Source organism: Mesoplodon densirostris, chromosome 4 (assembly GCF_025265405.1).
Source record: "Mesoplodon densirostris isolate mMesDen1 chromosome 4, mMesDen1 primary haplotype, whole genome shotgun sequence".
In the NCBI taxonomy this organism is placed as follows: domain Eukaryota; kingdom Metazoa; phylum Chordata; class Mammalia; order Artiodactyla; family Ziphiidae; genus Mesoplodon; species Mesoplodon densirostris.
In genome coordinates, this window is record NC_082664.1 from 5584655 (window position 1) to 5869439 (window position 284785).

The 284785-nt window shown below is 50.8% G+C and overlaps 6 protein-coding genes and 1 non-coding gene across 17 annotated transcripts; 4 read left to right on the plus strand and 3 right to left on the minus strand.

The window, feature by feature from the left end:
* Nucleotides 1–7149: 7149 nt before the first annotated feature.
* Nucleotides 7150–14023, plus strand: BEGAIN (brain enriched guanylate kinase associated). Of its 3 annotated transcripts, XM_060097884.1 has the most exons (5): nt 7150–7206; nt 8412–8478; nt 8918–9025; nt 11394–11477; nt 12432–14023. In XM_060097884.1, exons 2-5 carry the CDS (start codon nt 8428–8430, stop codon nt 13788–13790), a joined length of 1602 nt encoding a protein of 533 aa, XP_059953867.1. In that variant the 5' UTR covers nt 7150–7206; nt 8412–8427; the 3' UTR covers nt 13791–14023. The 3 variants fall into 3 exon arrangements, with proteins under 3 accessions (XP_059953867.1, XP_059953868.1, XP_059953869.1); XM_060097885.1 differs by lacking the exon at nt 11394–11477 and having other exon boundaries at nt 12414–14023; XM_060097886.1 differs by lacking the exon at nt 11394–11477.
* Nucleotides 14024–19917: 5894 nt separating this feature from the next.
* WDR25 (WD repeat domain 25) lies at nt 19918–166819 on the minus strand. 6 transcript variants are annotated; one of them, XM_060095636.1, is made up of 7 exons: nt 166502–166819; nt 162007–162850; nt 82728–82875; nt 69552–69682; nt 23469–23639; nt 20938–21078; nt 19918–20366 (listed from the first exon to the last, which is right to left on the minus strand). In XM_060095636.1, exons 1-7 carry the CDS (start codon nt 166639–166641, stop codon nt 20145–20147), a joined length of 1797 nt encoding a protein of 598 aa, XP_059951619.1. In that variant the 5' UTR covers nt 166642–166819; the 3' UTR covers nt 19918–20144. The 6 variants fall into 6 exon arrangements, with proteins under 6 accessions (XP_059951619.1, XP_059951618.1, XP_059951620.1 ...); XM_060095635.1 differs by having other exon boundaries at nt 166043–166819; XM_060095637.1 differs by having other exon boundaries at nt 162007–162854; nt 166502–166587.
* Nucleotides 166178–199182, plus strand: WARS1 (tryptophanyl-tRNA synthetase 1). Of its 2 annotated transcripts, none has more exons than XM_060095642.1 (11): nt 166178–166276; nt 172464–172642; nt 178497–178710; nt 179694–179802; nt 186640–186759; nt 187468–187650; nt 192599–192699; nt 194636–194748; nt 194961–195134; nt 197155–197295; nt 198465–199182. In XM_060095642.1, exons 2-11 carry the CDS (start codon nt 172529–172531, stop codon nt 198624–198626), a joined length of 1431 nt encoding a protein of 476 aa, XP_059951625.1. In that variant the 5' UTR covers nt 166178–166276; nt 172464–172528; the 3' UTR covers nt 198627–199182. The 2 variants fall into 2 exon arrangements, with proteins under 2 accessions (XP_059951625.1, XP_059951624.1); XM_060095641.1 differs by lacking the exon at nt 166178–166276 and adding an exon at nt 167039–167297.
* Nucleotides 199183–203318: 4136 nt separating this feature from the next.
* On the minus strand, nt 203319–208300 carry SLC25A47 (solute carrier family 25 member 47). The gene is made up of 6 exons (XM_060095643.1): nt 208273–208300; nt 206117–206160; nt 205736–205807; nt 204842–205024; nt 203887–204211; nt 203319–203599 (listed from the first exon to the last, which is right to left on the minus strand). Exons 1-6 carry the CDS (start codon nt 208298–208300, stop codon nt 203319–203321), a joined length of 933 nt encoding a protein of 310 aa, XP_059951626.1.
* A 12204-nt stretch (nt 208301–220504) lies between these two features.
* On the plus strand, nt 220505–234203 carry SLC25A29 (solute carrier family 25 member 29). 3 transcript variants are annotated; one of them, XM_060095644.1, is made up of 4 exons: nt 220505–220832; nt 226296–226339; nt 231727–231810; nt 232118–234203. In XM_060095644.1, the coding sequence occupies exons 1-4, from the start codon at nt 220799–220801 to the stop codon at nt 232865–232867; spliced, it is 912 nt and encodes a 303-aa protein (XP_059951627.1). In that variant the 5' UTR covers nt 220505–220798; the 3' UTR covers nt 232868–234203. The 3 variants fall into 3 exon arrangements, with proteins under 3 accessions (XP_059951627.1, XP_059951628.1, XP_059951629.1); XM_060095646.1 differs by lacking the exons at nt 220505–220832; nt 226296–226339 and adding exons at nt 229998–230039; nt 230484–230790; XM_060095645.1 differs by lacking the exons at nt 220505–220832; nt 226296–226339 and adding an exon at nt 229958–230790.
* A 6610-nt stretch (nt 234204–240813) lies between these two features.
* Nucleotides 240814–271707, minus strand: YY1 (YY1 transcription factor). Its single transcript, XM_060095647.1, has 5 exons — nt 270896–271707; nt 256858–257020; nt 248726–248786; nt 246834–246992; nt 240814–246027 (listed from the first exon to the last, which is right to left on the minus strand). The coding sequence occupies exons 1-5, from the start codon at nt 271566–271568 to the stop codon at nt 245845–245847; spliced, it is 1239 nt and encodes a 412-aa protein (XP_059951630.1). The 5' UTR covers nt 271569–271707; the 3' UTR covers nt 240814–245844.
* A 7739-nt stretch (nt 271708–279446) lies between these two features.
* LOC132489697 (small nucleolar RNA U13) lies at nt 279447–279550 on the plus strand. Its single transcript, XR_009532085.1, has one exon. It is a non-coding gene; the product is annotated as a small nucleolar RNA U13 (small nucleolar RNA).
* The last annotated feature ends 5235 nt before the right edge of the window (nt 279551–284785 follow it).

Below are 284785 nucleotides of genomic sequence, written 5' to 3' on the forward strand. Positions count from 1 at the left end.
GGGGGAGAGGCCGGTGGGGGAGGGGCCGGTGCTCTGCTGACCAGCACCTCAGGGGAGCAAGGAGGACGTGGGGGGGCTTACCCCCCATTTATCCAACCCCAGAGTAGGCCCCGGGGATATAAAAATGCACCGGGCCTTGCAGCCCCGGAGACAAGATCGGCTCCCCTCCTGCAGATGTTTCTGCAGCCGTTCACGCAGCACATGTTGCTGGTCTCTGGCTCCACGTGGACACAGCACGGGGCCCTGGGACGGGTAGGTGAAGGAGGGAGGTGATCCCAGGGGAGGGCAGGCAGACAGGCAGGTCCCCAGCTCGTTGTCCCCGCAGCAATGAGAGAGGGGACACTGTCCCTCTCAGGCGGCAGGGGCCTGAGAGGGGAGGTACCTGGCCGAGAGGACGGCGAGGACAAAGGCCCTGAGGTGGAGAGGAAGGGGCTCAGGGTAACTCAGGCACAGCCTGGAGCCAGCGTGCGGGAAGGGGGCCAGCGCGGGGCGAGGTGGGGGCCGTGGGGTGTCTGAGGGGACGGGGGCTTGGGGGAGGAATCTTGGGGAATTTTGCCCAGAGGCGGGAGTGGTCTGGCTGGGTTTCGTGACCTGCCGTCTGGCAGAGGGCAGAGACCGGACTGGGGACCGGTGTGGGACAGGAGACCGGGCCCCGGGCACTCGGAGATGAGCGGGACAGGGGCTCAGCCCCAGTGACGCTCCCTGGCGGGCAGGCTGGGGCGGGATGGGTGTCAGGGTCCCACCAGCAAGCCCCGGGTGGGGAGGAGTTAACCTGAGAGGGAAGGAGTGAGTGCCATCCTGGCAGAGGGGACACAGGGACAAAGTCACCCAGATGAGAAGCTGCCTGCAGCATGTGCAGAATGACAAGCAATTTGGTGGCACTGGAGCATGACTGGGGGCCGGAGCCTGAGCACGGAGAGTGGGTGCGGAGACGGGCAGTGCCATGGGGGTACGCAGGGACTGGCTCCTGGTACCTGGGAGCTGGAGGGCGGACACGCCTTCAGCCCCACCCTTCCCCATCACCACAGCCCACCAGGGAGCACCTCTGCCCCCGGGACCCTTGTTCACACCGCGGAGCAGGGAAGGCTGGCCCCCGGACCCCACAGCTCACATGTCCTTCCTCCCTGTGCCCAGCACAGCATCACAGGCATCGGGGGATTTCAGCCGCATCCCAGACCTGCTGTGTGATCTTGCTTAACCTCTCTGGGCCCCAGTTTTCTCATCTCTAGGAAGAGGCGCTCCCCATGCCACAGGCTGGAAATGAGAATTTGCATCAGAACGAGAGTGGTTGTCAGGGATAAATGCCTTGTGTGTGACCAGCGGCGGCGGAGTCTGGGTCAAGTCACAGCCATGCCCCCCATTCTCTGTGCTTCCAGGCAAGCCCCGCCCCTTCCCTGGGCCTCAGTTTCCCAGGGTCCCAGCCTCCCTTCTACTCTTCTGAGAACTCACCTGCCAGGAGTCCCCAGCAGAAGGGCCTTCTGGGGTGAGGACTGGCTGGCAAGGGCTGGGACGGGGACTCCCCCAAGGATTGCTGGCCTCAGCCGAGCCACCAAGGGGGGACTGGGTCTCTGGCTGTTCCCACGGGAACGGGCCAGTCCTGTCCCTCCTCTCCGTTTACTCAGCAGCATTGGGGTCATTGGCCAAGAGTGAACCCTGGGCCTGGAATTCCAAAGTCCCGTTCAAATGGAGATCAAGCCGTTGCCTCTCCCCCCACCCCTCCCCCAGCCCGGCCTGCAGAAGATCAGCCCAGGAGACCAGGGCTGAGGGCAGCCCATTTCACAGATGAGCAGATGGGGGCTTAGGAAGTGGTGATCGATGTGCAGCTCACGGCCCAGGGCTGAGAGCTTCCCTACCCGCCCCCCTCCCCAGACTATCAAATCAAATCAACACTTTCAACCTTTTCTGGGGGGAGGGGCAAAATTTGATCCTTAGTAAATTTTTTTTTCTGCTTTTTTTTTTTTTTTTTTTTGCTGCACCCCACAGCATGTGGGATCCTAGGTCCCTGACTGGGGATCAAACCCGCGCCCCCTGCAGTGGAATCCCGGAGTCTTAACCACTGGACCGCCAGGGAGGATTTTTCATCCTCACTGTAGGAAATATGACAAATCCAGAAAAGTATAAAAGAAAATTTTTTAATTGCCCAGAATCCCACCACCCACCCAAAACAGCATTAACATTCCTTCCCTTCGGTTATCTTGTGTGGCCGTCTGTACGCAGTTATTTTGTAGATGGGATTGTGCTGCCCTTTCTCTTAACACATACCCTTGCCCGTGTCTCTAAGCCTTGTCTGGACGCCTGATATCCGGGGCAGCGTCCTCCCGTCAGATTTCTGCTCTGGCTCCGGGGCCAGCCAGGCCACGGGGAGCCCTCCCTGGAGAGACCACAGGAAGGGGGCGACCAAGCCGACTCGCGCCTAAAGCTCTGAAGTACATCCCGTTGCCCCCAAGCAGGGTGGCACCATGGGGCTGGGGTGGGTCATCCACCCCTCTCTGTCCCACCCCCTGCCCAGCCCAGACAGGCCACAGGCAGGGTGAGTGAGAAGGGGTCCCAGGAGGGGTGAAGTGGGTCCTGTCCTGGACCCCTGACATCCACTAGGTCCCACAACCTCCAGAACACCCCACTGGTGTCTGTCAGCAGAGGTCGGGGGTCACACGCCCTCCATCTTCCTTGCCTCTCAGGCTCTCTGACCAATGGGTCCTGCAAGGAAGGAGCAGTAGCCGGACAGAAACCTGGAGCTGGGGGAGCCTGCCCCCCATGACTCCCCTCTGAGGCTGAGATGGGGATGCAGGCCTGGGGTGGGACTCGGTGCCAGCAATGCACTCAGGCAGCCAGCGCTGGCAGGTGCCTCCCCCACGGCTCCTCCGCTCCTACCCTGCCACCCTGCTGATGACAGGGAGCTCTCCTGCCGGTGGGGGCCGATCCCCCACCTCTCTGTGACTGCGTGCCCTCGGCGGGCCCCGCGTGGCCCCCGGTCCCCGTTCTGAGCATATCCCCCACCTCTCTGTGACCGCGTGCCCACGGCGGGCCCTGCGTGGCCCCCGGGCCCCGTTCTGAGCAGCTGTGTCCTCTTCACCCACAGGCTGCGCAGCCCCTGGGTGCCCTCGTGCCTCGGGCAACCCCGCGTCCTGCAGGGCCGACTGGCCAGGTCCTCGCCCTCGCTCTGGGACAGGTAACACACCTGTTGTCTCCCCCGCTCCTCGGTGTCTCTGCATCTGTCCCCAGACGTCCGTCCCGCATCTGCATCAACTCCCCCAAGAAGGCCCAGAGACGGGGAGGGTGTCGGCTGCCAGCACACCCCCGCCATTGCTTCCCGGCCATCCGGTCTTGGAGGCGAGGCCCCGGTGTCCCCACAGACCAGCCTCGGGCTTGATCCTCGGGCTCAGGCCTCCGCTGAGCGGCCAGAGGGGCTCCTGGGGGGAGGCAGGCGGGGTCCCACTCTGTGCTGAGGGAGCTTATCTTTCTCCCCCGCGAGGTGGGGAAGACTTCCAGGGGCTTCCCGCGGGCAAGGAGGGAACCACAAAGCACGCACCCCCCAGCACACACCCTGCCGGGTTAGGCCAGATACTGATCAATTCACCAGGACCCAGGTCAAAGCGAGGTGACACCCCCCCCCCCCGGGAAGCAGTCTGAGCAGGGCTTCCCGAGCCCCCCGGCCGGGAGGGTGGCCCTGATCTGGAGGGTGGGGCATGAGGGATTTCCAGGCCCTCCCTGTGCATCTGTTGAGGGGCCCCCTGAGCCAACTCCACACCAGGGGGGAGGCAGAGGCACTGAGCATTCCCCCCGTGGTGCCTGCCCCCGGCATCATCTCTTGGCGGTTCTGGTGACCCGGGGAGTGCAGGGACCACAGTGACAGCCCTGCTCCCTGAGGGTGGGTGCTCCAGTGTGTGGGTGCACACATCCCCGTTTTACAGATGTGGAGACTGAGGCTGAGGTCAGGCAGGGCTCGGGCAAATGCCCTGGGAGGGAAAGGCAGGAAAGGATGGTGGTACCACACAGGTGACCGAAGACCTCAGGGTGCCCAGCCCAGGGTCCTCCCTGGACCAGGCAGGGGAGGGGACATGTCCAAAGCTCTGGAGTAGTTGATGGCCAGGACTTGGTGACGGGCTGCGAAGGGTGGCCACAGGCAAGAGGGGTCACCGCGGCCTCTCGGTCTGACTGGGGACGGATGGTAGCTGTGACCTTCCCGGGGGTGGGGAGCACAGGGGGCAGAGTCCGCACTGGGTGTACTGGGTGTGAGGTGACTGTAGGCCTTCTGGGAGGAGAGGCCGGTGGGCAGCTGGACATGGAGGGCAGCAGAGCCCTAGAGAGAGGTCGGGGCTGCAGATGGAGGCCCGGGAGGGGTTCGTGTGTGGCTGGGCACAGAGGACCTTAGGCCTGAGATGTGCGGGGAGGTGGGGAGGGGTAAACCAGGGCCCTGAGGATCAGCCTGGGCGACGGAGCTGGAGTGGCAGAGGTGGGGAAGGCGTGGTGGGGCACCAGGGTTGGCGCTGCTGTGACCGAGGGACCAGGGGGGCGTGTCCAGGGCCGGGGCCCAGGTGCCCCCAGCAAGCGGGCAGGGGGACGAGGAGGCGGCACGGGCTGGGGGCTGTGCCAGCCCAGGGCTGGACCGGCTGCGGCTGAGGGGTGGGTGGGTGGGTGGATGTGGGGGGCTCAGGAGGTGAGAGCAGTACTTGAAGGGTGGTAAGAGCCGCCCAGTATGTCTGGAAGGCCATCCAGAGGCCAAGGGTAAACTGAGGCTTGGGTGGGCCGGCTCGATGAAGCTGGCTGCCTCGCGAGGGGCGGTCCCGGCTCTGCTCGGAGCCCACCCCACAGCCCTGTCATATTTTCCTCCTACACGTGCCTTGTTGGTGAACCTGCTCCCTTGTTCATTGTCTCCCCTCGAGACTATAAGCTCCGTGGGGCGGGGACCACATTTGTCTCATTCGTGCTGTGAGGCGCAGGGAACAGGGCGGGACGGGGCAGGAAAGGAAGGAAGGAGGGTGACGGGTGGATGCATCGTAGGGGGATACGGCTGGGTCACGTCAGGGGTGGACAGTCTTGACGGCAGGGTCCGAGCTGTGGCTGCAGGCAGGTGACCAAGGTGGGGGGGGGCGGGGGCTCAAGTGGCCCCACGGGTGCTCTCCCCTCTTCCCGAGGGTGCGGACCCCGCCTGTACCCTGTGACCGAGGGCTGTGGGTGACCTGCAGCCCCTGCAGGATGACTGACTTCAGGGGCCGCCGCCCCACTCCCACGCCTGATCCTGTGTGTGCAGGGGGCCCTGGGTGGCATGAGAGAGCCCCCAGGAAGATCGTCAGCCCCCTGGGGAGAAAGGCCTGGGCCAGGGGCAGTCTGGGACCTGTAGTTGCAGGGGGCTTGGGGTGAGTCGGTCAGGTGGGCTGCCTGGAGGAAGCAGCAGGGCCTGCTTGGCAGCCATGGGCGGGCACTCTGCCACTGGTCTCCCTCCTTGCTTGTCACTCTGCATCTTCCTTGGGGACCAACTCTTGGGAGGACCCGCCCCGCCCTTCCCTGAGGTTCTCAAAATGTAGGCAACTCTTTATTTATTTTTAAGAATGTAGACCTTGGCAGGAATCCAGGAAGGCTTAATCGGGGTTCGCTGGGTGTGCACCTATGGTCACACGTGTGGTTTACAGACAGGGCCCGAGACTGAAGCTCACTCTACCCTGGGCTCTGGAGGAAGCCTCCTGCTCGCCCACAGCAAACCCACCAGAAGTTACCATCGAAAAGGTCTTAGCTCCAAATGGTCCCCTGAGGAGGGTTGGGCTTCCTCCAGCAAACAGTTGGCCCAGTTGGGCCCCTACTCCGACCTGGACAACTCTCTGAAGCCAGGGCTTTGTGTCCCCAGGGCAAGATGGGGACAGTCGCAGGTGGATCGGGGGGTGCATGGCGGGGACCAGCAGCCAGGTCTGTGTGATGGCAGGGCCCGTGCCCACCCTGTGACACCATGGAGTTCACCTTCAGGCTGCACCATTCTGGGCTTCGTTGTGACTGTAGTGTAGGGGGTGACGGGGGCAAAGTGCAGGGGGTGACTGACAGAGCAAAGCGCACAGCCAGGGCGCTGAACGGCAGCTCAGACCTTAGCCTCACTCGTGGCTAACAGCCAGCAGAACTCCCCTGGTGCCCCTCACCCACCGGGCCGCTGTCCGTTCCCTGCAGAAATCAGCCCTCCCGGCTATTAAAGGTGAGTCCTTCCCCCTTGGCCCCTTCTGCGTGCTCAGCCAATCAAGGGAAAGGTGCCTCAGGTCAGCACATGGTTAGGTGCTCTCTGGGAGCTGGGTGGCTGCCGACAGGAGGGTGTGGCCCCTGCCCTGGTGGAGTTCGCAGCCAGTCCCCTGGGTGTGGCCACCACACCTGTCCCTCCTGCCTTGTGCCCAGCGGTAGCTGATGTGAATTGATGGCATATGGCTCAGAGGGTGAATCATCCCGTTTCTGTTTCCTGAGCATGGGAACTCAGCGGCCCGGGGTCCCAGAGGAGCCTCAGCCTGTGGGGAAAATAGAGCCTCAAGAGCCAAGCCTGGCTCTGGAAGGCTTCCTGGAGGAAGGGAGACATGAGCAGGCCAGTGGTTTTCTGAGTGTCTGATGCTCTGTGCAGCTAGCTGGCCACTGTGGCGGATGCTGCCTGGGCGTGGGGCACCCAGGCTCATCCTCTCCCTGGCCGACCACACAGTCGATTTGGGGAAGACAGTCCTGGTCTAGGGTGTGGTACTAGTGCCTCTGGGCCTCAGCGTCCCCAGCCAGCGCTGTGGAGGAGCAAACGTGGGGGACCCTGTCAGCGGTGCCATCTGGAGGTCGGATCCCAGACCGAGAGACTGGGTGCCGATGGGCGCTCTTTAAAGCAGGGTCCCTTAAGCCGCCCCAAGCACTTGCCCCCCCAGTGCCAGACTGGCTCAGGGTCAGAGACCCTGACCCCCGGCGCGGGGGCGGGGCGGTGTGCGTGCGTGCGGGGCGTGTGCGCGTGCGTTGGTGCGGCCGGGCGCACCCGGTGCGCACCCACCGGCGCCTCGAGCTCAGCGCCGCGGCCCGGCCCGCCGCCGCGTGTCGTTGCAGCGCGCTGCAGGAGCAGAAGGGCGAGCTGCGCAAGCGGCTGTCCTACACCACGCACAAGCTCGAGAAGCTCGAGACCGAGTTCGACTCCACCCGCCACTACCTGGAAATCGAGCTGCGCCGAGCGCAGGAGGAGCTGGAGAAGGTCACGGAGAAGCTGCGCAGGTAAGGGGGCGGGGCCAGGGGCGGGGCCTGGGAAGGGCGGGGCCTGGGCGGCGCGGGGCGCGGGGCGCGGGGCCGGCGACCTGCCGCTAGCAGAGCTGTGCCTCCCACCCGAGCTGGTGACCCCGTTCGTACACGGGGAGTCCAGGGCTCGGCGAGGGCAGGCGGCCCTGACAAGAGTCGCGCTTTGTGCCAAGAGCTGCCAAACCAGGATCTGAACTGGCGCTGGCTACTGCCGGGTACAGGCTCTCCCCAGGCACCTCTGCGTCCCCTGCTTATTCCTTCTCTTGTACTTATGTGGTGGGGCAGCAGCATGATACAGAAGCAGCCCTCTCCAGACCCAGACCCCAGCCACTGTCGCCTGGGGTTTTGACCGGAAAACGATGTCCAGCCTTGGAGGTGAACCAGCATTTAGAGACGGTTCCCTTGAGCAGCACAGCAGCCAGTGACGGCAGGCTAGGTGTGCGGGACCCTGAGCACTGACTCCTTTAAAAACAAAACTCCTGTAAACATCGTGCTGCACGTGTAAGATGGATATTCTTCTAAAAAATATTACACGCTTTCCAGGCTTCTTTTAGGAAGAATGTAAAGAAACCGCAAACTTTGCTGTTGGCTTGGTTTGTTTTAAATGTTTATAGAGCATTGGATTTGCAGTGAGGCTGTTGGTCCCTGACTACTTAAGCACCTCCAGCCTCAGTTTCCCCACTCGCAAGACAGGGGCAATAACACTACACATAGGTTGCCCCTTCCACCGTCACACCTCATGGCGGCAGTGGCTTCCCACCCAACACTTGCCTCCATCTCAGCCTCTTCCAGGGGGAACCGTATCCTATTCACTGTGTGTCCCCAGCACTCACCCCAGGGCACATCACACAGTCTTAAGGTTAGACCCCTGCTAACCTGCTATTGAACTGTAAACCCTTTCGCCAGCCTTGTAAGGACTGTATGTAAACTGTGAGTTAACCGGCTCTGAGTGAGGACCTGGCAGAGTCCCTTGTGAATAACAGGCTTTCCCTTCTCATCTGCAGGGGTCCTCGGCCCTGGCCCAGGAAATGTTGCAACGAGTTAGCTTCAATCAGATGCTTTCTAGCACAGGAGCAGTTAGAGCAGGGTGGGGCCTGTGTTCAGCCCTCAGGGGGCTGTATGGCTACAGGGGCTGTGGGAGGGTCAGGCCTGGCACAGCAGTGACCTCAAGGCCTCCGTTCCAGGATTCAGAGCAACTACATGGCGCTGCAAAGGATCAACCAGGAGCTGGAGGACAAGCTATACCGCATGGTGAGTGCACGCCACACCCCCCCTCACCCCAGCACTCCCAGCCCTGGGCCCCCAGCTCTGGAACCATGGTAAGGACCTTGGGCCTGGCGGTCATGCCCTTGCCCATGAGGAGCTGGGCCAAAGGCCTCGTTTCCACCCTGCCCACTCCCTGCTTCCCGGGGTTGGGCCAGTCCCACCTGTCTCTGCCCAGCACTCACCTGTCACTGTCCCCACGGTGCAGAGGAGAGACTGAGGCTCAGAGAGGCAGTGACTTGCCCAAGGCCGTCTGGCTCCTCCCTGGCAGAGCGGGACTGGAACATGGGCTGCTCTGTGCTCTGACCCTTGCGTGCCTTGGCCTCCAAACTCCTCCACATTATCGGCTGCGAGAGGGGACCCAGGAGGCCCCAGGCCTTGGCTGACTGCTGAGCACCTCCCTCTTCTGCCCGTCCCCCACCTCCAGGGCCAGCACTATGAGGAAGAGAAACGAGCGCTTAGCCACGAGATTGTCGCCCTCAACAGCCACCTGCTGGAGGCCAAGGTGACCATCGACAAGCTATCGGAGGACAACGTGAGTGCCTGGCCATTCTGACCCTGAGGGGCTGGCACAGGGCCGGGTGGACAGACGGGATGGTCCGGACCTCACGGAGTACCTGGGCAGTTGGGGAAGCACGGGGGCTGCCTCACAAACTGCATCCCACGAGACCCTCCACTGGAAGGAGATGGGACTTGAAATAGGGAGCATGGGGCCACGGTGTCCCAGTCAAGGCAGGGCTTCCTGACCCCAGGGTTGGGGCGTGGCCACTCAGGACTCCTGCCTTCGGCCACTCGCAGTGGACCTCAGAGTCCTGTGGCTATCTGTGGGTCCTGATTTCCAGGGTCCCGCGAGAAGGGCCCCGCTGCCCTCCACAGACCCGTCAGCTGAGCACACACTCACTGATGCGCATCTGCTTCTCGCCGGGCCAGACCCTATGAGGCTCTGAGAATATGTGTGAACAACACAGGCAAGCAAGTGCCCTGCCCACGTGGAGTTTACATCTGAGCAGGGGAGTGGGGTGGGCGGACAGCAAACAGGATAGATAGGTCAACTGTGTAGTGACTTAGAAGTGCTAAATGCTGCAGAGAAAAATAAAGCAGGGGATGGTGCTGGGAGTTGCCAGTTGCAGGGTTAGGGAATCTCAGTCGGGTGCTTCTGGAAGAGGCTGCTAGAGCTGAGACCTGAAAGCAATGAGGGAGCCATGGGACAGCGGGGAAGGGCGCTTCTTCCAGGCAGAAAGAGCCACAGCGGCAAAGGTGGGTCTGAGTAACTTGAAAACCAGCAAAGAGACCAGAAGGGGCTCTTGTGGGGAGGAGAGGCCGAGGGTCTGAGGTCATAAGGGTAACAGGAGGCCGCGTTGTATAGGCTCCTATAGGAATCTGGAGGGTTTTTCTTGAGTGAAGTAGGGAGCCACGGAAGGTTCTTGAACAGAGGCGTAGCCTGACTGAACCTACTCTTACTGGGCTCCGGTGGCTGCTCTGCTGAGGACAGACCTTAGAGGACAAAGCCATGAGTGGGAAGGTCAAGGAGACAGCAATCTGGGAGAAAGACAATGGTGGCTTGGCCAGGATGGCGGCCAGGGAGGTGGGAAGCGGGGGGGCTTGGATTCTGGTTATATTTTGAAGCTGGAACCAAAGTGATGGACCGATTTGGGATGTGGGTTATGAGAAGAAAAAATGGGTCCAGCCCGACTGCAGGGGGCAGAGTCTGCAGGAAGGGAGCCACCTGCCGTCTCCTGGGCTGGGACCTTCTGGGGGAGACGTGGGAGGGGGCGGCAGGTGCAGGGCTAGAGCCGGGCCCTGGACAGCCAGGTGGAGATGCCACAGGTGGGAGATGGCGGAAGAGGGCACAGAGATGAGGGGCGGCGCTCAGAAGACTGTTAACAACTTGGTGGCAGGTCTGGGCTGGCCAGACAGTGCCTGCAGCCCTCTGATGCCAGCGGCAGCCAGTCTGGGGCCTCACAGGAGCCCAGTTCTCAGCTCTCAACCAACTATACCCTTTCAGGGATGCCTCGAAGGAGCGGGGGACCTGGGTTCCCTCCCCTGTGCAGGCCAAGTCGGGGCACCAGCCTCGGTACAGAAGGTGGAGGGTTGGGGGATGGCAGGGGCGCCCACGCCTTCAGCAGCTCACCTGAGCTGCAGGACGCCTGGGCCTGGTTGACTTGAGACTATGGGAGCAGGTGGACCTCAGGGCCCATCAGTGGACCCCAGACCCCCTGCCCCCGCCAGAGCCCTGGCTGCAGAGGGTCCCTGGGCGGCACTGGGAACCAAGGTCCAGCGGCAGGAACATGCAACAGAGATTTTCCAAAGATGAAACCAAATCCCCTCGATTCCTACTGTTTGCATCTGTTTTCAGCTCAGGAGGCTGAGCTGGTCCCCGCCCGGACCTGGGGTCACACAGGCCCTCTGCCCCCCACTTGCCCTGACCCCTGCCCGGCCCTGCAGCCACGCCCGTGTCCAGGCCTCACTCTGAGACGTGGGAGCAGCAGGCCCGTTCCTCGTCCCTCGCCGGTGCCGGCACTGTCCACTGCGTTTCCTTGCGAGGGACTCAGAGGCCGCGAGCAGGGAGACCGGGCCTGATGTCCATGCCTGGGGCCTCCGGGACTTTAGGGCACGTTGCGGGCCCTTCTTCTCCCACTGCCCCCCGCCCTGGGGGAGCTTCCCACCCGGGTCAGTGATGGGACTGCCTGGGAGGGCGCCCTCCATGCACCAGCGGCTTCAGGCCAGAGCAGAGGCCCCCGTTCTGCAGGCAAGAGCGTGAGGCCCAGAGAGGGTCCGTGTCCTGCCCACTGCACAGCCGGCTCTGCCCGCCGGTTTCCGCATTGGCCACTGGGCACCGGTCAGGGTGGCAGCGACTTTGGCGAGGGGTGAGCCTGTGCAAAACAGCTTCTCTTGTCTTTTAGGAGCTCTATAGGAAGGACTGCAATCTAGCGGCCCAGCTGCTGCAGTGCAGCCAGACGTACGGCAGGGGCCATAAGGTGTCCGAGGTAACGTGAGCCCCGCCCCCACCAGGCCCACCGCTGCCCCTGCCACCACTCGGGGCCCCTTCCTCGCAGGTCCCACCCTTGAGGGCGAAGGGGCTGGCTGCGCCCGAGGCCCCCTGGCCCTACTCCATCCTGCTGTGCCCTGGCCTCTCTCTAAGTGGTGGACGGACCGCCGCATACACACCTCCCCGCCAGCCCGGACAGCCAGCGCACCACCCCCCATTTCCTCCAGGCACTGCCCCCAGTCCCCACCCGCTGTGTGAGCCTCCGCGAAACCCTGTGGTTTGGTTTGGGTACAATTCCTGACAGGGCTCATTTTCAGAGATAAGAAACTGGCTTCACACGGGAGTCACTGGGCCAAGGCCACAGGGCCCAGACTCGGACCCAGGGCTCCCACCCCAGCCAGGCTGCCCCTCCCCTCACCCAGGCCTTTCCACCTTCCATCTCCCCAGCCTGGGCCACACCTAAGACGCTCACAAAATAGATCAAACAGTAGCGGGACGCCCCCCAAAGGGCACCAGGAGCTCCTGCGGAAACCGCTGGGCGCCTGGCCCTGAATCTTTGTTGCATCTGTTTCTGAGTCTGTCTGGTTTGGGAGCACCCAGGCCACGTGAGTGGGCCGGGGGTGCCCTCCCAGAGACCCTGAGGCTGGGAGAGCAAGTCAGCCCCTCAGGGGAAGTCCCGAGAAAGGCCTGAGTCAGAGCCGGGTTCCAGCCTCCAGGCTCTGCGGTGCCCCACGAGAGTGGGCCGGGGTGGGTGGCGGTGACCAGGGGTTCGCAGGGACATCCCGGGAGCTTGTGAAATAGAGCATCCCGGGCGTCGGCTCCAGCTGGTGGGATTAGAGAGGCCCTGGGCGGGTCCCCGGTCGGTCAGCCTCGGCTGCCAGTCCGGGGCTGACCATGATCCCCGTCCCCTCCTCCTCGCGGCGTCCCATTCTAGCTGCCCTCAGAGTTCCAGGAGCACGTGAGCCTGCACATGGAGAAGCAAGGCTGCAGCCTGCCCTCCCCGCTCTGCCGCCCGGCCTACGCTGACAGTGTCCCCCCCTGCGTCCTCGCCAAGGTGCTGGAGAAGCCAGACCCCGGCAGCCTGTCCTCCCATCTGTCGGATGCCTCAGCCCGTGACCTGGCCTTCCGCGACAGGCTGGAAAAGCCGGGCCCCCGGCCCCCGTACAAGGGGGACATCTACTGCAGCGACACGGCCCTCTACTGCCCCGAGGAGCGGCGCCGTGACCGGCGGCCCAGTGCGGACGGGCCCGTGACCGACGTGGGCTTCCTGCGGGCCCAGAATTCCACTGACAGCGCGGCCGAGGAGGAGGAGGAGCCCGAGGCGGCGGCCTACCCCGCGGGCTACCGGCACGAGGCCTTCGGGGGCTACGCGGCCTCGCTGCCCACGTCCAGCTCCTACTCGAGCTTCAGCGCCACGTCGGAGGAGAAGGAGCACGCCCAGGCCAGCACGCTCACCGCCTCGCAGCAGGCTATCTACCTGAACAGCCGCGACGAGCTCTTCGGCCGCACGCCGCCTGCGGCCTACGGGAGCAGCCCACGCTACGCCTCGGCCGCGGCTGCAGTGGCCGCCCCGCTCGAGGCCGAGGCGGCCCCGGGGTTCCCGAGGACTGTGTCGCCGTACCCCGCCGAGCCCTACCGCTTCCCGGTCTCCCCCGGCCCCCAGCCCGCCCTGATGCCCCCCAACCTGTGGAACCTGCGGGCCAAGCCGGGGTCTGCCCGGCTGGCCGCAGAGGACGTACGCGGCCAGTGGCGGCCGCTGAGCGTGGAGGACATCGGCGCCTACCCCTTCCCGGCCGCCGCCGCCGCCGCTGCCGCCGCCGCCGCCGCCGCCCCCGGCCGCGCCTCGCCCGGCGGCTTCAACGACCGCTACTTTGGGGCCGGAGGCGGCCCGGGCGAGAAGGCCGAGGGGCGCGCCAGCCCCCTCTATGCCAGCTACAAGGCTGACAGCTTCTCGGAGGGCGATGACCTCTCCCAGGGCCACCTGGCCGAGCCCCGCTACCTCCGGGCGGCCGGTGACCTGAGCCTCAGCCCAAGCCGCTCGGCTGAGCCCCTGCCCAGCTACGCAGCCAGCGAGGGGGAGCGGGAGAGGCTCGGGGTGCAGCTCTGTGGGGCGGGCGGCAGCCCCGAGCCCCAGCACAGCCCCCGGAGCTCCAGGGATTCCCTGGAGCCCAGCTCCATGGAGGCCTCCCCGGAGATGCACCCCAGCGCCCGCCTCAGCCCCCAGCCCGCCTTCCCTCGGACTGGCGGCTCGGGGCTCAGCCGCAAGGACAGTCTCACAAAAGCCCAGCTCTACGGAACCCTGCTCAACTGAGCACCCACGTGCAGGCCTCGGCCGTGGCCACCCCACACACCGGGTCCCGACGGGTGCTGCCTCGCCTCCCCGATACCCATCCTCCCGGCCCCGCAAACGAGGACCCCGTCGAGCCTGGGGTGGGGGTGGGGGCGGGGGCCCAGGTGGGGGCCCACCCACGTGTCTCGTCCGCCCCCGCACCGCCAGGGTGGACCGTTTCTCACACAGCAACCTCCTTCCCCACCGGAGATGAGCATCCCCCCTTTTATAACGTGCAACTATTTTTATAGAGCAAGAGGGTCTTTCTTAACGCACTCAGCCTCCAGCTCCCTGGATGGCGGCCTAGGCGTTTTGGACGCAACGCTCCTTGATTTTCGGGTGAGGGCGAGTGGGGCCTGCCCCTCAGAGGGAAGGACGGTGTCCTGCGGAGACCCCCCCCCCCGCCGCCGCCAGCCAGCGACAAGGGAACCCTGACGCTCTGTCCACAAAGAGGGGGACTGGAACGGGTGGAGGGATGTGTAACGTTTTCAGCTGTTCTCGCCGTGTGGCCGACGACCACCCCCCAGCTCCCCCGTGGTCCGTAGTCCCGAGTGGGGCCGGTGCTCGTCCCCCCAGTGTCCCGCTCCCCGGCACCACCTCGCTCTACCTCAGATGTAATGAGGCCCTCCGACCCCGGTTTCTGTCGCTTGCTTTCCTGTTGTCTGTGATGCATGCCCCGTCTCAGTACTGTATTTTGCATTCCTTAATAAAAGACGTCGGTGGAAAGAAGTTGGGTTTGGGTAGTCTCTTCTCCCCCCTGCCTTTTGATCTCGGGACGTGTGGCCCTGGGTGTCTCCCCCCGTCCTCCCCTCTCTGAGGCCAGGGCAGCCTGATAATAACACTCCTCCCCCGCCCTGGCACCGTGCCATCCAGTGTTTGAATTTCTCCATTGTCTAACCTGCTAAATGTTATTATTGCCATTTCATACAATGTTCCTTATAGACTTTGCTTCTGCCTCAAGATTCCTTAGGAGTTCCTTTAGTTCGGCTCTGCTGGTGACAAACTCTCCTGGGTTTGTTTGTTTTTTGTTTTTTTTTTTTTGCTCTGAAGATGTCTTTGCCCCATTTCTGAAGGATATTCTCACTGGGGAGAATGTCAGCGGGGGTCTCTTTCCCTCAGTGCACAGAGATGTCCCCTGGCTTCCTGCTGGGGTGGGACTCGCCATCATTCCCCCCTTCCCAGGAGCTGTTCCTTTGGCGCTAATCTGTCTTTTTCTCTCCAGCTGCAGAAGATCTTCCCTTTGACTGGTTTTCTGCAATTTCCCTGAGCTGTGTCTCGCTGTGGATTTCTCCTTGTTGGGAATTCGCAGGGAGTCTTGTATCTGTGGATTGGTGTATTTCATTGGTGCATCTGTGGATTGGTGTATTTCAGTAGTTGAGGAAAATCCTCAGCTACTTCTTAAACTATTTCTCCACCCTTCCCTCCTCCTGGGACTGCCATCAGAACCTCTGTGGCCTCTACCTCTGTGTCCCTGCCTCCTTAAGACCCACACCTTGGTGTCACCGTGCTCAACCTGCATTCTTCCAGGTCACTAATTCTCTTCTGCTGCGTCCACTCAGCTGCCAAACACAGCCACCAAGTTTTTAGTTTTAGTTATTAATGTTTTCCATTTCTAGACGTTCTGTCTGGTTATTCTACAAACCCACTGTGCCGCTTTCTAATAGTTTCCTATTCCCTGGAGATATTTCCAAGCTTGCCTTTTGTTTCCTTAAACAGAGGGGCACAGCTGGCTGTCTGGGTCTGACACGTCCATCAGGTGGGGTCTGTGTAGACCTGTTTATCTTGGTTCCTGCCCCTGTCGCCTGGTTTCTTTGTGTGCCTGGTTATCTTTGAGCATGCTCATTGATGCCCTTGAGAAAGTACTTGTGAACGTTCTGCAAGGCCTAGGATGGAGGCCCCCTCCTCCAGGGGGCTTTATGTCTGCTTCTTCCAGGGGCTGGGCACTTCCCATTGGGAGGGGACCACCTCGGCCCAGGTGCACGCCTGAAGTTCTCCGGCCCACCCAGCTTCGTGTAGCTCCAGGGTGCCTGCACCTGACCTGCCACTGCAGGCCCGGCTGCCCACCCCCAGGAGCAGATGCACCCCCAGGAAGCAGCCTCCTGGCAGGGGAGGGGCTGTGGAGAGGCTCAGGAGTCAGCTCCCCTGTCTGGGGCCCAGTTTCCCTGTGGGCAGGTGAGGAAGCAACCCTTACCGAACTGGGGGGCAAATGGGAGGGTGGAGGGGAAAACACATGGCCCCTGGCACCCAGCAGGCTCTCACTCAGAGACGCTCCCAGAGGGGCCCTGAGCCGTGTCAGCACCACGTGGGTTGTGAGACTGGACAGCAGGGCTCGGAACCCCAAGGACTTTGCAGTCCGGGCCCAGAAGGCCAGGCCCCTATACGGTCACTTCAGAGTCTGAGTGCTGTTCCCCGCAGATGGCCAACAGGCCTCACAGAGCTGTCCTGCCATGGCCTCTGAAGCCAGCTGCAGCCGGGATGGGCTTCCCGCCTTCACCAAGCACCCCCTTTGCTCCACTCCAGTCCTGCCTCACTCCCCACAGGACCCTGGCTGTGCACCCACCGTCCACCGGCCCTTCTGTCCATGTTTCTTCTCAACCCACAGCAGGCAGTGCAGGGCTGTGTGACCTTGGGCAAGTCCTGGGCCCTCTGGGCCAGTTTCCCCTTCTGGAGCCTGAGGACACTGACTCGTGAGATTCCCAGGGGCCCTCGAGACTGGTGGCTGTCCCACTGCATGGAGAGCCCCAGGCTGGGCCAGAGAGGGGTCCCGAGGGAGGGGGGCCCACCTCACGGGGGCTGCGAGCATCAGCCTCACTCAGCAAAGTCACGGCCACGCTCAGCAGCAGACACAGCCACGCTGGCATCTCCGTATGAAACCGTTCTTCTCCCACGACGGCTTCAGATCTGTATTTCAGATTTATGGGTGAGGCGAAGGTAGGCACTCAGCCCCAGGAAGGTGGGTGGAGGGGACAGCCCACACTCCTTTTTCACTCCTGCTCCGTACTTTCTAAATTTAGCTCTCTTGTTTTAAAATTGCAAATGGTGAACTCCTAGACACCCTGCAGAGGATCAGGAGTCTTGAATGCTCTTTGGAAGACAGCACTTGGAAAAAGAAACAGATAAGGGTACGGAGAGCACCTGCCATTCTTCCCAGTAAAATAACCTAGGAAGGGGGTAGGGCTTGCAGGGCACGTAGTTAAGAAATCAAATCCACAGGGGAGGGGTGCTAAGAAACAGCCGCAGTGGTGTCTGGGGATACCTGGATATCCCTGTCCCAGGAGGGTCAGAGCTTCGGCTGGTTCAAGGTGACCAGTGTGGTAAAGAAACGGCCTCCAAGGACAGAGATTTGGCTGGTGTTTGCCCCAAGAGAAGTCGAAAGGGTACCAGCCCACAAAGGCCCCATGCAAGCAGATGATGGGTCTGGGACCCATCGTGTCCTGGCCCCAAATCCCACAGGGCTGCAGGTAGCCAGGGTGTGGACTCAGCACAGGGGAGGGGCCGGGCAGCTCAGTGGACAGGGAGGTCGTCCCCTGGCCACACCCCAGCACCCACGCCGAAGCCAGTTGAGTACAGTCCATAACTGATGCTCATTAAACAAATGAGTGGTCGTATTAACATATCACAGTGGGGAGAGCAGTCAGCAAACCACGAGATGAAATTCTCACTCAGAAGACACTCCGCATCAGGGAAGGCAGATAAACGCCCGCTTCGGGCTGGGCTAGGAAGCAGGATATCTGGGCCCCAGGATCTGGGGCTGGATGCAAGGTGGGGGCAAGAGAGGCGGGCGAGAGGCACCTGGGAAGGCCAGGCCCCCCTACGCCCCAGACGAGCACAGCCTCCCCTCCCGGTCTGTGTCTGGGTTCATTCACACGTGGTCAATCCATCCGACAAATGCCTGCCAAGGGGCTGTTCAGGCTGGACCTGGGGGGGGACACACCCTCATGACAATACTGTGGGGGTCCCGTCACTCTCCCCTCCAGCTGCATAGTGGCAGCTATGCCTGGCCAGGGACCCCTGGTCTGGGGCGGGCATGTGACACAAGCCAGCCAGTCAGAGGCCTTCCCTGAGACTTGTCAGCTGGGCGTAGCTCACTGGGGGCTTCTGCCGTGAGAGTGGGCCAGAACGGACCGGAGAGGGCCTCGCCAGACCGGGTCTGAGGAGGAACCCAACTGCGCCCTCTGGCCTGAACTGGCTCAACTCCTGCGCCAGGGGCTGGGCTGACACCGAAGCTAATATTATCGCTAATACCGATACCCCCGCTGCCGGCTCCCGAGCGCCGGCTGCATACACGGCCTGCCGAGAGCCATCGCACCCAACCTCGCGAACCCCCACAAGCTGCGTCCTGTGAGTTCTCATTTCCAGCAGGGGATACTGAGGCACAGGGCAGCTCAGCACTGGCTGTGACCGCACAAGAGCGAAAGGGGGTGACGGGGCTGAAGTCCACGGCCGTCTGATCCCAAAGCCCACATCCTGTGGGCAGGTCTTACCTGCAGTTATTCACAGAATGCCTCCCGCACGCAGGGGCCAGGGATGCAGCCGGGAGCAGGGCCCTGCGAGCCCGGGAAGTGGGCACTGCGCTGAGCATGCACCCTGGAAGGCAGCATCAGGAGGGGACAGGGCTCAGGGCGCCTGTCACACTCGGAGCCCTGAAGGAGCAGGGTGAGGGGTGCGGGGGGAAGAGGGGCCCAGCCCAGGGGGCAGTGGGAGGCAGCGGTAACCTGGGAAGGCTTCACAGAGGAAGTGACCCCAGGGCGGTCTTCACAGGTCACAGAGCTCCCCACTCAGAGCAGGCGAAGCCACCTGGGGGCGTGAGGGGTGAGGCAGGAGCGTCCACTGCCTGCCCGGGCTCTGAGTGGATGCACGCCCAGCCTCCCCTCTGCTCAGGCTGGGCAGCCCCCCGTGCGGGCCTCCACTTCTGCCAGGGCTGAGCGTGGGGTGCGGTTATCTTTCCCTCCACACCAGAGAAGTCATTCTTGAGCCTTCTTGAGCCTTGAGCCATTCTGGAGCCATTCTTCACCTCCCTGGTGTGAGGGACACCCGGGATCCTGTGCTCCCCACCCACCCACGCGCTTGGCTCTGGCCTCTCCAGCCCAGCTCGGGGACACAGCATCCGCTCGACACCCACTGCAGGCCAGGCTTCGTGCTGACTGCAGGGGACGAGGACGAAGGACAGAAAAGGGGTCGGCCCCCAGGATGAGTCCCGCCTCAGGGGCTTTGCACTGCCCTTCCCTCTGCTTGTGGACCCCAAGATCCCCAAGGGCCCGGGGGTGAGTCAGACACACTGAAATCAATGTTTACCACCAGCCCCAGCAAGCCCCAGAGCCCCTCCCAATCTGCCCAGTCCCCCTCCCCAGACTGGAGCTCCCAGGGTGCTGACACCCACCACACACTTGACCTCTTGGACCCTCACAGCAAGCCTGCAGGCTGGGGATTCTGACACCACTTTACAGAGGGGGGAACTGAGGCTCCGAGAGGAAATATGACTTGGTCTCAGCTACACTGACAGCAGAGCCGGGCCTGGAGCCCAGGTTCTGGAGAGGCCAGGCTGGGCACCACCTGCTCCTGTGGCCTCCTCCTCAGGTCCCCTGTGTTTTCTCACTGACCCCCTGCCGGGGACACCCTCCTCACAGGCTCATGGTCTGCCCCCTCCAGGGAGACTTCCAAGGCTTCAGGGATGCCCCTGTCCTCAGACGTGCACCTTTGGTCCCCACCCTCACCCATCGGTGGATCTTTGGGCTCCTGGGGCTTAGGGCTCCTTGAGGCTCCTCAAGGGCCCTTTGCTTCTCCACATTGCTCCCTCCCCCGGGGCAGATGCACTCCCGTGGGCAGCACGCACACCTGACAGGCAGTGGGCAAGGAGAAGTGCAGATGGCCCAGGGCTCGGGCAAACCCGGGGGCCCCGCTGGCCACGCTTTGGGGGAGGGAGAGGGCGGCCCGCGCCTGAGCAGGCCCTGGGAGACCGGGGGCAGGCAGACCTGGACCCAGAGCCCCCGGGGGCTGCCCCCCATCCAGCTCCCACCCCAGTTTTTGTCTCCAAGCTCCAGCAGGCCTGCGAGTGGGGAGCTGATACATATTTGTCGCTGAAATAACAAGAAATAGCAAAACACTCACGTTTATTGATCATCACCAGCACCGTGCCAGGTGCTTTTGCCAATGTAGTCCTCAGAACCCCGAGACGCACGGATTTTTGTCCCCATTTTACAGATGAGGACACTGAGGCTCAGAGGGTGGAGAAGGCAGCGTCCACCCGAGCCTGACCCCGAAGCCAACCTCAGATCCTCCTCATCACACACACCCACCCACCCCGGCCGGTGTCTGGAAGGTTCCGCGCTGGGAGGCTCAGTGCCAGATCTTAACGTCGCCCTCCCAGGAGCAGGTGGCGAGGACGGAGGGCAGCACGGGGTGGAAGGTGGTGCCCACACAGGCCTGCGTGTGCCCGTGCAGCGTGCGGGCACGGCTGGCGGTGCGGAAGCTGTACACCAGGACCCGGCCGTCGGCGCTGCCCGTCAGCAGCAGGTCACCGTCTGGAGAGCACTCGCAGCCCACCGAGTAGCCTTCCACCTGCAGAGGGTGACCCGGGGTGAGCAGGCCACGCGGCACAGGGCGCACGGCCTCACCTGCCCCTCCCACAGGGGAGCGGGCTGGGGCCCAGAGCCGGCCAGGAGCAGGGCTGGGCCTCACACCCATCGGCCGAGCTCCTGCCCTGAGGCCGGGGCCCCGGCATCGGCCTGTGTCACAAGGCTGGTTTAGTGTAATCCAGACAGCCCGGCTCTAGCACAGCTGATGGCGTCTGGCCTCAGCGCCAGGCGCTGGGTCCCCACTGGCTCTGTCCCATGAGGCAGCCCTCAGCAGGGAAAGGGGGAGATGGAGAAACAGCCCCACACCCATCCCGTCCTGCGCCCCTCCCCAAGCCCCGTGACCTGTCCACGTGAGCCGACAGATCAATGAAACTGTCCCTGCCCAGATGTGGCCCGGGGCCTAGAGTGGACACCAGGCCACGTGGCATGGGGTCACCTGGGAAACAGAAAACACAAATTGCCTGGACAGAGGGTCCATGCCCTCAGGGGCCGCAAGCCCCTTGCTGGCGTTGTCAGTGGGACAACTTTTCACCTGGGGGACGGGGACGAGGTACCTTGTGCCCTTCATAGCGCCGCCTTCTGCTCATCCGGTAGGGCCACACGGCAGAGAAGAGGGCCAGGTAGTTGCCGTTGGTCTGCGCCAGGAACACAGGCTCCCTCGGGTGCAAGGTGAGGCTGGGGCAGGTGTACCTCTCCTGAGAAACAGCAGGGCCACAGAGAGGGTGGAGGAGGTTCCCACCTGGGCTTCTGCCTCTGACCCCCCAAACTCTGCCTGTGGGGCCTCGGGCCCTCTGCCCAGACCTTGGCTTAGGAGTCTGTGTGAATTTCCTGCTGCTGCTGTAACAAAATGCCTCCAATTTCGTGGCTTAAAGCAACACACATTTATTATCTTACAGTTCTGGAGATCAGAAGTCCGAAACGGTCTCTCTGGGCTAACTAAACTCAAGATGCCAGCAGGGCTTTTTTCCTTCTGGAGTCTTTAGGAGGGAATCTGTTCCCTTGTCTTTTCCAGCTTCTAGGGGCCCCTGCACTCCTTGGCTCATGGCCTTTGGAGTAGACTGAAAAATGCCCCACCAGATACTTCCATGTCCTAATTCCTGGGACCTGTGAATGTCACCTTATATGCCCCCCCCCAAAAAAAGGCAGTGGGAGCTTGCAGATATAATTAACTTAAGGATCTTGAGAGGGGGAGATTATCGTGTATTACTGCCCTAAATGCAATCACACGCACACTTATAAAGGGGAAGCAGAGGAGACGAGACACACAGAGCAGGCGACGTGCAGACGGAGCAGAGAGACACCTGAAGATGCTGCCATGGAGACTGGAGTGATGCGGCCACAAGCCGAGTATCACCAGAAGCTGGAAGAAGCAAGGGACAGATGCTCCCCCGAGCCTCCAAGGGGAGCGGGTCCTGACAACATCTAGATTTCAGTTTTACAAACTTCTGGCCTCCGTCACTGAAAGAATACGTTTCTGTTGATTTAAGCCACCAGGTTTATGGTAATTTGTAATTTGTTACACAGCGATAGAAAATGAATCCACACGCCCATCTCCCCACCTCCACAGTGAGCCGTCAAGGGTCCCCGGCCCAGCCCAGGGTCCCACGCAGCCAGAACACATCGTAAGTGAGAAGGTGACTGGCCAAGCGGGGAGGTAAACGCCTGCACAAGGGATTCCAAACAGGAGGGGAAATCTCACTGTTTAACAGGCTCGGTCACACAGAAACACCCCTAAAAGCTCCCTTCTCCATTGTACACCTGTTCCGTGTTCTAAGTGATGTCCTGAAGCCACAGCCTCTAAATGAGCCCAAATTCAGAGGGTGACGTCAGGAGCAGTTGGGACCATGGCTGCTGACTAATGTGCTGTCAGAGGCACACGGTAACCTGATAATGAGCTCCTGGTGTGATGTTACCAGGCGGGGTGCCTGCTTGCCTGCACAGAAGGTGACGAGGTGTGACCCTAGGAGGGCCGGTGGCTCAGGCACACAGCACTTTCTCTACCTCACTTGCTTCCCTGGCCTCTGCAGGGCCGTCAGAGGCAGGATGCCCCGATGGCTAGACATGCCCCTCCGGGCCCTCCCAGGGCTTATCTTCCCCAGTGGGTTGCACTAGAACCCTGAAGTGAAGGTCTAGAGGCAGGTTGGCTCAGGGTCACTTAGAATCCTCTAAGAACAAGGGAAAAAGCAGGGAGAGGAGGATGGTGTATAAATACACCTGACATATATTTTTAAATTCAGGATGGCAGCACCGAAGAGATCAGCCATAGCTCATTTGAAATCTTAAAAGACGATGGTGGGTGGTGATAGTGATGTCGGTGATGGCAGTGATGATGGTGATGGTGGTGAGGGTGACGGTGATGACTGAGGACGATGGTAGTGATGATGATGATGGTGGTGAGGGTGTTGGAGATGGTAATAGAGGTGCTGGTGATGAGAGGTGGTGCATTTTATGGAGAACTCCCTGTGCCTGGCACTGTGCTAGATTCTTTATAAGTATTTATGTCTTTTAATTCTCAAAACCACTCTATGAGGCAAGAAACATTCTCACCCTCAGTTTACGAAGAGAAAAATGAGAATCAAAGAGGGTAAATAATGGGCCCAGGCCCTCTGCTTGTAAGTGGTGAATGCAGGATTTTAATGCAGGTGGTCTACCTTTGGGGTCCCTGCTTGAACCCTTGAGTCACAGCCCCTGCCAAAACCACTGAGCCGGGGCAAGGTGGAACCCTGCAGGCTGGCTGGGGTGGCGGAGGGAGGGTAGGGGTGTCTCGGGGGTGCATCCGCATTCCTGTGGATCTGCACCGGGCCGCCCCTCCACACGCTTACCGCGGGGCCAGGCTGTGCTGGGCGGAGGACGAGTGTGAGGACCGTTAGGCAGTCACTCCGATCTGGGAGCCAGTGGAAGGTTCTCTGGGCGGCCTGGACCTGCACTTTGCCTTCCCCGACCCTACAGATTTCAAGCAGCCCATCTGTCTCCTAAGGTCCTGTCTGCTGAACCATCTCCGCAGAAGTGACCTGGGGCCCCAGACAGCCTGGGACTACACGGAGGCACCCTGAAACTGAAAGCAATGCCAAACAGGGTTTCTCACGTGGAAAATCTGGTTGGAGATTTTGGCGGAGCTCCGGAAATCCCAGGCAATAATGGTGCGGTCGGCAGAGTCCCGGCTCGAAGCATCGGTGCTGCTCAGAAACTCGGAGCCTTCCCGGAGGAAGAGGATGTCCAGGGTCTGCTGGATGGTGGCCTTGTAGCTTCTCACCACCTGCAAGAGCGGGCACCTGTCATGCCGGTGGGCCCCAGGGGTACAGGGCGGGTGCCCACAGACAGGGACAAGGAGGGCCACCGAGTACCCTGAGGGCTGGAGAGTTTGGAGAGGCTGGTGCTGGAAAACACGCCCCCAGGCTGAGGAGCCCAAGCGTGGAGGTGGGGCTGCTGCGGGGTGACCTCAGGACCTGCCCCGTGATACCTCCACAGCGGACAGTCCTCCGCATCCCACGGCCTCCCCACACCCACTGGCGCGTGGGCCCAGGGAGGCATGAAGATCTCCCCAGTCAGACTGGCCCCCTGGAGAGCAGCGGGGGCCCAATGAAGGAGAGCTTAAGGAAGGGCCCACGCCTAGCCAAGGGCACCTAAAGACACCAGTGATGCCCATCAATACCAGGGCCATACTCTGTGCGAGGGTCTTGCTTCTGAAGAGGTCACGTAATTCACAGCTTTCAAAGCCTCAGCCTAACGTCCCTGGAGTGGTAAGCGCCTCGCGGGAGCCAGTGTTCTCGAGCCCACGGAGCCGGAACCGCAGCACGTAAGTTAGCTTTAAAGACACTCTTACTTTCTTACATCATCACCAACATTCCACAGCCTCCTGTCTCTAAACTAACACAATCAAGCGTCAAGCTGTTGTTCCGCTTCCTTCAGGGCGTTTTCTCACATGAACCTTCCAGCCTACAGCAACTGGGCTGGGCAGGGTCAGGGTGGAGGTCCCAGCACCCGGACTAACACGTACCTCCATGCAGTAAACTCCTGGGCGACACTTTAAATTGCAATAGTGAGCAACCGGGCCGCGGGCACAGTGCCTCAGGCCCGCCTGCCAGGCCTGGCGGCCTGTTTACCAGCTCCCAGAGCGCCACCATGTGGCCACAGCATAAACACAGCTCTCCGGCACCTCGGCAGCCGGCCGTGAAACGAGCGGTCTTCACACTTACTTAAAAACTGGAGTTTAGAAACTTCCCTGGTGGCGCAGTGGTTAAGAATCCTCCTGCCAAGGCAGGGGACATGGGTTCGAGCCCTGATCCCTGAAGATCCCACATGCCGCAGAGCAACTAAGCCCATGCGCCACAGCTACTGAAACCTGTGGTGCCTAGAGCCCGTGCTCTGCAGCAAGAGAAGCCACCACAGTGAGAAGCCCATGCATCTCAAGGAAGAGTAGCCCCTGCTCATCGCAACTAGAGAAAGCCCACGCACAGCAACGAAGACCCAAAGCAGCCAAAAATAAATAAATTAATTAATATAATTTAAAATAGTAAATAAATAAAATAAAAACTGGAGTTTACAAACTTTCAAATGTTTCAGACCTAGATTTTCTATCATCCTCTTTCAAATATATATAAGTCAAATTCACATTAAATGCAGCACTCCATAAATCCAATTTAGACAGAGGGGTATTTTGAGACCCATTCTCCAGATGAGGAACACTGAGGCTCAGAGAGATGCAGGGATTTGCTCCAGGGCGCAGGGCCAGGGTGTGGTGCTTCTCTGGGGCCCACATCCCCGTCTCCTGCTGGCCAAGTCCTGCCTCAGTAAACTCTGGGACAAATTCCTGGGGGAGGGTGGGAAACAAACGATTACCTTCTCTGAGCCTCTTCAGAAGCAGCCCTCAGCTAGGGCGATTTCAGGGTGGGCCCCCTGGAGCCTGAGGGGTAGTCCAGGGGAAGGAAAGTGAGGGCAGCCCTGCAGGCCTATGAACACTGGCCAGCCTGCGTAGCTGCTACCCAGGCAGCGTGGAACTGGCCACCTCCCTCCCTCCCTTCCTCTCCCACTCTGTGCGCCAGGATCCCACATGCCCGCTTTGCCCTCCCACGTAGCCATGAGTGTCCTGGAGTGTGGACTGGAAGGAAAGCTCCAGAACCCCGGCCAGGAGGGGCACAGGAGCTGTGCTGCTGGCAGATGCTCTGGCCTGCCCAGTCTGGAGCTGGGGCCGCGGTCTAGGGCCTGGGAGGGGACGTGGACCCCCAGAGTCCCCAACATGTGCTCTGATAAGTGCACAACATCCCGACTCAAAGGACAGCGCCGTCCCAGGGCAGGGTCTGGAATCTGCTCTGGTGGGAAGAGAAGGGAGGGGAGGGAGCAAGGCCCGGCATCGTGGCTCCAGATCCATCCCCTCCTCCCGTCCCCAGCGCCACGGTCACCTCTGACTTACACCACTCTCTCGACCAGCAGCCCCAGGCCTCCATCTGCCAAGGCCACGGGGGGCCTGAAGGCCTTCCTGCCGCCTTTCCCGACGCCCTCCCCATCACCACAGTCCAGGCGAGGAGCAGGGAATCAAGGATGGCAGGGGCAGCAAGTGCCGGGAGAGGAATAAGTCCGGCCCAACTCACGTCCCTAGATGTGGCCTGTGCACTGAGGCGCGTCTCCTCCCGGGTGGCGGGGACACAGCCCCAAGAGCCCATAGGGAATGGCTGCCGATGGGCAGGACCGTGACATCCATGGGCACCTGAGCCCTCTCCAGCGGCGGCACCTGGATCCCCACACGCACTCGGGAAACACACTGACCCAGGAAAGCCTGGAGGAAGAGGAGGGCCCGCTGAGTTCCAGCCACAGGCCGGGGGTTTCACAGAAATCATCTCCTGATGGCAGCAGGAGGAAGCTGCTCCCAGAGGGCGGTGCAAAGGCCCAGAGAAGCGATGTGCCAGGGGTCCTCGGCCTGTCCCCGGCAGAACTACCCACGTGCCTACCAACACCCCACCTGCCTTTTCCAGGAGAACAAAAACCCTTGTTCTGTACACTTCCTGAGAATGGATGGAAATGGCCCAATTCATTAGGGCGTCGTAAAATCGAATGGCCGGGAAACAAGCCGTGTTACGGGCGATCCCTGCCAATAGCGCGGCTGTAAGTGGAAGGCTGACCTTTGAAGTGATTGCCGCTGAACATGATTTACTGGCCTTCACAACTGCTGCTGCCGCGGGAAAGAGCACCGGAGCCATTTGTGTGTCTAGCTGGTGGGTTTTATGGCAACCTTAATTACACCGACAGCTGGTACGTCCCATCCCAGGGGCGTGGGACAGCGCTACACGGGCCTAACTAGCTGGATCCAGAGGGAACCTCACTCAGACTCTCTGGCAACCAGGGCCTCTGTCGGCAGACAGTTGTAGACACTTGGCCAAAAGTCTACGGCTTTGGGAAAAATGGAAGACGTGATCAAGACACATTCAGGTGTGATGAAAATCACCTGATATCCTTAAAATCTTGTCTGCTTGGCCCACCAAACAGACCTGGGTAACTCTGGGCTGCTCTGGATTCATCCGAAGGCTCACCTTTCCCTTCCCCGGGCCGTGCCACTTCCCAGGTGCGCGGGGTTAGGGGGCAGGCTCCAGTTCTGGCCCGCTGCTGACTCACTGTGTGCCTGGGGCGTCCCCGCCCTCTCCGCGGCTGGTTTTGAGCCATCACCACCAGGGGCCTGGACTGGACAACAAGCCAGCCTCTCACGTCTATGCGCTGCTGGACCCCAGAAAGAGGGAGGGCTGGGGGCCAAGCTCCCCCTCCCCTCCACCCCGGCCAGTCCTCTGCACCCAAGCCTGAAGGGAAAGTGAGGGAGACACTGCTCTGGGCCCCCCAGGATGGGCCAAGGCCACCTGCCTGCCCTACAGGACTGTGAGTTCCTGGGGACAGACGCCTGTCACATTTCTGGGGCATCCTGGGCCAGGACTGGGTCTGCACACTGCAGGCATTAGTAAGTTGTGCTGAATTAAGGGCTGGATAAGTGAATGAGCAGATAAACAAATGGACGGACGAACGAAAGGACAACTTGAAAGGCCTCTGGCTGCCAGTAACAGGCGGGCCCTTGGGGCTGAGGCAATGCACGTGGACCTGCTGCCACCGGCTCCAGCAGGCGCCCTGGGAGATGACGTTCATTCACAGGGCCCTCCATGGCCCTCGGCGTGGAGACAAGGACACCTCCTCCGCCAAGGACCTCCAAGACCGTGGAGGGAGGAGGGGAGGGGAGGGGAGGGCTCAGTGCATGCACGCCACCACCAGACGTCGGAGGCGGGAGGGCCAAGCTCTCAGGCAGACACCCGGGTATCTGAGCCTGATGGCCTATCACTGGCTGCGCGCTGCTGGGCAGGCAGCTCACCTCGCAGCGCTTCAGTCTCCACACCTATAAGGTGGGGCTAATAGCAGGACCTACAGCTTGGGCGTGAAGGACGGTGACAGGCCTGGCCAAGCGGCCAACACACAGCAGATGCTCATAAACCTCTTCCCAGGCCGGCCAGAGCTAGTTCGTGGGATGGGGCTGGGAGTCCTTGGGCAAGTCCCTTCTCCCCAAATTTCAATTCCTTCCCCTTGAATATATTGGTCTCTTCAAATTCTAAGATGCAAGGGGTCTCTGCACAATGGCAAACTGGAGAGGTGAGTAAAGAGCCCCTTTCTACGGTTTACAATCACACAAGTAGGGCTTCCCTGGTGGCGCAGTGGTTGAGAGTCCGCCTGCCGACGCAGGGGACACGGGTTCCTGCCCCGGTCCGGGAAGATCCCACATGCCGCGGAGCGGCTGGGCCTGTGAGCCATGGCCGCTGAGCCTGTGCGTCCGGAGCCTGTGCGTCCGGAGCCTGTGCTCCCCGGCGGGAGGGGCCACAGCAGTGAGAGGCCTGCGTACCGCAAAAAAAAAAAAAAAAAAAAAATCACACAAGTAAAAGTAGCCAATCACATGGGATAGTGTACACCAAAACTTCTCTGTGGATAATTTTTTAAAAAAAAACAGAAATTTATATTAAAAAATAAGAAACTATACAAATATGAAAAGAGAGTATGACTGAATTTTTCTACAAAATCTGAGAGTAGGGGAAACTTCCCTGGCTATCACTCCAAGGCCAGAGCAATAAGAGAAAAGATGCATAAATCTGGCTACATGAAAATAATAGCAGTAGCAATAATAATAATAAACATTATTGCACGGCATAAAAAACAGGTAAATAATTAAGAAAAATAAAAAAGACAAATGGGAGAGATATTTGCAACTTATACTAGAGGCAAAGGTCACTGTCCTTAATATACAGACAGGGTCTAAAAATCGATGAAAAAGACCAAGAGCTCTACAGAAAAATGGGCAAGAGAAGTGAATAGAGAGTTCATATGAGGGGGAATGTAACTGGCCCTTCAATCTTGCTCATAAGAAACGAAATTTTAAATTATGTGGAGATATCATTTCTTACTTGTCAGATTAGAAAAGCCACAAGTTTGACAACACACTCCGTTAGGTGGCTGTTGGGCGTTACTTACTTTGCACACTGCTGACAGAAACGCAAAATGGTACAGTCCCTATGGAGAGAATTTGGGTGACACCAAGCAAACCAGCATGTGCCTTGTTACTCGGCAATATACATAACCCAGCAACCCAACTTGTAGGAACTGATCCCAAAGTTACAGCAGCAAACACCAGAAAACATAAGCACGAGGCTGCTGAAAGCAGCACTACTTGTAAAATTAAAAAAGCAGAAATAACCCAAATGTACAAGAAGGGACCAGTTAAACAGACATCAGTCCAGACACACTCTGGAATACCATGTGTGCTGCTGTAAAACAGAGGGAGGCCCATCTCCCCGCCTGCTGTGGGCTGGCTTCCAGGAGGTACTGCTCAGTGCAAAGGCAAGTGGAGAGGAAAAGGGCGTACAGTAAATACGAGAGGTTTGTGTTTGCTTCCATAAGAACAGTAGAAAGATAAACCAGAAACTAAATAAATAAATCAGGCAGACTGCCTCTAGAGGGGAGAGGGCAGAATCGGGGAGACAGGCTAGAGGCAGGAAGTAGAGGATGTCTATAGAGGGGCAGACAGTAAATACGTTAGGGTTTGGAAGCTACATTCAGTCACTGTTGCATTCTCTTCTGTGTGCGTGTGTGTGTGTGTGTGTGACAGCCATTTAAAAATGTAAAAATCATTCTTAACTCAAGGACCATACAAAAACAGGCTGTAGGCCAGATTGGGCCCATGGGCTGTAGTTTTCCAATCCCTTCTCCAGAACCATGTACATATTTTATAAAATTATACAACAAAATTAACTTAAAAAGCAGGCTCTAAAATGTGAAAGCAAAATTAAGCAAATGAAACTAAACATGTATTGAGTTGGTAGCTTAATCACACAAATGGGATTTATTTTAAGAGATATTAAAGCATAGTAGTTTAAGGCAGATCCTCAGTTGAATATACATTATGAACAGAAAACCAGTAATCTGATGGTAAACCCTAATTGGATATACCTTGTGGACAAAAAGAACTGTGAGAAATCTTCAGTTGTTTTCAGTCATTACATTGCTAGTGTCCACATACACCCAAAAAATTGTGGTCAGGAAGACAGAAATAAAATTTTTCAGTTTAAAAGAGATCAAAAACATATAAAAACAAAGAAGCGAAAGAAAAATTCTGTAATGCTAAATTTGAATTGGACAAGTCAGCATTAACAATGATATATATTTTTCTTAACAAGAAAAACATTTCTTAGCTCTGTGCACAGAAGAAGTCTAGAAACAATGACCAACCACAACACTCAGATTCTGGTCTCTAAACCCAACTAAACACACAAGTGACACAGATAACAGAGCAAGGCATTACAATGGTCATTACAACTACACATAACATATGTTTAAGGAAGGTAGAAGGAAGACTGAACAATGGTCATTACAACTATACATAACATATGTTTAAGAAGGTAGAAGGAAGACTGAACAATGGTCATTACAACTATACATAACATGTTTAAGGAAGGTAGAAGGAAGACTGAACAATGGTCATTACAACTATACATAACATATGTTTAAGAAGGTAGAAGGAAGACTGGACAATGGTCATTACAACTATACATAACATATGTTTAAGAAGGTAGAAGGAAGACTGGACAATGGTCATTACAACTATACATAACATATGTTTAAGAAGGTAGAAGGAAGACTGAACAATGGTCATTACAACTATACATAACATATGTTTAAGAAGGAAGAAGGAAGACTGGACAATGGTCATTACAACTGTACACAACATATGTTTAAGAAGGTAGAAGGAAGACTGAACAATGGTCATTACAACTATACATAACATATGTTTAAGAAGGTAGAAGGCAGACTGGACAATGGTCATTACAACTATACATAACATATGTTTAAGGAAGGTAGAAGGAAGACTGGACAATGGTCATTACAACTATACATAACATATGTTTAAGAAGGTAGAAGGAAGACTGGACAATGGTCATTACAACTATACATAACATATGTTTAAGAAGGTAGAAGGAAGACTGAACAATGGTCATTACAACTATACATAACATATGTTTAAGAAGGTAGAAGGCAGACTGGACAATGGTCATTACAACTATACATAACATATGTTTAAGGAAGGTAGAAGGAAGACTGGACAATGGTCATTACAACTATACATAACATATGTTTAAGAAGGTAGAAGGAAGACTGGACAATGGTCATTACAACTATACATAACATATGTTTAAGGAAGGTAGAAGGAAGACTGGACAATGGTCATTACAACTATACATAACATATGTTTAAGAAGGTAGAAGGAAGACTGGACAATGGTCATTACAACTATACATAACATATGTTTAAGGAAGGTAGAAGGAAGACTGGACAATGGTCATTACAACTATACATAACATATGTTTAAGAAGGTAGAAGGAAGACTGGACAATGGTCATTACAACTATACATAACATATGTTTAAGGAAGGTAGAAGGAAGACTGGACAATGGTCATTACAACTATACATAACATATGTTTAAGAAGGTAGAAGGAAGACTGAACAATGGTCATTACAACTATACATAACATATGTTTAAGGAAGGTAGAAGGAAGACTGAACAATGGTCATTACAACTATACATAACATATGTTTAAGAAGGTAGAAGGAAGACTGAACAATGGTCATTACAACTATACATAACATATGTTTAAGAAGGTAGAAGGAAGACTGAACAATGGTCATTACAACTATACATAACATATGTTTAAGAAGGTAGAAGGAAGACTGAACAATGGTCATTACAACTATACATAACATATGTTTAAGAAGGTAGAAGGAAGACTGAACAATGGTCATTACAACTATACATAACATATGTTTAAGAAGGTAGAAGGAAGACTGAACAATGGTCATTACAACTATACATAACATATGTTTAAGAAGGTAGAAGGAAGACTGAACAATGGTCATTACAACTATACATAACATATGTTTAAGAAGGTAGAAGGAAGACTGAACAATGGTCATTACAACTATACATAACATATGTTTAAGGAAGGTAGAAGGAAGACTGAACAATGGTCATTACAACTATACATAACATATGTTTAAGGAAGGTAGAAGGAAGACTGGACAATGGTCATTACAACTATACATAACATATGTTTAAGAAGGTAGAAGGAAGACTGAACAATGGTCATTACAACTATACATAACATATGTTTAAGAAGGTAGAAGGAAGACTGAACAATGGTCATTACAACTATACATAACATATGTTTAAGGAAGGTAGAAGGAAGACTGAACAATGGTCATTACAACTATACATAACATATGTTTAAGGAAGGTAGAAGGAAGACTGAACAATGGTCATTACAACTATACATAACATATGTTTAAGGAAGGTAGAAGTAAGACTGAACAATGGTCATTACAACTATACATAACATATGTTTAAGGAAGGTAGAAGTAAGACTGAACAATGGTCATTACAACTATACATAACATATGTTTAAGGAAGGTAGAAGGAAGACTGAACAATGGTCATTACAACTATACATAACATATGTTTAAGAAGGTAGAAGGAAGACTGACCAAGGGTAGTAGAGACCTGGAGGATGTATGAGCCCCTCATAGAATTTCTAGAGATGAAATGCACAATGTTTGAGGAAAAGGTATATTAGATGGGATTAACATCAGATGAGACACTGCAAAAGAGAACATTACTGAACTAGAGGACATAGCAATTGGAAATTTCAAAACATACTGGAGAGAAAAAAGACTGAATTTTTAAAATGAACAAAATCTAGTTTTAAACCAAAATGCAGCAAACCCATTATGGTCTCTCACTCTCTTTCATAAATTACAACTAAAAACTCTGGACGAAATTCAAGAAACAACTACCTGAAGATTCTGAAAAGTAAATAACAGCTGATAGGTTGAAGAGGGAAGTCAAAATTTGAAGAAAGACCCATGTGACAGGTAAGGTTCTAGTTTTTTGTTTTAATTTTTACTTTGGGGGTTTGGGGGAGTTTTTTTGTCTTTTAATTCCTGATGTTGACCCACAGACAGACTGAAGCAAGGAATTACATAGTAGACATGGACAGCAAAAATTCTGAAATAAATCCATCATCCTGGCCAGAGGAACAAGAAAATGGGTCCTTGCAAGCCAGAGAGTATCGGGTGAAATTTTTTAAATATCTCTTTGCTCTCCTAGCCCTGCCCTGATGCCAATCCCAACAGCTCTGGCAGTGCAGCACAAATACCTAAGAACCAGAAGGGAAAAAAACCTAAATAGAAGAACTGGGAAAAGGGAGGGAAATTCATGTTATTTTTTCCTCTATTTTCTCTGGCCAATTTGCTTTGAAAGGAATCCCGGTTATGGACACTGTGTGACAAGGGAGAAGGCTAACATTCTGAAAGAACTCCATTGCTCTGGGCAGAAGAACCAGGAGAGGAGGCCCAGGGAGCCAGGCAGCGTGGGAGAAATTCCAAAGAGGAGATAGCTGAGAAGGGAATCCTCTACTTCTGCATATAAACTGACACGCATCCCAGGACAATCCCTAAGTTACACGTGCATGGAACATGGCCAAAGGGGCACAGCTAAAGCTTTGAGAAGTGGAGTACCATATAACTGCTGCCCCAGTCTGAAACTAACCCTTTAGTGGCTCCGCATAACAAAGGTTTTGAATACAGAACTGAAAATGGAGCCCCTGACCACAGGAGAGAAGGAACTTGCAATATGAATCTAACAGGCTTGGTTGCCTGTTAAGACAAACAAATCATTACTCTCTACAGGATTTTAATAGGACCCAGGATCTTACAACATAATGTTCAAAATATGCAGGATATATTCTGAAATTACTTGACACACAAAACCCAGGAAAATGTAAACAGTACCCTTGAGAAAAGAGAAACCATAGATGCCAACCCTGAAGTGACCCAGATGTTTGACCCATATTATCAGACACATTTAAACAGCTATTAAATAATAATCCTCAATGAGATAAACACCCTTGAAATAAATGGAGAGATGATTTCAACAGAGAAACAGAAATTATATATATACTTTTAAGTAGAAATTTTAGAACTGAAAAAAATTTTTTTAATCATGGGATAAGCACAATAACAAAATGGAAGTGACAAAAGAAAGACTTAGTGTACTTGAAAAAGGATCAATAGAAATAATTCAATCTAAAGAAAAAATAAGCAAAGACTTAGGAACCTGTGAGATAATATCAGAAGCTTAAATATTTTTGTCAATGGAGTTCCTGAAGGAGAGGGAAAAGAGAGCAGTGCAGAAAAGAAATACTAACTGAACATGTCCAAATTTGGTGAAAGGCATAAATTTAGAGTCAAGAGATTCAGCAAGCCACAAAGAGGGTAAAAATCAAAGAAATCCAAGCCCTGACACACCACAATCCAACTGCTGAAAACCTCAAAGAAAAAAATCTTGAAAGCACCTGGGGAAAAAATGAACCATTATATGAACAATTTAAATGCTGTGGATTTCTCATCAGAAACTATGGAGGTTAAAAGGCAGTGGGACATACTGAAAATGGTGAAAGAAAGGAGTGTCAACCCAGAATTTTATAGACAGTAAAAATATCCTTCAGGAATGAAGGTGAAATAAAGACGTTGACAGATGAAGAAAAACTAAGAGAATTTGTCATCAGCAGACCTGCTCTATTTAAAACAAGCACTAAAGGAAGTTCTTCAAGTTGAAGAGAAATAATAGCAGAGGAAAACTTGGAACTTTGGGAATGAAGGAAGAACAACAGAAATGGCATACGATCGGGCAAATATAAAAGGTCATTTTTCTCCAGTTAAATTCTTTAAAATATGCATGACTGTTGAAAACAAAAATTCTAAGTCCTTAAGGCAGAAAGAAAACTATACCTGACTTGATCTACACAAGAGGATGAAAAGCAGCAAAAAATAGTAAATACAAAGGGAAATAAAAAATACTTTTCTATTATTAAAATACTTTTAAAATAATTTGCTGTTTCTAGCAAAAATAATAACAATGTATTGTAGGGGATTGTAATATAGGTACAAGTAAAATTTATGCCAAAAATAGCACAAAGACCCTGAGGGGTAAAATTGAAAATCTGTATATTGTTCTAAGGTTCTCATACAATACAAAAAGAGTTAAGACTTGAAGGTAGACTGATGAGATAAAAATGTATATTATAAACTCTAAAGCAACCACTAAAAATAAACCACAACACAAATCCACAGATAATAAAGCAACAAAAGAGATAAGAAAAAATCACAAAATAAAAGCTAAATTAATCTATAAGAAAAACAAAAAAAAAGGAGGAAAATAGATGGAACAAACAAAAAACAATAGCAAGATGCTAGATTTAAACCCAGCCATATCAAAAATTACATTAAATTGGGGCCTCCCTGGTGGCGCAAGTGGTTGAGAGTCCGCCTGCCAATGCAGGGGATACGGGTTCGTGCCCCGGTCTGGGAGGATCCCATATGCCGCGGAGCGGCTGGGCCCGTGAGCCATGGCCGCTGAGCCTGCGCGTCCGGAGCCTGTGCTCCGCAACGGGAGAGGCCACAACAGTGAGAGGCCCGCATACCGCAAAAAAAAAAAAAAAAAAAAAAAATTACATTAAATTAAAACAGGGTAAATACAAAAGTCAAAGGAAAAGATTGTTATATAGAATTGAAATGAAAGAGCAATACCGAACTAAATGCTGTCTATAAGAAACATGTTTTAAAAATAAAGACACAAATAGGTTAAAGTAAAAAGATGAAAAAGATATACCATGCTAACAGTAATCAAAATAAACCAAGAATGCCTGTTAGTAACAGACAAAGTAGATTTCACAGTAAAAAATATTTTCAGGGATGAAAAGGGTCTTTCACAATGATAAAAGAATCAATTCATCAGGATAACATAACAATCCTAAATGTTTATGCACCTGATAACAGGGCTTCAAAATAAATGAAGAGAAACTAACAGAACTTAAAAAGTAAATATGACAAATTTACGCTTATAGTCACAAATTTCAACTAGCTGCTCATAACTAACAGAACAAATAGAAATAACAGAAAGGATACAGAATACTTGAATAACACTATTAACCAACTTGAAATAATTGACATTTATAGAACATTGCACACAACACAGTAGAATACACATTGTTTCCAAATGCACACAGAACATTTACCAAAATAGACCATGTTATAGGACATCAAACAAAATTTCAATAAATTTAAAAGGATTCAAACATACAATGTATGTTTTGTGACCACAATGGAGCTAAATTAGAAATCACTAACAGGTATGTAGAAATTTCCCAAGTATTTGTAATCTAAACACTCCTAAATAATCCATGGATCAAGAAGAAATACAAAACGTAATTAGAAAGTATTTTTAACTGAATGAAAATGAAGAACAATATATCAGCTGTTGTGTAATGCAGCTGCAAAACCTAGAGGAAAATTAAAAGCACTGAACATCTATAATAGAAAAGAATAAAAATCCCAAAATAATGACCTCAACTTCCACTTTATGATGGAAAAAAAAGATAAACCTAAGTTTTAAGCAGAAAAAAAATGTTTAAAAGCAAAATTGATCACTTTTTAAAATAAAAGAAATAGAGAAAAATCAGGGTATCCCTCGTGGCCCAGTGGTTAAGAATACACCTGCTAATGCAGAGGACATGGGTTCAATCCCTGGTCTGGGAAGATCCCACATGCCGCAGAGCAACAAAGCCCATGGGCAACAACTACTGAGCCTGTGCTCTAGAGCCCACGAGCCACAACTAGTGAAGCCCGTGCACCTAGAGCCCGTGCTCCACAACAAGAGAAGCCACCCAATGACAAGCCCACATACCACAATGAAGAGTAGCCCCCTCTCCCCTCAACTAGAGAAAGCCCACGTGCAGCAACAAAGACCCAACACAGCCAAAAATAAATAAATAAATTTACTTTTAAAAAAGACATAGAGAAAAATCAATGATACAAAAATATATACTTTAAAAAGATCAAAAAAATTGATAAATCTCTATCCAGACTGATCAGAGGAAAAAGAGAAAGGACTCAAATTACCAATATCAGGAATGAGGGAAATGAGGTGACATCACTACAGATTATACAGATATTTTTAAAATAATTAAAATAGTATGAAAAACTTTATGTCAAAGAGATAACTTTGATGAAATAGATAAATTTCTTGAAGGATACAAACTACTAAAGGTCACACAAAGAGAAACAGAGAATTGGAATAACCTTATATTTACTAAATAAATTTTATTTGAGGTTTCAAATCTTCCCGCAAAGAAAATTTCAGGCCAAGCCAGTCTCATCACTAGTCAATTCTAGCAAATATTTATGGAATAAATAATATCAATTATACACAAACTCTTCCAGAAAACTGAAGAGAAAGGAAAACTTCCTAAATTACTTATGAGGCCAGAATTACTCTGATACAAAAACCAGACAAAGATATTATAAGAAAAATATAGATCAATACCCCTGATGAACATACTTTAAAAATTCTTAACACATTTTACCTAATAGAATCCCATAAAGATATAAAGAAGATAATGTATCATAATAAAGTGAGATTTATCCCAGTAATACAACATTGTTTTAATATTTGAAAATCTATCAAGAAATTCCACCATATTAACAAAATAAAAGAGAAAAACCACACTATCCCTTCAATAGATGTGAGAAAGGCATTTGACAAAATCCAATGTTTATTCATGATAAAAACTCTCAACAAACTAGGAATAAAAGGGGATGTCCTCAAACTGGTAGGGGCATCTACCAAAAAAAAAAAACCTACAGTTACCATCATATGTTAACTATGAAAAAGAATGAAATTTTTTTTCTAAGATTGGAAAGGCAAGTATGTCCATTCTCACCACTTCTAAGTCAACACTGTTCTAGAGGTTTGAGCCGGCACAATAAGGTAACAGGAGGAAGGAGGAAAGAAGACATTACATCCAAGTTAGAAAAGAAGAATTAAAGCTGCCTTTATTCACAGATGACATGATCATCTTTGCAGAAATAGAACCTACAAAACAGCAACTAGAACTAATAAATGAGCTTACCACAGTTGCAGAATTCAAGGTAAATATACAAATATCCACTATATTTCTACATTCTAACATTGTATAACCAGAAATTGAAATTGAAAAATACTATTTACAATAGCATAAAAATATATAAATACTTTGGGATAAATCTAAACAAAAAAATGTGATGGAGTTGTACAATAAAAACTACAAAACATTGGTGAGAAAAAATAAAGGTTTAAATATATGGAGAAATATACTATGATTATGGATTGGAAGACTTGAAGTTAAGAATTCAGTGCTGACATTCACAGAAAGATAGACAAGATGAAAAGGCAGAGGGCTATGTACCAGATGAAGGAACAAGATAAAACCCCAGAAAAACAACTAAATGAAGTGGAGATAGGCAACCTTCCAGAAAAAGAATTCAGAATAATGATAGTGAAGATGATCCAGGACCTCGTAAAAAGAATGGAGGCAAAGATCGAGAAAATGCAAGAAATGTTTAACAAAGACCTAGAAGAATTAAAGAACAAACAAACAGAGATGAACAATACAATAACTGAAATGAAAAACTACACTAGAAGGAATCAACAGCAGAAAAACTGAGGCAGAAGAACAGATAAGGGACCTGCAAGACAAAATGGTGGAATTCACTGCTGCAGAACAGAATAAAGAAAAAAGAATGAAAAGAAATGAAGACAGCCTAAGAGACCTCTGGGACAACATTAAACGCAACAACATTCACATTATAGGGGTCCCAGAAGGAGAAGAGACAGAGAAAGGACGAGAGAAAATATTTGAAGAGATTATAGTCGAAAACTTCCCTAACATGGGAAAGGAAATAACCACCCAAGTCCAGGAAGCGCAGAGAGCCCCATACAGGATAAACCCAAGGAGAAACACGCCGAGACACATAATAATCAAATTGGCAAAAATTAAAGACAAAGAAAAATTATTGAAAGCAGCAAGGGAAAAATGACAAATAACATACAAGGGAACTCCCATAAGGTTAACAGCTGATTTCTCAGCAGAAACTCTACAAGCCAGAAGGGAGTGGCATGATATACTTAAAGTGATGAAAGGGAAGAACCTACAGCCAAGATTACCCAGCAAGGATCTCATTCAGGTTCGATGGAGAAATCAAAAGCTTTACAGACAAGCAAAAGCTAAGAGAACTCAGCACCACCAAACCAGCTCTACAACAAATGCTAAAGGAACTTCTCTAAGTGGAAAACATAAGAGAAGAAAAGGAACTACAAAAACAAACCCAAAACAATTAAGAAAATGGTCATAGGAGCATATATATCAATAATTACCTTAAACGTGAATGGATTAAATGCTCCAACCAAAAGACACAGGCTTGCTGAATGGATACAAAAGCAAGACCCATATATATGCTGTCTACAAGAGACCCACTTCTGACCTAGGGACACATACAGACTGAAAGTGAGGGGATGGAAAAAGATATTCCATGCAAATGGAAATCAAAAGAAAGCTGGAGTAGCAATACTCATATCAGATAAAATAGACTTTAAAATAAAGAATGTTACAAGAGACAAGGAAGGACACTACCTAATGATCAAGGGATCAATCCAAGAAGAAGATATAACAATTATAAATATATATGCACCCAACATAGGAGCACCTCAATACATAAAGTAACTGCTCACAGCTATAAAAGAGGAAATCGACAGTAACACAATAATAGTGGGGGACTTTAACACCTCACTTTCACCAATGGACAGATCATCCAAAATGAAAATAAATAAGGAAACGGAAGCTTTAAATGATACAATAGATCAGATAGATTTAATTGATATTTATAGGACATTCCATCCAAAAACAGCAGATTACACTTTCTTCTCAAGTGTGCATGGAACATTCTCCAGGATAGATCACATCTTGGGTCACAAATCAAGCTTCAGTAAATTTTAAAAAACTGAAATCATATCAAGCACCTTTTCTGACCACAATGCTATGAGATTAGAAATGAATTACAAGGAAAAAAACCTAAAAAACACAAACGCATGGAGGCTAAACAATACGTTACTAAATAACCAAGAGATCACTGAAGAAATCAAAAAATACCTAGAGACAAATGACAATGAAAACACAACGATCCAAAATGTATGGGATGCAGCAAAAGCAGTTCTAAGAGGGAAGTTTATAGTTATACAAGCCTACCTCAAGAAACAAGAAAAATCTCAAATAAACAATCTAACCTTACACCTAAAGGAACTAGAGAAAGAAGAACACACAAAACCCAAAGTTAGCAGAAGGAAAGAAATCATAATGATCAGAGCAGAAATAAATGAAATAGAAACAAAGAAAACAATAGCAAAGATCAGTAACACTAAAAGCTGGTTCTTTGAGAAGATAAACAAAATTGATAACCCATTAGCCAGACTCATCAAGAAAAAGAGGGAAAGGATTCAAATCAATAAAATTAGAAATGAAAAAGTAGAAGTTACAACAGACACCACAGAAATACAGAGCATCCTAAGAGACCACTACAAGCAACTCTGTCAATAAAATGGACAACCTGGAAGAAATGGACAAATTCTTGGAAAGGTATAACCTTCCAAGACTGAACCAGGAAGAAATAGAAAATATGAACAGACCAATCACAAGTAATGAAATTGAAACTGTGATTAAAAATCTTCCAACAGGGGCTTCCCTGGTGGCACAGTGGTTGGGAATCCGCCTGCCAGTGCAGGGGATGCGGGTTCGATCCCTGATCTGGGAGGATCCCACATGCCATGGAGCGGCTAAGCCAATGCGCCACACCTACTGAAGCCCACGCGCCGTGTTCCGCAATAGGAGAGGCCACTGCAAAGAGAAGCCCATGCACTGAAATGAGGACCCAAAGCAGCAAAAAAAAAAAAAAAAAAAAAAAAATCTTCCAACAAACAAAAGTCCAGGACCAGATGGCTTCACAGGTGAATTCTATCAAACATTTAGAGAAGAGCTAACACCCATCCTTCTCAAACTCTTCCAAAAATTGCAGAGGAAGGAACACTCCCAAACTCATTCTATGAGGCCACCATCACCCTGATACCAAAACCAGACAAAGGTACTACAAAAAAAGAAAATTACAGACCAATATCACTGATGAATATAGATGCAAAAATCCTCAACAAAATACTAGCAAACAGGATCCAGCAACACATTAAAAGGATCATACACCATGATCAAGTGGGATTTATCCCAGGGATGCAAGGATTCTTCAATATATGCAAATCAATCAATGTGATAAACCATACTAACAAATTGAAGAATAAAAACCATACGATCATCTCAATAGATGCACAAAAAATTCTGACAAAATTCAACACCCATTTATAATAAAAACTCTCCAGAAAGTGGGCATAGAGGGAACCTACCTCAACATAATATAGGCCATATACGACAAACCCACAGCACACATCATTCTCAATGGTGAAAAACTGAAAGCATTTCCTCTAAGATCAGGAACAAGACAAGGATGTCCACTCTCACCACTATTATTCAATATAGTTTTGGAAGTCCTAGCCATGGAAATCAGAAAAGAAAAAGAAATAAAAGGAATACAAATTGGAAAAGAAGAAGTAAAACTGTCACTGTTTGCAGATGACATGATACTATACATAGAGAATCCTAAAAATGCCACCAGAAAACTATAGAGCTAATCAATGAATTTGGTAAAGTTGCAGGATACAAAATTAATGCACAGAAATCTCTTGCATTTCTATACACTAATGATGAAAAATCTGAAAGAGAAATTAAGGAAACACCCCCATTTACCATTGCAACAAAAAGAATAAAATACCTAGGAATAAACCTACCTAGGGAGACAAAAGACCTGTATGCAGAAAACTATAAGACACTGATGAAAGAAATTAAAGATGACACCAACAGATGGAGAGATATACCATGTTCTTGGATTGGAAGAATCAATATTGTGAAAATGACTATACCACCCAAAGCAATCTACAGATTCAATGCAATCCCTATCAAATTACCAATGGCAGTTTTTACGGAACTAGAACAAAATGTCTTAAAATTTGTATGGAGACACAAAAGACCGCGAATAGCCAAAGCAGTCTTGAGGGAAAAAAATGGAGCTGGAGGAATCAGACTCCCTGACTTCAGACTATACTACAAAGCTACAGTAATCAAGAAAATATGGTACTGGCACAAAAACAGAAACATAGATCAATGGAACAAGATAGAAAGCCCAGAGGTAAACCCGTGCACCTACGGTCAACTAATCTATGACAAAGGAGGCAAGGATATATAATGGAGAAGACAGTCTCTTCAGTAAGTGGTGCTGGGAAAACCGGACAGCTACATGTAAAAGAATGAAATTAGAGCACTCCCTAACACCATACACAAAAGTAAACTCAAAATGGATTTGAGACCTAAATGTAAGACCTGACACTATAAAACTCTTAGAGGAAAACATAGGAAGAACATTCTTTGACATAAATCACAGCAAGATCTTTTTTGATCCACCTCCTAGAGTAATGGAAATAAAAACAAAAATAAACAAATGGGACCTAATGAAACTTCAAAGATTTTCACAGCAAAGGAAACCATAAACAAGATGAAAAGACAACCCTCAGAATGGGAGAAAATATTTGCAAATGAATCAACAGACAAAGGATTAATCTCCAAAATATATAAACAACTCATGCAGCTCAATATTAAAGAAACAAACAACCCAATCCAAAAATGGGCAGAAGACCTAAACAAACATTTCTCCAAAGAAGACATATAGATGGCCAAGAAGCACATGAAAAGCTGCTCAACATCACTAATTATTAGAGAAATGCAAATCAAAACTACAATGAGGTATCACCTCACACCAGTTAGAATGGGTGTCATCAGAAAATCTACAAACAACAAATGCTGGAGAGGGTGTGGAGAAAAGGGAACCCTCTTGCACTGTTGGTGGGAATGTAAATTGATACAGCCACTATGGAGAACAGTATGGAGGTTCCTTAAAAAACTAAAAATAGAATTACCACATGATCCAGCAATCCCACTACTGGGCATATACCCAGAGAAAACCATAATTCAAAAAGACACATGCACCCCAATGTTCATTGCAGCGCTATTTACAATAGCCAGGTCATGGAAGCAACCTAAATGCCCATTGACAGACGAATGGATAAAGAAGATGTGGTACATATATACAATGGAATATTACTCAGCCATAAAGAGGAACGAAATTGGGTCATTTGTTGAGATGTGGATGGATCTAGAGACTGTCATACAGAGTGAAGTAAGTCAGAAAGAGAAAAACAAATATCGTATATTAATGCATGTATGTGGAACCTAGAAAAATGGTACAGATGAACTGGTGTGCAGGGCAGAAGTTGAGACACAGACGTAGAGAACAAACGTATGGACACCAAGCGGGGAAAGCCACAGTGGGGTGGGGATGGTGGTGTGATGAATTGGGCGATTGGGATTGACATGTATACACTGATGTGTATAAAATTGATGACTAATAAGAACCTGCTGTATAAAAAAATAAATAAAATAAAATTCAAAAATTAAAAAGAAATATATTAAATTATATATATATATATATATATATATATATATATATGTATGTATAATGTCCCTTTAGATAGCAATAAGAAGTGCTGGTTGGTTGGTTGGTTGGTTGGTTGGTTTTTGGAGGAATGGTAATTAAGGTATAAATAAAACTAGGGTAGAGTCCTCCCTCATAAAGCTCACATAAGCTCACATAAGAACACTGAAACGAAACTGTAAGTCAATATAAAAAAAAGAAAAAAAAAAGAATTCAGTCCTCCTCCAAATTGATCTGTAGATTAAATGCATTATCATTCAATGTTCAAGCAGGCTTTTCTTGTAAAAACTGACAAAGTGATTGTAAAATTGAAATGTAAATGCAAAGAACCTAGAATAGTCAAAACAATTTTGAAAGAAAAAAATTGGAAGACTTACACTACCTGATTACAAGACCCATTATAAGATTACAATAATGGAAACAGTGGGGTATTGGTGTAAAGATAGACAAAGAAAACAATGGAATTGAAGAGAGAGTACAAAAAAGACCTACACATATTTAGTCATCTGATTTTCCACAGAGGCATAAAGGCATAGATATTGTTTTCAACAAATGTTACAGGAATATTGAATATCTACATGCAAAACCATTAACTTCCATCCATACCTTGCACCAAAAATAAAAATTAATACAAAATGGACCACAGACTAATATAAAGCCCAAAACTATACAACTTCTGGAAGTAAACAGGAGCAAATATTTGTGGCCTTAGGTTAGGCAAAGTTTACTTAGATTGTACACCAATAAGATATGTTGATAAATCGGACTTAACCAAAAATTTTTAAATTTGCTCTTTAAAGAAAAAACTGTTATGAGAATGAAAATACAACCTATAGACTGTGAGGAAGTATCTGCATATCACATATGTGATAAACGTCTTATATTCTAAATATCAAGAACGCTCAAAACTCAGTATTACAAAAACAAACAATCCGATTTTTAAAATGAGCAAAAAATCTGAACAAACACTTCATAACAAAAATCAACAGATGGCAAATAAGTTCATGAAAACATCCTCAACATTGTTAGTCATTAGGGAAATGCAAATCAAAACCTCAGTGAGATACCACACGATATATCAATACATTTTAGAATGTCTAAAATTAGAAAGATTGACCGTACCAAATGTTGGCTAAGACAGAGAGCAATGGAATCCTCACAAAATGCTGGCAGGAATGTAAAATAGTGCAATCATTTGGAAAACTGGCAGTTTCTCTAAAAGTTACACGTACACCAGCATATGACCCAGACATTCCAATCCTAGGTATTTATCCAATGTCTCAGTCAGCTCAGGCTGCCATAACAAAGTTCCATAGACTTGGTGGCTTAACACAACAGACATTTATTTTCCCACAGTTCTGGAGGCTGGAAGTCTTAAGATCGAGGTGCCAACAGGGTTGGTTTCTGGTGAGGCCTCTCTCCTTGGCTTGAAGATGGTGCCTTCTTGCTATGTTCCCACATGGCCTTTTCTCTATGCAGTGCACAGAGGAAGCTCTGGTGATTCTTCCTCTTCTTATAAGAACACCAGTCCTATTGGTTTAGGGCCTCACTCTTATGACCTCATTTAACCTTAATTATGTCTTTAAAGTCCTGCTTTCAAAATATAGTTACATTAGGGGTTAGGTCTTCAACATACCAGTTTAGTTTGAGGGAAGGGGGCCAGGGGGTGGGGACACAATTCAGTCCATAACACCTAAAGAAATGAAAACATGTGTCCACACAAAGGCATGTCCATGAATGGTCATTGTAACTTTGTTTGTAATAACTAAACACTGGAAACAACCCAATGTCCATCAATATGTAAAAAGATACACTGTGGTATATCCTTACAATGGAATACTACTGAATACTTAGCAATATGAAGGAATGAACTATTACTGATACACAACAACATGGATCAATCTCAAAATAATTACGCTGAATGGGAAAAAAAATCACGCAAAATCAAAAATCAAAATCAAAAATCACCTGCCAGGGGCTTCCCTGGTGGCGCAGTGGTTGGGAGTCCGCCTGCCAATGCAGGGGACATGGGTTTGTACCCCGGTCCGGGAAGATCCCACATGCCGCGGAGCAGCTGGGCCCGTGAGCCATGGCCGCTGAGCCTGCACGTCCAGAGCCTGTGCTCCGCAACGGGAGAGGCCACATCAGTGAGAGGCCTGCATACCGCAAAAAAAAAAAAAAAATCACCTGCCATATGACCATATTTACACAAAAATTCTAGAAAATGGACACTAACTTACAATGACAGGGAACAAATCAGTGGAGGGGTAGGAGGAAAGCGTTATGAAGGGGCACAGAAATAGCTGAAGGTTGTTATGGATGTATCAATACTTAACCTTGGTTGAGGCGATGGTTTCATGGACGTATGTGCACATCGACACTTATCACACTGTATACTTCAAATATGTGCTGTTTATTATATGTCATTTATACTTCTATAAAGGTATTTTTTAAAGGGCTGACATGGAAAAAATGAAGGCAAAATAAAGACTTTTTTGATAAACAAAAACTGAGAGAATTCACAACCCGCAAACCTGTACTACAAGAAACGTTAAAGGAAGTTCTTCAGGCTGAAGGGCAATGACAGCAGATTGGTACTCAGATCAACAGGAAGAAATGAAGACCTTACAGCCAATTAAAAAATAAATTGAAAGAAATAATGATAAGAGCAATTTTAGGCCAACAAATCTGACAACTTAGATGAAATGGACAAACTCCTTGAAAGAAAAAAGTTACAAAAATGAGGAAGAAATAGAATACCTGAATAGCCCTATATATATATATTTATTTATTTACTTTTTTTTTTCTTTGCGGTACGCGGGCCTTTCACTGTTGTGGCCTCTCCGGTTGCAGAGCACAGGCACAGCGGCCATGGCTCATGGGCCCAGCTGCTCTGCGGCATGTGGGATCTTCCCGGACTGGGGCACGAACCTGTGTCCCCTGCATCGGCAGGCAGACTCTCAACCACTGCGCCACCAGGGAAGCCCTACTTTTTATATTATATTGGGGTATAGTTGATTTAGAATGTTGTGTTAGTTTCAGGTGTACAGCAAAGTGATTCAGTTATCCATATACACATATCTGTTTCTTTTCAGATTCTTTTTTATTTAAGAAAAAAATTTTAATTAATTAATTTATTCATTTATTTTTGGCTGAGTTGGGTCTTTGCTGTTGTGCATGATCTTTCTCTAGTTGCAGCGAGAGGGGGCTACTCTTTGTTGCGGTGCGCGGGCATCTCATTGTGGTGGCTTCTCTTGTTGTCGAGTATGGGCTCTAGGCACATGGGCTTCAGTAGTTGTGGCACGCGGGCTCAGTAGTTGTGGTTCATGGGCTTAGTTGCTCCACAGCATGTGGGATCTTCCTGGACCAGGGCTCGAACCCGTGTCCCCTGCGTTGGCAGGTGGGTTCCTAACCACTGCGCCACCAGGGAAGCCCCCCACCCCCACCTTTCCCCTTTGGTAACCATAAGTTTGTTTTTGAAGTCTGTGAGTCTGTTTTGTAAATTAGTTCATTTATATCATTTTTTTTAGATTCCACATATAAGTGATATCATATGATGTTTGTCTTTCTCTGTCTGACTTACTTCACTTAGTATGATAATCTCTAGTCTATCCATATTGCTGCAAATGGCACTGTTTCATTCTTTTTTACAGCTGAGTAATATTCCATTGTATATAGGTACCACATCTTCTTTATCCATTCATCTGTTGATGGACATTTAGGTTGCTTCCATGTCTTGGCTATTTTAAATAGTGTTGCAATGAACACCGGGGTGCATGTATCTTTTTGAATTATTGTTTTCTCTGGATATATGGCCAAGAGTGGGATTGCTGGATTATATGGTACTTCTACTTTTAGTTTTTTAAGGAACCTCCATACTGTTTGTTCCCCATAGTAGTTGTACCAATTTACATTCCCACCAACGGTGTAGGAGGGTTCCCTTTTCTTTACACCCTCTCCGCATTTTTTTCTGTAGACTTTTTGATGATGGCCATTCTGACCAGTGTGAGGTAATACCTCACTGTAGTTTAGATGTGCATTTCTCTAATAATTCGCAATGTTGAGCATCTTTCCATGTGCCTATTCCATCTGTATGTCTTCTTTAGAGAAATGTCTATTTAGATCTTCAGCCCATTTTTTGATTGGATGTTTGTTTTTTTGATATTGAGCTGCATTAGCTGTTTGTATATTTTGGAGATAATCCCTCATCAGTGGCTTCATTTGCAAATATTTTCTCCCATTCTGTGGGCTGTCTTTTCATTTTGTTTATGGTTTCCTTATTTATTCTTTTAAAAAAATTCTTTTGTAAGTAAAAGCCTTACAACAAAGAAAACCCTGGGTTCAGGTATCTTCACTGGTGAATTCTATCAAACATTAAGAAAGAAATAACACCAATGCTACACAAACATTCAGAAAGTATACGAGGAGAGAACCTTTCTCAGTTCATTTTTGTGAGGAAAATATTAACCTCACATCAAAACCAGACAAAGACAACATAAGAAAAAAGTATAAGCCAATAATCAGCATGAACATAAATATAAAATCCTTAACAGGGCTTCCCTGGTGGCACAGTGGTTGAGAGTCTGCCTGCCGATGCAGGGGACACGGGCTCGTGCCCTGGTCCAGGAAGATCCCACATGCTGCGGAGAGGCTGGGCCCGTGAGCCATGGCCGCTGAGCCTGCGCGTCCGGAGCCTGTGCTCCACAATGGGAGAGGCCACAATAGTGAGAGGCCCGCATGCCGCAAAAAAAAACCCAAAAAACAAAAAACATTACCTCATATCATACACAAAAATTAACTCAAAATGGATCATAGACTTAAAAATACAAGGAACAACTACTGAGCCAGCGCTCGAGAGCCTGCAAGCCACACTACTGAGCCCACCGCAACTACTGAGCCCACATGCCGCAACTACTGAAGCCCGCGAGCCTAGAGCCCGTGTTCTGCAACAAGAGAAGCCACCGCAGTGAGAAGCCCGCGCACCGCAACGAAGAGGAGCCCCACTCGCCGCAACTAGAGAAAGCCCGTGCGCAGCAGCGAAGACCCAATGCAGCCAAAAAAAAAAAAAAAAAAAAAAAAAAAAACCAAGGAAAAACTATAAAACTTGTATAAGAAAACATAGGAGAAAATCTTTGCAACCTTACAGTGGACAAAGATTTCTTAGCTAGGACACAAAAAGCCATGGAATGGGAGGAGAAAATATACAAAGAATTTGTAGAACTTCATCATCATCATCATTATCATCATCTTAAATAGGCAAAAGATTTGAACAGACCTTCACAGAAGAAGATATTCAGATGGTTGGTTTACAAACCCATGAAAAGGTGAGCAGCATCATTAGTCATCAGGAAAATGAAATGAAAGCCACAATCAGATACCACTACGCACCCACTACAATGGCTAAAATGGAAAAGATTGACAACGCAAAGTGTTGGTCAGAGTGTGGGGGGAACTGAAACTCTCCTGCGCTGTTGATGGGAATGCAAAATGGTGCAACCACTTAGGAAACAGCTAAGCAGTTTATTTTAAATTTAAACTTACACATACTATACCACTTAACACCTACACGCTCAGTTACATACCCCGGAGAAATGAAAATATCAATACATATCCACATAGGGGCTTCCCTGGTGGCACAGTGGTTGAGAGTCCGCCTGCCGATGCAGGGGACACGGGTTCGTGCCCTGGTCCGGGAAGATCCCACATGCCGCGGAGCAGCCGGGCCCGTGAGCCATGGCCTCTGGGCCTGTGCATCCTGAGCCTGTGCTCCGCACCGGGAGAGGCCACAACAGTGAGAGGTCCGTGTACCGCAAAAAAAAAAACAAACAAAAAAAACATATCCACACAAAGACCTGTTCATGAACAGTCACAGCAGCTTCATGTATAATAACCAAAAACTGGAGACAACCCAAAATGTCCATCAGCAGGTAAATGGATAAACAATGTGTGATATATTCATACAATGGAATACTACTCAGCAATAAAAAGGAATACTCACACAAATAACCATATGGATGAACCCAAAAAAAATTATGCTAAAAGAAGCCAGATACAACAGATTACCTACTGTATGATTCCATTTATAGAAAAGTCCAGAAAAATGCAAACTGCTCTTTAGTGACAGAAAGTAGATCAGTAGCTGCCAAGGGGCTGAAGTAGAGGAATGGATTTATCACAAAGGGGCAAGAGAGAATTTTGGGGTGATGGAAATGTTCTGAATCTTGATTGTAGTGGTGGCTCCACAAATGTATACATCTGTCAAAACTCATTGATTTGTGTACTCTAATGGGTGGCAGTTAACTGTATTAAGTTATACTTCGGTAAAGCTGAGTTTAAAAAAAAGATTCAGAAGCCTACTGAAAGAGGCTCACTCACCAAATACAGGGCAATTTGACCACTGGAGTAATAAGGGCCGCAACTGATTGAGACATCAAATATTTTATAAAGCCAAAAGTTCATAATGATACTAAAAAAAAAAAAACACCCATGAAAACCCAATTAGGTACCTTTGGAGATGCTAGGGAAGCAACCCATTATTCTGAAAACTTGTAAATAAAGGAAAAGACTCAGGCCTTTCTCTTGCCTTTCCTGTCCTCAGGGTAGCTAAGTTTGAAAGCAAAGCTTTCTCTATAGAAGTAGTCCAGTATTTTGTAACTTCTAATGAATTCATAGACCTAGACAATGATCATTAGTAACTACTGAGACCATTAGGTGCAAAGCTGATGAGGATTTTATAAATGAGGTACCAGGCAGACAACCCCTGAACTCCCTGATCAATCACATCATCATCAAAAATGGTTCAACCAGACATTAGGTGCCTCCTGATGGAAGTATGTACCACTACCTATGACCTCTTCTTCAAAAAACTGAGTCTGAATCTGATCAAATATTCTTGAAAAAAAGAAAAGAGGGCTTCCCTGGTGGCACAGTGGTTAAGAATCCGCCTGCCAATGCAGGGGACACGGGTTCAAGCCCTGGTCCGGGAAGATCCCACATGCCACGGAGCAACTAAGCCCGTGTGCCACAACTACTGAGCCTGTGCTCTAGAGCCCATGAGCCACAGCTACTGAGCCCGCACGCCACAACTACTGAAGCCCATGCGCCTACAGCCTGTGCTCTGCAACAAGAGAAGCCACCGCTATGAGAAGCCCGCGCACCGCAACGAAGAGTAGTCCCCGCTCGCCGCCACTAGAGAAAGCCCGCGTGCAGCAACGAAGACCCAACGCAGCCAAAGATAAAATAAATAAATAAATAAATAAATAAATAAATTTATATTAAAAACTTTTTTTTAAAAAGGAAAGAGAAAAGAAGTTCCTGAATATTATCAAGCCTCTATCGTAGGTATTACCTGGGAGCTTATTAGAAATGTATCTTCTCTGGACCTACTCCAGACCCACAGAGTCAATTAGAATTGGAGTAACAAGCTCCCCCGGTGATCTGCGTGCATACCACAGCGTGAGAAGCCCTGTCTAGCCTTAACTGCCGGTTTATAAGACATACAGGGAACAGAGGAATGTGTTAAATCACACCACCGGGGATGCAGTGAGGAAAATGAAGGACAACCAACCAATTTATTCTCCAGTAAATAAGTTACAAGGAAAACAAAGAAGGAGAGAAACCCAGATATTAAACAAGGCTTAAGAGATTTATCAACCAAATGTTCAGATTCCCATTTGAACAAGGCAACTGTTTTAAAACGTTTAAAATTATGAGGCAATCAGGGAAACTTAAATACGTACTGAATATCTGATGATATTAAGGAATTATTGCTAAATTGTTAGAAGGGACAACAGTATTCTAATCATCTTTTTCAGTCCTTATCTTTTAAAGAAACAAGAGTGTGTACAAATGGAATACTAGCATGTTTCTGGGATTTGCTTCAAAATAATTCAGCAGCGGGGGGGGGCAAGGAGGGAGAGACTGTCGGGAAAATGGGTAGGATTATAGCTAAAAGAAGCTTGGCCATATGTTTATAATTGTTTAAACAGGGTGCTGGAGGTTCATCAAACAGTTTCTCTACTTTGGTATATATTTAACTGCTTCAGTAATAAAAAGTTTCTTTAAAGTGCTCTGTGGGGAGGAATGAGCTCCACAAATGTTAATTCTTCTTATTGTCAGTGGGCCTGAAATAATAAGCAGGGTGGGGACCAGCCGAAATCAAGCAGCAGGTATAGAACAGACATAATTATAGCAAAATTACAGCTGCGGCAACATACATCTGTCCCGTTTTGTCCAGAACCCAGTCCCAACCTGCCAGCAGGACTCCAGTGGTCTTCAGAGGCTGGGGCCGAGTCGCTGAGGTTACAGGCAACGCTGTGTTGCGTAAATGAGACTCCGGAGCTCGGCAGCTCTCCTACCTAGGTGCCAGTGGTTTCTATAGAAACCACCAGGGAATGATATTTCAGAGAGCACAGAGCATCTCCACTGGCCTCCACCGGCTTTGTTCACACTTACCCATCAGCATCCGAGATCCAGCCTATCAAAGGGGGCCTCGTGGCTCACTTTTAAAATAGGTACAGCTCATTATAAAGCACCTGCTCTCAAATGTTTCCTAGGAAACACAGGCCCCAAGACGCCCTTCTCTAAATTCATTAGCATTTAACACTCCTTAATGAGGTTTAAAGATGGCGCGCCTTAATAACCATGTGCTGGGGGAGGACACCTTTCCCTTTCACATTTAGGTGTAACTGATGAGCTGGCTCGGGCTCCCAGAGGACCAGCCTCTGCTCTGAGCCCTCCTTAAAGGCAATGTCGTGAGCACGGGGGGTGTCTGCGTGCCTGTCTGAGGGCTCCCTGTCTCTAAAGCCTCCCTCGAGGTGTTCAGCCCTGGGCCACAATCTAAACATGGCTGGGGTGGAGGCCCTGCACTGACAGCCACCTTGATTCCTAACCCTCCTGTACACACACACGCAAACAGACCCACACCGACTTACACACACACCCTGTGTGCACTCCAGCCACACAGACCCTCACCATTCCCTCACCTGTCAAGCCCTTTCACGCCTCTGTGCCTTTGTGCATCCCTTACGCCTAGAATTCCTTACCCAGACTTGATGCCTAGAACACTCCTATGCATCCTTTAAAACCCTCTGCCAACCAAGCCTCCCAAAGTGCCAGGCAGACTCATCAGTTCCTTCCTCTGTGGGCCTCTCGTCACCCCCTGCACGGCAGCTACCATCACACTACACTCTGCCTGATTCTGTCTCTTCCCCTTGACTGTGAGCCCAGGGCTCGGAGCAGGGATGAGCCTCATTTCCCTCCATCCCGTGGCCACGTGCCACCCGGCAGGTATTCGGTGAGTGTCTGAAGGAGCCCCTCATGAATGGATCTACACCAAGCACTCCAGGACCCTGGGGAGTCAGCAGGTGGGGAGCAGCCCCGTCTGGGCCTCCAGTTCCCCTGACCGCGGGACAGGAGGCTGACTCCTTGCAGCACGAAGCCTCGGCTGAGCCCTTCCCAGATACACACGGTGCGGAGGGGGCTCTGCCTGGTGCACACCCCATCACAGAGTCCAGCCCCTTCCTGACAGACGGGAGGACTACGGCCCAGAGGACGGGCACCGAATGTGGGGCTCACAAGGGCCACTCGGGCCTTTTCCCCAAGGGGGTGGGGAGGAGGAGCAGAGGGGAAGATTGTCCCTCAGACCACATGGAGAAGGAAGCCACCACCTGTCTGGAGCTGGGTGGGAGGCCCAGGGCACCGCACCTCCCGAATCTGCCTCGGGCTCCTCCACCACGGCCAAGGAGAAACAGGATATGCCCCCCAAGGACCGCCTTCCTAGGCGTGACCCTCCACAATGTAGCCCGAGGAGCTGGCCGGGGAGTAGCAGGGAAGGTCGTGGGCCTGGGGCCTGGGGGAGGGGGACATGAGGGGACACCTGGAGAGAAGCAGCCAACTGCATCTCACTCTCCAGGAGCCCCAGGGAATCCAGGAAACCCACACCCACACCGTCACCCCTGGATAGGGCCTGAGTTGCCACCTTCCTCTGTCTCTTTTTTTGTTTGTTTGTTTGTTTTTGCAGTATGCGGGCCTCTCACCGCTGTGGCCTCTCCCACTGCGGAGCACAGGCTCCGGACGCACAGGCTCAGCGGCCATGGCTCACGGGCCCAGCCGCTCCGCGGCATGTGGGATCCTCCCAGACCGGGGCACGAACCCGTGTCCCCTGCATCATCAGGCGGACCCTCAACCACTGCGCCCCCAGGGAAGCCCCCCTTCCTCTGTCTCTGAGTGTGCTCAGTGGCCAGTTTTCTGGGACTCACCGGACCTGGGACAAGTCCTGGGCTCCTGGGGCTATAGGTTCCCGACGACGCATCTCCTAAGGTCCCGCTGTCTGCTCTTCCCTTATATTCTGAGCATCCATACTCACCAGGCAATAATTAATTCATTTCTCTCTTTTAAAAATTAATCAAAGACACAGGGGAATGTATATCTGAGCCTCTGATCAGCTTGAGAGGACCCATGTTATCACACCGGGTGAGAACATCTTCAGCCGAAAGCAGGCACTTGACATTTTGGTCAGGCGCACTGCCTGGCTGGGGGAAAAGTATGATCTCCATTCAGCTTTTAGCAAAATGGAAGGCAGCTCCTGACGGCCAGTCATCACAAGCTTGTGGAAAGTACGACCCTGTGGTCACCATCGGAGACGGTGGGGTGCATTAACTGAACACCTACTGTGTGCCATGCACCTTGCTAGGGGCGTCACGTGTGACCTCACTTAAGCCTCATGACCACCTTGCGGGGTGGAGATGACCAGCCCCACCGTGCAGAGGAGGACACCCAGGCTCAGAAACGGGAAGGGCCTGCCGGTGATCCCACGGCTGAGTAGAGGCAGAGCCGGCGTGACGTGCGATCTGCGGCCAACACCGGAGCCCGTCCCCACCCCCCCACTGCACCCCACAGGCTGCCCAGCCAGAGGCAGAGAGTAGCTGCTCAATTAGCGCCTGCTGAACCTGAGGTGGAGCTGAACGTGCCCACAGAGAAGCCGTCACGTTGGAGGCCGTGAAATTTTCAATTACGGCTACAGAACACGAGAGGAAGGAAGAAAAGCAGAAAGAGACAATTACACATGTATCCACGCTGCTGAACCTCTCAAGTGAAAAATTGGTTTTCCTCACTTTACAATGGAGGCATGAATTAAAATAGGGCTCGAACAATGCGGCCACCCCCAAGGGCAGCACAGCTCGGCAGAGTCTGGGCCCCTGCGCCGTGCACGGTATGCACCCATCTCTTCCAGGCGTCTCAGACCCTCAAGAAGCAACATGGGGCAACGCACAGAGGCTCAGGCCTGCTCTGGACAGGACAGATGGAGACAGTGGGGCTGTCCTGCCTGGGCCGGAGAGAGGGAAACCAGAGCACAAGGGACTCTGCACCCTGAGACCTAGTCCATGGCCGAGACAGGGGCCCTGGAAGGAAGCAGGTCCCCCTGGCCTGGCTGCCCTGGGCCCGCGCCCCACTTCCTTCCACCTCCGGTCGCCCCACCCACCCCAACCTTCAGCCCCTCCCCCTGAACCAGCTCTTCCCCGGATGGTGGTGAGCCTGCATATGCCTCGCCTATGCCCCAAACAAGCAAGCCAACCCACCAACCCCGTTCCCAGGGTGACCTGGTAATCCCTTCTGGAAGGAAGTGGCCAATGGAATCCAGAACCTAAAACCACACATACCCTTTGATCAAGTCTGCATCTGGGAATTTACACACAGAGATGTTCCCCTTAGTGTTGTAATAAAGGAAACACTGGGAATATGATAAATACTCAATAATAGAGGGCTGGTTAAATACATGATAGTATATTGGGTAACTATTAAAAATTACACCATCCAAAAACTTTTCAACAATACAGAAACACTAAGGATATATTCAGTTGGGGGGAAATTACTTAAAAATGTAAATATATGCATTGAAAAACTGGAAGGAAGGACCCCAACTGTCAATGGTGGTTCTGGCTGTGTTGAAATTGAATGCGTTATCTTCCTCATTACAGTTTTCCATTTTCCAAGTAGCCTGCAAAAAGCACAGATTACTTCTGTAATCTGAATGTCTGGAGAACAGCCTCCCTTTCTGCTCTCATGTCACGGGCACACCACGTCTCCAGGTCCCTGACATCCTTTTATACCTCGACCTCTGCATGCTGCTGGCACCCCGAGTCCATGGCCCCACCCCCAGTCCCCCCATCAGCTCACAGCCCTGGACCCAGCTCTCCTCCCAGGTCTCTGGCTGCTCCTTTGCAAGCTCCCCTTCCTCTATCTTCTTTGGAAAATAATGTATCTACTCTTTTATTCTGAAGAGTAAACCCCACTCGTGGCAGACAAGTCAAACAGTCTGGAAAGGTGTGAAGCCCCCCAGTCCTGCGAGGTGGTGGCTTGGGGCAGGCCGGGCAGTCAGAGCCAAGTCTGGTGAGGGAGGCTGGGCTGGGCGGTGCAGAGCTGTCCTCACCAGGAAGGAAGGTCTGGACCTGCTCTCACGGGCACTGCAGGGTGCTGGGCCGGGAAGAGCCCTGAGCCCAAGGGCGATGTGTTCGGATTTGCGTTTCCAAATGATGGTACTTGCCGTGGTGTGGAAGACGTAAGGCGGTGGGCAGTGGGCAGCGCTAGCATCCCGGGGCGGGGGGCGAGGGGCAGAGCTGGTGAGGCTGCGGGGATGGAGAGGGAGCGGATGGAGCAGACAGAGGGGAAGGGATGGGGCCACGGCTGGCCCACCTGGCCCCTTGGTGCATATCGGGAAAAGACCCTCCTTCAGGTGGAGATCACCCCATGCTAGGGGCATCACTTGGCCAGCGGAGCATAGGCTGGATTCCAGCACCCAGCCACCCCCTTGGCCAGGTGCCTGTGTGCAGTGGACAGCCTGCATGACCCCAGAAGATGGAAGCACAGGGTATGGGGGTGGTGAGGGGAGGGCAATCCTAAAGCTGCCAGGGAGGTTTCCCACATGGTCTAGCAACTTGGTGGATAACGGTGCCAACAGCAGGCATGAGATGTTTCCTGTAGCTTCTTTGAGTCTTGCAAACTAGGAAGATGTCCTACACGTGGCAGGTGCTCAGCAAATGTTCAATGAATGAGGCAAACCAGGTAACCAGATCTTTTAAAAAAATTTTTTTAAGTGAAATACTAGAATTTAAAACTGAGAAATTCACTTGATATAAAAAGGGCATGCAGGGGGTGAGGAGAGATGTCCACCCTTCATCTCCTCTCTGAACCCAGCGTGATGAGTGGACCGCTCGGCACAGCCTAATTACAGGATGCACCACGAGGTTTCCTCTCACACATCCCGTCATCCTTCTCAGCTTGTGCACTACGTCTCTGAAAGGCACCAGGCAGTCTTCCCTCAGGGTAGGTAGGGAAGGCTGTGGCCACCGGGAGAGTCTGCCCACCGGCAGGGTCCACAGAACATCCATGCGCTGGAAACAGCACAGCTGTCAACACTGCCCTGTAACTGGGGAGCTCTTGGTTGGGGCACGAATTTGGATTGCACAAACTTTCCTCAAGTCATAGAATCTTTGCAGAGTTAGGCTGCAGATTCACGGAGGTTGATGTGACCATTTATTCAAGAAACACTGATTGAGCCGCTGACCCCACGCCAGCCATACAGAGTCTGGGGACACAATGCCAGGTTGACAAGATCTTCGTGTCCCCCAGCCATCACGCGGCCCACATTCCAGTGCAGGGGTGACATTTGCCAAGCAGCTACAACTCAGACGGAGAGAAGGAGGGGGGCACCTGACCCAGGGGGGCTTGGGAAAAGCCTCTGGAGAGGAGGCAGTGGAGGCCCACTGGCAGGTGGAGAAACTCAAGGCCAGGAAAAAAATATGTTCAAAGTCCACCTGGGGCCACGTGGGATCCAGTAAGCCCACCAGAGCCTCTCTGCCCACTGATGACAACAGGCTCTGGACAAAATGCAAAAAGCAGCTCCCTGAGAACGCTGAAAGTAAACACAAGCAGACAGACCCCGGAGAGAGGGCAAAACCTGGAGAAGTGAGCAGCATGAAGACGAGCTGCTATTTTCTTTCCTTGTTTTTTTTTTTTTTTTTTTTTTCCTTCTTCTTCTTATTTTGTCTAACACCTTTGACCAGCAAGCAGGCCCGCAGTGGAGCTGTGGTGGCAGCTTCAAAATACATAAGGGAGAAAAGACAGAACTGAAGAGAGAAATACACAAATCCACAATTATAGTTGGCGACCTCAACACTCCTCTCTCAATGATTGAAAGAACAAGTAGACAAAAAATGAGCGAGGATCTAGAAGAACTAACTGAACAATACCATCATCTAACTTGACCAAACTGTCATTTATAGAACACTCCACCCGACAACAGTGAAATACACATTCTTGCCAAGAGCGCATGGAACATTCAACGAAACAGACCATATTCTGGGCCATAAAAGTATTTGAATCATATAAAGTATGTTTTCTGAGCATAACAGAATTAATAACAAGGAAATTAATGACAGAAAGATATCAGGAAAATCCCTACAAATTTGGAAGCTGAGTAATAAGTTCTAAATATCCCACAAGTCAAAGAGGAGGTAAAAATAAAATTAGAAAATATGTTTTAATTGAATGAAAATGTAAATACTGCATATCAAGATTTGTGGGATGCATTCTTAGAGGGAAATGTATAGCATTAAAATGCTTATATTAAAAAGGATTTCGAATCAATGATCTAAATTGCTGCCTTAAGAAATGAGAAAAAGAAGAGCTAATTAAACCCAAAGCAAGTAGAAGAAAATGTCTCTAGCCACACTGACTAAGGAAAAAAAAGAAGACATAAATGTCAATATCAGGAATGAAGGAGAAGATAGAACCTAAAGACATCAAAAAGGATAATAAAGGAATATTATGAACAAGTTTATGTACACAAATTTGATAACTTAGATGTAATGAACAAATTCTTTGAGAGACACAAACTACCAAAGCTCATTCATGAAGAAATATACAGTCTGCACAGTCCTATATCAAACCTTAAGGAGACCACAATGAGACGCCACCTCACACCCACTGGGATGGGGAAAAGCAAAAAGACCGATAACAAGTGAGGTGAGGACAGGGGAAAATCGGACCCCTCAAACATTGCAAAGTGGTGCAACCACTCTGGAAGACAGTCTGGCAGTTTCTCAAAAGGTTACCCATAGAGTGACCATGACTCAGCAATTTCACTCCTAGGTGGAGTCCAAGAGGAATGAAAACACATGTCCACACAAAAACTTGTAAATGAATATTTATAACAGTATTATTCATAAGAGCCAAAAACTGAAAAGAACACAAATGCCTATCAACTGATGAATAAACAAAATGCAGTCTATCCACACAATGGAATATTATTTGTCCGTAAAAAGGAATGAAGTACTGACACAGGCTACAACACAGGTGAACCTTGAAAACATGATGCTAAGTGACATACTGTATGATTCTGTTTATATAAAATGTACAGAATAGGCGACTCTATAGAGACAGAAGGTAGATCAGTGGTTGCCAGGGGCTGGGGGTAGGGGATAGAGGCAGGGGAGTTGGGGTGACTGCTAAAGGGTCAAGGGTTTCTTTCTGAGGTGATGCAAATGTTCTAAACTGACAGTGATGATGGTTGTATAACTCTGTAAATATATTAAAAACGAACGAATTGTATACTTTAAAGGAGTGCATTGTATGGTATATGAATTACATCTCAACAAAGTTGCTACTGGGACTTCCCTGGTGGTCCAGTGGTTAAAACTCCACGCTCCCAGTGCAGGGGGCCCGGGTTCGATCCCTGGTCAGAGAACTTGATCCTGCATGCCACAACTAAAAGAGCCTGCATGCCACAACTAAAGATCCCACACGCCGCAACCAAGATCTCGCATGCCACAACTAAGACCTGGAGCAGCCAAATAAATAAATTAATTAATTAAAAGGAAAAAAAGCTGCTACCAAAAAAATTTAATAAGTATTTAAAGTATATTAAGAAAAAAAATAACTAGGACATCAAACCCATGATTTTTTTTGGATACTATTAGTTATGGCAAACTAAAATAAGTTTTTAGGTAAAACAAAAACTACAAATCTATTTCATAAAGACATTACATTTTTAAAAATCTCAAGGAGAAAAAAAAATCTCAACGAGAGGTGTTCAGTGTATGTAACACAGCTTATTTTAGTGGCAAAACAAATTACAAAGGTCATATACACTAGCATTACATAAATATTTTATTTATATAATCATTACGGGTCCAGAGTCTGCTTTATATTTTCTGATACATCCTACTGCATCTTTAAGAGCCCAAGTGATCACATGGGGACGTGGCCTTCCTGAGTGCCACGCTCTCCCGTCGTCACACACTGAGCTCCAGGTGGCAGCTCACATCTCAGGTTTTTAACTGGAGTCTGCTGGACACCCCAAGAAAAGTGCTGCCGAGTGAAGGTGAAGAGAAGGACTGGGCTGGGGGCAGGAGTCTGAGGTTCTGGATTCCAGGGACCCCTTCCCCAGCTTTGCCCAAGATTTTGGATGACCCAGGAGACACATGGGGACCCCCTGGCCGCTTGTGAAGGCAGCCAGTGAGGCCCACAGATCAGGTCCAAGCCCCACAGTGGCTGTCCACCTCTGCGCTGAAAGCTGAGCCGTTCAGGACTGGTTTCCACGTCTACCTGTGGAGGCCGAAGGGCCGCCCTCACAGAGGTGCCGGGGTTATGACTTCAGGCCTGAGGGCGCAGGGCCCACCACTGTCAAGTTCACAGTGGGGTCCCTGACACCGGGCATCGAGCTGCAAGCAGCGGGACCGAGCAGGCTTCTGAACTCAAGGGCTGCCCCATGCAGGCTTCTCCAAGAAGAAAGCACACGGCCCTCACTGCCAAAGCTTTATTTACACCCAAGACTAACGCTTCCTTCGCCCTGTGAACAGGAGGGCCTGAAAGGGCGCGGGAATCAAGGCACCAGGTCGAGGTCTTACCCCCCTTACCAGCCAGCCGTGTGCTGGCTGCTGGAAGCTTTCTGAACCTCGGGCACCCTGCCAGGGGGATGAGGTGACAGCGGCGCCTGGTACACCTCCCAGGACTGCTGTGTCGCGGTAGATGACACACAGGGAGGGTCCAGTACAGACCCAGTCCATGCCACCCGAGAGCACCCCGCCGCCACTTGACAGGTGGGGCAACGGGAGCCCGGAAGAGACAAGGACCCACGGCGAGCCACACGGAGCGGTGACCACGCTTCCCTCAGCACCAGGCTGTCCCCGCCCTCCCCCATCTCCACCTCCCTTAGGCTCCGCTCTCATCTCATAAAAAGTTTGGCTGAAGGCAAAACTTAGCCAGAACTGCAGAAGTACGAAGAGTCCAAACAAAAGGCGTTTTAGTATAAAGCTGATGAAAGAGACAAATGGAGAGTAATCAGAACCTCATTAGAGCAAATAAGCAACCTGCCTACAACGCCACGAAGACTGATGGTGCCCGGGAACCAGGAGGTGGAGGTGCTGAGTCTTCCAGACAGCTGCCACTGCGGGAACGGACACTTCAGGACACCCTCACCTACACCAGCAGAGACCCTGCAAAACACCAATCGGGACTCTCACTGATGCTCCCAAACCCTGGCCCCCAGGGCTGTGGTTCGCCACTCGGGCTCTTCGTTAGAATCACCTGGAGAGTTTTCACAACGCTGGAGGCCGAGACCATCTGCAGGCGCGAGTGGGTATCCTCTAAGTCTCTGGGTGCTCAGACCACTGCACCAGGGCAGCCAGTCCAGACCAGCAACCACTGGCTGCATGACCAGCCGGTTCATTCCCCCTCGGGGCAGGACACCCACGGTGGGTGCCGGAGAAGAGCGTGTTAACAGATGCTGACTCAGCTTCCACTTCACCTGGGTGGGCTTATCACTTGGGATTTTTTTTTAATTGGCCTGGATTAAGGCCGTTAGTCATTCCTGCAACAGTCCCATCCCATCCACCCAGCACTTTGCTAGGCTCAGGGAAAACAGCAGGAATGGAGCAAATCCCTGCCCTCAGGGAGCTTACATTCTGTGGGGAAACTGCAGCAGAGTGAGGGGCTGTGACAACAGGCAGAGAGAGATGAGAACCCAAGGAGGTGGGAAGGATGAGCCAGAGGCCTCGCCCACTGTCACCTGCATGATAGGACACACACCTGCAGTGGGTTTGGGACAAAGCTCCAAAAGGAGGTCAAGGAATGAACTCAAGATCTGGAAGTCAAGACGGTCCTTTACAAACTTAAAACGAAAGAAAGATGTAGAACAAGCATGGACTATTGATGATTCAGGTCAAACCAACACTAGAGCAAAAAAAGTGAGCTGGTCTATCAGAGTAGATCTCACCCTGAGAACTGCCCGAGCGGGTGGGGCTCGGTGTTTTCAAGGCCCAGTGGGGGCCTGAGGGCACCTGAGACTCTCCTTCTCGGGAGCAGAGTGGACCTATGCATCGGAAGTCGCGCTCGGCCCTAGCCTGCCCAGTGTCGGCCCTGCCCACGGAAGGGAAGAGAACTGGAGCAGAGGCCAGGTTCCCAGTGTCGGGAGCCACATGTCCCAGATTTTCCAGGGCTGCTCCAATTGGCAGTGCTCGATCCTGCTTGGCTGAGAGGTAATTTGCTGAGGTTGGGGTTCCAGAATTCAGTCTCGCAAAAAGGGTGATTCACTCAATGTGCAATATGATTTTTAAGCCTCTGTAGGAGTTCTTCTACAACTTTCATTCATGATACAAAGGAGAAATTTTATTACCTATCCTAACTTTTGGCTCAAACTACATAGTCATCTTAAAGCAAACCTAAAAGTAACTACCTTGGAGCCTTTCCCACAGTGCTGGTGGGGCCTGCAGATCTGGAACTCTCCAGCTCCCATTCCCTGCCGGGCAAAGAGCCAGGGCCCTGCGAGGCTGGAAACAACGCCATCTACGAGACACTGGGGCACATGAGAGCTCAGACTTGGCTGAGAGCTGCAGTGTTAGAACCACGGCACCAGCCCACATCTGGCCCAGGATCTCCCAAGTCCTCGGCCTCTGTCTACACTTCTGGAATGACCAGTTACAGCTGAATTGCAGCTAGCCTTTATTTCCCATTTGTTGGAGGGCCCACTCCCTCTGCAGAAATCCCAGGGAGGCCACTGCCCCCCGAAATGTGGGCAGGTGGGTGCTCCTGCAGGGCTCCATCATGATGGGAGGGGCGGCTGACCCCAGCAGCTCACTCCAAGTTACCCCCTGAGCACCTGCTCTGGTTCCAGGTCCTGTGGGAGATGCCGGGGCACAGACATGACTGGACTGAGCCCCCCTCACAGGCAGGTGTAAATGAACAGCTGTCGGGTGAAGGTGCTCACAGCCTATTTATCACTGAGATAGGTCACAGGTGGTGCAGGTCAATCCAGGACGAAGACCAAGGGTGCTCACGTGTGAGAAGCATGGGACCTCTGTGTTCAGAGGCCCTTTGAGACCTGGCTTCTCAAAGTGTGGTCCATGGGCCGTCTGTCTCTGCATCTCCTGGGAGCTTGCTGAAACGCAGGATCTCACCTGCAAAGGACTGAATGCTTGTGTCCCCCCCAAAATCTATATTTTGAAGTCCTAATCCCCAATGTGATGATATCTGGAGATGGGGCCTTTGTGAGGTAATTAGGTTTGGATAAGATCATGAGGGTGGAAGTCCCATGATGGGAATGGTCACCTTAAAAAGGGATGAAGAGCCCAGAGCTTGCTCGCTCTCCATCCTGTGAGGACACAGCAAGAGGCAGCTATCTACAAACCAGGAGGAGCCCCCTCACCAGAGCCCGACCACCCTGGCACCCTGATCTCAGACTTCCAGGCTCCAGAACAATGAGAAATAAATGTCTGCTGTTTAAGCCCCCCAGGCTGTGGTATTTGATTACAGCAGTCTGAGCTATGACATCATCTTCCTGAAACAGAGTCTGCATCCTAACAAGAGTCCCAGGTGCTCTCCCACGCACAGGAGAGTTCAGAGGCCCTGCTTTAAAGATGACCTCATCCTGCCCCTTTACTATACCACGGGGGAAACCCTTGACTGAGAGAGGCTTTTTTTTTTTTTTTTTTTGCTGTACACAGGCCTCTCACTGTTGTGGCCTCTCCCGTTGCGGAGCACAGGCTCCGGACGCGCAGCCTCAGCGGCCATGGCTCACGGGCCCAGCCGCTCCGCAGCATATGGGATCCTCCCGGACCGGGGCATGAACCCGTGTCCCCTGCATCGGCAGGCGGACTCTCAACCACTGCGCCACCAGGGAAGCCCTGAGAGAGGCTTTAGTTTAGAGATTTGCCTAAAATCAGCCAGCTAAGCAAGTAGGAGAGGGAGGATGGGAACCCAGGTCTGCTGGATCTCAGGCCAATAAGCACTGGCGGCCCGGAGGGGCTCAGACCTCCGTGGTAACATGAAAGTCAGACCACAGACATCCTGGATTCCAGACCAGACCCACGTTCGAGCAGACCGTCAGGAGACAGAAGAGTCAGAAGATCCTGTACTGGCAGCACGGGGCCGGCACGAGTACGCAGGCTCGGAGGGTTCGTGCGGAACACGTCCTGCCGACCTTCTGGAAATGAAGCCAGGCGCTCTGCGGTGACGAGGGATGTGATCCACTCATCAAACCAGAGCAGAGAGAGATGGGCCAAGAAAAGACAGGGGAGCCAAATAGCCCATTTGCTGTAATGCACTGGGCTGGACCAGGGGAGTCCAGAATCCCAACATTCATCATGTGGCTAAGCTTAAGAAATAACAGTCTACGACTGGAAAGTAGCTTTGAAGTTATCTGTTCCCACTGCTCCTCAGACCCGGTGGGAGGCTGTCTGGCCACACCGTCCTGCTCCATGGTGGGCTCAGCTCCATCGTCGGACACCTACCCCTTACCTTCAGAATGCTGACTCACTTTAACCCAGCAATTTGAGTTCCGGGGCACAAGCTGCAGGAAATAAACTGCCAATGTGGAAAACACTAGATGCACAAATGTGTGTCACAGTGGAACGTATAACAAAGTAGACTGCGATGGTTTGTCTGGAGATTGTAACAAGAGAGGGAAACGACCCACATACCCCTGACTGAAGCACGGTTCTCTGAAAAGACATTCTCTGAGCACACGGTTTCCACAGGGTGCCCATAATAGGGTGAGGCACAGGGGCACCCACCCTGTCAGCCAGGTCAGGAGGATCAGTCACAGCGTGACACACACCATAGCCAGACACGTCTTAGCAGGGATCAGCCAGATCATAAATATTTTTGGCTTTGCGGGCCATGTGGTCTCTGGTGCAATTACTCAGCTCTACCACTGTGGTGTGAAAGCAGCTGTAGCCCATACACAAATGAATGACAGGAACTGCATTCCGATAAAACTTTATTTACAAAAACAGGCAGCAAGTCAGATTTAGCCCCAAGCTGCAGCTTGCCGATCCCTGATCTCCACCTTCACATCTATTAACTTTAAATGGCAAACCAAACCAAACAAAAGGAAATGTCCTAAAATCCAACCTCAGGAAATGGTTTAAGAAGCTAAACCATTTGAAATTGACTCATTCGATCCATATTTATCGAGTGCCTGCTGTGTCAGACACGGCTCTGAGTGCTGAGGAGAAGGCATGGAGCAAATTAGCCAAGCATACTGCATCAGGGGAATGTACTAAAAATCTACAGGAAGTCATTTCACTGTAAGGAAAACCTTTACAATGCTGTGTGAAAAGCAAAATACAAAACAGTATAAACATGAGACCAAACAATGTTTTAAAAAACACACAGTGGAAAAGAACAATGAAATAAAAATATTTAAATGTGAGGCTTCCCTGGTGGCACAGTTGTTGAGAGTCCGCCTGCCGATGCAGGGGACACGGGTTCGTGCCCCAGTCCGGGAAGATCCCACATGCCGTGGAGCGGCTGGGCCCGTGAGCCATGGCCGCTGAGCCTGCGTGTCCGGAACAGGAGAGGCCACAACAGTGAGAGGCCCGCATACCGCAAAACAAAACAAAACAAAACAAAAACACAGTGGAAAAGAACAATGAAATAAAAATATTTAAATGAGGGGCTTCCCTGGTGGCACAGTGGTTGAGAGTCCACCTGCCGATGCAGGGGACACGGGTTCGTGCCCCGGTCCGGGAAGATCCCACGTGCCGCGGAGCGGCTGGGCCCGTGAGCCATGGCCGCTGAGCCTGCGCGTCCGGAGCCTGTGCTCCGCAACGGGAGAGGCCACAGCAGTGAGAGGCCCGCGTACCGCAAAAAAAAAAAAAAAAAAAAACACACATAAAAGTATTTATTTAAATGTTACTAATGTTTACCTTTGGCTGGCTCAACTACCCCTTCTCTCTGTTTCTATTTCTAGTTTTTTCATATAATCACATATTACTTTTATAATCATAACAGTCCTTCCGTTGTTTTTAAAAGAGGAAACCCGTCTTGATTTTAAGCTAAGGTCTGTGTCCCTGCTGCAGTTTCCACAGCTGCCCAAGAATGCAGTCAGAAAAAGACAAGCCGCTCAGCCCTAGGTGTTCCTACACTCACCAGGCAGGGCTGGAAAGTTCAGCACCTGGGACAGAGCCCCAGGCCCCACGGGAGCCCAGCAGGAGGGCAGAGCCCTCCCAGGCGGCCGTCCACACCTTTCCTCTCTGGCCCTCCTGCTGGGTCCACACAAGGCACTTGGGCCACACCTATCAGAGGAAACAGAACTGAAGCAGGAAAGAGACTGGTCCCCTGAGTTTGGCTGATGCAAATGGAAATAGTCCTTGTGACCCAGCAAGGGAGGACAGGCAGTCAGATTGTTGGTAAAAAGGAAGTAAAAACAAATATTGCACAGATCCCTTTACCCACATTATTAGCTGGGGAGAGACTGGCAAATATGCCAATACCAGTCACAGCAACATCTGCTCCTAATTGCTTCTCCCCCAGCATTCTCAGAACGCGTCAGCTGGCGTCTGCCCTAGGAGAAAATCCGATATTTTTAACAAAGTCTTAAATCAGATGGCGTCCTTGATGAGTAATTTCTTACGTGTTTGGTCTTTGAGGCTAAAAACAGCACACCTCTAAGGGACGTGGCCGTCACCAGGGGCTGGTTGATCAGGAGGCCCCACTTCAAACAGCATGACTAAGAGTTTCCAATTCCAGCAGCACTTTCCAACGTCTTCTTTCATTTATCATGTATTTATATCCCATATACAAGTGTTCTAGTGCTTTTAAAAGTCCACACATCCACTTCTTTATGGGTAACTTTTCTCTCTTTTCCAACTATTCTTGTTTTAAAAAACAGTCTCTTGTAAAAGAAAAATGTGTGTTTTTTTTTAAAAGAGAGTACATCTCTCTATGCTCTAATTCTCCCACTTGTGAAGTACTTTAGGCAAAATACCTATGGATATAACATCCTGTTCTCTTTAAGGAAACTGTCTCTGGTTTTAGGTTCTCCTGCAAACACCAGCAGCCCCTTCCCACAGCCTGGGGGGAAAGTGCCTTCCTGCAGCAGCCGGTCTGACACATGAACTCGCCTTTCGAATCCGGCACTGGAGGTCTTGTCCCACCTCCTTCCATCCTGGCCACGCAGAATGGCCTCTTCTCAGTGAAGACCTGCTGGGGGGCTGCACCTGCCCAGGATAGGGCAGGAGGCGGCCCTGGAGGGGGATGCCTTTAGGTAGAGGCTTTGGCGCTGCAGATGCAGCAGGCTAGAGCCCTTCGGCGTGGGACCACTGACTCCCCTGAATCCCTAATGGAGAAAGACACTCTCTGATGTTCCACACCCTCTTCTTTCAAGGTCAAGATCAATGCAGGTATCATCGTGAACTACCCTGTAGCATTCTAGTGGCTGTGTGCCTCCTTCAGACCAGGGCGGTGCTTCTCAGAGCTTGAAACAGCCATCCTGAAATCACTGAGCCCCCCAGAGGCAGGAGGCAGTCAGGCTCTTCCCCACTGCCCCTCCCTGAACCCCCCTGCACCCCTGATCCCAGCCCCCCTGCTCACAAACCTCCCATGGCTCCCCACTGCTGATCCAAACGCAGACTCACGGCATTAAAAGCCTCTCTGCCCGGCCTGTCCCACTGCCTGGAGCCCATGCCTGGCCAAGTTGAGCAGGCCACTGGCCACGTACATACCTTGTATCCCCCAAGTCGAGCAGGCTACTGGCCCTGTACACACCTTGTATCTCCCAAGTCGAGCAGGCCACTGGCCCTGTACACAACTTGTATCCCCCAAGTCAAGCAGGCCACTGGCCCTGTACACAACTTGTATCCCCCAAGTCAAGCAGGCCACTGGCCCTGTACACAACTTGTATCCCCCAAGTCAGGCAGGCCACTGGCCCTGTACACACCTTGTATCCCCCAAGTCGAACAGGCCACTGGCCCTGTACACACCTTATATCCCCCAAGTCGAGCAGGTCACTGGCCCTGCACACACCTTGTATCCCCCATCCTGTGTGACTGCCCTCTGCCTCCATCCACTCATTCAGTCACCCACGGTCTGCTGAGTGCCTACTATGTGCCAGGCACTGTTCTAGGAGCTAGAAGTCAGCAGCAAACAAAACAGACAAAAATCCCTGCCCTGGAAGAGCTTACATTCGAGGGGATGGAGACAAGGCAAATAGACAAGTAAAATCCATAGTGTGCCGGGTGATCATAAATGCTATGGAGAGAAAAGAGGTGGCAGGGGGACTAGTGAATGCCAGAGGTGGCTGGCACAGTGGTCCAGGAAGGCCTCACTGCAGAGGTGGCATTTGAGCAGAACCCCGTAGGAGGAAGGGAGCCTCTCCGTAGAAAACTGGGAGGAGAGCATTCCAGGCAGAAAGTGCAAAGTGCAAAGGCCCTGAGGCAGGACTGTGCTGGTGTGTTCTAGGAAAGGCAAGGAAGCGGGTGGGGCTGAGGCTGAGCGAAGACCATGAGGCCTTGTGGGCTGCCCTAGGGACACAGCTTTTCCTGTGAGTGAGACCTGAGCCTGGAGGGTTCTGACCAGAAGAGTGACACATCTGACTTCCACTGTCACAGGCCACTCTGGCTACTGTGTTGAGAACAAACCGTAAGGGGTCGGGGGAGGGGGGGTGTGGTGGGGGAAGACAGATGCCAGAGAGGATACTACTGCAATTATCAGGGCAGCTTAAACCCAAGTTACGACTGGATTTGCTGATGGTTTGGGGGTTGGGGGGATGACAGGAAGAGGGGAGAGAGGGATGGTTCTGAGGGTTTGGGCCTGAACAACCAGAAAGATGGAGTTGCCACTTTTTTTTTTTTTTTTTTTGGCCACACTGTGTGGCATGCGGGATCTTAGTTCCCTGGCCAGGGATCGAACACATGCCCCCTGCATTGAGAACGTGGAGACTTAACCACTGGACCGCCAGGGAAGTCCTGGAGTTGCCCTTTCCTAAGTTAGGGAAGCAACAGGAGGGGCAGGCTGTGGTGAAGGACGGGAGTGGACATCACCTCTCTATGGGACTGACGGTGACCAACCTTTAAGCCCCAACGGGAACACTGTCTCCTCCGAGAAGCCTTCCTTACACTGAGCTGAGCTGAAAGCTCACCCGCTCTGAATGCCGGCCCCTCCCTCCCCACCACCCCTCCTCTCACTCACATATACACACACACACACACACACATACACAGAGCACTTCTCCACCCCACTTATTTGTATCCACATATTATTCCCCTGAGTAATCTGAGGCTGATTCATTTTATAACATCTGGAAGCATTTGCACACAGTAGGTACTCAACAAATATTTTTAGTAATATGCTGTATAGAATTGCACCTATGGGGCTTCCCTGCTGGCGCAGTGGTTGAGAGTCCGCCTGCCAATGCAGGGGACACGGGTTCGTGCCCCGGTCCGGGAAGATCCCACATGCCGCGGAGCAGCTGCGCCCGTGAGCCATGGCCGCTGAGCCTGCGCGTCTGGAGCCTGTGCTCCGCAACGGGAGAGGCCACAACGGTGAGAGGCCCGCGTACAGCAAAAAAAAAAAAAAGAGAGAGAGAAAAAAAAGAAAAAAAAAAGAATTGCACCTATGATGCTTTAATAATCTAACAACTCAAGAATGTTCTTTCAAAACATCTAAAAATTATGCTTCCCACTGATTAAATATTAAGTGGTAATTATTCCATCTCAAGGGTCCTATATGTAGATGCTGACCCACTCCCAATCATTCAAAATGTCCAGGCAAGCTCTCCTGGAAAGGCCATGTGAGGAAGAGGTGTGTTACCTTGCTGGTCCTTATGTCCCAAGCTTTCATTTCAGAGCTGAAGCCGCCACATACGAAAACGTTGTGGTCTCTTGGATGAAATTTCAAGGTGGTGATTCTAAAGTCACTTTGACCACTGAATAGCTGGGTTCCTGCAACACAAAAAGAGAAGAGAGGGTTAGAAAATACTCAGATCACAAACTAAATACCTTAACACTAAGATGCCATCTGATATCGAGCCACGGGAGAGCACAGCCCACCTGGGCCTGAGGCGACCAATGGAGACTTTCTGGAAACACAACAGCAGCGGCATGTGCCATCACTCTCTGGCCACCCGGTCCTCAGTTAGCTGAACCCCCCCACCCCCAGGGATAAACAAGATGCCTGAATCTACCTTTTCGGTGCTCTGTAAACATTATGCACATCAACTCATTTCAAGCACATAATCCAGTTTGCAGTTGAAAAAAGCAAGGCCCAGGGAGACTGAATAACATTTCCAGAGCTATACAATTAATTTTGTTAGGTTATTTACTGGGAGTCTAAAAGCCAAAAGCAGGATGCTCCAACATGATTCTTTTTAGGATCAGCATCTTACAGTCACACCCTCACGATAACCCATCAATGGTTTGCCATAGAGCGTGGCGCGTGGGGTGGCATCAGCCTCTGGGCGATAAATGAGAGCAAGACGTCACAGCGGCTCAGGTCACAGGTTGGAGGGGGTGCGTGGACCACCTTCTCTATCTGCCATGAAACTGCCGTCAAGTGCTCCTGGACGCTGTGCAAACGACTGCGTGCACACACATACCTCTGCTGTGGAAACTGTTCCTATCACTGAGCTCTCTTAGAGGTAAGCCATAAAAACACCAGAAATGTCGATCATTTAGAACAGCTCAGACTCGGGGAACAGACCTTTTGTGCTGAGCCCAGGTCTCGAAAGCCAGCATGCCTTCCTCTACACGGTGCCACAGCCCAGGAGGGACAACCTTGAAACGCTTCCCCTGGATTGAGGCAGTGGGCAGTTAGGGACATAAGAAGCTGGATACCAATGCAACGCCAAGATCTCAAGCATCGGGCTTCCCTGGTGGCGCAGTGGTTGGGAGTCTGCCTGCCGATGCAGGGGACGCGGGTTCGTGCCCTGGTCCGGGAGGATCCCATATGCCGCGGGGCGGCTGGGCCCGTGAGCCAGGGCTGCTGAGCCTGCGCGTCCAGAGCCTGTGCTCCGCAATGGGAGAGGCTGCAGCGGTGGGAGGCTCGCGTACCGCAATCAATCAATCAATCAATAAACAGAAAAGATCTCAAGCATCATCTCCCTTACGGGAACTCAGGAAGGACACTTGTTCCTTCAATTCAGAGAGCGCCTCCGGAAGGCTGCCCTGCTCTGTGTTTAGGACCACACTTTAGTTAAGTGCTCCACCAGCTCACCAGGTAAGGAAGTGAAAGTCGTCAGTTGGTCCTCTTGAGAATTACAGCAGAAGCCTTGACAAATCCAACTTGCCTAGATCCTTGGTCTCCAAACTCGCCTGACAGTACATCCCAGCCATGAGAACCCCTTAGGCACATACTTCCAACACAAGTATATTTATTTATAAGTTACACAGTGTGCTACTGTACCAATATATTAGGAATATAAAAGCAATTACCAAAAAAAGAACATTTTGGAGGGTGAGACAAGGGTAAAATAAACAATACTTTAAACTATATTTTAATAGAAGTTTACTGAGAGTGTCAGCAAACCTCTTGGAAATTATTAAATCACGTGAGTTATAATAATTTTAGTAAGAGCAACAGGACTGAATATGCTTCCACTTTTTAAAAATGTAGGGACCTTTTTGTGACTCAGTGATTTGACAGTAGCCTGGTTACAGCTTGAGTTGACACACTGATGTCCGTCAGAGCCCCAAAGCCTCCTTCCGGAGATGTGAGGACCCAGAATGGAAGACGTTTACCACTAGCAACAGGGGAGACATTTTCCACTTCCATCTACCACTGATGCAAAGGATTTTGTGAACAGTTTGCTAATAAAGCTCCATTTCCCCTAATGTCAAGTAATGGCTCCTGCAAATAATCAGCGGCTGTTACTGTATTCTCATATTTTTAACAACCTAATTCAAAATCTACTGAAATTTTCATTTACAGGATTTTGAAGCAGGATTAGAAAAACACTGTTCCCAGGTTAAGAGTGCTGACACTGAAGTTTTTAATAGGTGACACGTTCACATCGTTTTTGGCAACAAAAATTACAGAATGCTATAAACAATGAAAAACATCTGTTTTCAAAGTGTTCTCTCCATAGTACAGATTTCTTGGAAAGAAGCTACTCTCTTGTTCTTTGTTCAAGCATCACCTTTACCTTGATGGATGATTAAGTGTGTTGATTTTTTTCTGATATCTTCTAAGGGCCTACAATTGGCAGTCAGTTGTCATCAGCGAAAACTCTTTAAACACTTGACTTTTTGTAAATGAAGACTCTATATACCTCTTTTCTTTCTTTCTTTTTTTTTTTTTTTTGCGGTACGCGGGCCTCTCACTGTTGTGGCCTCTCCCGTTGCGGAGCACAGGCTCCGGATGTGCAGGCTTAGCAGCCATGGATCACGGGCCCAGCCGCTCCACGGCACGTGGGATCCTCCCGGACCGGGGCACGAACCCGTGTCCTCCGCATCGGCAGGCAGACTCTCAACCACTGTGCCACTAGGGAAGCCCGACTCTATACCTCTTTAAGCTCAACAAGCCCCTTAACTATTTTGCTACAAAATGCAACTCACAAAGATTTCCACGGTCATCCTATGTCATCACAATGCTGTCAAGAGCTGGCCAGTTTGGGTCATTGCACTGATGACGCTGAAGGGGCTATAGAAAGCAGCCTAGCTGTCCAAGCTGAGGGAGCAGTTAAGGCAAATGTGATTCTCTGCCTGGTGCAATGCTGAAAAGCCGTTTACAACTGGGATTATAAATAGCACTCTGTGGCAAGAGGGACAAAGCTTGATACCCGTTCTTAAATTACAGGAGTATTAAAGGACTGACGTGAACAAAGACAGGGAAGACATGATTCACCAACAGGAAATGAGTTGTTCTGGGGGTGGTAAGATAACTTCTTAAATCATACTAATATTGCTGTCATAATACTGTTTTTCTAATAAGTAAAGAACTCTTCTATAAAAGCACGAGGAAGATGAGCAGACTTGTAGTATTCTGTGTGCTGTGTCCCTCTCATTAGGTCAAGAGACAAGCAACACTCTCAAGTAGACCCAAAAAAATCACTTCCTGAGGAATTAGTCTAATTGGAAACCTGGTATTCCTAGTTCTTAATCTTCTTTTCCTTTCCTGAAACTTGTCTGGGACCCAAACTCTTCCTCGCCTTTTCTGCTACACTTTGGGGTCAGAAGGCAAGCGTGACATGCCCGGTTAGCAAGCCCCCCTCCCAGGGAGGATGGAGCAGGGGGCCGCCCGCCCGTGCGGTACTGTGTGCCCTGGGGATGGGCTTCGCGCCTGCAGCGCTGGCTTCGGGAGCTTCGCTCCAGCCAAGGGGCTGGGGGAGCTACACGGGGGCTAAGGGCGAGGGGCTGTCACCACATCCCCTCGATGGAAAAGGAGCACAGATGTCGCTGCGACCCTCACACCGGCGCAAGAAGGCCCCTGTAGTCCAGAAGTCTTCTCTCCAGACAGATAGAGCTGCGCCTAATGCCGACTTCTTGCTCATTTGAAACTCACTGCCAACCCTTAAGTCCAAAAGGAAAAACAAACTCTATATGCCTGGGGAAAAAATTCTCCCTGTTTCTTGGACCATAGCATATACCATATGCTTATTTCAGGAAAAGCAGTGAATTAGGCATGTTTTTTTCAAAAAGTGCCGTGACAGTCTTGCCAATAATGGGGGAAAACGATGAGAGGAAAAGTGAGAGTCGAGTTGCTAAAAGATAATGACTGAACTATTTTGCTGAAAAAATGTATTTCTGACTACGTTATTCATCCTCAATCCCCCAAAGAGATTGAGACAGAATCTATGTCTTTTAAGTACTAAAATTTTCCAGTTAGAAGACAAGCTGCAATTTATATTTTTTCCTACTTTTACTTGTAATAACTAGGCCTTTACTGTACTTCTTTGTTAAAAGGGACCAAAATGAAATTTTTCCATTTTTGAATAATAATTACAGATACTTATTGGGAAACACGAGGTAAGGAGGTCTGGGGCAAGACCGTGGCTCAGAAATCAGGACCCCAGCCATTGTCACCCAGCAGCCTGTTCAAAGTGGGAGGTGATACAGCAGAGGGGTGGAGAGTCACACACACCCGGGTCCCCCACCAGCTCTGTCACTTCCAGTGGAGCGACCTTGGGCAGGGTCCTTCACTGCTGTGTCACACACCCTCATAAACACACGTCTGTCGGGAGGGCTGTACGGAAAGCATTCTAGAGGGCCTGGCAGACAGCAAACAACAAAGGGGTTCAGAACTCTTACAGTTTGAAAAAAACTAAACCTCAAATTATTGAATTCACCCTTAGTTAAACTGAAAGCTAAAAACAAGGGATATGAGTTTCTAACAGCAGGGAACTTGAGAGATTATTGACGTTGAGTTTTTGTTCTGAGGCTATGAGAATGCAATGCCCTGGGCTGGCCTTTACATTTAGTTAAAGAGATACAAATAAAGGCTGGTAAATATTTATCAGAAACTGTCTTGAAGGTGATAGCCACACTGGAGGTGAAAGTCCTTTGCTGTCAGATGTGTTCCTACTCTACAACTTTTCATAAATGGAGTAGCTTTTTTAGTTTTTTTTTTAATTTTCTTTATTTATTTTCTTTATTTTTTTTAATTTATTTTAATTTATTTATTTATTTATTGGCTGTGTTGGGTCTTCATTTCTGTGTGAGGGCTTTCTCCAGTTGCAGCGAGCGGGGCCCACTCTTCATCACGGTGCGCGGGCCTCTCACTGTTGCGGCCTCTCCTGTTGCGGAGCACAGGCTCCAGATGCGCAGGCTCAGTAGTTGTGGCTCACGGGCTTAGTTGCTCCACGGCATGTGGGATCTTCCCAGACCAGGGCTCGAACCCATGTCCCCTGCATTGGCAGGCAGATTCTTAACCACTGCGCCACCAGGGAAGCCAGGAGTAGCTTGTTTATCGCATCCCCTCCTGGGCAATGCTACTTTGAGCACAATGGTTAGTTGTATATAACCTTTAACAGTGAGACTTATCTGGCTTGTTTACATGTTTGTTATGGAAAATTCCATTTATTCACTGCATGCTGCTTATAGGAAGCCGAGTTTTAAAATATTTTGTCTACTAACACTGACTTTATCTTGTTCTAACGAACTCAACCAGTATAAAAGAACTGTTCAGACTCTCTTGGAGTTAGGAAAAATCATTTCTTTTCCTCCTTGAATCCATAATGATACAAATAAACTATAACTCGCCATTAAAACAAAAACATGTTTACGACAGAATGCAGAAGCTCACTGGTTCTCTTGACACCACTTGTGCTGCCAATGCACCATCACCGATATTGCTATGATAAGGCAGCTGGTAACGCTGGCCGGGCTCCTCCTCGGGGGGACCCCCTTTCTCAGGTGGAGACACTGAGCTTCCCAAGGTGACCACCTGCGTGGCCAGGCAACACTGCCTGTCAACCCTAACGCCTACCCTGTGGGACCCTATGGTCGCGAGGGCTCCAGGGCCCTGAGGGGCCTCCTCTGCCCCTCAGCACACCTGGCCCCCGGCCCAGTTCCTGGCACGTAAGAAGCACTTGACACAGGTCAGGTGAAACCCAAGTACGGGTCCCCAAGAAAGAGCAGGGAAGCTCATGCCCTCCTCTCCAGAGAGACGGCGCCTATCGCCTCCAGGCCTGCCTGGGGCTTGCACGTGTCATGCCACAGCCCTGCGTGGGACGTGTAATTACCCCATTTCTCAGCGTTGGGGGAGTGGGGGATGGAAGCCCAGAGAGGTGAGGCCTCATCCAGGGCCTTGCGAGTCGGCCACACTGGGACAGAGGCTGGACCCGTGTGACCCCGGAGCCCGCCCGCGAGCGATTCGTGACCTTTCCTTCTGCTGAGCTCTGCGTGCACATCGCAGGCTCGGGAGCCGGTAGGGGAGATGCTGACAAGGGACTGGCTGGCGCTGTCGGCTGGTGGTGATTGAGCTTGTGTTCCCAGGCAGGCGGTGTATGACTCATTCCGCGAAAATCAATATCCTTACACTCATCCTCTGGGAAGTATTCAGCCAGCTGTAAATTTAACCCTCCTGACTCAAAGTGAACGAAGAAAGGAGCTTACTAACTTTCCAATCAAACTCTGTGAATCAGAAACAAGGGCCATCTTGGCACGAATCAGAAACAAGGGCCATCTTGGCACGCCGGGCAGAGTCCCGGGGAGGGTCCAGGCCAGAGTCACACGGCCCGTGTCTGCACGTTCCCTGTAGATAAGCTAGCAGCCCCGGGATCAGCCGGCAAGCCTCTCAGATCCGTGGGCTCCTAATACGTGAAATCAGGAGAATAAATCTTACCTTCAGGGCTTGTTGTGAGAATTAGAAATAATGCATGTAAGACAGCAAGCCCCAGACAAATGACAGGCCCGACAGACAGTAGCTGCAGCAGCAGTAGTAGTCACAGAAGAAACAGCAGTAGCTGTTGTAGAAATTTCTTTCATATCAAGTTTGGCCACTGCATTTAATTAACTGGACAAGACTGAATTTTCCAAAATTAAAAAAAAAAAAAGTTCTCAACTTGCAAACAGGTCCCAAAGGTACAACTTAAGTTGGTTTTCTGGGACTCAGAGGTCACCACCAGAACAATGAACAAGCCGTGACTGTGTTTAGCCTCCGGGGTCAGTCAACAGAGGTCGTCCCACCTACAAAGGGAGCCAAACTGCAGTGCAATCACAATTAAACACACACAGAGATAAAAACATAACCTCTGTGCAGTAACGGTAATGAATGAAATAGTGCCATTGATTAAAACCCACCTTTGATTTATCCAGAGGGCTGGCACGAGCTTAACTAGAGGCAGATGACTAGTCAGAGGTTTGTGGAGGCGTGGAAGGCCCTCGAGGGCAGGTTCTAAAGTGTGAGATACGGGGCTGGCAGGGGCTTTACTCAAGCGTGGTAACATCTGATTTAATATCCACAACTAGGTCGGCTTCTTACCCCAAAGCTGTATGGAAAGACGGGGAGAAATTGAGGGTGGGACTGGAGAGGAATACTCCTCCGAGCGGAGGAGAAGAGTGTGGGTGGCAATGGGGACGGGTGCCCGGGATCGAGAGGGCACAGCCTTGAGAACAGACTAGTTTAAAGGAGGGCTGGGAAAGGGATGCCGGTGAAGGAGCGAGCTTAGGAGAAAGTGGGATTCCATCGTGTAGAGGAGTCTGCGGGGTCCCGCCTGTATCTGTGGGACGGAGGACAGGAGGGCAGGCAGCTGCTCCCAGGGCAAGAGGGCACTGGAGGGGCGGCAGCCAGGGACCACCGTCAGCTCAGACCTCACTGGGGCACAGAGCTCTGCACAGCCTCCATGTCTGGATCTAGTAGTAAAACCCCGAGGACCGAAGGAGCAATGACACGAGACGTGCCCACACCCTCGGGAGCTCCATATCCATGCCCGCTGGCAGGAGACCTTCCTGCTGTCCGCGGGCGTGTGAAGGACACCTAACCGGGTTCCTCTGAGATGTTCCAGAAAACAGTCATGGTGCTCGAAAGCCTAAAGGCTGGAAAAGCCCAGGCCTCTCTCACCAGCGCCTCCCAGGAGACCCAGGGTCGTGGGGCAACACCGCTCTGAAGGCTTTAGCCCAACAAGGAGCCCCCCTGCAGCCACTTCTCCAAAGCCGAGTAAGCCCCTGACACTCTTCTCCGGGCTTTTTTTTTTTTGCAGTACGCGGGCCTCTCACTGCTGTGGCCTCTCCCGTTGCGGAGCACAGGCTCCGGATGCGCAGGCTCAGTGGCCATGGCTCACGGGCCCAGCCGCTCCGCAGCATGTGGAATCCTCCCGGACCGGGGCACGAACCCGTGTCCCCTGCATTGGCAGGCAGATTCCCAACCACTGCGCCACCAGGGAAGCCCTCTCCGGGCTTTTAATATGGACGCTTCTCACCCTTCCTCAGACAAGTGTTTTAAAATCGTCAGGGCAAACATTTCTCCTGCCGGAACGGCAGCTGTCAATAGCCGGAGAAGCACCCTTCAGCCAGTTACTTCATCAGAGGGATCAGTCAACATCAGTCTGGGCGCGCTTTCTTCCCAGAGGCCCCGAGTTATCCTCGGCAGGTGGTAAGCCAGCTGCCCGGGTGAGAGCCAAGCGGGCTCCCCCGGAGTCGGCTTAAGCAAACTGTTTGGTCACAGCCCAGAAACACACGTGGTTGAGGGCACCTGCTCTTGTCCTTCAACAGCCAAAGCCTCTGCCAGTCACACGGGCCGGAGCTGAACCCCAGCTCTGTCACTGAAAGTCATCAAATGCTCCAAGCCTCAGTTTCTGAGCCCATGAAATGGGGATAAAAACACTGCCCCCATAGGTTAGCATGAAGACCAAACATGTAATAAGCAGAGGGCCTAACATCCACGTATTCATTTTGGCTTGATACAGGCCAGGCAGGGTGCCAGGAACCAGGGCTACACGGCTCACAGCCTGGCCCACAGTGAGCACCCAGCCAATGTGTCATTCCCCTTTTCCTTGGAGCATTCCTGTGATGGAGGCCCCAGTCATGATGCAGAAACAAGGGAGACACCAGAAGACACTTCTTGGAAAAGAAAAGTCATGATCATGTATGGGTCCAGTCCCAGTCGGCCACTCACGCCCAGGCACCATGACCCCCACGGAAAGACACAGGGAGACCCCCAGAGCAGAAGGAACCAAGCAGGGGCGGGGGCGGCAGGGCACAGGAAGCGGAGTCTGAGTGAAGAGGACGCCCACTCAAGTGAAAGGCACGTGCCAACCCATCACGAGGAGGAAGTTGCTACCCGGCTCAGGCCATTTTGTCATGGAGCAGCGAAAGACGTAGGAGAGGCTGGGAGACCCTTAAAGGTGGTCTTCCTGCCGCTCTGCCCCCAGACCCACACGTGGAATCAAGAGCCACACTAGTAAGCTGGCTCGGGGGGATCTCTGGGGGCTGAGGCTCCAAGGGGTGAGTGACTGGCTCAGGGCCTCCCAGTGGTGCAAGGCAGGCGGGGATTTGGAGCCACGTCCGTGCAGCTGCAAACCCCGTGCCCTTTCCACAGTGCTGAGTGGACGGTGTTCTCCAGGTGGCACGGCCTGGATGCCCCGGATGGGCTGGACACACGTCAGGAGAGCTGACGGGGCACAGGAAGGAGGACAGGGTGCCCTGCCCATCCAGGGCCCTGGGGGCTCCAGGGAAAGGACCATCTCCTTTGCAGACAACAAATGCAAAGTTCGAGGCCTCGCATGCCTCTGAGGCCTTAACAGCCAGGCTGGGGGCGATGGTCTAAGGGGTGGAATCTGCAAGAACCAGCACCACTTAGAACTGAACGAGCTGAAGCTCTTCGGGGGCTTTTGAGGAGACTGGCTGATTCGGTATGCCGGACAGCTGACTCATAAGGCAGGCGACGCTCGGGACCTGGTGGAGTCGAAGGCCAGCGCTCCCCGAGGCCGTCTCAGCCTAATGCACCAGAGACGTTTCGTTAGGAAGATTACAGACTGAAATGATAGCACCAAAAATAATTAACCTGTGAGCAGATTTTATTTACGTGTTGATTCATGGTTGTTCTATAAGCCAACAGCCCGTCAGAACTATAAATTAACGAGATAAAATGTGACTGGCCCTCCCTATTTCAGGCCGGGTATTGACGTTTTAGAATCCACAGATTTTTAACTGTATTGACGGAGAACACCAGGATAAATGGCCTTGGCGCCAAATTCCCATTAACGACAATGGGCACCGAGTGACTAATTCCCAGAGCGCTGCGGTGAGAACGCGCTGCGTTGCTTTCTCCTGGCAGGGAGTTCTAATTAGATTGAAATGAAACAGCCAAATCACCAAGGGCGGAAAGAGGCAAAGCAAGTGAAAAGGAAGATCAGACTCAGTGACGAGAAAGGACAGGAGTCAAACGAGGCCAAGAGCCACGGGGGCCGTACACAGAGAGCCCCCGCACATCCCGGGCCAGGGCGGGTGCCGGAACGCGGCGTGGACGTGCACGCAGACCCCACTCCGGTGGCCCCTGAGGAACCCACCCCCGCCTGGCGAGAGCCTCCTCAGCTCCGCCTCATGGGCACGCACGCAGGGCAGCTGCTCCGAGCCAGGCCTGGCCAGGTGACAGAGACACAGAGACCACCTGGATGGGCCCCGTCCTCAAGGAGCTCCCCCACTAGCCATGGGGATGGACACAGAAACCAACAACCCCTCAGTGGGAGAGGCCCCACACAGGGGCTGGAGGGCTTCCCCAAGGGCAAGGCCAGACCCCTGGACCCCACCCACCAAGCAGCACACTGACCACGGTAGCCCCAGCCCAGGTCCTGTACAAGTAGCTGCTGAATGAATGAAAGTGGTCCTTCAATAGGCAAACCAGGTGGTGAGCCCATTCCCAGCAGAGGGGTGGAGGGTAAAAGTGCCCCCTCACCTCCCCAGGGGGATGGCAAAGCCCTGAGGGCAGGGCCATGCTTTCCCCGTCCCACCCAACACACCACAGCTGGAGGAGCAGCTGGGCCCGGGCCAGACAATGTTCCCTCCAGCGAGTTCTACCACCAGCTGGGCAGGGCCGCCACATCCCCTCCTGCAGCTCCCCACCCAGCCTCGGGTCACCCCCAACCCGCTACAGCCACCAGGGAGACCTGCCCAGGGTGCACATGGAGCCATGATTCTCTCCTGCTCCAAACTCAGCAATGGCCCCCTACCGCCGCCTGCTGTGGCAGTGTCTAACTGGCCAGGGGAGGGGACTCTCTTTGAACGTCTGAAAATGTCCGAGCCCCCCCACTCACACATACACACACACACACACAATGGCAATGTCTGCTTAACATCTGTTGATTGAGAAGATAGATCATGACAAAGGGCCGCTAGAAATCCATTAATGTTATCAAATGAACTTGTATTTGATTAACACAACAGCATCACCAGCATGTGAGAAGCATCCCTTCTCCACTCTTGGGCAGGCAGCGCAGGTACCCAGGGGCGCTCAGGGACACTGGACTGGGGAGCGGTATCTGGGGAATGCGCACCCCACAGGCCAGGAAGCGCATGGAGCCCGAGCTCCCATTCCTGCACCCCCAGACTCACCTCCCCAGCTCCCTGCACCCCACACTTCCACACACACCACGTGGTTCATGTTCCTGAACTCCGTCCTCATTCCATCTGCTGAGAACCCGCTTCCCTCCCCCTCCCCAGCCCTCCTCCATCCTGATTCTCTGTCCCCCAGTTCCTGCCTCAGCTTGGGTCCCACTTCCTCCAGGAAGCCTTCCTTGACCTCCCAGGCTAGAGGTCCTTGCGGTTCCTATATCTCTCTCCATCACTGTACCCTGGGACTCTCTGCAATTCTGTCTCCCCCAGTGGATGTGAGCTTCTCCAGGGTGGATCCTGGGACTTATTCACCTCTGTGTCTCCAATACCGAGCACAGCTTACTGGACACACAGGTAACAAAGTATAACGGTCAGGCAGCCGGCTTCGGAGCCTGGCAGACCTGTGTGCATCCTGGCTCAGCCGCTTCCTGGTTGTGCCCCGGGCCTGTGTGTCACGAGGGGATTCCGGTGGTGCCAGTCTCAAGGGGTGAATGGGGCCTCACCCCATATGTTAAGCTGCAGAGGAAGGCCTTGCACACAGTCGGTGCTCAGTGACAGTGCCTGCTGCTGTCATCAGCGACCCAACTGTCACCGTCACCCAGTGGCACCAAACCCCCTGAGCCTCAGCTCCCTCTCGGAGGGGCTCATAGGAAGATCACGGTCTTTGTTGCCAAAAAGAACACCGTCCACCCAGCACTGTGGAAAGGGCACGGGGTTTGCAGCTGCACGGACGTGGCTCCAAATCCCCGCCTGCCTTGCACCACTGGGAGGCCCTGAGCCAGTCACTCGCCCCTTGGAGCCTCAGTCTCGTCACCTGTGAAATAGGGAAAACAATGGCTGGCAGGATTGAAATGTGCACAAAGCCTGTGACACAGTACCAGCCGCCGACACAGCCAACAGCCTGGTCAACACCCCTACTGGCAGCACACGGGGCCCAGTCAAAGGAGCTGCATGGCCTCAACAGGGCCGTCCCTCGGTGACCCAGCAAGAGAGGAGGACACTCCAGGTGAGCAACAAACCCGCTGCATCCAAGCTGCGGGGCGGAGCTGGGTGGCTGGACCCCGGAGTGATCATCCCCTGTTTGCCAGGCTCTGGGAGAGATACAGACCCCAGTGACACCACAGCTGGGCCAGGCAGGCAGGGGCCGCCTGAGGGCTCAAGGGACGCCCCGGGCACTGGTGTGAACCCAGGCCTCCCTTCCTGGTGCTGGCAGTGATGCCCAGCAGAAAAGCGACCCAGGAGGAGCCCAGGGAGGAAAAGGCAACGTGGGCGCCGAGGGCAGCCGGCCTGGGGGTCAGGGGCAAGGCTGGAACCCAGGTCTGCGCTCGCTGGCTCTATGCTCACCCGAAGCACAGACAGGCCCCCGCTCCGGGGCTGTGGCCGGATTCACGCTCAGCGGGCCGGCTGCGTCGGGACGCTGGGGAATGGAACGTTCCTTCCACTGACTCCTCTCTCCTTCTCGCCCTGCTTGTCAAGGGCCCCCTTAGGATTTAGCCAGCATGAATCCATCTCACCCAAATGCCTTTTCAGTGTGGGCATGAAAGCAGAACTCGTTTGCAGCCTTTCCGTATGAGCTGGAATCATTCCTTACAGCCTTTCAGCGGTAATGAATTGACAGGAATTCTGAACTGATTCCAACCAAAGGACGCTGTGATAAAGCTAAATCTATCTCAGTACAAATTGCATGTCAGAAGTTGATTAAAAAGCCACCTCTATCCAGCTCCACAGCCTGGGGCTGGGACAACCTTGGGGCTCTGTCCTCTGGGCAGGTGGGCAGAGGTCCACTGTGAACCCTACGGGACAGTCTCGGTTTCAGGCAAACAGCCTGGAAACACGCTTGCCGAGCGTGATTCTCCCCTCGTCCCGTCTGCCCCTGCCCTGAAACCATCTGCAGCTTGTGGCTGCAGAATCCCCCTCCCAGAAACCTCCCCAGTGAGAAAGCTGACTCGGCTGCCAGCTCGGAGGAGGGGGCGCCTCGGGGTAATGAAACAGAGAAACACACCTGTTTCGAGGTCTGTTAGGTGCAGGGCGAAGTCGAAGCCACCACTGAGGATGCGCTGGCCACAGGGGGACCACCGGGCGGCCCGCACTGCCTCACTGTGCAGGGAGTAGGTCTGCAAGCAGCTTCCCGAGTCCACGGCGTTCCACACCTACGAGGCAAACACAGCGCCAGATGTCACGAGCGGGGGCCTGATCCTGGGGGCTCAGCTCAGCCCCTGTGCACGGGGAAAAGGCTCTCACAGTGGAACCAGATTCCCAATATTTTACCATCAAAACAATATCTAGATGTTAAACTTCTCTTTGTGGAAATGTAATAAGGCCTTTCACAGAATTTTTTCTGGGGGTTAAGGGAGCTCACAAGGAAACAGCATGTCCTGCGTTCTGCCGCTCACCTGCCCGGCCCTTCACACCTGCTTCACATCTGCTCACCACCAAAAAGTTCCAGCCCAGCCTTGCCTGCACTTCTGACATGTGTCCTCCAAGACAGGACTTTCTGAGACCTGTAGTGGATGCCGCACCAGGCCAGGCTACCTGCACGGGTCCTGCTTTAAGACTAAGATCCAAAATAGAGTCTGCCACACCGGTGTTTGCAACCAGGCAAAGAGCAGATCTCTGCCCGAGGGGAAAGCTGTCCTTTTTTTCTGGGAGAGAAAGTACTGCCCCTCACTCCCCCTTGCTTCCCCTGGGGAATGAGGCTTGTGGCACAAAGCCCTATGTACACTTAATGACCTCTGAAAGGTGTTTTCAGGCCCTCAAGTATAGAACTGTACATTCCAAGGGCCAGGACCACTTGTGCGTGCAAGAGCTGCGTTCGGCTTCCCACCAGCTCTCCCAGGAAACTCCGCCGACCACCACACACCCCAAGGAAAGGCAGGCAAGAGAGGAGCCCAACCAGGCTGGCCCAGGGCCTGGCACGCGGAGGTGCGCAGCGATGCTAGTGTCCGCCCTGGGTGTCACTGCAGGAAGAAAGGGATGCTCTCACCTACCATCCAAGGTGGGTCAGAGGATTGAACACAAGAAGCAGGAAGGCACCTACAGGGCCTCCTGTGTGATGCTGCTGCTTGCCAGCCTTGTGACTTGGCTGAGCAGCTTGGCCTCTTCAGGCCTCAGTCTCCTCCTCCATATAATGGGGATAAGAAGAGCCCCGTCCCAAGGGCAGTGGTGAGGAATGAGTGAGGGCTGGGCACACCGCACTGTGGCTGGCGCACAGCAGGAGCCACGGGGCCAGAGGCTGTGCCTCTTGAGGCATGTAGTGCATGCGGTTCTTAACAGCAGGATTCCCTGACCCTCTCTTATTTCCTTAATAAGAGTAAACCCGAAGCGTGCCCATGCAGATCCACAAACTGGAGGTGAGAGATAACCTCCCCTTTCAAAATGAGAAAATTCACCCTGCCACATCCTGAAGGTTCTCAAAATGCATAGGATCAGAGTTCTGAAAGTGTGTTTCCCGGGCATATGGAAACATCTAAGATTAAGAAAACAAGAGGTCAAGAGTAGCCTTGAAAGAATGGTAAGTGAGCTCAGTTCCTTTCTTACTTATTAGGGGTCAACAGCTGGGGTTTCAGACTGAAAAGCAAAAAATAGCAACATTTACATTTAGAGATATGAACATAAATAACAGAGGAAACAGCCAGAAGACTTCAAAGTGAAGTGGGAATTCATGGTAGAAAGGCAGAGCACAGGGAACTGCTGTTTTTTCAAAACTATGTACAAGTATGACTTAAAAGGAAAAAATAAAGTAAAATTAATGAACTAGATCTACAGGGTTAACTTGGCTAAACAGTGAAAAGATAGTACTGAATACATAAGACAAGCTGCATATATGCAGTATGATGCCATCTAAGTTTTAAAAACCCATGGAACACCACCTCACACCCAGTAGAATGGCTTCTATCAAAAAAAGAAAAAGAAGAAGAAGATATATGTTGGCGAGGAGGTGGAGAAATCAGAACCTTTGTACATTGTTAGTGGGAAGGCAAAATGGTCCAGCCACTAGAGAAAACAGCACAGCAGAACCTCAAAACATTAAGCATAGACTTACAGTATGATCCAGCAATTCCACTTGTGTGTATATGCTCAAAAAATTAAAACCAGGATCTCAAAGAGATATTTGTATCCCAATGTTCACAGCTGCATTAGTCACAACAGCGAAAATGTGGAAGCAACCCAAGTGTCCACTGATGGATAGATGGATAAACAAAATGTGATATATACATATACAATGGAATATTACTGTCTTAAGAAGAAATGAAATTCTGACACAACCCACCACATGGATAAACCTTGAAGACAACATGCTAAGTGAAATAAGCCAGTCACCAAAAGACAGAAAGTATAATTCCACATATGTGGGGTCCCTAGAGTAGTCAAAATCATAGACGTAGAAAGTAGAACGGTGGTTACCAGGGGCTGCGGGGAGGGGGAAATGGAGACTTTTTAATGGGGACAGAGTTTCAGTTTTGCAAGATGAAGGGTTCTGCAGATGGATGGTGATGACGGCTGCACAACAATGTGAATGTACTTAATGCCGCTGAACCTACACTTAAAAATGGCTACACTGGGGCTTCCCTGGTGGCGCAGTGGTTGAGAGTCCGCCTGCCGACGCAGGGGACACGGGTTCGTGCCCCAGTCCGGGAAGATCCCACATGCCACGGAGCAGCTGGGCCCGTGAGCCATGGCCGCTGAGCCTGCCCGTCCAGAGCCTGTGCTCCACAGCGGGAGAGGCCACAACAGTGAGAGGCCCACGTACCGCAAAATAAAATTTAAAAAAAGGCTACGCTGGTAAATCTTATGTGTATTTCACCACAATTTTAAAAACACACATGAAGCAAAACTCTATCATGTTTCTTTGTGTCCTTGTAGTCAGACTGTAAAAAATATGCTTGGAGAGGGTAGAGGGAGAGGGGCAGGGTTGGGGGATGGGAGCTGTGAACACTACACTGTATTTCCCCTAAAGGGAGGCAAAGAGAGCGTGAGAAAATGAAGGTGCTCTAAAGCAAAGATGCCCAAATGTCCCCATCTATTAAACTCATTCATTTAATCATTCATTCAGCAAACATTTCCTGGGAACCTGCTATCAGCCAGGTGTTGGGGAGGGGGAGAAGGAGGTGGTGGAGGACGAGGATGGGGTGGATCATAACCCTAATCAAAGACAGAAGAAAAAGAGACCTTAAACCCTGTGGCACCAACCCAAAAAGCAGCAACCAGAGAGGTCTGGATTCTCGGCCACGGCCTCCTAACTCAGCCGTGGAAACGTGTTTAAGGAAATCCATCAATCCGTAAATTACCCAATAACTCCCCTCTGAAATGAAAAATGCGTACTTGGCTCTCCTGGTTGATATATACACAACGATAGCATCGATATATACACAACGATAGCATATACACAACGATAGCATCAGAATCAATGCACCCCAGTCTGCCACTTCTCAAAGTACCCAGGGTGAGGGAGAGGAGAATTTTTGCTAATCGCTCTCCCTAATTGAATTTAATGTTTGCTGTCAGGTTTTAAAGATTAATTCCCAAACATTGCGCAGCCTCAAGTGTGTACCTTTTTTCAATTAAGTAATTAGAGAGCCCAATCTGCCTTCATGGAATTAAGGAGTTAAGTCTTCTGTCACATGTGCTAAGATGACTTGATGTATTTAACTGGAGACATTCTATGTGTCCAACAAAAGTCAGATTTAGAAAGAACATGACAAGTGAAACGTGGTGCAGGTGCACGTTCACTGCAGTTTCCGTGTTCTGGTTACTGAGACATGGCCCCACCAGGAGTTCCTAGCAGTCTCTCAAGACCTATAGCTTTAGCCACTGGTCACCTTCTCTCTGCCTACCTGCCTGACTTTTGTTTTTTATTGGGTTGGCCAAAAGGTTTGTTCAGTTTTTTCCATAAGATGGCTGTAGTAGCACTTAGTTGTTTTTAACTTCATTCAAAACGATTTTGTTAGATTGTATGTGACAGCTGTCATATCAGCATGCATTTAAAAAAGACATATCGACACATGCACCCCAATGTTCACTGCAGCACTATTTACAATAGCCAGGTCATGGAAGCAACCTAAATGCCCACTGACAGACGAATGGATAAAGAAGATGTGGTACAATGGAATATTATTCAGCCATAAAAATGAATGAAACTGGATCATTTGTAGAGACGTGGATGGACCTAGAGACTGTCATACAGAGTGAAGTAAGTCAGAAGGAGAAAAACAAATATCGTATATTAACACATATATGTGGAATCTAGAAAAATGGTACAGATGAACCGGTTTGCAAGGCAGAAACAGAGACACAGACGTAGAGAACAAACGTATGGACACCAAGGGGGGAAAGGGGGGTGGGATGAACTGGGAGATTGGGATTGACATATATACACTAATATGTATAAAATAGACAACTGATGAGAACCTGCTGTATAGCACAGAGAACTCTACTTCACTTCGCTGTACAGTGGAAACCAACACAACATTGTAAAACAGCTATACCCCAATAAAAATAAATAAAGACATCAAAATTGGTAAATTTTTGTGTTGCCACTTTAATATTGAAGATGGAAGAAAGAAAGGAACATTTTCGGCATACTATGCTTTATTATTTTAAGAAAGGTAAAAATGCAACTGAAACACAAAAAAAGATTTGTGTGGTGTATGGAGATGATGCTCTGACTGACGGAACATGTCAAAAGTGGTTTACAAAGTTACATGCTGGATATTTCTCGCTGGACGATGCTCCATGGTCAGGTAGACCAGTTGAAGTTGATACCAATCATATCAAGACATTAATTGAGAACCACTCAGGAGACAGCTGACATACTCAAAATATCCAACTCATGCGCTGAAAATCATTTGCAACAGCTTGCTTATGTTCATCGCTTTAATGTTTGGGTTCCACATAAGTTAAGTGAAAAAAACCCTCTTGACCGCATTTCCACATGTGATTCTCTACTTAAACATAACGAAAATGTTCCGTTTTTAAAACAAATTGCAATGGGCAATGAAAAGTGGATACTGTACAATGATGTGGAACAGAAGAGATCGTGGGGCAAGGGAAATGAACCACCACCAACCACACCAAAGGCCAGTCTTCATCCAAAGAAGGCGATGTTGTGTATATGGTGGGGTTAGAAGGGAGCTCTCTATTACGAGCTCCTTCCAGAAAACCCAAAGATTAATTCCAACAAGTACTGCTCCCAATTAGACCAACTGAAAGCAGCACTTGACGAAAAGCGCCCAGAATTAGTCAACAGAAAACGCATAATCTTTCATCAGGATAACGCAAGACCACATGTTTTCTGATGACCAGGCAAAAACTGTTACAGCTTGGCTGGGAAGTTCTGATTCATCTGCCGTACTCACCAGATATTGCACCTTCAGATTTCCATTTATTTCAGTCTTAACAAAATTCTCTTAAGGGAAAAAATTTCAATTCCCTAGAAGACTGTAAAAGGTACCTGGAACAGTTCTTTGCTCAAAAACATAAAAAGTTTTGGGAAGATGGAATTATGAAGTTGCCTGAAAAATGGCAGAAGGTAGTGGAACAAAAGGGTGAATATGTTGCTCAATAAAGTTCTTGGAGAAAATGAAAAATGTGTCTTTTATTTTTCCTTAAAAACCGAAGGCACTTTTTGGCCAACCCAATATTATAAAACAAATCCAATCTCTGTAAAAAATACTAAAATTATACAAAAGTGCAAAAAGTAAAACCCTATAGGAATCAACAATAGGATTGCTGTTTCTCTGATTACATTGTAAATAAGTGTTCTGCAAAAAATTTTTCAAAACAAAACAAAAAAACCAGAGAAACACAAAGAAGAAAATAAGAGGCAGCTATCATCCCACTACCTGGAGATAATAGCTGCCAGACTTCTGGGTGAATCTTTGCCTCCCATTTGGCCCTGTCCTGCCAGCTCCTGCCTCACGGACCCTCCTAGTTCAGTCCCAGATCCTGGACTCCTGTTTATCCTCGACAGTCTCTGCTGTCTCAGGATATCATTCTAGAGACCGCTGTCAGGCTCGCACAGCTTAGCACAAACCTGTGCAGCCAGTGCCCAAGCCTTCACCAGGCCATTTACCTGCAAAAGTTTTGGGAATCCTTCAGGGTGTGTCTGTGTATTCAAGGGCTGGAATTGCGTTGAATCCACAGACCAATTTGGGGAGATGTCCTAACAATACTGAGTCTTCTGATGCATGAACAGGATATATCTCTCTTTTATCAATATTTAGGTCTTTAATTTCTCTAAGCAATGGTTTATAGTTTTTTGATGAAAAAATCTTGCACACCTTTTGTCAAATGTATCCCTATTTTTTTCATGTTGTGATGATATTATAAATAGTATTTAAAATTTTTTAAATTTCAGGTTCTTTTCTAATGTAGAAATACAATTAATTTTCTACATTGACCCTGAATTCTGCAAACTTGTTAAACTATTAGTTCTAGAAGGGTTTTTTTTGTAGATTCAGAAGTTTTCTACATACACAATGACATATGTGAACAAAAACAATTTCACTTCCTCCTTTCCAATCCAGATACCTTTTATTTCTTTTTCTTGCCTTATTGCACAGGCTATAATCCCCAGAACAATGCTGAATAGACACAGTGTGAGTGAACACCCCTGCCTTGACCTCATGGGGAAAGGAGTCAGTCTTTTACACAGTTAAGTAAGATGCTAGAGGTTATGTTTTCAAAAATGCTCCTTAACAGTTTGAGAAAATTATCTTCTATTTCCAGTTTGCTGAAAGTTTTTATCAGGAATGAAAGCTGGATATTGTCAAAAGTTCTTTCTATATCTCTTGAGATGATCGTCATATGGTTCTTCTTTTATAGTTCATCAATAGGCTGTATTATATTAATTGATTTTCAAATATTAAGCTAAACTTGAATTCCTGGGACAGATCCTACTTAGCCATGACATAAATAAATAAATAAATAAATAAATAAATAAATAAATGTATGTTGGATTGATTTGCTAAATCTTATTTCTTCTCTTGGTTTGGTACCACAGTAATCGTGGCCTCGCAGAACAAGTTGGGAAATGCTTCCTCCTCTTTGATTTTCTGGAAGAGTTTGAAAAGAATTGTGTATTAATTTTCTAGGGCTGCCATAACAAAATACCACAAACCAGCTGGTTTAAACAATAGATATGAATTCTCTTGTGGTTCTGGAAGTCAAAAGTCAGAAATCAAGGCAGGATTGGTTCCTTCTGAGGGCTGTGAGGGAAGGATCTGTTCCAGACCTCTCTTCTTGACTTGTAGATGGCTGTCTTCATGTTCATATGGTGTTCTCCTTCTATGCCTGTCTGTCTTCATATATCCCCTTTTTATGAAAACATAGGGACTTCCCTGGTGGTGCAGTGCTTAAGAATCCACCTGTCAATGCAGGGGACATGGGTTCAAGCCCTGGTCCGGGAAGATCCCGCATGCCACAGAGCAGCTAAGCCCATGCGCCACAACTGCTGAGCCTGCATTATAGAGCCCAAGAGCCACAACTACTGAAGCCCGCACACCTGGAGCTTGTGCTCGGCAAGAGGAGAAGCCACTGCAATGAGAAGCCTGCTCACCACAACGAAGAGTGATGAGCAGTCTTCTGCTCACCGGCTCGCCACAACTAGAGAAAACCCACATGCCGCAATGAAGACCCAATGCAGCCAAAAATAGATAAATAAATAAATTTATTTTTAAAAAAGAAAAGAAAAGAAAACGAAAGTCATACTGGATTAGGGTCCATCCTGAAGACTTCATTTTAACTTGATTATCTCTATAAAGATCCCATCTCCAAATAAAGACATATTCTGATACACTGGGGGTTAGGACTTAGAAATACAAATTTTGAGAGAGACACAATTCAACCCATAACAAATTGGTACTATTTCTTACTTAAATGTTCAGTAAAATTCACTAGTGAAGTTTTGGGGCATGGAGTTTTCTTTATGGGAAGGCTTTTAACTATGAATTCAATTTCTTTAATAGAGACAAGGCTTTGGAGTTATCTAATTTTGTCAGTGAGCTTTTATCACTTGAGTCTCTCAAGGGATTTATCCAGGTCATTTAAGTTGTAGAATTCATTGACAGAAAGTTGATCATAATATTACCTTAGTACTCTCCTAATATCTTTAGAATTTGTAATTAAATCACTTCTCTTATTCCTAATATTGGTAATTTGTATGTTTACTCTTTATTCCTGATGAGTGGCTAAAGGTTTATCACTTTCACTGATCTCAAAGAACCAGCTTTTGGCATCACTGACTTTTCTCTACTGTTTATCTGTTTTCTATTTCAATTATTTCTGCTTTTTCTTTATCTCCTTTCTTTTGCTTACTTTGGGTTGAATTTGCTTTTCTTTCTTTTGTACATCTTAAAGTGGAAGCTAAGATCATTGATTTGAAATTTTCTTCTTTAATATAGGCATTAATGCTATAAATTACCATCTGAGAACTGCTCTAGCTACATTCCACAAAATTTTATATGTTGTGTTTTCATTTGCATTTGGTTCAAAATACTTTCTAATATCCCTATCAGTTTCTCCCTGAACCCAGAGGTTAATTACAAATGTGCTGTTTAGTTTCCAAATATTTGGGATATCTGTTATTGATTTTTAATTTAATCTTATCACCATTAGAGAATATACTTTGAATAATTTCAATCCTTTTAAATTTACTAAGCCTTGTTTTATGGCCTAGAATATGGTCTATCTTGGTAAACATTCCATGTACACTTGAAAAGAATGTGTGTTCTGCTATTGTTACATGGAGTGTTCTATCAATGCCAATTAGGCCAAGTTGGTGATAGTGTTGTTCAAGTCTTCTATACCTTTACTGATTTTCTGTCTACTTGATCTATTGATTATTGAAAAAATGGTGTTGAAAGCTCCAACTATAATTGTATATATGATTATTTCTCCATGCAGTTCTATCAGTTTTGTCTCACGTATTTTAAAGCTCTCTTATTAGATGTATGCATATTTATGCCCTTAATGTTTATGTGCCCAATGTTAAGTATCTAGTGTTATGTCCTTTGATGAATTGACCCCTTTATCATTATAAGATGTCTCTCTTTATCCCTGCTAATATTCTTTGCTCTGAAATCTACTTTGTCTAATATTAATATGGCCACTCTTTTTTTAAATTACTATTAGTATGGTATATCTTCTTCCATCCTTCTACATTTAACCTTTGGTGTCTTTTCATCTAAGGTTTCTTGCAGATATTGTATAATTGGGTCTTGCCTTTTTATCCAACCTAAAGAACTTTGTCTTTTTTTTTTTAATTTATTTATTTTGGCTGTGTTGGGTCTTCGTTGCTGCACACAGGCTGTTCTCTAGTTGCAGCGAGGAGGGGCTACTCTTCATTGCAGTGCACAGGCTTCTTCTCATTGCGGTGGCTTCTCTTGTTGCGGAGCATGGGCTCTAGGCACGCAGGCTTCAGTAGTTGTGGCGTGCAGTCTTCAGTAGTTGTGGCTCGCAGGCTTTAGAGAGCAGGTTCAGTAGTTGTGGCACAGGCTTAGATGCTCCGCAGCACGTGGGATCTTCCCAGACCAGCGATCAAACCCATGTCCCCTGCATTGACAGGTGGATTCTTAACCACTGCACCACCAGGGAAGTCCCCAAACTTTGTCTTTTAAATGGGCATTTAGGCCATTTTATCCACTACTGATATGGTTTGGGCTTAAATTTGCTATTTGTTTTCCATTTATCTCAATTGTTTGTTCCCTCTTTCCTAATTTTTTTTTGGCCTTCTTTTGGATTGAGTATCTTTTGTTACTTCAGTTTATCTCCCATTGTTAGATTACTAACCATAAATCTTGGTTTTGTTTTATTACTACTTGCTTTAAGACTTACAGCATACATCTGTAACTTATCAACTTCAAGTAATATTAGCACTTGCCTTAAGAATCATAAGAATCATAATAACAATATACACCATTCCTCCTATCTCAGCTTTTATGCATGTTATCATACATTTTACACCTACATATGTTATAAACTCCTCAAAACATTGTTATTATTTTTACTTTAAACATAAATCATCATTGAAAGCGATTTTTTAATAAAAAGAAAAGTATTTACATTTACCCACATATTCACCATTTCTGGTGCTCATCATTCCTCTGTGAAGATGTAATTTCTATCTGGCATCATTTTCTTTCTGTTTCAAGAACTTTAACATTTCCTTTAGTGCAGGTCTAGTGGAAATGAATTGTTTCAACTTTTAAATGTCTGAAACAGTATTTTGCCTTTGTTTTAAAAAAGATGTTTTGCTGGGTTTTGAATTTTGGGTTAACAGTGGTCTGTTTGTTTTCTCTTGGTACTTTAAGTATGCTATTCCACTGGCATCATTTCCAATAGAGGTCTGTTGCCATTCTTATCTTTGTTCCTCTGTATGTAACTTGTCTTTTTCTCCCTCTCTGGCTGCATTTAAGATTTTTATCTTTATCACTGATTATAAGAAATTCCATTATGATGTCCCTTGGTAAACTTTTTCCTCATGTCTCTCATGCTTGGGGTTCATTGAGGTTCTTGGATATATGGGTTTCTAATTTTCATCAAATTTGGAAAACTTTCAGCCATGCTTTCTTTTTTAAAAAATTTTTTCTTTCTATTTATTTATTTTTAATTTTTGTCTGCGATGGGTCTTCGTTGCTGCATGCAGGCTTTCTCTAGTTGCAGTAAGCAGAGGCTACCCTTTGTTGCGGTATGCAGGCTTCTCATTGTGGTGGCTTCTCTTGTTGTGGAGCATGGGCTCTAGGCGCGCGGCCTCAGTAGTTGTGGCTTGTGGGCTCTAGAGCGCAGGCTCAGTAGTTGTAGCGCACAGGCTTAATTGCTCCGTGGCATGTGGGATCTTCCTGGACCAGGGCTCGAACCTGTGTCCCCTGCATTGGCGGGTGGATTCTTAACCACTGTGCCACCAGGGAAGCCCTCAGCCTTTATTTCTTTAAATAATTTTTTCTGTTCTCTCTTCCTCTGAAGACTCCAATTTCATGTATATTGTGTAAGCTTGAAGTTATCTCACAGTTCACTGATGCTCTGTTTATTTTTTTCCCCAAGCTTTTTACTCTCCGTGCTGCATTTTACATAGTTTCTATAACTATGTCTTCAAATTTGCTAACCTTTTCTTTTACAGTTTATGATCTGCAATTAATTCCATCTAGTGTAGTTTTCATCCAAAACATTGTTTTCACCTCTAGAGTTCGATTTGGACCTTTCTTCTGTCTTCCATGTCTCTCCTTATTGTGTTCATGCTTTTCTCCACCTCTTTGTATATATAGGGCATATTTATAACAGCTGGTATAACATTATTTACTAATTGTATCATCTTGCCATTTCTAGGTATGTTTCTATTTATTGATTTTTCTTCTCATCATGGTTCAGATTTTCTTCTTTCACATGCCTTTGTAATCTTTGTTTGGAAGCAAGACACAGTGAATTTTACTTTAGTGGATTTTTTTTTTTAATTTTTGTATTCCTATAATAGTCTTGAGGTTTGTTCTGGGACACAATTAAATTACTTGGAAACAGTTCACTTCTTGCCAGGATAGTCTCTAAGCTTTGATAGGAGGAACAAAAGCAGCATTTATCTAGGTCTGTTTTACTCCATTCCTGAGGCAATACCCTTGTGAATTACAAGGATTTCCCACTCTGGCTTATGGGAATATGAAGTATTCTTGGTCCTGTGAGCTCTGGGGATTGTTCATCCTGTTCATTTCAAGTGGCTCTTTCCCCACCTCAGGGAGCTTCCTCATACACGTGTGCTCATCAGTATTTCACTGAAGACTTTGAGGGAACCTCCTGTAGGCTTTGGAGCTCTCTCTCTCTCTGGGCAGCTCTCTAGTCTCTGGTTCTCTATTCTGAGAACCAGAACTCTAGAGAGAACTCTGAGAACTCTAGCTGCCTTGCCCTTCCTGGATTCCAGCTCTCTCTCCTCAACTCAGGAAGATCACTGGGACCCATCTGGGTTTCTCCTCCCTGTGCTATAGTCCAGAAACTCTCATCAGGCAGTAAGCTGCAACAATCTCAGGGCTCATCCCATTTTGTTTCCCCGCTCTCAGGGATCACTGTCTACACTACCTGGTGTTCAGTGCCTGAAAACCACTGTTCCTTATACTTTACCTATTTCTTTTAATTATTTAAGATTGAAGCATAAATCTGGTCCCTATTACTCCATCTTAGCCAAAAGCATAAATCCCCATAAGTTATTTAGAATATGTGATTTAACTGCCAAATGTTTATGGAGTTTTTCTTATTTTTCAGTATCTTATTATTATTTATTATTAATTTAATTCCACTGTGATCAAAGACTAGGCTTTCTATTGTTTAAACCCTCTTTTAATATTTATTTATTTACATTTATTTAGGCTGTGCTGGGTCTTAGTTGTGGCACACAGGATTTTCACTGCAGCATGTTTTAGTTGCAGCATGCAGACTCTTAGTTGCGGCACGCATGTGGGATCTAGTTCCCCGACCAGGGATTGAACCTGGGCCCCCTGCATTGGGAGCATGGATTCTTACCCACTGGACCACCAGGGAAGTCCCTAAGCTTTTTTAAATGTGTTGATATTTGCTTTATTTCCTAGCACATGACCTACCTTAGAGAAGTACTATTTGAATTTGAAAAGCATCTGTACCCAGCATTGTTATATATAGTGTTCCATAAATGTCAGTTATGTCAGTTTAGTTAAGGTAGTTGATAATGTTATACAGATCTTCCATCTTTATTGATGTGTCTAGTTGTTCTATCAAATACTTAGAGAAGAGTGTTAATATCTCCAACTATGACTATGGATTTGTTTATTCTCCCTTTAATTCTATGAAAACTTTTTCATGTATTTTGAAGTTCTGTTATTAGGTACATAGATTGTTACGTCTTCCGGATGAATTAATCATTTTATCACTATGAAAAGTCCCTCTTATCTCTGGTAATACCCTTTGTCTTGAAGTCTATTTTATTGGTTAGTATTATAATACTTCCAGTCTTCTTACACTTACTATTTGGATGATATCCCTTTATTCCACCTATTTACTTTTAGCTTATTTATTTCTTTTCTACTTGAAGTGCACCTCTGGTCAACAGCATATAATTTAGTCTTGCTTTTGTATCCATTCTGACAATCTCTTTTGATTGCAGTGTTTAGTCCATGTACATTTAATGTAATTGTTGATATGAGCAGATTTACATCTACCATTTTGCTATTAGTTTTCTGTTTTACCTCTGTTTTATTCCTCTTTTCCCCCTTTACTGCCTTCTTTGGAAATACCTATTTTTAGCATTCCATTTTATCTATTGGCTTTTTAGCTATGCCTCTTAAGTGGTTGCTCTAGGGATTATAATATACATGCTTAATATTTTATTTTTTCATCTTTATTGGAGTATAATTACTTTACAATGTTGTGTTAGTTTTTGCTTTATAACAAAGTGAATCAGCTATATGTATACATACATCCCCATATCCCCTCCCTCTTAAGCCTCCCTCCCACCCTCCCTATTCCACCACTCTAGGTCATCGCAAAGCACCAAGCTGACCTCCCTGTGCTATGCAGCTGCTTCCCACTACCTATTTTACATTTGGTCGTGTATATATGTCAATGCTACTGTCTCACTTCGTCCCAGCTTCCTGTCCCCCCATGTCCTCAAGTCCATTCTCTACATCTGAGTCTTTATTCCTACCCTGCCACTAGGCTCTTCAGTACCATTTTTTTAGATTTCACATATGTGCGTTAGCATACGGTATTTGTTTTTCTCTTTCTGACTTACTTCACTCTGTATGATAGACTCTAGGTCCATCCACCTCACTACAAATAACTCAATTTCATTCTTTCTACGGCTGAGTAACATTCCACTGTATATATGTCATGCTTAATATTTTAAAGTCTTCTTATAGTAAATTGTACCAGTTTACATAAAATATAAGAAGCTTGCAACCATAAATGTCTTCTCCAACCCCCATCCTTTACACTATAGTTGTCATATGTATTCCACCCATATATGTTATAAACCACACAATGCAATGTGAAAATGTTTGCTTTAAATAGTCATATGTATTCTTTTAATTTAAGAGGAAAAAATAGTCTTTTATATCTTCCCACATATTTACCACTGACAGCCACTTCAATCCTTCCTAAAGATATGAGTTCCTATCTGGTATCATATTCCTCCATCCTAAAGAACTTCCTTTAACATTTCTGTAGTGCACATCTACTTCCAATGAATTCTCACCTACTTCTCATTCATCTGAAAATGTCTTTATTTCACCTTCATTCTTTTTTTTTTTTTTTTTTTTTTTTTTTTTTTTTTTTTTTTTTTTTTTGCGGTACGCGGGCCTCTCACTGTTGTGGCCTCTCCCGTTGCGGAGCACAGGCTCCGGATGCGCAGGCTCAGCAGCCATGGCTCACGGGCCCAGCCGCTCCACGGCATATGGGATCCTCCCGGACCGGGGCACGAACCCATATCCCCTGCATCGGCAGGCGGACTCTCAACCACTGTGCCACCAGGGAAGCCCTCTGGCTACTTGTAAGATTGTTCTCTTTAGCTTTGGTTTCTAGAAGTTTGACTATGATATGCCACAGTGTGGTTTCCTTTATATTTGCCCTGTTTGGGGCCTGCAGGGTTTGTTTTTTTCCTTTTGAATCTGTAAATGTACATATTTCACCAAATTTGGGGAGTTTTTAGGCATTATTTCTTTGAAAAGTTTTTTCTTCCCCATTGTCTCTCATCTTCTCTGAGACTCCAATTATACATATACTATTATATATTAGACAAATATCTCTGGATATTGTCCAGAGGTCCCTGAGTATCTGTTTCTTTTTCCCTCTATTCTTTTTCTCTGCTTTCAAGTTGAATAATTTCTATTGCTCTATCTCCAAGTTCACTGGCTCTTTCTTCTCTCATCTCCATTGTGCAATGGAGTCCAAAGCACAAACTCTTTATTTCAGACACTATATTTTTCAGTTCTAGGCTTTACTTTTTTTTTCTTTACAGTTTCTATTTCTGTACAGACATTTCCTATCTTTTTATTCATTGTGTGTATATTTTCCTTTGTGTGCCTGAGCATTTTTATAACTGTTTTAAAATACTTGTCTGCTAATCTCAACATCTGGATAATCTTGGAGAGAAACTCTTTCTCCTGAATATGGGTTTCTTTCTTTCTTTCTTGCTTCTTTCTATATTGAGTAATTTTGGGTGAAATATTCGATATTACAAAATTTATATTGTATAAACTCTGGATTCTGTTATGTTTCTCTGAAGAACATCAACTTTTTTTAAAACAGGAAACTAACTTGACTCTATTCACATTTCAAACTTTGTCTCCTCTGTTGTGTTCAGCAGCAGAAATTCTATTCAGTTGTCTTAGTCTGAGCTGACCTGCTTAGAATCTGCCCCATGAGTGGGTTCAGGAGTCATCAGAGATTTGGGCAGAGTCTATACACGGAATTTGTGGCTCCCCCCCACCAACTCTTTCCTGTCTGAGATTTCCCTCGTCACTCTCCAGCTGCTGTAGTTGCCCCAAATTATGGTTCTTCAAGCCAGTAACACTACAGGTTTTCTATCTGACTTTTAGCTGCTCTGCTTGGCACAGACTGGAGCCTACCCTCAGGCAGAAAAACATAAAAGTAGGAAATTCATCCAGTGCTATTTCCTTCTTCTAAGGGAAGACTCTCTTGTATGCCTGCCTGCTTTTTGTTGTGCTCCAATACCTTTGGGTAGTTTGTTGTTGCTTTTGTTCAGAGTTTATAATTGTCATCTGTGGGAAAGTTAGTCTGATGGGAACTGCTCCTTCATTACTGGAAATCAAATCTAATATCGAATTTTAAGCATCTGGTTTGCAGTAATGGAGAGTAATACGCCACCCTATCTCCTCACCTCCACCCCAGTACTTCAGTAAAAAGTACTGAATATCTCTTTACCCCAGTACTTCAGCAAAAATCTCCCCACATCCTGAATCCTGGTAGGAATATTTAGAAAAGTCAGGGGATTGGAGCATTCATTGTGTGGGTGGGTCACTGTGTCACAGAGATGACAAGAAGGCCAGTGTGATCTACAAACTGATGTCATTTACTGCAGGCATGAATGAGGAGCCAGGAATGACTTAAGGAAATAATCCCACGCACAACACTCTCCCCACCCCTGTCAGCTTCAGGAAAACTTGCAGAGAGCCTGGGAAACCTGCAGCATTCTTAGCATACATGGTGTAGGAGTTTGAACCAATTTCACTTCAATCTCTTAAGAGCAGGGTACCTCGGCTGGTATCTGCAAAAACAGTGAGAGCTAAGGCAGCATTTTCATCTTACACCATCCTCCTAAGTGCTTCCTAAAACGTTTTCTAGGGGCTTCCCTAGTGGCACAGTGGTTGAGAGTCCACCTGCCAATGCAGGGGACATGGGTTCATGCCCTGGTCCGGGAAGATCCCACGTGCCGCGGAGCGGCTGGGCCCATGAGCCGTGGCCGCTGGGCCTGCGCGTCCAGAGCTTGTGCTCTGCAACGGGAGAGGCCACAAGAGTGAGAGGCCCGCGTACCGCAAAAAAAAAAAAAAAAAAAAAAAAGTTTTCTATACCAAATGATGCAAGTTCCCTCAAAGTAAAGGTTGAGGAGAAACTTGATCAGAATCTGTAAGTACATGAGCATTCATTATACAGAGAACTCCAAGAAATTATTCTCTCTGTTCAATAAGGTCGGATCAAAGGGAAGGAGTTTTAAATGCAGCAGAAGATGTAAAGGAGCAGAAAAGAGTTTTCTTTGCGTAAAAAGGATTAAGAGCAAGATGTCTCGCAGAGGTTGCCGAAGAATGCATGGAGAGTGGAGGCGGGGGCTCTAGAGGTCATCACTCCACCCTCCTGGTGGAGTGGGGAGGAGCCTCGGCGGCCTGCAGGGTCCCCAGCAGGTGGTGCAGCCTGTCCAGCGGCCCGACTCCAGGAGGAGCTGGAGCCCCTTCTGAGAGCACTGCAACCTTGGACATTATTCTGAGACAAACTACCACCTCCCTTCCTACCTCCAGGTAACAATAATCATGCATTCAGCCATACTACACGTAAGGCGTGGTTTTTTTTGTTTTTTTTGTTTGTTTGTTTTGCGTTATGCGGGCCTCTCACTGTCGTGGCCTCTCCCGTTGCGGAGCACAGGCTCCGGACGCGCAGGCTCAGCGGCCATGGCTCACGGGCCCAGCTGCTCCGCGGCATGTGGGATCTTCCCGGACCAGGGCACGAACCCGTGTCCCCTGCATCGGCAGGCGGACTCTCAACCACTGCGACACCAGGGAAGCCCAAGGAGTGCTTTTAAGCACTTCACAAGAATTAACTCAATCCTTACCTCACAGTATGAGGTGGGTATTATTATAAACATCATTTGACAGTTGAGATAACTGAAGCACAGAGAGCTTATCTGCCCCAGGTCACACGGTGAGAGGTGGAGCAGAGAATCAGATGGAGGCAGACTGGCTGGAGAGCCTTCAGGCTTAACCATCCACGCTCACCCACCTCCCACCTGCAATGTGCTCTGCGGTCCCATACACGGCTCCTAATCCAGTTCTCTGGACTAATACAACACAAAGTCAGACTGAGCCCTCTTCCCACTGACAGCCCTTTAGGGACGGATGAATAGACAAATGGACAGATGAACAGATGTATGGACAAATGGACAGAGGAACTAAAGGATGGCTATCCTAGTTTTGAGTCCTCTATAGCTTGGACAAGCAGCCCTCCCTTCTGAAATGCTACCCAATTTGTTTATTATTAAGCCGTGGAACAGAAGAATGCTAAGTATCGTGCCCTTTGGTCATGAGAAACCTCCACCACTCTAAAAGTAAATCATTAATTCTTTAGGTTGGGTGCTATTTTTCAACAAGCCACGGCCATCTAGTTGGACTATATCACATGGTAGACACCACCACCACCACCCCGCCACGTTCACAAGAACAGCCTGAGATTCTCTGGCACCAGGAAGACCTGGGGTTCCAGCTCTTCTGCAAAATAAGGATGAGGTGGAATCGTCAAGATTCCAAAGACGTGGGCCCCGTGAGTGACAGGTGCCTTTCCAAATCAAGATACATTTAGTCTCCGGCCTCAATATACACAGATCCTATGAGTCTAAGAACTCAAAAAAGAATGAATGGTTTTGGTGAATGAATGCTGGCTCCCAGCAAGCACATCTATCTTTTAGTCCTGCAGTGTCATGGATTCTACTGCTTGCCCGGTGTCCATTCGCCCACCTTCCTTGGAGAACCACCCATGCCCCACTCGGTTAGTGTGTTACACGAGGCACTGGCTCAGAGCTTCTACAAAGGACAGTAACCCAGGCCTGGACAATCCGAGGCAGTGGAGTACAAGCCCAGGGCTTCAGCAGGCAGTAGAGGGGAAGAGGCATTTCCTCTCCAGTGGGGTTGCAAAGCAGTAGCCCTGAAGCTGAAAGGAAGCCACCACAGGGCTGGCGTGTCCCTGGGCCCAGGGCACACCTAGAGACAGAGAAGGTGAGACAAAGACATGAGGACATCTGACCCCTGAGTGCAGCCACGCCTGAAGCTAAACAGCCCTCGGCATTGTCACCCTTGAACCAACAGGTTCACTTTTTTGCTTTAAGCTACTAGGAATCGAGTGCTTTATCACTTGGAACCAAGAGTTCTAACACAAATCCACTGTAGAATTTTTCCAGAAGTCAGTGTTAGTTTCATGGATAGTCAGCTTCTAACACCACCGTTTTTCTCTCTTGGAAAGCCCATCTAGTCTCCTCAAATTTCCCCCCTTCTCCACAGCTTCTAAGCACTACCGCAGCCCATCAACATAGGTAGAATGCTCTAGGTCTCAGTGCTGGAGCTCACTTAAACCCTGCCAGGTGCTCTTGCAGACCAGCCCACCCGAGGGGGACCAGGAAGGGCAGTTAGGGACTTTTCCAGGCTGAATGCCACATCTGCCCTTGAGCCGCAGGCCTCTCTCCTCCGTGGTGCGCCTACCCTGAACCCAGATCATCAAAAGGGGCTTCGTACTGCTCCTTACTCTTTTATGCTAAGAAGTACTCTTTCTCAAAAAATGCCCGGGGAAAGAGGAGAGTGTGACCTGGTTAGAAGGAGTCATAATATCATACTTTAACTTCTGTGCACCACTTTCCACAGTACTTTTCCAAATTACGGAACCATGTGATCCTCACGTAGACCCATGAGGTCAGCAGGGAAGTTATCTCCATTTTACAGATGTGCAGACAGAGGCTTTGAAAATTGGGCAACTCTCATTCATTCACTGGGTTTATTCCATAGATATTTATTTATTCAGAGTCCACTATGTGTGGAGAACACTGCTCACTGCTAGAATCTCCGGGGAACAAAACAGCTCACAAGAGTCTAATGAAAGAAAAAGATATTAAGCAAATGTACAAACAGGTATTACAACTGGGGACAGTGCTAAGAGAAAAGAGCCGGCCTCCAAGAGATAATAATAGCAGGTGAAGCTTAATTCTGATTGGGGAGGTGGGCAGGCTGCTGAGGAAGGTGGGAGGTGGGAGGGCGGGGAGAGCCAGCCTGCAGAGGGGCCAGGGGCCCATGTGGATGGGAGCACAGCAGGGGCAGGCAAAACAGATCGGAGACCTTTGGAATTGTCTCCCTCCACAAAAGATGGGGAGCTGTTGAAGGCTTAAACATAGGAGAGAAAAGCAATGGTCCGCTTTTCCTTTTGAAAGAACAGTCTGGCTGCTGCACAGGAGGCCAGAATCCTGCCGGGAGACCAGTGAAGAGGACGACCAGAGGGGAGGGAGCAGGCCGGGGCTAAGGACACACCGGACGTCATTTTGGAGAAGTGTCACCAGGACCTGGGGGTGGATCTGATTGGCAGTGAGGTGGAAGGAGAGAAGCTGAGAATGTGGGGTGCTGCAGGCAGAGGGGGCACCACTGGAGGAGTGGCAGGGAAGACAGGCCAGGGACAAGGGACAGCAGTGGCAGGGAGGGGGGACACCCACCACCTGAGCCGGGGGAGGAGCCAGCTCGTGATCAGCGTGTCTGCTTCGCCCACGGGCAGGGGCGGGCTGCGTGCAGCAGTCACTGAGTGGGGGCCCCTGAGAGCACAGTCTGACTTATTTCCAGTGGCCTCCAACTTAATCCTCGTGCAGGCCCAGGCTGGGGGGCCCTGGCGTCCTGGCTGTCACACACAGCCTCGTCCCCGGGGAGCACCTCCTGACAGCTTTTCCAGAGACCCAGCTAAGTCCCCCACCCCACCTGACGCCAGCCAGGGCAGGGCCCCCCAACAGGGTGGCCACCCTCAGAAAGTGAGGCCACTCAGGTCTTGCTGCTACGGCAACCGCCACAGGCCAGCGCCAGGCTGTCTCTGCTCCCCAAAGAGGCCTTCCAGGGCAGCCCTGAGGGCAGGCTCTGTCAGGCCCACACTGCCCGCCAAAGCCACGGTTCTCACCAGCCCTCGGTGAGGGGGTTTGGATGAGGGTGGTCATGCTCATTATGATTTCTCAATATGCATTAAGAAACAAAACAAAACAAAAAATGTGGGCCCCTCACCCTAAAACGCATGCAGACCCCCAGCAAGGAGGTAAGCTCAGAGCCTTCTGGCCTTAAGGCCTTATCTGGCTGTGGGCCTCTGCTGGCCACGCTCAGGGACTCCATGGGGGTTGCAAATGGACCCAGTCTAGCGGGAAAGCCTCCAGTTGACCTGAGAGCCACCCACTCACCTGCCCAGCCTCATCTCTCACCACCACCTCACCTGCGCATCGCCCTCTAGCTAGGCTTCCCAAACTCACCTTGCTCTTTGCAACCTGTGGCTTTACACATGCCCTTCCCTGTACTCGAAGCAAATGCCTCCCTCTCCACCACGTTGGCCCCTACTCTCCCCTCCAGTCTCAGCTGAGATGTTCCCTCCTCCGGGAAGCCCTCCTGATTATCTGGGATATAATCCCAGTGGATGTTCCCATCGCACTCCATGCTTTCCCTCCGGGAGGGCTGGATGCACCATGTGGCGCCGGTTGCCATCTGCCCTCCTCTTTCCTGAAGACAAGTAACGAGTGGTCACTGTGGTCGGGACAGAGTGGTCGGTGGCACTGTGCAGCGAGATGGACTGCTTTGTTCTTCCATTTTCAGTCATTACTCCCTTCTCCCATTATTTATTTATAATGTTTTTAAGATTATGAAAGAAACACATGCACTTTTATAATAACCCCCACAAGGGCTATCACTTCTTTTTTTAAAATTTATTTTATTTTTTATTTTTAGCTGCATTGGGTCTTTGATGCTGAGTGCAGGCTCTTCTCTAGTTGCGGCGAGTGGGGGCTATTCTTCGTTGCAGTGCGCAGGCTTCTCATTGTGGTGGCTTCTCTTGTTGCGGAGCACGGGCTCTAGCCATGCGGGCTTCAGTAGTTGTGGCATGTGGGCTCAGTCGTTGTGGCTCATGGGCTCTAGAGCACAGGCTCAGTAGTTGTGGCGCACGGGCCCAGCCGCTCCGCGGCATGTGGGATCTTCCCAGACCAGGGCTCGAACCCGTGTCCCCTGCATTGGCAGGCAGATTCTTAACCACTGCACCACCAGGGAAGCCCGGGGCTATCACTTCTTTAGACCCCCACCTGCCCCACACTGCCAGGTGCTGAGCCAAGTGATGGAATCTTCACAGCACCCCTCTGAGGTAGATGTAACTGGGCCATTTGATAGATGAAGAGACTGAGGTATGAAGAGAGTTGCCCAAGGTTATACAATGTGCAAGTAACGGGCCCAGGATTCACGGCCAGTGTCTAAATCTGTGTGCTTCTCCCTGGGGTGCTCCTTGCCCGGGTGCCAGTTGTTGCCACTCTAGGCAGTGGGAAGGGGGTAAGGGAGTGAAAAAGCACAGAAGGGGACACTGAATCTAATCCCTGCGCTCAGACGAAGGAGCCACTCTGACCCTGCCGGCAGCCTCCGCCCAGTATTTTTCTCTGCATGCTTGGTTTTTCCTGAGATCTTACTGAATATACAATTTGGCATCCTGCTTTCCTCACTTAACATTTTCCAGTGTTCTTAAAAACTTCATTTTCAAAAGTGCAGTTCCTCATCAATTCCAGAAGAGCCAAGCACGGCTATGGCAGGGGCCTTGAACGTGACCATTTCCCCCTGGTGCTGACAGCTATAGGCACACAGCAAGAGGATTTAACAGCCTGCTTCAGCACGGTGGGAAGGCGTAAATTGCTTGTGTCTGGGAAATACATTACTTCAATCTCACAAATGGTTTTTGAAACTCATTAGGCCACAGAAATGCCATTCTGCAGGCCCGGCTTCCGCTACCTCCCCAACCCGCCCAGTGGCGCCCCATGTCGCTGCATGAGGCGTAGACAAACTCAGAGCACTCGCACCTGGGGTGATTAGCAGGCTGAGCCCCTCGGCCCAGACCACCCCCAAATCCCTCCTGAAAGACGAGGAGATGGTTCTGATCTGCTCAATTCACAGACAGTAAAAGAGCTGCTGACCCTTGACAAGGAACGAGTCCCATCTCCCCCCGGAAAGCTCGCATGCCCACCATGCCCACCATGCCCACCAGTAGCAGAAGTTCCTGCTCTGCTGCCGGCACTGCTGTTAACTCCCCAGAAATTATCTTTGTGATGTCTCCAGGCTGGTGCCCCAACATAAAATCATAGTACATGTATGCGTCTCAAGTCCATTTCTCAGAAACAACCCCTAAGTCTAATGGCTTCTGAAAGGGCCAGCTAAGGACTAACTAACCAGTTTCCAGTAGCTTTTGGTTAACTCAGACCTCCTCAGTGCCCAAGCTCATGCCCAGGCCTGGGGTTCTTGGGGGGTGAATATTCATTATTCCCTAACAAACTGTACCTGGAATGCATTCGGTGGTATTATAAATGGTGTCCCCCAAATTTCTAATAGTCTTGAATTAGTCTGTATAATTACATTACTTCAATGAGCACAAAATTATGTTACCTATAAAAGTCTAACGGGTGATTCTAAAGGATTAAGAAGAGTTATATAATAGGATAATAATAAGTCTATAGCACTTAAGTCAATGATTTTTGTGGTCACACAGCCTGTAATTTACAGAAGCTCTTGGCTGTGAGTTTAACAGCCGGAAATCCCTTTACCTGTACCTGTGCTGACAGCAACAAGGATTCACACATCAGAGAACAGCAGTTCCCCCAAGAGCCAGGTGAGGTCAGCAACACCTGTGTGACTACAGAAGGCTCACAGGCCACTAGTCAATCTGTCTCTCCTACGCTCTTGCTCACAAGCTTTCAGATACGGCACGCGGCTTCCAACTTTTTTTGAAAGAGGAAAGCAGGACAACTGCTGTGTAGCTTTCAAGCTGTTCTTTGTTAAGTTAATTATTACCATTACTGCGTTGTGTGTACCATGTGTTGTAATTTATATGTTTTTACAGATGCTGAGCATCAACGTCGGCAGTGTACCTGTTGTGGCTCCACATCATTTGTGAAGACCCCCGGGGACCCCAGGAGCAGGTGCACAAAGCCAGCCCGCTTCTGCTCTGAACTCTGATTGGGCCTCGGTCAATCCTTCCCACCCTGCCAGCCGGAAGGTGGGCCCAGGGCTGAAACACCAGGTGGTCACAGTGCTGGGGAAGTGCCAGACGCAGCAGTTAACAGAAGGCTTGGGATCATCGTGGACTGAGCCTCCTTTTCCTTGGCCGACCCAAAGTCCTTCCCCTAAGGCTGGCATCACCCAGGCAGCCCCGTCACCAAGTCAGAAGTGCAGGGTTCTAAACTCCAAGGCGTGGTAACAGCTCCCCAGCACTACCTCCGACCCTCGGGTTGGGATGGAACAGAGTGTCTTTCTACACCAGCCCTTCTCCGCCCAGATGCTCCCAAGCGGGCTCCGTGCCCACTTCTTCCCAGAGAGAAGTCAGAAGCTCAACACGGCAACCCAAGGGCTTGAGAACGAAGGTGGAGGAAAGCTTCCTGTTAATCCAAACAGGAGAAGCGTGCTGCCACCCAGCAGGTCTCCTTTCAGCTCTGGCGACCAGGAAGCTTCCGGCAATTTCGGGGCCCAGGTCAGCCGGCCACAGCATGTGCTGCCGCCGCCACCCCTCCCCCGAGCTACATGGCTTCCAGGCTTTCTTTTCATCTCTACAACAGTAAGCCTTAAAATCCTCTTGCTGTGCTGTAAGTGTTTATGATAAACTAGTCTAAAACCTCTTTTGGAAGTTGTCGTGGCATAAATTATAAATAAAGACTAACAAAGCGAAGGCTCTGAGGCACAATCTTATTACCACCTCGAAGGCGCTTGGTGTCATTTTTCTTGCAGTAAACATGGAAATCTGGTGTCCAAAACAATACAAGTTGCTTTATTCTGTGTCTTATTTGCATGATTTTTAATGGCAAACAATAATAAAGTGTAACTGAATCCTCTAATCCTAAATTCATCTAGACGTCGCTGCAGAGAACGCATTAATAATAAAATCCCAAGTTCACAGGGGAACTGTAGTGCGGGGCTCTGAGAGCCCCGGGGGTTGGGAACCGTGAGAGCAAGCAGGCGGCCTGGGGGACACCGGGCGGAAGCAACAAGAACATCAAGGTCCGATTCCACAGGGCACTTCAGACACCCCGAATCCTAACGCCGCTGTGCCCCTTCTATTGACATGGCCTGAGCAGACGACCGCGTCTCTGAGCTGCCATGTCCACAGCTAGAAAACGAGGCCAGGCCACTACCACTTCCCAGAGCCGCAGGGAGGCTCAGAGGGAATTACGGTAAAGTAGAAGGCACAGAGGAAGGTGCCACTAGCCGTCTGTTCTCTTTCCTGTCTTTTACCACCTGCTGCCGAAATGACCCTCTGTTGGAGCAAACGGGACTCGAGACCCTACAAAGTAAGGCCCTGCTTGAGGGCCTCCCTTCGGGATGCTGGCCGGGCCAGATGGCTCAGCTGCACAAGTGAAGGTACCAAGTGTCCACCCTCAGTTCAGTCCCAGAAGCCCAGTACCAAAGCCCCAGCCCAGGGCCAATGCAGACGTGACGGGGACATCCGAAGCCTGCACAGAAGGGTCCAAAGGTCTGGCGGGCCCTGAGGCCAGTGTGAGGAGGAGGATGCCCGGGCCACGTGTGTCCGTGGAAAGGCAGCTGCCCTGATGACTGCCATCTTGGCTTCAGCAGCTGCCCTGGCCTTGGCCTCAGCTGGAGATGAGACGCGTCCTAAGCCAGAGCAGAGCTGGACCGGGCCCTGGACAGAGTGGAGCCCAGGAGTCCAGGCCTGACAGAGCCCCACACACCTGGGTTCCACCTTGAACCACAGGCTTCAGAGAGACATAGGTCCTGCGGTTCTCTGGGGCAGCTTTCCTGACCCACAACTAAATGGAACGGGCCGTGCTTGCAAGCACGCCTCTCTGCATCCCCGTGGTTACTTTCAAAGTAGAAACACCACCAGCAGCCTCGGTGAAGCATCAGCCCCCTCCTGCCCAGCTTTCCTTTCATTTTCATGGGTTCAACCTCAGCATTCAGCCGGGCACGGGTGCGTGCTTCTCAGGCACACCCCACGAGGCTGTGCCTGTCTTCCTGTGGGCAGCTCCTTGTAGAACTGAGATCACTGCTAGGGCCTGAGGACCGAGCGGTGCTGTGGACAGGACAGGGGCTCGGCGGCCCGACCTGGTGTGCGGGCCTGACTCTCCCTCCAGGCACCCGGGCGGACTTCGCCCTGTCATTCCTCTCTTGGCCTCCAGATCTAATCTGCAGGACAGAGAAGCACGACCCCCTCCTCAAGGTGGCTAGGAGGATAAACTGAGAATATGTATTAAGAGCACCTTGCCCAGTGCCAGGCGTTAAACGACAGCGATTATTATTACCACGCTCCAATCACTCAACGCACAGTCCTCATGCCTTCCGAACGCATTCATTTCACATCAGCCCAGAGCGTTCCCAGTTAATGAAAGAACAAATTAAACTGTCACTACTTTGGTTTAATTCTGTAATTAAAGAACTTCAGGAAGCGACAGGCTCTAAATAATGCATGCTTTTGTCAAAAAAAATGTTGAGTTCTGGGCAAAGAGAAAAAAATTAAGGGGGGAAAGCCTCTGGGGAAAAGGAGAGAGAAGAGATACGAGGTAGAAGCAATGATATTTATCCCCAAAGATCGGAGGGAACAATCAAGTGACAGCTGAAGGACTTAATTTGTTTTTGAATTAAGGCTTCAGCCATGGCCAAAAACAGGAATATATACTGCCCCCAGCCCGAGCTCCGCTCCGCATCTGCCGTAAACAGAAATGGTGTCGGGAGTCATTCAGTCGGTGGCTTTTCCAGTTGATGAGGCAAAGCACGGCAGTCATTTTGACATCTGCTTGTGTGTGACTCTCCTTCTTATGTCAGTTCAGGGGAAAGCGGAAAAAAAAAAGGAAAAGCATGCGGCGCGTAAATTTTTTTAAATGTGTGTCTCTTAACCAGCAGATCATGCAGCTGCCACATGTGACAAACCTAAAGAGGTTGCCCGTGCAGGGGTGGGGATCGAGGGGTGGGCTCGGAATCAGGCGGATGGGATTCAAACCCTGCTCCGCCTTGCCCTGCCCCACCCCTGCTCCTGGGCGAGCCAGAGGGCAGTGAGCGCCTGTGGGCTGGCAGCAGAGCACGAGGTCTGAATTAGGAACCAGCAGCCAGGCCTGCAACTTCAAATTAAATAACTTACCGAGATATTTTTTTCTCGTTAGGCATTAATGTTTTCATAAATCTCATACATGGGGTAATTGCAGCGTCCTGATTCTCTGAATCACATAAAGAAATGGCTTTCAGACATGGCTCCCATTTACGCTTCTATTAGCTGTAGAACCCAAAGGATGAAATGTTATTAAATATAACTTTTTTTCCTGCAATCTCGCCAAGTTCCTAGAACAGCTCGGAGGTTTCCCTGAAAAGGTTGGCAAATGTGCTTAGTACACAGAATAGCAGCTGCTTTACAAACTGCATACTTTTATTAAATGACTGCCCCTGCAACATCCTGCCAGCCGCAGGATTAAAAGGGAGAAGAGATTAAACTGATGGGAAAGGCTCCCAAGCAACAGGTCTAAGTCACAAGAGATAAATCTCCTTCTAAGTCTGTACTGTGGGGGGAGGGGGGGAGGGCGACAGAGGGGGCTTTAGCTGGGGCTGTAGGGTAGCTAGTATATAAAACGTTAATGACACGTACCCACTATTTCAAGGCTGAAATGGCAATTATCCACATTGCTGGACATGTCATAATTTTCTTTTCTTTCCTTCTTTCCCCACCAGGTACCCACTAGGGTACTCTGCATCTGGTAGAATACCTGGAATGCAGTCGGTGCCTACTAAATACTGCTCAGTGACTGAGTGAATGTGTGTGAACCCCCCATCTGAGAGCTGGCTACAGAGCAGGTGCTCAGGAAACATAAGAGTCATTGCTCCGTTCAGGGGTGGTGCGACAAACCGACTCTCACCGTGATGGGCCACGTCCTAACCCCCTTGCTACACAAGCCCGCTCCTCTTACAGGGGCCCCCCGCACCCTCCCAGCCCCTGCACTGCCATGTAGGACCTTGGGCAGCTGCTTAACCCTCTTCCGAGGAGGCTTCTCCGCTATAAAATGGGAATAAAAATACCTAACAGAGAGTCAGAGTGAGGACTCTGCATCGCCGCAAACCTCCCCCCCCCCTCCGTCAGCGTGCCTGCAGGATGCCCGGCCCTCTGCCAGGCTCTGGCTGGTCAGGAGCTTTACCCCCAGGGTCATTCCATCCTCAGAGCAGCCCTGACAGATGTGAGATTATGACTGCTTCTACTTCACAGATGAGGAAACTGAGCACAGAGAGCTTCAGTAACTTCGGCGGCAGGAGAGGAAGCAGCAAGCCCACGCTGCTCTCCACTGAGCCCCCAGCCCATCTGCAGGGACGCTCTTGCCAGCGGCCCTGTGTGCCCTTCACCCTCCCTCCTCACGCCCCTCCACGTGCCCGCTCGCCCCAGGCACGGCTGCTTCCACCTCTGCCTGGAAAGCCCCTGAGGTGAGTCCTGCCTGGGGAGGGGACGCTCTCCCTTTGAGACCCAAATCACCCCTGTGCCACCTTCCCCACTCCCCTGGCAACGAGGGCAGCCCTGGTCATGGTCCCAACAGCTTGGGTCACGCAATTAGTGATGGACATTTATCCATCCCCTCTCTGTAGTGACACCTCCCTCGAGAGGAGAGCCCCCAACCCACACCTCTGTACACCTTGGTACCCAGCACACAGTAGGAGCTCAGCTAATGCTTGATGCCTAAGTGGGTCAGTGAACAGAGTGCCTTCTAAGTGTCCGTCAAGACGCTCGTACCAGAATGTTCTGAGAACCTAAGCCAGGAAGCAGAGCCTTGGCTCCCTGGCTTGGTTTCAAGACCAAATCAGGCAGAGCTCTGTGTGCCTTGTTTGATTAAAGCAATGAGCAGGAAGTAAACACAAGGCTGTTTACTGGCTCCAACATAGAACCCTTGTTCAAAATGCCAGGGACCGGGCACTTTGACACAAATTCAGCAGTGGCATCTTTAATCATTTCAGGGTTAATAAAAAATGTCAATTGCATTTGTCATCATGGCTCTCCTGGGGGAACAACCCCAGCGCTGACAATCTCCGGCCAAATGACAGCTTGGTCTGTTTGTCACACATCCTTCCAGCTGCCTCGCTGACAAATTAATCGAGTTGGTTACCTCCCCCTGGCCTGTCCCTTTGTAAATAATCAGTGGTCATATGGATCTTCCAAATAATCTGACCTAAGAATTGCTGCTCCGACTCTCCCTACATAAGAAAAGGGAACAAAAACGAGGAACGAGCCTCTAAATACCCCAGAAGGTAGAGGTTGCCGGGAAAGGTGGGTGTCGTGCAGCCCTGGACACACAAGCTTCTTCCACCTCAGTGGGCCGGGGCCTGCCTTTCTGTCCCACTGTCCCTCAGCGTCCAGTGCAGCCCCCACAGAGCTAACACACCACATCACACTAGCCAGGCTCCGTGCCCCCCAGAACCTTCCGAGGGGGCCCATCCTAGCCCCATTTTACAAGTGAGCAAATGGCAGCTGAGAACAGCTAAGCAGCGTGCCCCAACAGGGCGCAAACCCAGGTGTCTGGCACCAGCCCGCTCGCTGCCCGTGGCCAAGGGGCTCCTGAGTGCGGCTGCCTGTCTCTGCATTTTGAGAGCAGCTATTTTGCAATCAAGGAATTCCTGCACAAATTGCCAGGTGCAAATGCAGCCAACAGGAAAATGCTCCCCTGGTATAACTGACCCTTAACACACAAAGAGGAAGGAAGTCAGGTTGAAACGGAATAAGGAAAACATTGCTTTCTACCCCAGGACTACTCCAAATGCCCCGAAACCATTAAATTTGCCTAAATTAAGCACTCTATCTTTATCAGAGAATGACTTGAAAATGACTATTCAGGGACTGTTACTCACATTTGTTTCTAAAGAATGAACCCTCTCCTTGACATAGATCTGGACACGGACCAAAAGTCGGGGTCCTTGTTTCCCCCCTGAACAGAAGTGGGGCTTGGACGAATATCTCAGCCTCCCCTACAGCACAGAACACGCTGTGCTGGTTTTGTTCCCAACCACTGCAACATGCTTTAGGAAGGAGAGGGGTCTTTGTCACCAAAACCTCAAACATTCAAAATCGTTTTCATTTTCAGAGAAAACATGGTGGGGTATGAAGAACATACAACTATTTCCAGGATCCATTTTAAAGCTTTTGCCATTCAAAGGGTTAAGGTGAGCACGGCTCCTCAGAGACCACTGTTAATTTCTCCAACTCACTGTCATAGAAAAAGCACCGCCCCCGCGCAGCAATCAGGGGCTGCCCGACTACCCTTCCAGAGAGTTCCATCTCCAGTGAGAAACCCAGATGACACTTTTTCGACAGCCCAACAGTCATTAGGTTTGCAAGTTAACTTTCACAAGACAGGAAAAGGCTCTTATTTTGATGGCTTCCCTCCATCTCAGCAATTTTATCACCTTCATAAACACTAATGGCTCTTGAATACCTGCTGTGGGTGTGGCGTGCTGTGCCAGGCTGAACTGCACAATGCCACACAAAATGCCATCGAATGAATCACCCGCCTCCACTGGCAATCAGCACAGGAGTCCGGGGGCTGAAGCCATGGCAGCTTCTCAGACGCGGCCGCGAGCAGGTCTCCAAAGGGCAGTGTTCCTCACTGCAGGGCCCGCCACGTGCCAGACACACCGCCAGGTGCCTCACACACTCTCTGTAATCCTACCAACAACCCAGGATGTGTCAGCATGGCCATTCATTCACCGGTGGGAAAAGTGAGGGTCCGAGAGGACAGATGGCCCTGGCTGGGGCACAGAGTTGGAAAGTGCCCAGGAAACTGAAGGCCTGCCCCGCCTCCATACCTCCCCTTGCCTCAGTTTACAGGAAGGTGCCCCAGTCACTAGTGCTAGGCCACTTTCATAGCAGGCGGTCAGCCACATGTTGGAGGAAATGCAGACACTCCTCCCCCGCCGCAGGAGTTCTAGAAGGAATGCTGGCTTTGGAGCCAGAGGGTTCTGAGTTCAAATCCCAGCTCCATCTCTCACCAGCTCTGTGACCTGGCATATCACCACACCATTCCGAGCCTTAGTTTCCTCAGATGTAAAGTAAAGGAAATGTAACAAACTTGAACTTCACAGGGTGGTTGAGAAGATTAAACAAGATTAAACGAAGTAACATATGCAAAACCACTCAACCTGTCTCTTCTCCCTAATCAGCTCTGCCTGTAATCAGCTGGAGATGAAAGAGCATAAGCCTCAGCCCAAACTTCAGATCCCCTCCCAGATTTGCCAGCTGGACGGGCAGAACCTCACTGTGCCCCCACTAGCTCGCTCCCCGTTGCCACCGTACAGGCGGTGCTCAGGTTAAGGAGACTGTGTCTAGCAGGGAGTGGGCGCTCCATAAAAGCTCATTCAATTCAATTTAACTTAATGAAGAAACCCTACTCGTAGCCTCGAGAATGGCAGGAGCACCAAAGGCTAAAACTACAAACTCATATCCATTTGAAGCCCATAAATTTTATTTCCTGCCGATGAATGCATTTTCTTATTAAGCAACAATATTATAAACCTCTTCTGAATTCCTGGCAATGTTTAAGAGCCATATCTTCATCAGGCTAAAAGCGGTTGTCAAATCACAAAGAACTTGAAGGGGTTCTGAAACAACTGATGAAAAGGAATAGCTGAAACCAAGTTTACTGAACAAATCAAATTATTTCACTGCTGTGCCTGTCTTTGCAAAGCTTCTCCAAATTACACTTCATTATGAGACTCAGAAATTAGACACCAGTAACAAAATGAGAAAGCCAGAACACATAAATATTTACATAATCGTCAGAATAATATTCTTCTGTGCAAATCCACCTACTACTTTGTTTATTCTTATTAACTCAAGTTTAGAAATGGGACAATTGTGTGAAACAGGGCCCTGGGGATTTCTCTCCCTGACTCAAACAATTTTTCTTTTTCTTTTGAGAAAAATGTGGTGCGTCGGGAGAGAAGAGAGAGAGAAGGCGAGGAAGAAGGGAGGGCGGCCGCTCCTTTCAAGCCCCTCCGATCCTCGATCCTCAGTCCTTGGCTGGGGCCTCTGAGCAGCTCAGCAGACAAACACACTGACGCCAGTGTCTCTCTTGTCTCACTGAGGGAGAGTTAACATGCCAGGGCTGTGGGTGAACACGCGGGGGGAGGCGGGCAGAGTGTGCTAGTGGGGGACAGCAGATAATCGCATTGGGGTGGCACAGTAATAGTGTGACAATAATGATAGTAGCAACTAATGTCCGCGTGTCTGGGTGCTGGGCAGGACACACAGCATCCCAAGTCCCCACAGCCACTCTCCGCAAACAGGGACATACTGTCCCCACTTCGAGATAAGGACACTGAGGTGCCAGAGCTCGGCAACCACCTGGTCCAAGGCCACACAGCTAGTGAGCCCCAGAGCGGGAGTACAAGCCCACTTTGGGTGGCTTTCCCCAGCTCACGAGCACCACGTACTGGGCGCCGACACCGCCACGACAGCAAGGCTCGGCCCTCGACAAGCACCAGCTGGTGCTTCAGAGGTGGTTCTTGCTGAAGCCGAGAAGAAAGTAGGGCTGAGGCTGGATGGCGGTAGAGATGGACGGACCCGATCTCTGTGGCTGGACACCGTCCCAGGAGCAAGGCCAACAAGTGGGCTCGTCCTGAACAGAAGTCCCCGGGACTGGGTTTCACCTCCTCCTTTCTTTTTTTTTTTAAACTTTATTTATTTATTTATTTTTGGCTGCGTGGGGTCTTCGTTGCGGTGTGCGGGCTTCTCATTGTGGTGGCTTCTCTTGCTGTGGAGCATGAGCTCCAGGTACGTGGGCTTCAGTAGTTGTGGCTCACGGGCTTAGTTGCTCTGCGGCATGTGGGATCTTCCCAGACCAGGGCTCGAACCCAGGTCCCCTGCATTGGCAGGAGGACTCTCAACCACTGCGCCACCAGGGAAGTCCCTCACCTCTTCCTTTCTTATCATCGTCTTCCGCATTCAGTCATATGAATCAAGCCTTCATTCATTCATTCATTCAATGAGCAAGCACTGAGCCGCTGCTCCATGCCAAGCACTAGGGGGACCCAAAAGGCTGAGGCCCAGCCGCAGCCCTAAAGGGCCTTCTGTGCTCTACCAGGCAAGACCCTAACCGTTGTGTCACGTTTTCCAAAACAGAAAGGGAGAACGGATGGTTCAGCATATGGTGTGGCACAGGGACAACTGCAAGCAGGGCACCCTAGCAGACCGAGGCCCTATGGGGTCAGCGTCCTGGCTTCCAGGGTGGGTGCACGCCCTCCACATCCCCAGGGACTTGGGGGCAGAGACTCGGACTTGCTCTTCTACGTAGATGATGCCCGGTCAGGCGCTGTTAGGTGGAAAACAACCCCAGGAGCGACCCAATGACGTGGCAAAGTGAAACCCAGGCGCACGGGTGACCGACGTCCCCTTCTCCTCTCCCCAGTGCACAGAGGCCTCTTGGCCCTGAGACACGCAGCACCCATCGCAGACTGTCCAACAGGCCTGGAGGGGCGCTCAGGCCATGAGGAAGTTAGGATAACAAAAGTATCTGACTGCAAATCCGTGGAGACACCATTAAGAGGCCATTAAAACATGTAAGCTCAATGCAAAACTATTTTATTGCAAATTATACTGCTGTAAAATAAACAAAGGAAATGGATTCCAAAAAACATTAAAGTAACGTTAAAGCAAACAGAACCCCTTTCTCAAGCGCAAGAGAATTCTAAGTAAAAAGCACGCAGTCTGTGGTGAAAAGCTGAGCCCAGACTTGGCAATCAGCCCTGCGTTCCTGCCTGGCCTCAATACCCAACTAGCTGTTTGACCCTCCACAAGCATTTCACCTCCCTGAGCCTCAAGATCCCGTATGCAAAAAATGCTGTGTTGATGGGAGGGTTAAATGAGATGAGTGGAGAGGGAGAAAGTTACGTGCTCAGACACTACACATCTCAAGCTCACGTGGCTGGTCAGTAGAAGAGTCTGGAAGGGTGACGCCTGAGTCTGGGCTGGGAGCATCTCCACTCATCTGAGAAGACTCGCCCTTGGGCTGGTGGTGCACAGCAGTCAACTGAGGCCCTGGGGAGATTAAAGATCTGTGTGCGGTGAACTCCACCCGCAGCTGCGCTCTCCCTCCTCCAGGGCCCTCTTCAGCTGAAGGCTCGCAGGTGTCTCCTGCGCTGTCAGTCATTTCTCCCTGGAAGACGTGTCCAACCACCAAATCTCGCTTAGGCGCCTCTCCTGGGTGAGCCGCAGCACCATGTTCTTCCCTGAGAGGCCTGGGAGTTGCCATCTGGGCTGGAAGCCACTAGGTGAGGTCTGGGCAATGCACTCCCGCTCACCGCATTAACCCCACCACCCAGCAGAACTGAGTAAAGGAATCGGTGAACGCCCAGCTCCTCAACCTGCTTGGCAGGGACAGGTCGGGTCACAAGAGTCACCTCTGGACCAAAGGCCCAGCCAGGCTCTTTCCACTCCAGGACAGCTTAGAGAACAACTCTTTCAGTAGCCTCCAAACTTTTCTGATCACTTATCACTAGCATTAAAAAAAAAATTTTTTTTTGAGCACACAACTTTGAGTACATAAATACTATTCTACCTATACATTAGATACATTATAAAACACGTACACACACAAACAGAAATTTTAGAATGATGATATGAAAAGTAGCTCTAAATGGAATGCACAACAATTTCTCCTGGGTTACCCTCCCTCCCCCAGGATCATGGCGCCCAGGGGTGTGAGCCTTGCTTTTAGGAGCACCCTCTGGACGATCCCCGTCTCCTGACAGAGGACGGGCAACTAGGGCATGTAATGAAGCCGTTGTGCATGAGCCCGATCTCCAGCACCACACAGACGGACCTCAAGCCCCAGGACCCAGCTCAGTGTGCGTAACATGGGGTCAGTGCTACTGCTCTTAGCCCCAGTTTCCTCCTCCAAGCACACTGCCACTCTTCCACCATCAGGTGGAAACGAGGTGACATCCAGGAAGGACTGTACTATTACCAGCACCTAGATACACGCAGTATAATTCATTCTCATGTACCCAAATAATAGCCAAAAGGAAGGAGAATGCAATGGAATACTCTGCAGCTGGGACAAAGCTACCAGGGGAGCTCTAGGGACTGGTGTGGCCTGACTAGACACATTGTTAAGTGGGAGGGGGAAAAAAAAAAGCAAAATGTGAAAGAGGATCTATAATATGCTAAAATGTTTTCAGGAAGAAGGGAGAGGGACTTCCCTGGCGGTTCAGTGGTTGGGACTCCACGGTCTCACTGCCAAGGGCTCGGGTTTAATCCCTGGTCGGGGAGCTAAGATCCCACAAGCCTCATGGCACAGTCACAAAAAAAAAAAAAGAAGGAAAAAAAAGAAACTTCCCTGGTGGTCCAGTGGTTAAGACTTCACCTTCCAGTGTGGGGGGTGCAGGTTCGATCCCTGGTTGGGGAGCTAAGGTCCCACATGCCTCGGGGGCAAAAAACCAAAACATAAAACAGAAACAATCCTGCAACAAATTCAATAAAGACTTTAAAAATGGTCCACATCAAAAAAAAAAAAAAAGAAAGAAAGAAAGAAAGAAACTACCCATTTGATCAAAAAGAAACATAGAAGGAAAAGCCAAAGACTAATGAGATTGGTTACCTACAGGGCAGGGCTGGGAAGTGGGCAGATGGGATAGAGGAAATGGTGTGGGGATGGGGGATACCTCTCTAAATAGAACTTTTTTTATAGATTTGACTCGCCTATATATGTGAGTGGTTCACATGGAAGATGGAAGGAAGGATGGAAAGGGGGAAGGGAGGGCCGGAGGAAGGAAGGGAGGGAAAAGGGAAAAATAGAACACAGAGAAAAACAAATGCACCAAATGGTATTTCAAACAAACAACAAAATCACACCGAAAGGGAAAGAGGAAAAGAACTTAGCCCAAGGAACATCTGAATACATTTGGACTATATGCCCTCAGGCTAAAGGCATAAAAGAACTCTAATAATGAATTCTACTGAGTAGGCCTTTTTACAGAGGCTAACAATTCTGAAATGGCTTTTTGACATTCTAGAGTTGAGCAAGTATATAAATATGTTGTGAAAATGGGAGCTAAGTTTCACATTACTAGAGAAGGAAGTCACAAATATGGAAATGGAAAAGGGCAAAATGAACCCCACAATACCGGGTAGGATTCAGAGAAACCCACATGAACTCGTGGGTTTAATAGAAAGAACTAGATAGAGGTATATATGGGTATGTGCATGTGTACATCTACTGATCTGTCTTCTGAGATGCACTGACACCCCAGCAGTGGTGAGCACACTTAAAACCCAAATCTTGGTTTCTAAATGTCTTACTCCACTAAAAGAAGGCAGAGCTCCTTAGAGCTCCTTGGAGATAGCTCCTTGGAGATGGGACAGGGATAGAAGAAGATGAGCCCGGATTATTTTGCCATGTCAAATAGTAAGTGGGTGTTCATGGAATGATGGAGACAAATGGACACAGGAGCCAGCTTGAAGGAGCTTCCACTGGTCCAATGATAAAAACAGATTAGAGGGCTTCCCTGGTGGCGCAGTGGTTAAGAATCCACCTGCCAATGCAGGGGACACGGGTTCGAGCCCTGGTCCGGGAAGATCCCACACGCCGTGGAGCAACTAAGCCCGTGCGCCACAACTACTGAGCCCATGTGCCACAAATACTGAAACCCACGCACCTAGAGCCCGTGCTCCGCAACAAGAGAAGCCACCGCAATGAGAAGCCCGCGCATCGCAACGAAGAGTAGCCCCCGCTCGCCACCACTAGAGAAAGCCTGCGCACAGCAATGAAGACCCAACACAGCCAAAAATAAATAATTTTTTTAAAAAAACCATAGGAAAAAGAATCCCAGCAATTCAATTTTAAAAAAAAGATTAGAATTTATTAGATGAAGAGTCCATGAACTCACACTCTTATAAAATAAATAAACTTATGGGGAGTGGGGGGTCTCTTTATAGCTGGAAGAAATGATAGAGTCAGAAATCACCATTTTCCAACCACCATCATAGGAATTGATACAGCAAGAATCATCAGTGGATGCTAAAACTAGTGGATAAAGTTTGAGGGATAACAGGCTATTTATGTAGTCTCAAAGTTTCTCTCTACATGATACTTTTGAGTTACAAAAGGCAAAACAGTAACTATACTGGAAAGACATCACCTGGCAGACATCACCCTAACCAAACAAAGTCAATAACTCCAAGAATAGGACAAACTGACAGCATGTGCCTCCTGATACAAGGCACCGAGAAGGACACAACATCACCCCTAGGACATTCCTGCCAAGAAGTCCACAATCTGAATCTAACCATGAGGAAGCACCAGACAAACCCAAAATGAAGTATAGTCTACAAAATAACTGGCTTGTACCCTTCAAATATGTGAATGTCATGAAATACAGGAATTGTTGTAAACTAAAGGAGACTAAAGAGACATGACAATGAAGGTAACACGTGATCTTGAATTTTCTTTCACTATAAAGGACACTGTTAGGACATTGTTGAAAAAATCTCAATAAGGTATACACAGGAGATCAGATAATAATGTCGTTTCAATGTTATTTTCCTGATTTTGATAAATGCACTGTGGTTATGAAAGAGAATTTGTTGTTTTTAAGAAATAAACATTGAAGTATTTAGGGGTAAAGGACCAGCAGTCTGCAACTTACTCTTAAGTGGTTCAGAAAAAAAAATGTACCTAAGTATGTATGTACGAATGTATATACATGTACATCTATATATCGAGAAAGAGATAAAGAGAGAGGATAAAATGGTATTAACATGTGTGGAATTTGGGTAAAGCGTGTCTGGAAATTCTTTGTACTACTCTCCAAACTTTTCTGTAAGGCTGAAATTATGTCAAAACCTTAAAAAAGAAGAAGAAAGGAGAAAAGATTTTTTTGAAGCCTGGTAAATTTGATGGAGTTATTTGCAAGGTCTTTTGGCAGGCTATGCTTTTGGGAGATTTTGGTATTGTGATAGTAAGCTCTCTGAAAATAACTAATGAGAGGAGTTGACGCTTACAAGTGGGGTAATAGCCACGGACTTATGATATCCTCTTACAGTTAGTGTTTCTGAAGATACTTCCCTTTTCATTTCCTCTCTTTCTTTCTTTCTTTTCAAATTGCTACCTCTGGCAGGCTTCCTAACCTGAGTGAGATGAGAATAAAACACCTGAATTCTCCTTGGCTCCCCCATTTCAAGCACTGTCTTAATTCACAACTTGCTGATGCTGAAAGTGAGATGCACATGGGCTAACACATCGACTGCACAGAAGAAACTCAAAGAAGAAATGCAGTCATCCCGGAGGAAGAATCGAAAAGGGAGTTCTAAACAGAAATGAGCTTTCGCCAGGCCAAACAGCTCTCCAACTGTCAGATTCTCCTCATATCATCCTCAAAGTTAATTCAGCTGTGGGGCTTCCCTGGTGGCACAGTGGTTGAGAGTCCGCCTGCCGATGCAGGGGACACGGGTTCGTGCCCCGGTCCGGGAAGATCCCACGTGCCGCGGAGCGGCTGGGCCCGTGAGCCGTGGCCGCCGAGCCTGCGCGTCCGGAGCCTGTGCTCCGCAACGGGAGAGGCCACAGCAGTGAGAGGCCCGCGTACCGCACGAAAAAAAAAAAAAAAAAAAGGCATCTTGCAGATAAACAGTGGATCCTCCTCTAAGAAGACAGGCTTGTATCCTGTACCACTTGAGCCCCTGGACCCCGAGGGGTGGCTCCATCTCTTTCCTTTCGCTCTGGGCCCTGCTCACCTGCTAGTAGGTAGGTCTCCTGTGAGCCCCAAGCGGTGGGAGTATGCAAGGCTCCCTTTCCCTCTGCTGTGCTACCCTGCCCCCATACCTCCCTGGTCCCCAAGGAGAGGGGGAGTGGTGACAAGCTGAAGGTCAGAGTTCTAGAAGGTGGATAGACCACGTCCGATAGAGAAGAGGGTTGCAAGCAGAGGATGGGGACAGTCCTGCTCTGCAGCTCCAGATCAAAGCCTGAGGGAAAAAACACAAAGTGCCAAATAGAAAAACAAAATGTCCAAAAGTTTTACAAATGAGTACCTGCGGCTCGGCAAAAAGCTTCCAGTGACAGCGTCGTTCACTGATTCAATAAGTGCAGGATCTGAAATGACTTAGGTGGAAGTGAAGCTGACACGCTCTGGAAAACTCTATTAGATGTCTCAGAGTGGCCTGGGGGATCATGATGACTCGGGTGCCAGAGAGGCAAGAGAACTCACTAATACTGCTTCGTGAAAGGTGAGAAGAAAAGCAACCCAGTATCATGAAATTAATACATATGAGGTTTTAAATGTAAATGTGCAACTAAATTAAACTTACATTCAAAGTAGAATAAAAACTAAGGTGCGGTACTTTTGAAAGACGTATTATAGATTAAAAAAACAAAATACACGTGCATCCACTTGATTAAAGAGGAAGTGAGAGGGCTCCGCTCAGGGGCAGCTGCAGGCAGGGCACGGCACCGGGAGAACCACACCGAGGGGTCTGCTCCCCTCGACGGGTACAGAGCTCAGGGGCCGCCCCTCCGCAGACGAGGGGACGGAGCCCAGAGGGGCAGGGACGGTGGTTCCCCACATGCACCAGCGCGCACTCCACGCTGACCAGCCCACCCACACCGGAGCCCAGTCGTCCCGGCCCTCTGCCCGTGGGCCCCTGGCCACCCTCACCGTCCAGGGGCAGAGGGGACGCCGCCTGCCTCTAGCCGGCGTCTGGGAACCCACAGCACAGCCTCAAATCTCGCAATGGGAGCACACAACAGGTGTTTCCCCGGGAGGGAAAAGTGGCCCTGGTGGGCGCTCCCCAGGGGAACCAGGCTGGGAACAGAAAGGGAGGAGCCTCCCACCCCAGGTGGGGCATCAGCAGAGTCACCAGAAGCACCCACCTGGCCGTTGGGGCAAAGACGCCCACTCCAGCGCACAGGCCTGCCTTCTTGCCTGCTCGGCCCTTCTGCTGCCTGGAAAAACAGCAGGAAGGAGCCCTGCACCAGGAGTCAGGTGGCCAGGGCCCCAGCCCTTCCCCCTGCCCTCTGGCCCCAGTGTCCTCGTGGGTACAGCTGAGCGGGCAGCAGAAAGGAAGCCCGTCAATGCAGCCTAACGGCAGCCCCGCCCAACCCAGTGCTCGTGCCAGGAGTCATTTTTCTCCCAGCAGCAGCAGCCCAGACACCCCTGAACTTGTCCTTTGAAACAGGCTATTTTTCCCTCAGTGGTGAAGGATGTCAAGTGATAGGCCCAGTTTAATAAAGAAAGTGATGACTGGGACCCCAGCACACATCCTTCACCTACGCGCCACCTCCAGCTCCTTCCCTGAGACCTCCATTAACACACTGACAGCTGCTGGGCCGTCACGCGCAGCCCACGGAGCCGGCGCCATCCCCCAGGGCACCGTGTGTCACTCCACAAACACTGACAAACACCTACTGCGCATCGCCCACCAGGATCATGCTGGGGACACAGCCGTGAGAAAGACCCTGCGGCCCTGACCCCATGTTAACCAAAGGGACACATTCCAAGAGGTGACAGACAAGTGTGGTGAGGGGAGAGATTAGGGGCAGTGGGGACATGCTGGGAGGGGCACCCAACCCAGTGGGGGTGGGGGGTGGACCGTGGGAAAAGGTCCAGTGGGAATTACTCAGATGAAACTGCATAAGGGAAGAGGAAGGCCCCAGAAGGCCTCAGAGGCACACGGGGGAATCGGACTTTCTTCTGGAGATGGAGGGGCACCTCTGGATGGTTTGAAGCAAGACTTGGAGTGATCAAGGACATCTGAGCCCCTCTGCCTGCAACTTCAGTAGCTGCCACTAGAGAAACGAGTGGGAAACAGGCACAGGGCCCACCTGGCATGGGAGCTGCTCTCCGGGGCAGGGCACACCTCCGTTCTGTGTGCTCTACTGCCCAGCCCCATGCCTGGCACCCAGCAGGGTCTAGTAACTGGAAAGATGCTGTGAGCGTGGCCGACAGATGGCGTGGATCGGGCACACCACCCCCGCCCCCCCCCCCGAGGGCTGGGGCTCGAGCGGATCACGCTCTAGGATGGGCTTTGGGGCACAGGGAAGTTGCAGGGCAAGAAACGCTGGAGAACTCGCTGTAATCCACCTTCTAAACCCGCGCAAAGTCCACACAGAATGCTTGACAAATGCTGCCTGGGTACACGCTGGAGCCTGAGGATTTTATTGACTTCTGACACCTCTACAGGCCCGCCTGAAATATCGCGCCACAGCACCATTGTCTAAGATTCATGCTTTCTTCAGAGAACTTGGAGCACAAATTTATAACTTGTTGTCAAATTGATGCCCACTGTTCTCTGGAAGGGCAATCCCATTTGGGAAAAATAGCCAATAACTCTTCTGAGTTGGAAGACCATTCTCGAGTTGATTTCCCAAAGCACGAAAGAAGAAAAACAAAGAAAAGTATAATTGCAGAAAACGATAACCCTATAGACATAACCCAGTACAGGGCCCATTATGTTCTCCACACTGACTTTTCAATAATTTTGTGATGGATTCTCGCAGAAAGCTTAATTTGTACTTTTAACCACAGGAGTTAGTGGGCCAGAAAAAATTAATTCTAAGCATTGGCTCACAGAGAGAGAAATAAAGGCTTGTCTATTCATTTTTTAAACTACGCCATGCGAAGCCGTGGAATGCATATGTGTAGTGACACAGTGCGGAGAATAACTGGGCACTGCTTTCTGCTGATGCAAATCCACTTTGGGGTGAAAATGTTAGCACGGGGCCTTCGGCAGCCTCAAGGTCTAACCCTGGCACCACCCGGATAGCCCTGGGCTCGTGTTGAGGGCTCCTTCCCCCAGATGGCTTCTCCGGCTGTACACCGGGCCTGAAACAAGCCAAAATTGTTTTAATTCTGCCCCGAGCTCATTACGTGCAAAAGCTTTGGTAAACAGTCCACACATTTCAGCCAGGGAACACTGTTAGATTAACAAAGACCCCTGAAATGAAGCCTGTCATTTTCGAGAACTCTTTTTTTTTTTTTTTTTTTGCGGTACGTGGGCCCCTCACCGCTGTGGCCTCTCCCGTTGCGGAGCACAGGCTCCGGACGCGCAGGCCCAGCGGCCATGGCTCACGGGCCCAGCTGCTCCGCGGCATGCGGGATCCTCCCAGACCAGGGTACGAACCCGTGTCCCCTGCATCGGCAGGCGGACTCTCAACCACTGCACCACCAGGGAAGCCCTCGAGAACTCTTTTAAAACAAAAACTTGACAAGGCCTTCATAACAGCCTGCCGAGTGTGCGTCAACATGGGACGGATCCCATCGTCGTCAGCATGGGGAAGCACTGCCTAATGGGTTTCACACAGAGGCGAGTCAGGCTGCCAGGGACGTTTCCTTCGAAATACACAAGGCGGGCTTTGGCCTGGGAATCATTCCCCATCACACCTCGAAGTTTTGGAATCTAACAGATGTGGGTTCAAATCCTGGTCTCCCTAATTATTAGCTGTGCACCCCACGGCAACATCTGTATATTCACCCAACAACCAGGCAGGCGGTGGGGTCATTTGCTGTCAGGGGCAGGCAGGAGGGGCGGGTGTGCCGGGCAAGGTATCATCACCTTGTTGGACCTAAGTATCCCTACCAGGGCGATGAATGATTAAACTCTTGCCCTGCATGACCGCAAGGTACCTGGCAGAGGCTGGTCCATCACAGGTGCCCTCTAGGTGTTGACAGCATCTGCTGCTGTCGAGTGGAGCCCAAAATCAGCCCAACCCACGAATCTCCCAGACTAGGAAACCAAGACCCGAGCTGGGAAGGGCTGTCCCAGAATGCAGGCCCCAGACCGCTGAGCCCAGGATGCTCCGTCCCAAATGCCAAGCAACGGGGAGGGTCCTCGCCTTCAAGACCCACAGGAGGTTGGGGCCCCTTGGCAAAGCATAGTCAGGTCACACCTGGGTCATCAGATAAGGAAGCCCTGGGGTCAGTGGGTAGGTCCCCAACAGCAAAGGATATGTCCTGCTAACTCTCCTTATGCAAATGAGGTCTGAGTTTAATTAAGACAGCAGGTACTTGTATTTGCTTACGTGGGTCACAAACTGTTAGGCCATGAACAAACTTGTCACAAAAATGGAGCTAATGCCCTGCCCTTGTTAGACTTTTGCTGGCCCCTGGAATGTGGTGTGAAAACTCCACAGGCTCTGAAACTCGGCTCCCCAGAAGTGGGGTGGTCTTGGGAGTGCCTGAGCTGCGGGCACCCACCCCCCCAGCCTGGTGGGCCTTGCCCAAGTAGAACCCAAATAGGACCCAGCGGCTCCACATAGGAATGAACGAACCACCACAACGCCTTCCTCCCCTGAAGAAAACAGATAATGAATTCTTCATTTATACCCACTCTGGTTGGTACAGGCAAGCCCCGTGAGACCAGCATTGACAGTCCTGGCTGGCCGCCCTGTTCTGTGAAGCAACACCCATCACCAGCCTTCCCAGGACCAGCCTGGAGCCTGGCCAGGACAGAAGCTCCCCTGAGCCTCCTGCAGTGACCTGTGCCCCCGCTGCAAGATCTGGACAGCAAGGCAGCAGCGCTGGCGTGAGGACACGCTGCAGGCACCCGACCTGGAAGCTTCAGGCCGTGCGTGGCACGCACGGCTCACCGGGGGCCCTGGTTTGGATGCAGAGGCTGCTTCCAGAGCGCGTGCAGAGGATCTGAGCCAGCTCTCAGCACACAGACGAGGCCTCATTTCCGGCACAGAGGCTCCGGCTCTAACTAAGCACAGATAAGAAGCCGCGCGCCCCTTAGGAGGGCGGCGGAGAAGATAATGTCCTCCAGCAAGCCGCGGAGAGAGTGTTCAGACGGAACCTGATTACATTTAAAAGTAGCCCAAAGTTCGCTTTTCAAGGAAGGCCTAGGGATTCATTTTAAAACTCGTGATCAGATGCAGCTATTTTCCAGATGTTTTTGAGAGAAGCCAGTAGGTCTGACTGATCATTACAATAATCGAGCGTTTTGAATTATTTGGCTCAGTGAGCATTTCCTGAACGCTCCCAGGTGCCAGGCTTTCTGAAGGCAATAGACGGCCCTCTGTGACCTCACAGCGTCATTAAGCAAGGTGTGTTTGAGTAGTGGGGTGCCAGGCGCCCCAGGGAAGACCCCAACCCAGCTGGGGGTCACGGTGAGCCTCCCAACCTGGGGCCTGCCAACCCCGATGGCTACCAGTCCTGGATGGCCTTCCGCCCAGAAGCTTCAGGTACACGCTGTTCTAGCAGGAGACCAGGGTGGGGGAATCGGTACCAGAAGTAATTAAATGACCAAGGAGATAGCAAGGCTCGAAGGCAGACACATATTGGCATCATTTCTTATTACTATTATTGTGATAACACATAGCAAGAACAGGACCCCCAGACAAGGAGAAAGCAAGCTTCAGGGCATTTTTAAATTGGGCAAATTATAGAGAGGTGAGAGATTAAATGAAAATCTATCACATTACAAATTCAGCCTGCAGTTACTGAGATCCTATTTTTTTCGTAAGTGAGTCATACCAATAATAACTCCAAGGTCTTTATAATAGTTTGCAATAAACTCTGTGGGATACTCACCACTTCTCTTTTGAAAAATTGACATCATAAGCCAAAAAAATAGCCCTTTGACGTTTCTGTCTTCTTTTGGGCAACCAGCTGGGAAAGGGAATACAACACCATCGCAGGAGGCAGTGTGGTGCTTGGCCTCACTGGTGGACAGACAAATTAAAACAACAAGATCCTGTTTCACACCCACCAGAGGGGCAAAAATCAAAATCCCTAACAGCAAGGGTTGGAGAAGGTGTGAAGAAATGGAACTCTCGAGTACTGTGGTGGTGTCAGGAGAATAAACACCCAGGACAGCAACCTGGCAACATCAGGGTGGGCCAAAGGGGCACACGCCAAGGCCTGTCAGCCCACCCAGAGGGGTCCAAGAGCCTCTCCCAGGTGTGTACAGGAAGCATATCTAAGGCTGTCGGTTTTAAAACAGCTCTAAAAACTGTGACATTTGTCCCGTTAAGATGGAGCCTAATCCCTCTCACCCTTAATGGGAGCCAGCCTTGGTGACTTGCTTCTAGTGAACAGAATGCAGCAAACAGGACACTGCTTGACTTCTGAGCCAAGATCATAAAAGCAATCCCATTTGGGCCTGGCTCTTTCGCGCACAGAACCAGACGCCATGTTGTGAGGAAGCCCAGGCCATAGCACTCCCGGCAACCGCACAGTCAAGGACCTGGCTAGCAGCCAGAGTCACCCTCAGCCATGTGAGTGCACAGCCTTCAGATGACTCCACCCACCATGACGCCAAGTAGAGCAGAGATGAGCTCTCCCCACCAAGCCTGGCCCAAATTGCAGATTCATAAGCAAAATAAACATGACTGTTTTAAGTTACTAAATTTGGAGGTGCTTTATTATACGGCAGTGGATGACTGGAACACGTTCACTGAAATATTCTTTGCAAGAGATAAAAAGTGAAAAACAACCTTCCATGAGTAGCAGAATGAATAAACAAACTGTAGTTTAGTCCACCCAGTGGAATAGTACACAGCAGTTAAAAATGAATAATCCAGAAAAACAGACAGATGTGAGTGTGTGTTTGTGTGTATGGAAAAACTGCAAAAACATAATGTTTAATATTTTACAAATTACAAAAGGATATAGCGCATGGTAATATGTCCATAAATCTTTCAAGTACAAAGCCGATATTACATATTGTTTATGGATCAGCACATGTAGTAAAGTTCAAAAGCAGATCCACCAAACTCAGGAGAGCAGCCATTGCCAGGGAGGGAGGCAGGGTTTTGGCTGTATCAGTAATATTTTACTCCTTACAAAACAAAAAGAGGGACCCAACACAAACATGGCAAAACGTTAGTAACAGTTAAATCTGGTGGCGGGTCCATGGGAGCCTTTTATTATCTTTTATTTTCTGTAGAATTAGAGCAGGTCACAGACTGCTCATTTCTATGCCACTCAGCTTGGTTTACACGATGATAAGCTGGTGATGGCATTTCTGGCTGATTCCTCCACTCTCCTGGGAGCTCCCTGAGGCAAGGACTGTGCTCGAGATCGCCACTGCACGCGGTGGGTGCTTGACGGACTTCCCTTTGCCAGGTCGACCAGAGAAACCAACAGGCCGCAGGAAAAGTGCATTCCCTCCCCTGGTGCATGGGAGCCAAGCAGAGAGCAAAGGAGATGCGCTAATTAACCCAAGGGACTCGGCAGGCCTCAAAACGCAGGATGAAAGACAACTCCACTAAGGAGAAAGACGGGGCTTCCCTGGTGGCGCAGTGGTTGCGAGTCCGCCTGCCGATGCAGGGGACACAGGTTCGTGCCCCGGTCTGGGAAGATCCCACATGCCGCGGAGCGGCTGGGCCCGTGAGCCGTGGCCGCTGAGCCTGCGCGTCCGGAGCCTGCGCTCCGCAATGGGAGAGGCCACAGCAGTGAGAGGCCCGCGTACAGCAAAAAAAAAAAAAAAAAAAAAAAGAGAAAGACGAGCCCCTTCCTTGGCCTGAGGCACACGGCTCCCCCTTCTCTGCCTCGACACTGTTAAGATTGCAGCTTTGGCCAAACGGTATGTCACAAACACAGGCAGCTGCAAATGCAGAAGGTGCAGAAAATAGCAGCAAATATCTCGTTATAATAACAGCCCAAATACAGGAGACGGAGACGGTCTGTCTGAGGAGCAGAAGTGGACAGAAATCGAAAGACACATCCAGAGGAAGGGGTGGGGAAGGCTGCAGCCAGGCAAGGAGGAAGCTGCTACCTGGGGAAAGCTGAGCAGAGGACGAGGAAGCGGGCTGTGGACCACGGCCAAGCCACTGAGGACGGGGGGCAGAAGAGAACAGGCAGCACCTCTAACGGCTCAGCGGTACCCAGGAACCAGCCACGGGCCCCCTCTAGCATCCTGTCCCCTGAGCCACGTGCCTCCACCTGGTTGAGCTGCCCTGGGGTGGGGGGCGGGGGGGGGGGCGTTTCCTGTTACGTGCAGCCTAGGGCACTCCTAGTCGACAGGGTACAAACTCCAAGTGAGGGGACAACTGGCCATCTTTATTCTCCCTTTTCTACCTTTTCCTATTTTCCAAATGCTATTACCATGGTAAGAAAATTTTCATGTTTTTCTTTAAGTTGATCCGAGTCTTGGCTAGTAATTCCAGCCCTAGGAACCAAGCCTAAGAAAATAACTACACAGAAGCTAAATATTATGTACATAAAGATGATCACCGCAGCCTTGCCTATAAAACAACAATAAAAAACCTGCCGGAACAAACCTCAATGTTCAGCAATAGGGACACAATTTAGTAAATTGTGGTGCAACCACATGAAAGAAGATGACGATTCGGAAGGCTATAAAAATAGGGAGAGACATTAAGCTTTAGAAACAGGATCCAAAATGATATATGAATAACACCTACAGAACTGTAAAAAATCTGTTCACAAGGGAACGGTGAAACACAAAACCCAGGTTATTTGCTGTGGGCAGGGATGGCCGAGCCAACAAAAGGAGCCGAGAGGAAAGGGAGCGGCCAGGGCCTGATGCGTGGGGAGGGAGGGGTGCAGGGGGCCGGGGGGCGGGGAGTAACAGCCTCCTTGCCCAGAAGATGGTAGCTCCAGGCTGCCAGGTGCCCTCAGAGGTCTGGGCAACACAGCCCGGTGAGGGAAGCTCTCGTGGGACTGGGTGGGTGCTGGCCCCCTCCCAGGTGCAGCCTCACACAACCCCAGGGCACGGGGCGACCTGATACAAACAGCCCAGAAGGAATTTCAGAGCATGGGCTCATGTACTTGAAACTCTTCAGAAAAGAAAGTTTCCCATTAACTTCAAATACGCGTGTTCTCTGAGGACTGGGTGCAGAAAGAATTTCTGAGCATTTACATCGCCAGCCCAAAATACATAGTCTAGTCCAGAGATGTGAACCGCCTGTGTTTGCCATATCATGCTTTTCGTGGGAGATTAGACAGGAGGCTCCACCTTCTTACCTGAGATCTCCTCCTGCTATAAAAACGACTGCTGATGTCAGTGTCTGAAATGACTTGCTCACAATTATAATCATTATATTAATGTGGATGACTGTAAAAGTCTACCTCAGCTTTTGCTAAATGAAAACACCAGGCTGCCAAACCTTCAAGAAGAAATTAAACTGTTAATGTGTTGAAGACTATTACATCCCGAAAGACATTACCATAGCATTTCCCCCGAACTTCAACCAGGCAAGATGCTGGACTGTATTGGAAACCTCTGTGAGTTGCCTAATTATAGTTAAGAAGGGCATCATCTTCCCATGAAATAGCCTTTTCTGTTTTCCAACAGAGCTTTCGACAATTCTAAAAACTGTTCATTTGAAGACTCCCTGAGAGGGAGATCACATTACAGGGCAGAGGCAGTGAGAGGCACCAGGAAGCCAGAGAGAGGAAGCCCCCACGGAGCGGGGAACAGAGCTTCCCTGGAGCGCGGCATTTCAGGGCCGGGGTCCCACGTGAGAAAACAGAGGAGAGGGGACGGGATTCACGTGAGTTGCGGCGTGGAGACCACTCCCCGGCCCGCTCTGCCATCCTGGGTGATGCTGGCAGGGGGGAGACTCCCACTCAGTACGGCCTGCGGTGACCGCTAGGGCTGTCCCAGGTGTGTGTCCCAGTCACACATCCTGCCTTTTACGTACGTGGCTGGGACTACGGCACCATTGCTCCAAGTCGTCACTTTTAATAGATGCAGGGAAGTGGGAAAGTGAATGCAGGGCCGTCATTGTGTGCATAATGTACAAAATCGCGGGCAGTGAAGCAGCAGGATGTGAGGAATTCAGTAGTGACCTTCATGACAAGCTGAAAGTACATGCACGGAGTTTTAAGTGTCGGGGCCCAGCGCGGGGAGAAGGTCACCATCACAGAGACAATGGAAGGTAGACGGCAGTGGCCAGGAACAGCTCAGGGTCACTGCGGCCCCGGAGAAGTCGGGCGATAAATGCGATGGCGGCTCTGTGTCTGTCACACAGACAGACCAGGCAGCGTCGAGGTAAAGGCTCGCTCTCCCGCCTCGCAGGCAGACACAGCCGGCACAAGGCTCGGTCTCTAGCACCCCTATCGGCAGGATGAGGTAATGCTTACAGCTCTCCTTCCTGTGGGAGGGAGATGCTCACAGCAGCCTCGGGGCAGGAGCAGGGCGGCTGGAGCCACGGCCTGGAGGCTCGGGCCCTTTCGGGGCAAGTCACCCAGGTTGTGGGAAAGAGCCTGGCCCCAAACATGGCTCCAACTCTAGCTCTGCAGGCCTGAGGTCCTCTGCCTCCCCAGGGACTCGCTGGCTGATGGGAGACTGAGGAACTCAAAGATCCCAGCACGTGCTAAGTGTCCTGCTAAAGCGCTCCTCCCTCAGTTGGTGTCGTCGGCACAGGCCCGGCACAGCAGATGCCCACGGGTAATAGGTCGCACCCCTGCTCAAGATAGGTGGTTTCCTGCAAAGTTGAACATACAATGACCATACAACCCAGGAGTTCCACTCCTAGATATTTACTTGAGACACGAAAACAAATGTCCACACACAAATGTTCACAAAAGTCCTAACTCTAATAGCCCCAAATTGAAAACAAACCAAATGCCCATCAGCAGAAGAACAGATAAACAAATTGTGGCATTTTCATGCCATGGGGTACTACTCAGCAATAGAAAGGAATGCACTACTGATGCACCCAGCAATGTGGATGAGCCTCCAAAACATTACATCGAGTGAGAGAAGCCAGACACAGAGATTACATGCTGCATAATTCCATTTACGTGAAATTCTAGAACAGGCAAAACTAATCTATAATAACAAAGCAGATCAATGGTTGCCTGGGGCTGGGGTTAGTAGGAAGAGGGTAACTGATAAAGGACACTAGGAACTTTCTGGGTCGTGGAAATGTTCTGTATCTTGATGATGCGCAAGGGGTGGATGATTGCACAAGTGTACAGATCTGTCAAAACTCATCCAACAGCACACTTAAAATGGGTGCCTTTCATTACATGTAAATTGCACCTTAATAAAGTTAATTCACTTTTTAAAAAATGTAAAACCTCTCTACTTCATTATGAATAAAATCCCACCTACTGGGCTTCCCTGGTGGCACAGTGGTTGAGAGTCCGCCTGCCAATGCAGGGGACACGGGTTTGTGCCCCGATCCGGGAAGATCCCACATGCCGCGGAGCGGCTGGGCCTGTGAGCCATGGCCGCTGAGCCTGCGCGTCCGGAGCCTGTGCTCCGCAATGGGAGAGGCCACAGCAGTGAGAGGCCCGCGTACCGCAAAAAAAAAAAAAAAAAAAAAAAAAAAAAATCCAACCTACTGTACAGCACAGGGAACTCTGCTCAATATTATGTAACAACCTAAATGGGAAAAGAATTGAAAAAGAATAGATACATGTATATGTATAACTGAATCACTTTGCTGTATACCTAAAACTATCACAACACTGTTAACCAACTATACTCCAATATAAAATAAAAAGTTAAAGAAAAAAAAAAAAAGGAAAAATAAATAAATAAATAAAACAGTGCCTAGCAAAAAAATTTTTAAATAAAAGAAAATCCTAAGGTCCAGTCATGTCCTTCGAGGCCTCTCACAGTCTGGTTCCTGCCTAAATCACCAACCTCAACTCACACCACTCTCCCCTTTGCTAATATCCCAAACCTAAGGCAAACTGTAGGGAACTCCCTCATTTTCCCAGCGAGAAGATTAAAAGCAAAGCAAAAAGGATAGAGGCCATCTTGAACATATATACTTGTAGAGATACTGAGGAAATAATCAAACATCTATATTTATATTTAATTTATTAATTTACACACATGCATATTTAGAATCACCTATTATGACAGGTGCAGAAATACTGTATTCTTCCACTGCCATCCCTAGGCATCCTCAAGATCAGCGTATTCACCACTCCAAGGAGACGTTTCTACACGTGTCCAAAAGGGAACCCAAAGGTTACTAAGCACCTAGTATAGGGCACTGCCTTGAGCATTTGCAATGAACATTTCATTTAAGCCTTCACAAAACCACAAGAGGTAAATATCACTGCAGTTCCCAAACTCTGCACCAAGGCACCCCAAGGCACACCAGCAAACTCACCAGGGTGAGTGTCAAGAGATATTTTAACTTTTTAAAGGAAACACAGTACTATCTGTCGACACCATGCAGACTGCTAGCTGAGGCAGTTAACCATTTCAATGTTAGATCATTCTGTGTTTCTATACTCCATGGTCCTATCCATGCAAAGCTGGGTTTTCATCAGAGGTTCTGTGATAAAAAAGCAAGTATCACATGAAAATCAAGGTGGAACAGGACATGAGGGTGGCAGTGCCCGGCCCGCCCCTGACATTGGAGAACTTGTGCGTGTCCCACAGGTGCCGAGTTGTTAGCACACAAATACTTAAGCTGTTTGGCCCGAACTCCTCAGTAAACAGGACCACTGAGGGGCTTCCTTTGGCCCGGAGAAAGGTGGGAGACGTTACTGTGACACTAAGAGTGTTGTAAACTGAGACCCTCTGCACCCTTGTCTCTATTTTACAGATGGGGAAACTGAGGCACCAAGCGATGGCTCACCCAAAATCACAGAGCTAAGAAGTTGGGGTCCAAGCCCAGCACAAAGCAACATGGCCTTCACAGATGCATTTACTGCTAACTGGTTTATCAGAGACTGTGTGTATGAGTGTGTGTGTGTGTGTGTGTGAGAGAGAGAGAGAGAGAGAGAGAGAGATGGGCTGGAACAAGTTAAGTGACAGACAAAATATCAAAAGATCTGCTTAAACTTTGTGGTCCAAAACTAAGAGTGTCCTATAATTTGAGAAACTTCAACAGACTCAACCATACAGGAAATACCTCCTCTGAGGACAACCTGAGGACGAGCCGGGTCTTGCATCTGTCTCCCTTCTTGCCACACCGACCCCCAGGCCCGGCCTCCGTGCCCCACTGCCTGCTCTTCCCCCTCCATTCTCATTCCTGAGTCCTTCCCTCACACTTCCAAGCTCAGCCTGCATGTTGTCTTTCCATGGGTTCTCCCCTACCCACTGGCCATTTTTCTCAATTTCCCAGTAAAGAGCACTTTGCTATTTATAATTACCTTGTTAATGAATTAATTTATTAGACTGTGAGCTAGGTACAGCGGCCCCACATGGTGTCTGGCACCTCGCAGGCCCTCAATGAGTATGGCTGCCATTACCAATGGCTGTCTTCCCCTGGGCCCGCAGGGTCAAGAGCCACACCTGAGCAGCATAGTGGAGGCCGTGTGCTCTGGCCTCCATCCTCTGCTGGGAGGCCCTCGAGCAGCTCCAAACGCCAGGAAGCAGCTCTCCCTGAGGCCAGGGATTGGCCTCACATGGTTGATGGAGGCGGCTCTTTTTCCTGATCTCAGTGGCTGTCATCCTCAAAATCCCTTTTAAAACAGAGCTTTAACTATCTCCCTCTGGAAACTCAGAAGGGCTCTGGCCCCGACTGTTCTTATTTTAAAACACTTCTTTTCTAGAATGGTAAACTTTTTCAGCTACTGCAAACAATTAAAATCGAAAGTGATCCATGGGGAGATGGAAGGGGGCTGGGTAATTATTATCAACAAAACCAATGAGAAGGAACAAATGTATTGGGCCAAAGATCTAATAAAACAAGTCGGAGAATTCAGGCGCGGCTCTGCGGGAAGCAAATTACTCTCCTGCGTCTTCACAGACAATACACGGGAGAGGCCATTTATTAACTTGTGCCACGTGGGCCTCAACATTAACCTGCATCCCTGAAGTACTTAACTCTTACCCAGGAAACTGCTTACTTAACTTGCTTTAGGACACGCAAGGCCAATGTAGGCTTGCTATTCACAGCTTCAAATTCAATTTAAAGGGATCCCTGTTCCAATTTCCTGTAGAAAGTTACTTCGTGTTCTAATACATCAGTGTCAGGAAACACGGCCTTTACTTAATTTCTTCTCATTATTCATACAACCAGGGATCACCCAGAGCAATTTCTCCTCCTTTGTGCGTCTAACAGTAATGATGGAGCTTTTTTTTTTTTTTTTTTTTTGCGGTACGCGGGCCTCTCACTGCTGTGGCCTCTCCCGTTGCGGAGCACAGGCTCCGGACGCGCAGGCTCAGCGGCCACAGCTCACGGGCCCAGCCGCTCCACGGCACGTGGGATCCCCCCCGGACCAGGGCACGAACCCATGTCCCCTACATCGGCAGGCGGACTCCCAACCACTGCGCCACCAGGGAAGCCCAATGATGGAGCTTTTACTTTTCATCTTTTCAAGTGCCAGCTGCTCTGAGGTCTCCCCTTCCCTCCAAAGCACGCCCTTTAGAGACCCTTGCTCAGCCTACTGGGTATCTCTGCATGGTGGCATAGCTTGGGACAACGACATTCAAGTCTGCCAGTATTTCTGATCCATATTCTAAAAGGCAATGCAGAGTCAGGAAGCACGGAGACCAGCCCCAAGCCACCATGTCACCTTAGGCCAGACACATCTCCCCACAGCCTCAGACTCCTCACTTGTGAAATGACAGGCTGGGCCCGGATCACTGAGTCCCCATCCTCATAAGCCACGGAGCCATTTGCTCCAAGGCAGCCACGTGAGGAAGCCCACATGAGACAGATAACGTAGAACTATGCGGGGCGGGGGGGTAGGGTGCTCGAGCCCCCCCAGCTCACCCTCCCTGGAGGCAGCCCCCAAAAATTTCCATGAAGTCCTCAGAGCCCCCAAAGCACAGTTTGCAAACCAACAATCTGAGTTATCTCAACAGGACCCTCCAATAAAATAAGTCTAGTGCTCCGAGTTTCCTTTGCACAAGCAAAACGCTCTTAATAGGACTGTAATGGAAAAATAATTCATGCATTTTATTTCCTATTTAATGCATTTATGTATTTTCTACAATAAGCATATATTATTTTAATAATCGGAAGAAAACAAACATTATTTTTAAAAAAATTCACATAGCTTTAAAAAAAACAAAACAAAAACACCCGAGGCACAGAAGAGACCAGCCAGGAAGGTTTTTGTACTCTTCCAGCGTCATCTGCCAGCGTTAACAGCTAATTGCTTTCGTCCCTTCAGAGCAGCAAAATACCACGGTGTCTGGAAAGGTCTGATGAGTCACCCAGCGCTCTGCAGCTCTCTGCTGCGTCACCGAGTCCTGTGCAGGCCTGCGTAAACACTCATAACCTCAGCTGCCTCCGGCTTCAGAGACTGGGGGCGGGGGGCACCGGAAGGAAAAGAGCCCGCACTAAGAGGGTAGGGGCTCTGTGGAAGCTTCCAGAGAGATCTTGGCCTTCCCACACTTCGGGTTTCTTCACCCCTAACATCCGCCACACAGGGCCAGGCGATACTGGAGCTCAATATACGTGCAAGTGGGTTTACAGTAAACGCAGGCATTTTTAAGCCCCTAAATTTTGATTACATTTATACCTAAACCTCGGGCGTCTACAATAAAGGAGGAGAGCCCTACAGTAAAGGAGTGGGCAAAGCTATCTGAAGTCGGGCTTGCTATACCCGTTCCCTATCTGCTCTATCTTAGGGTCTACATTATCACAGGAGCCTCAGAAGAGGTCTCCCCAGGGGGCTTTCCCTCCAACTGCATACACACCAGTACACGAGCTCTCCACGGCTTCCACTTCTTATACGAAACACTTGAGATCCAGCCACATGCCCCACAAAGCCCCCAGCCCCCACTACAGGCCACTACCATGTCCACGGCTCCCCACCCCAGACCCCTCCTCACCATGTGATGTGCAGGCATCTGTGCTCTGCACCCAAGGGCCTTCAGCCTGCAGCCTCTCTCCCACCCCAACCACCTCCCGACCCCAGGCCCAGCTCACCTGTCCCCTCCCGCCCCCATCAGGACTGGCTCTCTTCCTCGTTGCTCCCCCACACCCGGTTTACGCCAGCCAAGGGTCCTTCCTACAGCCCACATTATTATAATTGTCTGGACATTTACCAGACACCATGAGCGCTCAGGGGAGGGCCTGGCCACATCTCTGTCCCCGCTCCAATCCCTGGCACCCAGACTCAACCTAGCAATACTGGGCATCGGGGCCTGTTTGGGCACCAAAGTGTGAAACTGTGGTCCCCGCTCTTAATACGTTTATGCTTCAGGGGACAGCTGCCTCCAAAGCCTCCAGAAAAGACACAGCCAGAGCTCCCAGAATACAGGTGACCTGGCAGGTTTCTCTGATTTGCATGCAATAAGCAGCCACCGGTAGCAGCTGCCCTGGGAATGCACCAGCTTCCAACAAGGGCACCCTGAAGAAGGAATCGAGGGAGCCCACAACAGCCAGCCAGGAGGCCAGCCTCGCTGATCGAAGCCAAGCTGACTCTCCAATCCCCATCTCACCTGAGCTGGGAAGGTGAATAGCGCTTGGAATTAAAAGCTTTTCCTCACTGCCCCCTGGACTATGAGAGGTGTGTGGGCCTGAGAGGAAACAGGGGAGTTATTCATGTCAAAGGAGAACAAGTACCCCCCAAAATGGGAGCACATCAATAAGAACCTGAAAGCAACTTTTCAGGAATATAGGACACAATGCAAATTGAATGTCTGAGCACTGCATATATATCAGTATATATATATATACCTAATCTCGGAGAAACTCTTTGGTCACTATTACGACATTAACTGCAGGCTCAGCCCAGCATCGATCTTCTTCCCCCGCAAGGACTTCAGCAAACTTTGTCTTCTGCGCTTAACTCACTCCACTCCCAAACTGCAGCCACCATCATGCTGAATCCACACAACGCACGCCTTGGGGCTTCCCTAACAAGTTGGGCTCATCACAGGTCCCCACCTTTGGTCCTGCTCGGTGGCCCTCTGCCCAGACAGCAATTCTGAGTCACAATGAGGAAAAAAGAAGGGAATGGAGAAAGGAGGGGACCCAACTACAGATCTACTGCCGAGTCTTTTTTTTTTTTTTTTTTGCGGTACGTGGGCCTCTCACTGCTGTGGCCTCTCCCGTTGCGGACGCGCAGGCTCAACGGCCGTGGCTCACGGGCCCAGCCACTCCGCGGCATGTGGGATCTTCCCGGACCGGGGCACGAACCCGTGTCCCCTGCATCGGCAGGCAGACCCTCAACCACTACGCCAGCAGGGAAGCCCTACTGCCGAGTCTTTCGATCATGTTTCACATCTGCCCAACTGCCCTGAGCCTGCCCCTTCTTTCTCAGTCCCCACGGTGTGCCATTCATTCACTCACGACACCAATGCCTGGCCGGCACCCACTCGGTGCAAGGCAGACAGCACGGGAAGGGCGGACGCGGCCCCGACCTTAAAGAACCCAGTCCAAAAGGACATGAAGACGATCAGGGTGCCCAGGGCTGCGCACATATGACAGGCACAAATTCTGGAAGTGCGTGGGGCTGGGTGGGGATTAATGAAGCTGGTGGCACAGATTCCTGCTCTGCCACTGGCGGCAGCCTGACATCGGGCACGCCGCCCAGGAGGGCCCGGGTACCTGCTGCCACACATGCATTTCCCACTCAACTCCCAGCTCCTCACACTAAATTCAGACACCACCAGCTTAAGTCTCAATTTCTTCAACTGCAGAATGAAGACAGAACACCTAAAAGTGGCTCCTGAAAAGTGGGGGCTATCCACGTGGAGATCCACGCGCACGGGGAACAGTCAACAGCTGCTGCTTTCACTGCTCATGTGACGTCACTGAATTGTCCCACACCCCCTCCTGGGTGTATGACGACCAGGACACACACTTGCCCCGTGCTCCTGCAGCGAGCCCACTCCATCAGTACTCAGCAGCCCAACCGGCCTCCAAAGCCAGTCGCTCCAGGTCTCAGTGCTGGCACACATCTATCCGTGTGAGAACGAGGACTTCATACTTCTCTTCTCCGTCCTTTCCTTTGAACTTGGGCCCCACACGTCTTGATTGAGCTGGAGCCTCAAGGCCTCGGGAGAATCCAAGTATGTGACTGACTCAGCGTGCGAGGGGGGAAAGAACACTGGTTTTGGAAGTAAACAGTCGCGGACTCCAGCCCCAACTCCTCCACCTGCGAGCAGCAAGCTCCTAGGCCCGCTGAGCCCTGGGGTCCTTGACTGTAGGACGGGCAGACCATCAGCATCTCAGAGGTTTGGGGAGGATTGATCATGTGTGTGATGCCAGCACTGAGCTGGGAACATGGTAGGATCTCAGCCAACGGGACTTATCATCCCACCAAAATTCAATCTCACCTTGAGTTCTGGTGATACGAGATGCAGCCCATGGTAAAGTCTGCACCAGCATGGGCCCCTTCTCCTCAAGACACTTCATCAGGCAAGGCAGAAACCAGGCCAACGGGAATTAACTTAATGCTCCGTTTGGCAGTGCTTCCCTAGGTCCAACATCCATTCTATTCCCTGCAAGCTGCCAGCCAGGCAAACTGGAATATTGATCGCCGCAATCATCTCGATGGAAGTCTGAGGGCCAAGCACTTTATGTGCGTTTCAATTAGGAGAGTAGGCTGGCCATTCTAATTCCACTTCATTCCAGCCAGCTTCACTCTGGGCAACAAATGGGCTCCTAAAAAGTTGAGTTAATCAGCAATCTATTAATGGAATCACACCTCCACAATGATTTTACATTATCATTTCAAAAGGATGCATATTCATTCTCCATCTTGAATTTTAAGCACAGGGAAGGAACCAGGAGTTACCATGGCTGTGCGAAGCTCTGGGCATCACTCAGGGCTGCCATCTTGCTGACTGTGCAAAGCAGCCCTGCAGGTGGAGTGGCACTAGCCTCACTTCACAAGATCCAGGAGAGAGAGGCCGAGGGCCTTCCCTAGGCCCCCGGTAGACCCGCCGCTAAAGGACAAGTCTGCTAGCTTCTTCCAGGAGTCCCACTGATCCCAATAATTCCGAAGGCTTTTGCCTCCAGTTCACTCTCAATATTTGGCCATGAGTGCTTTGGTTGGAAAGGCAGCTAGGTCCTTCTAATTCGACTGAGCCCAAGTCAGTTTGCGGTTGGGCTGGCTGCTCCCCAAGATTCAGAGATGAGTGTGGAGTGGCTCTTCCAGGCTCAGGACAGGGGACGTGGGGGCATGAGGGCAGAGAGGAGGAGACCCATTTTTCTCTGTACATCCTTTGTCTCCTTTGATTTCTTTTAATTGCCTATTTTTTTCCAAGTGATTTAAACTAAAAAAATTAAAAACAGTTCACCCATTTCTTTTGAATTTTGTACCAAATTCATGTATTTCTACTCTTAAAAATAAGTTTTTTAATGACATGAGTAAAAATGGTTTCTTCCTCCTGAGGAAGCTTACAATCAAAAGGGGAGATGAGACTTGATCTACAGGAAAAATTTCCTTCACCCCAACAGCCATGTATTGGGCTCTTGTGTTATGGAGGCCCTGAGCTCAGCCAGACAGGTCACAAATGCAGTGAAACTCAGCGGTCGGTTCCTCTGAGAGGGAAGGACCTGCACAGTGCTGCTGCCTTGGTGTCATCCCCGTGGCATTTTCTTTCACGGTGGTCACAAGGTGTTAGTAACTTCCCTGCTTGCTTAAAGACTTCTGATTCAGCCTCGGGAAAGTTCATTCCAGTGACTCTGCAGGAAGACCTGGGCTGACACCTGTAATCCTCTCATTACCTCATTTAGCTAAAGTTAGTTTGCAGATCACAAAACCACTTGAAAGGGCCCTGGAGATCCGTGGAAACTTCCTGTTTTCCCAATAAGAAACCAAAGCCAGAGCTGGCCCGACTTCTCAGGGTCTCAGCTGGTAAACGCAGACCCACACGTGGACTTCCGGTCCCGACAGCCAGCCCACGGCTGTCTCCGCCCCCATGGCTCTGCTGTCTTGTCCCCGTCCACAGTAATAGCTGCACAGAGAAATGAGTCATTTGCTCACCCAGATCATGCCCGTAAAATCAGAAGGTTGTTTTTTTAGGAAAAAGTAATAACAAAGGCGGGGGCGGGGGGGGGTGTCTTAAATAAAGCCTGTCCTTCCTGACATGATGGATGGAAAGCTTTTGGGCGTGAGATGGAATGGTGTGTGATTATACAGAGCTAATAATGGCTGTCACATGTCAGGAGAGCAGATGTCACTACCTTTTGACAGAGGGCACTTGGGAAGAAGAAGTTACAAAAAGAAAGCTTTCCCTTTACTTTCTGAGGGGTAGAATAATACTTCACCTGAATTGTCAAGACCTGTTCTGGGTGGCATATGTGTAATAAAGGGAGGTTCCGGAGCTCCCGTACCATCGCAGGCGTTCCTGGCAGCAGCGGCAATCACTGGGTTTTAAAAGCCCCACACAGTTGAGCACGAGTCCTTTCCAGCACTTTCTACTCCTTCCCCAGCACCTACTAGTGCCAGTCAGACCCCAGAAAGGCGCACCAAGGAGAGTGAGCTAGAGCCCCTCCCAGGAGTCATGCTAAAATGACACCCCGAGGGAATTCCCTGGTGGTCCCCGGTCCAGCAGTTAGGCCTCGGCACTTTCACTGCCGTGGACCCGTATTTGATCCCTGGTTGGGGAACTAAGATCCCACAAGCCGCACGGTGCGGCCAAAAATAAATAAATAAGATGACCCCCCAAAATCCAGGGAGAAAATGGCAAGCGCCAGCACACCGAGGACGAGCTGAACTAAGAGGGCAGAGAGCAGCTGGGGAAGGAGGAGAGAGGCCGGGGAGAGAGTTATGGGCAATTCATCACCCGCAGTTTCTTGTCCTCTCCAGGACTTTTCAATTCCTCCATATGAACATGTTTTTCTTTTAGAATCGGAAACAAAGTGAAAAGCCAAAGAAATAAAAAACTGTAAACAAACCAAAAAAATTTTTAACGGACCACAAGAGCCTACTGGTCCAAAGCTAAGAGGAGAAAGAAATGATCAATTCCAGCAGGGGGTGAGGATGGCCATCCAGCAGAGAGGGAACTCGTGGCAGCCCAGGAAGGCAAGGACCTGCCTCGTGAACAACTGGGGATGCAGGGACGTGGGCCCCGGGGTCACTTCTGCCAGGGCAGGGCAGAGAAGCCTAAGACACTGCGGTGGGGAGAGGTGTCTTGCCCCCAGAACACCTAGGACCCGTGGGCAGGACTGGTCTGAGACCCCCTGAAGCAACCAGAGAAAGCCATAAGCAAGGAAATGCTTAATTAGGCCGTGCAAGGGGGGATCCACGCGGGCCCGAGGCCACCAAGGAGGCCCTGCAGATGCTCAGAGGAGAAGGGACTGTGGTAGGGAGGGAGGGGGGCCCCGCCCCGCCCCGGGAACGGGAGCAGCCGCCGCCGATGCGCCCCAGAGGCCCAGAGGAAATATTATTGCAAGACAAAAACTGAATTATGAAATCCGCAAGCAATAATTAGTTTAAATTACTACTTCGACTTGAATAATTAAACACGCTTATTCTCACTCACTGATGTTTGATTCATTACCATACATCTTTCCTGAAAGTTGTTTTTAATGTGAATATTCTTTTATTTGCAAAGATCCCACAGAGATTTACTATGCTAATTCCAATCCTTTCTTCTAAAATAAAAACAACAATAACAAAAACACTCCAGATTATCATCCATTAGTGACTGCTGTGTGGGGTCCATTATCAACTTAAGTCATAGCAACTGGCTGGAAATACTGTGGGTTGTGATAAAATTATTCACACACCAAAGCTTCCTTCCTTTAAAATTCACCGCTGAAAGGACGATATTTAAATAAGCTCGAAATGACTGTGAAAATAAAAAGACCCGAGTGCAGAAAGACCACTTAGGCATCAAAGAGAGGCGCCTTTTGCTTTTTATCACACCCTCTATTAATGAAAATGTTCTTGCATTTCCGCAAATAATGTTTGGATTTTATAAGTCTTATTTTTACACCCTGGAGCTAAGATACCCATAAGCACAGTAATAAAGGCTTAAGGTTTTTATTAAGTCAAGTTACCTTTGGGAATAAGTACTAACTTAAATATAATCCATGAACTAACTCTTCCCTGCTGGGCTATTAGCTGGTATTGGCTGAATGGCAAAACTCCAAATCTGAGCTAATGCCAACAAGCTGGGCCTAAGTCAGACCCTGAACAAACAGAAAGGAACAACGTTGACACCACGAAGACCCAGAAGCCAATAGCCCTCTGAGGGGACCACAAAGCCTACCCAACATGCAGGCGTGCGGGCTGTCCCGCAGAACTGACAACAGCTGGACTCACTGGATCACTGTGACAAATGTCAAGGAATGTGGCTCTGCAGGAAAGTGTGTGTGTGTGTGTGTGTGCGCACGCGCGCACGCACGCGCTCTTGTGTACACATGTGCGCGCACACACGTACCCCGGCTCTGTTACTCAAGTCCGGGCTTCTCCAGAGGAGCAGCAGCTGTCAGAACTGGTAAGTCCTCACTGAACATTTGTTGAGTGAAACTAAGTATCTGAAGATTTTTTTAAGGCCCCAACTATATGTCTCTTTCCCCCAACCTCCTTTAAAAGCGATCAGTCACCGATCCCAAGGATGCAACCAACGTGCAGCACCCACCTCCCAAGTGGAACGTAAATTACTCTCTGAACCTGGCAGCCCCACTGCCTTTCCCCTGGTGTTTTCCCCCCGTTAATATAAGTAAACTCCCCTGAGTATTTTTCACACAGGTTGCAACCAGTCTTCTGGGGCCACGGGAAAGTGGATTACTCAAAATTTTGAAGTTGCCAAATCAAAAATGACCATCTACTGAACAGATTTATGAGCCGTGGCACCAGTTTGGCCTTTGATAAATGAAGGGACTCTGAAGGCCACAGGCCGGGGCTCAGCTGATTCTAGAACTCAACATTCTCTGCGTCATCCTCGTTAGAAGCATCCGGAAAGCAGAGCAGAGCTTCTGCTGGGCTTCTGTTTCTGTGGCAACAGCTTCACTGGCCTGTCACAGAAAGGAATGGAAGGAGGAAACTGGAGGGGGAGAGGGAGAAGAGGCAAGGGGGGTGTGGGAAGGAGGAAAAGCTAAGAAGAGGGCAAACGGGGACAGGACGTGGTGGAAGGCGGGGGAAGGTACAGAAAAAGACAGCGAAGGAAAAGATGGGGGGATGTGGAGAGGGGTGTGAGAGAAGGAAGGGAAGGGAGGGGAGGAAGCCTCAGAAGCTGAGACTTCAGTCAGGCCAAATCACCTACAGATGTGCTTCTATCGGTCCACAAAGAATGTTCTAGTTTCAGTCATTAAATGTAACACATTTCAACTCTCAGTTAGTGCCCCAAGACACGCTCAGTTACCTGATAAATCCCAGGAAAGCTGTGTAAAAACGTCAATGCAGTGAGAGGTCTAACTCCAAACCCTCACTAATGTCAACATCAGTCCAAAGGTCTGGCTGGGTTAAATCCAGAAGGAAAAAAGAGAGAAAAAAGAAAAGGCTCCGGAGACCTGTTATCACTGACCTACAACCATTAGGACAGGGACCCACTGGTGCCTGATAAGTGAGCGTGCTATAGCTGAGCCTCATTAACAGGCCACCTGCTGGTCCTGCTCATGATTCCACAAGGAAACAGGTCCTGAAAACCAAAAAGTGTCCAGCTTGAGCTTGGCTGTAGGGCTCTGACAGGGGACAGCAGCCAGGGACTGGGGGACAGGGGGTGGGGGACCTCAGTGCAAGGAGCTCAGAATAAGTGGCCAGGACAAGATTCAGTCCATCCCCTGTCCCCCCAGCACCCCCCCCATAGCGGATAATTAACAAATAAAAATAACAAGCGCTCTAAATGCAACATGGGATCCTGGCTTGGATCCTGAAAGAGAAAAGGACATGAGGGGAAAAACTGGTGAAATCCCAACAAAGTCTACAGTTTAGTTAACGGAATTATACGGATGTTAACATCTTGGTTTTGACAAACGCTCCACGGTAAGCTGGGGACGGGTATACAGGAACTCTCTGGATTACAACCCTTCTATAAATCTAAAATTATTTTTTAAAGTTTTCAAAGAAAAACAACGAGGTCTGTTTAAAAACAAGACTCCTGTTTTTCTCACACTGATTTATTTTTTTCATATAAAACCAATGCCCTTGATAGGGTTTAACTATCATAAAGCTTTACTGGAAGCCTGACTGAAACGTTACAGCGAAAGCTGTACTCCTGCAGCCAAAGTGAATTACTGAACTCGGAACATGCTAGCAGCGTCCCTGCGCTTTGGACCTGGGATATAAGGAGTGGCGTGTCCCCGTGCATCCGGGAGCGAGGGTTCTGTCTGACAGAACCAGAACAGCTTTGCAGAGCCTGCCTTTACAACCCCCTCACACTGCACGCTCCAGATTCCCTGCCCCCTGAACCTTCTCCAGAGAACCTCGCTCCCCTCGCTTCATGGGTCCAACCACCAGCCCTGCCCACCAATCTGCACGCTCCTCCACACATCGCAGCCTTCGCACAGTCCACTCCCTCTGCCCGAATGCCCTTCCATCTCTTTCCTGCTGAACAACATCTACCCATCCTCTAAGACCCCCTGTGACTCTGGCTGAAACTGCGCCCCCAGGGCTACCCTTTGTGCCCCATGGCATCTTATCCTCCACCCACCAGAGCAGCTATGATGCACTAGAGGTATACGTCCACCTGTTTCTTTCTCCCAAAGAGGCCAGGAGTCTTTCAAGGAAGGGTGAGACGCTGTATTCATCTCTGCATCCCACTCCCATCCCCAGCACCCAAGTCTTGGGACAGATACTCAATAAATGAAAGCCTAGCAGTCAAGAATATGGGCAATTCTTTTAAAAGAGAAAATACCAGCATACAGCCTTCCATCTTCTGTTAAAGGGGCAAAAAGGCCCCATTTGTCAGAAGTGAAGGAAGCAAGCCCTTTGAAGAGAAACAGATTTTTGTTACAGAATGACGGGTCCATTTCCACAGACAACACGAGTCCCCGCACAAGTATCCTCTTCTGACCGGAGAGCTGAAAAGCTTTTCAAAGGTTTTGGTTTCCTTGACAACAGCATTGCTGGAGACAAGCAGGGAAATAATTAAAAAGTATGTTCTCTTTGCTTCGAACTCCTTAAGTGTTGATGAGCAATAATGAACAGGCCAGGCTCAGCGTGCACAGCGCCAGCACAGACGAGCCGAGGACACGCAGGGGCACCCCATCCTGCCACCCCCTCCAGCGGGGCCCCCTCTGAACCCGGGGGCCTGGGTGAGGACCTGCCCAGGACCACATTCATCAAGGGGATCACAGCCCACACAGGTCAGATTCGCAACAACTGCGCTTGCCAAGTGCCAGGTCTCGGGCCGCGTTTAACCCTCACAATAGTCCGCCGAGCCGGGTACGGATTCTTAGCACCATTTGACGGGAGAGAAACTGAGGTGCAGAAAAGTGAGGGGCATCCCAGGCCACTCGGCCCCGGGGCCCCGGGGAGAGCACACGGACTCCTCAGGCTGTGTCTACATAACTGCCCCAAGCCTCCGTTCTGACCCTCAGATCTCATCACAGGGCAGCCAAGGCCCTGGAATAAAACGCCTGTCCCCAAGCCCCACCGTCCTGCCAGCCCACGTCCCCACTCGGGACCACTTGCTGTGGCTATGCTCAGGCAGCAAGACTGGGCATCCCTGCACCCCTGCCCTGGGGCCGCGAGGACACGCAGAGCCATGCCAGCCCTATGGCGGTGCTCAGCCCTGAACTTGATTTATGTGCCTCCTTCTCCATTCAGGGTGGCTTTTCATGCTGTGTTTTGTTTTAACAGCTTTACTGTATTCGTGTCTTTTTGTTTGTTTGTTTTGCGGTACGCGGGCCTCTCACTGCTGCGGCCCCTCCCGCTGTGGAGCACAGGCTCCGGACGCGCAGGCTCAGCGGCCATGGCTCACGGGCCCAGCCGCTCCACTGCACGCGGGATCTTCCCAGACCGGGGCACGAACCCGTGTCCCCTGCATCGGCAGGCGGACTCTCAACCGCTGCGCCACCAGGGAAGCCCCCTGTATTCGTAACTTTTATAGTAAGCCTCCTCAAATCTTTTCTCGATTTATTATTTATAAATAAATAATAAATAAACAAACATACAAGCTGCAAGCATCGGCCCAAGCCCATTACCTGAGAGTGTACAGGCAAACATTTCAACAGATGGGGAACAATCACTGCTTTGATTTAGTGTCCAGCTATGATCTTCGAAGCCCTTTCCAAAGCCCAGCCATCTCTGCAGGGATGCTTCCTGTATGGATTGGAGGTGGACGGCGTCAAGGCGTGTGGACAAGACCAGCCCCAAGAGCCTCCACGATCCTGAGGTCCGAGGAGGCCCACAAAAGTGCAGCAGACCGAGTAGGTGCTATTCATTCATTCCCAAATGTTTTTTCAGCACCTACTGTGTGCTCAGCTAACCTCCCAGAAGGGGAGATACAACAAAGGAAGAAAATAAACCCCCTGTCATCATGGAATTGTTATTAGAGTTCTTCTCATTTCACAGATGAACTAGTTAAGACTCACAAAGGCTAAGGGCCCTGCCAACACACACATGACTGCCTTCTGGAGTTCCCAAGCAGGAAGGGGACGGGGAACAACCCCAGAATGACACCAGCTCTGTGCTTAGGCGCTACACATCCTTCAGTGCCCCTCTCTGCTCCTCAGTTTTCTCATCTGTAAAATGGACAGAAGGATGCTGCTAATGATGGTGCCAGCTTACATTAGGGAGCACCTGCTGTACACTCGCCAAAGAGTTTTCCATGAGTTTTCTTGTTTAATCGTCAGATGACTGAGATGGATGCTATGATTACCCCTGCTTTACTGATGGAGAAGCTGAGGTCCCAAGAGTTATGTGACTTACCCAAAGCTACACAGTTAGCAAGTGCGGGGGCCAGGGTTGAGCACACACCCTCACCCACCACGGTGAGACTCAAGCTCGGCTGACCGCCCTGTGCCGCAGATGGGGGTAAATGAGATGCAAAAGCCCAGTGTGGAGGCTGACCCAACACAGGAAGCAGCAGCTGGCCTCATGCCACCGACTGTCCAGGCCTAGAGCCCACAAGAACCCCCGCCTGGCTCCCCTCGGTGGGCCCCAGCACCGCCTAGGCCCGCCCTCCCTGGCCCCCCTACAGCGTGGCAGTCAGCACAGCGCAGGGCCATCCCTGTCACCCAGCCAGCTGCCCACCGCCTCGTCCTCTAAGACCCAGCTCAACCTTCCCCTTCCCTGAAGCCTGGCTGGTCCTCTGCCCCTGTCCCCAAGAGAGCCACCCCACTGCCCTTGTCTTCCCGTCCCCAACACAGGGGGCCCCTGGAGGGCCTGTCACACTGGCAGTCTGTTTTGATGCCTGTCCCCCATTAGCTTTCTTGCCAGCAAGGGTATCTGATCCCCTCTGCCTGTCCAGAGACAGCATTTAATCAACGGCTGGACCAACGGACGCTCAATCAAAGGAAGTGCTAGGGGAAGCAGGTCTCCTGATACAGACTCTGAGGGGCAACTCATGCACTCTGGCACCTGGTGCCCCTCTGGGGCCCTCGCCACTCACACCACAGACAGAGCCTAAAACAAGGCCCGAGCAACTCACTGGCCGTACAACAGCGAGTCCAGAAGGCCTGGCTCGCACGTCCCAAGTCCACACCCTAATGACCAGCGGCCGACGTCATGCTGCTGAGCCAGAAAATAGGCAGGCGGATCCCAAGCAGCCCAGGTGCCTGGAGAGGCTGCTGGCGTCAATGGGCGCCCGCCAGATTATTCGTTCAACAAATCGAGGCAACTGGAGGCAAACTGGACCGCAAGGCTCCTGCGCTTAGGAGCACGGCTTAGTAGGCAATTACAGAATAAACCCTGGCTTGAAGTTCTTGATAATACCTTCCATTTGAAAGGGTTTAGAGTTTACAAAGTGGTTTCACACATCTAACCTCATCTGATCCTTACAGCCCTGTGAGGTAATTATTTCACAGATGAGAACACGGAAGCCCAGACAAATTGGGAGAGGACTCGCTACCTCATTCTGAACACGTGCAGGCCAGGGCTGCCGCGTGTCAAGACCAAGCTTGGGGCTGGCCGTGGGCAGCAGAGCTGCTGTTCCAGAAGAGGCCTTGGAGCCTCGACACACACCTGCACCCGCCTCCCTGCCCACTGGCAACGTGGGCTCCAGCCTGCCCTGAACCCTTCCATCCTCAGCCCTTTTCAGAGGAATCTGCTCTCCATGGTGACCAGTTCTGAGGGCTGGAAGGTTCTCCCTCACCTGTGCTGACTCTGTCCCCTGCAATTTCCACCTTTAGTCCTGCTCCTGCCCTAGGAGCAAATCGGAGTACGTCTCGTTCCTCTTCCCCACCAAGGCCCTGCCAGCACCTGGGGACAGCCACATGCTCCCCACCTGTCCCCACCACCTGGCTAAGAGCATCATGATGAGACCACGAGGAGCCAGGACATTTCAGAACACCCTTGAGTGAGAGCAAAAGAACATGAAAAGAAACCAGGATGAGAACAAACAACTTCTCTAACCAAAGGTTACAATGAAAATGAGTTTTAATTTGTGTTTTTGTACCTTTCAAAATAACACTTCAGCTAGTTCAGAAAGAGACCACTTCTGTTTATAAAAGCTCTTGAGTTTTCCCTCCAGTTGCCAGGGCTTGTGTAAACACACTGTGAGCAGAGAGAGAGAAATTGCTACTTGTGAAACTTTTAATGCTAGCACGTATGTGAATTAGAATCCTAAACTCAGCAGGTTAAAAACGTTCTGAAAGCAATTTTGGTGTTAGTCTAAATAATTATAGATCACATTCACTTAGATAAGAGCCTTTGCCCCCTCGGGGCTCCAAGGGAAAATTCTAGGCATGATAGTTAAGCAAAATAGTTGGTTATTACGCAGGCTTTGTGGTGGCAGTGCAAATTGGTATAATCCTTTTGGAAAGCAATCTGACAGGAGATGTATCTGGACCCATGAAAATGTACAACCCTTTGACCCAGCAGTCCCACTTCTGGGAATCAATCTGAAAGAAATAATCCAACAGAAAAGGTTTCGTGCATGAAGATAACCACTTCAGCATTATCTATAATAGCAAAAATTAGCAGCCACCTAAGTGTCCAAGGACAGCTAAGTAAATTACAGTTAATCAACTCGATAGAGTATCATGGAACCACTGGAAATTGACGGCCCTCCAAAGACGCAGAGGCAGCCGGTAGTGCTGCGGCAGGAGAGGCTGGGAGAGAATGTTAAGTGGGGAAAGCAGGCTGCAAAATTGTGCGCGCACCCTGTGAGAAACACAGCCCATATGGACCAGAAATTGATGGGAGGGTGTTAAAAGGATAATCATAATTTTAGTGTACGTTGGAATTGGGAGATCTTCCCCCATCATTTTGTAATGCTGTTAAATCATCTTCGTAAAGGGCAAAATGGAGGGCAGGGAGGAGAGGCGGGGGACCGAGGGAGGCTTGGACCCCGTAGGATTGAGTTGCGGTCACACAGTTTGGAAATCCAACCAAACAGGAGGTGGCAGTGGCAGAGCTGGGACTGACCTGCACACACGCGCCGGAGCGGGGATGTGACGCCGTTGTGAACAATACAAACATGCCCCAAACGGGGACTACGGATGAGGATAAAACCGCAGTTCTCAAACCCTTTGGTCCCTTTGACACTCTCTCCAAAGAGCTGCTGTTGATGTGAGTTTTAATCCCTCCACATTTAGCATATTAAAAATTAAAACCGAGGACATTTTAAGATATTTACTAATGTATGTAAAAGTAACAATAATAAACTCATTACACGTTAACATAAATAACGTATTTCTTATGAAAAATAACTGTTTTCCAAGGTAAAAAAAAAAAAAAGAGAGAAAGCACTGTTTACATTTTTGCCACCTCTTTAATGGCTGGCTTAATACAAGACAGCTGCGTTCTCATAGCTGCTTCTGTATTTAATCAATGGCAACAGCACACATCCCATAGCCTCTGGAAAACTCCACGTACACTCATGAGAGAATGAGAGTGAAAAGGCAAGGAACTTCTAGGTGTTCTTATGAAAATAATTTTCACCCCATAGACCCCAGGAGAGGGTCTCGAGGACCCCTAGGGGTTTGCAGACACACTGAAAACCACTGCAATAAATTACAGCATTAGAAACCGCTGCTGTAATGGGGAGGGGGCGATTTAAAATTGTATGTATAGTTGGAACTCAGCAACGTGGAATTTTTTTGAAGAGTTGATGGAAATATACTAAAAAGTCTGCAGTCACTGCCTCTGGGTGGAAAGACGCTGGGCAATTTCTTTCTTTATGCCTTCCTGTTTTTTCCATAGTGTATGTGTATTTCTTTTATGGTCGAAAACAACATTTCTTTTTGGAGGAGTGGCTTGGGTAGCCGTGGCGTATCCGTGCGCTATGGAAGCAGCCGATGGGAAGAAGGTCATTTTAAATCATTAGTAGCCAGCATAGCATCCGTGTGGGGAGCACCACCAAGCATGGTTCTGCTCCTGGTATCCCCATCGATCGCTGGCACCCGCAGCACATCCATCACGGCACGCACGGCCTGTCCAGACCCACGGAAAGCCAGGGAGAGATGACGAGAATTGAAACTGGCTCCAGCTAATCACTTCTAGATGAAGGTCAAATATAGGTGACTATTTATCAGCACCCGGGATGGCGGAGGACATGCTCTAAAGCCAGGGGATGATTACAAAGGGGAAGGTCCACAGACTTGACCACAAAAAATGTTAGGTTTTCTCTGCAAAACATAAAATAAAATAATGAAATACCAAACTCAAAGTCAAACACCACATGGCAGGGGGTGGGGAGGGGCGATTATTTTGACAGGTCAATAGCATTCGTATGTAAATTGCTCTGGTAAGAGAACCACCAAGACTACAGGAGATTAACGGGCAAGAACCACCGCCACAAACACTCCTTCAGCCTTAACGAGGTGCCAGGTTCAGTCCTAAAAGAGCTGCACATAAATGAACTCATTGGGTTCTCAAACAAGATACCACTAGATTAGCAAACATTTTAAAAAGTAATAATTCTAGCGCTGTCAAAGACGAGGAGACATGATCACATTTGTAAATGATGCTGTGTGCCATAAACAGAATCGGGAGATTGGGAATGACATGTATACGCTACCATGTGTAAAACGGATAGCTAGTGGGAACCTGCTGTAGGGCGCAGGGAGCTCAGCTCGGTGCTCTGTGGGGACCTAGATGGGTGGGATTGGGGGGAGGGAGGAGGTCCAGGAGGGAGGGGATATCTGTATACATATAGCTGATTCACTTCATCGTACAGCAGAAACTAACACAACGTTGTAAAGCAACTATACCCCAATTAAAATAAAAAAAAGGAAGAATGAAGTAGATCTGGGCACTGAGAGGGAAAGATGTGCACCACACGTGAGTGAAAAAAACAGCTGGAGGACAGCACGGAGAGCGAAGTTTGCATACGAAACAAAGACCCCAGCCCTCTTTCCCAGTCAGATGCCAGAATGCAGGCAGCGGGGCTGAGCACACCCCAGGGAGTGGAAGGTCCCTCTCTGGGAAACTGACTAGGCTGAGAGAAAATAATCAGAGTTGTTCACATTTGGGGGTCCAGCTCACCTCGTCACTCTGTAACAACGCCACTGTGGACAAGCCACACACACACACACACGCATGCACACACACACACACGCATGCACACACAGAGCCTATGGCCACATCAGCTTTTTCGGGTCTCCCTCCTGAAATAGAATGAGCAGCAGAAAATCTCTAACCTGAAACACAGACACCAAAACAAAAAGACAAAAGGAGCTGAAATGAGACAGAAACATTTCAGAAAACAAGGGAAAACTTTCAAAGAACTCAGAGAGCTAAGAAAAGACCTTGTAAATATGCAATAAAAAAATAATACACTATAAATATCTTTTAAAAGGAACATTCAGAAAATAAGAAACAGCTCTTGGAATGTAAAAATATGATAGAACTGAATACTTTTCTGAATATATGTTATACTTCAGTAGAAAAGTTTAAGCATAAGACATCGGAAATAACAAAATCCCAGGAAAAAAAGGATTGAAAGATAAAGGAGGAAATTCCCCAGAAAAATAAAACAGAAAGGCAAAGCAATAGAAAACTAGATAAGAAAAATTAGAAGCTCAATCCAGGGACACGCAGATCATCTAACTAATCAGAGTCCCAGAGTCAACGCCCTTGACCGGCAATAGACGGGGGGGGGGGGGGGGGGGGTCGCCCATCTCCCCGTGGCCCCCCTTCCCTGGGAGGGGCTGAGGTCCCCACACCTCACTCCTCGTGAGGAAAGACAGCCCTGGACCGGCCCCAAGACCGCTGGCAAGGCAGAGCCACAGCCTCCCGGGTGCTAGGTTTCCAAAGCCCTCCTGCCCCTCCTCCGTTTCATGCTGGGTCACAGTATCTTGTGAGGGGGGCTGAAGCATGCTCTCTTTATTCTTGTCGAGTAAAGAAACTTCCGGAAGCTTGCCAAAGGGAAGCTATGTGATGGCAGGCTTCCAGGGACGCTGGGCTGACACCGCGGCCTCATTCAAGAGCTCTGGCCCCTGCATCCTGCTCCACTCCCCCAGTTCGTGGGGTCTTTGCTAGAGCCGTGTCCATCTGGGAGAGACGCCAGACTACAAACGGCATAAGCTGGGAGAAAAGGCTAAGAAGTTGGAGAGACTTACCCACTCCTTCTTTTAAGGGATAAAAATACTAGCAGTTGGGCGAGGAAATGACCACCATGAAATTTTTTAATGCTGGTTACAAAAATAAAGTACCTAGGGTATGATTAAAATCAGTTGATGCACATGGGAAAAAAGACTGGAAGGAAACGTTCCTTGCAAAATGTTCATAGTCCATGTTTGAGTGGAGGGTCTATGGTTACATCTTTAATTTTCTGCCTTTTTTTTAAAAAAAAAAAAAAAAGGAGAAGGACAAAGCCATCACTGGGCACTAGATAGGGGCCTTTAAGAGTCTTCTGTGTCCAAGTTTTAAAAGCACCAAGAAATAATTTACTAGACTGTCTCAACTCCTAAGTGTGCCAATTTTGCAATCTGCATTTTTCAATTACATTAAAAGCATTTTCCCAAATTGCTCTATTCTTCCCTTAATGACACAGGATGAGACTGGATGAGGCCGGTTCCCGGAGAACAGAGCCTGCACCTTCACACGGCACTGTTTTCTCCCCATCATCTGGCACTGGGGACACTGACCTGGGGACATCTGGCACTGGGGACACTGAACTGTTTAAGTTAAACCGAATGAAGTTTTCAAAAGACAGAAAGAAAACACAGCTTGGGTTCTGCCACACTTTCCTCTCTTATCCCTCTTTCAACCCAGGGTTTTTCCTGTAAGTCACAAGCTTACAGGGCCCTTCTGGCAAGCAAGGGAGAAGTGGGAAATATCTCATTTGTTGGCCTCAGAAACGTCGCAGCTTTCATATGGGGGAGAGGAGTGTCAAAACTTCACTTCCCACGAGGAGAAGGTTCCAACCCAGGATCTCACAGCTCCTCCCGGAGGCTCGGCAGCCCTGCTGTCGACCAGCCTAAAGCCCTCACTCCCCGGTCTGTTACAATTCAGATGATCGTGAACTTTCCCTGGAAGGAAAACCCTTAAAGGATGGGAACGGAGAGAAGCAAACACAGGGTGGAGAGAGGGAAGCAGCCGAACACTTCCTACACCTGACCTCCCTGTGTGCCCTCGGGCAAGTGTCTTCCCCTCTCTGGGCTGCTGTCAAATGCAGATGGAACCAGATGATCTCTGCGTACACACACATGCGCGCGCACACACACACGCGCGTGTGCGCGCGTGCCCACACACCACCCGTCCTCTCCTCGCCTTCACCTAATTACCCCCGATGCACTGTTAATCATTCACTCCCCAAATACCAAACGCCCACGACCACCACCCAACCCTCCTCCCCAGCTGTGCGGCTCTCATTTCCAATAGATTCGCCTCGTGCTTGGAATAAATTGCCAATCATCTGCATAATGCTCCACGACTCCTCACGGTGCACGCCACGGCCTTTCTCAATCTCATTTTGTAAAATCCGTCAAGAATAATTCTTTCAAAACTGAAATAAACCCTCACTCTGGCACTTGAATCCATAAATTCCTTGTCTTTAAATCTGAGATATATTACTTTCTACAAAGCCCATCTAAGATACCCTAACATAATCTGATACGCTAACAATGAGAAATCAGCGGGATCCTGTAATACATAAAAATGCAAATCCAAACCACCACGGAAACCACCTCATCTCCTGATGCCCCTTACAAGAGCCACAAGGCTTTGAAGCTGGGCAGTGCTTGGGCACCACCCAAGCGAGGGGATACGCTTTTCCATCCTTTATTCTCAGAGGCGGAGGAGCAGAATGGGTCTTCTAGCTTTTGTTGCTCAGGCTCTGGAGCCTGACAGCCAGTTGCCTCAACCGTTTACCAGCTGTGTCACGGTGGACAAATCCCTTAACCCTCTGTGCCTCGACTTCCTCACCTGTAAAATGGGAATAATAACAGCGCTTGCCTTGTACGCCTGTTATGAAGACGAGATGGGGTGTTTTAGGGGTGTGCCTAGCAGGTGGTGGGCGCTCCGGGATGGTTGGCTCTCCCCATCCTCTCATCTGTATCACAGGCAGAGGGCACAGCCTCCAGGACAACGTACATAAGAAGGGGACCCGAGGTCCACCTGGCGGTACACCTGCCCTACCGGGCACTCACTCTCCTGGGTCTCTTCAGGTGTGAAATCACTGCCCCCAGCACTGCCAGAGGCCCAGACACGAAAACACTCTGCAAACTGGCAAATGTTGCTGGGTCCATTCTCTTCCATTACACTTGAATGCGATCAGTTTGGAGACATGGACCCAGCCCTCCAATATAAACTTCCAAGCGCACAGTGCATGAAAACGGAGCAGGTAAATGGCTTGGTACAGACAATCTCAAAAACTTTCTAAATTTTAGAAGTATCCATCTCAGGAACAGTAACATTGAAACTCTTGAAAAATATATAGCTATAGACAGATTATGAAAAGATTCACAAGAACAAGAGTTACATGAAGTCGGAGGATTCTGGGTGACTTGTCTTTCATCCAGTTGTTTTTAATTAATAGATCCAGATGCAGGGGAGTCGGGAACCTGTTTCTTCAGCCCCTCCCACTGCTAGGCACTGGGCTGCACCTTCTCGTTTCTTTTCCTCAGCAACAACCCTAACAGGTAGCCATTATCCCCATTTTACCAGTAAGAAAAATGTGGGATCAGAGAGGCTAGGTGATTTTCCCAAAGTCACAAAGCTACCAAGCAGCAGATATGAAATGGCAACCCAGGAGTCTCAAATAACAACGGCACTGATGGAGGTTGGCCAATCTAATCAGGTTCTACTCATCACACACAAAGGCTTTAGCTAAAGCTTGGGTTCAAATCAAAGCCCTCCTTAACTGCATTAAAGCAGCAAAAAGACATTTATGTATAGCCATGTTCACTGCAGTACTGACTATTTGAAACACAAAAGCAGGAAACAATAGGACACAACATGGAAATGACGAAGCAAAGTTTGGAATCGGAGAGAGTGAGAAAAATATGTTTCGGGAAACTTTTTAATGAGGTAGAAAAATGCCCCTTACAAACAGTACAAAAGATGCGGGTGGGGAAGCGCACAATCAAAACCACACACGCTCTGCAGCGCTAGACTGATTCCGGAAACGCAGAGGGATGCGCTGGTCCTGACCAGGGGAGCTCCCTGTGTTAATGAGCTGCTGGCTCGGGGTGAGGATTGTCAGTGATTTCTGTTTTCTCCTTCATTCTTCGAGTTTTCTGCATTTTCAAAGTCGGTCCCTGGCAGCAAGAAACATGCCGTATGCCTCTGGGAGTCTTCTCGGTGCCTGGCAGAGGGCTGTGCACACGGGGCTGACAATCAGGGCTGCCCGTGTTTGGCCAAAGCAGGATACGTTCCGTTTGTGCTTTTTCCTTCAAAAAGGGCCTCAGGGCTTCTCTGGTGGCGCAGTGGTTGAGAGTCCGCCTGCCGATGCAGGGGACACGGGTTCGTGCCCCGGTCCGGGAAGATCCCACATGCCGCGGAGCGGCTGGGCCCGTGAGCCATGGCAGCTGAGCCTGCGCGTCCGGAGCCTGTGCTCTGCAACGGGAGAGACCACAGCAGTGAGAGGCCCACGTACCGCCAAAAAAAAAAAAAAAAAAAAAAAAAATTTTAAAAAGGGCCTCAAAGTCTGAATTCTACCTTTACGTGGTACGGGTATTCAAGCATGTTAAGCCAAGTTAAGACACGGGGAAATGACAAGAGTGTACAGGAGGGTATTCGTGCTGGGGTTACAACTATGGGAACAGATGCACAGTGCCCACAGGGCCAGGGAGGGACGGGCAGGAAAGGAAACAGAGCATCGATCAGGAATTATGAGTCATTGTTTTGTTTTACTTAATTTCTCTAGCTGTAAATTTTTCAAAACTAATATAACCATAATTTACCGCTCACAGAACATTTAGAACATATTAAAATAAGTATCTTTCTGCTGTAATGTGCCCAATTGAAATTTATGAGTTCCAAAGGTGCATTTTAAGGAAATGAAGGGACTGGCACTCCACGTTCTTTAGATTAATCAGACGGATTGTGCTGTTTTTCTCCTGATCAGAAAAGAAATCGTATTTCAGTAAGTGTTACCTTGAATCAAGGATTCTTCCACGTTCTAGAAGCTTGGGTGAGCAGCTTATACTGTCTTACTGTGCCCCCTAGTGGCAAAGAGCATTTATGCACTTCAAAGACGATCCTTTCCCAAAGGCTGGAAGTAAAATCCAAAATAATTTTTTAATCTTTATTGATCAATTAACATGTACAAAACTTTGTGCCAGGTGCTATGGGGAATATAAAAGTGGATTTGGTACAGTTCCCATGCTCAAGAAGTTTAAAATCTACAAGCAGACACAGTTCCATGGCAATGCAGGTAGAAAGAGATACCACCCCGTGGTTAAGGAAGGGTGAAAATTCCCAGGGACAGCAAGAGAGGGAGCAAGCAGTAAGTGCCTCCTATGTGCCAGGAGCCTCACCAGGTAATTCATAACTAATATCATTTATTTTTCATGAAAACCTAGCAAGCTATGCATAACTACCTCTACTTTACATAACACAGGTTGAGGCTCAGAGAAGTGAAGTAACTTGCCTGATATCACACAGCCAGTCAGCAGCAGAGGGAGGATTCAAATTGAAGTCCTGTGACCCCAGCACCCAAGCTCTCCCCTCCTTCCTGACCAAGGGCAGGGGGCAAGAAGGCACTCTGGTAGACTTTAACCGAAAGACAAAGGGAAGGTACCCTCCAAAGGAAGCACAGAGTGGCGGGGTGGGGGGGAGGGGCGTGCCTGTCGCACCCACCTCTTCTAGCTCATTCCCGACTCACCCAGCATCTGCTCTCCACCCAGGACTGGGCTGCAGCAAGCCAGGACTCCTGCCTGCGCCCACGATCCTGTCCCCACCCCAGACGAAGCATCCACACAATGCCTCCCAAGCACCCCTCCAGCTCCCACCAGACCACAAGGACACCCACGCGGCCCACCTTCCGACACCAGGGAGGGAAAGGCACACCATCCTGCCCAGGGCTGCCAGCTGCCCACCGGCACACACACAACCCTGAGGGCCCAGCACTTCCAAGGCCCCAGCCGGGACTTCCCTCCCCGGCCCCCAGCCCCCGGCCCCCAGCTGCTCTCCATCCGCCTTCCCATCCTGGCTCCTCCAGCCCTGCCTCAAGGTCTTCACGCTGAAAAGTTGCTTAACGTCGATTTGCCGAATAATTCTGTCACTGAAAACTGTCAAACATCATAAAGCAGAGGGGACCCTGGCCAGACTATTTACATCTATGGCTTGTAAACGCCCTGATTTTCGAGACACCCACAGTAAGAAGATGGTCAGGAGATGCGGACCGCAGCAGCCATGACGGCAGCCACACTCTGCCCCTGGGGCCACCCCCAACGCCACTCTGCAGCCCCACCATGAGAGACGGACAGCACCGGGGGCGCAGGGCTCCCTGGAGGGTGCCAGGCCAAGCAAGGAGCCAGTGCCCACGTCATTGCCTGAAGCACACACCACCGTCCTCGGGGGGACAGATGGGCGACGCAGCCGTGCCAGGCCCCACGGCCACGGCAGCCCCACGGCCAGGGGAGGCCTCAGGAAATTGCCCCAAGCAGGGATTGCTTTCCTGTAACAGATAGTCCCGCTGCCTGAGCAGCCGTCCCAAGGTGGACCAACTGCGCCCTCTTCTGGTCATGAGCTGTCACAGCGGGTTGGCTGCTCCCGGGTCGCCTCCCCGCCTCCCCAGCACACAGCCCGCACGCTCACCTCTACGCGAACACCCGCTACACGGCCGAACAAACACCACGCCCCGAGTCAGCGGCGTCACTCAGACGCTCTCTGTTCCAAAACTGTCATGGGACGCCCCTGCTAAGGAAATCTAAACTTCCTGGGCAAAAGTGACCGGAGCAGGGCCCGCAGAGCGCCTCACTGAGGCCGGGTGCAGACCGGTCCCCACAGGGCTCCAGGCCTGCCCTTCCCCACCGGGAGACCCAGCCCCGAGGGCGGGTGGGCAGCGGACACATCCCTCCACCCAGCTCTGCCTACAGCGACCCGGCCTGTCCTCTGAGGCCCCCAGCAAGCTTGCCGCCTCCTCAACAAATGTCGTATATTAACGCATATATGTGGAGCCTAGAAAAATGGTACAGATGAACCGGCCTGCAGGGCAGAAATGGAGACACAGATGCAGAGAATAAACGTATGGACACCAAGGGGGGAAAGCGGCGGGTGGTGGTGGTGGGATGAATTGGGAGATTGGGATTGACATGTATACACTGATGTGTATAAAATGGATGACTAATAAGAACCTGCTGTATAAAAAAATAAATAAAATTCAAGAATTAAAAAAAGATAGGAAGAAAAGAGGAAAAAATTTAAATACCTGCATGTTCGTGCACACACACATCACGCCACATACTATACACAGATACACACACATCGCACACTACACACACACACACACACACACATACACACACACACAAAGCCTGGGCTGCCCATGTCTGGCAGACTGGCCCCGCCCCGTGGGGTCCTAGGAAGGGGCTGCCCACGCCCTGCAGGTGGCCCACCTGTAACCATGCCACTCTCCACAGAACTCCACCACACCACGGGCCCGGCGTCAGACTGGGGGCTTTAGACACAGCACCTGGGCGTGTGTCCCACCTGAGAACCCCGGGCCGTAGGTCTCAAGCTTGTCTCATCTAGAGGAAAGAGGCTCAGAGAGGTCAAGGGCCTTGCCCAAGATCACGAAGCTGTTGGGGATGGAGCCAGCCCTTGAACCCAGATCATTCTAACTCCAGGGGCCAGCCAGACACGGCCCACCAGGAGCCCTCAGACAGGCTCCTGACCAAAGGGACAGGTGCAGGCTCTCGGGAGGGAGGGCCGAGAAGCCCCAGGACTGGGGGATGGGTCCAAGCACGAGACAATGCACACCAGGGATGCCAGGAGCCTCCTGAGCTGACCACAGGGCCCCCGAACTCGTGGAAAAAGCAACAAAGATGTGCATGTAAACCCTGGGGCTCCAGGCTGCAGACAAGACACGACACTGTCCCCATAGAACTCTGTCAGCCTCGCAGACAAGAACACAGACATGTCATTCCAGGACTCAAACGTGCCACCTAAAATGACACTCATCGACAGAGGTCGTTTCCAAGACTTCACTGTACTTGGGCTTCCTTTCTTAGCTTCCAAAAATGCCTCCTGGGAAAAAAAGCTCAAAATGAAATGTGCAAATACAGTGTCCTGGGCAGGCAGGATCCAGAACCGTGAGGAAAACAGGCGGGGAAGCCGACATCTATTGAGCACCTATGGGGCTCCTGCCTCTGCGCCAGGAGCTTTGGAAGCGTTTTCATCACACAGTCCCATGACCCAGGTACAACCAGGCCCTTCACAGACGAGCCTCCAGACTCAGAGGGGGTGGCTTGGGCAGCTGGCCAGCCACTCACAGCAAAGCTGCATCCAAAGCCACGTCCCTGCAACTCCAAAGCTACTTTCTTTCCAGGAAGCTTTTGCTTGGCTCACGTGTATTTGCCACCAACTATGTACTGGGCTTTGCTAGGGGCCGAGGAAAGTGAGGAGGGGGACAGAGGACAGTCTGGGGCGGGGGGCGGGCGAGGGGCCTGGAGGGCGGTTCCAGGCAGGTGTGAAACACCTATCACACTACCTACCTGTCCACATGGGCACTGCTTACTACAAGTCTGCCTTACCTCAGGAGCTTTTAAAATAAATAAATAACAACCAAAAAGAGTTTCTGCGTAAACCGGAAGTCCCCGGCAGGGCATCCAAAGCCCTCCCCGCGCTGACCCTGCCTTCTTCCCCAGCCTCGGGCCCCTCACCCCATCATGGGCGCCTCATAGCCGCCCATGCTTAGAGCCAAGAACGCCCTTCCGCGCCAGCCCACCCCCTTCACCAAGTGAAACTCCCCTCCGGGAAGCCTTCACCAAGCCCTCTCCAGCTGAGCTGCTGCCCTGCCCCGGGTGCCCTCAGCCCCCATGGAACCCCCTGGGGTCCCATCCTCACGGCCCCGACGCAGGCTTGTGAGCGCCTCTCCGCCAGTCCGTGGCCCCTAGCCCACTGTGCCGGCCTGGAAGCCAGGGTCAGCTCCGCGACCTTTACACCCCCTGCCTCCGGCACAGCACCTGGTACAGAGCTAACGTCGTTCAGCACTCAGTGGGGGTCACAGTGGATGTCCCCAAGGTCCTGGGGCCTGGCCTGGGCCTTTCTTCCCCTTCTGCTCCCTCTCACTCGGCGACCTCATCCTCCAGGGGCGTGAGTGAGTGTGTCTGGGCGCCCCTGGCACCCCCAGGAGAGGGCAGGGCTAGCATCCTCTGGTGGCCTGGGCAAGGCCGCCTCTGGGGAGGGGGGCGGCGATGGGACAGAACGCACCAGCCGTCCGGGTGGGCCACTGAAAACCCTCTCCCAAAGGCAACAAAGAGGGCTCCAGAGATGCCCAAAAAGAAACGTTCAGCCTGTAACCAGGCCCGACCTCACCATTTTGAAGAACAACACAGTCCAGCAGTTTATTCCTAAGGGCAGCTGAAAAGAGCAATTTCACTCAAGTCTTACCTTGAAGGTTTTATCCATAGAAGCTGAGAGAAGCATGTGGCTCGTGGAAGAGACTGGACACCACTGGATATTGTTGACTGGGCCCCGGTGGCCTCTCAGATGGAAGAGCGCCCTCCTGGGAATCTGGGTTTCCTTATACTGACTGTCCAAATACGGCTGAATAAACTCGGACACTTGGGGCGCCACACAGAGAGGGGCCGGGGCGCGCCCTGCACAGGGACCCTGGGGCTCCATGTCTTTACCCTTGCCTGTTTCGGTGCTTAATGCTTGCAACTGTCTTAGTCTTTTCGGGGTATAGGGTACAACACAGTCCTCACGCCACTGCCTCTGAAGAGAGCTGCCATTTTTACCTGGGGTTTCAGATCCAGTTCGGGCACAGAAAGATGGCTCAGGGGAGCCAGAAGTTCCCCAGGAGAGTTTCACCTGCTTCAAGCGGGCAGCTGCCAGGGGCACGTGGCCAGCTGGAGCACGGCTGGTCCACAGGGAAGGACGAGCAGGCTGGCTGGTGGGGAAGGTGACGTCAGGCTCTGTCCTGGGCCACTGAAGCCTCTGGTTGGGGCAAGATCCTGAGTCACTGCTCCAGAGCCGAGCCAGAGGGAGACGACAGCTGGCTGCGTCTTCACAAGAACCATGCTTTGTGGGCAGTGCTCCCCCGCCCTTCGCATCCAGGACTTCCGAGGTAAAATCCTGCCCAGGAGGTCTGACGGCATCAGAAGCGTCTTTCATCTGGCCGGCAGGATTAAAACTGCCCACAGGCTCAGTCTCAGCCTCTGAGTCCGAGTCATCATAAGCCACCAGCGAAGCCATTGAAGACACAGTTTCTCCTTGTCCGTCAAGGGGCAAACTACCTAAGGCCAAACAAAGTGTCAGAAGATGTGCATGGCAGAATGTTTCCTACCGCGTGCCAAAAGCAAACATGCCACAGAACAAATCCAAGACTGAAAAACCCATAAGAATAAACACATTAAAAATGAGGCTTTGGGGGCTTCCCTGGTGGCGCAGTGGTTGAGAGTCCGCCTGCCGATGCAGGGGACGTGGGTTCGTGCCCCGGTCCGGGAAGATCCCACATGCCGCGGAGCGGCTGGGCCCGTGAGCCATGGCCGCTGCGCCTGCGCGTCCAGAGCCTGTGCTCCGCAACGGGAGAGGCCACAACAGTGAGAGGCCCGCGTACCACAAAAAAAAAAAAAAAAAAAAAAAAAAGAGGCCTTGGGACTTCCCTGGGGGTCCAGTGGTTAAGACTCCGTGCTTCCACTGCAGGGGGCGCAGGTTCGATCCCTGGTTGGGAATCTCCCCACATGCTGTGCGACACGGCCAAAAGAAAAAAAAAGTTTAACAACAACAAAATAGTAAGACCTACACAAAGAAAACTAAAAATGTACTGAAAGATATAAAAGAGGACCTGACTAAATGGAGACAGGGTGCCTGGACAGAAGGACTCATGGTTTTAAAGAGGCTTTTTGGAAGGACGATTCGGGCAGGATCTGTTGTAAATTTAAACACACGTAGCTTTTACTGCCACAACCAACTTTGGAACTCTGTTCTACACAAATACTAGCACGTGTTTGCAAAGATAGGTGTACAGAGAGCCTGAAGCACTGTTTATGAGCAACAAACAAGAAGAGCATACGCTCATCAACGCGAGTGAGGTTAGTTCTGAAAATACTGAAATGCAAAGATGACCAGGACCCACCATGTGCTAAAAGCACGCCGCCCTCACCTTTGTCCTCCCCCTGTGCTCCAGTCCTTCCTTTTATTCTCTCTGCCTAGAACGCTCTTCCCCAGATATCCCATCTCAACTACAAGCCAGTCGGAGAGATAGGCCACCAACACAAGGCGGAGAGGTGCCTGAGGCATGGGTCCACCCCATTCCAAGGGTGTGATCCAAATCCGCCAGTTTCACTCCAAACACACCAGGCTCACACAACAGTCAATTTCCCCTTTCCAAAAAACTCTTCCTGGAATTCTGAACCATCATACACAGTCAGTTGTAGCCAACTAGTTTCTAGAAAGAAGTACCTCCTCCTGGAATTCAATTCTGTGCAGTTAACATGAAGCAAGTAATCAAGAGGAAAACAACGATGCTGCACACATCCAGGACAGCAGAGGGCGCGGTGGAGCAGCACTGAAAGCTTAGGCAACAGGCAACTTCCGGGAAAGTCTGCGTCCCCTACCTTAATAAACCATCCTGAGCTCCTCTTCCCACACGTGGGGTCAGGTGAGACCTGAAGACTCCCTGGGGGTCCTCGGTTACGCCATTCCAGACAGCCTGTCTATCACCCACGTCTTCCCCTGGGCAGTGGGTTTCATGTCCCCTGGAATCAACCATCCCACCCCTTCCATGCCTTTCCCATAAAGGGTACCAAACAAGTTACGTCATCATTCAAAAAATGTCTGTTGCCTGCCTCCTCCAAAAATCCCACCCCCACCTGTAGCCCAATCCAGGCAGGTAACACCTTCCACACACAGAACCATTATCTAAATAAAACTTCCACAACAAGCCAGCCCATCTCAGATGGAACTAATATAATATAATGGACTAATTATAAACTAAGGGAAGCGTGCACTGCGAAGGATTTGGCATTTCTTTTCTCTCACTACTTAGTCTGGTCCTGCATCCTGATCAGACACCTCATCTGTCTCAATTCCTATGCACAGGACCACCCACCACAGCATTCCGTCCTGCCAAAGGGAACCCACCAGGTTCCCACCACAAAGGCTCCTGTCTGCAGCCGCTGGGATGGATTCCTACCCACCCAGTTGTCCACAGTTGTCGAATCACAGGAGACGCCAATGACCAGAACTAAAGATGAGGTCTACAGCAAAAGATCAGAGAGTAGTGGGCTTGGGGCCCATGAGCCCCACTTCTTACAAGGCAAGGCAGCAAGGACTGAATGAATGCAGGCAGGTGGACCATAGGGCTCCCTATCTGCTTCATGTGCATTTCATTCAGTCATTCAACAAACACTGACGGAGCATGGGCTACTAGCCAAGCCCCACACGAGGCACCAGGAACACCAGGGCAAATGAGACAGTCGACGATGCCTTGCGCTCGCCATGCTCACATGCCAGTGGGGAGAGACAGACCAGAACCAAGTGAAACAGAGCATGTCCGGAGGTGAGAAATCCTAACGAGAAAAGTAAAACAGAAAAGAAAAGGAGGCGTGGTAGTGGACCTGGGATGCAGTTTCACATTGGGAGGCCGAGGCAGGCCTAAGGCAGAAGGTGAATGCTCTGCAGGTGAGGGAGCAGAGGTGATAAAAAAAACACTGAAGACCCCGGACCAACAATACTGATCAAATGGGGTGAGAGAGAAGGAGGCAAGGATGACTCAAGGAAAACAGGCAAAAACGGAGAAGATTGTGAGCCACTGGGAACAACATAAGCTTGAGCGGGAAAGTGTTTGCTGCCTTTTATGTTTCTAAGGCAAAGGGGGAAGAAAAGGAAACTTTTTCATGGAAAGAGGGAGCGATTAAACCAAGAAGAAGAACAGCCAGAAGAAAAACTCAGGTCTTTGGAGAAATAAGGCTACAAAAGGGGGGAGTGGCATTGGCAGTCATCAGCATGTCTGCTCCATCAGGGCAGGACTTTTTGTGTTCTGTTCACTGTTTGATCGCCAGCATCTAGAAATATTTGTGCAATGCAACCTGGGCGGGGGGCGGTCACAGAGAAAGGAAAAGGAATAGGATATTCTCATTCAACAAATATTTCCTGATTACCTACTCTGTGCCAAGCCTTATGTTAGGTCTTATGGACAGAGATTAAGCACAAAACACGGATCCTGCGCCGGGGGCTACAGACTGATGAAGGCAACAAACAAGATACGACCAGAGATGGGTTTTGAAGAAAGCAAAGGAGTTCGCCGGGCTGTCAAGAGGGAGAGGTGAGGATCGTCCAGAGCACTGCGCGTTCGGAAGTAACCGGAGACACGGGACAGGCGAGCGGCAGTGAACTGCCCGCGCGGAGGGGCGTGGAGCACTCGGGCCACTGCCAGATCCCAGTCCCCTCCCGCCCCCGGCCCTCCGCTCACCACACGCACCGGAAGCTCTCGGTCCTCCCGGAGGCTGTCCTGCCTGTACCCCGCAACCCAGTCGCGTTCCACCGGCGCCGGGGCCGCCAGCCAATCAGCGGCGGACTCCGTCCGACCCCGCGGCGCGAACAGCCAATGATGGCGCAGCCAGGCCGGAAGTTGTTCCGGCCGGAAGGCGTTTCCACGGACGCCCAGGAGGCCACCCGTGGCTGAGCCGGCAGCGCTGACGGCCCGGCTGGGCGGGTAAGTGAGGGGATGAAAGAGGGAGGGAGGCCGGGGCGGCGCCAGATGACCTGGCCCTCCCGAAGCCGCCTGCACGCCAAGGCCCGGAGTATCCTCCTCAGAGCCCGGCTCGCTGCTCGCCGGGTTCTGGCACCACGGGGTGCGCGGAGGCTGCCACGGCGCCCCTCGCCCCCTTCCTCCCAGCGCCGCCGACCCGGCCTGCTGCCCACTGCCACCGGCACCGACCTTTCATAGTCTCCTCTCCTCGTTCGCCAAGGGGAGAGGCCCTCACTTTTTACGAGTGTCTGCCATGTGACAGGGGCTTTGCCGGTAGTATCGCACTTAGTCCCCTCCACGATAAAGTTACGAGGCTTCTTTATGCCCATTTCACAAATGAGGAAACGCAGGATGAAGTGGAGAGGGAATGTGACTTGCGCAAGGTCTTGTAACAAGAAGACGCCCAAACTGGGATTGAAATCCGGGTCTGACCCCAGAACTCATGATCTCTCCACTGCCCTGCGCCACCTCCGTGAACAGCAGCGGCAAGGAATTTACCATCCGCCTTCCCCCCCAGCCCCCTCCCTCCCCGCCCCAAGACTATACACAAACACAGTTATTCATACTGATGCTGAGAATAGGGAACGGGAAGAGGGTGGGGAGGTTATATAGAGGCCAACCCGGGATACGGGGTGGCTGATGCAATGACCAGCTAATGGCTTGCTTCCCAAGAGAGTTTCCCTGGTCTCCACCCGCATCCCCCCCTCCGCCCACCCCTGATTGGACAGTCTCATCGAAGAGGTTGGTCGAGAGGCTCAAGTGTTTCTGAGAAATTGGGTGATTTACAAGAAGCTCCTACATGCAAGTAGTAAAAGGTGGGGTAAACAGGAAAAAAAAAAAAAGAGAGAATAGTCTTTTCTAGAAAGGAAACTGAAAGAAAAAGGGAAAGACTATTAAAGAAGAGCTCGAGCTGCACTGGGCAGTCTCAGCTTCTCAACTGCCCAGCGTGCCCAGTGGCCACCTCTGCAGCACCTCCTGCAACCTGGTATGTATTGCCATCTTTGCTAGGCTTAGAGTTTATTAGTATTTCTACCAGCCTTTTCCCAAAGTACTGGAAACCTTGGCTTAGGAGATGAGGAGCAGTATCTCTTAGGACCAGGGTGTTGTGCATTTTTTTTTTTTTTTTTTTTTTTTTTTTTTGCGGTACACGGGGCTCCCACCGCCGCGGCCTCTCCCGTTGCGGAGCACAGGCTCCGGACACGCAGGCCCAGCGGCCATGGCTCACGGGCCCAGCCTCTCCGCGGCATGTGGGATCCTCCCAGACCGGGGCACGAACCCGCGTCCCCTGCATCGGCAGGCGGACCCTCAACCACTGCACCACCAGGGAAGCCCCTGTTGTGCATTTTAGTTCATCTCATTGTCCCAAAGTTCAGGTGACTCACAGCTTCTGTAGGGAATCGAGATACTAGAAAAGTAGCTGCCTATTTGGATTCATAGCTTGACTTTCAGCACTTTGATGTTGGCTATCCTATTTTTCACTGATGAGGCCTCCTTAAATAGTCGATATCCATCCACAGTATCTCATTGTGATACTCATAAGTAGCTTATGCCTGGCTTCATATAAATTAATGTCCTCTTTGCCTTTTAAGAGAATGTTTATTTTATTATTTGGAGGGGAAAGTAAGCTTTCCTCTCAGTGTTTAAAAAAGAAAAAGTGACCTCAGTCTGTTCCAAGGTTTGAAGCGTTAACGGACTCCTAGCTGGTAAGAAATCATTTTCTTGTCCTCTGGAAACTTGACAGTCCAAGGCCATTGTCATCCACACTCAGGGGTCAGGATGTGGAAGATGGTATCCCACCTCCTGGTAATAGTCCAGGCATCCAGGAACTTCTGGGTCCCCTGCTCTCAGCTGCTCCAGAATCGGCTGTAGTGCATGATGCCACCCTTCCCCCAAATTGCAGAATCAGTGTATTCTGATCTTATCTGTGAGATGATTTCCTTGTGGCCCAGGAGTTGTCCTGCCGTCCTGTTAAACAGTCCTGTAATTCCTCTTTCCATTCCTCATCCCAGAACTGTACCCAGTTTCTTCAGGTGCCTGTTACGTTCCTTGAGAACAGTGGAACCTTTCAAAATGAGCACAAGTTTCAAGTTCCTTAAAAAGAGGAACGGAGAGTTCATTTTGAAGAGTCTTGTAGTTTCCTCCTTAGCTGTGTGCTGACCTGCTGTGGACTCTGCAGTTTTGCTCTTTTCACTCCCAGTCCTTTTCTAGAGGAGATGATACATTACTTCACAGATTATAGCTTCGTTTCTTTGTTTTAGATTGTAGTATTTGTGAAATAGATAAAGCAGTTTTCCTTGACAAAGATTCAAAGCCCTATTTGCAGTTTACACAGTAAACACTGAAGACAGTGGTCCTTAGTCTCTTGGCATCTCGGACCCCTTTGAGAAAGCAGTAAAACCTGGATACTCTGCTTAGAACCGCAAACGTGCAGGCAGACTGTTGATGTCATTTCAGAGGTTCTGAACTCTGGGTTAAAAACCTCTGAAGCTAAGTTAAATTCTAAAAGTTAGTTAACAAAGAAATAAAGGAGGGGGGCTTCCCTGGTGGCGCAGTGGTTGGGAATCTGCCTGCCAATGCAGGGGACACGGGTTCGAGCCCTGGTCTGGGAGGATCCCACATGCCGTGGGGCGGCTGGCCCTGTGAGCCACAATTACTGAGCCTGCGCGTCTGGAGCCTGTGCTCCACAATAAGAGAGGCCGTGATAGTGAGAGACCCGTGCACTGCGATGAAGAGTGGCCCCCACTTGCCGCAACTAGAGAAAGCCCTCGCACAGAAACGAAGACCCAACACAGCCATAAATAAATAAATAAAATTAAAAAAAAAAAAAAAAGAAATGAGAATGTTGACTAGATAGGAGGAAAAAAGGAGAATATGTGCCCATAAATGGGCTAAATGAATGGATGCCTGAAATGAGGGAAGTGATAGTTCTATTCTCTTTGTCTCTGATCACTGCCGAAGCACTGTACTCATTCAGGAAGTTGCATCATGCACACACACACACGAGATTACAGTGTGGGTGATTCCCACACAGTGAGTATACGCCTCATGATCCTGAGAGCAGGGAGACCTCGCCTGCTTTTTCCTCAGTCAAGTTTCATTCCCGTGTGCCTCTTCTTACTTAAATGGGATTCTGATAGTTAAAGATACATGTTTTTCCCTACAACAGGGACCCTAAATGCAGGCTCAGTTCATCTAGCTGATCCTCTGCAGTTACCTGCTCCGTTGCACGGGGAGATTAGCCATCTGGGGCTCACCGAGTCATTCTACCTGGCACTTTCCCTAGGAATTTTTAAGGGTAATTTTAATCTGTGCTTGATTTTGGTCCTCCTCGCAGACTTCAAAGCCCACTTGTTGCCTTCCGTGCAGGACACCACATTTTTGGAAGGACAAGGGTAAACCGAAGGGAATTCCAAAAAGAGTGACTGGGATAGTGGGCAGATGTTCGCAATGGGTGAGGAAACCAGACAGGGTACGTGGGATTAACCTGGCTCTTCCCAAGGCTCGGAAGGCTCGGTGCAGTGTCAGGACGTTCTAACAGGACTTCTCAAGTCCAGGTAGGAGAAATCTACCTTAAACTGGAATACTGCAGAGGTATTATAAGAGGATATAAACCAGAAGGGGAAAATTAAACTAGATGATTTGTGAGATTCATTCATTCAGTAAACGTCTGTTGATAGGCTACTCTGTGCCGGGTACTAGAAGCACATGAAAGAATAAAACCCAGTACTTGCATTCTCTGTGTGATGGATTTTCATAAATAACTACATACAGTGTGAGTGCTCTAATAACCTCACTAACGAGTGCTCAGGGATCACCAAGGACAGCAACCAACTTGGCCCCGTGGGTGCAGGGGTCAGGAAAGGCTGCAGAGAGGAGCGGAGGTTTGAATAGTAAGACAGCGGGCAGAGGAGGGTGTGAGACATTCTGGGCAGGGGGAGCAGCTGGAACTTGAGAGAGCACATGGTTGAGGGGGGCTTTGGCATCAGATCCTGGTTCGGCTACCCTGGCATGGAACCTCAGAGGATGGTTCTAACTTCCCTGAGCCGTCAGCCTCTGGTCGCTAATGCAGAGCAGATACGGTACCACCCAGCTTTGAAAGTTGGGAGAATTGGGGATCATGTGTAAAGCATCTGGGCGTGATGTTTGATCATTTGTGGCTAGAAGTAATGTTCATCACTTTGGTTGGTATTTGATATGGGCCTGAGTGTTTCTCCTCTCCAGCGCTAGTCAGAAGGTTCTTCCACATTCCTTCTCTTTTTTATGGGCCTCCCTTTCCAGGAATTGAGGCAGTTCTCAGCAAGGAGGGGAAAGAAACTGGCTGCTCTCCCATCCTGGTTTCATTGTTACGGTTTCATTGACTTATATAAAGATTGGTTTAAATTTTACATATTTTAAGGGCTTTCCTGGTGGCGCAGTGGTTGAGAGTCCACCTGCCGATGCAGGGGACACGGGTTCGTGCCCCGGTCCGGGAAGATCCCACATCGGCTGGGCCCGTGAGCCATGGCCGCTGAGCCTGCGCGTCCGGAGCCTGTGCTCCGCAATGGGAGAGGCCACAACAGTGAGAGGCCCGCGTACCGCAAAAAAAAATAAAAAAAAATAATAATAATAAATAAATTTTACATATTTTTTAAACAGATATTTAACAGATGGATGAATAAAAATAAATTACCCCCTCAAATTTGTGTGTTTTGTTCATAGAGCTGCTAGAAAAAAATTTTTTAATGATTAAAGACACAAAATAGTCATTCATTAAACCTCTCCTCTGTGGCTGATGCTGTGCTGGACTATTTACTTACCCACATTATCACACTTATTCCGTGACCAGTCCTGCAAGTTAGCGTTGTTACTGTTATTCCCATTTTACAGTTGAGAAACTGAGGCGTATGACAGTTAAGTAGCCCGTAGGATAATGTTTGAGAGCATAGGTTCTGGTGTCAAACTGTTTGAGTTTGTATCTCATCTCGACCACTCACTAACTGCATTATCTTGGGCAAGTGTTTTAGCCTCTCAGTTTGCTCATCTACGAAACAGAGATAACAAATCTGTCCCATAGGATTGCTGTCGGTGTAAGTGAATTAATATGGATGAGGTGCTTAGAAAAATACCAGACACTGAAGAGCTGGAGGTTCGCTGCTCTGGTGTCGCCTCATTGTCCCTGTCGTCCTCCTCATTCAAGGTGTCACAGCAAGTGACAGATGGAACTGGAGTTCAGCCAAGCTCTGGAACCCTAACAAATAACACTTGTAATGGGTTTGGGCCTTGCTTTACATTTTGTAAAATGCTTCCATGTCGTTTTTTCTCATTTCTTCTCATAACACCTTGAGGTAGGTGACAAAGTTCCTGATGGTGCTGCTTTATAGCTGAGGAAGCTGACACTCAGAAAAGGGAAGTGACCATCCCAAAAGAGGCTGATTGTGGCCAGCCTCGGCCCCAGGGCGGCCTCAGGTAGCCTGTGTGCCCCACCTCTTTTAAGGTTAATAGTAAATAATGCCTAATAGGAGGTGCAGGGACACCTTCTTCAGAGGCTAGCGGTTAAATAAGGCAGCATGTGGAGTGGACAGGCTGTATATGATTCTTACCTCACTTGGAACCCAAAAGGGATAAGGCCCTGCCTCCACCCAGACTTCCCTTCGTCTGAGAACGGAACAGCTGGCCAGCAAAGGAAGCCATTTGTTCAGCAGTATGTTGGTTATGACTGCAAAGGCCTGGGAATTCATCCCGAAAGCAATTAAGATAAAGAGTAAATAGCCATTTGCCAAATGTTTCTAGCTGTGGTGAACTTAGGGTTACTAAAGCACTTTGGTATTTGCTGCCTGAGCAGACATGAGTCCTTCCTGTGTCCTGGGCACTGGCTGAGGCACAGGGGCACCTCAGCAGATGCACACTTGCCCTTGGTTAGGAGGGGTCTTTCTCTGCCTTCCCTAAGTCTGTAAATCGCAGCGATTCCTTTCGACCTCATCATTAGCATTTGTTCTTCCTCTTTTCCCCTGTTTCATGGCTCCAAATTTCTGCTTATATTTTTATTAATGTTATATTATCTATGCCCTTTATTAGAACTCATCTCCAACCTTTCTGGAAAGAAGAACTAGCTACGGTAAAGGAAAAACAGCTGCGATGGTTTGTTAATCTCTCTCTCTCCTCCCCCCCACAGTCTTGTCTGGACCACTGAGCAAATCTGCCAACACCCTAGCCGGCTGTGAACGCAGGTCCTGGAAAATGGCAGATGTGCCCAACGGTGAGCAGGGCTGTGGGTCCCCGCTGGAGCTGTTCAAGAACATTGCTGCTCAAGGGGAGCTCGTGAGGGCCCTCAAAGCCAGAAACGCGGCGAAGGTATGTCATTTAGTTGGGTCCTACGCGCACACACACACACACACACACACACACACACGTCCAAGCCACGTCTGTAGGGTCCTGTTACCAGGATTCCGTTCCCTCACCACCTGAGGTGTTTTGGTTCTCAATTTAAATGTATTTTCTCCTTCATCGGCATCGATGCGTGTAGTCTAAAGGGAAGCCGCTGGGAAACACAGCAGCCGTCCACCCCGCCTCTCTCCGTTTCCCGCTCCCAGAAACAACGATTTTCAATTCTTTTAGCTGGTTCTTTTGCTGTGTAACCCCTACATCTCTCAAAACCACACATTATATTGCTCCTGATAGATGCTCAGGTTTGGGGCTTTCACTGTGGACAACAAGGAATTAGCACTTTCATAAGCACTTCCCATCCCCCCAGCCTCCATGTAAACACCGCTGACCCACTGGGTATAGCATGAGTGCTTCTCCTTTCCTGCCCAACTTTTGTTTTCTCCAGAGTTGATAGTTGTCTTAATTGCTTTTTGTTTGGCTTTTCTTTGTTTCATTTCGGGGTTTTTTGGCTGCACCTTGCAGCCAGCAGGATCTCAGTTCCCCAACCAGGGACTGAACCCGGGCCACGGCAGTGAAAGCCCAGAATCCTAACCACTAGGCCACTTGGGAACTCCCCTGCTTGGCTTTTCTTTTTCTTTTTCTTTTTTAATTTGGCTGCGCCCGCCAGGTCTTAGTCGCAGCACGTGGGATCTAGTTGCAGCATGCAGGATCTTTTAGTTCCTTTCAGACTAGAAATTCATGACCTTTAATTCTCAGAAATTATATTATTTCTTTGATTTATCTTGGGGTTTTTTTGTCGTTTTCTGTTTCTTTGTGTATTTTTTTAATTCAAAGACTGGCCCTCTGAATTTCTTGTTTTTTGACTTATTTTCCTCATTTATTTTCTTTTTGTTCTTCTTTTAGGTAGGTTTCGTCAACTTCTAACCCTCCTGTTGTTTCTCACTTATTCTATCGTTTTTGACCTCCAAGAGCTCGTCTGATCTCTGAACGCGCCTTTCCTCGTGGCTCTGCTCTTATTTCATAGCTACACTGTCCTTCTGTCTCGGAGATCTTGGTAATAGTTTTTCCAGTGTTCTCTACCCCCTTTATAAACTCGGTTTCTTCCAAGTTAGGTTTTTGTTCCTTCTGCCTTTTGTATTAGATGCCGTCACCTGGTGTTTGGTGACGCTCAACCGTGTAGTGGCGCTTTAGGAGGAGCGCCCAGAGCTGCGAGGGGCTTGTGTGGCTTTCCCTTCCCTGGACGGCAGCCACACTGCTCCCTTGCCTTGGGAAGGCTTCAGTGTCAGGGTCTTTAGAGCTCTTCTTTGAGGCTTGTAGAGAGGACTCCTCCAATCTGCTGTCCAGAGGGTACGGGTCCGGCCGCCAGCATTGTGAGCTGAGTGGGGCAGGGGGGCTGGGCTGTGTGATCCCTCGCTGAAGCCCCCGTTCTCCGTGCCCCCGCCCCCGCTGGGCAAGGCGCCTCCAGTCTGGACACTTTTTACGCTCCTTGACGAGACGCTAAACCTCTGGATGGGGGAGGGGGGATGTACCGGCGAGGGGGGAGATCTCAATAACTGCTTCTTAGACAGACTTTCAGCCAGTGCTCCTAGTTTTATAGCCCGCTTTCACCCTCACTTCTTTGAGTATGTAGGGCCGCCAATGCCCAGACCTCTCAGGGATCCCACAGCAGTGTAAGTCCAGTCTCTGCCCAGGTTCCCCGTGTTGTCTTAGCATTTGTTCTTCTCCCGTGTTCAGTCAGGTACCACTCATCCCTCCGCTGTCCAGCTTCTGAATCTTGTTGCTGTCATCCTCTTCCTGTTCCCTTGGTCCTCGTGGGTTATGCCTTTTTTAAAGACCTCTTTGCTGTTGCTGCAGTGGCTTTTAGAAGTGTAACCCATTCGGTCTGCGTCTGTAACCATCACCCTAGCACTTCCTTTCACTCTCAGTCACCCAGCTTCTTCATGTCCATGACTTCCTCGTCTGTCACTTCCAATCCCTGTTGTCATCTTTGCAAAAATCTCTTCCTAGGTTCTCACCAGATGGTGTCAACCATCTCACAGTCACTCCAGTAGTTTACTTTGACTGTTTGGACCCTAAATAATCCATTACATTTTAAAAGAAAGAAACAGTGATATCCAAAAAAAGGAGTTGATTATTCACAGAAAGGGGTTTACAACACCAGGTAGGGCTCAATAGATGAGGCTAAGTTGTTTTAAAAAAAAAAAAAAATCTGAAAACCTAAAATAAATAAAGGACCGAAATGTTGATCATTTATTCTATAAACCCATTTTAGGAACCTGACAGTGATATTTTTGTCATTTAACATTAAATTCGAATAATGTTAATAAATGCTTTTAGTTAGTAACTCTTAGTGACTCCAATTATGTTCAGCATTTTAGCAAACAATACTTAACATGGTTGTTGTTTTTTTAACATCTTTATTGGAGTATAATTGCTTTACAATGGTGTGTTAGTTTCTGCTGTATAACAAAGTGAATCAGTTATATGTATACATATGTCCCCATATCTCCTCCCTCTTGCATCTCCCTCCCTCCCACCCTCCCTATCCCTAGGTGGTCACAAAGCACTGGGCTAATCTCCCTGTGCTAAGCAGCTGCTTCCCACTAGCTGTCTTTTTTACATTTGGTAGTGTATATATGTCCATGCCACTCTCTCACTTTGTCCCAGCTTACCCTTCCCCCTCCCCGTGTCCTCAAGTCCATTCTCTACATCTGCATCTTTATTCCTCTCCTGCCCCTAGGTTCATCAGTACCTTTTTTTTAGATTCCGTACATGTCCGTTAGCATACGGTATTTGTTTTTCTCTTTCTGACTTACTTCACTCTGTATGACAGACTCTAGGTCCATCCACCTCACTACAAATAACTCAGTTTCGTTCCTTTTTATGGCTGAGTAATATTCCATTGTATGTATGCGCCACATCTTCTCTATCCATTCATCTGTCGATGGACATTTAGGTTGCTTCCATGTCCTGCTATTGTAAATAGAGCTGCAGTGAACATTGTTAACACAGTTTAGAATAACTTTTTCGAGGGTGGTCTTTGACTAATGCGTAGTCAGCTGACGCAACAAGAGAGATCAGAGGTTACATGATGAAACCAGAGTTAAATGGAGTAAATTTGTATCTGACCCTGAAATGTATTATACTAGAAGCACCTGATGTTTTGGAAATTCACTTGAAGTGAGCCACTCAGGGATCACCGGTCCTGTGAGGGTGCCGCAGGCTCTCCCTCCACTCTCTCTGCCGTCTGTCCAGGTCATGGTCCTCGGCGTTCTTTCTGCTTCGTGTACCAAGGGAATAACACCCACTGCTTTCAGAAACAGTAACTCACAAAGCTTCCCCTGGCGGGTAGGTCGGAATCTGGGGGCTCTGACGGGAGACAGTTTGAGCAGGATTCAAGAGATGACACTGGATCATAGGGGTTAAGGTAGAGAACAGAGCCGTTTTTCTTCTCCTTTTAGTTTAAGTAAACTTTTTAAACTGAAATACACCATTCGTTCAGAAAAATGTGGAGATCACAAACAGGCAGCTCGCTGAATTTTCACAAAATGACCAAACCTGTGTAACCAGCATCCTCCAGATGGAGAAACGGCACAGAAGCCACCCTCAGGCTGCTTCAGGCCCTGCCTCTACCCTCCCAAGAGAGGCCTCCACCCTGCCTCCCCCACCATGGATAGTTCCTCCTGTGTTGGAACTTTATTTAATCAGGTAGTGTATATAAAGTCTTTCGTGTCTGGCGTTTTTCAGAACATCAGCTTTTTTTTTTTTTTTTTTTTTTTTTTTTTTGCGGTACGAGGGCCTCTCACTGCTGTGGCCTCTCCCGCTGTGGAGCACAGGCTCCGGACACGCAGGCTCAGCGGCCATGGCTCACGGGCCCAGCCGCTCCGCGGCACATGGGATCCTCCCGGACCGGGGCACGAACCTGTGTCCCCTGCATCGGCAGGCAGACTCTCAACCACTGCGCCACCAGGGAAGCCCCAGAACATCAGCTTTTAAAATCTGTTTCAGTGTCCTGGTCCATGTTAGATTGAGAACAAGAAAACGGACAAGACGAGCCTGCTTGTCTGTTTTGGTCCCATTCCAGTTAACAGGTGGTCCTTGAACTGGGACCCTGGTTAGATGTTTGACTTTCAAACAGCCACCTAGTTGGAAGCTGAGTTAGGCCACATAGAGTATGAATGTCACACAGCTGGTGATTAAAGGGTAGTGACTTCAGGGCACTTCAAAGCAAGGTAATTCTCCCATAGATAACTCGATAGATCATGCTTGCTAAGCCTTTATTCTGCTGCAGGCACAGCCCAGGCACTGCCGTAATGAGGTGAGGGAAACACGCTTGCCTGTCTAAGGTAGGCCAACATCCTGTCTCTTGCATGAGGTCTATCCATGGAGCTATTGATGCCACAACTCTGACTCGTTTAAACGACGAATTCCAGATGGTTTCGGAGTTTGAAACACAAATCTGTGCTTGCGAAATCACCCTACAGTAACAGTCCTCTGTGGCCCGGGTGCCGTACCTGACGGAGGAGCCCTCTCTGAATGGAGTTTGGTGCCGTGATGTTTCTCCCCTGGGAAGCCCGGTTTATAGCACATTATGTATAAACTCTAAATGGAACTGTTTGTATTTCCCTTGGCAAGCAAATTGGACTGTGTCTATTCTTTGTGATCTAATCCAGCAAGGCCAATTATAGGAATAGAGCTTTAGGGCATAGCATGACTAACCTGCTTAATTAGGTTTGCTTTTTTAAATGCCAGGCTTCCAGGGGTGGCTAGTGTGGGCTCCTGGAAGAGAGGAGGTCTTTAATAGGTTTCCAGCTTACCCAAGGATCCATTTTACATTTGTTTTTCTTATGCTTATTTTAAAACACTAAATGTGCAAACACTTTGGACAGCTTGATAAGACTCCAAAATGCTGTAGTATAACTGTTTCCCAGTGAATCCCTCCTTAATTTATGACCTGAAAGTCTATATTTTTTCCTTGCCTTTATCTGTTTTCACAGTGTCTACTTGAGTTGCTGTTGCTGTCCTTGGTGGCATCGTTGTTTAAGTTTCCATAAATATTCATCTCAACCTGTGTGGATTGTAAAAACAAGTTCCAATGCAGAGCTCAGTGTGTTTGATTAGTGGAGCTTGTCCCATATGTTCGCTGGCATTGGTGGTGTTTAAGTAACATTTAGCACATTAACTCTCATAAACAACGGTGTAAACTGTGTCACTACACGTATCCTATAATGTTTGTGGTAGTAATCCGTAGCACTAGACCAACAGATAAACAAAGGGGCTTCCCTGGTGGCACAGTGGTTAAGAATCCGCCTGCCAATGCAGGGGACATGGGTTCGAGCCCTGGTCTGGGAAGATCCCACATGCCGCGGAGCAACTAAGCCCGTGCACCACAACTACTGAGCCCGTGTGCCACAACTACTGAAGCCCGCATGCCTAGAGCCCGTGCTCCGCAACAAGAGAAGCCACCGCAATGAGAAGCCCGTGCTCTACAACTAGAGAAAGCCCGTGCACAGCAACAAAGACCCAACGCAGCCAAAAATAAATAAATAAAATAAAAATTTTTTTAATTATAAAATAAAATACATTCAGGCCCATGACTTGCTGTGTGTCCATGGGCAAGCTCCTTCACCTCTCTGAGTCTCACGTTCTTCAACTGGAAAAGGACAGTGACAGTGACGCCTTCCTCGTAGGGTTGTTGTAAGGCTAAAGGAAGTAATGTGTGTGAAAGCAGTTAGCACAACGCCACCACACAGCAGTAACATTCAGCAAACGTTAGCCACTGTCAATACGTTCAGGCTTCACCCTTGCTTCCTTTGTACAGGATGAAATTGATTCCGCAGTGAAGATGTTGTTATCCTTGAAAGTGAGCTACAAAGCTGCCACGGGGGAGGATTACAAGGCTGACTATCCTGCAAGGGAGCCGGCACCTGGGAGTGACAGTGGCCTGGATGCCACAGAAGCAGGCGAGGATTTTGTGGACCCGTGGACAGTACAGACAAGCAGTGCAAAAGGCATTGACTATGACAAGCTCATCGGTACGTTATGGGAAAAGCCCCAGCTTTTAGGAGTGGTTCCACTGAGTTGATTCCACTGATGTTTTCTAATTTGAATTAACCATACATCCAGTCAAGCTTCAATGCCAAGGGGAAGATAGATCCTAAAATCTTTTGTGGTGCATTATATTCCCAGAGGATTATTTTTAATTAACATAACAATATAAAATAAATCTCAAAATAATGATTTATAGTAGATAGCTTAGTAGAAGCTTTTTCCTTTTTTTGAGCAATGCAGAACTTGGGGAAGGTCCATTGAACTGGGCATCTTTGCAGTCATTTAAATTGTCTTTAACTTAGTGGGTACAAGTCACTCATAGATTACTTAAGGTTTCTCCTCCAGTGATACTGAGTGTGGAGCTAAACAGCTGGAAGTCAGCTGAAGAAAGATGACTTCTCACAGGTGGCAGGTCCTCACTGCCAAGCCCTTCACTGGAGGGCTTCCTGCTCAGGAAAATCCTTACTCTGAGATCATTGATGGCTGTCAAAAAAGAAACAGAACTAAAATGTTCTTACCTAAGTCTAAGCCATTTTCCATGATTTATGTATAGACTACCAATGAGGGAAAATTCTCTTGAAGACAGCCGTTAATTCGGTTAAAGACTATTTAAATTTATGGTTGTGAGTGAATATAAATTAAACCTTAATAAGCAATAAGCAGCGGGGGCATGGGTGGGGGTGGGGGTGTGTGTGTGGTTGCCTGGAGTTGCTAGCTAAACTGCATTCTGGATCTGTTTCCTGTCAGAATCCAATCCCAGACAAAAGAGCATTTTGTTCTGTAATTTATTTTCTGTGCTGCTGGCTGTGACCTCCACTCTGGGCTGGTGGAAGGGACCAGAGCCTGAGGCCTAAAGAGGCCTGGGTCTGTTGAGACTGCGCGTGGATCCCAAGTCCTTTCCTCTCGTTTCAGCAATATCACCAAACCTCCCACCACCTAAGGTCGGCATCTCTTCTTTTTTTTCCAGTTCGGTTCGGAAGCAGTAAAATTGACAAGGAGCTGATAAACCGAATAGAGAGAGCTACAGGGCAGAGGCCGCACCGCTTCCTGCGCAGGGGCATCTTCTTCTCACACAGGTCAGGGTCTTCTCACTGCGGGACCTCCCACCCCTCCTCTTCTTTTAATGAAGAAAACTGTCAGGATGCTGTTCCCTCAAACCTCCAGACCCTTGGGGGGAGTGGTTGCCAGTTGGCAGAGGCCAGTTCCGCCTCCTGTCCTGTCAGTAACTGGCTGTGGGACGGTGCCCGTCCCTTCACCTCTGGCCCTTTGTTTATTCATCTGTAAACTGCCCACCTCACAAGGTAGAGGTCAAGTACACAGCAGATGAGATTCGTGCCAGGTTACGTGCTATCAACTATAAAATGTCACAAAACAAAAGAGATTAACGTGTCCAAGTTCAGCATTTCCCATGAGATAAGCAGGAGGCTTCCTGAAATTACATACTTCTTCCTCCTATTGTACTGGCCTACTCATAAATAATAGCCAAAGAGAAACTAATAGTGTGGCTGAGTTGCTTTGCTGTGCACCTGAAACTATCACAGCATTGTTAATCGGCTATACACCAATATAAAATTAAAAGTTAAAAAAAAATTTTTTTTTTAAAGAGAGGAACTAATAGAATGAACATGCACAGAATATCCCTACCTGAGATCATAAATTCCATGCAGATAACATCAGAGAACAGGCGGCTTCTGAGCGAGGTCTTGCCTCTCCCAGCCCACACATCGCCTCGGGTTGGGTTCAAAGCCATGTTCGTGGAGTTTATAGTCCGAGGTAGGGTTGTTCTGTTCTGCCCGCATGTCAGGGTTACGGAGCGCACGTGCAGGACAGAGCTCGGCGGTCTGCCGAACACTTTAAATTCTACAGGCAGAGGACTCCAATCCCCGCTCAGCCCTCTTTCTGGGCAGAATACAACCAAAGCTTTTTCCTTAATTGAGATTTAATTCACATGACATAAAATTCACCTTCTGAAAGTACATAATTCAGTGGTTTTTTTGGTGTATTCACGAGGTTGTGCAACCATCACCACTGTCTAATTCCACAACATTTTCCTCACCCCAAAAAATAACCCTCTGCCCATTAGCAGTCGCTCCCCATTCCTCCCTCCCCACCAGCACCACTGGCAACCGCTAACCTACTTCCCGTGTCCGTGGATTTGCCTGTTCTGCACATTTCATATAAATAGAATCATACCACATGTGGCCTTTTGTGTCTGACTTCATTCACTTAGCATCATGTTTTCAAAGTTCCTCCATGATGTATCATATGTCAGTACTTCATTCCTTTTCATACCTGAAAAATACTTTATTGAATGGACGTACCCCCCCATTCAACAGTTGATGGACATTTGGGGTATTTTCACTTTTGGGTTATCAATAATGCTGCTCTGAACACTTGTATACAGGCTTTTTTTTTAATAAATTTATTTATTTTATTTATTTATTTTTGGCTGCGTTGGGTCTTCGTTGCTGTGTGTGGGCCTTCTCTAGTTGCGGCGAGCAGGGGCTACTCTTCGTTGCGGTGGGCGGACTTCTCACTGCAGTGGCTTCTCTTGTTGTGGAGCACGGGCTCTAGGCGCTCAGGCTTCAGTAGTTGTGGCGTGCAGGCTCAGTAGTTGTGGCACACGGGCTTAGTTGCTCCGTGGCATGTGGGATCTTCCCAGACCAGGGTTCGAACCCGTGTCCCCTGCATTGGCAGGCGGATTCTTAACCACTGCGCCACCAGGGAAGCCCCAAGCCTTGCACTTCTTTTGTTAGATTTATTCCTAAGGTTTTGTTTGTTTTGATGCTGTTGAAAATAGCGTTTTCTTCATTTCCTTTTTGGATTGTTCATGGCTGTTTCTGAAGGGAAAGCGCGCTCCTGTGTGTTTCCTCTAGCTCAGTGCTCACTGCAGCCCTGCTTCACTTCTGATACTGGATATGTGGGGTTTCCACACATCAGGAGGTCCTGCAGCACAAGCTGGTGTCTTACAATTTAACCCAGTTCTGACACTGTCTACCTGGAGGTAGCATTTGATCCCACAGGTTAAGGGCTCAGTCCCACAAGACTACCCCCCACCTCCCTAATTCAGACAGGAATCGTGAGTCCAGACCATTACCCGTGCCATAAATCAGAGGGCCCCATGACAGCTTCGTGGAGTGAATTTGCCAGAGCGTCTCACGTAAGTCAGGAAAACATTTTACTTACTAGATTACCGTTTATTATAAAAGGGTATAATTCAAGAACAGCCAGATGGAAGAGATGCACAAGGCAAGGTGTGTGGGAGCACAGCGCTTCCATGGTCTCCCTGGGCACCTCTCTCCCCACTTCTCCATGTGTTCACCAACCCGGAAGCTCTCTGAAGCTGTCCTTTGGGTTTTTATAGAGGCTTCACTACATAGACGTGATTATTTAAATCACTGGCCACTGGTAAATAAACTCAATATCCAGCCCCTCCGCCCTCCCCAGAAAGTGGGAAGAAGGCAGGGGGCACTGAAAGTTCCAATCCTCTAATCAGAGTTAGCTCCCCTGGGAACCAGCCTGCCTCCTTAGGTTATCTAGGGGCTTTGCAAAAGTCACTTAAGTAACATAAACTTTGTGGTTGAAAGGAGCTTATTATATGAATAACACTCCTGTCTTTATCATTCTTTTCACTTAGGAAATTCCCACAATGGTTAAAGGAGCTCTATGCTTGAAACAGGGTAGAACAAAGACCAAATATATATTTCTTATAATCAATCACAATATTGCACTACTGTATAGAAATACCACAACTGATTTTTGTTTGTTGATCTTACATGCTGTAACTTTGCTGAATTCATTTATTAGTTCTTATTTTAAAAAAAATAAAATTCAGCCACATACATTTGAAGATCTAATTATCTTTATTCAGTGATTCATAAATCAGGCAGCATCCCATCTAGCAACTAGAAAGGCTGCTCCAAGGGGTTTTACAAAATGGAACGTTTTTACAGGGAGAAGGGTGGGGCAAGGGAGGAATTAGCAAAAGGAAAAAAAGGATTATTTTTAGGCCAGGACATCTTTTTGTGGAAGGGAATGGCAAGGGTTTTACCACGCAGATTGATTCTTGAGGGAGCGAAGGTGCAGGGCTGGAGACAGTTTACCTCCTAGACACTGAGCAGAAAATTCAAGACTGGTTGATTAAGGTTACATTTCTGGGGAAGGGGGAAAGTGCAGTCAAATCAGATATTAACTCTAGGTTTAGTATCATGGGCTTTAACATGATACCATTTTGGGCCTGTGGTTTTCTTTTTAACATTCTCTTTTTTCTTTTTTGTGGATTCTGTAGCATTTTTGTTCTATAGAATTATTTCACCTGCGAGTAAGGATAAGTTTACTTCTTCCTTTCCAACTTGGATTTCTTTTTCTAGCCTAATTGCTCTGGCTAGGAATTGTAGTCCAGTCCTTGTGAAAGTGAGCATCCTTGTCTGATTCCTGATCTTAGGGGGAAATCTTTCAGTCTTTCACCCTTGAGTAGCTGTGGGTTTTCCATAAATGCCCTTCATCATTTTAAGGAAGTTCCCTTCTATTCTGAGTTTGTTGAGTACTTTTATCATGAAAGAATGTTGGGTTTTATCAAATCCTTTTTCTTCCTCTGTTGAGTTGATCAGGTGGCTTTTGTCATGTTTTCTGTTAATACCAGTGTATCACATTGATGGATTTTTGTATGTTGAACCAAGTTTGCATTCCTGGAATAAATTTCAGTTGATTATGGTGTGTAATCCTTTTTATACGTTGCTGGATTTGGTTTGTGAGTTGCTGAAGATTTTTTCATCTGTATTCATAAGGGACATTGGTCTGTAGTTTTCTTTTGATGTCTTTGCTTTGGGTATCAGAATAATACTGGCTTCATAGCATGAGTTGAGAAGTATTCCCTCTTCCATTTTTCTGGAAGTTTGTGAAGGATTGTTGTTAATTCTCTTTTGAAAATTTGAGAGAATTCACTAGTGAAGCCATCTGGCCCGAGGCTTTTCTTTGTGTGACTTTTTTTTATTCCTAGTTCAATTTCTTTGCTTGCTATAGGTCTGTTGAGATTTTCTGTTTCTTCTTGAGTTAGTTTTGGTAAATTTGTCTATTAAATCAAGGTTGTCTAACTTGCAGGGATACAGTTGTTCCTAGTATTATTCCCTTATAATCCTTTTTACTCCTATAAAGTGCTTAGTACTGTTGATTTTGGTAATTTCAGTCTTTTGTTTTTTTAGCTCAAGCTTTATCAATTTTGTTGATCTTAAATCAAAATTTTTTATCTTAGCATTTTACAGTTCTCACTGCCCTGTGACTTATTTACTTCAGTATAATAATGCTATAGGCTCTTGGTTTAGGGAGGCGTAGGACTTGAAGCTTTGGCCTTGCTCAAATTTAAGAATGCCTCTCAGATCTGTAAAGTAGGTATTTTTTTGTTTGTTTGTTTTTTGTTTTTTTTTGTTTTTTTTTTTTTTGGCGGTACGCGGGCCTCTCACTGTTGTGGCCTCTCCCGTTGAGGAGCACAGGCTCCGGACACGCAGGCCCAGCGGCCATGGCTCACGGGCCCAGCCGCCCTGTGGCATGTGGGATCTTCCCGGAACGGGGCACGAACCCGTGTCCCCTGCATCGGCAGGCAGACTCTCAACCACTGCGCCACCAGGGAAGCCCCTGTAAAGTAGGTATTTGATGAGATCTGCCACGCGCTGTCGGGCTCCCTCTGCAGCTGAGGGGTCCCTGCTGGAAGCCATCCTCACAAAGCTGAACTCAGCATGGGAGCCTCGTCAGCACCCTGCCCTCGGGACAGCACATCGTGAGCGCTCAGAGACTTCCTACAAAGCCATCTGGAGCAGCTCAACCGGGACTTCCCCGGCGGTCCAGTGGTTAGGACTACGTGCTTCCACTGCACATGACACAGGTTCAGTCCCTGGTCGGGGAACTAAGATCCCACATGCCACACGGTGCGGCAAAAAAATAAAAAGAGCAGCTCATGTGACGGCTGTACTCTTTTTCTTTTCTACAAGCCGATAAAAGTTTGATTTGGTTACTCATGAGAACCAAAGAAGGACTCTTTTTCCTCCAAAATCAAGTGTTTCATTCTTTCCTTATTTCAGAAGCACTGGGTGATCATTCCTTGGGGAAAAATCAAAACTATGCACAAAAACTAGAATCCCCCTAATCCTATCAGCCCAGGGATAAGCACCGTTAACCCCTGGTCTGGTAAGGAGAAGTCACTTTCAGAATACTCTTGTCTGGGTTCTCCTACCCAGACCTTTGGAAAAGGCAGCCATTCCTCTTTTATCTGGGCATACTTTGCCCAGAAACAAAGAGCATTCACACCCTGGAAGGGTGGTTTCATACCCTGCCAGATGTTGCAGTCACTGGCAGGGTTTGTTTTGTTTTGTTTTCTTTTGTGGGGTTTTTTTAACGTCTTTATTGGAGTATAATTGCTTTACAATGTGGTGTGTTAGTTTCTTCTGTATAACAAAGTGAATCAGCTATACATATACATATATCCCCATATCTCCTCCCTCTTGCATCTCCCTCCCACCCTCCCTATCCCACCCCTCTAGGTGGACACAAAGCACCAAGCTGATCTCCCTGTGCTATGCGGCTGCTTCCCACTAGCTATCTATTTTACATGTGGTAGTGTATATATGTCCATGCCACTCTCTCACTTTGTCACAGCTTACCCTTCCCCCTTCCCGTGTCCTCAAGTCCATTCTCTACGTCTGCATCTTTATTCCTGTCCTGCCCCTGGGTTCTTCAGAACCATTTTTTTTTCTTTTTAGATTCCATATATATGTGTTAGCATACGGTATTTGTTTTTCTCTGACTTACTTCACTCTGTATGACAGTCTCTAGGTCCATCCACCTCACTACAAATAACTGAATTTCGTTTTTTTATGGCTGAGTAATATTCCATTGTGTGTATGTGCCACATCTTCTTTATCCATTCTTCTGTCGATGGACACTTAGGTTGCTTCCATGTCCAGGCTATTGTAAATAGAGCTGCAGTGAACATTGTGGTACATGACTCTTTTTGAATTATGGTTTTCTCAGGGTATATGCCCCATAGTGGGCTTGCTGGGTCATATGGTAGTTCTATTTTTCATTTTTTAAGGAACCTCCATACTGTTCTCCATAGTGGTTGTATCAATTTACATTCCCACCAACAGTGCAAGAGGGTTCCCTTTTCTCCACACCCTCTCTAGCATTTATTGTTTGTAGATTTTTTGATGACGGCCATTCTGAACCGGCAGGGGTTTTAAAAATACAGATTCCCAGACGTCACCCCAGACCCACTGGACCAGAGTCTGTGGAGGCACACCTCTGGCAGATGTTGTGTGGAAACAGCCAGCCAGGCGATTCTGATGTACCGCCAGGAGGAGGCCTCTTCGTGTGCTCTGTCAGTGGACCCCAGTCCTTGGGGAGGGTGGATGATTCCAGAATAACTCCCAGATGAAGACCTCTGGTCCCAGTGTAGCTGAGGGAGCCCAAAGCAGATCTCCACCTGGGGGCATCCCTTACTTCCCTCCCTAAGTCAGGACTGTGGGAGCCCTGCGATTTCCCCGTCTGGGCCAGCAGAGTGTTGGCGCTGCGTGGTTCTCAACAAGGACTGGGTGGTGTTGGCCTGGTGTCACTCCCAGGAAAGTGTGTGAAGCAGGCAGTATGTCGACATCGATACTTGGAGGAATTCCAAGAGAGATCCAGTGGCTGATCAACATTTAAATACATTATTCCCAACCTGCATGTCTTACACTTTTAAAACAATCACAGGAGAACCAGTTCACAAGAAGTTTCCTGTCGTTTTTACAGCATAAGCGCCAAGGATAACAAGCCCTAGTGATTATCCGGGTTGTTTTGTCTGTTTATCGTTTCCAAATGAGCATTCACACCACGATTTTTTTCTCAGAACATCACACTATTTTCTTTTCTCCTTTTTCCTTTAGAGACATGCATCAAATTCTTGATGCCTATGAAAATAAGAAACCATTTTATCTGTATACGGGCAGGGGCCCCTCTTCTGAAGCAATGCACGTAGGTCACCTCATCCCGTTTATCTTCACAAAGTAAGTATTGCGTCGTATGACTGTTCTCACTTGTATTAGTGAATCAGAGATGTTAGTCACATTACTGATCGAGTATGGTGTATAAAATTATTTTGTTATTTTGAAATTCTTTTGAACCATGGAGAGACTAAATCAGCAGTATATCTGCCAATCATAGATAATAAATATATTATTTTGCCAAAAAACAAAAGAAAAGAAATGTTGGTCACAAACCATGTCTAGAACTGACAAGACAGTACTAGTTCACGTCTGCTTGAACAGCCAAGGTCTTGGCGAGTTGCTGCCTTTGTGGCTTCTCTTCACCCTGTTCCTGGTGTCGCTTTAGCGGGATGTGGGTGGTGGAGAGAGCACTGCTTTGGAGGCAGTGGACCTGCGTCCTCCTCTTCCCCTGTCCATGTGACCGTAGAAGAGTTACTTCTCTGGGCCTTAGTTTCCACATCTGCCAGAGGGAGTGATAATACCTACCCCCTACAGTTCTCGTAAGGCTTCAAAATAAAGTGTGCAGGGAAGCCAGCGCAGAGCTGACGTGGTAATAAACAGTGGTCGCCCTTATTAACAGGAGTCAAATTCACAGTGTGATCAGAGCGTGTGATTTTGTGGGCAGGGACGTTTTGACATACACTGTGAGCAGGAACCATGTTTTCAGAGGCACGGGGGCGTTCTTCTGCAGGGAGATGAGATGACGGCCTTCCTCCCCCCGTGTCTTAGGTGGCTGCAGGATGTGTTCAACGTGCCCTTGGTCATCCAGATGACCGACGACGAGAAGTACCTGTGGAAGGACCTGACCCTGGACCAGGCCTACGGCTACGCTGTGGAGAACGCCAAGGACATCATCGCCTGCGGCTTTGACATCAAGAAGACCTTCATCTTCTCTGACCTTGACTACATGGGGTAAGGAGAGAACGCCCGGCTGCCTTTTAAATAAGTAGATGCAGATTGTAGAGAAGTCATCACGGCCACGGCTGCAGCTGAAACACCGGAAGCATCTCGAGGTCTGGAAGACGTTTTTCTTCCCTCATTAAACGTTATGGTCTAGTTTATTGGTTTATTGACAAATACGATTTCCATCCTCAGCTTGTGACAGCTGTGCATCTGTGCTGTAGTTTCTCTCCACGGATGGTCAGTTGTGCCAGTTTGGGTGTCTTTCTCTTTCTCAGTGTACCTTTTTCCCTACAGAGAAAAGACTCACTGGTGACACAGTTTCCTCACAGTCTAGTTAAACCAGACACTTAATAGTCCAAAAGATTTCCTTCTGGAAGTCCTCAAACTGTAATTTCTGTGGTTTTGAACTTTATTCCAGACAGCTACCAAAAAGTGTGTTAGAAAAGTAAGACTCTGTCCACCATCCCACGAAGAATGCTCTTCAGGTCACCAAGTATGGCATGAGCCCCTAGATGTGGTGCTCCCTGCGCGGCTCTGGCCGTCCATGGGGGACGGTGATTGAGGGCCCAACTTGCTGGTGGACTGTGGCCCCTGTTAGGAGATTCATTAGAGGCCCACACAGGGTGTAATGGACACACCAAAGGGCTGCGTGAGCAGTAAGTGCAGAGGACCTTGCTGATTAACATTGCCCCAGAAGGGTCCCTTTTGTAACTACTGAAATCTAAGGGGTAGCTTCACAGCCATTGAGAGAAATACATGCCTTGGTATGAAATCTGACCTTTCTAGCAGCCAGTAAATGAATGAATTTTCTAATTTTACCTATTACATATTTTTAATCACTCTCTTGTGGGCACAGAGGCATTGTGGGGTCCATGAAGAAACATGACCTTCCAAGGGAGGAAAATAGACCTGGGTTCGAGTCCCAGGTCTCCTCTGTTCCGGGTCTGTGAGTCAACAAGTCTGGTCCATGAAATAGGGTTAGATGAGACCTTAGCTGTCACCGTTATCATTTTCATGACACTTAGTCTTATTTCTCTCCCCCTATTCCTTAAAAGGACCTGATTCAACTGCTTGACCCCATAGACACACCACGGGCTCTGCTGCTCTTTTTAGGACAAGGCAGTGCTGGTATCACACAGTCACCGGCATCCTTTTGTGCAGCCTCTTCCCACCCACCGTGGCCCCTCTCGGCCTCTCGGCCCCCACCAGCCAGCGCTCTTTCTAAAAGGCAGGTGTGGCTCAGTCCCCTGCTCACAGCTTTCCTGGTTCTCCATCATCATCAGGATAAAGTTCTCGCTTTCTCCTTTGCACACCAGCCCCTTGTGATTTGGCCTGTGTTCCCCTCTGGTCACCGCGCCCTCCAGCTAGACAGAACAATTAGCTGTTCCACACCCTCGCCTTTGTCCCTGCTCTTCTCTGCCCTGACCCCGGGAATCCCAGCTCCGCGGATTCCTATGCTGTCTTCCAAACACGTGGTCAAGCACCGCCTCCTCCTGGGAGCTGTCCCTCCTGCAGCCAGATTTAGGTACCCCTCTCTGGTCTGCCTGTGCCCCGGGCCCCCCTCTGGTGCAGTGTGAGGAGTTGTCCTCTTGCACTAGACCAGTAAAGCAGCGGTCACGGGGTGCTCGCTGTGGCAGGTGCCCCCCAAGGCCCCGAGAACACAGCACTGAGCAAAACGAAGTCCCCCGTTGTGGTGCTGAGATGTTGGTGGGACAGAAACAAACGCCTCTGACGAGTCCGTGAGAATGTTGGGGCGGGGGCGTGCACTTTTGAACGGTCCGCGTGAGAAGACCACCATGGCCCACCGTGCTTTCAGCTCGTTCTGAGAGAACGTGGCGTCTGTGGCGACTGGTGTCCACCCTGTCTTTCTGGTACCTGCAGCTTCAGTTCTGACGCCTTTGCTCCCTGAGAACTTCCTTCTTCTTTATGAACGTGGAGTAAAGATGAAAACCCAGACGAAGGGCCTGTCCTAGCTCTTCTTAGGTATTTTAGGTTGAACCTAAAGTTAGGAGGGACATTTAAATGTTAAAGTCTGTTTTCAAGTGTCTTTTTCCCTTTAACAGTTTCTTCTAAACACTCAAGCACTTTGCTTTTTTTCTTGAAGATTAACTCAAAATCTAAGTCTCTGACTTCATAAAGCCCCTTCCCCAGCCAATCTTCCTTACGAACAAGAAACACAGCAAAGCGTCCTCCACCCTCTCGGGGGGGCTCCATGGGGGAAGGAGCCGGTGCTGGGGCTGAGGCTTCCCGCCACCCTGTCCTCCCACACGTTTGGGCCCAGAGGGGCCTTCCTGCCAGGACCCCCGAGGGGTGGAAGGACACTGCTCCGGGAATCTGAAAGCCAGTGCTCCAGACCCAGCTCTGTTCCGGGTTTGGTTCGGTTCCTGTGGGCAAGTCCTTCAGTTCTCTGAGCCCCCGTCTTCCTGTGCAGTGGGGGGTTCGTACTAGTGAGGGGTGGTCTAGCCGAGGGGTTCCGAGTGCCCTGCCTGGGCTCGCGCCCTGACCGCCACCTCCTGTGTGACTCGGGCAGCGAGTGTTGGACAGGTGTTTATTGAGCATCTACTGCATGTCAGACTGATGCCGGGGGTTCAGCAGCCAAGTATCCAGCCGGTCCGTCAGGTTCTCCCTAACGGGAGTTAACAGGTAGGAAACCAGGTGAGAAGGAGTGTTGTGAGGACAAAGGAAGAGCAGAAGGACAGGATGGTTAGCTCAGTGGTTAGGATGGTTAGGACAGGATGGTTAGCTCAGTGGTTAGGATGGTTAGGACAGGATGGTTAGCTCAGTGGTTAGGATGGTTAGGACAGGATGGTTAGCTCAGTGGACGGGAGCACCTGCGCTGCCAGTTCATGAGGACTGACCACTGAATCGCTGCGTGTGGAGTGCTTCCAGCAGAGCCTGGCCCTGGTGAGCGCTCAGCGTCACTCTTGAAAATCTCTTCCAACTTAGAACCCCGTCGCTCACCTGCCTGCCTGCGTGAGGAAATCCAGGCCACGTTCTCCAAGCTACGTGATTGTGAAGGGCAGGTGTTCTCGGGGGCAAACTGGTGCCCAGCCCTCGTTTACAGGATGCAGCCGGGTCTGTTCCTGGTCCCCAAGGTGAAGCCTCGGGGTGCGTCACGCCGCATCGGCACAGGGGCGATCCCGGGGGACAGACTTCCCTGGGGGGTTGGCGGGGTGTGGCCACGCTCTCTGTGCAGCCAGAAGGCGACCCGGCCTCCAAGAACGGTCAAGGCGGTCTTCTTCAGGAGTACTGCTTCTGACACTAGGGGTGCTGTAGACTTTCCCTCCTTGTGGGGCTTGGAGGCCATCTTATGCAGGACGACCCCAGACAGAAGAGGATGGGCCTACCGGCTGATCTGCCCAGGGGACTAGCATGGACGGTCGCCTCAACCCCAGGGTGCACGGAGTTCTTGTCCATCCCCCCCTGGTGGTGGACAGCCCTGGTCCTCGCCAGGCGTAGGCAGCATGAGGCCTGCTGCTTCCCCCCAGGAGACCCCTGGCACGGGAGGGCGCTCCCGTTCCGGCAGGGTGAACGAGCGGGCATCTCTCCCGGTGGCTATCCCGCTCTGCTCTCTGGGGTGTTCAGTATACGTCAGGGGGTGTCGGGGTGGGGAACCTGTGCTGGCAGTGCTTTGCTTGTCGCCGTTGCTCCTGGCGCGCCCTCCGCAGCACTGTTCCCACCCTGGCCGGTGCCCCACGCTGCCCTTGCTCCCTGTCTGAGTGGGACTCTGCTCAACTCAAACAGACCCTGCTGCGGTGGCCTTGGCCACCCAGGCAGCCGGCATCCCTGCACTTCTGACGCTCGCCCCCTGCCTGCCCAGAGGCGTTCGGTGGCCCTCCGTCAGGGTCAGAAGCCTTAAACTCTTCAAACACTGTGAGATGTGGTGAGAAAAGCACAGGCCTTGGGGCCAGACGAGCCTGGGTTTGGATCCCAGGTCCTAGAGTCACTAGGTCTGTGACCATAACCTCTCTGAGCCTCTGGGAAAGTGGAGGCGAAGCTGCCGCCTCCCAGGGGAGCTGGGCGGTGGCCGGGTATCTCCTGCACTCAGCACAGCTCCTGCCCCCGATAGTAAACGGCAGCTTTCCTGCCTTTTCCCTTTTTATCTTTCTGGTGCCTGACACACAATAGGGCCTGGAGGAGAAGCTACTGAATATGGTGTCAAAAGGTGCAGTGTAAGAAGCCCCTCTGGGTTCAGCCTAGTTCCTTCTAATAGAATGGCTGCCACAGATCCAGGCCTCGTATTCACACCCCTCACTACCCAGGAGAGTTCGCCCTGTCCAGACAGCCTGGCTGCCCCACGGTGGAGGGCACAGTGGTGGCCGGGTGCAGGGAGGACCAGCTGCACTGAGACAGACCCTCCTTCCGGGGCCCGTCAGTTGCTATCCGGACACTCCATCCAGCAACAAGTTGCAAATACCCTTGAACAATGAGGAGGTTAACCCACGTATAACTCACAGTCGGCCCTCCACAGCCTCGGTGCCCCACATCCGTGGATTCAACAAGCCAAGACCACGTAGCACTGCATTGTTAACTATTGAAAAGTACCATGTGTAAGTGGACCCGCGTTGTGCCAGGGTCAACGGTAACCTCCCACGAGAAAGCACACAGTCCGTCTCAACAGAAAAGCTGCACTGGGGCCCCCAAACTTAAAGCCCCATATGCTCAGCCAGTGACCCTGGCAGAATTTAAATATCTCATGTTAGCCGCTGCGTTAACCACTGAATCCGGTGTGTTCTTGCCTTATTTGCTTTTCAGCTTCATGTTGATTTCCTTCCACAGGTAGAGGTGTGTTCGCCTCGCCTGCCGCAGGCATCTTTGCGTACAGGGGCCGTCACAGCGCCTTCCTCCCCAGTGTGTCCCGGCCTGTGTCTGGCCTGCCATGTTGTACCATCTGCTGCTTTGCCCTCAGTGGACGCCACCCTCTGGGTCCGGGGTTTGATTCTGATTGTCTTTGCAGGATGAGCCCAGGCTTCTACAAGAACGTGGTGAAGATACAGAAGCACGTCACCTTCAACCAAGTGAAAGGCATTTTCGGCTTCACTGACAGTGACTGCATCGGTAAGGAGCCGCTGCTGCCCGCGGTCCCTGCCCAGCTGCCCTCAGAAAGGAGCCGAGCTCAGCAGGAGGCAGGTTGATGCGCTTGGTGCCTGCCCGGGGCTGAGCTCTCTCTCAGATGGTAGCATTTGCAGTTTGTCTCTTTAAATAGGTGGGTTTTCCCTGGAACATCAAGAGCTGGTGTGATGCATTTGGCCCCTTTTCTGGGCCATGTGGAGCTATCCCTCGGGACACCCTCTGTCCCTCTCCTTAGTCATCCGGTTTAAGGTTTAGAAGGAAGAGAAGGGTACGGATGGCTTCTGTTCTCTGCCTGCTCCTGGGACCCCAGTCAGCGTGGGAGGCCTTGGTGGGGGCCCAGGGGCTGCAGGAGGGCCTGCTCTATGGCTGGAATCTGCCGTCTTCGTCTCCCTGGACCTCAGCTTCCCCACCTGCCAAAGGAGGGTCCTGACCCGAGGCCCTAGGAAGCCCACCCTGCCTGCCCTCCCTCTCTCTCCTTCCAGGCTTGTCCCCAGCGGATAGGCCCCCTTTGCCCACATTTACACCCATTTCCCTCTATCTCCCTCCATGCCCCTTTCAGATGCATTGGCTTTCTCTCCTTTGAGACCCTTAGCTCCTTGAGCAGAGAATCAATCCTGAGACTAGTGGCTGGGTCTCCGGACCCCCTCCCCTTTACTTTGGGTGCACGGCCGCAGGCCTAGCAGCTGCCAACCTGGGTAGCTCCCAGGATGTGCCTGCAGGCGCTCTGTGCCGGGTGTGCCTGCTGGGAGGGAGCACATTCCAGAGCCCACTGTGAGGGGAGGGCCTGTAAGGAAGAGTGCAGAGAGAAATGCGCAGAGGCCTTATTGGGAGGCTTTTCACATCAGCAGAACCCTTTGATGTTTAGGTCAGATCCATTCCTGACAACTGGGGCATAAACCCTGTGCTTTTGAAAGGGCTTTTTAACCCTGGGAATCCCGGCATCTAGTGGAGCGGCGTCTCCCTGAAGGCTGCCCAAGCGAGCAGGGAGAAGCAGGCGTGACAAGGAGCTGCATCCACTTTGCTGCCAGGAGACCTGGGCTCGGACCCTGGCTCAGCCACTTACTGACTGCGCACTAGTCTCGGGAAACCACACAGGCAGTCTGAGCCTGGTGTCCGCGTGCACAAAATGGGGACGACAGTGACACCTTCTCCATAGAGTCGTGGGGCGTAGACGAGCCCAGGGAAGGCCCTGAGCCAGAGCTGGGGATGCTCAGTGCTGTAAACGGCGTGCTGGTGCCAATGGCAGCTGCCACATGGACACCCCGAGGCAGAAAGGAACCCAGAAATGAGGTGTGTCTCCGCAGAGGGGAGGAAACAGCTGCCGGGAAAGAGCATCACAGAGACAGCATTTCAGGGCTGGAGCCACGTGGGCTATCTGGGAAATGCCTGAGCAGCGCGGAGGGATAGACTGGCCCAGCTCCACTTATCAAGGGTCACACAAAGATCCATGCCCTTTGACCCCAGAGTTCCGCTTCTGCAGGTCTAAGCAAATAGCAGTAGCAGTGTCAACAACAGCAGCATCCAAAATATTGAGAACAGTTTTATGTACCAAGATGTCATCATTTATAATAATTAAAGCTGAGGAACAACCCAGACGCCCAGTGGGTACAGAATGGCTGACTCTCTAGGGTACCTGTATGGGATAGAGTGGGTAAATGTTACAAAGCGGAACCTGTAAAGAACAGACCAGAGGAGAATCACAGCTGAAACGCAGAGTGTGAAAGGGAGAGAAAATGGGTGAAAAGAGACACAAACTGGGACTATAGGGTTTTTTTTCTTCCTTCTACTCTTCTGTAGTTGTCAGGTTTTCTTTAATGACTGTTACCTTTCCAGTGGGGAAAAAGCGGATTTTTGTTCCCCCTTTTGCAGCTCCAGCAGGAAGCGGTCTCGGGTATAAAGATGTTTTTTTCCTCCTTTCCAGGGAAGATCAGTTTTCCTGCCATCCAGGCCGCTCCCTCCTTCAGCAACTCGTTCCCCCAGATCTTCCGAGACCGGACAGACGTCCAGTGCCTCATCCCATGTGCCATCGACCAGGTCAGGAGGCAGCGCCAGGGTTGTGTCATCCTGGGTGTTGCAGGAGGTTCTTGGCCCTCTTCGGTGGGAAGGGAGGGTCTAAAAGGTGTTGCGGGGCGGAGCTGATTCTTTGAACTCACCGGAAGCTCGGGGGTTTCTGTGAGGCCCGCTCGGGGGTTGCTCACGGGCTAGCAGCTGGCCCACTTCTCCCACTGTCCCCTCCCTCCCCACAGGACCCATACTTCAGGATGACCAGAGACGTGGCCCCCAGGATCGGCTACCCTAAGCCAGCCCTGCTGCACTCGACCTTCTTCCCCGCCCTGCAGGGGGCGCAGACCAAGATGAGCGCCAGCGACCCCAACTCCTCCATCTTCCTCACGGACACGGCCAAGCAGATCAAGACCAAGGTGAGCGCTGCCCGGGGCGCGGGCAGCCTCTGCGCAGGGCCACCCCACGGGGAGACACACACGCGTGGTGCTGCTCTGTCCTTTGGCCTCCGCTGCCACGGGGGCCCTGAATGCCAGGGTCCAGGCAGCCTGTCCCCGTTCCCAGATAACAGGGGGATTTTCTTATTTGTGTCTTTTCATGTGGGCAAGACTTTGGAATTTTTTTCTTTTTTTTTCTTCTCTGATTCCCTCACCAACGCTGTTCGGGAAGCAAAATCACGGCAATTTTCTTTAGTTACAGTTAAACAATAGAAAAAATGTAGTGTATTTCTGGGCATCAGCCGTATTCCAGGAGCTGGGCCAGGTGCTTTCTTTACGTTTCTCGGTTTTAATTCTCACTGGGAGATAGTGGTGTGTTCCCTTTAAAGACAAGAAGGACGAGGCCCAGAGCGGATGACCAGCTTGACCAGGTTTCCACCGGAAACCAGGAGATGCCCTCCCGGCCCACGAGCTGCCGTTACCAAGCTGGCTGCCGGGGTCATGAGCACCCTGTGGGGCAGGACAGGGTCAGGCCAGGCCCTTGTTCCCAATCCCCAAGCCCACCTTCAACTCCAGAAGCAGAATCTCCACGCCAGCCAGGAGAGGGGGCATCCGCTCCAGGCCCCTCCCACGGATAACAACAGCAGAGTGCTGGGGACACGGCAGCTTGGCTGCGTGATCACCTGCCATGTGCGAGCTCACTGAGTCCTGACAGCCACCCCGGGGTCTGCGTCCATTCCGTAAGCAAGGAGGTAGGGCTCAGAGGGGTCCGGCAGCTTCCCTACGTTCACACAGCTGGGAAGCAGTGGGGCAGGGCCATAACCCGGGTCCCGCACGGCTTGGGCCCTCGGGTGGCCTGGAGGCAGGAGCCCTGGGTCGTCTGGGCCCCGCCCCGTACCTGCCATTGGTGAGTGACCATGGCTGTCCAGGTGTCACTGTCAAGTGGGAGCAGCTGTACAGAACTGCAGACTAGGGGCAGGGCTTCCATGAGATCACACATAAAAGTGGTTGCACACTGTAGAGTGCCACCCAAATTTAAGATTTCAGTTCAAACGTGGATGGTTGGACCGCTCCTTTGTCATGCGGGCCAAAACGTGCCTCCCGCCTCCCTGGGACGTCACGCCCGGGGAGAGGTGGGAGCTTCCGCTGTCCCTCAGAGCCGCTGGCACTCCCACCAGAAAGTCCAGCTTTCTCTGGCCTCACTCGTGGCCGCCAGCCTCTGCCCCCGATGTTAGTCTGCGATTCTGGATGATCCCGTTAGGAATCTGCCCCGGAGCCCTGCTGGGAGGCTTACCAAACGTCTCCACTGAGACTGTCGACACACCCTTTTCCGGAAGAAAATGAGGGTGACGTTTGGACGTGATAGGTTTCTCAAATAGTCGTTGAAAGAACGCTGAAGGAACTTTGTCTCCCCTGTTTGGCTTTTCTTCTCTTACCTCTTGACCCTGATTTCTCTAAGATTATCTTCAATCCTACAAACCATTTTGTTAGTTTCTGAGTCTTTCTTTCTTCAGCTTCTCGAAGTGCCTGTCTTTAGCGGGGGCACCGCCTGCGGGCCCTGTCCACCTCGGCGCTCCTCACGGGTTCTGCCCTCCCGGGAGCCCTGTCCTGTACCTCGCGTCCTCCCGTCCACGGTGGGGGGCGGGGGGTGCTGTGCTCTCCTGTCCTCCGCCAAGAGCACGCCCTTCCCTGGTCGTCCCTTTTACTCTGAAGTTGGCTCATATCTGTCCTCTTACTGAACCCGAGGACACTTTAGGACATTTTCCCCAAATTTCAGCACAGGTGGTGCTTTGGCTTCCCCGATTCTATTCTGTGTCTCTGGGGAGTGGGGGGGTCAGAGCTCATCTGCCCTCCGGTCCCCACTTCTCTGCAGTGAGCCCCGCGGTGGCCCGTCCCGGGCTCCGTGGGAAGGAGCAGTCCGAGGGCTCCCCGCACTGCTTGGGCCGGCTTCCACGCACAGGGCGGCGGCCCAACGAGCATGTGTGTCCTCTCGCTGGCACAGGTCAACAAGCACGCGTTCTCCGGAGGCAGAGACACCATCGAGGAGCACCGGAAGTTCGGGGGCAACTGCGACGTGGACGTGTCCTTCATGTACCTGACCTTCTTCCTGGAGGATGACGACAGGCTGGAGCAGATCAGGAAGGTGAGGCGGGGGCCCAGTGCCCACACAGGACCTGGAAGGCCTGGCAGCCACGCTGGGGACAGCCAGCGTCCCTGGTGCCTGAGGGGCAGGTGCTCAGCTGAGACCAGACTAGAGTTGAGTAGGTCGGTCGTGTTCTGACCACGTGCCCAGAAACCTCATGAACAGATAGTTCCCAAAAGAGAAAATACAAACCGCTAGCGAATAGCCCCACAGAAAGGTTTAATCCCACTAGTCATCGAGAAATAGAAGTTAAATCAAGACGCCTTCAATGTTGAAACAATTCCACTACCGATTTAGCGGGTTTCTGCCGTATTTGCACTGATTGTGATCCAGACGCTTTGGGGCTCACCCGGGTGAGTCGAGTGTTCCCAGCGGGCCTCTCAGCGGGCCAGAGAGCCCAGAGAGTGTTCCTAGCCCCTGCTTCGGGTTTTCCAATTCTTGGCATCTTTTCCAAGAAACTAATCCTGAATGAGAAAGAGCTCTCTATGCAAAGACGGTAAAAATGATAGTAGCAAAAAGTTCAGAAGAGACTCCGTACAACAGAGGAAACCTTAACTGAGAATTGTCAGGAGGGGTTATTACGCAGGTGTGAGGTTTACGATCACACAGGAGAATACGCCAGTGACAGTGATAAAAGGACACCAAGTTGGACGTGCAGTGAGATCCACTACATTTAAATACAATGCACCAGAAAAAAGCTAAAAGACAACATGCCAGGATATTAGCAGTGGCCCTCAGCCTCTGGGCACTGGCTTTGCAGGGGATTTTTTTCTTTACTTTGCTGCTTCTTTGTGGTTTGGGTACCTCATTAAGTTCGTTCAGTAAGTACATGTTACCATCACAATCAGAAAATGAAAAAAGATTCGGCAGAGATTTTAGAGAAGCCAGTAAGGCTGAAGGGGGCAGCCACGGGTTCAGGGCTTGGAGTCCCCTGACCCCGCAGGAGGGTGGGCGAGGTTGGGTGGCGGGCCCCGTTGTTCCCCTCTCTGTGCCAGCCTGAGTCGTGGCTGCTCACCAGGGCCCAGAGTCATTTTAAGAAAGGCATGGTTTAAGGTTCTCATTTTCCTATGCCGCCCGTGTGCCAGGCTCTGCATGGGTGGTGCCCAGGCAAGGGTGGTACCCAGGGCGTGCGCAGCCGTTTCTCACATGGCCTGTCTCCTCCCGGGCAGGATTATACCAGCGGGGCCATGCTCACCGGCGAGCTCAAGAAGGAGCTCATAGAAGTTCTGCAGCCCTTGATCGCTGAGCACCAGGCCCGGCGCAAGGAGGTCACAGACGAGATAGTGAAAGAGTTCATGACTCCCCGGAAGCTGTCCTACGACTTTGAGTAACTGCTCACTTTCTATACACTTACTAAGAGATGTAATTTACCAAGAAACCCAGCCCAGTCGAATCACCACTTCCCTTAGGCTGTGTCACATGGTAATTACTGGCCTGGTGTCTATGAGCCCTCTGTGTGTATCAGTGCTGTTCCTTCTGCTGAATGTCATTCCCTGTCTCCTGTGAGCATAACCCTGTGGGGTGATTGGGTGCCGGGTAACACTGAGTGGTCACACAGACAAGTCCAGCTGGAGTCTCTCCCACAGAGCAGCCCCAAGGATGTGCAGCCTTGGGCTGGATGTCCACTGGCCAGCCTGTTCTGGTCCACAGGACAGCTCCTGTTTGAAAGCATCCTGCATCCAAACATACTCTTAAACGTGCTCTATCAAAGAATATGTAGTCTGTGTATGCATACCTAGAATCAAGATGTTATTACCATAAAACCAAAAAGAAGTGCTTCGAAAAGTTGATGTGGGGAAGCTTAATGGGCACAAGAGGCATTTCAGCACATGCCCCCCAAAATAAAAAAGAAGTGCTGGCCAAGAGCTTTGCTAAACATTTAACCAAGAGATCTCTCAGCTTGAAAGCTTCCTTGAACGTTTCTGAATATTGGCCAGAGTGGGCCAGTTTTTACTAAGTTGAGTCTTTTGTGGGTGAAACTTCCCAGTTTACGTACTGAAGTCCAGACCATGCATGTACTGTACTCCAGAAATCATGCTGTTTTCCCTGAGCGTACTAATATTTTGTTTGCACCAAGTAATCCTAGACAGTCCATCCTGAGAACTGATGGCTGCTTTACTCTGATTGTGCCAGACGCTGAGGGGAGTCTGTTGCCTTTGCAGGTGCTTTTGTTTTGACACTTGACTGGCGTGGAAGTCTGTCTGCACAGAGCAGTGCCCTGCCTGTGCCCCAGATGGGTGGGCAAAGCTAGGCAGCATGCAGCAGCCCTCAAGGCCCTCGGCTGTGTGTCCATGGGAGGCCCGTTTAACCGAGCGCCCTGTGTAGTTTCGGAAAAGCAATGGCCTGTCTCAGGGAAGCCCTGGGTCCAAGAGCCTGCCCTGGCTGGAGGTGCAGGGTCCACTCCTGGGTGCCCCGCTCTGGTCTCACTCGTGACAGATAAACTTCCTTTGGTCCCGCCTGTGTCACTGTGCTCCGTCTGGGGTTTGAGGGGTGAGCAGAGGCCTCGCTCCAGCCCAGGGCCGTGCCACGCCTGACCCTCCGCGGATGCCCTTGCTCCTGCACGGGTCATACCGGGATGCGTGTGGGATGGAAGCGCGGTCCCGGGAGCCCCACGGTGTGGAGGTGCAGGCTTCGGGAATCGGCTGAAAGCGGCCCCTTCCTGGCGCTCAGCGGTCTCCCCGTGCTGGTTTCCACCCTCCCTGGAGGTTCCCAGCAGCTGCTGGAGAATGCAAGCAGATGTCCTTGTTTCGCGGACAGCACGGGGCCGTCAGAGCGGCGCCATGTAGCGACAGGGCCCAGGCCAGGGGCCCAGCCGGAATGGGCTGCCTGCCCACCCTGTACTGCACGTGGGCAAACTGAGGCTCAGGAGAGGAACGTGACTTGTCCGAGGCCACACAGTGAGTTGTGACCACACGTGCCCATCCCGTCTCGTGTGCTGGCTCCTCGCACAGGCTGTTTTACACGTGGGGGCCCTGAGGTTTCCACCTGGGTGGCCAGGTGCCGTGTGCGGCACAAGTTCATCCCATCTCCTCTCCGGGCCTCAGCTCCCGCTGGACCGGATGTGGCCCGTGGAGGTGAGCCCAGGGGATGGCGAGGTTGTGTGGCCTGGGCAGCTGAGACAACCTCTCTCTGCTCCATCGTGTCCACGTCACAGGAGGGACCACAGCAAAGTCCCCGGGGTGGCAGAGCCGTCCCTTCACCCAGCCGGAGCCTCCAGAAGGAGTGGGCGTCGTCCTGGGGCCACAGAAGGGCGGGGCTGAGGCCCCACACGGGCCAGTGACTTTGGGCGGGACCCCCCCACCAGTTCCCCGTAAAACAAGAGCGCTGACACCTCATGTTTGGGTCAGCCGGGCCCTGGGCCAGAGCTCAGCTGACTTGCCCAAGGTCACTGCTGGTAAGGGCCACAGACCCTCCCACCCGCCACATTTTGCTGCAAACCAGTAGATTCTTTTTTTTTTTTTCAGTACGCGGGCCTCTCACTGTTGTGGCCTCTCCCATTGCGGAGCACAGGCTCCGGACTCGCAGGTTCAGCAGCCATGGCTCACGGGCCCAGCCGCTCCGCGGCACATAGGATCTTCCCGGACAGGGGCACGAACCCGTGTCCCCTGCATTGGCAGGTGGACTCTGAGCCACTGCGCCACCAGGGAAGCCCGCAAACCAGTAGATTCTTAAAGATCCCCGAGAGATGCCCTGGATTAGGATGGGCAGGTGTGCGGCCCGGAGGTGTTTGGGGGCTGAGGCGGGAGGTCGGTCCCCAGCCCCCATGACTGTTAATGTCCACCCCTCAGACCTTGCTCCGCTTCTGTCCCCGGTCTGGGGGAGCCCAGTGGAGCTGCACCTGAGGGGCACTGAGGAGCCCGCTGACGGCAGTGGAGAGCTGGGCCAGGCCCTGCGCAGACCGTGGCAGATGCGGCTCGGAGGCCCCATGATCCCCAGTCAGCACAGGCTCTGGGAGCCCTTGGGTGACCACCGTTTATCTCCCATTTGAAACTTCAGGTGCAGCCTGGACTTGGTTAGGGTGGCCCCGTTCAGTAGGAGAGCCCGGCTCTGGCCTGCTGACTCTGGGCCCAGCCCTTCTCTTCCCCGTCCCTTCACGTCCGCCCTCCGAAGGGCCCTGCTTCCCAGAGGCTGCAGCCAGAGCGAGGCCGGAGCAAGGCCCGGGCCTTCCTGCAGAGCCACTTCCCCAGCACAGCAGAGCCGGTGCTCCGTGACCGACAGTCCCCCCACCCCCATGAGGAAGGCGTGACTCTCCTTCCAGGGCCGAAGCAAGAGGACACACTAGTGGTCTTCTTGCCAAAAGTGAACACAGGGTTTGACGAATATTGAAACCTTTCGTTAGGAGACGCCCTTCTCCCAGCACTGGCCAAAGCTTCTCAGCATCTTGAACCGCAAGCCCGATGAACTTGCAGGAATCCACTGCGGGACTTCGTTCACTCACTCATGCATTCATGCATTCCACACTCCCTGAGCACCTGCTGCGTGCCAGGCCCTGACATCAGGCATGTGCAGCCTGTGCGCGGCTTATCATCTCGGGGCGGTGGGGGCGGGGAGGGGGGCAGGAGGTGGGTAAGTGACCAGACAACGAACCAGGCCCCACAGAGCAGAGCAGGAGGCACCTACAAGCAGCCGAGCTTCCTGGGGGAGGTGATGCCTGGGATCAGTGACGCCTGGGGTTAGCCAGGCCGAGAGGAGGGAAAGGCGTCCCTGGCAGAGAGCGCAGCGTGTAAGCAAATGCTTGGGTCCGTGTGACAGGAGAGGCCGAAGAAGAGGGTCCACCCACGTGTTCTGGGAACAGGAAAGAGTTCTGTTCAGCCAGAACACTGGAGGTGGACCAGTGAACACTGGACTTCAGTCCAAAGTCACGGTCAAGGCTAGTGTCGGAGTGAGTGCTGAGTCGACGCAGGTGCTGTCTGGCTTTACCAGAGGGCTGCTGTGGTGGGCACCCGGAAGGTTCGTGTTGGACCGTCACTGGAAGCCACGTGGTGCCAGAGAGAGGGCTGGGGCCTCAGAAGTGCAGGCGTGAGACCCCCATTCTCCCTGCTGGGTGCCCTTGGGTAGGCCTGGTCCTCTGTGAGCCATTGTGATAACCTATGTACGGACCCAGCGGTGTTGAGGATACACGGAGCCTCCCTCCTCCAGGCCCCATGGAAAGGCAGCTCACATCCTGGCGTCTGGAACTGGCTGGAGATCAGTTTCACTCAGAAAGGGGGTGGGTCTGGGGTGGGGGTGGTGAGGAGAGCAGGCGTCATGCTGAAGGCTGAACGGCCCCCTGGGGCAGGCTCAGCGCCCAGGCGGGGCCCCCGGCCCTGAAGGCCGAGGGAGCGGGGCCGGCCGGAGAGCTGGCGGGGCCTCCGCATGCCATCAGTGCGGTAGGAGCCCTGGTCCCACAGGTTTGGATGGCTTGGCCTCTGAGGACAAGCTGGAGATGGGGACCCAGTCACCAGCCCCACAGACCACGGAGCAACACCACTGAACTGCCCGAGAAACGTTTTATTGGCAGCAGCTCGCCGCTGAGCCTCGGGTCCGCAGGCGGAGCGAGGGTGGGTGAGCAGGACCAGGCGACACCTCCCTGAGCCTCCTGGTGTGGGGACCGAGCGCGCCGGGTGCCAGATGGCTGCGCCCGGCTTCTGTCTGGTGGGGAGACCAGTTGGCTGCGTCTGAGGACCAGGAATGAAGAGCACACTGCCCAGCAGAGAGAGCTGGCCGGGGAGAGAAGGACGGGGAGCCAAGGGGACGCAGGGGCGCTCTGAAGACGTGGGGCAACGGGGAGAGGTGGGAGGGGAGCCGGCATGAGCCACTGACCAAATGCACAGACGGCTCCAGGCGACCGCATCCTCATCCCAGAGGCCCGCTTCTCCCTGGCTCCTGTGACCCTTAGGCCAGCCCTGGGCACCTTGACCTCCTCGTGGTCAGTCGAGGGGATGGCCCCCTGGGGCCCAGACCCCGACACTCCCCTCCGCCTCCTCCAGCCCCTGCGGCCTCTGGCATCTGCTGGCGGGTTGGCCCCTGGGGATGGGCGCCAGCTATGAGAGCAGGCCCCGCATGAGCCTCAGCACAGCCTCGTAGGTGACAAAGACCACCATGTTGACGGGGAAGGCGCGACAGCAGTTGAGCGACAGCCCCTTGAAGAGCACCCTCGGCCCCTCCTCCCGGACACTGGTCACCACGCAGTGCAGGAGGCCCCGGTAGCGGCGCTGGCCCTGCCCATCCGCCTGCAGGCGCGACTTGATCACGTCCATGGGGGTGGCCACGGCCCAGGCCAGCACCCCTGCACAGCCACCGGCCACCAGCACACCCAAGACATCTGCGGGGAGGGCCCCACGAGCACGTTGGTTGGAAGCTGCACTGGGGCCCCTGAGGAGAGCTGGTGGGCACCCAGGGCGGGGCCTGGCCATGAGGGAGCCCTGGGCTCTCGCCACCGATGTGACCTGTACAGGGCCACCCAGAGCAGGCCTGTCCTGACTCTCATGTTGAGGGCAACGAGCTTCCCACCTGGCCGGCGTGTGACAGCCCGCCTCCTCCGCCCACGTCAACTCGCGCCAGGCTGAGCCTCACCACCAGCACCGCCCCAGGCCCCGGCCCCCTGCTCACCTGGCCGGCTGCGGCCAGCGGGAGTCAGCTGCTCGCAGAGCACGGCGTACGAGAGGAAGTAGGTGGCAAAGGAGTGACCGTCCCGGAAGAGCAGGGCCGAGCTGCCCTTGTAGAGGCCGCGCAGCCCCTCCTCCCGGGCCACCGAGGCCAGGCAGTGCAGCGGCCCGCGGTACTTGGGCCCTGGCGCCCGACCCACAGGGGCTGCGGGGCACGTGGGGGGTGCAGCCGAGGGCCCCGAGGCCGAGGGGCGCCGCTGCTGCATCTGCGTCTGCGTCTGCGTCTGCAGGCGGACCTTGGCCACCTCGGTGGGCGAGGTCAGGAACACCTGGAGCGGGGGTGGGGCCGACAGGGATGAGGAGGCAACGCTGCTCGCTACCCACACTCCCTGCCCCTGGCCTCCCTCCACCTCTGCGGCCCGTGGTGGCCGCCAGGGAGCCTGAGCCCCAGGAAGCTCCGGGCTGGCCCACGGGCCATGGTGGAGCAGGGTTCAAAGCCGGCTGTGCCCACCCAGCCAGAGCCAGTGCTTCCTTTAGCCACACACTCTCTGCTGGCAGAGCGGCCTGACACACAGTAGGTGTCAGGTAAACGTGACTCCAGTTCACGAAAGCGCTTAATCTCATCATTGATCTGTTAATGACATATTAATGTATTATTTAATTAATGTAAGTATTTAGTGTAAGAATAATGTAACACTTAATGTAAGCATTGATAACGTTAATAGATAACAGGATAATTTTACTAATAACCTTGGTTGCATGTCGTGGTCGCTCATACCTGTCAGACCCCATGCTGGGGGCTTCAGACGCGTGACCTCACCACGACAGAAGCTCAGAGAGGCTCCCCAGCCTGCCCTCAGTTACCGAGTCGGCTGTGTCCTCAGCCACAGTCCCCCAGGCTCCATCCAGCCTCTCCCCAACCCTGCGGTCCCGGGACCCCGTCGCCCCGCCCCACTCACGCGGACAAGGCCAGAGGCGAATCCCGAGAGCGTGATGTCCGTCTTGGCGGGCTTGGCGTCGGCGCTGCCGTACCGGAACCGGCAGATGTGTGCGAGGCAGTGGCGATAGGTGCCGAAAGACACGGACGAGACCAGGGACACGGTGCACACGGGCAGCGAGAGGCCCCTGTAGAAGCCCCACACCTGGCGGCAGGTGGAGGGCGCCCGAGGGCTCGAGTCAGGCCAGAGGCCCAGCTGGGAGGAGTGGCTGCCCGCGGGGGTCCTGAGCCCCTGCCCCGTCCTCCCTCAGGCATGTCACGTAGACTGCCTCGGGCCTCAGTTTCCTCGGCTGTAAAATGGGGATGTAACCCCCGACTCGTGAGGTGGTGCTGAGGGATTGAAGGGCCCGGGTCCAGGCCTGACCTAGGGCAGCTGTTTGATGACGGTGATGTCGAACTAGCAGCTTGGTCGTTGCTGTTTCTCTTTTGCTCACCCCTGGTCGGCACTGATTCCCAAGTTCATTTTGGTAAGTGTCCCTGAGACCCTCCTCTGGACGGGGCTCCGAGCTGGACCCTGGGGCCCCTGATGACTCCACCCGGCATTCTTTCAAGGGGTGCCCAGGCTGGAGGGGACAGAAATGCAAACAGGTTCCTCCCCAGACCTTCCAAGTCCCCGGATGTCCCCTCTAGACCCTCTTCTGGAGGCAGGACCTCATTCTGAGCACCTCCTGTGTGCCAGACACCCCGGCTCTTGTTCTCAGAGGACTCCAGGAGGTTGGTACAACTTTTCCCATTTGGAAGGTGAGAGAGCTGAGGCTCAGAGAGGAGCTCAGTATTGCCAGGCTGGTTGGTGAGTGGCAGCCCTGGGGTCCGAGGCCCCAACATCCCGCTGCCGTGACCCTCTCCCCAGGCCTACCCGCTCTCGGCGATACGTGTCCCGGATGCAGTGCCAGATGCCCATGTACTTGGGCTCTGTCTGGATCCTGACCTGTGGGAGAAGTGGGCTTCAGGAAGGGGTGGCTCCAGGCCAGGGGCAAGGTCGGCAGGCCCTGGGGGAGGGAAAGAGCCAACACCTGATTGTCGCAGCCTTGCTGACTGTGGGCAGAGCAGGGACAGTGAGCCTCATTTAAGATGAGAAATTTGAGGCCCGGGGGGAGAAAGGGGCACTACAGTCCCGAGGACCGTGGGGCGACTGGCTCTGAATAGCAGGCTAGAAAGGTCTTCTGGCCATGCATGGGGGGCTTAAGCCCAGGCAGGGGCCTTGGGGTGGGTGGCAGGGGCCTGGTGGTGACCGCACCTTCACCGTGTCCAGGGGGTAGCCCACAGCAACACCGCAGACGCCTGGAAGGATACCAGAGGAACCGGTGAGAAAAGCAGGAGCCGTCCCAGGGAGAGGGGGAGGGTGAGCCCTGATGGTGCTCCTGCTGAGAAAGGCCACACCTGGCTCTTCTCTTCCACACCGGGTCTCATCAGTGAGGGAGAGTGACCCCCATTTTACAGATGAGGAAACTGAGGCTCAGAGAGGTAAAGTGATGTCTGCCAGGCTGCTAGTGGCTTCTCCTTCCCGAGTCTTGGCCCACTGGAGCCTCGTTCTGAAAGCCAAGGACACTCCTTGGCCTCCCCTCTGGCGTCGTGTTTTGGGAGACTTGGTCCAAAATTGGCTGGGCCCTGCCTCCAAGCCAGGCCGAGCTCGCCCTCAAGCCTCAGTCTGTGAAGGGTTTGTCTGCAAGCCGGGAGGCAGCTTCACCTCACAGCTCTGGGGGTGATGGCGGGGGGACACAGCCCAAGCAGAGGCTGGGGGCTGGGGAAGCCCGGCTCACCCCAGGCTTCTGTGAGGGACGGCCTGGAAGCACAGGTTTGCTTGGGACAGAGCAGGACTCAAGGCTTCCTGGACCAGGGCCCTCTGCCTCCTGCAAAGAGGGCCGGGTGCCACCCGCCTATCTCCTTCTCCTCTCCTGACACCAGGGTCTCAACGTCCAATGGTCCCAGCACTGCCATGAGAAAGACAGAGAGCAAGCGGGCCGGTCCCTGGGATTTCATCCCTGGGGGGTGGGGGTGGGGTGAGGGCCATCTGAGGACAATAAGGCATGTGGGGGCTGTGCCCTATTTACTGTGTATCCCAGGACTCGCTAAATATGCATGAATGAAAGAATAAAGTGAATGAATGAATGAGTGAAGGAACAAAGAGAGTGAAGCAAAAGACTGACTGACTGACTTGGGTAGAATTACCCCTCCTGGACCCTTACATATACCTCACCAAACTCCTACTCATCCATCAAAGCCCTGCCATAGCATCACCTCCTCTCAGGAGCGCCCCCCGACCCCTATACTCTGGGCTGCCTCTGTGCCGGAAACACGTTAGTCACAGCCCCTGTCATATGGCTTTGCTGTTGTCCCACCGCCTGCCGTCTCTGACTCCAGAACTAGAGTTCCTCAAGGAAAAGGCCCAGGTCTGATCCCCATGACCCTGAGCCAGGCACAGAGCAGGACCCCTTGCCACCTAGGCCTCCCCTGGGCTCTGGAGAAAAGATGCAGGACTCGGGAGCCCTTCCTGCCGTGTGATCTTGGGCAAGTCAAGGCCCTTCTCTGAGCCTCCTCCTTAGGGGGCTAATGTCCAGGGAAGCAGCTGGCCTCAGGCCCAGCCCACAGCGGGACCTCAGGAAACCCACTGATGAGGCCAGGGCCCTGGTCTTTCCTGGCTCGGCACTGCCCTCCCCTTCTGAAGAGAACACCCCACACCATTCCCAGAAGTATTGACGGGCAGCCGCTGCTGTTTCACAAGAGGAGCAAGGCCAAGGGTGCCTCACCCAAAATAGCCTGTGTGTGTGTGATCGATGCTGGTAGGAGCCTGTTCCCGATGGGCCAGCTATCTCTGGATCAGGCTTTCACAATAGTCCTTTCCGCAAAAGTGAAAACGGTCTGGGGGGTCAACAAGGCTGGGATTGGCTCTGTGTGTGCACACAGCCAGCGGAGGGGGGTGCCGGGCTCGGCTGGGACCCTCCCTTTCCGCGCCCACCCTTGCAGTCAGTGTGGCAGGACCCAGGCCCCGTCTGTCCTGACTGTCCACCCTCTCCTGGAGCCTCCCCTCCCCTCCCATGACTCCGCCATCCCGCTCCATGCTTACAGCTCCCAGGCTCCCCCTGGCCAGGCAGAGACCACCCTCTGCTCCCACCCAGCAGCCCCTCAGCCTCCCAGGCTGAGCCCCCCAGGCCAGTGCAGACCCCCCCGCCCCGCCGGCCCCCCCAAAGCTCCTCCTGGGCCCTGTGTCGCCTGCCCCGAGCCTCCGGGAAAACTGCTCTCTCCTCCCAGCACCTGTGGCCCACACCAGGTGCCGGCCACTTCTGGGGGGCTTCAAACCCCACTGCTGCCCGGGCAGAGCACCCCCTCCAGCCCCTCCTGCTGGCCCCAGGAGCAGCGATTCCCCTACCGAGACCCCTCTGTCCCCACTGTTACCTCCGATGGCTCCAGCAGCAAACTCCATGGACAGCGTGGCTGCTGGGGAAGGCCCTGCGGTCAGCGTGCCTGAGAGAGGTCCGGTGCCACCACCAGGGTGGCCTCAACAGCTCCCCGCTGGCTCCTCTCAGACCTTATACCTGCGGTGGGGGGGCGGAGCCTGCTGACCAGTGGCCCCGAAGGCAGAGGCCGTGCTGGGCAGCAGGCGGGTCAGTGCTCACCTGGACTCCCTCCCCACTACCCCAAAGGACCGTTGTTCCAGTGTGCGCAGGACCCAGGTGTCGGGAAGTGTGTGAGGCCACCGGAGGCTAAAGTTCAGGAAGCAAGATCCCTGTCTGCACCGCCTGCAGGACTGTCCCCAGGCCACGTCCAGACAGCTCCTGGGGAGGCTGTGATGCCCCCATCCCTCCCAGCCCAAGCTCAGACTTTATCCGTGTCCTGGGGCCTCCTCGGCTCCCCTGGAATTGCTCCTGCCCAGGGAACCCTCAAAGCTCCCTCGCTGATTCATTCAACAAACACTATCTGAGTTGAGGCTGCACCGAGGCAAATGAGACCCCGTCCCCGTCCCCGTCCCCAAGGAGCTCCAGTTAGCAGGGAGGGAGCTGGGGGCGACAGGCCACCGATGACTAAGTGTCCAGGAGGCTGGCCAGAGCCCTTCTGTGAGCAGCCCCAGCAGAGGTCACGGGCGGCCCGCCCTCTGCTCCACACCCTTCACACCACCCTGGGCCCACACTCGCCCTGCCGCTTCCACACCTCTCTCCCTGCGCCCAGGGCCCCAGCCAGGTCTGCCTCTGTTCTGAGTCCCCAGCACCCAACACGGCCCCAGCTCTGAGCAGGGCTCACTGAACAAAAGGACGGGGGCAGGGGCTGCTGATTGGCCTCTAACCAAACCGGGGCACTCCTGGAGGGGAAGCCGCTCCAATAAGAGGCCACTTCTGTCTGCTGGGCACTGGAAACCACTGTAAAGAACGGTGACCCTCCCCCCCGGCAGTCGCACCCGCTTTAGTTAACCAAGCACTCCTCCTTCACCAGCTCAGGGGGTCCTCGTCACAGCCCCGGGAGGGAGGCAGGGCTGATGGTCCCATTTTACAGATGGAGCCACTGAGGCCCGGAAAAGGGACTCGTGCAGGGCCATGCAAGCAGCAGGGCCAGAGTTGATCGCGGGATACTTGCACAGCCAGCCCCTCTCTGATGCCGAGGGCCAGGCCCTGATGCCCGTGAGCCCTGCGCTCATGGCCATCAACCCAGTGGTGTGCTCAACACACCCCCATGTGACCCCACACAGCCCTTCGAGGACACTGAGGCTCAGGGAGGCTGTGCACTTGCCCAGGGTCACACCCGGTGGGGAGAGGTGTTGACATGGCAGCGTCTGGGCAGCCCTGTCCAGGCGGCCCTGGGGCAGGGGCCATGTGTCCGCCCGTTCCCTGTCCTCTGACACAAAGACCTGCAGGCTGGCCTTGAACTGACTGGTGCTGACAGAGGGGGACCCCCGCCTCCACCTGCTCCCCTGTTTGTGGAGCAAGGGGGGGACACAGGTTGGCAGTGGCCGCTGCCACGACAGAGGACAAAGGGCAAAAGGCAGCCTTTCCAAGGCCAGTCCTGATATCCATCCTGGCCTTTAGAGAGGTGCATGTTAGCATCTGGTTAGGAACCAGGCTGTCTGCCTTCAAATCCCAGCTCTGAGACCTTGGGCAAGCCCTTGACCTCTCTGTACCTCCGTTTCTGCATCCATGAAATGAGGACAGTACCTGCCTCTCGTCTGTGAGCACTCAGGGCAAACCCCGGGTGTGTCCCTGTGGGAGTGGCCAGCCAAAGGCTAAGGCTGCATTAGTAGGAGTGTAGGTTCTAGAAGGAGGGAGGTGACGACAGGACTGTTCTGAGCAGGGCAAATCCATTTGGGACATGGGTTCAGCTGCAGATGTTACACTTGAGAGGCCGGTACCTTGGATGAGGAAGGAGCTTGAGGCATGTTGTCTAACTGAAAGAACAGGGAACTGTCTAGTCTCATGTTTCCTGCAGTGTCTAATGGAGTAAGTGCCACCCAGCCCCAGGCACCTGAGCCAGAGCCCAGGAATTGTCCTGGCCACCCTCCCCCCTGCACCCCACATCCTGTGAGGCACCCAGTCCTGAGGTCAACCCTCTGAAGTTCGCGTCCGGGTCCACTCCCGCTACCCATGTGCACAGCCCCCAGCTTCGTGGTCTCCCCCACCGGACAACAGCCCACCCCGCCCATGCCCCCCACCTGGGCAACAAACACTGCATGCCTACTACATGCCACAGTCTAGGCACTGGGCCACTGTAGTAAACACAGGCAAAGGTCCTTTCCTGGCTCTTATGTCCCAGGGGAGGAGACAGAAAACCAACACAATAAATAACCAAAATAAAGAGTCTGCCAGAGGGCGGTAAGTGACAGTGAGAGTCAGAGTAGGGAGGGGACGGGGTGGGGGGGGCGGGGACAGTGTTAGAAAGGGCAACCCAAGAGGTGGCATTTGAGACAGGCGTGTTTTCTTGGTCACTGCAGCCAAGTTTCACCTGCCCTTTGTCTCCTGAACAAACATGCCCCAACTTTAGCCTTCTCCACAGCAGAAACAGAAAACATGCCACCTCACTGTTTAGGCTGCTTCGTGCAGGTCTAAACGTTTCCGCAGCCAGCTGTGAGCTTCCGGCAGGCAGAGTCGTCCTGGATTTGTCCCTGAGCCCACGGCGCCCAGCCCAGGGTAAGCACCCTGGGGAGACTGGATGAGTAAATGCGTGAAAAAAAATGAGTCTGTGAATGGATGGGTGGAGAGATGGAGAGGTGGATGGATGGATAGACGGAAGAAGAGAAGGATTGAGAGATGGAAGGACAGACAGATGGAAAGGCGAGTGGATGGGTAGATAGATGAGGGATGGTTGGATGGATGGATAGTGGATGGACAGATGGATGAACCCAGGGCAGGGTCATTGGCACAAACAGCCGTGGCCCCGTCAGTGCAAAGGGCTCGGGGGAGCAAGACCCCCCTGGGCATGGCGGGGCTGTTTGCTGGCCGAGGTGCCATGGAGGAGCTTGACACATCCTACAGTGCATTCTTACACTTCATAGCAAAAGGAATGACTACAAGTTCTTAACAAAACGTCCAGACCAGAGAGGTGCAGCCAGCACAGAAGGGAAAGCCCCACCACCCAGGCGTGGGTCCCGCCTCCCAGCAGGATGCAGGCAAATACAAGTTCTTTTTTACCATCGTTTTGCGACTTGCTTCTTGTCCTTATCAATACATCTGGGATGCCTTGCCACCGTGGCACCTGGGGACTCACTTCCTTCTCCTGCATGAACACAGTGCCCGTGGGGTGGCCACGGGGCCTGGGTGGACAGGAGGCTGAGCCAGGCTGCCCGGGCGTGGCCTTCACCCTGAGCTTCTCACTGTGTGATCCGCTGGGGCCTCAGTCTTTGTAAAAGAGCAGTTCCGTTGCTTCCCACCGTATGGCTTTGAGAGGGCTAAAGCGTCAGCAGCCACAAGGCTCCCGGAGCCATGCCTTCAGCCAGCAGATGCTCTAAATATCACCCTTATGATTCAACTAGCTAGTGATGTCCTTTGAGCTAGTGATGTCCTTTGGATTGTACTTCGACAGATAAGTGTAATACTCCGGTCTGTTACAGAAAGTGCCCCAATAATGACGCTTTGGAGTCTTTGGTGTTTCAGTGGGCACGTTCTCAGAGGGGAGCTTGTTGGGTCAAGGATACCTGAACTTTCTTTTTTTTTTTTTTTGCGGTACGCGGGCCTCTCACTGCTGTGGCCTCTCCCGTTGCGGAGCACAGGCTCCGGACGCGCAGGCCCAGCGGCCATGGCTCACGGGCCCAGCTGCTCCGCGGCATGTGGGATCTTCCCAGACCAGGGCACGAACCCGTGTTCCCTGCATCGGCAGGCGGAGTCTCAACCACTGCGCCACCAGGGAAGCCCCTGAACTATTTTTATCTATCACGTACGTTGCCATTTTGGCAGGATTTAGAGGGGCGGCGGTGAGGGGGACAGTGGGATTTCCAGGCAATGAGTCCAGAATGGGCACTGGAGGACTGGGCTGGCTCCAGAGATGGTCATTTCCAGAAAATGGGGCTCCTTGGCAAGACTGGACGAGGTCAGGAGAGCCCAGGTGCTCTCCTGGCTCACTCTGTGACTCTTCGAGCCTCAGTTTCTTCATCTGTGAAATGAGACAGGAGACAAGTCTGTACACTCTGGCTTGACCCCTGCCGTGCTCTGCCCGGATTGCACAATGCCCAGCTGGGTGCTGCAGACCACACGGCCACGGGCAGGAGGCGAGGCTGCACCCACCTTTGGTGGGGGCATATCTCTCGGGTGTGACTGGTTCAGGGGGAAGGGGGTGGAAGAGTCCCCACCTCAGTTCTCCCAGACACCCTAGCCCCACTCTGACATCCTGAGGGGTTAGGGCCCTGGCTCCCAGGGCCTCAGCGTTGCAAAGCATGTGACAGGGCGTGCCCTGCTGTCTCCCGTGCCCCCACCTCCACCCTGGCAACGGGGTGAACAGGAAGGGCTGCCCCCAGCTCCCACTGTTCCCAGCGGAGGTGCCAGAGGATGCTGCCTTTATGTCTGAGCTCAGCTCAGAGCTCCAGCCCCCCTGGAGCCACCCCTGTGTTACAGATGAGGACACCGTGGGCCAGAGAGAAACAACCAGTGACAATTAGGGGAAGACCTGGAATGTGAGCCCCGCTCTGCCACGGGTGACACCGATGAACTTGACCCCGTGACTCAGTTTCCCTACCTGCCAACCGGGACGACAGCTACCTGGGGCAGGGTTAATGCAGATAAGGACTTTTTAAATTCTTTTTTTCTTATTTTTTTGGCCTCGCCACATGGCATGTAGGATCTTAGCTCCCCGACCAGGGGTCGGACCCGCAGCCCCTGCAGTGGAAGGGCGGAGTCTTAACCACTGGACGGCCAGGGAAGGCCCAATGCCGGTAAGGACTTTGAAGGCTCCAGGCACCGGCTGTCAGACGGAGCAGAAGAGACCCTCGAAGGGCCAGCCAGCCGCCTCAGGCCCGGCTCCGCTGCTGGCTTGCTCCTGGGCCTGCGGTCAGGCTCCTCCAGTCCTGCCTCCACCCACATGCCAGCCTTGTCTCCCCAGTTCCCCGGCACCCAGGCCATAGCCAAAACCCTCTGGTCACTTCTTGCAGCGTCTCCTGTTTCCACCCCTGTGACCCCTTCACGACCTGCCCAGGAGGCACCTTCAACCCTGGGGTCCACTGGCTGGAAGGGCTGAGAGGATCATACCCCCTGGGCCTCAGGCTTCTCGCCTGGACAAGATGACCTCTGACACCTCCCAGACCTAAGACCCAGGGGGCTGGATTGAGGAATGAGGCTCCGTCCCAAGCAGGGCCTGAGGCCCATCATATCTGATGATGTGGGGAGAGCAAGCTATGGACGCCTGTCAATCATTCATTAATTCCAGCGCACACCTTCTTGTGCAGGCCTCACACTGGGTGCTGAGATCCAAAAATGACTCACATGCTACCCGGCAGCCCCGGCCTGGCTGGGGAGTGTACTCATTATCTATGACCGCATGAGAAGTTATCCCCAAATTCCTCAGAAGCTTATGATACCAAATGTTTATTATCTCGCCATTTCTGAGGGTCAGGGATCTGGTAACAGCTTAGTTTCGTGGCTCTGGTTCACGGTCTCTCACCAGGCTGCAGTCAAGCTGTCAGCCAGGGCTGCGCCATCTGACGCCTGCTGGGGGCCAGAGGACCCCGTTCCAGGCTGACTCGCTCACACGGCTGTTGGCTGGGGGCCTCAGTTCCTGGCCAAATGGACCTGTCCACAGGGCCGCCTGAGCACGCTCAAAACACAGCACCGAGCTTCCCACACAGCCGGGGTCCGGCCACAGTGCCTTTATGCAGTCGTGGCCCTCTTGAAGGGGGTGGTTGCTGCACAGGCAGCAACAGGGGGACCTGCCTGGTGGTCCAGCGGTTAAAACTCCGCACTTCCACTGCAGGGTGCTTGGGTTTGATCCCCGGCCGGGGATGTTCCGCAGGCCACGTGGTGCAGCCAAAAAAAAAAAAAAAAAAAAAAGACAAATTGCTCACAGGCAGCAAGAGGAGGGCTTGGCTGGACGGGCGTCCTCAGCACGTGAGAACTGGACGAGACTGGCAGGGAGCAGGCCAGGAGTGGGAGGGGCTTGGACCTCCCTGGCTGGAGTGTGTGGACACATCTCATTGGTTGTGGGCACAGCACATCCAGGGGAAGCGGCGGGCCTGGGGGGGCGGTGACCAGTGAAGGAGGGGAGGCTGGGACAAAGTGCCGGGGAGGAGGAGACGCCTGAGCCAGGTGGGAAGGAGAGAGGCACAGTTTGACAGGAAGCCCCTGAGGGCAGGCTCACCTGGACCCCCGCTGGCACAACAGATGCTCAAAGGCGGATGCGGCCTGCCACCCTCCATTTGGACAGCAAGGCCCCGAGAGGGGTTCACCTGGGAGGTGAGCCTGGCCCCTGGATGAGTGGCACAGGAGCCAAGTGTCAGGCACCCAAGGGGCCCAAGGACGGGCCTGTGGCAGGGGCTCCAGAGGGCAGAGCCCAAAGCAGCGGGGCAGGTGGCAGAGGGGGGATTCTGGCTCGGGCAGAGGGGACCGTTCTCCCTGCTCGGTTGCCCGTCGGGCGCTGGCTCACATCTGGCTGGGTGACTGCCCCAGGCTGGGCAAGCAGGACAGAGGAAGCCACCGGAGGGAGGAGGGACACAGAGCTGACAAAGGCCCCTCCCACCCGGACAGGTTCTGGAAAACGGGGGCTTGGACTCTGGATCCAACAACCACCGCAGGGCTCCTAGGTTCCAGGGTGCCGAGGCCTTTCTCTCAGGCCCTTTCTCCGTGGTCTCCGGCGCTCGCGAGGAGCCTGCCTGCCACCCTGCTGTCCGAACACGCCCCTGGGCTCAGTACCCAGTACCCCTGCCCAGGGCACCACCCTGCCCACCCCTGCCCCACCCTCCCACCGACTCCACCTGGGCGGGGTCACACGGCCCTCCTCTGGCCACTGCGCTGGGTGCCTGCTCACTGCCTGTCAGCCAGGGACGGTCTGCTCACCCAGCTGTCCCCCACCATGACAGTGGAGCCCCCAGAGGGCACCGATCAGGCCTGGCCCCAGGCGGCCCGTGGGCAGCAAGCACACGCCGTGTCCACGCTTGGCCAAGCTCCCCCCAGCCCAGCCCCTCTGTTCTGGCCAATTAGCCCAACCCAAGCTGGGGTCCACCCCTTTGGCCTTCCAGGTCCGGGGCGCCCCAGGCAGATGCCCTTAGCTCTATTTTTACACCAGAAGCGCTTGCCGTGTCTATTTATATCCCTCCCCATCTTGAGTTTCTGGTCATCTCGTAATCTGGCCAGGGCCTCCCTCGATCCTGCCTCTCGGTCCACTCACTCCAAGGCCAAGTGGCTGCGGAGCACAGTGGAGGCCACAGCTCACTTGGAGAGGTAGCCCTGGGGAAAACTGTGACAGTTTGCAGCTGAAGGAAGATGCAAGAAACCTACACACACAGCGCGGTGGCCGCTTTGGGGATGACTAAATTCAACTGAGAGATGTGAATTCCGCGAAATCTACCCAACAGGAGAACTCTGGGTGCCATGGACTTGGGAGGGGCCACCAGGACACTGGCTGACTGTCCCTAAGGGGTCCCAGGCCCTCCACCCTCTGAGGCCCAGCGCAGACACCCTCACTGGGGTGGCTGAGTCATTCCCAGTGCAGACTGGACCAGAGGCCAGAGGGACACGCAGACGGCAGACATTTATCCACCGGGAGAAAGACACCTCTTGGGCAGAGCCCCTTCATCGGCACCAGGTGCTGGGTCTCTAGGCCCCCAGCACAAAGCCACCACGCCTGTTCACTGCAGCATCTTCAGCAGCCATTAGAGGGCCCTCCTGAGCCAGGGCCTGGAGCCCAACTGTGGGGTCAGGGTTTAAGAAGACCTTAGGAAAAAAAAAAAAAGAAGCCCTTAGGAAAGCCTTCAGTACCTCAGCTGATTAATTAAATTAATTCTGATCTTCCATGTTTCCTGCAAAGGTGTCAGTGGATCAAGGCAGAGAGTCGGGCATTTTGCTCCGGAGGAACGACAGCAAGGCCGGGTCTGCCCCTGCTCTGTGCCCGCCCTGCGTGAGCTCCTTCACTTGCTCTGGCCCCTAGAATCCTCCTGAAGCCATCTGACAGATGACGAACGTGAGTCAAAGATGGCTCACAGGGCCACACAGCCAGGAGGGGTCCGAGTTGAGACTGAAAAGCAAAACTGAGCCAGAGCTTCCTGAACCTGTCCTTGGAGACGGTCTCAGCCCCTGAAGAGGTCAGTTTCAATGCAGGTTTTGCCCCTGCCTGCTCCGAGGGTCCAGGTGGGGCCCTAGAATCTGCATTTTAGCGGTCTCTCTGGGAGACTCCGATCCTAGAGGTCTGGGGTGGGAGACCCGTGGCCACAGGGCAGGACAGCCCAGAGCCCAGACTCACTCACCCAGGGCAGGCTCCTCGGCTGCCTGCTCACCCCCTGATGTGTGCCAGGCCCTGTCTAGTGTTAGTAAAGAGGGGCAAAGTCCCGGCCCTGGTGGAGCTAACATGCCAGAGGAAGGGAGGTGATAAACACATAGAGGACATACAGTGTCACTCTAGGAACTGGACGAAAGCAGGGCATGGGGATGGGGTGGGGGGGCCCCCCAGACAAGCCCCTTTTGAGGAGCTGAGAGTTGAGCAGGGACCTGAGTTCTGGAGATGACCTGTGCCAGGCTGGGAGGAGGAGCTCCCACCCAGGGGAAGCAGTCAGTGCAAAGGCCCTGAGGTGGGAATGAGCTTGGAGCTGTGAGGGTGCAGCCAGGTCACCTTGGGCTCTGAGGCACTGAGCTTGGGCTTTATTCCAGGTGAGGGGGGGGGCAGTGGACAGCCCTGTCCTCCCCACCAGTCTCTGCCCAGGAGCTTTGGAACCTGTTCCGGTGGCTTCCATCCTAGAACCACGCCTGCCCTGGCCCCCAGCCTCGCCCTGCACACCCTCCGGCACGGCCTAACACCCCAGAAGATCTACACAGCAGGTGCCTCGGCCCACCCTTACCCCACTCACCCTGTGACACCTTGAGCTCCAGCCTTGCTCCCCACCCCACCCGGGGTCCAAATAGACTCCCATCACTGAATTCATCAGATTCCAGGGTGAGAACATTTACAACCTGTTTTTTTTTTACCTGCTGGTGTTTCTAAATTTTCCAAACCCAAACTGTCTTATGTAAGAAATTATAAAAGCTGTGCAAAATAAAAACTCTACCATGCACTTTCAGTGACCTGGCTTGATCCCTGGTCCCCTGTGGCACTTCTCCCCTCCTAGCTGTCCTCCCACTGCTCTGGCCGTGGGCCCCTCCCACCTCTTAAAGGCTGGGGTCTGAGCCCGGCAAGGTGACCTCCCCTGGGAGGGAGAAGGGTCCTGGGGCCCCGTGGAACGTGAGAAGTTTGAAAAAGCACATTCTGTGCTGTAATTTTATCCTCAGGAAATGAAGAAGAACAGACATGGACCCCAGTGGCTGATGGAATAATACAGGCCTGTCAGTAGTACTCATTTACTTGGCCATGACTTCTTCGCTTCTGGGTCTCTCCCCAGCTGTCGTAGAAGGCCCAGGAGGTCAGGGAGGAGGGTCTGCTCTGTCCCCGCTCCAGGCCCAGAGCACCAGCTGAGGGAGGGATTCCCGGGCAGCAGGGACATGCATGATTCTCAGGGAGAGACGGCTTTCAGAAGCAATGTGGTCTTAGGGTTTAGTAAGCCAGCAGCGCACCCGCATGACCCCAGCCACTCACAGGGCCTGCTTTTACTCCTTCCTCACGGCCTTGAAAATGCTGCTTCAAGCACACGCTGGGACGAATGGGACAGACCCTGGACTTGCCCTTGGGGTGCTCCCGGTTGGAGGTCACCGCCCAGCACCCTCAGCCTAGGCCTCTCTAACAGGCCACTGTGGGCAAACCTGCCCCAGAGCCCACCCCTCTACTGCTCACCACATACTGGACCTTTGTCCCCAAACCCAACAAGCCTCAGCCTGAACACTGGCTGTCCCCCAGTCCAGCCCCACTTCCCAGCCCTCCCTGCAGGATGCACAGCTAGAGGCCTCACACCTCACACCCCCTCCCTGGCCTGTAGGATCCCACCCTACAGCTACCAGCTCCCCCACCTGGATCCCTGTAGGGTCGGCCCAAACAGGGCTTCCCTCCAAGGAGCTTTCTGAAGCTCAAGTATTGAGTGCCTACTGTGCACCAGGCTGCCAGGCCCCTTCCCAAGGACCCCCCCAAGGAGTCAGGGCTCATGCCACCTGCCCCAAGCATGACATTAACTTAAAGGCACTTGTGTTCTCTTAAAAACAAAACAAAGCGGGTCCTCTTTGTCTCCTTATTAATTGGTCCGTAATAATTTTCTGACTTTCTGCCCTGTTAAGGCACTTGACTCTCCTCTCAAACCTCCAAAAACAGGGATGGATGCTGCAGGCATTTTTGCTTTACCTCCTGAGGCCTCAGTCAGCCAGGGACCCCCTGTTCCTAGAGGTGAGTCACCTGGATGTAGGTTGTCCAGTTTAATCGCCATGGCCTCAGAGGTCTGTCTCCAGCCAACTCCTGCCCCTGTTTTGAGTCTGGGCTGCTCCTGGGGCCCACATGCTTTTCTGGCTCATGGGCCTTGTTGAGGCCTGAGCTGGGTCAGAGGCTGGCGATATTCAAACCCAGGCCTCCAGACCCCTAGCTCAGGGCCCACCAGCCATCACAAGCACTGGACTAGGAGTCAGCAGACCTGGGTTTGGGTCTCTGCTTACGGAATGTTCTATTTAGATTCTAAGAAGAATAAAAGGAAACTGCATATAATCGTTGGATTCCTAGTGGCCTCTGTATCACCAGGGTTCACTACTTATTGTACATACTCCTGACATATACCCCTTAGTACCAAGTATATATAATCTTTAAAACCTGTCCATGAGATACATATCCATGGCAACCCCCGTGTCGATTTCAGAAACAGTAAAATGCAAATAAAAGAATTGTGTGATCTGCCACACCGCAAGGTGTGGTCCTGACCACAGGAGCACGAAGAAGGAAGTTGGGCGCAGGCCTGAAGGCCTGAAGGTGTCATCTGACTCCCATCGTGAGGGAGAATGCGTCCAGCCAAGCTCAGTCCCAACCGGCCAATCAGGACTTCAGGAGGCGCTGGGGAAGGAGGGCAGGAGGAAGTCTCTGACCCGGACCCTCCCCAGGGAGCAGGGAGGGGGTCCCTTGCCACTGCCAATCTCGGGGACTGGGGGGAGGGGCGGGGAGCGGCGTCGGATTCTGCTCCTACTTAACCTCCCCGCCCCCCTGCCGCCCAGCCACCCGCGTAGACCAGAGCCCAGCGCCCTCCCACTTCGCCTTCGCACCCTCCCTCCCCTCCGCCTGGCTCTCCAGGCCCGCAGGCCTCCCAGAGCCGCGGCTCGAGGACCGTCCCCTCCGGCCACACAGCGCCTGGCCGCCGAGATGGACGCGCCGCGATCTGGCCTCTGCCGCCTCGCGGCTCTCGGGCCAGTCCAGGAACCTCCCCCGCCTCACAACCTTCCGCGGCTCCCGCAGTTCGCGCTCAGGTGCGGGCCCGCGAGGGCCTAACCACGCCCCTCGCGAGGTGAGCCAGGCGGCCGGAAACCGCAGGCCCACCGCCAGGAGGGCGCACAGACGGGAGGGGCGAAGACTCCCCGAGGGGGTGTTTCGCCGCTCGAGGAGTGTGACAATTAGTGTCCGAGACTGCAGGCCTTGGAGGGTCCTGGCGCTTCCACGTTCGTTACCGCGGCGTGTCCCCATTATCCAGGCGAGGACCCTGAGGCTGGGCGGCGGAGTCTGGATCTAAACCCAGGCCCCAGGATCCCAGGCCCAGTCCGGAGCGAGCGCATGCCACCTCCCGCCCCGCTGACCCGCATCGCGCACGCCGGGAAGCTCCCGGGCCGCGCAGGCTGTTGGCTCCCCGGCCGGGCCGGGCCCCACCTTCCAGCAGCAGCACACACCCGGCTTCGCCTCCCGCCCGGGGCGGCGCGGGCGGGCGCACGAAGCACATTCTTTGTCTGCAGCGCCTCCGCAGCTCCCCCGCCCGCCCGCCTGCCTGTTACGTGCCTCCCGCCCCGCCCGCCCCAGGTCCGCCCAGCCAATGAAGCGCGGCGGCGGCGCGCAGGGCCCGGGGTGTTGTCCGAGCCTCGCCCGCCCGTTGGCTGAGCTCTGCGCCCCGCCCAAGCCCGGCCGGCAGGTCCGAGGGGCCGGACGCGCCGACCGAGGTGAGGCACCACGGGCGGTGCGCGGGCGACAGACAGCAAGGGCCAGCGAGCCGGCCAGCGAAGGACGTGCGCCCGGCGAGGAGTCGAGCGCTGAGCCGCCTTTGCCGCCGCCAGACCCCAGCCTGCGCGGTGTTCCGTGCCAGGAGGCGGCGGCCAGGCCGAGTCCCGGCCCAGCAGGGCAGGGGGAGCCCTCGACGGCCACCAGCCCGGCGAGGGGCCAGAGAAAGAGGACAAGGAGGAAGGGCGGCCTCACCGAGGACCCGGCAATGGCGCTCGACTTTCTGGCTGGATGCGCTGGGGGTAAGGAGGCGGGCGGGTCCTGCCCGGGCGCGTGCGGGGGCCGGGAACGCCGGGCCGCCGGGGCGAGGCATCCGGGTTGGGAGGCCAGCGCACCTGCGAGCTCTCGGCCCAGTGGCTTATCCTGAGGCTGGGGATTCCTCGTCTGTAAAATGGGTTAACAGTGCTCTTGTCTCACGGGATTCTCGTGGGCGTGAATTGACGACAAGCCGGGAGGGCGCCTAGCGCGCTGTCCGCGAGGGCAGGTGTCTTTTAAGTCCTTCAGGGCACGTTCGGACGAGAGGTCTGGCGCTCCGGGACAGTACCGTGGCTGCCAGGGGACTGCCAGAAGGATGCCCCACCGCCCTCCTCGCCCGAGGCCAGCGGACGGCGAGGCCCCGAGCCCATTTCCCTCTCCCCCTCCCCCAGCCCGCGCCCACCTGGAGCAGGGTCCCCTCCCTCGACCCAAAAAGTTTGAAGCTGGCTCTACCCCGTCTCCCGTAGCCGTCTGGGTGGGGCTGGGGCCGGGGCCACTGGACGACGCCCTTAGGGAGATGGCGTAAAAGGCGCCGGCACGACCCCAGGCACCGAGTCACGCTTTGGCGCCCCGCCCCCTTCCTACGTGGTGCTGCTGGGCGTCAGACTCCACCCGGCTGGCAGAGTGGGCCTGACACGCCGCGCGAGCTAGGCCTTGGTCTCACGCGTGCGTGTCCCCGGAGCCGGGGCGCGGCGCTGGGGTCCTGTGTCCCCGGGAGGACCTGAGTCAGTGTGCTGTACGGGCTCTGCTGTGGCCTGACCGTTGGGCGTCGGGCTCTGCACTTGCCTCTCTGGCCTTTAGTTTCTCTGCTTTTACTTGTAGAGTTAATTTATTCAACAGGTACTCACTTGGAGCCGGGCTTAGCCCTCAGGGATTCGGCAGAGTGGAGAGAAGGGGCGGGGCTCCGCCTCACGGGAGAGCGCTGGCTGGGTGTCCCCAGGCCCCGTCCAGTCTCTGACATCAGGTGCTTTTCTTCGCCAGCACCTGCCCCTGTTGTCTTTAGTAAAGCTCTCAGCTACCTGCCAGCCGTGGGCACCCTGGAGGAAGAGGAGAGTGTCTAGCATTTAAACCAGTGCGGGCTAGCTTCCTGTTCTGCACGAGAGGAGGGCTGGTGGAGACGGGGGATGTGCCCAGAAAGTGGCCCAGACCGTCACCCAATCAGGCCTCCAGGCCCCAGAGCTTTCAGTAATTTGGGGAGCATTTCTCCCAAGCCCGGGGTGCCAGAGGAGACAGGAGGGGTTGGCCTCTGTGGCTCTCAATCCCCCCATCCCCATTCCACTCTCTGCTCTTCCTGTCCCCCTCGAGGGACCTCCCCGAGTGTCCTGTCACCAGGCCGGCGGCTCCTCCTGGGCCCCAGACCCTTCTCTACCCACCCCCAATGGTGGCTCAGCCCCAGGGCCAACACCCCTTCCAACCTCTTTCCACTGGGCGGAGTGTGGGTTCTTTTCCCCAGAGGGGCAGGATTCCTTCTGTATTCACGCAGGCGTCCTGGGATCCACAGGGATTGGGCTGGGAACACTTATCCTAAGGCCAGGCCCATCCCCACCAGACACACTTGTTAAGCCACTCTGGGCTCTCGCTCACCCAGGACCCTGCCTGGAATGCCTTCTGCCCGTCCTCGCCAAGCCCACCTGCGAGAGATCCTGTCCAGGCCCCAGGGTTGGGGCAAGGCCAGGGTCCAGCACCCTGGAGAGCTGTAGGTACTCCACAGCCCCCAAACCGACTGCCCTGCCGGGATCCAGGTGGAAGCCTGGGGCTGGTGGTGCCCACCTTCTCCCGCACTGTGTGAGCGGAGACGGGAAAGGGTAGAAGAGACCCTCTCCTGGTATATTTGACCCAGGAGAAACCTAGGCCCTCAGAAGTGGAGAGAGACTGCCATGCTCTTCCCTTCCCCCAGCCTCTCGGGCACTAGGGGCCGGCCCACAGGACAGGGACCGGATTGTGTCCCAGGCCTGCCTTCCGGGCCCCTGACACGGCCTGGCCAGAGCAGAGGGGCCATCCAGGAACCTTGCGCAGGTGGCGCCCCTACCTTGGGGCCTGGCCCCCAGAGGTTGCCTGGCTACTCGGGGTTTGAGTTCCTCAAGGCCTGGAGGCTTGGGGCAGATGAAGGCTGCCTTTCCGCAGCTGGGGTGCCTCTTGATTCAGATTCCCCGGAGGAAGGACAGTACATCACCTCTGACTGGCTGGGTGTGGGCCATGTGTTCAACCTCGCCTTCCGGGGAGGTGCGGGTGGGACCTTGATTGCCAGCTTCCCCGAGGTCTCCCAGGGTGGAAGGGTCCCAATGCCCACCTGCACTCCCCCACCACGGGTCAGTTCCTGGTCGGACCTTGGGCTCTGAGTGGGGGTCCCCTTGCCGCAGGCATGGATGGGAGGAGAGAAATTCAACCGTAGGCAGTGGGACCCTGCATAGGGGGGACAGGTCAGTCATCCTGGTGTCCCTTCCCACCACTTCTGCCAGGCGCCTCCAGGACAGTGGTCCTGCCTCCTGCCCTTGAGGGTCATGGGGTGGGGGTTGCCCCTCAAAGACCAGCTTATGTAAGGCAGTGGGCACCGGCTTTGGAGTTGGGAGACACGGTCCACTCTGGCTGCTGTGACTGTAGGCCACTCTCAGGGAGATGGCCCTCAGGCTTCCTGGCTCTCAAGGTGACTGGGAGGTTAAAAGGATAAGGATTTGGGGGGCTGGAGGCCCTGATGGCGGCAGGCCCGTAGCCGACTCTTGTTTCTGTGGATGGAGATGTTTGGGGTGAGGGGGGCCAGCCCTTTGCCTGAGGGCACTCAAATCAAGGGAGAAAATGGGAATGCAGCTGCCTGCTCTAGGAGTCCTTGGTGGGATGAGGGGCACCTCTCCCACCCCACAGGCTGATGAAGGCTGTTGCTGGCACCTGGGCAAGTCTGGGACCAGAGGCGGGGGCATCTACCCACAGGAAGGGGACCCCCGCCCCAGCTGGGCCTGGCTGCAGGGGCCACGGCTGGAGAGAGAAGGAAGGCCAGGCAACACACCCCAGGCAGTGTTAGGTTTCCAGAACCCGAGGAGATCCAGTTACAGCCCATGAAAGGAGGTTCTAGAACTAGGATTTTCAAATTCAGAAAATTCAAAGCATGAAATGAAAAAGAAGGTAGATCTCAAGTGATAAAAACAAAGTGTGTCTCGAAGACCAGAAACACAGAGGTGGAAGTCTCGAGGGGAAAGACAGGCTTGGGGTGTCTTTTCACCCACCTGTGAATGTTAGGGGTCCCAGAGGGAGGAAAAAGGTCTGGAGATGATGCGTATGATGAATAGATAATAGAGGAAATTTTCTCTGATCAGGAAAAGGCTAGTCTGCGCTGGGGGAGTTCCAGGCTGGGTTCTTTTAAAGAAAAAAGACACACCCTTGGTATCTCCTGGTGACATTCCCGAAATCTACAGATAAAAATCTCAGTGGCTTCTTCATAGAATAAATAAATTATTGATAAAGGAGAACAGACACGCTGACAACAGATTTCTCATCTGCAGCACTGGAAACCGGAAGATTCTGGGACATTGCCTGGGCCCGGAATTCTCACCAGAGCACAGGACTGTTTTCCCTAATGGCGTTAAAGAAACAGAGTTTGCAGATGAGCAGGAGTTCAGAGGGCATGTCTCCCACGTGTTACAACTGAGGGCCATAGTCAAGAAAGGCTCCAACGATCGGAGTAGAGACCCCGAGATGGCGGGAGAGGTGAAGAGGAGAAGGAATAGCCTCGAGCCTTGTGGGGTTTGTAGGTGGAGATCAGTAGAAGCTGGCAGGGTGGGAACCCTCGTGAGTGTAGGATGGGGCAGTGGAGGGCAGAGGGAGCCTCCTATTCTCACCCCGTGGCAGGGATGGTTCTTTCTACATAAGGGTTATGAGTGTTCAAAAGCAGAAGTAACTCTTAGCTGAACTTACAAATTAACAAGCAGAAAGGGGATAAATAGTAGTTTGCCTGAACCAGCAAATATGTGGAAAGGAAAGAAAGTACATAGATCATGCCCATAAAATAAGATGGAATCATGTCAGATCTCTTGTCTTGGCAAAATCTGAGATTGCTGCAGGCCAGAGTAGAAACCAAAACCCAGCTGTAGATTGTTTGTGGAACAACTAAAACAAAGCAGCAAGACAAGGTTGAAAATTAGGAACTGGACAAAACTATACCAGACACACGTGACCAAAAACAAAGCAGGACTGGCAAAGCTAATATCAAACAAAGTGGATTTTAAGGTCTGAAGCATTAAGCAAGATGAAGAGGACATTATACAAGGATTAAAAATACAATTTATGGGGGAATTCCCTGGCAGTCCAGTGGTTAAGACTCCACGCTTCCGGTGCAGGGAGCACGGGTTCAATCCCTGGTCGGGGAACTAAGATCCCACATGCTGTGTGGTGCAGCCAAAAAGTAATAATAATAATAGTAATAAATAAATAATTTTTTTTAAAATACAATTTATGAAGAAGCGTAATAACTCCCGTTGACTTCTGGGCATCCACAAACATGCTAACCAGCTCTGTCAGGGAGCTAGCTCTGAGTGGTTAAGGAGGGCGGCTCCAGGGCCAGAAGGTTTGGGTCCAGATCTCAGCTCCACCGCTTACCTAGCTGTGTGGCATGGACATATTACTTTTCTATGCCTCAGTTTCCTCATCTGTAAAACGGGCTAATGGTCCTTTCTTTACATACATAAGAAAGAGAGTTGATACACGGACAAAACTAAGAACGGTAACCAGAAGGTAGAAACGTTACTGTTTGTTACTCAACAAATGTTAGCCTGTTTAATTGCTATATTTAATTATACATTTAAATATAGCAAAAAAAAAAAAAAAAAAAGAACTGTAAGATGTACACACATGAAATTCTAGGGAGGAAAGCATGGGAGTCAGTGCAGCAGTTACCCGAACTCACTGAGCCCCACTTCTTCCATGAAGCAGAGTAACAAGACTGCCCGACTCACAGGGATGTTTGTAACCCACACAGCACGCAGGACTCTGACAGGTGCTTGTGGGCCATTTGGAGGGGGAGCCTTTGTCCTCTGAGGGGGGCTGGATTCGGACAGGTCCTGGACCGGTACATAACCGACCATGAACGCCTCAGGTCCTGGGTCAGCACTTCCCGGGCCAGGAGTGCCCCTCTGGGCGAGAGGCCGGCCCCAAGTCCAGAGCCCTTGGAGCCCCCAACCGTGCCAGGTATTTGGAGTGATGTGAGCATCTTAGAAATGGCACATGCAGCCTCCCAAGGGGGAGCTTCTGTTGTCACCTGCAGTGAGCAGCAGGGCGGAGGGAGGGTCACCAGCTCTGAGCTGGCCAGGTCCTGGCCTGACCTCGGGGCGGTCACCTTCACTTACCCTCACGTGGAGGATTAAGGGGCTCCCGGCATGTGCCAGGCATGTCCTTGCCAGAACCGTGCCCCACGCTGCAGTTTCTGAGGCATCTGGGTCACACATCCTCCTTTCTCCCTCCAGGTGTGGCCGGTGTGCTGGTGGGACACCCATTTGACACAGTCAAGGTGAGTCTCTCGTCGAGGTTTTATTCTCAGGCCCTCGTGGAGGCGCAGACATTGGAGGGCGGCTTGCAGCGTCCTGGTGGCTGGACCCCCCCCCCCTTTCCGGGCACCACCTTGGGAGCCCTTCCAAGGTCCTCCCACAGGTTCTAGAAGGAAGGTGGAGTCAGGGTTCTTCTCCCTGCTGCCCAGGTGAGAGGCAGCTTGTCCACAGGGCCGAGTTGGCCTATCTTCCCAGGTTTGTCCCTACAGTCTCCCAGCTGGGGCTGAACTTGGAAGTCCATCCTGGGGCTTGGCCAGCTGGGACTGAGGGGCCGAAGGGCAGGTTTCCTCCCACCCAGAGCAAGGGGCACCCACCCTGTCTTTACGCAGAACTCCTCCAGACAGCTTCCTGAAAAAGAAAGTTCAGAGAGAAAATACAGAAATACAGAAAAATCAAACCTTGTCAGCCTTTCCCGTGACCGTGATCTTCACAGAGCGGTGGTGATCAGGGCTGAGAAACCGAGCAGTCGTTTTCTGAGGGCTGGTGTGCACCTGTCGGGTGCTGGTGGTTCCAGAGCATGGCCCCGGGGCCGGCGCCCAGGCCCCCCTCCACGAGCCCACACCTTGGCATGCCGTCGGGCCCCAGGTTCTCCGGCGCCTCAACGGAAACCAAGGAAGTCCGCGCACCCGGTTGGAAATTCCCAAATAAGATTTCCCCCCCCCCCCCTTTTCTGAGGTTTTTTGGTCCTTCAGCTATAGCCAAGTCAGGACCCTTCCTGGCCGGCTTCCCCTGGGAGCCCGGTGAGCTGCCAGACCTGTTGTCCCGCCGTGAACACTGAACTTGGCATCTCTTCCAAGGGGGGCGAGGGCAGAGCGCAGGCAAGACGTCATCCCGAGGAGGGTTTGAGAGGACTCCCTGTCTCCGCTTCCTTCAGGAGCCCAGGTGTTCCGGGGCTGAGACCAAGTCCTGTGAACTAGGGCAGGGGTTTTCTCCAGCACAGGCGTGAGGGCCCTGCCTTATGCACTGGCTCTGACTTTAAAAAGGTCTGTCCCGGGAATTCCCTGGTGGTCCAGTGGTTAGGACTCCCTGCTTTCACTGCTGAGGGCCCAGGTTCAATCCCGGGTCGGGGAACTCAGATCCCCCAAGCCACTCAGCGAAGTCTCCCCCCCACCGCCCCCGCAAAAAAAAAAAAAAAGTCTGTCCCTGGGCCTTGTGCAGCTTCGGGCCCCCTGCCCGGCTGATCTGCCATGGGACTGTGGGCCAGTCACTTTACCTCTGGGCCAGCTGTTGTGACCTGCACAGCGAGGGGTTGGCAAGATTCCTGAGGCCTCTGGGCCGGTGCCCCACAGTGTAGTCTGTGCTGGGTGAGATGCTAATTCCGAAGGGCGTGGAATTCCTTCCAAGCCACTCAGCGAATCTGGGGAGGAGTTGGGAAGGCCAGGCTTTCTGGCCACTCAGCAGCCCCTGAGCCCCCATATGGGCCTGTGGAGAGTGAGGTGCTGGGGCAGCCTGTCCGCACGGCTGCCGGTGTCTGCCCAGCTGGCCACCCCCCGGAGCCTGCCCACGGGCCAGAGCAACCCAGGACAGCCAGGCAGGGTCCACGTCATGCTGTGTTTCTATCGCGTGTTCACGTGCTGTGAATGCCTCTCAGAGCTGCATCCAGCCAGGAAGTGTCTCCGATTCACTTCTTCAGCCCAGCTTTGCAGAGGCCTCTCTGAGCTAGGACTCAGCCAGGCCTGGCCAGGCCTTCTGCAGCGCCCCGCCCCCGGCCCCTCAGTCAGGCCCGCCAGGCTGGGGGGCACTTTGCTCTGTCGTCTCTAGCTCCCTCGGACCTTCTGAACCATGACCAGCACCCCCGGCAGTAATCGGAGCACAGGAGCCTCTGCCCCGCTGGGCTCCTGCCCCCGGGACACCCCTCTCCCCCCACCTTACCTGGCACCTGGAGGGTGGGCTCTGAGGAGATCCATTTGGAACTGTGTTTTTGCCACCGTGGCCCGCCAGTATCACATCTGGGCAATGCTGTCTTTAAAACGCCAAGCTTTTGGTGTGCGGGGTAGTGTGGTCTTTGTGAGCTTCCACCATGGCGTACTGGGGCCGGAACGTGCAGAGGTGATGGTGCAGCCCATCAATCTTATCTTCCGAGGCTGCAAAATAGATCTCGGACTCAGGTGTGACTTTATGAGCAAGTGAATATGCAGATAGAGGGCTGTATCATTGGTTTTGATGAGTATATGAACCTCGTATTAGATGATGCAGAAGAGATTCATTCTAAAACAAAGTCAAGAAAACAACTGAGTCGGATCTCGTGAAAAGGAGATAACATTACTGTGCTCGAAAAGTGTCTCCAGCTAGAAATGATCAGTGAAGTGAAAAATTGTTGAGAAGGCAATACAGTTTTTTTAGGTGTCCTTTGTTAGGAGTGTAGTTCTAAAGCATTTATTCGTATTGTTTTTCTCACCTTTATGATATTACCAGATGACAATAAATGCTGTGGGATTGTTTTTATTAAAATATTTACATTGTTTCCTTCTTAAAAAAAAAAGCCAAGCTTTTTATTCTGAAGGGGGAGAAAACCCACCCCCAGCAATCACCACTGACACTCTTGTCCCACCCATGGGCTCAGATACTATTAAATTGTGCTGATTCTAGAGACACTCATTTAGTTTGATTTAATGCTCTATCACCAATGGCCTTTTTTTTTTTTTTTTTACCGACTGTTTTCCATTATAAAAGTTAAGCATTCTCAGTCAAAGAAAATTGGGAAATGTGATTTTTTTTTTGATGTCTTTTAATCATCGGGTACATACACATTTTTTTGGTTGGCTTTCTATTACAAAAGTAATGTAGGTCATAAAAAATGTTCACCATAACAGAGACATATAAACTAAAAAGAAAACAAAAACAAAAAACAGCAGTCCTTTATGTAACCTTTCCCCCAAACCTTATTAATGATTTCTACCAAGAAACAGACATGTACACAGGCCCACATATATTGCTTGCTTTTGGCAAAGGTGGGATTTACTTCATAGCTCTGTGGTGGTTGTTTTAATTGAAGTGTCACACACGGAGAAATGTGCACACGCGCTCTGTGTACGAATCTATGAATCACTGTGAAGCACACACCTGGGAGAAGAAACGAGGCCTGTCCCCCCGAAGCCCCCCTCCCCTCCTAACACCTCCGCCCTCCCCTTTTCCAGGCGGCCACCATCCTAACTTCTCATCCGTGGTCTGTTTTACCTCTTCTTGAACCTCATGAACTTGGACCTGGGCTCCGGAATGCGTGCAGGGACACCCGTGTTCCATGTCCATCCACGCTGTCTTATGGCCACGACATTGGCAGTTTGTTCCTCCATGTCTTTGGAGCTGAAATCTCAGTCCAAAGTTTGGTTTTCCTCTGTTGCACCCAGAACCGCAGCCGCTGTCCGCAGACACACCGCCTTCGCACATGTTTCTGTGGGAAGGCCATTTTCTGTCCTGTGTCACTGGATGTAACAGTGACCAGGCACACCGTGTCTGAGCCCTCTTTCACCAGGGAACAGCCGGCCCGGGCAGGGGAGGGGGCGGGGAGGCTGGGGGCTGGCCTCGGGGGTCCCTGCCTGGATGTGATGTTGAAATTTTGTGTTGCTTTAACCGCCTTTACTTTCTGAGCTAGGGGCTGTCTCCATCCATAGCAAAATGTAACTTTGTTGTAGATGAGCGTAAGCCTCACCCCGGAGAGCGCTAGTAAGTACAGACCAGGTGAACCCAACGCTTCTCTTCTCTGTCGTTCCCCTCCCCTCCCCACCCAATTAGACCCTGGGCCTGGACCCCACCCCGCCACGCCCCTCCCCACCCCCCATGCCCCAGAGTTCCCTCCCCAGCTAGGGACAGGGAGGGTGTGAGGTGAGCTTGGGCCCAGCCCAGATCCTGGGGTGGGAGCCCTGGGGGCTGGCTGAGAAGAATCAGCCCCCTCTGGATCAGGAGATCATGTGGGATCTCCCAGCCCTGTCGGGGAGCTGGGAGCCTCCGGGGCTTGTGTGTGAATGACCACTTTCCCAGGGGTGGGCCTGTCAGTCCTCAAATGAGATCCTGTCAAGACTTAAAAGATGGGGTGTCTGAAAGTCCAGCCCTCAGAGGGAACAGCTCCGTTTCACGTCACGTCTGCTGACACAGCCCTCTTTGTGCCAGTGTCAGGGGACCACAGGAGGAAGAGACAGTCCCCCAGAGACCCCAGAACATTGAAGGGAAAATGAAGAGCCTCCCATCACAGAAACAACCTGAAACAGAGCTCGTGGTGTTAATATGTTTTCCAAGTTCGTCGAGTGGTTGTGCTTTTCTCCTCTGAGCTGGCATCCAGGGCAGGGCGGGGTGCTGGGGTGAACGTCACAGGGTGCCCTCGGCGGTCAGCTGCCTCTCGGAGCAGTGGCTGCCAGCTGTTGGTTGAGGTCCTCGTGTGCCGAGATGGTATTCTTTTTTTCCTTACAAAACATTTCCGGTAAGTGCATTCGCCAGCACCCCTACCCCACCCTGGACCCGACCAACACAGCCACTCATGTCCCCGGAGTGGACAGCCTTGACCGAGTTGCAAAACATCTCTGAGCCTGTCTTCCCACCTTTGAAATGGGAGTGACCAAACCCACTTCGGCCAGTGATTCTGCCTGTAATGGTGATAATCTCTGAGTCAGAGCCGGGGACCAGCTCCCGGGATGGGACCTAAGCTAGCTCACCCCGACCCGCGTGACACGGATTCGGAGTTCAGGAAACGTGCTCCTGCTCTGCACTGCGGGGCCTGCGTACCAAGGACAGAGATAAGCCCTCGGTCCACAAAGGACGCTTTCACAGTGAGGCTCTGGCCCGCTGGGCCCCAGAGTTGCTGACACGGTCCCCAAGGAGGCTGCCAGCTGCTCTCCTGTCACCGCTTGACTAACTCATGACCACTGCCCTCACCGGGGGACACTGGCAGAAACCAAGCGGAAGGCCCACGAGGCCCGAGGCTCCTCACTTTCAGTGCCCACTGCGTGCTGCCAGCCCCTGATGCAGGGAGTGCGGGGTGGGATGTTAGATCCTGAGCCCCTCTGGCATCGGCCACGATTTGCTACCGGGAGGGTGGGGAGGTCTCGAGAGACGTCTCATGCCCCACTGTCGCTACATGGTGCAGAGACAGTGAAGCAGGGGTCTTGAGGACCCCTGCCCCTCTGCAGCTGGCTGTCCCTGTGACTGCCCACTGATAGCCTTCCCTAAGGAGGCACAGACACCCAGCCCTGCCCCACCCTGGAACTCCTAAAGCCATAGAAAGCTCCTTGGCTCCCTGCCTCCTGGGTCTGGCCTCGGGCCTCCTGGCGAGAGCCTCCCCGGGTGTCCTGAGTGCTGGCCCCGGGGAGCTGGGCGTTCTGGCTCCACTAGCCCGCCTTTCACCGGGCCCTCCTTCCAGGTGCGGCTCCAGGTCCAGAGCATGGAGAAGCCCCAGTACCGAGGGACCTTGCACTGCTTCCAGGCCATCATCAAGCAGGAAAGCGTGAGTGGCCTGGGGCTGGTGGGGGTGTGGCGGGGAACCAGCCTCTGGGATGCTGCCGTCCGCAGGCCACAGAGCTGGAAAAAGAGGCTTCGGGGCAACTGTTGGGCAAATCCAGGCTTTGCGAATGGCAGGGTGCAAGTGCCCAGGCCTCTCAGATGGAGGGCTTCGGTTCTACTAAAATTCTGCTTGATCCTCGTGTACCGCTAGGGTGGGCTGGGGCAGCTGCCAGCTGCATGGAGGGTCCCTGGAGAGGTGGGCTTGGGCTCCAAGCGGGAGCGCCCCTGACGCGTCTCTGTGCACCCCGCAGGTGCTGGGCCTGTACCGCGGCCTGGGCTCACCCCTCCTGGGGCTCACCTTCATCAACGCGGTGGTGTTCGGCGTGCAGGGCAACACCCTCCGGGCCCTGGGCCGGGACTCGCCGCTGAACCAGTTCCTGGCGGGCGCGGCGGCGGGCGCCATCCAGTGTGTCATCTGCTGCCCCATGGAGCTGGCCAAGACGCGGCTGCAGCTGCAGGAGGCGGGGCCGGCCCGCACCTACCGTGGGCCCCTGGACTGCCTGGCGCAGGTCTACCGGCGGGAGGGCCTGCGCGGCGTCAACCGGGGCATGGTGTCCACACTGCTGCGCGAGACCCCCAGCTTCGGCGTCTACTTCCTCACCTACGACACGCTGACGCGCGCGCTGGGCTGCGAGCCAGGCGACCGCCTGCTGGTGCCCAAGCTGCTGCTGGCGGGTGGCACATCGGGCATCGCGTCCTGGCTCTCCACCTACCCCTTGGACGTGGTCAAGTCGCGGCTGCAGGCTGACGGGATGCGGGGCGCCCCACGCTACCGGGGCATCCTCGACTGCGTGCGCCAGAGCTACCGCGCCGAGGGCTGGCGCGTCTTCACGCGCGGGCTGGCCTCCACGCTGCTGCGCGCCTTCCCCGTCAACGCCGCCACCTTCGCCACCGTCACGGTGGTGCTCAGCTACGCCCGCGGCGAGGAGGCCCGGCCCGAGGGCGATGCTGTGCCCGCCGCCCCGGCGGGGCCCGCCTTGGCCCAGCCCTCCAGCCTGTGACGCCCGGGCCCCCGGCACCCGAGGGCCCGACCTCTCCCGGGGCCGCTTTTCCAAAACGCAGCCTAGACATAAATTGGGGCCCCGACACCGACCGCCCTGCACCGCACTCCCAGACCCCGTGGGCTGTGGACTCCATCAGACCTGGGTTGAATTCCACGCCTGAGCTGGGTGACCCTGGCCACAAATTTGACATCCTCGGTTTTCTCCTCTGTGAAATGGGGATCCTCATACCCGCGTTGTACAGTCAGGAAGCTCAGAGATGATGCCCCTGTGGCACCCAGCCTGGCACTGTTACTTGGAGTCTTCCAGAAACCCAGCCAACACTCCAGCCCTTTCCTGGGATCCCAGCCACACCACCATGGGGTCTCTGATGACCCACCCATGAGCTTGCCAGCGACTCGCTAACGCTGCAAATCCTCCACCTGGCGGAGCTCTCGGGACACTTCTTGGCCACCTGTCCAGTCTGTGTTAGGGACAGAGAGGCCGTTCAGGGGCTCCTGGTGTCATAGAACTGAATCTTCTGCCAGTGCACCCCAGCTTCTCCATGTGGCAAGGCTGGGAATACCCCTACCCCTGACGCTCCCACTGGAGGGTAATCTGGGGGACCACTAAGAAGCCATGAGACCTTCTGGAAGCTCTGTATTGGCCTAGGGGCTGGGGTGGGGGAGCGGGCACAGGTCAGTGGGAGGGGAGATCTCAAGAGGTAAATACAGCCATGGCAAGGAGAAGTCTTTTCACCCTCTGGGCTTCAGGCTGCCCATCCGTAAAATGGGAACGTGGGTCAGCGGATGTCTGGGGCTCTGGCCCACTACCAACGGCCAGGAACCAACACCAGGGTTCCCCAGGAAATGGTGTCCTTCCCAGACAATCTCAATGCTTCGTGTCCCTGTGAATCATCGCAGGGCCTGTAAGTGGGCACAGGTACCGCCAGTTTGGGCCCCTCCAGGCCGAAGGGCATCTGAGCGCACGCTCCAGGGGCATCTGACGCTCCAGGGGCTGTCACTAGAAGCAGGGCTGTGGTGTGAGCTCAGGGCAGCCCGGGCGCATCCAGTACATCATGGCCGTGAGAATGGGTGGGAGGAGGATGCTTTTGCACAAGCTGCAGGTGACTGTGGCCTCCTTTGCCCCGAGTGGCGCTCAGCCTCTTGGGCAAAGTGATGATAAGCTCTCCCAGGAGGCAGGCTGTGCTCAGGGAAGGACAGGACTCCCACCTTGTACACGTGGCATCATTGTTGTACAGAAACCGCCAAGGGAATAAAGTGTTCTTTGTTTTTTTAAGACAATGGGGCTTTGTGTATCATAGAGGAAGAGGTCTCAGTCCCACCCCGACACTGGAGTCAGAGGGGCCAGCATGGTGGTCTGCCTGACCTGGGCCAGCTAGGGGGTACCTCCAGACCCTCGGTTTCCTCATCTACAAAATGGGGCTAATGGAGGCATGAGGATTAAGGGAGTAAAGCTCACAAACAGGCTGAGCACAGTCTCAGCCAGGCAGCAAGCGCTTCTCCGTGTCTGTTGTGACCGGATGATGGGAGGCCTGGTCCCCGGCCACCCTCCAGCTAGGCAGGGCAGGCCACGTGTGCTAGGAGCGCTCTCTGGAAGTACTGAGGTGGGAGGGCTCAGGGGACACTAGCTGAGGCCAGACTCGGCCTCCCGGAGGAGGGAGGTCTGAGTGGAGCCCTGAAGGGCGAATGGACCTATCCCTCTGAGGTTAGACCTAGCCCAACCTAAGTGGTCCGAGAGGGCTTCCTGGAGGAGGCCTCGCTTGCCAAAGGAGTGTCTTCACGTCTGCCCACCCCCACTTCTGCCCAGCCTCCTGCAGTCAATCCTGGACATGCTGAGTCTCCACAGCTACCAGCCTGGACTCTCCTTCCAACTACTGAGTCAGAAGCCCCCGCCCGCCTGCAGAGGAGGGCAGGAGGGAGGGCCCAGCTTCCGCTCCAGGAGGGGCCAGCTCTCCTGTGCCTTCACACCCCGTTGAATCCCCAGCATCAGCCTGTGACGTCAGGCTTATCTGCAGCTTCCGGGGACAGGAGGGCGGGAAGGGGCTGGCTGGTGACCCCGGGCAGGGTGTCCTCAGACGACACGTCACAGGCTCTGTTAACCCAGTGGTGTTCCCCTTGACCCCCGGGTCCCAGGCAGCAGCTCCTTCCCCAGTGAGGTTCCTCTGGCCTCTCTCTCACTTCTCTTCCCTCTGAAAGAAACCAGGCAATTGCTAAAGGCCAGGGTCCCCCACTCCCGCCCGTGCTGCGATGGTTAAATGTTACCAAAAACTCAGGCGGGAGGAGGGGTTGGGAGAGGTGTAGAGTTTGTATGGATTTTTTGACATTTTATTTTCTCCCTGATTTGAATTTTTACTTGTTTTATTTGCAATGAATACTATATTAACATGGTACAAAGTAAAAAATGCAAACGGAACCCAGGCTATGCTGCGAAGAGAAAACCCGGGTCCCCGCCTCATCCCAGCCGGGCACCCCTCCCAGCGCGTCCCAGCCGAGTGCCGGCACGTGGGAACATCCGCGCTCCCGCAAAGCACGGCCCAGGTACCGACCGTTCTGTTCTTTGCTTTTTTCAGTTGACACTTATCTTGGAGATTGTAGCAGTTTCCCAGGGCTGCCCTAACAACAGCCCACAGATTGTGTGGCTAAAACAAGAGACATTTATTCTCTTAAATTCTGGAGGCCGGAAGTGTGAAATTCAGGTGTCAGCAGGGTTGGTTCCTTCTGGAGGTTCTGAGGGAGAATCTTTCCTGGCCTCTCCCAGCACCTGGTGGCCAGCAATCCTTGGCTTGTAAGCACATTGCTCCAGTGTCTGCCTCCATCTCCATGTGCCCTTTTCCCTTGTGGGTCTCCGTCTTCTCTCCCCAGCCCCACCCCCGGAACCGCGCGGCTTGCAGGATCTTAGTTCCCCAACCAGGGATAGAACCCGGACCCCTGGCAGTGAAAGCGGACATCCTGACCACTGGACGGCCAGGGAATTCCCTGTCTTCTCTTTTTATAAGGACACCAGGCGTTGGCTTAAGGGCCCACCTACTCCTGGATGACCTAACGAATAACACCTGCAAAGACCGTTTCCAGATGAGGTCACATTCACAGGCACCTGGGGTGAGGACCTCAACATGTCTGTTCAGGGGACTCAATTCAACCTACGACAGACATCTTTCCTTATCAGTGTGTTCCAGTTGGCCATGTTTTTGTTAACAGTTGTATGGCCTTTCATCGGGTGACCATTCCTTACTTTATTCATTCAGCTACGCTTGGGACAGTAACTAGGCGGGGACAGCTGAACAGTCTTGGAGGAAGGGCAACAGCTGACCAGGCCACAGAGGGACAGTGAGGCTGGAGCTGAGGGGGCAGATTTAGCCAAGGCCTGGGAGGGTGGACGGGAAGGAAGGGTGGCGTGGCAGACGCTCCAGGTGCCTAGAATCCCAGTTTGTTCTGTGCTTCAGTGTGTCCAGAACAAAAACACCTTTCCAGACTCCCTTGCAGCTAGAGGTGGCCATGGGTCCCACATCCTGCCAGTGAGATGAAAGCTGTGGCTGGGGCTTCTGAGAAAGCTTTGTGAAAGGGACACACGCAGCTGTGACACATCCCTTGCCCTCTGACCCTCCCCCCTTTTACTGATGAAATGGGGACAGGATGCCTGCAGGTGCAGTGGGGATAGAGCTGGCCCCGTGGCCTTGGTGGGCCACCGAGCCAACCTGACCTGGGGAAGGCCAGTCACACACTCTTCCTTGGTTTCTCTGTCATTTGTAGCCAAATGCATCACGATCCGGTAAGGAGCCGGCAGGTTTGGCCCGGGGTGGGGGGTGATCTGGGTCATGCCTTAAAGACCCCCCAGGAGGCTGTGAGGTGAGTGGGCTACACTGGGCCAGAGGAGGCAAGCCTGGGTGGGGGCATCTGAGCCAAAGGGCAGTTCCAGGCTGGGAAGGGAGGGTGCCAGCGGCAGGTGGGCAGAGCCACTGGGGAATGAAGGGAGACAGGTGAAGCCCCCATGCAGTTTGAGGGAAACCCCGAGTCAACCCACCAAACCGTTTTCCCCGACTTCTGCAGCACGGGAAGCCGGCCGTGGGGAAGTGCATCCTCCTCCCCGTGCCCCCTCACGCCTCTCTCCTTTTCCTTTTTTATCCCTTTGGGCCCCAGGCACAGGAGTGAACAAAGCATGCCCCTCCTCCTGACATTGCCCTCACTGGCCTGACCTGGCCCGCCTTCACTTATTTAATCAATTCTCCTGGTCAAAAGCCCCTCGCCCCACACAGAGCTGGGGCCTTCATGGCTCCCCCATGGGGAGATGGGGCGGGCTCTTGTGACTGCAGGAGCAACGGATCAGCCCTTTGCACACACACACCCTTTAATGCTCCCAAGAGCCCAACAGAGGACACCAGCGGGGGCGGAGGGGGCGGCCCTGTCCAGGGTCCCAAGGCCAGAGCCCCAGGCGCTATGGGCCCACAGCCCTCACGGCGACTGGCCGTCCTCCACCCACCAGCGGGAGCTTCACAGGAGCCAGGATCAGCCTGGGCTCCCACCCTACCCGCCCCATCGACTCCTGGCGGCCAACTCTGTCAAGTTCTGCAGTTGGAGTGGCAGTTCAGGTAGCAGAGGCACAGGAGACAGGCCAGCACCCACGCTGTGAGCCTTGGTCTCAACTCCCGTGCTGCGTTGGTGCCCAGACCCTGACCTCATGGCACCCACCCGGGCTCCCTGGGGGATGCAGTGTCCACCGTGACCAGGGCACACTAGCTAAGGCTGCTGGGAGCTGCGCCTGTGCAGAGGGAGGGAAGGCAAGGATGCAGGAGAGAGCGAAGCCGGGACATGGGGTCGGGTGGCCGAATGGCGACAGGTGATCTGCTGGCAGCCTGCAGTCTGAGAGCAGGGCGCCCAGGGACAGACTGGAGGGGGCGGGTGTCAGTGAAGACAAGGCAATTTGGGGGCAGCCGTGTCAGTGGCATTCAGGGGTGGGGTCATCAGGAGGAAGAAGCCAAGGGACAGACAGGCCAGACGGGGCTGGGCCAGCCTAGGACAGACGCTGCGGTCATCAGGGGCGGTGGGGAGCAGGTGGCCTGGCACTAGAAGGGGGTGACTGCAGCAGAGCGGGGCTGTGGGGGCAGGGGGAGGGACGGTGAGCAGCCCAGCCCCCTGGCCCATGGAACGAGGGTGAGGGAGACAAAGCAGCGTGGGCCAGGGGCTCCCACGCCCCCCTCGCTGAAGCCTCAGCGTCTCCCACCCTCCCGATACAGGTCCTGACTTCAGCCAAGGTGGCCAGGCCTCCTGGGGCCGCTGCTCCCCCTGCCCCACCCTCCATGGGCAGGCACCACCCTCTCCCTGGTGGTCTGGGCGTGTGCCAGGAGCCCTCCCAGCCCCAGGCCTTGCTCAGGTGACCCCCTCCCCCACCTCCCGGCCTCTTCTGGGGGCCAGCAGAGCGCCCACTCCCCTCCTCCCTTTGGCCCCTGGAGGGCGGGTGCCTCGTCCTCCAGGACTCTCCGAGGCAGGCCCCTGGTCCCCCTGCCACCCCCTCACGGTGCAGCAGGCCTCCCATCTTCCGTCGAGGAAGACGAAGCTCCGGAGGCCCAAGGTCAACAGTCCCAAGGTCATGTGCCCTTCGTGTTGGCCGAATGCCAAGGCCTTTCCAACCACCGTGTCCCCTCCCCCTGGCCCGGGTTGGGGTCCACCTGCAGGCCCGGGGCTCAGCTGCAGGCTGCACCGAGGGGCCGCTGGAGGATGAGTGAGCCCCCTCACCCCCGGCAGGGTGTCCGCGGCGGGCACGGGGGGCCGTGGGGTGCCGAGGCGGAGGGTCCCTAAGTTCCCCACGGCGCTCGGGCTCCTGAAACGGCCAGGCGTCTCCAGGGGAGCTGGCTTTCGGGGTCCTGGCACCTCGACGCCGCGCACACGTGCACCTGTCCCCAACCAGCCCGGACGCGACCCCCGCCCCACCCGCGGCCCCCCCACGGCTGCGCTGCTCCAAAGCCGGAGGTGCGAGCCAGCGTGGGACCTGGGACCAGAGCCTGAACTCGCTATGGCAGAGCCTGGGGTGCGGGGGAGTGGTGGGCAGAGCTGGAGAGGGTCTCTGGCCACCAGCTCCGGGGACACTCGGGGGATCCGGTACATAAGCAACACTGCAGAAGGCGATGGAAGAGAGGCGGCTTGGACCAGGTCGCTTCCGGCCAGGCAGGCACACCCTTCCTCCCCAGCCCCTCCCTCTCTTTTCTTTCACAGCACGCCCCAGACTCATCTGTTATCATCTCTTGCCCTCTCCTCTACTAGATGTAATCCTAGTCCCCTTAGTGCGGTTCCATCAGCACCTGAAACGGGGCGTGACACATCATTGGTGCTCAGCTGAATGAATACACCTGGCAATTCAAGGACAGGGAAGCTTTGGAAATGAAGAACTCCAAGAGGGAGGCGAGAGGCTGGAAAAGTAGGTCGGGGCTCGGGGCTGGGGCTTAGGGTTTTACCGGGTAGGAGCAGGGAGTCACTGGAGGTTCCGGTGTGGTGACAACTCCCACGCTGGAGCCTGGCACGGCAGTGATGGCAGGCCGAAGAGGGGCAGCTGGGGCCAGATCTAGGGGCTGAAAAACTGCTGGCAGTGGGAGTGCCCGGAGAGCCCGATCCAAGACCAGGAGATGCTCTAAGAGCCGGAGAGGCTGCCTAGCTGGGAGCCCAGAGGCCATGGCATCCGCCACAGACAGGGACCAGGGCTTCTTTGAAAGGGGGTTGGAGATGAACTCAGGCTGAGGGTTCTGGGGCAAACAGGGTGCCACTGGGAGCCAGGTAGCCCGGGTTTTGACTTGCGGCTGCCCGAACCTTCACCGGTGCCCCTCATCCATGGCGTGGGGTGATCTGTGGAATTCCTCCAAGGGCAGTTTGGAGGAATGACTGAAATGGTGTTCACAGTGCCGGGCACGGTCCTGGGCACAGCTCTCGACAAATGGTATTTTCGCCGGGTGGAGGTACGGGCACGTGCAGAGGGACGCTGGTCTCACTGTTATCTGGGGGTGCCCACAGAAAGCAACACCAAAGCCCCCAACAACCCGAGGTCCTTCCCATCTCAAACCTGAAGATGTGCAGTTTTTCACCATGGCTGCTCCTCGGCTCAGCTCGACCTTGGCCCTTCACTCAGCAGTCTGGGCCTCATGTGGGCCTGGACGTGCCCCCTCAGCCACATTCCGTCAGCAGCCCCTCCATCATTAACAAAGAGGAGGTAAAGTCACACGAATTAAGGGGTAATAATAAACCTTGATCTGCAGTACATCAGCCACAGGAGCCTAGCTGGGCGAGGGTGGGGGAGTATTTCGTTCCCCAGTCCCTAAATCCTATCTAGCTCTCAATATATTGACCAAGTGTTAGAGTCTATCTCAGTGTTAGTAAGCTTTTCTTTTTGGCACAGAAGCTCCCAGAACTAACATTGAGTGAGGGTCATGGACCCAAGTGCATGAGAATTTCATTTGGCTGTGCTTTCTAAAAAGTGGGTGGGGCTTCCCTGGTGGCGCAGTGGTTGAGAGTCCGCCTGCCGATGCATGGGACACGGGTTCGTGCCCCTGTCCGGGAGGATCCCACATGCCGCGGAGCGGCTGGGCCCGTGAGCCATGGCCGCTGAGCCTGCGCGTCCAGAGCCTGTGCTCCGCAACGGGAGAGGCCACAACAGTGAAAGGCCCGCGTACCGCAAAAAAAAAAAAAAAAAAAGTGGGTGAGGTTCTCATTTAAACTCCTTCTGGCCCATTAGTCCATCTTGGAGCTGAGGTTATGTTATGAAAGCATTTCATAACACAAGAAAGATTGAATCCTAGGAGTTCCCATTCCTGTGCCAGAGGGAAACCCACAAGGATCTGCCCTGGGCAGCTGAGGCAGCCAGTCAGACCAAGCGGGAGCTTACAGCCAGCTGTACTGTGTAATGAAACTCAGGAAAAGAGGTGGCTTAGAGATTGAGGAACAAACAAGAACCACAGGCATTAAAAAGCTTAACAATATTATGCGTTTATTATATTTTATAGAGCCATGTTACACATGCTTGGTGCTTCAAACTGAGTTATTGTTAAATGTTTTTCTGGATGCAAAGCCATTTGATGCTTGATGCGGATGCCTTAAATACTATAATATTTCTGCATCTATGATCTATGAGCTAAGGAAAAACCAAGGACAATTCCAGAAATGGCAAAGAACATTTAAGAAAAAGATGTACATGAGACGCAATGCTAAGTCCTTGAACCAGGGCCTACAGAAGTTACCAGAAAGTGAATAAAAACAGAATTGTTCTATGAAAATAGTTTAACCAATCACCATCTGTAGATAACAGAGCCTCATACCAGTTTTGGATGTTGTAGAAAAAAGGTTACTGTTTGGTACTGATGCCCTTTCCCCCTCCATACTGTATGCAGACATCGTGCAGCCCCCAGATGGAGCAGCAAACAGAATACAGCACAGCAACTGGCCCCCTCCCTATGACATCCCAAGGCTGTTTCTTACGGCGTCTTTGTGCCTTTAACGAAAAGCAGTCAATTTGATCAAACCTGCCACTTTGTGGAAAACCAATCATCGCGCTTTAGATGAATGTGATGCCACCACACTCACCTTCCTCTGCAGACTCCCCGAATGCTGGCTGAAGACCTGGGGGCCCGGGTGACCAACCTGTGGGAATTTTGATTTGCCTGCTGACCTAACGCCAACGTTCTATTTCAACATTCCCTTCCGGTTTTTCCAGTGGGAGCGCATGAAGTGTGCCAACCACACGCCGCCCGCCCCTTCCATCAGGTCTCCATCCAGCCCCAGCTCACATCCTCTCCGGCCCTCCGGAGCCCACTCGGGCATGAGGACAGACACCGGAAGGCTTTGGCAGGACGCGCCCACTCGTGGAGGGCCCGCCCCTCCTGCCTGCTGCCGCGGCTCTGAAGGGCCCGCACTTACAGGCCTTAAGGCAACCAGGGAACCCGAGCACAGTCCGCACAGTCAAGGCCCATAAAGGTCAGGAAGCCGGGGTGCAGGAGACCTAGCCAGCCACGCAGTCAAGTGCTTCTGCGCAGGCGCGAGGGACCCCGAGGGCACCCTCTGATAAGTGGAAGAGCAGACTGTGGAGCGCGTGACCTCGGCTGCGAGGAAGCACAGCTTGGGGGGTCGCGCCTCCTCCTCAACCTCTTGGGGTCAAAGTCAGGGTGGAACACACCCGCCTGGACCTGCCGGGTCTGAGCTCTGACGAGGTGCTGCGCTTGCACCGATGCCGACGGGAGCCAGGACAAGGGGCTCTGCAGTCAGACAGAGGAGACCCGGGAGGCCAGGGTCGAGGCCATCCAGTGGCAGGCAAGGGGTGGGGGGCGGGGGGTGGGGTGGTGGTGGTCAGGGAGAGGAGGCCTCGCGGTGCGGCCCCGGCGTCCAGCGGACGCCCACGAACTGCTTCTGCTCTCGCCACTGCTCTGACCTCTGGGGTCCTTGCTTTTGCTGGTGGTCAGATGTCAAGAATATAGAAGAACTGAGGATTAACAACGTGGCCTTACTAAGCACGCTGATCCCCAATCAGAGGAATCAGACACAAGAAGTGATCCATGTTCTCTGCCTGTAGTTGTTTCCGGGTGGATTATCACGGTTCCAACTCAAAAACGTAGAGAGGCCAGGGAGGGCTTCCTGCGCCACAGACACCGATCCTGAGGTTAAGGTACAGTAGGTATGTCTGGCTAAGCAGCGCCGGCAGCAGTAAACCTCCTTAAAGCGCTTCAACAGCTGCTCAGGCAGAGCCGCCGGTCTCTACAGGCGCCCTTCTGAATGAAGGTCTCACAGATCACGAAGAAACAAACCAGAACTCGGCAACACCATCAGGCGTCCAGGGTACTATCCAACGGGTCTCACTTTACTCAAATTCAGCAAAATAACTGACATTTAAAAGAATGTACATGAAAACCAAATTAAAAAAAAAAACACAAGAACAACTTTGATTTTCCTCAAATCCGCAGGCCTTGAACCTAGGCGCACAGCACACAAACACCGTATGAAACCAACAGAGAGCTCAATGTCGCCTTGGAAAATAAATGTCACTCTGGGGTGACAGTTCTTTATACAAATATTATGCTTCCCCCTAAACCCCTACCACCAAAAAAAGGGGAAAATAATAAGAAATCCAAAAATAGAAAACAACATCTTGTTAAATGTAAACTTATCCTCTGGAGTTTTTATATTACATATGCTAGAAACATGCATTTATTTCAGCTCAGATGTAAGAAAATATGTCTATCAGTATTACTTATAAATCAGATTAACCCTCAAGACAACTGACTCACTGTGAGAACATGACTTTAAATTTTAGTAAATTACATCTTTAGCAAAATTATAAATTCTAACCACGAGCAAAATGGGTATGTTCTACCCAAGGAGAACTACCTCTACTCTGTAAGCTGCTGCTCATTTATCAGTTTCCTACACTACTGGTGTAAGTTGAGTGCTATGTCAACGAGGAGCTTGGGCATCAGATTTTCCTCAAATGCCCAATGAAATGCCTTTTTCACAAACTAACTCTGCAGATTGAGAGCAAACACGTGCACAGAGAAAAGCGTCAAGGGGGGAGCGATGGCTATTCCACTCGGAGACAGAAAGGGACAGGTGACCAAAGGCATCCCCCAAGGGGTCAAGGCACAGAGGAAGAGGGACCTCCCTCCAACTCAGGAGCCTGGCTTCTGTGGGTCATGACATGGCTCTCGGGGCTGCCGGGGAGACTTCCCCACAGCCTAAGTCTGTCTTGCCGTGGGCCCTTGGGCAGGAGTCCTGAGGACGGTGCCAGGACCAGGCTCCAGTGTGGCACAATGCTGGGTGAGGGGGATGCAGCTCCAGACCCCTAACGCAGCCACTCGGGGACTGCTCACCCGATGGTGGGGTGGGGAGGGGAGCACGGGCGCTGGCACCACGGGCGGCGGTGGAGGCCTCCGCCCCAGGTCTAGTCAAAGGACCACAGGTTCGCACTGGGATGCTCAGCTTTGAAGGGGACCTCCGCCATGGGCTTACCTCTCTCCCGACCGCCAGATACAGCACAGCCTGGCTTACCCAGAGAACAGCTGGGGTCTTCTGATTAACTCAGTTCCATCAAACTACTCAATGGATAACAGATTCTGAACAAATAGAAAAAAGTGTCTCAAGTTAAATTTTTCATCTATGATTCAGAAGGCACTTCAAAATTCCGGAGGGCCACAGGGTCACTGTCACTAGGTCACCAATCCTCCTGTATAGGACCAATGGAGAAGCTGTAAGAGACAGGGCTATGTTTTTGACCTGATGATGTCCTGGACGTCTTGTACCTGAATCTCTGGTATTAGCTAGTCCGTCAATTACTTTGCAGAGTCAAGCATACAGCACAAAGACACACAGTATGTTTGCATTTTGAATAAATGGGATTTTGCTGTATCATGGCAGTTTATAAAATAGTCTCATGAGTCTGATACTTGACTCTAAGTAAAATCCAAAAATTATAATCGTACATTTAAGAGGTCACAATGTGAGAGGTAAAGTACTCATTGAGTACAGTTTTCTTAATAACCGAATCACCTTGCCAATCTGCACTCAGCATCCATTTAGAAGCACAAAAGTAAGCTACGGGCGCTCAACTGCTACAATGTGCTAGAGTTTAAAGATTCCACTAGATGGAGGAACCAAGGCTCTCAAACCAAACAGCCAATAACCATAAGCGTTTCCTGTTAGACAAGCCAGGACCTGTGGGAGTTGCCCTGAAGGCGGCCTGAGCAATGGAAATGCCTGGTCTCCCCTCTGCTCGTGTCCCCTGCCAGGTAACACCTTACCTTGAGAACACACACAGGCCAGGGCACAAACTGCTTCGGTCACACGTTTGCTGGGGGAGCTAAAATCAAAATCCTATTACCAACGGGCCTGGCGTGGGGTACTCTGAGGTAGTTCCTTAACTCGGGATGCCTGTTACCTAACTCTCTCTTTCAGAATTCAGTACACATGGGAAGTATTAAAATATCCATGCATCGCTTTAATCACAAGTCACTGTAATTGAGTGCAAAATAAAGGAAACTTGAGTTGCTTTATTTAACTTCCAATTTCTGGGAGGCTCAAGAATTATAATTATTCTGGACAACAAAAGGAAATAAGACTGTGCTTACAGATCTTTTTCTGCCATATTCTTTCTGTAGGATTGCTATTTTATTGTTGCCCTTTCTGTTACACGGGATGTACACATCAGGTGTTAAAAGGTACAATACATTCTACGACTGAGCACCACTTTCTGTAACTGAACAGGCAAAGAAATTACACTGAACATCAGCATCTGGCAGTATTTTTCGGAAAAAAAAAGTGACTAAAATGGGTTTAAATTGATTAACACTATTAAATCACATCTAATATTTTGATACTACATGATTCAATACAGCTATACGATACAATTATACAAAATGTGTTAACATCAAAGAATACAACCAAAATTAAGAGAGCAAACAAAACCTATATAACTTTTTTTTTTTACAGGAAAATACTTTTGAAGTATGCATGTAACTGCCCATTCTTTTAAAGAAAATCTACTGCAAGCAAAGTTATCAACCTCCAGAAAAATCACACATAGCATTACTAAGCATATCCCCAAAAAGTGTACAATATGCACACTTGGAAAATACAAAATTAAAAAAATTGTAAGCAACAGGTGAGCTTCATATTTATAAGAGTGTGAAAAGAAGTCCCATTTTTAGCACTGTTGTATAAAGAATTGTCTTTTGATGCGAAGTTCATGAATTGTCCTCCTGTTGGGACCACACTTTACAAAAACACCGTGTTTTTGAAACGAGATTACAGAGCAAGATAGAGCATCTTAGCAATGTCATCTTATTAAAGTTTTTTTTTTTAATTTTTACTACTTTATCAAAACATGTCCCTTGGGTATGTAGGATTCATTTTTAAAATTCTTTTCTAGAAACAATATACAAAGGAGAGGCATATTTATTCCCAATCACACTCCTGGAAGATGCTTCCCAAGGCTGAGAAGGGTCTTCTCTCTTCTTCTCACTGGTTGTTTTTGGCCTTAGCATGTGTTAAGATGTGAGATTTCAGGTTAGTCGACTGAGCAAACTTCTTATTACAACCATCGAAGGGGCACACATAGGGCCTGTCTCCGGTATGGATTCGCACATGTGTGCGCAAATTGAAGTCCAGTGAAAAGCGTTTCCCGCAGCCTTCGAACGTGCACTGTCGAGGAGAGACCAGAGACAACCCGCTCAGACTCCGACCAGGCCCGGGACGGGGCAGCTCACTGCTGGGGCGAGAGCAGCCTACCTCTTCTACCTCCCTGCCCAACCCTGCCCTGGGGGGAAGCTGTTGAGATGCATCTAAATCAGGGGGCAGGGAGCTGTAACTCTGCCCGGACAACTCCTAGGACCCACGCAGAGCCCTCATGAATTGTTTAACTACAACGTAAGAGAAACATTCAGCAAAACAGCAAGAATCTTCCTAAATCTTATGTTAGGGTCCTAACATTTGTGTAAATATTTCAAATAATAAGAGACAAACGGTTAGGAAGGTTTCTGGTGTCAAGTATCAAAAAGAACCATGTTAGATTTACCAGCTGCACTGCTGATTTGTTCACTTGTTCATGGGCTTCTAAAAACAACGCAAAACACTATTTTCAAAGTTACTCTCCTACAGCAAAAATTTTAGAAGTTCCCTGTCAATTAGCAGTTCAATATACTATAAAAAAATCACTACAGCAAGTAAACTGCTTTAATCCCACAGTGAACGCATGAGAACTTCTGTTTTAGACCTGCTCCCCAGCAATCCCGTGCTTCTCCTGACGTCAAGTACACTCCAGAAACACCTCGATACAGCCCGTCTCTGGGACCACACAGATCACACGTGGCGGAGTCGAGAGCTGGGGCAGCCCCCCCGAGGGAGTCACCAGGACCTCGCTGTGGCCTCTCTGGGCGGCGTCTCTCCTGCACGGCTGCCGCCCTGCCTGCACCTGCGGGGACAGCGGAGGGGAGGAGGGCTGGCTCTACCTGAAAGGGCTTCTCTCCAGTATGAACCAGTTGGTGTCGTTTTAGCTTGGAGCTCTCGACAAAAGCTTTGCCACACTCCGCACAGACGTGCACTCTGGGGCCGTGGGTGTGCAGGTGTTTCCTCATGGCAGAGTTATCCCTGAACATCTTGGTGCAGCCCTTCGAACAGAGAGAGACGCTTAGTGGTTCACACTGCAAACTGTTCCAAACGATTCTACCGCTTGACAGCCTTCACTGACACAATACAACGACCCTCCCAACCTCCCCACATACATTTTACTTCATATTACAGTAGAAATATTATTTACGACAAAAAAACACCCCAAAAAACAAAAAAACAGCTGAAAAAGGCCTTAACATGTAATGCAAACTTGTTTTACAGTGAGGAAACTGAGGCTTAGAGATGTCTTTAAGTAGACTTGCCCAAGGTCACGCTACTAGTAGGAGCCAGGCTGGGAGTAGAACCCAGACACCCTGGCTGCCGGCTACACCACGGCCGCCTCACCCGGCTACGCCCCCAGATGAAGTAACAGAAGCACCGAGAGGAACGGAGTTAAGAGGACGGCGGCCCACCACCGCCTCTGGTGGCCCCGTACTCTGTGCCGCAAGAATGGGCTGCCGTTCTCCATCGCCTACTGTTCCCTCTTCTCTCTTTGCCTCTTTCCCCTTCTTGACAGAGAAAGAAGCAAGAGGGTCTCCACGGAATGGCAACTACAGAAGAAATTTATTTTGTGAGACACTAGGAAAAGAAGCAGGTAAACTGATACCAGAGCAGGGGGGGAGGCGGATGGGTAGGCGGTGCTTGGGAGAAGCATGTCCTGCACCATTTCTCCTGCAGTTGTTGCCCAATAATGGAGTGAATGGGGAAATGATCAGACAGCAGGACAGGAGGACAGCACGAGTCAACACTGCACAGCTTCACAGGCAAGGGGGGCGGCGGGGGGCAGGGAGGGGCGCCACAGGTGTTTGTTTTCACCTTGACCCCTAGGCTGTTTCCATTCAGAAAATGGAATTGGAAAAAAAAAATCTTATTGGAAAAGAAGTACAGAGAGAAGCTAGAGAGAAGATGCGCACTTAAGGCACAACTGTTTTCAAATGCTTATTAGTATTCAGCCTCAACAGAAATGCTTCCACATATCAAAATGTCCACAGCAAGAACATTAAAAAAAGAGACAAAAAGAATTTATGGGTGCACAGTCATCAGAGGTGAGACCATGAAAGTAAATTTATCCTTCTCCAATTGTTGTTGTTGTCTTTTTAAATTTTTTTATTCCACTCAAAATCTCTCCCCTCCTGTTTTTCTGTACCACCTACTTGATACTTTATTTTCACCTCCAATTAAGTTTAAAACACACCCAAATCAATATCTCAAAGTACTTTTTAGACTATCATTAAAGACTAATAAATAGCCACATTTGAAAACAATTAAGTACTCCCTAGCAACACACAATCAACAGGGTAAATTAAAATTGTGAAGGAAATGATGAAGTCTTATTAGGGTCACTTCAGAAACATCCAAAATGATTTCCAAATTTCCATAAGGAGCCCACAGTCCCATAAAGGTCCATGGGTGAGGCACAACCCAATGCCTTAAGATTGACTTGTTAACAATCCAAAAAGAATAAAGTCCTAACAGAGTATATTCAGTACACAGTGAAAATAAAAACATTGGCACCCTGCAGTAACCCCATTTAATGGTATTGAAATTTAAGTGGCCTTTATGGAACAACAAAACTTACATCACAAAATACAGTCTCTTGAATTTAGAAACCGGATTATAGTTCCTCACTGAATCTCAATTATGAAGATCGAAATAAAAAGTGCGATTTCTTACAAGCTCTCTAAAACTTCATTCACAGTAACGAACGCTTTTTCCCCCTAGCATTACTTACTTTATGAGGGCAAGCTATTGTTCTTGGAGCATCATCTTCTTTAATTTTTCTTGGCTTCATTCTTACCAAAGGGGGGGAAAAAAAAGAGAGAGAGGTTTGTAGGAATGGGCAGAGATGTCCGGCATAAATCACACAGTCCCTAAAATGCCTTCCCTATAGGTACAAAAACTAAGAGTACAACATGCTTCCGTGAAGGGGAAGGGATGAGAAGACTCACATTCTCCGAGGACCTGTGACTGTGAAGAATTCTCAAGCACAAGCATGACTGAGTGACTGCCTACGGTCTCGTAGCTAATAAGCTGGTGCAGCTTAGGATGGCACTGTGAGCTGTGTGATTTTAGTATCTGCTCTTTTCCCCAAACTCTTTAAAAAATAAAAAAGACCAACAGCCCCCAAACCACAGATGAAACTCCTAGTGGGAGCAAAGTGAAGTAAGCAAAGTGAGGTATCTAAAAGCAGCTGCTGTGATAATAAGGGTGCTTTAAAAAAGGAAGATATGGGAGGGTCTTAAAACTATACATCCTATACAACTGCTTAAAAAGGGGGGGGGTTGTCCATCTTATACTGACAGAAATGATCTTTATAATAGACTATTTTTTAAAAAGGGTACAGCAAAGTCCTTTTAAGCAGAGAATTATTTATATACATATACGTATAATAGCTCTAGAAGGAAACACTGCAAACTGTGAGTACTGGTTACTCTGGGAGGGGCCCCTAGGGACTGGCGGGAACACCCCCAAACCTCTTCACACTGTTTAATTTTTATCATACTATTAGTTTGGCTGTTGGTGGTGATGGGAGGGAGATTATAGCTTCGACCACTTGGGCGGTCAGGGAGAGCCCTGCTTGTGGAGTTACTACCCAGAGCTTGCTTACTTGGTAACTTACCTACCTGCTATTTTCACTGAACCAACCTTTGGTCTTTTGTCAAAACTTTCTCTCCAAAACTCCCTAAAGATCTGTGTGTGGTAGAGGGTGGGAAATTAAGAGTTCCTAGAAAAACTAGAAAAAAAGATTTAAAATCTCTGAAACCGATGCTCTTGACCCTAGTTTTGCCATCTCACACTCCTGTATGAGAATGCGTACTTAATACACAACTAAGCTGATGCTCCCTAAGAAAAGGCTAATTTACCACCACTCTTTCACTCTGAGAGATTGCTGCTGTCATCTTTAAGGGAGCAAAGGCCCTAACGGAATCATCCTGCTTCACTCCTGATCTGAGAAAAGGATTCCCTGATGCTCCTTACTTTATAAAACCTGAACTCATGAAATCGCCTCCTTCAACTTTCCACATCCTGGATGAGCAGAGGTGAAACAATTCATCTGGTAGCTATAACTTATCTCTAAGGGGTGTGTTCAAGACAGTACAAATTTCCTACTTGGAATTCTAAGAGAACGTTTTCAGTCTGGTATCCTCCCCAGTCCAACCCTGTAGATACTTGTTCTTTCTTGTACTTGGAAGATTACCACATCAGTGAGCAAACATTTTCTAAGCGCCTGCTGTGTACAGGGCTCTGAACTAGCCTATGTTACCTTAAAGAGAGTTTGGGTCTGAGTTCACAAAACCAGGTACGACAAAAATTTGGTGCCACTGCGCCACCTGGAGGTTATAATAACAGAGTCTGAAAAGTAACAGTGATTTATACGACAGGGTTCTACTCCAGTCAAATGTTAATAATAAGAACTGTATATTAAGAACCAAGCTTCAATCTTCCCAGTTAAGATGTTTACTCTTTGATGATTCCACTCAAATGCTGTCTTGGCTGTGAAGATAACTACACGATTGTCTTTGTCCAAATTCACAGAATGGTACTAACCTAAAAGGGTGAATCTTACTGTATGCAAATTATCTCAAAAACAAAAAACTCTGACTTTAAAAAGACATTCACTGGGTTGACAAATATGTTATACTGACAACCTCTCCCCTCTTGCACCCGCCTTAGGGCTCGAACATGGGGACAATGGCAGTGAAATGCCTATGCCCGTAGGATAGGTGTGGCCCAGTTACCTACGAGGGTCCCCAGACCTCACAAATTTTCTTAAATTCATTCCTAGGAACCTATATTTTTTTAATCATGGAAAATTTCAAATACACACAACAGTAAAGAGAACAGTCCTGTGTGCCATTCACCCAACTCTTGATTTATTTTTTGAATGTTATTAAGTGGCGTTTCTTCTTGAAATGTCATTTTAAAAACGTGTGCTAATACTTAGCGATTAATTTTAGAATGACAGTTTAAAACACATCTGAGCAAACACCCTTGGCCTCAAGGAGGAAGTGGAGGTATTTAATTGCAGCCACTCTTAAGCTCCTGAGCAAATCACTGAGGCAGTGTACGCAGGTACCTTGTACATTATATTCGAATGCAAACACTAAAAAGGTCCTTGTCCAAACAAGCGTGCCTAGATTGAAAGTGTTCTGTGTTGTGAGTAAAGACTAAAATTAAAATCTTCGTGGCAACAATTGGTACATAAACCTACAAAATAAAAAATACATATATATATTTGAAATCCTAAAAAAAGAGAGTAATTTTTTAAAAAGACTAAAATTATATACTACTACTTAGAATACCTTCTTGACCCACCCAAACTAGTCAGTCACAAGTAACCAAGATATGAGTTTCTCACTGACTGAGAAACTTACAAAGCTCTTGGACCTGGAGATGACGACAAGAGCATTAGCATCATGAACGAGGTGGAATGGGATGTGGGACTGGGCGCTGGCTTCAACCAGCCGCACGACCTTGAGCAAATCACTTAACTTCTCAGCCTCAGTTTCTTATTCTGTAAAAAGGTATTAATTCTACCTATTTAGAGCTGTGAAAATTAAAAGAGATGATGTACGTTAAGCTCTTGAGAAATGATGGCTCTTATTACCCTCAACCTGTGCTAAACGGGCCTAGGCAAAACTGAGTTCATTCCTTAAAAAAACGCCAGTTGTATTTAACAACCCAGAAGGTACTTACTGGTGGCTCCAAACCACCATTGCACAGGTAAAGTGGAAAGGCCCCCTCCATGTATTAGAAATTATATGGAGGAGCCAGGTAGGCAACAAAAGTTTCCTGTTCAATTAAAAATAGAGACTACGTGCCCTATGACGTGACTGCTGATTTTACACTCTGCCATTCTGCATACATTGTAACGGTTGGACACCAGTACCACAAACTGCAGGAATTTCCTGGACAATTTTCAGCAGGGTATTATGTAAACCAGAAGTTCTGACTAAGTTAAATCTGTAAATGTCCCAGAAGCCAAGATGAAACATTTCTGAAGAAGTGATTCTTGAATGAAAATCAGCAGCTTAGCTGACTCGCGACTGGAGCCAGCTGTGCCGACAGGACGGAAGGCCCTGTGTAATAGCGCTGCCACCTGCAGGCACCGTCCACCTCCCTTCCTTGTGTCCCTAAGACAAACAAGCCGAAGTGTGTTCTAGGGGTTCTCTCAGTGTACGTTCACGTGATATTGAGGGGTTTTACGGCATTTCAGCTCCACCATCACACTTTATCTTTGTATCAAACCAGTGAAAAAGCCTCAGGGTGGGTAGTGAACCACAACAACAAACCACCACCAACTTGGGACTGACCTAACCACTTGTTATTCTGATCTTCCTGCACAGAAGGTTTCCAAAGGGCTAAGTTTAGTTAATGAAAAATGCACAAAATTTAATCAGGGGACAGAATTCTCCAGGTCCCACCCACTGACCAATTTTTGAAGTATTTACTAAAAACACATTTCAAGAAAGAACAAAATCGCCATAGTCCCACCTCCGCAATACCATGACTTTATTTCTTATACTTGTTCACACACACTAAGTAATTTACTAAGTGGTCTAGGCTCAGTGCAGCAAGAACCTGAACATTCTTTGGCCAGTTCCAAGTCCAGTCCAGAATCCTACCACCCCAGTACACGGAGGGGAGGGGAAAGCAACTAACATGCCACCTTAAGCCGAGAACTGAGTCACAGAGTGGGGGTGGATGAAAAGAGGAGGCCAGGAAAACAAGTTCTGTGCGTTTTTATAAGCCAAGAAGATAAGATATGGCCCCCAACAGTTTGAAACTTGGCACTTCGTTGTCAACCGCTTTGAGACCCAGTCACCATTCTGGGGTCTCTGGAAAGTCCTATTCACAGCTGTTACGTGGTCAAAATGTGAAGCCCTCACAGAATAGGGCATTCCAGGCTTAACTATTTCTCACCACCACTGCCCAATTAAGAGAGATTTATTTGGTTTTACATCATCTTTTCAAGAGATACTATGGAAAATGGGGATGAGAATGAGCCCAACCTCACAACTGCCCAAATCCTGTACCTTTGTACGTGTTGTCAAGGGGAGCAAGATTACATTCTATTCTGTATACAAAATGAAATCTTTAACAGGCTGATTATAAAAGAAAATAAACACACACTATATTCAGGTAATTACATAAGTAATGCTTACTGAAGAATTTAACTGTGTGCTAGGGATCATATTTCATGCTCTCCAAGTCCAATACAGTAGAGCTTCAGTTACCAAGGAGAGAATTTTCCTAGAGTCATGTCAAATGAGTGTTCTCTCTTTAAATATTGTCAAAATTGGGGCTTCCCTGGTGGCGCAGTGGTTGAGAGTCCGCCTGCTGATGCAGGGGACACGGGTTCGGGCCCCGGTCCGGGAAGATCCCACATGCCGTGGAGCGGCTGGGCCCGTGAGCCATGGCCTCTGAGCCTGCGTGTCCAGAGCCTGTGCTCCGCAACGGGAGAGGCCACAACAGTGGGAGGCCCGCGTACCGCAAAAAAAAAAAAAAAAAAAAAAAAAAAAGTCAAAATTATGCCCCATTTTTAGGCCATGGTTTTCTTAACCCTGCCACCCTTGGCACGGACTTTCTGACTATCTTCTCTTCTTTAGAAGACTCTTTCCCATACTACCAAGATCTTCTAGCTTCTTGCTCATTCTATCCACTACTGAATGAAATGGGCTTTTCTTGAAGAAATTCTTACAACCCACTGACTTCCTATTCTAAACTGAACAAGTTTTCCAGCCTGTTGCACAGCAGTCTTCTTGATTTCCTGTTCACTGTATTCTTTAGCAAGTCTTCCCTTTGATGTTCATCCTCATTGTACTGGAGCACACCCTCGAGTCACCTCTTCAGAAAGGATGCATGCAACATAAAACGAATCCTTAGGTGTCTAAAATTGCCATTGTTTTGCCCTTGTGTTGGACTGATAGCTTTGCTGGATCAAGAATTCTATGTTTACAATAATTTTCCTCAGAAATCTCAGAGCATTGCTCCTTTGTCTTCTAATTATCTATTGCTGTTGAAGAAAATTCTCCTTCAGGTTTAATTATCATCCTTTTGTAGACCTATCTTTTCTCCCTGGAAGCTTTTAGCGACATGTGCCTGAGTTTAGAGCTGAGACGTCCTGGAGTTTCTGTTCAGAGAACTGGGGACAAGCCTTAAGACTGCTGCCCCAATTCTCCAGCAAGGGGAACAACGCTAGGGGTCACCAGCACCTGATTACTTCTGCTGCTCACTACCCGTGGGCCCCACCTCTCTGCAAACCTTTGCCTCCGCCCTCTGCTCCTCCACCAGGATTACTTCACAATATAGTATGTAGAGAAATACTTATTCTTCCCTCTCTTGGCCCTTCTGGAAACTCTACTGGCTCTTGGAATGCTGTACCTACCTTTTTCTTTTCTCTTCTTTGCGTTTTTGGCCGCACCCCACGGCATGTGGGATCTTATGAGCTCCCTAACCAGGGAGGTGCAGTGGAACCTGTGCCCCCTGCAGTGGAAGCACGGAGCCTTAACCACTGCACTGCCAGGGGAAGTCCCCTGTACTTACTTTCTTGAGTCTTCTACCTGTCTGAATGATCCTTTGGCTCTGTCACTGGTTCTGAATACAAGGGCCTTCCCAAGACTTTACTCTTTTCTCTCCAAAACCTCCTACTGCCCCCGCCAAGAGCTTATTTACTGAACACTCTCATGCTCTTAGCCGTCCCCCATCAGATGGCTCTAGCCCTAACTTACTTCCTGAATCCACCTCAAGTCCAGCACAGATGTCTCTTCAGCATCTAAAACCAAACACTGCATACTCTGAACCCCAAACCAGCACCCTCTCCCAACTTCCCTGTCACCTATGGAGCAAAGCTTTTAATGTGCATTAAAAAAAAAATGAATGTGCATTTGCCCCTCCCTCTAGACATACAGCCAACCTGTCTCTGTCTTCCACCGTTTCCTGTCATCTCTGTCACATTTACTCACATTTACATAGTCTGACCGCCACCCACCACAATTCTGGCTCAGGCCTTCATGAGCTCTTGTTCAACTGGTCTCTCCCACTTCCTGGTTGTCCCTGCACCCATCCAGCCTGGATACAGCTGAAAAGTAATTCTCTCAAATTAAATCTCTGATCATACAACCCCCTCTCTACTGCTCAAAAACCTTCACCAGCTGTCTACTACATACTAAAGAGCCCGTATCTTGGCCCAGTATTCACAGGCTCTAATGATCTGGTTTACGTTTACCTAAACCCAGTCATTTCCCTGTAAGCACCCTAATTCACAGCCAAACTTGACTACTTCTGTTTTCTGAATATATACTGGATAGTGAATGTGTATTCTGTGTTCATGCTGTTCTGGCATGGAGGCCCCACCATGAAACCCCATCCACTTGTCAGAACTCTATGTGCTTCAAGGCCCAAATCAAACGCTGCCCCCTCCACAAAGCTCTCCTTGATTCCCGTGTTCCACCTCTATCCCTGGGATAGCAGCCCACACCCCAGTAAATCTGAGTACCATAAGGAAGATGTGACTAACTTTAGGAACACATGACAACATTAAACGCAGGTATGGTATTTGGCTCAACCTGTCCAAAAACTCTTGACCTCACTGCTAACTACGTACCCTACAGATTCCATTTTTATTTGTACTTTTGGTGGGGAGGGGAGCAGGGCAGTTAATAGTCAATTCACGTATCTGTATTTAAAATACAAAGAGCGATAAAAGCTGGAACACGGTGTCATTAACAAAAGGATAGGGCCTTACGTTTTTTAAAGCCATGATAAATCAGAAATAAATTAATGTTTATATTCCCTATAACTACAGTTTCACTGGAAAGGAGAAAAGGGTACAGACCCTTTTATCAAAGCACGATAGTATTCTTATACCCACGTGACATGTGGAGAGACTGAGGCTCCAAATGGCCAGAGGCCGCCCAGCTTGTTTTTGGCAGGCTGGGAGAAACCAGGACACCCCAGGGTCTCCAGCTCTTCCCTACTCTGCTCTCAAGAAAGGGTGGGGGAAAGAAAAGGTGCTCCGCTCTGTTAGACAGGACAGGAGAGCACAAAGGTTTCTTTCTCACTGATTCTGTCTTTGCCTCAATTTCGTGGGCTGTTCCAGGTTCCATTCAACCTCAAGTAGGGAAAAGGAGTATACTTCCTACTCTAGATTTTATTAGTTCATTTCATTTTATTCAAAATTTTACATCTGTGTGGGTTTTCTCACGCCCTTATAAAAACTGCCAAACTATACTAGAAAATAATGTAAAAAGGGGCCAAGGTTTCTATAGGAATCTGGCTGGTTTCAGGCAAAACAAATAAACAACCATTGGGTTCAGACCTTCCTTCCTGCTCCTAACCTTGGATAGTCAGGCACAGGGTCCTGGCCCTAAATATTTGACCTCTTCCTGTCATGCCAGCTTAAATCAACAACACACCGGGAGCCTAACTGATGACATGCTGAAATCGGAACTGATGAAGTCCTTTCCAGCGGTCAGCTGTAAAAATCCAGTACAGACCCAGGCCTCCAGCAGCTTCAGACCAGGACAATACACGCCAATTTAAAATGTATACAAGGAGGCCAGGAGGCAGGGTAAAGATCCATTTCCAAACAAATTATGTGCAATTTTATTTATTCACAAGCAACATCAATTACAGAATTAAAGAGTAGGTATTTGCTTCATCTTATTCAAATCTAAAATGGTGCCAGTTACATTCATAACATAGTTACCACTGAAAATAAAAACCAACTGCTTTTGTTTTCAGAAGCTTCCCTAGAGCAAGAATACAAACCACTATTGTAACTTAGGCACCAAAAAACACAGCTGGCAACACTCAAGTACTTTCTTTAACTAAAAGAAAGGAAAAGTTCTTATAACTTACCTAGCAAATTCTGCTAGCTGTTTGGGATCTGAGAGATCAATGCCAGGTATCCCTCCAGGAGGAAGTTTCTTTCCTGTCATATACTCTGAATAATCGGGAGGTGAGTTCTCTCCAATGATCTGTTCTTCAACCACCGTCTCATGGTCAATATCTTTTTTTTCATCTGAAAAACATCGTAAGATGGATCGTCTTAGCTGAGTAAAGAAGTATATGTAAGCAAACACATTTTTAAAACTATAAAAAATGCTCTCCTTAGCAGCTTCTCAAATGGGTGATTTATAGCCATTACCTCTTAACCACCCAGTCTTTCTCCTCAATCTCTTAAACCCATTTCTGCTTGAAGGTCACCAAAATCCTCAATGCCAAAGTCAACAACCTTTCCCTCAGCGTTCCTTCTTAGCCTAGTGGGAAGCGTTGGCCATTACTGTCCTCAGCATCCACTTTTCCCAGTTCTACGCCCACTTCTGTAACCGGCGGCTTATTTTCAGCTTCCTTGCTTCTCCTCCTACCACTTCTCAGAGTTCTGCTTTCTGTCTACCACACACACTTCCTGTTAACCAGCAACTCTGCAACGCTGACTCAGATCTGATTTTCTAGCCTTCACCTCTTAGCTAGCCTCTTGCCTACTGCTCCAGCCTCCTCATTCTTCACTCTTCTCCCCTCACTCTTAGCTCCAGCTATATTGGCCTTTTAAGTTCCTCCAAGGTACCATGGCCCATCCACCCTAACCTCATGGCCTTTACCTGTGCAATTTTTATTGACTATGATGTGTACTCATAGCTGTGTGATTTCTGTCACCCACTCCCACTAGACTGTAAACTCCACGAAGACAGGGATTTTTGATCTGTTTTGGTCTGTTTTGATCCCCATGTATCCCTAGAGCCTTGCTCTGAGTCGGCATGTAGGTTGGTCCTCAATAAATATGTGTTCAGGGACTTCCCTGGTGGTCCAGTGGTAAAGAATCCACTTTCCAACGCAGGGGACATGGGTTCAATCCCTGGTTGGGGAACTAAGATCCCACATGCCTCAGGGCAACTAAGCCCATGGACCTCTCAACTACTGACCTTGTGTGCCTCAATGAGAGAGCCCGTGTGCCACAACTAGAGAGGCAAAATCCACATGCCACAACTAGAGAGAAGCCCCCGCATGCCTCAACAAAGACCCCGCGTGCCACAACTGAGACCCGACGCAGCCAAAGAAATAAAGATAAATAAATAAATAAATAAATAAATAAGTGTTCAAAGAATGTAGGAGAGCTCTACTTAAATGTTCTACTACCATCACAAATCCAACAGGTTTAAAAAAAAAAAAAGGGGATACTGACCCCCACAATGAGTCTCCTATATTCTAGACACCAAATACTACTGACCATTCTGGGTCCTATGCTGTCTGGTCTCATTTTACCATATCTAGTATTTTATTTCTCCTTTGCACATGCCCTCTATATTCCAACCAGCCTGTTTTTTTGTTTTTTTGTGGTACGCGGGCCTTCCACTGCTGTGGCCTCTCCCGCTGCGGAGCACAGGCTCCGGACGTGCAGGCTCAGCGGCCATGGCTCACAGGCCTAGCTGCTCCACGGCATGTGGGATCTTCCCGGACCGGGGCACGAACCCGTGTCCCCCGCGTCGGCAGGCGGACTCTCAACCACTGCGCCACCAGGGAAGCCCCCAACCAGCCTGTTTTTCACACAGGCTAATTCAGAAGTGCTTGGAAGGAAATATTCAGTAAGAATAAGGAGTTCCTCCCTTTGCTCTTTCTCATCACCTCTCTCCAAACCCAGCCTACCCTCTGGAGTCTAGCTCAGATTCTCTAAAGGCTGGCTGATTCCATCGCTCCAACCTCAGATGCTTACCTTTGAATTCCTGGATTATTTCTGAATAATAATATTGATGAACTCTAAATCATGCTGTTTTGAACTTTTGTTGGCCTTGTCTCTCAGACTAGAGTGAAGTGCCCAGAGACCAAAACCAGTCTTCTACTACTTTGGTGACTAAAGCAGAAAATAGAATGCTTCAAAACTCTCAACAGAATGCTTCACAACTCTCAATGCTAACTGAAAATTTCTGCTTCTCCATCAAATTGCTTCACAATAAAAAGCACAGAATACAACAGTTTTAAACTTTAAATGCTTCTCCTTTCCCACCGCTCTTCACTTTAGGGAACACTATAGGTCATTACAAGGAACCACAGAATATAATAGCAGCTGACATGTTATTGAATGTTTCTGGGAAGGCACTGTTTTAATCACTGCACATATTACCCTATGAAGTGGGCAAATTAGCAAGTTCATTTTACAGAAGAGAAAGCTGAGACACAGAGAGGTTAAGTAACTTGCTCAGGGTTAACCAGTCAGTAAGGGACAGGGGTGAACTCTAAGACCTGAGCGCTTTACTGTTAGGCTCAGCCGCCTCTTGTTTGGAACTAGAAAGAACCTGATAATATAACCCAGGTTACCCGTTTACATATGAAGAAGCCTAAGAAAACCTAGCTGGATGCATTAATAAAAAAGAAGAGGAAATGTGGTTACTGGATCACAAGTTGCAAAGCTGGGACTCCGCACTGTAACCAGATTCTTTCATTTCTTTTCTCAGGGCTGTGATAATTCCTTTACCCTCTGATCGCTCCAGCCTAGGCACAACTACTACCACATCAACTTTCTAGTGGTATCGAAATAAACTGGTGGGTAGGCAGGCTATTTTTCTTCTCACAGTGAAGACACATTCTTGTTTGTATCTTTCTAATAAATACAAGAATCACGGCAAGGTTGAGAGTCACTGCTGCTCTGAGCAAGCCACTGCTAAGGATTATGTCTCAAGTGTGCTGGGGCAGAAAGAAAGCTGAACTCTTGGCATAAAGGAATCACAGGCTCAACCATTCCTTGTATTAGTTCAACACGTAATAACTGAGGGCCTCCTGTGAGCCTGGCACTGTTCTAGGCAGCAGAAACAAAACCAGGTCTCTGCCCTCATGGGACTTACATTCTGGCGAGGGAAGCTGTCTCAGTCGGTTCAGGCTGCTATAGCAAAAATACTCTAGACTGGGTGGCTTAAACAGAAATGTATTCCTTACAGTCTGGAGATCAAGGCACCAGCCTGTTGAATCCCTTCTTCCTGGTTCCCAGACATCAGATGTCTTCTTGTTGTATCCTTACATACACACCATTTCTCATCACATTACATAATTTGTCTCTTATTATAAGAGCACTAACCCCATCCATGAGGGCTTTATAACCTAATAACTTTCCAAAGGTCCCACCCTCCAAATACCACTGCATCAGGGATTAGGGCTTCAACATATGAATTCTGGGGTGACACAAACTGAAGTCGAATGAGGAAATACTTCTTGAGGATCAGTTCTTAGTTCCAACATTCAAGAACATAAAGTACCCAGAAAACAATCAAATGATTAAGAATTAGAATACATGGGACTTCCTTGGTGGCACAGTGGTTAAGAATCCCCCTGCCAATGCAGGGGACAAGGGTTCAAGCCCTGGTCCGGGAAGATCTCACATGCCACAGAGCAAATAAGCCCACGTGCCACAACTACAGAAGCCCGCGCGCCTAGAGCCTGTGCTCCGCGACAAGAGAAGCCACCGCAACGAGAAGCCCACGCACCCCAACGAAGAGTAGCCCCTGCTCGCTGTAACTAGAGAAAGCCTGCGTGCAGCAATGAAGACACAATGCAGCCAAAAATAAATAAATAGAATAAATAAATTTATTAAAAAAAAACGAAACAAAACAGGTTAGATTCAAGTTTTATTGTGGAGAAGGAAAGAACATGGCTGGGTGATGAATCAGACGGGTGGTGGTGGTGGTGGAAGAGGGATGTCAAGTATGCCGTCTCAGCTTCTTGTTTGTGTTTCCTGGAGCACAGTGGTGGCATTAGCTAAGATGGAAAACGGGGGAAGAGACAACCTGCAGGAGAGGATCTGGAATCCCACTTTGGTTTGGTTCCACTGGCTAACTGTGCGACACCTAGTGGACAGACCTCAAGGAGGTAAGAAATAGCTACGTACTGGGGATAAAAAGAAATCTAGGTTGGAGAGAAATATAATGGGAATCACTGGCATACAAACTGCATTTAAAGCTGCAGAAATATATCTATAAAAAAATATAGAAAGAGAAAAGGCTCAGAACCAAAAGCTGTGTAATTCCAATACTGAGAGAATGAGGAGGACTTTACAAAGGAGACTAAAGAGATATGTTCAGATAGAGAGAAAACTACCTTTGTCTAATGAGAATCTTAATCAGTAACACACCAAGTGAAAGTGGCACACAGTGAAAGCAATCTGTCCTGAAGTACACACAATAAGCGCATGATCTGTACATCATTTTAAAAACCGTAATTAAACTGATTAAAAATCAGTCTGCTTTTGATTATCACTATATACCTGCACTTCAAAAACAATGTCAATGATACAATATTCTTTCCTTAAATAAATAAATAAATAAACTTTTGTTGATCTAAGTTCTAAATAATTGCTCTGGTTACTGTAGGTTTTCATAATATATACTTAAAACTTCATATTATCATCACATATTTCTTACTTATTCCTTAACAAACACTGTATTTCATGGAAGTTAATTTGGAGAACTCCTTGAAGACCAGTGCACAGAAACTGTAAAACAGAGGGTTGTTAACTATTCAACAGCAAAATTTAAGAAAATAAACTATTTATATAGGGGAAAAAATCAGATTTCAAAGAAGACTGCTAGAGAAATGACAAAAGATGCTAGGATCTATTGCCAGAAGAAATAAAAAATGTCCGCCTCATTTTCACCAAGAACTGCACACATATTAAAGCAACACATCAAATTATGTCACTGTTTGCTATAATTTGTCCATTTTATCTGATTTTTTTTTTTTTTTTTTTTTGCGGTACGCGGGCCTCTCACTGCTGTGGCCTCTCCCGTTGCGGAGCACAGGCTCCGGACGCGCAGGCTCAGCGGCCATGGCTCACGGGCCCAGCCGCTCTGCGGCATGTGGGATCTTCCCGGACCGGGGCACGAACCCGTGTCCCCTGCATTGGCAGGCGGACTCTCAACCACTGTGCCACCAGGGAAGCCCTATCTGATTTTTGCAAAGAAAATCTTCAGAAGTTTTTGCCCAACAGAAATTTATGATGCACTAAAAGACAAATAACTGCATTTACAGACCATATGTACATAAGCTTCCCTCTTTGTTCAAAAAACGTTAAGTGAGAAGTATTAATTCATTTTTTCTTTTTGTACAATTTTATTTTAAAATGTTTTACTATTATAATATGTATTCAAATACAGATTTTCACTGCCTGCAGTGGCCATTATTATATTCCTTCCATTTCAGAATTACTACTGAAATAAGATAGAGGAGGATGAAGGTGTTAACTGATCAGCTCTGATTATCAATTTTCTTATATGTGTTACTGAGTTCTAGTGACTGGCAACGGAGTAATTATCAAATACACATCAAGGGACTTCCCTGGTGGCGCAGTGGTTAAGAATCCACCTGCCAATGCAGGGGACACAGGTTCAAGCCCTGGTCTGGGAAGATCCCACATGCTGCGGAGCAACTAAGCCCGTGTGCCACAACTACTGAGTCTGCGCTCTAGAGCCTGCAGGCCACAACTACTGAAGCCCGAGCGCCTAGAGCCTGTGCTCTGCAACAAGAGAAGCCACCGCAATGAGAAGCCTGCACACCGCAACCAAGAGTAGCCCCCGCTCGCCGCAACTGGAGAAAGCCCGTGCACGGCAATGAAGACCCACGCAGCCAAAAATAAATAAAATAAATTAAAAACAAACAAATACACCTCAAAGTAAAGCATGTTCATGAAGCAAAGTATCTAAATTTGCTTTAAAATCTGTTTTGTATATTCTTCTCTGGAGTTTTCCTTCAGGATAGGACTTAGTTAATTATTTCATTGTTTCAAGGGGACAGGGTTAATCCACATTAGAAGTGTCACCAAAATCAGTTTCTATAGTCCTGAAACTAACATAACATAGTAAATCAACTATACTCCAAAACAAACAAAAAAATCGGTTTCTATAATCAATGTGACTTAAACTTATAATTGTGATTATACAACATAACTGGGCAGAGCAAATGAAAACCAAATCTCAGAATTCCTGTTTGGAAAAAGCTGAGAAAACAAGTCATTGATTCAAAGAAGTAGGGTGGTAGGAAAACTGTAATATTGAGGAAACTTCTAGTGTGGATTAGATGATTCCCGTGCTCACTAACACTAGGCTAGAGGCAAATGACCTACAACAACCAGGCCTAAGATGGAAGGTGTTGGAAAAACAAACTCTAGCCAATACCGTCCAGGAATGGGGTGGCACACTTTGAGTTGTTTCAGCAGGACAATCTATTCATTCACATTTAAGAAACATTCTTTTTTCTGTACATGAACTATTCAAAAGGTTAAAAAGGTACATAAATAAGTCCCTGTCTCTTAGCTATTTAGTTTCTAAGTTACCAAAGCTATAGCCACTCTCAGTCATTTGAGAGGCAAAGCAAAGAGACTCAAAACATTTACAGTCAAAAAGAAATGACTAAGGAACTAAACTAAACGCAAAGGCTGGGCGCACTCTACAGGCCTAGAAAACAGGTTCACAAGTGGAGCTTCACATGCCCTCCATGCTCCCACCAAACTGGTTTGCTTGCAATGTTATTCAATGTCCGATAAAAGGTATGTGAATAAACACAACGCTCCTTCCCTTCTTGCCCACCTCTCATTCCCCCATCTGGGCTTTCCAAAGCCCAGATCAAGATCTCTTTCCTTCAAGAGGCCTCTCATTGCTATCACTGACCCTTCTTTGGTTTCCTTACTTATTAAAGGGTAGACCACCTATCATACATAAGGCTGAAACAAGGTAACACATTAAATGGGAACCATGGTGTCTGGAAAAGAGGTGTGCAAAAACACCTTTATTCCAAAAAACAAACAAAAAACCTTTATTCCACTTTGCCCTCCCTCCTGGGCCTAAGGGGAAGAGTAGGTCCTATGCTTATGGTTTTTAAAGAATGTTGAACTTTTAAAAACTATAGTAAGCAAGTAAAGAATCACCTTCAACTAGGTTACATTTAAGTCTTTTGGCTGCTCCAAGACACTACATGAAATCTGACACTCTACTAGCTGGAATCTGTGCATTGCTATCACTCAGTGGGCCCCTTATATAGAAAACAGTTTATTTTAGAATTCAGTCCTAAGAAAAGTTTGATTCCCTTAGAAGTTTTTCTATCTTAGAATCTGCTAACAGTAGTATAGTTTCCTTATTTATCTTGATTGCCAGGAAGCTCATTAGGGTTGACCCTAATGCTTCCTTTTTTTCTGTGATCCTGATTTTCACCAATTTGCATATTTTTTTTTACCTACTTCCCATTTATTTATTTGTGGGTTGGCTAGATTTTGTTTCTCCACACCTTCCATCTTAGGCCATTAACTTTGGTCTGACCATTCTAGGTAACTTTTGACCAAAATGACATTATCTACTCACCACCACCATCAAGCCAAACCTTCATCGAAATGGGGGAGAGCTAATACTTGAGATTCATTGCTAAGCAACAGACAAAAATCAGACATAGGCTGTTTCCACTCTTCCCCACTAACAGAGACCTTAGGAAGGGATACTATCATTTACTAAGTACCTGTTTCATGCCAGCAGCTGTCACATTCCTCAATTCAAACAAAACCTTTATGGTATTAACCTCAAGTTTCTGGTTGAAGAAATCAAGCCTCAGAAATGCCAAGTAGTGGGACTTCCGTGGTGGTCCAGTGGTTAAGACTCCGCGCTTCCACTGCAGGGGGTGCGGGTTCCACCAGAGGTCGGGGAACTAAGATCCCACATGCTGCATGGCGTGGCCGGGGCAGGGGAGAAATGCCAAGTAGTGTATCTAAAGAGGCAAAGTGGTAGACCCAGGATTTGAATCTAGAACTGACTGAAGTCCATGCTTTTTCTAAAAAAGGAATGCTTCTCCACCCTCTCCCCACACTTACTACTCCTTTTCTGAAAGTAGTAATAGGTAGGAGTAGTATTTTGGACTCTAGGCTAGGATTCTGCCTTAGAGCACAATTCCATGCACTCATTCACTCAGTTATGTACTGAGAATCTCCTATGTGCCTTACCATCGTAAGGCTGCAGGGTTACAGCCCAGGACTTACACTCTAGAGGAAGTAGACAGACAAGCAGCAAGTTCAAAGATAAAAGCAAGACCATTTCAGACGGTGCTACAAAGAAAGTAAAACAGGGCTGAGAGAGAACGATGGCGAGGGGGGTGCTAATTTGAAAGGAGGAAAGGGTGGGCCTCCCAGAGCCGAGACTTGGAAAACAGCTGGCACGAAGAAGGTGAACATCTGGGGCCAGAGCACTGGAAGCAGAGGTAAGAATAAGTGCAAAGGACCAAGTTCAAGAAACTAAAAGAAGGCTGGGAAGGCTGGAGCATAATGGGAGCATAGGGACAAGGAAGGAAGTCAGGAAGGAAAGCAGGGGCCAAATCATGTGTGGCCTGGCAGGTTATGAGAAGCTTGGATTTTACTGAATGCAACAGTATGTCTCTGGGATGATGATGATGATGATGATGATGATGTGTGTGTGTGTGGAGATATAAAACATAAAATTTACCATTCTAATAACCATTTTTAAACTTACAGTTCAGTGGTATCAAGTATATCCACACTGCTGTGCTTGAGGGATTTTTAGGCAAGGGAGTGAATTCACACAATTCAAGCCTTAGAATGTAATTCAGAAAGGAATAGTGTATGTGTGATCCAGTCAGATCCCCAGAAGTAAAATCCAGCAGTCTGTATTCAGTCCTTCTCAAGAATCTATAAAAACGTAGTTAGTATAATAACCATATGTATTACTACAAATTACAAGTGAGTTATCAACAAAATAAAAAATTAAAAGCCAACTTTCAATTTGGAGTCATGGCAGCAGCTTCTATTTTTTTGGGGGGGGGGGCTTAAAATCTAGAAGACAAAAAGGGGAAAGAAGGGGGCAGAGTTGAGCACCGTAAAAGGAGAAAGACACTTCGGAGTGTTTTTAAGAGTGTGATACTCTGTGAGACACTAGAAATTCTTCCTGAAGTTTATGGCTCTCCTAGGAGAGGAGACAGGGTCCGGACACCACAGAACAGCCTCCAGCACAACAGTGCCTCTTTCCCTGCCCCTCAGCTCTTATATTTGAGGGGAACGACTTACACAAGAAAGAAAAGAGCCCGTCACAACCATTTACATTAAAGTTTATTCATATCTGAAACCACACTGTAAGACTAAATAAAGTAACTGAATAGTTACTATGAATTTTACTCAAGAGTTCCTATTATCTCAACAGATCATGTTAAAATTGGGTAGTTTTCTTTAAGAAATTGAGTGTACTGCTTCCTTTTGTCACATAAGAATTCAGAAAGGAGTAGAATTTCTTTGCTGTAAAGGAAATGAAAAATGCCTTTTGGGGTCCCCCTACTCCAACAAGTCATCTTACAAAGATCCCAAGGTCAGAAGTTAAGATATGCCAAGGTCAGATCTCTGGTCAGTGCCCTCTAAAGGAAAATGTGGCGCTGCTACCAACAAGATTCCCAGAAACCACGGGTCTTGCTGTTACTGATAATTAATCACAAAGTTAAACTGAATGGGACCACTAACACAAGGCACCTAGGACTCCTCTCCTGACCTGTGACGTCTACCATAAACAGGAAGGCACAACCTTACGAAACAGAGTCAACTAACCTCCAAGACCTGCCCACCATCTTCCTAATAGTCTGCTAACAGTAATGACATGAATGTTTTCTTCAACATCCAGGTAGTGTTTCTGATGCCAAATTTTGAAAATACAATGTTTGCGTGTTTATCCAATAATACGATAGGACACAACTCACTGGTAAATGTTCAGATTTAAAAATTATAAAAAGTTTTCACTTTTGTTCACTCTTCCCATGGGAAGTAGTGAGAGCAGTTTATAAATTGGCCACCTAGAAAGAGAAGGTCATGAGATGACAAAAGAATGTGGATCTTAGGAAATGTTCGTTCTTGATCATTGTTTTTGCTAATAACCTGTTGTGGGCCCTGAATTTCCCAGCCTTAAAACAAACTGATTGGACTTCCCTGGTGGCGCCGTGGTTTAGAATCCGCCTCCCAATGCAGGGGACACAGGTTCAATCCCTGGTCAGGGAAGATCCCACATGCCGCGGAGCAACCAGGCCCGTGCGGCACAACTACTGAAGCCCGAGCGCCTAGACCCCGTGCTCTGTAACGAGAAGCCACCGCAATGAGAAGCCCGAGCTCACCGCAACTAGAGAAAGCCCACGCGCAGCAACGAAGACCCGACGCAGCCAAAATAACTTTTTAAATAAATAAATAAATAAATAAAACTGATCTCACTAAAGCAGGCATCAAAACAAATAGAAAGGCTTTTCGGAAATATCAACCCAGGAGTCTGGCATACTTTAAAAAATTATTATTCATTCTCTTCCAAAAGCCTAAAATGCTAGTTGTAGGTAGGTCAGGAGCCGTGGCCTCTTCTGACACGGATTTTTCTTTTCCTACTGGGGGAGACAGCTGTTGACTGGGGGTGGTGGGGAGGGAGGGTTAATAACTGGGAGACGCAATCTGACAGCACGAGGCTTATCAGTAAGCCAGGCTTCCAGAGCTACCAGGTTAGGCATTGGGCTCTATGACTTAGGCTGCCCTATGTAGGTCATGGGGTTGACATGATTACTTTGGAGGGTTTCTTGGGCTTGGCTCCATGGGAATTTACATTTATGGCATCTCTCCTTAGTGATAAAGAGCATGGTAAAAAAGGAAAAATAGCGAATGGAACGGTCAGGATTAGTAAGTTTTGGCAAACCTGAACCTTCTGAATATATAAAAGTGAGAAAAAATTTAATACTTTATGACTTTCTTTCAATTTGCTGATTCTAATGTCAATGGCTTTCTGCTCTGAGATGTTTTACTCGATCTAGCACAAAGCACTTCTATATTTGGTCTAACCGAAGATAGTTAAAATACCAACAGCCTCGAGTGAAGGTCACAAATTCTAACTACCTGAAACCTCAAGATTTGAAAGCCTTCTTAGATTTCTCTCAAAACTAAATGTTTTAAATACTCAGCTCTTATTGTTAGCTTTCCTACTCGACCCAGTGATTTAGTTAAGTGGTTTAGTTTTTAGTAAGTTCTACAAAAGAGGATGTCGCTCACAAACTATAGTGATGAACATCTAGGGAAAAAAAAATACATAATACCATGCCCTAAATATGGCAATAATGAAATGTTCATTCATTACATGCCAGGAAAAAAAAGCAAAAACAAACATGGGCCTTAAAGCAAAGGATTAAAACTATTCAAAACACAGTTAAACCGTGATTAAATATTAAAACATACTCAGCCTTAACTAGACCTTACTTTTCTCATCTGCAAAAATAAGCAGCTCCTGCTGTTTTATCTCTACAATGGCATATTACTCAGCCGTAAAAAGGAATGAAGTACATTCTACAACTTGGATGAAATCCTCAAAACAGACTAAGCCAGACACAAAAGGCAACATATTATATGAGTCCATGCAAACGAAATGTCCAGAATAGACAAATCCAGGGAAAAAGTGAGATTAGTGGTTACCAAGGGCTGGGGGTGGTGGGGAATAACAGTTATGGGGTTTCTTTCTGGGATGATAAAAATGTTCTGGAATTAGATAGTGGTGATGATTGCAGAAACTGGTGAATACAGTAAAAACCACCGAAATGTGCACGTGGGAATTATGTCAATAAAAAGAAAAGAAAAAAAGCAGATCTCTAGGGACTCTTTCAGATCTATAACTACTCTACTACAGAACTACGAGATCCCCTTTCTGCTGTTCCATTCAAAAGATACCAACCATACATGCCAGACAACTATTTAAAGAAATGGACAAATACCCCTAAACTGTACAACCCTATAGCAACCACTTGCACAGAGAAAAAATAATGACCTTTAAGCTAACCTGATACGTACCACTTCAAGTAAAGCCTACATCACCAAGTTTTCTGAGTATGGAGAAGTGGGTTAACAATTTGGTAAGACCAAATGCAGAATATATAAAATACCCTGGGGCCTCCCTGGTGGCGCAGTGGTTGAGAGTCCGCCTGCCGATGAAGGGGACACGGGTTCGTGCCTCGGTCCGGGAGGATCCCACGTGCCGCGGAGCGGCTGGCCCGTGAGCCATGGCCGCTGAGCTTTAGCGTCCGGAGCCTGTGCTCCGCAACGGGAGAGGCCACAACAGTGAGAGGCCCGCGTACCGCAAAAAAAAAAAAAAAAACCCAAAACCCTGGTTTTCTTAATTACTTTAAAGCCAACATGACCATACCGTGAGAAAAAGTAAATATAGCTTTATGTGGTTAATGTATCTTTACCTAAATATCTAATTTCAAACGATATCCCGAATTCAGCAAACTCATCAATAACCAACACCCCCTCCCTTATTCCATTCCGATTAATAATGGGAAAACATGGCTTTTAGTTCCAGCATGATCACTGTGCAATCATTCTGCGCTACCAGAACGCATACAGAAGGGATCTTTTGATAACCTTTTAAGTACTCAAATATATGTTTCACTGAAACCTATAGCCCCTGCTAAACTCAAAGTACTGACAGTTCTACCAGGCCCTCCGAAATCCAGAACAGCAGCGCTGTTAGCACTTGCTATTACATTTTGACAGAACCTCCGCTCCTTTGCTCAGTCCTGAGTCACAGATCCATCCACCTTTAGTTACCTCCGCCTGGGGCTTTCGGTAGATACGATACAACCAGACCAGCTTCTCAGTCCAGACTTTTCGCCTATTTCATTCGTTCCTGAGAATGTTAACAATGCTTCAATACTCAACATTCACCGCATTTTGAGGCTTCATCCAATTGTGAGAATTTATTAGACAGAGCTGGCGTAAAGGATTCTACCACTAAAATCTAATTATCACAGGTACTAGGTTAACTAGTTCTGGCAGGATTATTCTCAGTCTATTTACTATTCCAACAATTTAACAAGATAGCCTTTGGATAAAATAATAGGATAAGGACTTGAAAACACCAGTTACGAAGTAAAAACAAAAGGATTTACATATGCGGATAAGGCTCTTCTGCCCCAGATATTTTTTCTGGCCCTCGTTCAAAGCCGTACTAAAACAGGAGAAAGACCCTTTCCAGAATCCTTCTTTTCACGGGAAAAATAAGGAGTTTTCTATCAAGTAAAAAGCATCTGGCAACTTTACTCGATTTGATCAATTTAGTGGCAAACGTTCCTAGCTGTGTAACTAACCAGCCTTCCTGCAAAGAGCCAAATACTTAAAGCAAAGAAAACTCCCCCAAACGCCCAGGACTGAGAACAATCTACAAAAAGCCGCGGCCCCTCTCACTAGGCGCCGCGGAGGGAGCAGAGGCGAGGCCCTCGCCGCAACGGTGACAGGCCCCGCCGACGCCGAGCCCGCACACACGCGAGCTCGACGTGCCGCCCAAGTCCCGCCCCGCCGAGGCGAGGCGAGGAGAGCGCGGCCGCGGGCAAGATCCGGCCTGCACGCGGGGCGGGCGAGAGGAGGGCCGGGCGGGCGCCCCCGCCCCCCTCGGAAGGCGCCTCCCGGGAGCAGTTGAGGCTCCGGGAAGGGGCGGGGGCGGAGCCGGGGCAGCGACGCCCCCCAGAGGAAGGCCGGGGAAAGGCGGCGGCCCGGCCCGGGCGCGAGGTCCAGGCCGCGCAGCCCCGCCAACGCCCTCCCGCGCCCCCGAGCCTCGCGGGGAGACGGCCTCGCGGCCGGCCTGCCGGGGGCCGCGGACAACGGGCCCCGGGCCGGCTGTTGGCCGAGCACGCCCCGCCCCGCCCCGCCCCGCCCGAGGAAACTACGCCATTGCGGCCTAGCGGGCGGCGCCGCGCCTCCGCCGCCATCTTCGCCGCGCCGCCGCCCGCCGCCCCCGCCGCCGCCCGCCATCTTTTGGGGCCGCCATACTTGCCCCGCGAAGAAGATGGCGGCGCCCATCACACACATAAAACATGGCTTCCCTTCAAAACAAAAACATCCCGGGGGCCGGCGCGCGCCGGCGCTCACCTGAGGACCACATGGTGACCGAGAACTCGCCCTCCAGGGTCTTGATCTGCACCTGCTTCTGCTCCCACTTCTTGTTGCCCGCGTCCGCGCCGCCCGCCGCCCCGGCCCCGCCGCCGAGGTAGCCCTTCTTGCCGCTCTTCTTGCCGCCGCCCTTCTTGACGCGGCCGCCGCCCGACGACGACGAGCCGCCGCCGCCGCTCTTGCCCGCCGCCGCCACGGTGACCAGCGTCTGCTCAATGTAGTCGTCGTCGCCGCCGGCCGGCGCGGGCACCGGGATGAGGATCTGGTCCTCGAAGCCGTCCTCGGCGCGCAGCCCGTCCGAGTCGTCGCCGCCCACCACCTCCTCGCGCGTCTGCACCAGGATCACCTCCTGGTGGTGGTGCACCTGGGTCGGGTCGTCGGTGACGAGCGGCTGCAGCGCGATCATGGGCGGGTGGTGATGGTGGTGGTGGTGGTGGTGGTGGCCGCCCGCGTGCCCGTGGCCGCCCCCGCCGCCGTGGTCGCCGCCGCCGCCGTCCTCGTCGTCGTCGTCCTCCTCCTCCTCCTCGCCCACCACCGTGGTCTCGATGGTCTCCACCGGGATGGTCTCCACCTCGATCTCGTGCAGCTCCACGATCTCGGCCGGCATCTCCGAGCCGTCCGTGGCGATGTAGAGGGTGTCGCCCGAGGCCATGACTGAGGGCTCGGCCGCCACGGCCGCGGCGGCCTCAGCTCCGGGGCTGCGGGCAGGCGGGCGAGGAGGCAGCCGGCCGTGGGGAAGGAAGGCAGAGGGAGGAAGGCGGCGGGCGGGCGGGGGGAGAGGGGGCGGGCGGCGGGGGGAAGGGGCGGGCGCGGCGGCGGCGGCGGCGGGCTTCCCCGCCTCCTCGCCTCGGTGCGCCCCGCGCTTGCTCGGCCGCTGCTCGCCCCGGCGCCCCGCCGCGCCTCGGCCGCCGGCTTTGGCCGCGCCTCCTCCCGCCCTCCGGGCCGGCGCTCCGCTTTCCCCTTCCTCCTGCGCCTCCGCCTCCTTCCACACAAATACCAACTCCTCACCCCGAGCCCAGATCTCGCCGCCGCCGCCGCCGCCACACTCCGCTCAGGCTCGGCCTCGCGAGACTTCCGTGCAGCCTCGGCCCGCCCCGCCTCGCTCCTACTTGCCTGCTCGCCCTCTCGCTCCTCCTCCTCTGCCAATCGATCTGCCCGTTCGCCGCCGAGGCCCCGCCCACTCAACCCGGGCTCCTCCCGGATTGGGGCCGCCGGGACGGCCTCCGCGCGCTCTGGCTGGCCGCTGCGCGTGACGTCAGCGCGCCGCAGCCGCCGCCGCCGCCGCCGCGAGTCGCTCGGCCCCCCGCCCTTCGGGGTGCCACAGCTGCGGAGCCCGCCGCCCCGGACCCGGGCCGCACTCGGGAGCGGGGCGTCGACGCTGCAGCCGCCGCCTTGGAGCCGGTGAGCCGTCCGCGCGGCCCCCGGTGCCGCGGGGGAGGGGGCCTGCGGGGCAGGGCGGGGCCGGCCGAGCGCAGGGTCCCGGCCGGTGGGCGGCCCGGGGGCCGCGAGGGGGAGCGGGCGGCGCGCGCGGGGCGGTCCCGGCGCCCCAATAAAGTCTGCTTTGACGAGAAACGGTTGTGCCTTCTTTTTCGTGTCGGGCGGCGTTCGCTCTTGACGCCTAGCTTCGGGCGGGCGATGGCGGCCGACTGAGGGAGGAGGGCCAGGCGAACAAAGGAGGGTGGGCGGGCGGGCAGCGGAGGGAAACGTCCTCCGGCGGCCACGGGTCGGCATATATCGCCGCGAGCACCCCGTCCCCGCTCGGTCCGGGGCTGAGCGCAGGTGGGCTGCACGCGGGGCGGGGCGGGCGGGCGGAAGCGGCGCGCGGAGCCCCCAGGTCCACCGTTGGGAGGATGTCCGTTATCCTTTTGTGACCCGCGGAAACCTGAGACGAAGCCGTTGGGTGCCTGCTTCCCCATAGGTCTTAGAACAGCAGGGTCCCGGCCGCTGGTCCGGTAGCTTGGCTTTTTGTGGCTTTCGAAAATTTCCTTCTGAGCTTCCCTTTCTTCGCTCTCCAGCCAATCATTGTTTCCCTCGACCACCGTCTTCACCTCTTTCTCACTTGCATAGACGCTCCTCCTAATGCCCACCAGGCTTTGCATTTGTTTCCTCGTTGAAAATTCCACAGTTTTCCCGCACTGTTCTCCTTTATACCTGCAGCAGAGCCTATATTTTTCCTGGCACGAATTAGCGGCAATTAACCCTTCCTGAATAGTTAGCTATGTTGCAGCGAAGTGGTTTTGCCCTTATTCATTGTTTTGGTCGACCTGACTTTGAGTTTGAAGCAATAGAAATAAAAACTGGTTTTTAAGAAAGAAAATCATGTGAAAGTGAGAAGCTGGGAAGCTGTGTCTTTGTTGTACCCGTTTGGCCAATTTAACGGCTGAGTGAATTTCTCAAACGTGTATTCACAACGTTTAGCCTTGTCTTTTGGAACAGTGTTCTTGCAGGTGAACACCGTGATTATTCTGAACTGTAATATATACATTAATCTTAGATCCAACCTATTAAAGCAAGCAGGTGTCTTTGTTGAGAACCTTTAGAGAAAGAGGTTTGTGTATTCTGATTAAAAAGTGGTTTTGTCAATCTCATTTAGTCCCTACTTATTTTTCAACGGCATTGGACTTGATATTTGAGGATGTTGGTATAGGGAGTGAAAAATTAGATCATTGTCTCTTTGAATTTGAGTTTTAAATCCTGAGTAATTCCCATTGGAGTGCTGCACCCACACAGTTTGACAAAGTCAAGTCTGTTGAAATAAGTCATTTCTGGCTTCATAGCTTATAAATTCTGCATAAATATTTCACAAATGAAAACGAGTTGTGGGAGAATTTTTATGTGGCTTAATTAATTTCACTTTCCCCACTCTCTAGTAATTGATGGGAGGATGTCTTTGCAAGTAGTTGATACTTCCCCATAGATACAAGAGAAATGGGGGAAGTACCCAGTTAGGCAGCCTAGCTCCTGATTCATAGGGCTACAGACTGCACAGTCAAGTGGAGAAAGCTGAAAAGGGTTTATCTGTCAGGAAGGGTGGTAGGTGGTAGGTGGGAGAAAGCACTGAGACGGTCCAGCTATTCACCTGCTGCATGAAGAGCTTTTAAAAATTGCCCCAGAGCAGGTGACCTGTTAGATAGGTCTTGAGTTTTCCATGGTGGGAGAGATTCTTGTCTTCTGTTTTTTAGCTATGGAGTACCTTATGAATAGGCATGCAAAAACACGATGCTGTATTTGCTCTAGCTTGCTTGCATTTGCTGCTAAAGGTGAATATCCATTTAAAAGGACAGGTTAAAGTGCAGTTCCAGAGCCATGGGCCTCTAAAGGTAGGGATAATTTCATTGCTTTTATCCTGTTCTGTTTGGGCAGAGTAAACTGGCCCAACCTTCCCTCTGAACTTCTAGAGTCCTTTTGTCTTGGCAGCAAGAAAATTGACTGACCCCACTCAATTAAACTGGATATTTTTCAGCCATGTTTGTGTGCTTTTATCCTTCCAACTGAGGGCAAAGACCACGGGTGGGTCCGTCTACAGCCTAATGCCTTGTACATGGAATGATTGTTTGTTGGTTGGTTCATCAAAAAATGAAGGCACCATGTCAAAGAGGACTTCTGTGTGAAACTGCTCGGCCATTTTAGGTGTCTCAAAAGCTCCAACAAGACTTCCAGTCCACCGTGGAAATGAATGTCAACAACTATAGAAAAAAGTAGAAGGTTGGAAGAATCCTAAGAGTTGTGTAAAGTTTCTAGAATCTTTGAGAAGTCAGAGCTCACTAATGGCTGAGGAGATGTGACACATATCCTGCAAGGAGTGTGTCCCTTGACAGCACAGGACAAAGGTGTGGACTGTTACCCACAGCTCTTTGGATGGCTTCTCCCTCAGTCCTAATGGTTCCATTCCAGAAACCTCCATTAAATTTCCACCTCAGCTTTAAGACCATGTGGTTTAGGAAGGGACATGTGTGGAGAGGAGGGGAGAGGGTGGGAGTGGGTGGAAGAATAAAGGATGTGAATTGAGAGACACCTAGTATCTCTTTCTCTCCTTTTTTCAGAATATCTTCTCATTAATTATAGGGAGGCTAGTGATGAAATCTGATTCGTGTGTGTGTGTGTGTGTGTGTGTGTGTGTGTGTGTGTGTGTGTTACGCGGGCCTTTCACTGTTGTGGCCTCTCCCATTGCGGAGCACAGGCTCCAGACGCGCAGGCCCCATGGCTCACGGGCCCAGCCGCTCCGCGGCATGTGGGATCTTCCCAGACCGGGGCACGAACCCATGTCCCCTTCACCGGCAGGCGGACTCTCAAGCACTGCGCCACCAGGGAAGCCCTCTACCTTATTTTTGTTTCTAACAGATCGGAAACGATTCAGGCAGTGAACTCATGCTAAGTAATTTCCCTTACCGTGAACTAGTTTGGCTGTCTCATTAAATTGCTTTTTGGTTAGTTCTAATGTCTAGTTCTTTTAGAGTTACTTCTAGCAGGTAGTTGGTGCTGTGCATCGGTTACTGTGTGGAGAATATTAGCCCAGTCTCTGTTTTGCAGTTAAGGAAACCAGCTGAGAGAGGAGCTGTTGAAGGTCACATTGAAGCGTAGTGATGGGGCTGCAGCTAGAGCTTTGCCTTTTGTTAGGCTGAAAACCTTTTTACATTTGCTGGTCGGACCCTGTTCCAGATCCATGCTGAGTTTCCAATAAAACATGTAGAAAAATCAGGATGAAAATTTGTGTTTCTGCATCTAAATTAGTTACCCCTAGTTTGGATCAATACAAGTTAATTGAAAAACCATAGGTGTGTACACATTTTCCTAATCATCTAAACTATAGTATGTTCTTGATTGTGGAATTTTTGAAACCTTGGTTCTTCAGGGGATACTCCTCCCTTCCCCCAAAAATCAATGCATACGTTAGATTTGGAGCTTAAATTGTGGTGAAATACCTTAACCATACAAGTCTGTAAACCTAACACCATTTCTGCAACGTTTTATGTCCTTCGCTTTTATAGGGTCCTAGTCAAACTCTTTTTCTGAGGCCAAGTGGTTTGGTACAGTAGATGAATCTCGTTATTGCCCATAAATCTAAGGAAAGTTGAGCTCTCTAGTGATAAATTCGCCTTGTTTTTCTCTACTTTGCTCGTTGTGTGCCCCTCCAAAGTAGAAGCTAAATCAACTTCTTTGTACTTCAGTTGCGCCTGCCACCTGCCCATCCAAATGAACGTCACCCGTGTGATTGAACAGAATGAATGGAAAGTTCTGTCTCAATCCGCGGTACCTTGTTTCACGGCATACTTACTGCAGCGCAGAAATACAGGAAGCCGAGCCACTGCTCCATCGGTGTGTGCTGGAGCTCTGTGAGAGTGGGCTGGACACGCAGCCTCTATGAGGGATTTTCTCCGTTTGCTAAGGAGGAGTGACGGGCGGATTAGGTGAGCCCAACTGTTCATCCCTGTTTGTCAAGCACCTGCTCTGCGAGGCTGGAGAATACAGCCGTGAACGAGACAATGCGCCCAGACGGGAGACAGGCCATGACCAGAGAGCTCAGAGATACGGGTCTCGCTTCCACTTGGCAGTCCTGGCAAGAAGTGGAGAGTCTGGGGACAAGTGGACCTAGCCCAGGCTAGTCAGATACAGCCCTTCCTGAGGAGGGGACATTTCACCTGGGACTTGAGAGTGCCAAGGCCAGTGCTTGGCTGCAAACCAGCTTTTTTTTTTTTTCCTGAAATGTTCATTTCTATGTGAAAAGGAAGTAGGTAAAATAAATTAAGTGATAAATATGTAAATATTTGCGATAAGCCCATAGCACTCAGTGTAAAAGGGCTATTTTTGCCTCGGAAACTCATCAAATTAGCAAATTAATCCACCACAACTGCTATTGAGATGCCTGAGGTTTTCTCAGTACTTGGTTACTGACATCATGTCCTACTTTCTTTTTTCTTTTTCGTTTTTTATGAGCCATTCCTTGTTCAAAGTTCCCACTTGAACTTGGGGATTAGTAATGGAAATGGTCTTGGAGTTCCAGGCCTTGGAAGGTAGACCAGCTACAAAGGTACTTAGGGAGGCAGAACTGATGAGCGGCAGCAGCAGTGTCATCCAAACAGGTCGGGGCCTGGCTGTGCCCTTTGTCATCCAGGTGACATCCACAAGGTCTTGTAGCCTCTCGGCTCTTTATTTCCTCGGCTTCAAAACGGGCCTAACGGTGCCAGTCTACAGGCTTATAGGAATCAGCCGTGGTGGTAAGTAAAGCGTGTGAAGGCTTGATGCTCCCCAGGACTGATTATATTTCCTTCTTACCATCTCGCTCCAGGTGAGCTAGCGTCTGCCACTCACTTCTCAGTTTCTGTGCTGGTTTTAGGGCTCATCCTTATAGGCCGGACCCAGTGCTTACTTGGTTTCTTAGAGCAGATAAGAATTCATTTGCTAGCCAGACTTTTCTTGAAGAGATTTGTCATATCAGTGGTAAGTTTTGAATCTCCCCGAGCTAGGTGGATTACTGTCTACTAAAAGTAGGCTAAACAACTGCTTTTGTGTTTTCTGTGTCAATCAGAACTCAACTTCTCAACACTGGAGCTCTTTTTGGAAGTGGGTCGACACTGGGATCCAGCTGCTCGTGTCTTACTGGTCACTTTTCCCCTTGTGACACAGAGGTGCTTTGGCCGGAAAGGGTAGACCCAGGAAGACTTGGCAAGGGTGTCGTCGTCACGGTGGGGTCAACAGCTGCCGCTCAGGGAAACGGCAGCCCAGAGGTGGCAGACAGAAGAGGATGTGTGTCGGTCTCCTCTGTACACGTCCCAGTACAGGGTTGCCAGCAAACTTCCTTAGCGCTCGTGTACGGCTTTTTTTTTGTTGTTTTTTTTTTTTGCGGTACGTGGGCCTCTCACTGCTGTGGCCTCCCCCATTGCGGAGCACAGGCTCCGGACGCACAGGCCCAGCAGTCATGGCTCATGGGCCTAGCCACTCCGCGGCATGTGGGATCTTCTTGGACCGGGGCACGAACCCGTGTCTCCTGCATTGGCAGGTGGACTCTCAACCACTGCACCACCAGGGAAGCCCTCATGTACCGTTTTAATTTGGGGATTTAAAGGGTGGGTGCAAAGGAAGAACTATCATATTCTAAACCGTGCCATCCTCTTATTCCCTAAGGGATGGATTGGGAGTGTCCTTGCACTGTTTTGCGTAAACAGCGGTGTGATTGCAGCAAGAATGGATTGCCTGGATCTTTTCCTAGTGGCTGTCTGACCAAATCATACCAAAGGCAGTGCTGACGGACATGGTTGGAGGCTAAAGCCATCACCCCACAATGCCCCTCTCTGCCATCTCCTCGCTGTCTCCCGTGCTCATCGAAGACCTGGCGCTTCAGCTTACGTAATGTCTTTCTCTCAAACCTAAGCCATACCAGCCCCTGGGTCGTCTGAGTCACTGCAGCCTCTTCATATTGGCTTCCGAAACTCCAGCTGCCTTCATTCCCACCTCTTCGGCTGCCACATCCTGGTCCTTGTCATTCCTAGGAGCAGTGCCATATTTGGAATCTTCTTTTGTTTGTTTTTGGCTGTGCTGTGCAACATGCGGGATCTTAGTTCCCTGACCAGGGATCGAACCCACGCCCCCTGCATTGGGAGCACAGAGTCTTAACCACTGGATCGCCAGGGAAGTCCCACATCTGGAACATTAAACTCCCAATCTCCTATCCTCTCCAGCTCTCACACCATCTTTCCTGTGATCCCTTTATTTCAGCCTCAAACCTTCAATTTTCTAATCCCTCTTTCCTTCCCAGACCAGAACTGCACAATTGACTACCAACATCCTCAGCTTCCCGCACTGCTTATGGCTGATAAAACGTCACCCTTGCGTCGACTCACTGTTGTCTGTGTACTTCTGAGATCCTGGGATCTACTGGAAGAAACGCCCCTTGTGTATGTAGATTTCTGCAGTGACTTATGGTCCCCGGCATCACCTAAGTGATGTCATTTGACATTTCTTTTCACTTGTCCCGACTCAGCCCCCCTCCACCATTTTGCTCAGCAGATCCTTTAAATTACTTGCCTCAAAGTTCATGAGAAATCTGCTTGTGTCCTTCTCCCTGTCCCCACTGCAGTAGCCCGCTTCCAGTGCCTCCTGCTTCAAGGAAGTTGGAAGGGTCAGCATTCATCCCCTCAGACGCCGGCTGTCCCTCTGTGGCCGTTCCCGGATGAGCCTGTGTCCTGTCTCTACCTGTGTTCCCTCCTCCCCTTCCTCTCGGGCTCCAGGCCATCACTTGGCGTCTCTCGTCTGTCCCTGGCTCTTCTGCCGTTTGTCCCTGGCTCTTTTTCTTTGGACTAAGTCTCTCCTGGTCTTTATTTTTTATTATTATTATTATTTAATATATTTATTTTTGGCTGCGTTGGGTCTTCGTTGCTGCACGCGTGCTTTCTCTAGTTGCAGCGAGCGGGGGCTGCTCTTTGTTGCGGTGCACGGGCTTCTCATTGCGGTGGCTTCTCTTGTTGCAGAGCACAGACTCTAGGTGCGCGGGCTTCAGTAGTTGTGGCACGTGGGCTCAGTAGTTGTGGCGCAGACCCTTTTGTAGTTCGTAAGTGTGATGATTGGGTGTTCACGCGCTTGTGTGACATGTGCCTCCTTCCAACCTTGTTACGCCTGTGGCACATTACCCGTCTGACGTGAAAAAAAAAAAAAAATAGTTGTGGCGCAGAGGCTTAGTTTGCTCCGCGGCATGTGGGATCCTCCCGGACCAGGGCTCATCCCCTGCCTTGGCAGGCGGATTCTTAACCACTGCACCACCAGGGAAGTCCCTCTCCTGGTCTTCAGAAACAAGGCTCTCTCTCGACCCTGTGTCTCCTTGTAGCCGTTGCCCATCTTCCGTTCCCAGCCAAGCCTCCTGAGACCAGGTCTGTGTTGAGAGTCTCCGCTCCATCTGTTGAGCTGCAGGTACCGTGTCTTCACCTGCTGTGGTGCCCTGCCCAGGTGAGGCTTTTCTGACCTCTTTTTCTCGTCCTCTCTTGCACTTGATGTGGCTGGCTGCTCGGTGCCCGGATTCCTTCCTTAGCTGTGCTGTCCGTCTGCTGTCCATCTTCTCGCTTCTGACTTTTCCTCCTCTTGGCCCTCTTCTGCGTGCTGTCCTGCGTCACCTCATCCATCCCTGTGGCCTTAACAGCCATCTGCGTGCTGAGCAGTCTTAGCTTCTGTCTCTAGTCTGGATTCTCCACAGAGCTCTAGACCCACATCCACTGTCCCCACTCAGTGTCCCACGGGGTCTCCCTAACAACCTCCTTGCCCTCTTCCTCTCGGGCACCTACCCTCTCACCAGTCACACCCAGTTGCCTGGGGCCGAAATCTGGAAATCATCTGACCCCTCTGGCTCCGTAATCCCTCGGTGTGTAGCCACCAAGTCCTCCTAAATAATTTTCAAACCAACTTTCCTCCATTCCTGCTCTTACTGTCTTGGTGCAGGCCTTGGCTCTCTCTCACCTAAACCTTTGGCAACCAGCTGCTCTACCTGCCTCGAGCCCTCTCTGTTCCCAAGGCTTTCCTGGGTTTTTCTAACATGCAGATGGGACCACAGTACTCCAGTTCAAACTCAGGATGGAGCTGCTCCTCAGCCATGCATTCCTAAACCTGCCGGCCTGTCCCGGATACATGCACCACAAGAGTTCACATCTTTGTTTTCAGACTGTTCGTTTTCCTCTGCCTAGTAGATCCTTTCTCACCTTCTTCAACCTTATTCCTCTTCCAAAACAGCTCAGATGACCTCTCCAGGAAGCCTTCCTTGGAAGGGAATTTCCATAGCATTCTGCCCAAATTGCTGTCATTGTCCTCACATTATAATGAAAATGGCAGTTAATGTTTCTGCTCATCCACAAAACTGCACATGCTTTGAGGGCAGGGTGTTTCTCGTCTGCCCAATGCAGGACATGCGGTCCGCCCTGTCAGAGCAGAAGTGCCCAGTGATGCGCCTCCCTGTGTCCTCCACCCCTGCTGCACGTGGAATAAAGTCCCGAATCCTTGGCTGGGCTTGAAGGAAGCATGGCATAGCAGAAAAATAAATAGGAGTTTTGATCAGACAGACCCAGTTTTGAATGTTTGCTCCACTCTTTATCAGCTAAGTGATCTCAGGTGAGTTTGTTGACCTCTCTGGGCCAGTTTCTTTCTTTTTTTTGGTTTTTCAAATAAACAAGTCTTCCTTGTTTATTTGAAATTCAGATTTAACTGGCTGTCCTGTGTTTTGTCTGGCAACCTCACCTTGGAATAATGCCCCAATTTTCAGTCCTCTTCTTTTTCCTCCCTCTACTCACATTTCTTTCACTCTTTTTTTTTTTTTGGTCGGGTCACGTGGCTGGTGGGATCTCAGTTCCCCGACCAGGGACTGAACCTGGGCCCCGGCAGTGAAAGCCCAGAATCCTAACCACTAGGCCACCAGGAAGCCCCCTCTGGGCCAGTTTCTTGATCTGTAAAATCAGAATATTACTACTCAAGATTGTTGTAACGTTTGATAGAAATAATACGCACAGTGCTCCTGGCATGTAATAGGTACGAAATAAATTCCCTCACCTCCTGGTTTTCACCCTCCCTCCTGTGGCTGCCCGGCACCACCCCCCCACCGCAGTTCCGCCTCAGGGAAGCGTCATTGTTGGTGAATCTGCCCCTCCATTCTCCGCCTTTGTTCATCCTCCCGTTCTTTAAGGAATGCCTTCCTCACATCTACCAGCCTCGCTGCTCAGTTCCGAGCCTGCCTCGAGGCATCCTAGAGCCTCCAGTTGGAAGTAACGCCCTCCCTGGTCTTCCGTTTCCCCGCAGCATGTAAAATTCCCAACTTGCTAAGCAGTTAGCTGTCTTTTACTTTAATTACTTGTAGATAGTTCCTGAGTTGGAAGCTTCCGGAAGATAGGGATGTTTCTTCTGCTTTCTCGTAGCTGTTCATCCGAGTTACTCAGGGCCTGGAACACCCTAAGTGTTAAATAAATGGTGGTGTACTTTGATGAGGGATGGTGGGGTCAGGAAAATGCTGCTTCATGGGCTAAGCAGCGTGGCAGAGTCTTAAAGTAATCAGACTCTGGGAACCCTGAATTTAACTTACTCGTCCTTAAGATGTTTTGAGTAGTATGAATTTCCACGTGTGCGAGCAAATAAACAAGTGTCTGGAAATTAGACATAATTCTAGGAAATTCAAACTGTGAAAACTGGTTTATAATGTGAAACAAGTAAAGAATATTGCTTGTCCCAAACTACATGAAAGTGTATATTTAATTGTTTCTCAAAAGCGTCTTCAAAAATGAAACCCTTTAAGGAGACTGTGCTTTGGAAAAACGGTCTTATTTTGACCTGCACAAAGCCCACACAGTCTTCCCTCCAGCCCTCTCAAAGCAAACGTTTTACTACAAGCAAACCCCTAGTGCAACTGCCACAACAAAGAGGGAGTCCACCTAGAAAGGCCATTTCCTGTCGAAGTAAATGCCTTATTGATTCATGTATTAATCCAGTGGTAAGCAGGTAACAATGCTGCTTATGTTACAGGCAGGTAGAGGTGTTTTATAGATCTGCTCACACACATCTCTCCAGCCATGAAGTGGCAGTGTCCCTTGGACGCTTACTCATCCCTTCTGCCCCCACCCCAAACCATTGAATTCTAGATGCAAAGCCTACTCGATGAAAGACTACAGTCTGTCAGCTTCTGGCTTCCACCTGTAGCGGGTCTGGCCATGTTCAGCTGTGACTTCATGGTGTCAAGGTTCACTAGAACTCATCCCTTTCAGTGTTCAGAGCTGCAAACCAGCCACTGCTTGCTTTCACATGTATGTAGCTTTTATTTATTTTTTTTGTTTTTTGCGGTACGCAGGCCTCTCACCGTTGCGGCCTCTCCCGTTGCGGAGCACAGGCTCTGGACGCGCAGGCTCAGCGGCCATGGCTTACGGGCCCAGCCGCTCCACGGCATGCGGGATCCTCCCAGACCGGGGCACGAACCCGTGTCCCCTGCATCAGCAGGCGGACTCTCAACCCCTGTGCCACCAGGGAAGCCCTGTAGGTAGCTTTTAAATCGCCTTTCCCCATCCTCTATGCAAACCGTTGCTTTTTTTTAGGATGCACATTTAGTGACTTACCTGTTACATACCAAATGTAATATGTGAATCTTCATCTTATTGGCTGTGTCTGTCGTAGGAGCCTATGGAGACGGGAGGTGTCTTGACTGTCGTCCATCACATTATTCCACCAGCTCGATGTTAGCTGCTGACTCTCACGTAGGCTTTATGTAAGCTGGGGTTGTACATCAGAAATACCTTCTAGAAACAGCCTCGAGGAGTGGTTGAACACGTTACTGTATGTCACGCGGATGTACGTGTGTGCATTTGTTTAGCAGAATACATCAGGTCCCTGTGGTGTCCACTCTGGTGTCTGGCCAGCATCCAGTGCTCCCTCCTTACAGAGCCCCATTTTTTTCTTCGGGTAGCAGGTAGAAATCTCCTCCTTCGGGAAGAGGGTGGAACTATCTTAGCTCGGGGGATAAATCATGATTGGCTAAACAGTGAAGGCAGTCCTTTTTAAAAAAAATTTTTTTTTTTTTTTTTTTTTTGGGCCACGCCACATGGCTTGCGGGATCTGCGTTCCCCAACCAGGGATCAAACCCAGATCCCCAGCAGTGGAAGCACAGTGTCCTAACTGCTGGACCTCCAGGAAGTCCCTTTCCCCCACCCCCCAAGGCAGTCTTACTTCCTTTAGCCAGTGATGGATGTGAAAAGGAGTTGGGGAGAATGTGACCCAGTTCTGGCCAGTGAAATAGTAAGGAAACATATGTTACTACAGAGGCTTCCCTTCCCTAATAAGAAGATAAAGCCCCAAGAGAAGACAGCCCCTCTTCTTCCTTCCTGCCCAGAAACCGGCGTGATGACGAGGACTGTGGCGTTTTCTTGTGACTGTGTGGAAAGGCGAAGGCAATTGCAGAGTCAGGTCAGGCCCTGTGGAGCCGTGAACCCGCTGCTCCCACTGGGCTTCTCACGTAAACCCTTGTCCTGGGGTGCGAGGAATTTGCAGGGGCCCATTCTTTTTTTTTTTTTTTTTTTTTTTTTTTTGCTGTACGCGGGCCTCTCACTGCTGTGGCCTCTCCCGTTGCGGAGCACAGGCTCCGGACACACAGGCTCCGCGGCCATGGCTCGCGGGCCCAGCCGCTCCGCGGCATGTGGGATCTTCCCGGACCGGGGCACGAACCCGTGTCCCCTGCATCGGCAGGCGGACTCTCAACCACTGCGCCACCAGGGAAGCCCAGGGGCCCATTCTTGACCTACTGCCACAGGGGAGACTGTAAGTTGTTCCCTTGGGGAACGAGAGACCAGGGAATGGGATGGAGCGGAAGGGGCATTGAAGGGGGTGTTACCGTTCTGCGTGTCTAAAGTGTTGTCTCTTGGTAATTTTATGGTCCATCCATCTGGAATCCACGGGATAGATTTTATGTGTAATGATTTTTAATTTTGTAAACGTTTTTAATATGAAAAAATGCTACGATACAATAATAAGCAACAATGTAGCACATTTATGTATATATTAATAATCCCAACTCTTTTGAGGGAAAGGTATAGGAGAAGTGGAAAGTAAACATGTCAAAACAGTGTCGTTTGCTTCCGGGAGCTAGGATTTTGAGCAGTTGGGGTTTTTGTGGTGGTTTTTTGTTTGTTTGTTTGTTTATATTTGTGTGCAGTTATCACACATGTATTTTTACTTTTAGATTTTTTTATTGTGGTAAAAGACATAAAATTTACCATCATAATCATGTTTAAGTGTGCAGTTCGTTGGTGTTAAGTATGTTTGTATTGTCGTACATCCATCACCACCGTCCATCCCCGGAACTCTTCATCTTGTCAAACTGAAACTGACTGCTGAACTGTAACTCCCCACCTGCCACTCCCTGCA

Bases quoted from the DNA above. Each gene is read 5' to 3' on its own strand.
- SLC25A47 (XM_060095643.1), bottom strand. From the start codon at position 208,300: ATGGAGTTTGCTGCTGGAGCCATCGGAG. The intron at 206,161-208,272 runs GTAACAGTGGGG...GTATCCTTCCAG, and splicing joins TGCTGCTGGAGCCATCGGAG to GCGTCTGCGGTGTTGCTGTG. The intron at 203,600-203,886 runs GTGAGCAGGGGG...CCCTCCCCGCAG, and splicing joins CGCTGGCCGCAGCCGGCCAG to ATGTCTTGGGTGTGCTGGTG.
- YY1 (XM_060095647.1), bottom strand. From the start codon at position 271,568: ATGGCCTCGGGCGACACCCTCTACATCGCCACGGACGGCTCGGAGATG. The intron at 246,993-248,725 runs GTAAGTAATGCT...CTCTGTTCGAAG, and splicing joins CAATAGCTTGCCCTCATAAA to GGCTGCACCAAGATGTTCAG. The intron at 246,028-246,833 runs GTAGAGCCAGCC...TCTCCTCGACAG, and splicing joins CTGGAGAGAAGCCCTTTCAG to TGCACGTTCGAAGGCTGCGG.
- SLC25A29 (XM_060095644.1), top strand. From the start codon at position 220,799: ATGGCGCTCGACTTTCTGGCTGGATGCGCTGGGG. The intron at 220,833-226,295 runs GTAAGGAGGCGG...TTCTCCCTCCAG, and splicing joins TCTGGCTGGATGCGCTGGGG to GTGTGGCCGGTGTGCTGGTG. The intron at 226,340-231,726 runs GTGAGTCTCTCG...CCCTCCTTCCAG, and splicing joins ACCCATTTGACACAGTCAAG to GTGCGGCTCCAGGTCCAGAG.
- WARS1 (XM_060095642.1), top strand. From the start codon at position 172,529: ATGGCAGATGTGCCCAACGGTGAGCAGGGCTGTGGGTCCCCGCTGGAG. The intron at 187,651-192,598 runs GTAAGGAGAGAA...TTGTCTTTGCAG, and splicing joins TCTGACCTTGACTACATGGG to GATGAGCCCAGGCTTCTACA. The intron at 192,700-194,635 runs GTAAGGAGCCGC...CCTCCTTTCCAG, and splicing joins CACTGACAGTGACTGCATCG to GGAAGATCAGTTTTCCTGCC.
- BEGAIN (XM_060097884.1), top strand. From the start codon at position 8,428: ATGGCGCTGCAAAGGATCAACCAGGAGCTGGAGGACAAGCTATACCGC. The intron at 8,479-8,917 runs GTGAGTGCACGC...CCCCACCTCCAG, and splicing joins AGGACAAGCTATACCGCATG to GGCCAGCACTATGAGGAAGA. The intron at 9,026-11,393 runs GTGAGTGCCTGG...CTTGTCTTTTAG, and splicing joins ACAAGCTATCGGAGGACAAC to GAGCTCTATAGGAAGGACTG.
- WDR25 (XM_060095635.1), bottom strand. From the start codon at position 166,641: ATGGGCATAAAGAAGCCTCGTAACTTTATCGTGGAGGGGACTAAGTGC. The intron at 69,683-82,727 runs GTGTGTTTCTCT...TTTGTGTTGCAG, and splicing joins CCTAACAGACCTCGAAACAG to GAACCCAGCTATTCAGTGGT. The intron at 21,079-23,468 runs GTGAGAAACCCT...GCTGTTTCTCAG, and splicing joins TCTCCAACCAGATTTTCCAC to GAGAGGTACACCTGCCCCAG.